The sequence below is a fragment of the Schistocerca americana genome, chromosome 6, assembly GCF_021461395.2.
Source record: "Schistocerca americana isolate TAMUIC-IGC-003095 chromosome 6, iqSchAmer2.1, whole genome shotgun sequence".
Lineage (NCBI taxonomy): Eukaryota > Metazoa > Arthropoda > Insecta > Orthoptera > Acrididae > Schistocerca > Schistocerca americana.
The window spans coordinates 25,728,901-26,017,258 of NC_060124.1; the positions used below are offsets into that span (position 1 = coordinate 25,728,901).

The 288,358-nt window shown below is 43.1% G+C and overlaps 1 non-coding gene across 1 annotated transcript; it reads right to left on the minus strand.

Annotated features, from left to right (window-relative positions):
* Window positions 1–269,086: 269,086 nt before the first annotated feature.
* On the minus strand, window positions 269,087–269,204 carry Trnal-caa. The gene is made up of 2 exons: window positions 269,167–269,204; window positions 269,087–269,132 (listed from the first exon to the last, which is right to left on the minus strand). It is a non-coding gene; the product is annotated as a tRNA-Leu (tRNA).
* Between the last annotated feature and the right edge of the window lie 19,154 nt (window positions 269,205–288,358).

Sequence of the window (288,358 nt, forward strand, 5' to 3'; positions counted from 1 at the left end):
GAGTAAATATCCTTGGAAATAACCCAGCCTGCGTGATTTCCGGGGTGACGCTTCCTTGTTCCTATCAACTGTGTTCTCGTTTATCCTTCCGGCCTAGCTACAATACTGGCCGGCAGCCGCTGTATTGTGTTTCCGTGCTCAGGTGTCCAGACTGTCCGTCTTGGCACTTCCTGTGTCAGGCAGGACCAACACACCTGTGCGGGCTTTTTCCACCCAGGGCTTGAGTTTTGCCTGCTGTTTCATCTCCACTGGCGTTCCAATCTCTACTAGTATAGGCTATCATTCATTACACCGTTTTCATAATAAAGACACTCTGTTACCTTTCATGCAAAAGCGTTAACAATTATTTACAAGGTATACATGACAATGTCAGTCTTCTTTAAATATTCATATACACGATGTACAGCTTATCAAGTGATGCCAAATTGTAGTTTTAGATCACGGCAAAGTATGTAGATGGGTGCTTGTAAGGCGCGAAATTATAGCCACCTTACAAGCTGTTCGCGTGCCACTGTGGTAAATGTATACTGTACGTGGCAAAATGGTGCTTTCGAAAACCGGCACCGAGGCAACCTTAGTGTACCACTGGCCATAGATGATATATATGGGTGAACAGAACTGCAATGCAGAATCAAAGTTTTACTCTGCAGCGGAGTCTGCACTGACACGAAACTTCGTGGAGATTAATACTGTGTGCCGGACCGAGATTCGAAATAGGGTCTCCATCCGGCACACAACTGCCAGGGAGTTTTAATCTGCCAGGGAGTTTCAGACGTTTACTGGCTGTTGAGCAACTGACGCCCACGTGAACCAAAGGGCTACCATGAGTGTCTCCCCAATGACTGTTGAGGACATAATGCTGCGAATGGGCCTCGGCAGCACGCGCCTAGTTCACGCATCCATGCTGACAACGAAGACTCAAAATTGCACACCAGTAACGGAATTCGCATCCACTGAGTAGCGATATGTGACCTTTTCTTGTGAATCGCTTTTTGTGCTCCACCGGACAGATGGCCGTTGGTGTGTACTTCTTGAAACCTCAGACAGCAAGGGTCCAGTCCGGATTCTTTTCGTGGTGTTCCCTGGGTGATCTTCATAATCTGGATGGCAATGTGGATCAACACACGAAGCCGTCTACCCTAGTGGACCGTGTCCACCCACACATGCAGTTGGGTTTTCTCAGCACGGTGGCATCCACAAGCAGGACAATGCAATGTGCCGAATAACATGCAGCAGACGTGCATGATTCGAAGAGCACCAGCATGAGTTTACCGTACTCCCCTGGCCACCAAACTCCACGGGTTTCAGCCCAACAGGGAGTCTGTGTGACCACCTCGATCGGGCTGTTCGCGCCGTCGATTCTGAAGCGAGACACCTAACAGTACAACCGGCCACCGCACTGGAGTCAGCATGGCTCCAGAATCTCATTGACTCTACTACTTCACATTTCGCAGCGGCCCATACTGCAACAGGCTTTTAACAGGTGATCACATTGATGTGACTGGACAATATATAAACCTTTAGAATAAATCTCCCATTCCGCAACGGAGTGTGCGTTGTTTTGGCATTTTCGGGCAGATTTCAACTGTATAATTGACCAGTACTCGAATCTGGAACAGCACCTTTCGCGAGCAAGGCTTTTACTGACAACGTTGTCCCGGCTTGTCTCACGGCCCATCCTCACAGATGGCGATCAGTTCCCCTACACAGTGGCTAAATCATCCCTGTTTCAATGAACGGTAGCAGCAAGCTAAGCAGTATAGGGAGAAGGGGGGTGGTAAAGGAAACAAACCTGTGAGGACGAATTGCCTGGAAATCTTGGTTGGGGAAGTCATTGCCCGCGAAAAAAACGAGGTTCCAACACTGATCAGAACAACAGTTTTAAGCTGTCTGGAAGTTTCAGTTATCGGCATCGTTCATCGTCTTTTACAATTACTTATGTTTTGTGTCGCGGCACAATTGCAGCGTCTCTAGCTCATAGCTAACACAAAACGAGATGTCTTCGTTAAAGGCAATTGCGACATCACGTGTTCTGCAGTCTACGCATTCTAGGCAGGCCTGACAGTGCCGCCACAGCAAGCAAGGGCCCCTGGGAATTTTTTGCTCACTGTGGCCCGGAATGACTTATCTCATTTCTTATCGTACCTCCTTGACTAAAACTTTATGCTGGACGAAGTCTCGAAGCATGACTGTTACTTATGATAGCAAAATCTCTTACCATGTAACAAAGAGACCACATCGGAATTGGATTTTTCTAATTTTTTGTATTTACGGTAAGTGAATTTCAGAACTGAAATAGCAGTCATCCAAAGCAGTAAAAATTCTCGATAAAATCGACTTTGAAGTTTTTCGAGCTTGTTTACTTCGTTAAAAAAAGCTCGATTTTTGGGCAGGTTCTATGGAAGAATTTTAGCCTGCCTTTCGGAGAGTCTGTGTTCCATTCTTGCCCGACGCAAAATTTTAAACAAAGATACATGTTCTAGAGAATTTCCGTGGAGCTCTCGAGACCCGTAATCACCGGATCGCTGGTTCGAGTTTCGTTTCGGTCTTTTACATATTTTTCTCATTCAGTTCAATAAACTGCGTCATTTAAATATAAAATTCATGAAGTAAATAAATAAATAAATATAACATTATTCGTTTATATATATATATATATATATATATATATATATATATATATATATGTGTGTGTGTGTGTGTGTGTGTGTGTGTGTATGTGTGTGTGTGTGTGTGTGTGTGTACATAATCGTCATATTTGTGAAAGATGCATTTCTTCCTATTTCTGGCCAGCTGTTCCTGGCCACGCGTTCCACTGGCTCAGTTTGATTACATGAAAAAGAAGGAAAAGGGGAAGCACACATTTCTAATATGCGTGGGAACTGGATATACATTCTAGTATCCATCTCCCTCCCGTCTCTGCCCATTTCCTCCTCCTCCTTTCTTTGACCAACTCCTCCTCCTGTCCTCTCTCTCTGTCCGTCACCTGCTGCCCCTCTCTACGTCCATCTTCACTTCCTCCTCTCTCTCCACCTGCCCCCCTCCCCCGTCCCCTCTTCCGCCAACTCCCTGTCCATCTTTCTCTATTTTCTCCTTCCCCACTCTCCATCTCCTCTTCCAACCTCTCTTTGATCTTGAGCGTTGTTTACTGTTATTACAGTTCATATATTACAAATTATATAGCCTAAGTGTGTCCAAAAGTTTATTACATTAACGTGCAAAAATATGAATTAAATCGGTCGAATAGATTTTGAGATTGTTGGTAACAACGTAGCCCCCTTGCATATTACATATTTATTCATGTATTACATGAATTAAAAATTATATATATTTATAAATATGCGAGTATTAGAATGCAAAGTTATGTAAAAATTTCGGAGCAGTCGCTGAAGAACTTTCGGAGATTTAGGATTTTGAACAAACGAATGTTTGCATTTTTATATAGATTTGGCCTATAAATGTTAGATGCTCCAGCAGGTATATAAAACACGTGGGTATTAGAATTAATAAAGATTGTTGAGATTCAAAAAGCACATTTCAAATTATACTTTTCTCTTCTTCACCTATTTTACGTTCGTGGAGCATACACCTTTGACTACAATTTTACCACAATTTTTTGAACGCCTGGTTGCAGATACAGTTCAGCAGACTAACAGTCTACTACGGAACCACAGGATCCGTCGAACAAACAGCCTTGCATATAAAAGACGCTCAGAAAACTTTGAAGTCGATTTCCTCAAGAATTTTTGAGAGCTGCAACGAACTGCTTTGGCTGACTGACATTTGAGTTCTGAAGTCCACGTAACACAAAAACGAGAAAATACGAAAGTCTGATTGTTTTGTTGGTCTCCTTGTAAGCTGAGAGCACCATTTTATCCACGTAAACAAGAAGCCGAAGAAGCCAGGCATTTCATTACACCTCTGTATTCAGTATGAGCATGACTAAAATAGCTTACGTGAGTCAGTGTATCCACCTCTAGCCAGGCTGCCAGACACTTACTCGGCTCTCATATGTTAGTAACGTTGACTGTCGCCAACTGCAGTGCTGTGTGCAACGCTAATGTGCATCTCATCCGTTGTCCGCTTTGTGCCAGAATGGAGTGTGAAATGCAGGTCACTCTGAGATCAAACAGCCGTTGAAGGCACGTGTCTCTATAAAAGACGCTAGAAATAGCAGAGACGTACAAACAGAATGAAACGCGCACACACGCAAACACACACACACACACGCACACAAACGCACGACGGACGCACACACGTGCTAAACGCCTTGCGCACGCAGACCCAAATACACACACGCACTTAACGGGTGAGACTCGCAAGTAATATCACGGATTTTTGTGAATGAAAAGCAGTTTACAGTCGAGCGCGCGTCTGATATTGAGCCACTAGTTGAAGCTGCTTATCTGAACTGGACGCAGGCCGCCTTGTTCTGTTGGACTAACGTAAACACGAAAACGTCTGAGAGCCAGATTGAATCCCTGCACCTGTTACGCTCTTTGAAATGTACCCTTCAGCTCGACTAAATTCGTAATTTTCGCTTCACGTTTGCTGCGCCGTATCGAGAGTACCACTGCAAATTCTTACCCCTGGCAAGACTGCACTTACGCCTGGGGAGCTGAAAGACCTAACTGTTTTTATTTCATTATTAGCTGACAAACCTGGAATTACCCGGGTATTCATTTCGCCAGTAGTAGAAACGAAAGCAAAAAATGAATTGCATTTGTAGTGAAGTATCGAAAAAAATTCATTTACATGAATTCGTGAAATACCTTTGAAGCCGGCCGCGGTGGTCTAGTGGTTCTAGGCGCGCAGTCCGGAACCGCGGGACTGCTACGATCGCCGCAGGTTCGAATCCTGCCTCGGGCATGGATGCGTGTGATGTCCTTAGGTTAGTTAGGTTCAAGTAGTTCTAAGTTCTAGGGGACTGATGACCATAAGAAGTTAAGTCCCATAGTGCTCAGAGCCATTTGAACCATTTTTTTTTACCTTTGAATTTATGAGACAGACGTACAAAGAAACTCCAATTGAGAGAGCGATTGCAGATTTCAAATTTAATGGATCTGTCCTCTCTAAGATTTGGAAGGGGAAACCGTTCCATGCGCAGCAAGGCGGTGGCAACAACAGAGAAGGGTGTGAAATCAGACAAGGATGAACATGTTTCACCTAGAGCGAGAAATTTCGTTGACCATTTTAAATTTAACGAATCTTGCTCGCCTCCGCTCCTGAGGAGAAGAATTATTTCAGTAGCAGTGGCGCTTCCAAATCACTTCTGATTGAAGCTGGTAAGGAATCAGATGTGTTCGTAGAGTACTTCCGTTTGCGTCTGTTAGAAAGTCTTAGACTATGTTAGTTTTTCTAAGTGTTTAGTGCTTCGTTCGCGTTCATTTAGGTCGATAACATTAGAGATGTATGTGGCGTTTTTATGACCTTTTACAGTGACCCGTGGACACATTAATGGCCTCGTAGGACCTCAGTTCCACGATAGGCAGCAATAATCCCCTACTCTGTCTCCAGGGTTGCAGTAGTGAGAAGTACTTACTAGCTAGACATATTATTGCGTGTATCTGAGAGAAATGTGTGAGAGATAATAATAGTATATCCGTTATTATTAACGTTCTCCTCTGCCCTCCTTAAGTGAAAGCATCTCTAACAGCTTTTTGCACAGTCTCACCCTTCGTTGTTTCTGTAATGCCCCAATCCTGATTATACGGTTCAATTGACCTAGTTGTCTCGAGTAATAAAAATAATAACTTTGTAAAATATGATCGCTTTCCACAACTAACGCAAGAGGATCCCGAAATTTTCCCCGACCACAGCCTGCGTAATAAAAATGAACAGCAGAGATCATATAATACTACGCTTCAGTGGTGAGTCAGTTTAAACTAAGCCTTGTGCAACGTATCAGAAGATTTTACGTGTGCCCTCCCCCCCCCCCCCCCCCTCACACACACACACACACACACACACACACACACACACAAGTCAAATCTCTGACACATGGTTGCTAACAAACTGTTATTCCTTTGCGCGACCTTAGATTATTGTTTATTGGCCATGATCCTAATCTCTAAAGCAACAGGTAATTAAGATGATGTGCAGGACGAACACACAAGTCGAGAAATATTTCCAAATTGATGACAGTGCATTTTCACTCATTCGCCCCTGACAAGCTAACATTCACTTAACAGCTAACATTTATTTAACGTCTCCCTGACAGGATAAATATTAGATATAAAAGCATACTTTCACTTAGCCTACGCTGACAGGATGTATTTTAAACATGTAGCGTATTACCTTTCACTTAGCGTGCGTTCCACGATGTATCCTTCACATATATACAGTCAAACCACAATGATGTGACCACAACCTGCGAAACTCACTGGCAGATTAAAACTGTGTGCCGGACAGAGACTCGAAATCGGGACCTTTGCCTTTCGCGGGCAAGCGCTCTACCATCTGAGCTACCCAAGCACGACTTCAATTCAGCCAGTACCTCGTCTCCTGCTTTTCAAACTTCACAGAAGCTCTTCTGCGAACCTTTCTTCCAGGAGTGCTAGTTCTTAAAGGTTCGCAGAAGAGCTTCTGTGAAGTTTGGAAATCAGGAGACGCGGTACTGGCAGAAATGAAGCTGTGGGGACGGGTCGTGAGTCGTGCTTGGGTAGCTCAGGGGTAAACTAAATGAATTTCGCGATGTGTTCTAACATTCTCCACGATATGGCCGAAAACGGAACTATTCATCAATTTTAAAATTCACACGTTGCGAGAGCTCCCCGTTCAGTATTAATACCAATGTACTCACTCACCCAGGGAACCAGGTCAAAGGAGATGCCGTGGGTGATTCTAAGAAGTCGCATCCCCAATCTCACATCCGTCATCCCATACCAGCATTGGTAGCTATATCATGGATCGTATCCCTCCATGCGACGATTTCATCTTTGGACAGCCGTCGAAACTCGCCAAATGGCAGAGTTTGTTGCATAGCATGCCTAAAGAGACTGTTTACATCCATGTAAGGGATGTAACTCAAATCATCAGGTGGCTTTTAGTCCTCCACACTAATTCATGGACATTCGCCTTCATGCACATGTGGACACACTGCCGAAGCCCCCTGCGAACACTGCATGTGGTAAAAAGCAACATGTCAACATCAGCCAACAGTTCGATGTTGATACAATACTACCTACGTTTCTAGCATTTGTAGACTTAGAGAAAGCTTTTGACAACGTTAACTGGAATACTCTCTTTCAAATTCTGAAGGTGGCAGGGGTAAAATACAGGGAGCGAAAGGCTATTTACAATTTGTACAGAAACCAGATGGCAGTTATAAGAGTCGAGGGGCATGAAAGGGAAGCAGTGGTTGAGAAAGGAGTGAGACAGGGTTGTAGCCTCTCCCCGATCTTATTCAATCTGTATATTGAGCAAGCAGTAAAGAAAAATTCATAGTAGGTATTAAAATTCATGGAGAAGAAATAAAAACTTTGAGGTTCGCCGATGACATTGTAATTCTGTCAGAGACAGCAAAGGACTTGGAAGAGCAGTTGAACGGAATGGAGGATATAAGATGAACGTCAACAAAAGCAAAACGAGGATAATGGAATGTAGTCAAATTAAATCGGGTGATGCTGAGGGGATTAGATTAGGAAATGAGACACTTAAAGTAGTAAAGGAGTTTTGCTATTTAGGGAGTAAAATAACTGATGATGGTCGAAGTAGAGAGGATATAAAATGTAGACTGGCAATGGCAAGGAAATCGTTTCTCAAGAAGAGAAATTTGTTAACATCGAGTATAGATTTAAGTGTCAGGAAGTCGTTTCTGAAAATATTTGTATGGAGTGTAGCCATGTATGGAAGTGAAACATGGACGATAACCAGTTTGGACAAGAAGAGAATAGAAGCTTTCGAAATGTGGTGCTACAGAAGAATGCTGAAGATAAGGTGGGTGGATCACGTAACTAATGAGGAGGTATTGAATAGGATTGGGGAGAAGAGAAGTTTGTGGCACAACTTGACTAGAAGAAGGGACCGGTTGGTAGGACATGTTTTGAGGCATCAAGGGATCACAAATTTAGCATTGGAGGGCAGCGTGGAGGGTAAAAACCGTAGAGGGAGACCAAGAGATCAATACACTAAGCAGATTCAGAAGGATGTAGGTTGCAGTAGGTACTGGGAGATGGAGAAGCTTGCACAGGATAGGTTAGCATGGAGAGCTGCATCAAACCAGTCTCAGGACTGAAGACCATAACAACAACAACAACAATACCTTTAAACACCGCATCCCACAAAATCTCCACTGCAGTGTAATAGAAGACAGGATCCAGTTACATGTGCCAAGGCATACACTCCAGAATTTCTCAAAAACGACCACGAAGAAACGAAGTCTGTCTCCACATACGATTTAGTATATCCTTTTAAATCAGATATGCTGAATTTCTCCTAAACATTCACAATGTGCCTGTACTCTGTATCCGTTATGGCAGCGGTTTTGAGTTTGCTAGTGAATGCGGTTGTATCAGGCAATGTGGTTTTGTGGAATCTCCCCATCGAATCCAGGTATTTGTTTGGGAAGATCCTCTTGTTTATTGTTAGCTGAAACTTAACATCGGGTAATCAAGCTCTAGTGATATGCATACTTTCCCAGCATGTCATCTCAGCAAGTTTCTGAAGTAGTTTCTCAAGAAGTATCTGCGTAAATCACAAGATAAGAAATCTTGGAAGTGGAGTGTTATTCTTTGCATGATTCACCTGGAAAATACAATGTATTTTTCTACATTGTCAGGTATGATGCTGACAAGGTCATTCTCAAACCTGAAATTCCACAATTGCTCAACAGGAAAGTAAGCATCATACCTCCTCAGATTAAGAAAGAAGACGAGTATGTGTCATGACAGTTGGATATTCAAGACGCATGCATTTGAGCTACGCTGCAGAACAGTGGCCTCTATGTGAAGTTTTCGATTTTCTGTCCAAAGGCATCCCACAATTATGATATTTCACTGCCTCCTTGTATAACGCATCGTTCTCCTGACAGTTGGTGATTGGAATGTTTTTACTATAAATCAATGAACATCCCATGTAAGTGTTTCGAGCTCGTCTTGTAGGATTTTACTGTCATATGACTCAAATTTTTTGCAAGTGGAATTATATGAGCATACAACTTGGTATTCTGCCACGTATGGCATGTGTCGTTCAATGAAAGTGGTATGAGAGGCTGTGGGATCACCTTCACAATGCACCACAGCAACTAGTAAGCACTCAAAGTCAGCCTATACTATAAAGGGACACCATTAATCGAGGTGGGTGTTTTTATACTTTGAGAACTTTTTATTCTTAGTGAGCTTTTCCATATGTGCCAGTTCCTGGCTCAAGCAATCAATCACACGTCTTTCTAAATACACTGAGTTAAGAGATGGGACACCCGCAGCAAAAGTATAGTTGATGTTCATTTTTACTCATTTGGGAAAATAGGTGTGACACGTTTTTAATCTAGACATACTGATGTTTCTCACCTTCAGAGCATAGCAATAACTTTACGTGATTAGGATGCTGGTCAGCTATTTTCGAAACGTACAGTGGGCCTCTGAGCACTATGCGACTTAACTTCTGAGGTCATCAGTCGCCTAGAACTTAGAACTAATTAAACCTAACTAAGGACATCACACACATACACGCCCGAGGCAGGATTCGAACCTGCGACCGTAGCGGTCGTTCGGCTCCAGACTGTAGCGCCTAGAACCGCACGGCCACTCCGGCCGGCTCACGTCTTCACTTGATTCCTTTATCAACGAGAAGCAGACTGTAAACGTGAACCAAATAATTAGGGAACTGTCTCTCGAATTTTAGGAGATCTGGGATTGTGGCGGCAAATGAGATACCTTCAAATTTATAATTACCACAGACATTAGTTGTTTCATATATATTTGTAAGATTTGCATGTTTTGAGCAATTTATATTGCAAGCCAGAAGACACAAAGCAAATAAATATTTATCCCCCATCCTGATATTCTGGACATTAATACATTCCTCTTAGGAGCAATATCTGGAGGAAGAAGAATGAAACTGGATAGTCTATTAAGGGGCTCCGGAAAGGCTCAAAATCATGAAAAGTTCAATTTTAACTTTTTTGCGTTTTCTGAATCTGCAGACTATTACCTTTTAATAGATATATAATTTATTCAATTCCGAAGACTACAACTATTTTTAGATTTTTTTTGAAATGTGTTCTACATGGGCGTGACCCACAGTGGCGCTATTAAACTGCTGTAAAATGGTGTTATTATTAACGTCCGTGTTCATCAGGTACATTTTAGTGATGTGAGATAAAGTATGTGTTGTGGCTAACCTGTGATGGTTCAATATATATCGCTGGTGTGATTGTCGATTGTTTCATGTTTATTTACTCTGTCGTTATCTCGAAAATATTCGTAATTAATTCTGTTTCTTGAGTCTCTGTTTTGTTGAAGTATAATAATGAGTAAAAGTAAAGTTATTAGAAATCCTCTGAAGGCTTTTAAGAAAAGGAGAAATGTTGGAAAGCCAAAGGTATGTGTTATTACTGTAAACAATAAAGACGATAACCAAGTGAGTGAACCTAACCTCTCAAGTACACCTGCCCATAGCAGTCAAAGTGGGAAAGAAAATACTTCACAGAAGAAGCTTGGTTCAATGAGTGAAAACTATGAATGTTTTATGGGCGAATCGGATGTGAATGAAATATTTGATATGTCGGTTCTCAAAGGCATTTTTTCAAACTGTGTAAGATGTATTCATTGTAGTGAAGTTGGTCTGGAACACTCCATAATAAAGCACGTAGGACTTGCTAGTGAAATACAACTGAAATGTGATAAGTGTTCATACATGACCACCTTTTGGAACAGTGTTGCAGTAACTGCAACTGAAGAAAATGGTAGCAAAATCTACGAACACAACAACGAGCGATGCTTGCTTTAGACAAGGAACGCCTTCGGGCTGCAGACAGGGCTGTAAAGAGTCTAGAAATACAAGCAAGAGTAAACAGGAGGAGGAACAAGAGGAAGCTGGAGGAGGAGTTTGCAGAGGATGAAGATAATCCATCCTATGGACGTGGAATGCACTAAAAAGTTAATCCAATCTTTGTCGCTCGATTCCCAAAACTTTTATTTCCTCATACTAATTACATGTTTTCTAAGGATCTTCCAAACATATTTGTTTCAAACTTTCAGTAAATGTTACACAGTACCTTCTGCATAATTTAACACAGCCTTTTTCCAAAAAACTGTATATTTTTGAATATATAAATAAAAAATTGCAAAAAAATGTTGTGAATTTTCATTACAATTGAAAAAAATCATCTTTAATAACTGAACTAAAATTTTGTAAAATTCCTGTGTTATGTTGTAGCCCATATTCCAATAAATAATCTGTAAAAAGTTCAACTTCCTACCTCAAATACTTTGTGAGGAAAGATGTAATTTATAAGCGTTATTTTAACATTGCAAGTATAGGGCGTTCCGGAGCCCCTTAACTGGATAAAAAACGTGTGAGTACACGTCAAGTTGGTTGTAGATGTGTGAGCATCTTACCAGGCCCTCTTCCCTTCATATCAGAAAAACCCTTCCCTATGACGCTCTGCAATTGACGTCTTCTATACTATCACGCCATCCTTTCCTCAACGTTTGATAACACTTTTCTCTGCAGCATCATTAATACCTTCGTTAGCAGCGTGCGTCAGCTCACAGTATAGAAATGCCTTGCAGCTGATGGCAGAATACCTTTGAGTGTTCAGAATGAGATTTCCACTCTGCAGTGGAGTGTGCGTTGATATGAAACTTCCTGGCAGATTAAAACTGTGTGCCAGACCGAGACTCGAACTGGGGACCTTTGCCTTTTGCGGGCAAGTGCTCTGCCACCACTAGAGCACTTGTCTGCGAAAGGCAAAGGTCCCGAGTTTGAGTCTCGGTCCAGCACACAGTTTTAATCTACCAGGAAGTTTCACCTTTGAGTGTTGATGATTTCAGCGAGCTCCCTTTAAAACACTGCTTGGCAAGCATGAAGCATGTTAGTTCGGTCTCAAAACCCTGCATTTATGTTATTAACGTGGTACTGGTAGATCCAGTTCCTGTAAGCACCAGCAACCACAATTTAGTCCTAATGTGGCTGTGTTATTTACCCGGTGTTGGTGAACAAGATCAGTTGTGGGGCTATAACTGCTAGAACGGGGACAAAGTGACGCAGATGTTGATGGATTCACCCTGCTACCGCTAGATGGGGGTCAGCAGCCACATGAGCCTGAATGAGGTGACATAGACAACACTGCCTGGCTGCTGCTAGATTGGGTCACGATAGACAGAGGGGCCCAAATGAGGTGATGCAGATGTCAAAGGCAACATCAACAACGTCTCTGATGGTGACATTATTGCTGTCCGCAGTGCAGCAACCATACCTCCGGACACATCTCACGAAGAAGGCGATACCAGGGCGTCAAATTATTCTGAAACATACATGTCACAATAGTCTGTAAGTGTCATGACAAATTTTACACACACACACACACACACATACACAAGTGTATTTAGACAAATATTTACTAAAAACGTCTGCCTCAAAAATGGTTCAAATGGTTCTGAGCACTATGGGACTCAACTTCTGAGGTCCTTAGTCCCCTAGAACTTAGAACTAGTTAAACCTAACTAACCTAAGGACATCACACTCATCCATGCCCGAGGCAGGATTCGAACCTGCGGCCGTAGCGGTCTCGCGGTTCCAGACTGCAGCGCCTAGAACCGCACGGCCACTTCGGCCGGCCGTCTGCCTCATCGAAACGATGTGATGCAGACATTGATGGCTGCATCAACGATAGGTCCAGCGGCTGTTTTGTTGTCGCTTCTGGTACAGTAAGGCTGCATCCATAAAGCGTCAGTATTCCTACAAACAAAAAGCAGGACTGATAAGTATCAGACGCACACACACACACACACACACACACACACACACACACACACGCACACACACAATAGACATATAAAATGGGCAGCCAGATGTGAACCGATGAGAAGATCAATTCCCCCTTCATAGAATGTGGTCAGCTGTTGATGGATCCACAGTCGTTCCCACTCTTGCACTTCCTCATGAGACTGAAGCCGGCAACGATGCACGTCAGTTTTCAAGTCGGCAAAGATGTGGATAACATGTCGTGAAAGATCTGTGTTGTACGGAACATTTCCCAAATATTGCAGTATTTCCCGATCAAATCTCTGAATTGTTGCTTTTGTCTGATTGGCTATGTGGGGGCAGGATGATACCATCTGACAGCATTCCTGGGCGTCTTGACTTCATGGTGCACTTTCTGCACAGCACTGTGGATTGATTATGGTTCCTCACTTGAGGAACTCAACGAGCAGAACGTCCGTGCAGTAGAACAAAAAGTTCATCATGACCTTACCGGAACTTGTGTGCATAGCTTGAATTTCTTTGGTGGGACAAGATGTGGGATGTTCCCACTGTTGGCTTTGCCATTTGCCTCAGACTGTCAGAATGCTGTCAAACACAATCACCCCATTGCACGATAGTGCCTGCTTCCACACTGCCAATCGAATGAAGGCTATGCTTCAGCAGTTTGGTTGGGAAATACTGAACCATCCTCCATACAGCTTGGATCTTTCATTGTATGATTTTGACATCTTTGGATGTCGGTTTCAGTCAGACGAGGAAGCGCAAGGGCAGGCGCAGTTGTGGTTCCGCCGGCGGCCGACCGCGTTCTTCCAGTGGGATACATGTCTTAACGCATTGGGTGATTACTTTTGAATGGAACCATTCCAAGGTTCCGTTGTGGCAGGAGTTCGGTTTTCATTTGACTGCCTCTCTCACATTTGTCACTAACAATAAATTCTGTTACTTATGTTGTGGTTCACCAAAGATAAGTGAGTTTATCCGCACTTCACCCTCGTCCTTTGGCGTATTGCGTGCATATTCTGATATTTGGTGCTCCAAATCAGTATTTACATCAATCGCTATGTCTCCATCAAGCACATCTGGAACAAACACACATCGTAAGTATTACATGCAAGCCTCAAAAAATAGTTCTTTACCGAAAGTGCCGGCCGAAGTGACCGTGCGGTTCTAGGCGCTGCAGTCTGGAACCGCGAGACCTCTACGGTCGCAGATTCGAATCCTGCCTCGGGGATGGATGTATGTTGTGTCCTTAGGTTAGTTAGGTTTAACTAGTTCTAAGTTCTAGGGGACTAAAGACCTCAGAAGTTGTCCCACCATAGTGCTCAGAGCCATTTGAACCTTTTTTTTTTTTTTTTTTTTACCGAAAGCGATAGCCTCATTTACCATATTATGTGTTTACCCTCCTGCAGTTGCTTCTCTGCATGTTGTGCGTTCTTTACTGCTTGAGTTATGGCAGCAGATCCTCCTGCTAAAGAAACAGGGCTGACAGCCAAGCAAATGCAAGGATTAGAAATGGAATTATTCCACCAGATGTCTTCGGCACTGGCAGAACCCTCGACATTTTAACGCATCTTTCTCTTCCTCCTTTCTGCCGAAAGGCACCTCTTTCCACTGCCACGACTGACTGGATGCTGCTTTTGCTTCTTAAATGTACAACTAAATGCATTCATAATTTGCTTGAAAGTTTTTCTAGCAGCCAGTTTAAGTTTGCCATGCAGTCTAATTGACCAAAATACTTTGTTCTATACTAAAGTTCTTTCTTCGATGTATCTGTCTAGCTGTATCAGCTAAAACTCAGTCTGTTCTTCATTTGTAGCATAAAAAATATCACGTCCCTTGCGTGCCTGGTCTAGTATACTAATTCCCTTATCACCAGAAGCTAAGCACTTTTTCAATTTCGTTCCAGGTCCACAAAAATTGCAGCTGGGGATATGAAGTTCGACCGGTAGGTTCTCAAGAATACCGTGTCCATCCCTGTTGATATCTCTCCTACCACTTATGTCACACTACTGCACGGTTTGAGCTTTCTGTGTCCTGTTATGCAGCAAATTGTGAGCCCTTTGATGGGAAGCCACTCCCTCGATGGTTAATGACTGCTCTACGAGGAACACGTCTGGTTCAGAGCTTTCTGTAATTTCTCTGTGTAAAAATTACTTCCCTTTTTTTCACCATCAGTGTCGTATAGGACGGAAATTCTCTGGTTTGTGCGCTGCACTTTGGAATCTGTAACTATCTCTGTTAACCAGATCGATAGATACGACTTCTCAAACGCCATTTTTTATTTCGAAATACATATGAAATCACTTACATTGATTTTCTTCTTCCATGGATCCACCATCTTAATAATGCGGTATACTGTATTTAGAATCCCGTTATCATGAATATCAATAGGTATCTTCTTAAATGTATGATGGTAGCGCGATTATACTCGTCAGTGAGTTATGGTAGAATGTTTATCCATCTGTACGAGTTTTGGAGATTAAATTGCTTCCACAAACTGTTTATTATCATCCCATTCAGCAGTAAATCAATGATCATTGCATGATATCGTTCAAAGAAGGGCAGCACGTTTTGTATTTTCGCGAAGTAGGTAGCAGTGTCACTAAAATGATACAGGATTTGGGATCGACATCACTAAAACAAAGGCGTTTTTCGTAGCGGAGGAATCTTCTCACGAAATTCAAATCACCAACTTTCGGCTCCGAATGCGAAAACGTTTTGTTGACGCCAGTCTACATAGGAAGACATGATCACCATGATAAAATAAGGTGAATCAGAGCTCTCTCGGAAAGACATATGTGTTCGTTCTTTCCGCGAGCTATACTAGATTGGAATAATAGTGAATTGTGAAGGTGATTTGATGAACCCTCTGCCAGGGTTAAATGTGATTTGCCGAGTATCCATGTAGATGTAGATATGGCCTGTACTCCTTGTAGCAGCTGTTGCTGTAAGTAGTCGTAATCAATCTGTGATTTCTTTCGAGCTTACATTCGTTCTTTGGAGGTGTTGGCCTTCCTACGCACATTAGCCATGCGTACTATTTCTGCATGCACTTTTACCTCTTTCAGGATATGCTTCTGACGTTCGAAGTTTTTAAGGATGTTCGCTCTAATAAGCTGGATGTTCTTTCAAATTCTTTGCCCCCAACTCGTATTGCATTCTCAGTTAAACATATTGGGTGCTTAGCTAACATATGTGGTTTCGTCCTGCTGATCCTCTATGTTCCGTCTAACCCATCTTCACGGTGGCAGTTAATGACATCAGTAATGGCGTATACTCATTCTTTCTCTACATCTGCCGCCCGAAGTGGCCGCGCGGTTCTGGCGCTGCAGTCTGGAACCGCGAGACCGCTACGGTCGCAGGTTCGAATCCTGCCTCGGGCATGGATGTGTGTGATGTCCTTAGGTTAGTTAGGTTTAACTAGTTCTAAGTTCTAGGGGACTAATGACCTCAGCACTTGAGTCCCATAGTGCTCAGAGCCATTTGAACCATTTGAATCTCTACATTTTCTTCTTCTTCTTTCCTGCCTCCATTCATTGTCTGACAGACTTTTCATACTGTCAGTTATGGGATTAATTGTTTCTGAGAGAGATTGATCTCATTGCAAACTGTCTAATTTTACCAGTTTAATTTCTGTCGAGTAACCTTCTGTGCTTCAGTAACTTTTCTCTTTGTTGCCGATATGCTACTGCATACTAAGCCTTTTTAAGATAGCGTACAACTTATATATGCACTAAGCTTCTGTTGATGATGAGATTTAATTGCTTTAGTGATCGTTTTCATATATTCATGCGCATTTGTTAGTTTTGTGTGTACTTCTTCAATTTCCTCATTGACATTAAGTTCACATTGCTGTATTCTACCATTAACCACCTCACTATTTCTAGCCTCCACGGCAGTAAGGCTATCCTATTTCATTAATTTAGCGTTGATCACCTCGATTTTTCTGTCAACCCAAAGACAAATGTGCTTTGCACGCTCTGAATGAGTGCGCAACACACGTGCAAATTTGTCCATTAAGTACAATACATTGGCAAGTTACGTCTTGGTCCAGTGTCTTTTAAGAGAATCTCAGCATAGTTCCATCTTTATCAGCTCTCATTCTATTTCCTAGTTTTATCTATAAGAAGAAAGTCATACTGCGTTTTATTCCAACTATGCCCAGATGTGGCAATGAATTCATTGAATGATATGGCGATTCCTGGAGATGCTTGGTAAGTATGCTTTAAATTCAAATTGTGCTGTATGAAACCTATAATAAGGTTTGCATTATCCCAGACCATCTGCTCCAGGATCCTTGAGTATGTCTGGCTCAAATAAAACGTATTGCCTTCCATATGGTGGGCAACCCAGATATATCTCTGGAACTCAACCTGATTTTCCACTACACCATTCTCATACATGAATATGCTGTTTGGCTTTACTTTTTTGGATGGTGGAATATCGCTGTTTTCGCTGTATATCTTTATGTTACTTCCTAAATGTTACGCAAAATGTCCTGGAATGGCTGAAATATTGACTGAAACAGGTTTTTTGAAAAAATATTCACATGCTCAAAGCAGATTCCCTCGGGATGTGTTAACACTATTAGAAGAAGATCAGTCATAACACAATAATCAAAGCATGTATATAACTGGCAAATAATAATCCATTGTTCTTCTTCTTCTTCCCGTTTCCAGCATCGTCACTGCAGGACTAGTCGCTGACTACAAGAACCTTGTGGTGAAGTTGCTTCACAGAAATGGTGGTAACTGTTTGTATACAATGGAATGCAGGAGGCTTTATACGGAAGTAGGTAACGTATGTGTGGCTCTTAAACTGTATACTCTCTTAAATGTAGTTGGGTATACAAAGAAACTTAAATAAGATTGTAATTCTATGCCACATCTGGCAAAGTTGAATCATACATCTCCAGCTCCGTCAATGCACACCAAGCATCATAGTGTTGCGCTATGGTCATTCTGATGGGATGGAGAGTTTGACGAGATAACTCCAGCAAATTAGTCCACAATGACTCACAGAATTGATGGACATATGACTGTAACCTTAGATGACACATCAGTTCATGCTGTAATGCATAGGTGGCATAGACTGAACTCTTGAAAGTCTTCTGTGTAGATGCATGCACTCTTTGTTGCTAATTTTTTAATTGTTCCAGGGAAGTCCCCTACAGAGACTTTATGATCGTCCAGTATTATCGATGGAGTGTGGATATTTCTGTGGAATGAGGCTAAAATCTGCATTGACACATTTCCTAGTTGACGTCATTCATCCACGGATAATATTACTTGAACGGCACTAAATCAAGATTTTCAAATACTACCACAAGATAAAACTCCCAATTCGATATCATATCGACGCTGACACACATCCACAGATGTTAAAACAGTAGGTTTGAGTGAACAGCATTATTTTTAATTTAGGTGGCACCCCGTGGAATCACTTCACCGCACCTGCAAGGAAAAGTAATTATTAGGTAATCATCTTGATGCTGAAGCTCTTTTGTGTGTGTTTGCTTTAACAATAACATATGTTTTTGTGTGGGGTCTGCCTTTAGCAAAAAACAATTTTGTTTTTTGTTCCAGACATGTTTCACTGCAGTTTTATCACCATCAGTGTTTTTTTTTAATTGTTATAGCTGTTAAACATAAGAAATTTCCTTTACTCTTAAAATACATAAAATATTAGTTTCTAAATTTAAAAAAATATTAGTAATTACATGTTTTTGACAAGCACATAAAATTGTGTATTCATCCATGTTACAACATGGTGTGCTTTTCCTACTGTATTACGTTTATAGTGTCAGTTTCTCATTATAGTTTTTGTTTACAGTTTGTCACCTGCCACTATATACAACTTAATGTGGGCAAAACATTTACGCAAAAAATTACGATTTCCAAACTGTTGTGGCTATGCCTGAGATTAATAACTTATGAGAAAGGTTTTGTGCACACGTGTGTGTGTGTGTGTGTGTGTGTGTGTGAGAGAGAGAGAGAGAGAGAGAGAGAGGGGGGGGGAGGGAGGGAGAGAGCAGGTTTGAGGGTTTATCATTATTATTATAATTATATATATATATATATATTTATTTATTTATTTTTACTTTTATGAGAGTGTATGGATGTATGTGTCTGTGTGGCCATGTGGGTGGGGGGAGGGAGTTCTATAGGTTGGTATTATCTCTTAATTCTTTGAGGGCACAGAACAGAGTTCCAATGCAAAGAGCTGTGTATTCATTTATTACTTTCTTTCCATCAACTATGGCTTTTTGTATTTGACAATTTTCTTCAATTATTAGTTTTTGTGGGGGGGGGGGTTGTTGCTGCATTTGAGGATTTTCAAATCAGTGTTGATGTCTGTTGGGATATGTTTATTGTCCATGAGGTGTTCAGCAAATGTGGAGTGGCAGCTGTTACTTTTTAATGCTCTCCTATGTTCTGTGTATCTGGTATTAAAGTTTCTGCTTGTCTGCCCTATGTACACTGATTTGCAGTCCTGAGACGTTAGTTGGTAAATGCCAGATATGTTGTGTTTGTCTGTGCTTTTGATGGTTGCCCTTAGTTTCCTCTGTGTTGAGTTGTCTGTCCTGTAGACTATTTTTAGCCCTTGTTCCTTTGAGTATGTTGCCTATTCTGTGGGCTGCTTTCTTGTTGCAGGCGAGAGTGAACCACTTGTTTGTTGTTGTGAGTGTTTCTTGTTCATGTGGTTCAAGTGGCTCTGAGGTCATCAGTCGCCTAGAAGTTAGAACTAATTAAACCTAACTAACCTAAGGACATCACATACATCCATGCCCGAGGCAGGATTCGAACCTGCGACCGTAGCGGTCGCTCGGCTCCAGACTGTAGTGCCTTGTTCATACGTGTGCGTTTGTGTGTTCTGTGTGATTGTAAGTTGGTGAGAATTCTTTTGTGTGTTGTGTGTCTCTTTTAATTTTGCTTTAATTTTGTGGTTCAGTTTATCTATAGTGTTTGTGTCATATCCATTCTCCACAGCTATTTGTCTGATTGTCTGTAATTCATTTTTATAGTTGCTTTCAGTGAGTGAAGTTTTGTTGAGTCTGTGTAGCATGTATTGGAAACCAGCTAGTTTGTGTGTAGTTGGATGATTGGAATGTTTGTGAATGGCTGTGCTGGTGGTGGTTACTTTTCTGAATATGGAGAATTGGTGTTGGTTGTTGTCTGTGTATATTGCGGGGTCAAGAAAATTTAACATTTTGTTGTTTTCTGTTTCTAAGGTGAATTTTATTTTTGGGTGGACTTTGTTCATATCACTATGGAGTTGTTGGATGCGACTTGGTATTTCATCTATAAGGCATATGACATCATCTACATAATGATACCAATATATTATCTAGTACTGTTTGGTAACGACTATTGTTTCAAATATTTTATTTTCAATGTGATTAAGAAAAATGTTGGCTAGTAGTCCACTGACTGGTGAACCCATAGGAAATCCATCTTCTTGTGAGTAGAACTGATTGTCAAATGAAATATAGTTTAGATCTGTGATTAGTTTTAGAATGCTAGCTATTTATGTTATGTGGAATTTGGGAATTCCTGGCTGTTCTATTTGTTGTTTGATGATGTTGATGGTTTCTGCAGTGGGGATATTGGTGTACCTGGATGTGATGTCAAATGATGTGAGTGCGACTGTTGTGGGATATTTATGTCTTTGATTTTTTGTATCAGCTCTTCAGTGTTGTGTATGCTTCAGTTATTCATGTGTAATGTTTCTGTAAGTATGTGTGTATTTCCCTGGCTAAGTGATATGTGGGTGCATTTCTGAAGTTTACAATGGGGTGTATCAGAATCCCTTCCTTGTGGAGCTTTAGTAGGCTGTTCAGTGTGGGTGCTTGGGGTTCTTCCACTCACTCAGAGCAACTATAGCAATGAATTACAGACAATCAGACAAATAACTGTAGAGAATGGATATGACACAAGCACTATAGATGAACTGAACCACAAAAAATCTTATAGACATTTGACCACTCACTATAAGGTACAATACATATGTAGAATTGTGGACAGTTGGGAATGTGAGTCTCACGGGAAGCTTGCAAGGGATAAGTCCCTGCAGCCGCGCTATTCATCTGTGTCCTCGGTGGCTCTGATGGATAGAGCGTCTGCCATGTAAGCAGGAGACCCCGGTTTCGAGTCCTGGTCGGAGCACACATCTTCAGCTGTCCACATCGAGCTATATCAACAACACCTGTCGGCAGCTGAGGTTGTCAGTTAGTCATCATTTATTCCAGGTAAAAGCTGCACGGTCATCAACAGCAACTGTTCTTTCGAGAACAAGTTACTGTCTTCGTATATAAAATTAAAAGAGACACACAACACACAAAAGCCTTCTCACCAACTTACAAACACACAGAACACACAAACGCACACGCATGAACAAGAAACACTCACAACAACAAACAAGTGGTTCACTCTCGCCTACAACAAGAAAGCAGCCCACAGAATAGGCAACATACTCAAAGGAACAAGGGCTAAATATACTCTACAGGACAGACAACACAGAGGAAACTAAAAACAACCAACACAAGTACAGACAAACACAAAGCATCTGGTATTTACCAACTAACGTCTCAGGAGTTGCAAATCAGTTTGTATAGGACAGACAAGCAGGAACTTTAATACCAGATACACAGAACACAGCAGAACATTAAAAAGTAACAGCTGTAACACCATATTTGCTGAATCCCTCATGGGCAATAAACATATCCCAACAGACATCAACAGTGATTTGAAAATCCACAAATGCAGCAACAGCCCCCCCCCCCCACAAAAACTAGTAATGGAAATAATAAATGAATACACAGCTCTCTGCAATGGAACTCTGTTCTCTGCCCTCAAAGAATTAGTAGATAATACCAACCCTACCCCCATCCCCCCACAACCACACAGACATATGCTTCCATACACACATAAAACAAAAATAAATAAATAGATATATACAAGTATAATAATAATGATAAATCCTCAAATGTACTCCCTCCAGCCCTCTCTCTCTCTCTCTCTCTCTCTCTCTCTCTCTCTCTCTCTCTCTCTCTCCCTCTCTCTCAGTCTCTCTCTCTCCCTCTTTCTTTGCACACACACACACATACACACACACACACAGCCTTTCTCATAAATTATTAATCTCAAGCATAGCCACAACAGTTTGGAAACCGTAATTTTTGCTTAAATGTTTTGCCAACATTAAGTTGTATATATTTGCAGGTGACGATCTGTAAAGGAAAACAGACACTATATAAACGTAATACAGCCGGAAAACCACACCATGTGGTAATAAGGGATAAATACACAATTTTATGTCCTCAACAAATACCTGTAATTACGATTTAGAACAGCTATAACAATTAAAAAACCAGTGATGATGATGCAACTGCAGTGAAACATGTCTGGGACGAAAAACAAAATCGTGTTTTGCTAAAGGCGGAATCCACACAAAAACATAAGTTATTGTTTAAGCAAACACAGATAAAGGAGCTTCAACATCAATACGATTATCTAAACACCCTGCCAGGCATTTCCACGCAAGCTCTACAACAAATTCTGAAACACCACAGCAAAGTTATATCAAACTATTTTACATATAATATTCAACAGATCTGTCTTTCACACAATGTAATACCTAACTATAAATATGTAAATGTAAACAGTACTGCGCCTGCAGCGCAACATGCCACACACAAAGCTGAAATTGAGTGGCTGAAGCAAGAAATTAGATACCTACATACAAAAAAGTAGGAACTCAATTTTGAACTCTTCTAAATTCATCTGGAACTAGGAAATAACATCAAAAACTCTGAGATATATAATGATATCATGAATACAGTAAAAAAAAAACAGAAACACAAATAAAATCCAAATAGACTAAACATCAACAAAAACTAAATGCCCACTTAAAACAAAATGAAATCATTACAAATAAAAATAGAAAACAAACAAATCACACATTCTAGAAACGTCTGCTCAACCTTACTGACATCCAAGTATCTAACCAAGAAATAGATTTTCTACAAAAATGCCCAAAATACAATGTCAACACACACATTACACACAAGACAGTGAAGAAGCTCATCACAGAAAATGAATACATCATAAAAGAACAAGAAAGAAAGAATAACCCAAACTTCAATGACAGTCTGACAAGAGAGTTAGTTGCAGAAGAAATAAGATATATAATAAAGCAAAACAAGAACAACATAATAACATAAACAAAAACTGAAGAAGAAAAAACATGCAGTAAAATAAAAAACACACAAACACCTGTAAAAAATATCCCACACATATTCACAAAACAAAAAGCGAAATGGCTGAAATCCCAAGCACCCACAGTGAACAGCTATTAAAGCTCTACAAGGAAGGCATTTCGATACACCCCATTGTAAACTTCAGAACTGCACCCACATACCACTTACCCAGAGAAATACACACATACTTACAGAAACATTACACATAAACAAATAGCTGAAGCATACACAACACCGAAGAGCTGATACAAAAAATCAGACATAAATATACCCACAACAGTCGCACTCACATCATTTGACATCACACCCATGTATTCCAATATCCCCACCACAGAAACCATCAACATCATCAAACAACAAATAGAACATCCAGGAATTCCCAAATTCCACATAACATAAATAGCTAGCATTCTAAAACTAATCACAGATCAAAACTATTTCTCACTTGACAATCAGTTCTACTCACAAGAAGACGGACTTACAATGGGTTCACCAGTCAGTGGACTTCTAGTCAACATTTTTCTTAATCACATTGAAAATAAAATATTTGAAACAATAGTCGTTACCAAACAGTACCAGATAATATATTGGTATCATTATGTAGATGATGTCATATGCCTTATAGATGAAATACCAAGTCGCATCCAACAACTCCATAGAGATATGAACAAAGTCCACCCAAAAATAAAATTCACCTTAGAAACAGAAAACAACAAAATGTTAAATTTCCTTGACCCCACAATATACACAGACAAAAACCAACACCAATTCCCCATATTCAGAAAAGTAACCACCACCAGCACAGCCATTCACAAACATTCCAATCATCCAACTACACACAAACTAGCTGGTTTCCAGTACATGCTACACAGACTCAACAAAACTTTACTCACTTAAAGTAACTATAACAATGATTTACAGACATATACGAAGACAGTAACTTGTTCTCGAAAGAACAGTTACTGTTGATGACCATGCAGCTTTTACCTGGAATAAATGATGACTAACTGACAACCTCAGCTGCCGACAGGTGTTGTTGGCTCAAATGGTTCAAATGGCTCTGAACACTATGGGACTCAACTGCTGAGGTGATTAGTCCCCTAGAACTTAGAACTAGTTAAACCTAACTAACCTAAGGACATCACAAACATCCATGCCCGAGGCAGGATTCGAACCTGCGACCGTAGCGGTCTTGCGGTTCCAGACTGCAGCGCCTTTAACCGCACGGCCACTTCGGCCGGCAGGTGTTGTTGATATAGCTCGATGTGGACAGCTGAAAATGTGTACAGACAATCAGACAAATAGCGGTAGAGGATGGATATGACACAAGCGCTATAGATGAACTGAACCACAAAATTAAAGCAAAAGTAAAAGAGACACACAACACACAAAAGCCTTCTCACCAACTTACAAACACACAGAACACACAAACACACACGCATGAACAAGAAACACTCACAACAACAAACAAGTGGTTCACTCTCGCCTGCAACAAGAAAGCAACCCACAGAATAGGCAACATACTCAAAGGAACAAGGGCTAAAAATAGTCTACAGGACAGACAACTCAACACAGAGGAAACTAAGGACAACTAACACAAGCACAGACAAACACAACATATCTGAGATTTACCAACTAACGTGTCAGGACTGCAAATCAGTGTATATAGGGTTGACAAGCAGAAGCTTTAATGCCAGATATACAGAACACAAGAGAGCATTAAAAAGTAACAGCTGGCATTCCACATTTGCTGAACACCTCATGGACAATAAACATATCCCAACAGACATCAAGACTGATTTGAATATCCTCAAATGCAGCAACAGCCTCCCACAAAAACTAATAATTGAAGAAAATTGTCGAATACAAAAAGCCATAGTTGAAGGAAAGAAAGTAATAAACGAATACACAGCTCTCTGCAATAGAATTCTGTTCTAGGCCCTCAAAGAATTAGTAGATAATGCCAACCTATAGAACGCCCTCCCCCCACCCACATGGCCACACAGACACATATATCCATACACACACATAAAAGTAATATATATATATATATATATATATATATATATATATATATAATGATAACGATAAACCTACTCTCTCCCTCCCTCCCTCCTTCTCTCTCTCCTTCTCGCTCTCTCTCTCTCTCTCTCTCTCTCTCACTCACTCACTCTCACTCTGTCTCTCTTCCTCTCCATCTTTCTCTACACACACACACACACACACACACACACACACACACACACACACACACAACACAAACACACACTCGCACACACACACACACTGAGAAATTCAAAACAACTGCTATTGACATCTTCAACTGTTCCAGTGTCTGCCATCTTGTTTCCACACCTTCTACTGTTCCACTGTCCACCATGTTGTTATCACAGCTGATAGACAATGACAGTGAAAGTGACAGTGACAAGTGACAACTCAAATCACTGAACCTGATAATGAAGAACATGATGAAAAAAGAAAATGTAAATGAAACTTATTGTAAATAGATACACACACACACAACCTTTCACATAAATTATTAATCTCAGGCATAGCTACAACAGTTTGGAAATCTTAATTTTTGAGTAAATATTTTGGCTACTTTAAGTTGAATATAGTTGCAGGTGACAAACTGTAAAGAAAAACTATAAAGAAAAACTGACACTGTATAAACGTAATATAGCAGGAAAACCACACCATGTGGTAAGAATGTACGAATACACAATTTTATATGCTCCTCAAAAACCTGTAATTACGATTTATAAACGAATATCTGTATGTATTTGAACAGTAAAGGAAATTTCTTATGTTTAACAGCTATAACAATAAAAAAAACCACTGATGATGCAGCAACTGCAGTGAAACATGTCTGGGACAAAAAACAAACTCGTGTTTTGCAAAAATCGGACCCCATTCAAAAACATATGTTGTAATTATTAGGTAATTATTTTTTTGTGTTCATCGCCATTGGCATTATTAGTATTATTATGTACACTCCCTCACAGCAGTGGGTCTTAATATATGTCTCAACACTGTTGCCCTTTGATGTTTTTCTCATAAGTGGGTGGACTACTTATCAGTCCAGTATATATATGCACAACCTCTACTGTTGGTTCAAGATTATTATTGTTTTTGTACAAAATATACAGTTACCTATGTCTATACATGAGTGGTTAAAACATTTAGGAAGTTATTCAACGCAAGATGCTGTAGTCGCAGCTGTGTCTGTTGTGATGTCTCACAGTGCATACTGAATACCACCCTGCATGGCTGATGAGCATAGTGCTCACTGCTGTACATTTAAAGATAAAAGTGCAAGTTGGTGGATTAAAAATGAAACATATTTTTGGTGGGATATATGTATTTACAATATTCAATCTGATCGCTCCTGCTGCTATTAGCACTGGTACTTTCTATCAGAAAAAGTAAATTATACATACTTATTTTGCAACAGTTACTGATTACGTAATAGCTGCTCCATGGCTGTCAAGCACTGGCTCAGCGCCACACACTTAAAGTTAAAGGTACAAGTATGTGATTGATTGTAAGAGATGTTTAAAATATTCCTCCTGATTGCTGCTGCTGCTGCTTCTGCTGCAGTGAACACCTCCACTAGCACTGTAACAGCAACAAAAAACCACAAGTCTAACATCATACGAACATAATAATAGTTATAAATATAGATTGGTAAATAGTTTCCTCAACTGTTTATGCTTCTGACAGTGTGAGTGGATATGCATTTTAAGAATATGTACAACACCAATAAATGTGGCATGGTCTGTAGGTGGATCCAATCATGTAATGCATCTTCCTGCAATTCTGTTGCATTATTATTTGTTGCACACATTTCCTCCTGTCTACAGTCATATGCTCCTCTGTTATCATGCCCTTCCATTCTTGTTTTAGAAAGCTTTGAGTACATTACTCTGATAGATATTTACAACAAACAGACTCGTCAAACCCTTCGCTGCTTATTGCAAGCATTTTGTCAGTTGAGTGCTGGGACCTAGATGTACATACAGATGTTGATAAAATAATACCATTATGCGTTTTGCATGAACAATTACGAATGTTCACTTGATGCAGGTGTGTGAGGTCATCAAATCATTCTAAAAAATTAATGTGATAACACAAATTCGTTATAAGCCTCTTGCCAATGTAGCCAGTCATCAAGCTTGAATGTAAAAATATGTGTGTCATCACCAGATCACAGTTCCACACTATTGCAAGCATATTGGCTGCCAAGTGGGGACACCTGAGGTGCATCAGATTCCAAGTACTCAGCAGTACATGTGATAGTGCATCAGGTTGCTTATATTTACAAACTACAGTCAGCTTATTTCTGTGAAAATATGAATCTTATTTCTGTGAAAACATGAATATAGCTGTATGTGCACGCAAACTACGATCAACTCTCACTCCTACAAAAGTATGAATGCAGCAACTTGCCTACGCATAAAAGTGAGGGTATTGGGATAGGCACAGGAGGAGGGTCAATTCATGCTGGACAGCATTTGACAACACACCTTCAAAATAAAAATTGCTCAGATGAAGTAGCACATCATTGGCTGCCGAGCAGGAACACGAAATGTGGGATGGGGGGAGAAGGGTGTGGAGGTGCAGCATATGAGGGCTTGGAGGGTACCGTGCAGATGTGATTCCCAGAATGGCATTGCAAATCAGGAAGTGCTGATGCTGATGTCAGTGAAATATAACATGTGCAGCTGTGTCAGTTGTATTATGACAGCACTGATAAGAAAGCACTAACGCTGATAATAGTGAAATATGACAAGTGCATCTGCCTGAATATCGGATGCAACAATTAAAAAGTGCTGTCGGGCGCAACATCAGCGTTTTCGACCAGAAACGACAGTGGCCCAATATTGTGACTGGCTTTATCTGACTCAAAAATAATTCAGTTTGTTCACAAAAAGTGGATGTGCATAAACCTGCTACGTTAGATCTACTAAAACGTATATATTCTCTTCTGTTCATACGCTGACCATGTTGTTCTGTCTGTAGTACACATAAATAATAATTGCAATATTCATGAGTGTGATAAAGGCAAAAAGGAAAGTTCTGTGTCCACCCAGTAAAGACATCAGCACTTAACACTTCTATTACAAATAGTGAAATAAAAATTTACAGGAGAGGCCATATAAGATAAAAATTATTTCGCCATTCCCATTTTTCAGTGAAACCCTAAGGTTATTCTTATAAAATCGCAGCTTCTATTGAGTCGAAGAATTTTTAGAACATTTGAAAGAGAAAAATGTAAAGGAGAAAGTAAATTATACCATACTGCAAGTACAGCAAACTGTCTTCTAGATAAAACCAAAACGTCATTCATTTACTTCAAAATTACTGTTAAATTTTCTGTACTTCATGTAAGTGTGTGTGTGTGTGTGTGTGTGTGTGTGTGTGTGAGCGCGCTCGTGTGTGTGAGCGCGCTCGTGTGTGTGTACATGCGTGTTTGTGCACACAATCATATACAATATCTATAAACGAATTATGTATCCCCTAATCTGGAAAGTATTTTGGGGGGATGAACGGATAAATAGCTTTTTGAGAGGATGAACGGATAAATAGTGAGTTGCGACTGAGTCAGGAGAGCAGTGTTGCAGTTCGGTGGCCTATCTAGCTACACGAAATCTAACAAACTCATTTCTGAGACGGAGCACAATGGGCGTAACACCTGAACTTGAGTAACAGTCGACCATGTCGTTATCTTAAGGTCCCCTGAAAGCTTTAACCACTGACATGTCATTAAAAAAATTTAAATGTAGCAAATAGTATCAAGAACGATGCGTTTAAATCTTCAGCGTATCATTGCCTTGAAACGGCCTACCTTCGTGATACTATAATAAGAAAGCAACCAAATAGGAAAATTCTTTAAGAACCAATAGCACGTCTTCTTCTTCTCTCTGCGAGTTTTCTACGCCGTGCGGCGTCTCTCGCATCTCCTTTCATCCCGCCACCCCTCTTCTTGCATGGCCCTGCCCTGCATCGCACACCTCGTTCCATCATTCCAGTATAGCCACGCCTTCTCTTTTTCTGTGTTGTGGAGGTCTCCAGTGGCATATTTTAGAACGCCTTCTTTCCTCCGGCATTCTTTTAAAATGACCCTGCCGCATTAGCCGTTTATTTTCAGTTGTGTCTACGAAATCTTTTGTAACTCCCATCTATTCTCATAGCACTCCATTTCTTATTTTGTCTCTTCTTGTTATTTCACAGCTTCGTCGCCAAAACTCCATTTCCTTTAATTTCTTCTCATGACCCTGGAGACTTCTCGCAGTTCAGCACCATACGGTACAATGGTCTCAACTATCGTTTCATATATCCTCCTTTTCCAAGTAATAGAGTGTAATTGCTTAGTTGCCACCTTTCCCATTCGGATTCTGTGTTCAATTCCTCGTTCTGCCCAGCTTTATCCTAAATAATTGTCCCTAAATATTTATGAGATCGACTCACTTATTACACAGGGTGAGTCACTATCCATAGCACCTAGAATTACTCTGAAAGTATGATAGGAGCTCAAAAGTTTGTGGGACAAATGCTGCATGGGACAACGGTGGCCATAATAGGAGGTTGGTTTTTTGTTGCTAGGTGGAGTCGCCTCAGAGATATGAAGGGCAATTTTTTTTTTTAATGGGATGCTATAGTTTGGTGCTTATTTTCTGACAGTGGCTATCGAGACGAATCCAATGATGTGTAACAGTAAAGTCTTTGAAGGTCAACGAAGGTCACAAACGTGGCATGAACGTCCATTTACAGAAGGTGTTCGAAGCGATGACTATTGGTATCAATGCAATGCTGCAATCTTCTTATCATGAACCGAAAAAAAATGGCTCTGAGCACTATGGGACTTAACAGCTGTGGTCCCCTAGAACTTAGAACTACTTAAACCTAACTAACCTAAGGACATCACACACATCCATGCCCGAGGCAGGATTCGAACCTGCGACCGTAGCAGTCTCATGGACTAAGTGGTATTCCTTATCGCATTGGCACTTATCGAAGCACATGCTCTGACAATTCTCTCTCGCATATCTTCAGGTGTAGTTGAAACGTCTTTATAAACAATGTCCTTTACGAATCCCCACAAGAAAAAATCTAGAGGTGTCAAGTCTGGCGAACGAGCTGGCCACGACATCTCCTTCCCGTCCAATCCAACGATTTGGGATCTGTCTCTGCAACTCATTTCTAGCCATCAGCGAAAAATGTACCTGACACCCATCGTGCTGATAGCACATTCTGTTCCTTGTTCCTAAAGGTATTTCTTCCAATAACAGGCGTAATGTTTTTTTAGGAATGTGGTGAACTTCCTGCCATTAAGATTTCCTTCGATGAAATGGGGACCTATAATTCTGTCCTCCATAATCCCACATCATACATTCACCGACCACGGTTTTTGGTTTGCAACTTGCCAGAGCCAACGTGGATTTTCAGTTGCCCAATAATGCATGTTATGCAAATTAACATTTCAATGGTTCGTGACTGTAGTCTCGTCAGTAAATAAAATAAAATTAATAAATGTGTCATCCCTCTGAATCTGAAGTTGAGCCATCGGCAGAATTTAATGCGACACATACAATCCGTACCAGTTAATTCTTTTCCAATTTTTTAATGCTATGTCCAAAAATATTTAAAAGAGGGCAGATGATAAGTAGCACACTTGTCTCAGTCCTTTACCAACCTGAAACGTATGCGATAGTAACTTCTCAATGTTAATACGGCAAGTATAATCTGAATGCGGCTTTCTAACGGCTTGTGCATAACATTTACGAATGTTTTGGATTATCATTGATTCCCACATTTTAGAAAGTAGTTCTGCAAGTTTACAAAAACCATGAGTGTGTCCAAGTTATGTGCCAGTCTCTTGTCATGCACCTGTCTAATGCTGCAGATATTATCGATACAAGACCTTCCTGCCCGAAAGCCACTCTGTTCTTCTACTTCCTCAGCTTTTATCTCAGTTTTAGTTTTAACTATCTCGCCATATAACCTCAGTATAGAACTGAGAACTGTGATGCCTCGTTAATTTGCACTGTAATCCAAGCTTCCCTTTTTAAGTATCTTTGTGATCAACCCTTCTTTAAATTCGACTGGGTAAATTCGACAGGGATATCCTCTCCACTAACACAGTGGTTAAATAACTTTGGGAGATGTTCAAACAACATTTCCTGGACCGGCCTCCAACAACTCCATACGAGCAGCTCCAGGTCCTCGTGGTTTGGCCGTTTTGAATTGCTTAACTGTGTCCAGTACTCCGCTGGTGTTATCTTCTTCATTTCCGTGTCATGTTCGTTGCCTGAAAAGGAGCATATAGCCTGAAACTCGGATCGAACTTCTTTAAACAGTTCTTCATAGTATATCTTCTAGTTATCTAGTAAGTTTACAATACTTCCGTCATTTGTTCTTAGCTGTTTTATCACATTCCATGTTTCTTTGGACTTTAAGTTCCCTGTGCAGTTATTAATTTCTTCACATTGAAAGTCCTAAATAGGATATTTTGTATTGATTACAGCTTTCTTTGCATCTCTCCTCGGTCTTACATACTTACTTCTATCATCAATCTTATTCCTGTCATAAGCCATCTATTATAGGCCTCCTTTTTCTTCTTCACCTTTGCGTCGATATCTTCATCCCACCGATCGATTTTAAATTTTTCAGATGTGTTCTAAACTACTTCGAGACTTTCAAAGGTAATTTCATGAATACCCTCACAATTGCCTTATACGCTACTTCCATTGTTGTATCGTCAGTCTGATGTACCTGTCCACTCAATTTGAGCTTGTATAAGAACTCAATTGAAGGATATAGTAAACTTAATTACACTCACATTCTTATTACAATTGTTTTGGCACCCACTAATTTTTTGAAAGGGAAATAAAAGTGTACAGCGCACCCACATTCTGGTTCTCCGTGGAATCTGCAATCCTTCACCTTTGTACGATTACTTTCTTTCCCTACTGCATAATCAATTACATATTGTAACTTCCTTGTAGTCTGTGGCCAGGTATATTTATGGATCTCTTCGCGTAGAAAACAGCCATTCCGTATCTTAAGTCTGTACTGTCCACACCTTTCTAGCAGCCTCTCTCCTTACCATTCACAATATCTTCCCCAAATTTGCTACAACCTTGCTAGCGTCCTGCTTACTCACAAGTCCATTAAAATCTCTTAGAAGATACAGCTGCTTCCTGTTGCTAATTCCATCTTGGAGATTCGTCAAATCATCAAAGAAATTATTCTTCTCAGCGTCAGTAGGATTATTTGTGGGTGCATATGCTGAAACCATCACTACGTCGTGTCCTTTTAGCTTCTTATCCACACGAATCAGACATTTGTTCACACAGTCCCATTTCTTAACGCTGCGTTTCCCCTTTTATGTACGGCAACGGATACCCCCTTCTTTGCCCATCACTACTTGTTCACTTCACTGTAAATATGAACTTAATTATCTATTTCCTCTACTCGCACACATTTGTTTGGGTTTCTGTTAGTTCTATTACGTCTATATTGTTCCGACGGACTTCTTTGAATACTTCTGTTTTCTTAGTTGCGATGCCCTGGACGTTCCATGTACCTAAAGTTATATACCGTTTTCACTTGCTGGGTCAATTCAGTTTAATTCCGATCTGATTCGAGGTTTTACTCTTGGATTTTTTGCAAACTGAAATTTTCTAAGTGATGGAGAGCAGGCCCAACGCCTCAACCCCGAACCTGGAGGACCATGTAATTTTTAGTCAAGTTTTCTTTCTTTATACAGGTTGTCGTTGTGGACTTAAGGGCTAGGTTCACCTGTGTTTCAATCAGAATTCCGCTGGCTCCACTGTAAAAGGTCCATTCTCTCCACTGTAGCCGCCATTGGAAGATTAGAGATTAGATTAGATTAGTACTTGTTCCATAGATCATGAATACGACACTTCGTAATGAGGTTAATAAACGGTGTCTATACAAGATACTACATTAGACAAAATATTACATGACACTCAATATTTTTAACTTTTTTTATTTTTGTTATTTTTCATTTTTTTGTGGGGGTTGGGAAATTACACACTTACTATCTCCAAAAATTCATCTATTGAGTAGAAGGAACTGCCACTAAGAAATTCTTTTAATTTCCTTTTAAATGCTATATGGCTATCTGTCAGACTTTTGATGCTATTAAGTAAGTGACCAAAGACTTTTGTGGCAGCATAATTTACCCCCTTCTGAGCCAAAGTTAGATTTAACCTTGAGTAGTGAAGATCATCCTTTCTCCTAGTGTTGTAGCCATGTGCACTGCTGTTACTTTTGAATTCGTTCGGATTGTTAATAACAAATTTCATAAGTGAATATACATATTGTGAGGCTACAGTGAAGATTTCTAGCTCTTTAAATAAGTGTCTGCAGGATGATTTTGGATGAGCTCCAGCAATTATTCTGATTACACGCTTTTGTGCAATGAACACTCTTTTACTCAATGATGAGTTACCCCAGAATATAATGCCATACGAAAGAAGAGAATGAAAATAGGAGTGGTAAGCTAATTTACTCAGATGTATATCGCCAAAATTTGCAATGACCCTAATAGCATAAGTAGCTGAACTCAAACGTTTCAGCAGATCCTCAGTGTGTTTTTTCCAGTTCAACCCCACATCAATGCATACGCCTAGAAATTTTGAATATTCTACCTTAGCTACCGATTTCTGATCGAACTCTATATTTATTAATGGTGTCATTCCATTTACTGTGTGGAATTGTACATATTGTGTTTTGTCAAAGTTTAATGAGAGCCCATTTGCAGAGAACCACTTAATGATTTTCTGAAAAACATCATTTACAATTTCACCAGTTAATTCTTGTCTGTCCGGTGTGATAGCTATACTTGTATCATCAGCAAAAAGTACCAGCTTTGCATCTTCGTGAATATAGAATGGCAAGTCATTAGTATATATTAAGAACAGCAGAGGACCCAAGGCCGAACCTTGAAGCACCCCATTCTTGATTGTTCCCTAGTTTGAGAAATCACCAGTTTTTTTGCATATTACGTGAACTGTTTATTTCAACTTTCTGCTCTCTTCCATTTGAGCACTGTCCCATTCATACCACAGTACTTGAGCTTATCTAGAAGTATTCCATGATTTACACAATCAAAAGCCTTTGATAGATCACAAAAAATCCCAACGGGTGACTTCTGGTTACTCAGAGCATTTAATATTTCATTAGTGAAAGTATATATAGCATTTTCCGTTGAAAAACCCTTCTGGAAAACAAACTGACATTTTGTTAAAACTTTATTTTTACAAAGGTGTGAAGCTACTCTACAATACATTAATTTTTCAAGAATTTTGGATAAGGCAGTCAGAAGAGAGATTGGGTGGTAGTTGTTGACATCAGTTGTATCCCCTTTTTTTATGCAGTGGTTTAACAATGGCATACTTCAGTCTATCTGGGAAAATGCTCTGCTTCAGAGAGCTATTACGTATGTGGCTAAGAATCCCACTTATTTCTTGGGAACAAGCTTTTATTATCCTGCTGGAAATACCATCAATTCCATGTGAGCTTTTATTCTTGACAGAGTTTACTATCTTCCTAATTTCAGAAGGAGAGGTGGGTGGAATTTCAATTGTATCAAATGGTGTGGGTAAGGCCTCTTTCATTAACTGCCTTGCTTCTTCTAACGAACATTTAGATCCTATTTTCTCTACAACATTTAAAAAATGATTATTCAAAATTTTTTCGATGTCCAGCTTGTTGTTTATCAAGTTTCCATTTGCTCTGATGGTGATGCCGTCATCCTGTACTCTTGGTTGTCCTGTCTCCCTTGTAATAATATTCCAAATTATTTTGATTTTGTTATCAGAGGTATTAACCTCAGACATGATGCACATGCTTCTGGACTTTTTAATAACCTTTCTTAATGTAGCACAGTAGTTTTTATAATATTTGGCTGTTTCTGGGTCATTACTCTTTCTTGTTGTTAGATACAGTTCCCTTTTGTGGTTACAAGATATTTTTATTCCTTTAGTAAGCCAAGGTTTTTGCATGGTTTCTTATAATTAGATTTAACTACTTTCTTGCGGAAACAGTTTTAAAATTCTCTTACAAGTGTATCATGAAATAAGTTATATTTTAAATTATCATCGGGTTCTTTGTACACCTCATCCCAGTCAAACTGCTGAAGATTTTATCTGAAATTTCTAATTGTTGAGTCATTAATTGAACGCACAACTTTGGAGGGTAGTTTTGAATTACTGAATGGAGCTATGTCATATACTGTAACTAGCTGAGCATCATAATCAGAAAGCCCATTATCAATAGGACAAGAATTTATATTTTTAAACCTATCTTGGTCTATAAATGTGTTATCTATCAATGTCCTTTACTGCCCGAGTAGGAAAATTAATGACAGATGTCAAATTGAAAGAACTGAGCAAGACTTCCAGGTCATTCTTCCTATTACACTCGTTCAGTGAATCAACACTAAAGTCCCCACAAATAATAATTTCCTTTCCCCTATCTGACAGATAGCACAACAAGGCACCCAAGTTTTCCAGGAATAAATGAATGTTTCCTGAAGGGGACATGTATACTGTTGCAATCATAAAAGAGCCCTCCTTCAGTTTAAGTTGATAGGCACATGCTTCTATATGTTGCTCTAGACAAAACTTTTTTGTATCTTAGCTTTACAAAGTGATAACTTTTGACATATGTGGCAACTCCTCCTCCTACCTTATTCTCTCTACTCATATGTGCTGCTAGTTTATAACCACTGATATTTACCTTTTCCATATCAGGCACAATGTGATGCTCAGACAGGCATAGTATATCTATTACATTATCAGATTCAATGTCATGTCAACAAACCAGGAGCTCATCTACGTTATTCCTCAATCACGGAATATTTTGGTGAAAAATGGTAACATTATTTTTTACTTTACTTTTGTGAGAATCTACTTTTTCATTTAATCCACTAATATTTAGGTTAAATATGGTAACATTATTATTTACTTTCCTCTTGTGAGAATTTTGTGAGTTTTGTACCTCTTCAGCACCTGCCTGCCTGAACTTCTCATTGGACACTGATATTAGTCTAAAAAGTGGTACATCCATGAGTACTTGTGTCCTCCCTTATGGATTTCGCTAACAACACTGCCAGTTTACCCTTCCCTTTCCTATTGATATGTAGGCCATGTGTTGTGAAATCCCCCCTACCAATAGCCTCGACAGGAACCAATCCAATGTCTGATATAGTGGCCGCCCTACGCAACTGATCCAACTCCATATTTACCCTCCGGACAGAGTGGTTCAACTGGGGCTGATCATGCCGCATGAAAGCAGGCACCAGCCCAACCAGTTCAAACTCAATGCTGTAGCCCTGATCCCTATCAATACTGTTTCCCACTCCACCCACTATCATAACATTATCCTGCTTTGTGAATCCCTTGAACAAGGAACCTATATCCTCGACCACCTGACTAAGACTTGCACTTGGCTTGAAAAAGTTTGTGACCTGGTACCTGTCACCTAATTTTTCCTGCAAAATCTGGCCCACACCTCTTCCATGGCTGCTACCTAGCAACAGAACTCTCCTCTTACTTTCTACTTTTTTTGAAACAGTTGGTTTCCTAGTGAGATTCTGTTGCATCTTAACTGCATCTACTTCTACTGGAGCCTCTTCCTTACTTAACTGTGGTAGCAAGGCAAATCTATTGGTTGTGCCAATTGGGAAACTGTCAGACACTGTCCTCTTTCTGTGGCCCCTGTTCCCAGCTACCACTTCCCACCGCTGTTTTCACTCCTCCCCCCTTAACCTTTTCAGTTCCTCCCTCGCTCTGTCCAAATCAACCTGAAGGTCTCTAATTTTCTCCTCCTGTTCAGCTATAATCCTATCTCTTGAGCAAACCCTGCAAGAGAATGGAAGAGTCTCGTTTGCTTCCCCAATTCCCACGCCGCTACAATTTCCCCAATGAAACCGCCTGTCACAACAGGTGCACAAAACCCCTGAACTAACTTTCCTACTGCAGCTAACACACTTAATATCCATGGTAGTTTGGAAATTAGTTAAGAGATTTGCTAAGTGATACGATAATATATTAAATACAGGTGCAAACGGACACTAAATATGTTTTGGAAACTAATATGTAAGTAAACTATTAGCAAATGTACTTAAATTTGTGGTATAACGCTAAATATGCACGATCAAAAATTAGGCCTAAACAGCCGAATGTAACCAAAACGAACTTTGAATAGGAAAATAAAAGACACCCTCGCGCCTCAAAACCTAATACTGCTGGGTCGAAAAAAGTAAGAGCTGGCCAAGAGAGGTCGAAAAAAAAAAGAGACAGCACAAGTCTGACGCAACTAAGTGAAAGTATTGTTAGACTCAGCTAATGGTCCATGTGGTTGCCAGCCACCTATTCCCAAGAAGGAAGCCCCCTAGGGGATTACACTTTCACTGGAATCGCACCAACTGACCAGTCTGGTGTTGGATGACTCTACTAGCTCTTGCTAGGATATCTCAGTGGAACACAGAAACACACGAAAGTTTACACCAAAATTAAGGTGGTAGTCCATGGAGACGTTTTCTGGCATTCTTTTTTACAACAAATCGTACCAATAACGAGGAGTTTTCAACGCCCTGTTGGTTTGATATAGTACGTAATCGTAGGAAGTAAGTGAGAAAATAGAACCCATCACATATGGGCTTCAACAGGAAAGAACGAAATCTAGCACGGCATTTTCCAAGTTCTGCTTGTGACGTAGAAAGCGATCTTGCATCTCACTGGTAACGCTGCTCTCCACGAAGCAAATGCTTGACTTGTCTTAAGGCACTCTCTGACGGGACGTGAAAGTGTTCGTGGGCGATAAGGTGGTCCAGACTCATCTACATACACATCTACATCTACTCCACAAGCCACCATATAGTGCATGGCGAAGGGTACCCTGTACCACTATTAGTCATTCCGTTTCTGGTTCTACCGGCAAATAGAATAAAGAAAAACAATCGTCTGTATGCCTCGGTATCAATCCTGATTTCTCCTATCTCATCTTCACGAGCCTTACGCGCAATGTATATTGGCAGCAGTAGAATCGTTCGGCAGTAAGGTTCAGATACTAGTTCTCTAAATTTTTTCAGTAGTGTTTCTCGAAAAGAACGTCTTCTTCCCTCCAGGGATTCCCATTTAAGTTCCCAAAGAACCTTTGTAAAACTTAACGTGTTGTTCGAACCTACTAGTAACAAATCTAGCAACCCGCCTCTGAATTGCTTACATGTCTTCCTTTAATCCAATCTTGTACGGATCCCAAACACTCGAGCAGTACTCAAGAACAGGTCGCACCAGCATCCTATATGCGGTCTTCTTTACACATGAACCACTCTTTCCTAAAATTCTCCCAATAAACGGAAGTTGACCATTAGGCTTCCATACCACAGTTCTCACATGCTCGTTCCACTTAATATCGCTTTGCAATTTTAAGCCCAGATATTTCAATGACTTGACTTTGTCAAGCAGACACTAGTAGTGCTGTATCCGATCATTACAGGTTTGTTCTTCCTACTCATCCTCATTAAGCTACATTTTTCCACTTTAAGAACTACCTGCAACTCATCACACCAACTATATGTTTTGTCTAAGTTCTCTTGTATATTCCTTCAGTCACGCGATTCGACGCCTTACCGTACACCACAGCATCATCAGCAAACAAACATAGACTGCTGCCCACCCTGACAGCCAAATCATTTATGTATACAGAGAACAACAGCGGTCCTAGCACACTTCCCTGGGGCACTCTTGACGAAACCCTTGTGTCTGATGAACACTCACCGTCGAAGACAACATACTGGGTTCTATTAATTAAGAAGTCTTCGAGCCACTCACATCTGTGAACTTATTCCATATACTCGCGCCTTCGTCAACAGCATGCAGTGGCGTACCGTGTCAAATACTTTCCGGAAATCTAGAAATAGGGAAGTTGCCTGTTGTCCTTCATCCATAATTCGTTGTATATCATGTGAGAAAAGGGAAAGCTGAGTTTCGCATGAGCGATGCTTTCTAAAACCATGACGATTCGGGGACATACGTTTCTGAGTCTCAAGAAAGTTTAATATACTCTAACTGAGAATATATTCAAGGATCCTGCAAAAAACCAAAGTTAGGGATATTGACGTCACAGCATGGAATTTCACGTTGCAGTATATTGTGACGCATGAAAGGAAGAATCTGTCATGTCGGACTTTTGCCTCGTGCGGAGGAATGTGGCCAACGAGATGCAACATTGGTTTTATGTCATGAGCAGAACTTCTGAGATGCCGTATTGGCTTAAGTCACGTGGAGATGAACTACATGTCGCTTTTGTATTATAACGCACGTGCTATGAATATAAGCTGTTTCAAAGCACCAGCACATTAAGTACTTCTCGAAAAGTCGTCGATTTTAGTACAATTTATTATAATTAAATGACTGGAGATCAGATATTGATAGTGAAAGGCTTCTGGTATTTGACGCTTTATGTATTGTAACTCGTACACTATGAAAGTACATATGTCAAACTGATGACTCATCAAAAGTGCTTCGTTTTTAGTACAGTTTGTTATAGTTAAATATCAAATAGTTACATCCATGGCTGCAGCGTTTAGTTAAATTTTTGTATAGTATGTAACTTAGACGCTGCTTCCCTCTCGTAGAATAATACTGCAGCTGATACCTCCCCAGTTACAGGACTCTGCAAAAATCAGCAATGTTCTCTAATTGAGTAGGTATCAAGAATGGTGTCCCACAGGTTTCGGTCTTGGGTCCCTTATTGTTCTTAATATATATTAACGACTTGTCGCTCTATATTCATGAAGATGCAAAGCTAGTTGCTTTTGCTAATGATACAACTATAGTAATCTCACCCAACAAACAAGAATCAGCTGAGGAAATTGTAAATAATGTATTTCAGAAGATTTTTAAGTGGTTCTCTGCAAATGGACTCTCACTAAATCTTGAGAAAACACAGTTTACATAATTCTGTACAGTAAATGTCGTAACACCATTGATAAATAGAGAATATGTAAAGAAGTCTGTTGCTAAGGCAGATTACTCAAAATTTCTGGGTGTGTGCATTGATGAGAAATTGAATTGGAAGATACACATAGATGATCTGCTGAAACGGTTAGGTTCAGTTACTTTTGCTATTAGCGTAATTGCAAATTTTGGCGATAAACGTATCAGTGAATTAGTCTATTATGCTTATTTTCATTCATATGGCGTCATATTTTGGGGCAACTCGTCATTAAGACAGAAAGTATTCATTGCACAAACGCGTGTAATCAGAATAACAACTGGAGTCCACCCAAGTTCACCTTGCAGACGTTTATTTAAGGAACTCGGGATATTCACAGCAGCTTCGCAATACATATATCTACTTATTACTTGTCATTCAGTTATTACTTGTCATTAATAACCCATCCCATTTCAAAAATAACAGCGAAGTACATAGCTTCAACAGTAGAAGAAAGTATGATCTTCATTGTTCCGGGTTAAATCTCACTTTTGCACAGAGAGGGGCGAATTATGCTGCCACAAAAATAGTTCGTCATTTGCCAAATAGCATTAAAAGTCTGATAGATATCCAATTAAAATAATTTCAGAATGACAACTCTTTCTACTCAATAGATGAATTCTTAGATATGAAGTAGTAACTGTAAAAAAAATTAAACAATAAAAAGAAAAAATTAATTAATTATTTTGCATAAAGAAAACTTACGGTAAAGTGACACGTTCCACATCATTACGAAATGTCGTATTCATGATCTATGGAACAAGGATTAATTAATTAACGTATGTATGCATGTATGTTGATGAACTCGTGAACTGTGAAAGGAGAGATAACAGGTACATGTCGGGGGACCTGCATTTTTTTCCATAAATTTTCTAATAGTTGCTGGGACTTTCTTATTAATGTAACAGAAGTGTGATTGGTAATAGTTGATGTTACTTATAATAAACAAACGCGATATCCATCTGGGGGAGAGTTTGTCCAATTTTGTGAATGTGCCAGGAAACATGGACTAATTAATTGCAAGACTGCGGTCTACGTCGTTGGTTGATTCCCTTCTTCTTCAACGATGGGTAACTGAGTTGACATAGCTATTTTACGAACGTCGATTTGTAGGGTTCCGTACCACAGTCGGTAAAAACGGAACTCTGATAGGGTAACTTTGTTGTCCGTCTGTCTATCTGTCTGTCGGCCTATCCGATTGTTACAAGTCCTTTTTCTTGAGAACCAGGACACAAATGAAGTTCAAATTTATGTTACATATTAATGTCTATGGTCTCTTACGTTGTAAAAGAATTAAGCTTGTAAAAAACTGAAGCTTCCAAGTCAGTACTTCCCGTTTACCTAGAATCATGAAATTTCATAAGAATCACTAAAAAAATCCGATAAATTGCTAGTTTGTAATTATACAACACGATTTTTTTTTGTCATTTTTTACCCTCATATCTGACTGACCTTCTGTTAAGACCCCTTTTTCTGGGGTCTCGGTCTCTTGGCGGTGCAAAAATATTACGCTTCTAAGTCACTGCCGTCGGAAGATACGGTCATTTATGGCACAAGAACCACAGACCATGTCGTTGGTGGGGAGGCTTGCCAGTCTCAGCGATACAGGTAGCCGTGTACCGTAGGTGCAACCACAACGGAGGGGTATCCCTTGAGAGGCCAGACAAACGTGTGGTTCCTGAAGACGGGCAGCAGCCTTTTCAGTAGTTGCAGGGGCAACAGTCTGGATGATTGACTGATCTGGTCTAGTAACATCAACCAAAACGGCCTTGCTGTGCTGGTACTGCGAACTGCTGAAAGCAAGAGGAAACTACAGCCATAATTTTTCCCAAGGGTATGCAGCTTTACTGTATGTTTAAATAACGGTGGCATCCTCTTGGGTAAAATATTCCGGAGGTAAAAGTAGTCCCCCATTCGGATCTCTGGACGTGGACTACTAAGGAGGACGTCGTTATCAGGAGAAACAAAACTGGCGTTCTACTAATCGGAGCGTGGAATGTCAGATCCCCTAATAGGGCAGTAGGTTAAAATATTTAAAAAGGGAAACGGATAGGTTAAAGTTAGATATAATCAAAGTTAATGAAGTTCGGTGACAAGAGGAACAAGACTTCTGGTCAGGTGAATACAGGTTTATAAATACAAAACAAAATATGGCTAATGCAAGAGTAGGTTTAACAATGAATAAAAAATAGGAACGTGGATAAGCTACTACGAATAGCATAGTGAAGGGCAAGACAGACACTAAGTCCACACCTACAATAGTAGTACAAGTTTATATGCCAACTAGTTTCGCAGATGTTGAAGAGGTTGAAGAAATGTAAGATGCGGCAAAAGAAATTGTTCAGATAGTTAAGGGAGACGAAAATTTAATAGCCATGGTGGCTGGAATTCGATAGTAGGAAAAGGAAGAGAAGGGGAAGTAGTAGGTGAACATGGATAGGGGGTAAGGCATGAAAGAGACAGCTGCCTGGTAGAATTTTGCAGAGCACAACTCATTCATAGCTAACACTTGGTTTAAGAATCTTGAAAGCAGGCTGTATGCGTGGAAGAGGCCTGGAGACACTGGAAGGTTTCAAATAGCTTATATAATGGTAAGACAGAGATTTAGGAACCAGATTTTAAACTGTAATACATTTCCAGCGGCAGTTGTGTACTCTGACCACAATTTACTAATTATGAACTGTAGTTTAAAACTGAACGAACTGCAAAAGGGTGGGAATTTAAGAAGATGGGACCTGGATAAACGGAAAGAACCAGAGATTGTAGAGAGTTTCAGAGAGAGCATTAGGAAACAATTGACAAAACAGGGGACTGAAACACAATAGAAGAGGAATGTGTAGCTCTGAGAGACGAAACAGTAAAGGCAGCAGACGATCAAGTAGATAAAAAGACGAGGGCTAGTAGAAATCCTTGGGTAACAGAAGAGATACTGAATTTAACTGATGAAAGGAGAAAATACAAAAATGCAATGCAAGAAGCAGGCGAGAAGGAGTACATACGTCTCAAAAATGAGATTGACAGGAACTGCAAAATGGCTAAGCAGGGATGGCTAGAGGATAAATGTAAGGATGTAGAAGCACGGATCACTAGGAGTAAGATAAGCAGAGCCTACAGGAAAATTAAAGAGAACTTTGGAGAAAAGAGAACCACCTGTATGAATACCAAGAGCTCAGATGCAAAACCAGTCCTAAGCAAAGAGGGGAAAGCAGAAAGGTGGAAGGAATATGTAGGGCGATGTAGATGAAGACGAAATGGGAGATACGATACTGCGTGAAGAATTTGACAGAGCACTAAAAGACCTAAGTCGAAACAAGGCTTCGGGAGTAGACAACATTCCATTAGACCTGCTGATACCCTTGGGTTAAGCAGCCGTGACAAAACTCTTCCATTTGGTGAGCTAGATGTATGAGACGGACCAAATATCCTCAGACTTTAAGAAGAATATATTAATTTCAATCTGAAAGAAAGCAGGTGCTGACGGGTTGTAGCGGCATGTGGGACAAAATATTAAATCGTGCGATGACAAGTCGGACACAAAACAAAGTAAAAGGAAGATTGTAAAACTTTAAATTATTGAAAGTATCACGCGCGACCTCTGAAAATACGCATGCAGTTAACTGTCAGAATGGTAATTTGCAATTAAACGAAATGATAAAGAAGCAAAAGACTCTATAAGATGACTGTTACAATCTATGAAGCAATGTAAATGTTATTTTACTCGCTGGTGCAAGAAACCATAAAGACCAGCTTTATTACACACTCTCTGTTCTCACCTTGAAGGAAACGCACTCTACGGCGCCCATCTCGCATTGTAAGTTGTGAATTTTAAATCATATACGGTAATTTATGTTAATTGTGCTTCTTTCTTTCAAGTGTGTAGTGTCCTTCATGCAGAAGTAAAATTATTGGTTTCAAGGTTTCCAGTATACTGGATAAACAACAAGAATGGCCGAACAACCGACCATTCTTGGCAGACATCTTGCGTAGGAATAATTTCATTATAATTTCATTGCGTTCCGTCATCAACGGACGCTTGAAAAGACTCACCTCGTAATTAGTAAAGAAAAGGAAGTGTATAAATTAATTTATTTCGTATTACAGTAAAAACTAAGAACATTCAGTTCAGTACAGACCGCTTCTCGGCAAAAAAAGATTATTCCGTTTAAAAAAGGAAATACTTTATTTAATTCAATAGCTTCTTTTAATTAAATTTCGCTACGGTAAAAATATCCTGCAGCAATATTCTAACGTGATAACACGATATATAATCCCTGAGATTACGCTTACGTTCTTGTCTCTATGAACGCTCCACGTAGACATCAGTTTTAACAGATTCTAAAAGCGCCTCACGCAATCCTGTATTACGAAGGCGGCGAGTAGCGTGCTGTTAAATAATCAGAGCTCAGAGAACTATTTTGCGAAAGTATAGATTCCGGTCCCCTATATTATCATCATTCTTTCTTGTGTCCGCTCCGCCAAATAAGTGCTCTATTCAACCTCTTTCCGGGCGTAAATATCAATAAACTTAGGTGTTAAGGGTTTCTTACACTAATTTCGCTACATTCGTTGAGGACCCCGTAAGTATACTTGAGACGGTGTCCGGACCTGGGCGGTAGCGCTACAAAGTGTGAAAATTACCGAACTATAAGTTTAATAAGTCACGGTTGCAAAATACACGAATTCTTTACAGACGAATGGAAATATTGGTAGAAGCCGACCTCTAGGAAGATCAGTTTGGATTCCCAATTTTGGAACACGCGAGAAGATACTGACCCTATGGCTTATCGTAGAAGATAACTTAAAGAAAGGCAAGCCTACGTTCCTATAATTTGTAGACGCTGAGAAAGCTTTTAACAACGTTGACTGGAATATTATCTTTCAAATTCTGAATGTGGCAGGCGTAAAACACAGGTGCGAAAGGCTATTTACAACTTGTACAGAAACCAAATGGCAGTTATAAGAGTCGAAGGGCACGAAAGGAAAGCAGTGATTGAGAAGGGAGTGAGACAGGGTTGTAGCCTATCTCCGATGTTATTCAATCTATATATTGAGCAAGCAGTAAAGGAAACAAAAGAAAAATCTGGAGTAGGAATTAAAATTCATGGAGAAGAATTAAAAACTCTGAGATTTGCCGACGGCACTGTAACTCTGTCAGAGACAGCAAAGGACCAGGAAGAACAGTTGAACGGAATGGACAGTGTCTTGAAAGGAGGATATAAGATGAACATCAACAAAAGCAAAACGAGGATAATGGAATGTAGTCGAATTAAATCAGGTGATGTGGCTATGTACTGAAGTGAAACACGGACGATAAATAGTTTAGACAAGAAGAAAACAGAAGCTTTCGAGACGTGGTGCTATTGAAGAGTACTGAAGATTAGATGGGTAGATCACTAACTAATGAGAAGGTACTAAATAGAATTGGAGAGAAGAGAAATCTTTTGGCACAAATTGACTACAAGAAAAGATCAATTGGTAGGACACCCCCTGAGGCATCAACAGATCACCAATTTAGTACCGGAGGGACGCGTGGAGGGTAAAAATTGTTGAGGGAGACGAAGAGATAATACACAAGGAAGATTCAGAAGGATGTAGGTTGCAGTAGTTACACGGAGATGAAGAAGACTGCACAGGACAGAGTAACATGGAGAGCTGCATCAAACCAGTCTCTGAACTGAAGACCACAACAACACAACATGGCATATATTTTGATACTCACTTAGTCACTCATCAAAACCTATTGGGTACTTCTCATTGGCCTGCAATCGTAAAATTTGGGGAGAAGCAAGGTTTCACAAAACAAGGGAGGGAAAAAATTCGAAAACTGTTACTTTGTAACTGCACCATACAAAAAAATTGTCATTTGTTATCCGACTATCTGTCTGTCAATCTATTAAGACCCTTTTACTCAGGAACGGATAGACGTGTGAAGTTTAAATCGATATCAAATACTAAGGACTGTGGTCCCTTGGTGGTGCAAAAAATTTGAGGTTCTACGTCAGTGCACTCAAAAGATACGGTCATTTACGTAACATGTTTTGATACTCGTAATCTCACCCATCAAATGAATATTACGTCGTATTATAAAGGCTGCGACTGTTGATAAATGCAAGTAAAACAATCGTTGTATTGTTACTTTTTTTATTTTGCCACTAAGCGTTTCGATGGTTCACACTATCATTTCCAAGAGGAGGGTTGTTCATTTACACAGCTGGTGTTGGCGAAGAGTACAGAGATCTATTCACAGTAGCAGACCAAACGTAGTGGACGTTATGCTGCGTCTTTTGCTAACGATAAATATTGTTTCTTTAGAAAAAGCGCTTTTCAATTCAAAAGACATGGATTTCTTACAGTGAATTGTTTTGTAATCTCAAAAGCGCCTTTTCTAAATGAAAGTTTTTTAGCATTTGATGTAGTTACATTTTCCTGGAGATATATGAGTCTCAACTTTATCTTCGATAAGAAGTTGAAGTAATAAATTTTTGTAATTAGCAAAAGACGCAACATGACCCACTCTGTCCTTGGTGTGTTACTGCGAAGAGAGCTCTGTAATGTTCAGCAACACCAGGTATGTAAATGAACAGTTCTCCATCTGAAGATGGTAGTGTGAATCATCGAAACGCGTAGTGGCAAAATAAACAATTGACTGATACAGAAACTGTTTTATTTGTATCACTCATCAAAACACATACGGTGCTTCCCGCTGACCAAGAATCATGAAACTCGGAATAAATCAGGTTTCACGGTACAAATTAAGAATAAAATAATAAAATTGTTAATTTGTAATTCATTGCACGAAAAAATATTCTTTGTCAAATGCAAAATTAATCATTTCCAAAAGTTTGGAAATTCCTGGGACCGATATCTGGCCAGTATCAATGTCCAGGAGAGGAAAAATCATCGAGATTCTCCATTCCCATGATGAATGAAATGTCTCTAATCATAATTAAGTTTGTGCAGCACCCTTACACATAGTCTACACGTAACATTTTGTAGTCAGTCTTGCATGATCATACCACATTTGTCAAATAAAATGTTACGTGTGAGCAGAAGTTTTACAGTCTGAACTGAATGTAGATTCACATAGGCGGAAAAGACTGATCAGCTCGAGCTTTGTGTACATGCTAGACCGCTGAAGAGTCTGTGCGTGTAGACTCCCGTCAGTCTTATCGCTCAAACTTAGCTCTGCTCTTGGTCTACACTCGGTGACGCTAAAGGTTCCAGCTGCCATGTTAGTGCGTATAGTGGCGAAAGAAAATGATAGACTTGCGACATTGGACTAATCAATTTTTCACGGAGTTCATAGATATGTATCATAGATTTCCTTGCCCGTGGCAGGCAAAATCTAAGAATTACATATACCGAGAGAAGAAACACCAGACGTACGCCGCTATGGTTAATATGTACAAGGAAGAGTATCGTGAAGCAAGAAAAGAGTTGGTCACCAAAATGTCAACTCATTTCGAACAATTTATGGCAAAGAGAATGAGAAAATAAAAGCGTCCATGAGAGCTGGAATCGGAACGCAAGAAATTTATAAATCTCCTTTATAGTACTTTTATTTTATTTCCTTCTTGAGTGAATTAGATCACGTTCTAAATAGGAGTCCAGTAATAAAAATCACTTTTAGTTTTCGTGGCCAACAACCATAATTTATTGCGTCGCTCATATAAAATCAGACAATCCTTGGAGCTCTTACTAGTCGCAAGCGTTAACAGTTTGTATTAGGTTTCTACACCGAAGAGCCAAAGAAGCTGGTACGCCTGCCTAATATCGTGTAGGGCCCTGTGATCACGCAGAAGTGCGGAACAAGACGTGGCATGGACTCGACTAACGTCTGAAGTAGAACCGGAGGGAACTGACACCATGAATCCTGCAGGGTGCAGAGCTGTCCATAAATCAGTAAGAGTACAAGGGTGGAGATCTCTTCTGAACAGCACGTTACAAGGCATCCCAGATATGCTCAATAATGTTCATCTGTGGGGAGTCCGCTGGCCAGCGGAAGTGTTCCTGGAGCCACTCTGTAGCAATTCTGGACGTGTGGGGTGTCACGTCGTCCTGTTGGAATTGCCCAAGTCTGTCGGAAGGCACACTGGACATGAATGGAGGCAGGTGATCAGACGGGGTGCTTATGTACGTGTCACCTGTCAGAGTCGCATCTAGACGTATCAGGGGTCACATATTACTCCAACTGCACACGCCTCCACCAGTTTGAACAGTCTCCTGCAGACATGCAGGGTCCATGGATTCGTGAGGTTGTCTCCATACCCATACACGTCCCTGAGCTCGTTACAATTAGAAACGAGACTCGTCCGACCAGGCAACATGTTTCCATTCATCAACAGTCCAATGTCGGTGTTGACAGGCCCAGGCGAGGCGTAACGCTTTGTTCCACGCAGTCACCAAGGGTACACGAGTGGGCCTTTGGCTCCAAAAGCCTGTATCGATGGTGTTTCGATGAATGGTACGCACGCTGACACTTGTTGATGGTTCAAAATGGTTCAAATGGCTCTGAGCACTATGGGACTTAACTTCTGAGGTCATCAGTCCCCCAGAACTTAGACTAACTAACCTAAGGACATCACATACATCCATGCCCGAGGCAGGATTCGAACCTGCGACCGTAGTGGTCGCGCGGTTCCAGACTGTAGCGCCTAGAACCGCTCGGCCACTCCGGCCGGCACTTGTTGATGGCCTAGCACTGAAATCTGCAGCAATTTGCAAAGGGTTGCACTTCGGCCACGTTGAACGGTTCTCTTCAGTCGTCGTTGGTCCCATTCTTACAGGATCTCTTTCCGGCCACAGCGATGTCGGAGATTTGATATTTTACCAGTTTCCTGGTATCCACGGTACAGTCGTAAATGGTCGTACGGGAAAATTCGCACTCCACCGCTACCTCGGAGATGCTGTGTCCCATCGCTCGTGCGCCGGCTATATCACTATGTTCAAACTCAGTTAAATCTTGATAACTTCTCATTGTAGCAGCAGTAACCGGTCGAACAACTGCTCCAGACAATTGTCGTCTTAAGCTGGCCGCAGTGACCGAGCGGTTCTAGGCGCTTCACTCTGGAACCGCACGACCGCTACGGTCGTAAGTTCGAATCCTGCCTCGGGCATGAATGTGTGTGATGTCCTTAGGTTAGTTAAGTTTGAGTAGTTCTAAGTTCTAGGGGACTGATGACCTCAGATGTTAAGTCCCATAGTACTCAGACCAATTTGAACCATTTTTTTCAGTTGTTGTCTTATATAGGCGTTGCCGACCGCAGCAGCGCATTCTGCTTGTTTATATACCTCTATATTTGAATACGCATGCCTGTACCAGTTTCTTAGGCGCTTCAGTGTGTATCGATGCAATAATAATTGCACCTATCTCGTGGTTGGAGGCAACCGGTTCCCGTGAGATCACCGAAGTTAAGCGCTGTCGGGTTTGGTCGGCACTTGGATGGGTGACCATCCAGGCCGCCATGCGCTGTTGCCATTTTTCGGGGTGCACTCAGTCTCGTGATGCCAATTGAGGAGCTACTCGGCCGAATAGTAGCGGCTTCGGTCAAGAATACCATCATAACGACCGGGAAAGCGGTGTGCTGACCCCACGCCCTTCCTATCCGCATCCTCCAGTGAGGATGACACGGCGGTCGGATGGTCCCGGTAGGCCACTCGTGGCCTGAAGACAGAGTGCTTTTTTTTGCACCTATCTTCTGGTTCATGCTATAGTTCTCGGGGGACGACGTTTACGCCTTATTTTCTTCTTCAATTTCAGATCACTATTTCGGAATGACCGAGCAAAAGACTGAGCGAAAGCAGTGCGATTTGTGTCAGTCTTTTCACTGTCTTGCATGATCGTACAAGACTGAAACGTTACCGGTATTGTTCGGGTCGCACCCGTATCTGGCCAGTTTTCGTAAATAACGAGTGCGACTTGCGCGGCACATGCGGCTGACAACTGCCGCTGGAGAGCGCTGCAGTCCTAAAGCAGGATGAGGAGCACGTCGAGTGGGATGCAGCCGGTCGTTTCAGAGCAGTACGGGCGCCACGTCTGGCGTGCTTCGCCGCGATGAGAAACACGTCCCGTCTGACGACGGCTTCCGTCTTTCGCGCCCGAGGACAGCTTCGCGCCGCGCGGCTCTTACCACCGGCGCGCACTGCAGCTGGTGACAGGTGCGCGCGTCCTTGGCGCGCCGCCCTCCGCGCCCGGGACGGAAACCTGCAGTGCACCCCGGGCAGTGTGCATGTGTGTCATTGCGGAGGGGGCCGAGTATTTCGGCGGTGCGGCGGCCGAGTCGTGAGTCATCGCGGCCTGCGGACGCCTGCCCAAGAGAGGCTGCCGCGGCGCCGGCTTCCCAGAAGCGTCCGGCGGCCAGCCTCCAAATTTGAGTCGCGCCCGCCGTGGCCAGTGGAAATAGCGCGGCTATTCGCGGCGCCCAACCCGAATTAACCCGGGGCCGAGACGAGGGCGGCGCACGCAGCTTGTTTTCGCCGGGAATTCCCGCGCCGCCGACCGTGTTTACGCCACCCGCTGGCCGCATCTGCCGCGTCCCCCAGCCTGTCGGATCTTGCGCGGCCGCTGCTCAGCGTCTCGAACGTCCCACGTCAGGAATAGATCTCCCACCAGCGCTGAGCCACCATCTGTGTCCCGCAGGTGACAAGGCAGCGGCGTTTCTCGAGACCCACATCTCTACCCAGCTCGTAAAGGTCCGATCGGTCGCGAAATGGAGACCACTGTGAAAATCCGATGCAGCTTTTCATAAATGTCATGGGCAATGTTTCTAATATGCCAGTCGATCGCGTTACGTCCCTCGTTTCAGTTCTGAGCTCACAATGAGCACATAAGGACGCCTAGAACGGCAGTGCCTTCTGCAAAGTATGGGTGCCCGCTGGTAATTTTCGCCTGACTTCATGCAAATCCACATAACGCAATTGTCATGCGTTTCCTTCTTCATGACAATTTTCGGCCGCGAGCAGCAGAGGCAATGAGACCGCTCCTGCAGGGTCTCCGTTGAGAAGTGTTTCAAAATGGTTCTTCAAAAATGGTTCAAATGGCTCTGAGCACTATGGGACTTAGCATCTGAGGTCATCAGTCCCATAGAACTTAGAACTACTTAAACCTAACTAACCTAAGGACATCACACACATCCATGCCCTAGGCAGGATTCGAACCTGCGACCGTAGCGGTCGCGCGGTCCCAGACTGAAGGGCCTAGAACCACTCGGCCACACCGGCCGGCTGAGAAGTGTTTGATCATCTCCCACACAGCCTGGCTTTGGCTTCCTCTGATTTTCATCTCTGCTCACATGAACCGTTGTCCATGAGTACAAAATCTTGACACTGTCAACAAGCTGCAGATCGGCGTACGGAATTGGCAGGAAGCACAGGCCTTCTATGGCGAGATTATTGGAAAGTTGGTACAACACTACGACAAATGGCGAATTTGTGGAGGTATGTCCCGTCCATGCAACTAATTGAAAAAAAAAAAATGGTTCAAAGGGGTCTAAACACTATGGGACTAACATCTGAGGTCATTAGTCCGCTTGACTTAGAACTACTTAAACCTAAATAACCTAAGGACACCACATACATCCATGCCCGAGGCAGGATTCGAACCTGCGACCGTAGGAGCAGCGCGGTTCCGGACTGAAGCGCCTAGAACGCCTCGGTCACAGCGGCCGGCTCAGCTAATTGAAGGCAATTTGTTTAATGCCATACGAATTTCGCTTCTTTTATTTGTGAACCATCTTCAGTGGCCTGTAGTACTGTACATGTTTCTTTTTATACATGTAATAAACTATTATGTGTAGTTACAGTATGTCACAATGCTACATTTTGTCATGTTTGTCTCTTCTTTTTTAAGTTAGAATTAACTCTTGTAGCACAAATTTCGTGATATGAAATTATCGTTCTGTGTTACGATTTCCAGCGCTGTTAGCCCACGTGTATGGTCCTGGAGATGTATTCATTGGTCTCCATGCCCCAGTTGGCTGATTTCCATAGTTCTTTCTACCACATCTGATTCAACACATCGCATAAATCACTTGCATTTTACATTTTGTGTTCAACATTTGCGTTTTTTTCGGTGTGTAGTGTTGCCAACTGTCGTTATGTGGTTATCCTTCGTCATTTGTTTGTGTTCTGTCTGTGGTTTCATATTTTCATTTTATATATATTAGAGAGAGAGAGGGAGGGTGCGAAGGGGTGGGGGGGGGGGGAGAGAGAGGAAGATTCATTAATATTTGTTCTGGTTTCTTTCGGATCTCAGTTTGTTATTGTTTTAGTGACTAACTTGATTTGTGAGTTATTGCTTCTTTGAATTTGGTCTCTGAGTATCTTCTTTTTCATTACAATGGCTCTTTGTTTGTGAAAGTTTTCTTGCAATGTCAGGAGCTTTTTGTTGTGATTATTCACTCTAGTCACTGTTACGTCATGTTCCATGATGGATGGCGCATGTCCATGTTTTATCAGATGTTTGACGAAGGTAGAGTGATTAGTTTCATATTTCCAGCTTTTTATGCGTTCTTTATACCTAGTTTTGAAGTTCCTACCTGTCATCCTCAGGTACACTGATTTACGTTCTTGGCACTAACTGGTATCTACCTGCTCCTCCGTATTTCAAAATGGTTCAAATGGCTCTGAGCACTATGGGACTTAACTTCTGAGGTCATCAGTCCCCTAGAACTTAGAACTAGTTAAAGTTAACTAACCTAAGGACATCACACACATCCATGCCCGAGGCAGGATTCGAACCTGCGACCGTAGCGGTCGCGTGGTTCCAGACTGTGGCGCCTAGAAGCTCCTCGGTATTTATCTAGTTTTTCTGATGTTTGTAAATGCGAGTGGAGTGTACTTATTGTTCTGTAAACAATGTGTAATCCCTGTTTCTTTAATATATTTGTATATCTTTTTTCAGTTAATCATCTCATGAGTTTTACTGTTTTGTGATTCCGCGTGTGCTGTAGTGGTTGTGGGGTTCCTTGTGTTTGTGTTAACTGCTTGTTTTCAGTTTTCTTTAGTTATGTTTTAATTTTTTGGTTACGTTTTTTGTACCATATGGGCGTTGTAACCATTGTTCGTGGCTATGAGTTGTATTGTTCGTAATCCTTTTTCATAGTTTTCTTTGCTGAGTGGTATATTATTTAGTCTGTGGCTTTCTGAAGATGTCAAATGTGTGTTTATTGTTGACTCTCTATTGTTATGTACAGAAAATGTAATTGCTTTTGTATTTCTTTTTCCATGGTGAAATGAATATTTCTATGTATAGTGTTTATGTCTGTATGAAGTTTAAAAATTTTCTCTGTTGGTTCATCTAACTTACAGATTATGTCATCCACATATCTGTACCAGTAAACAATTTTGTTTCCTTTCTTTGTGAAGATTGTATCAAAAATTCGGTTTTTTATGTGGTTGATGAATATGTTTGCCAATGTTCCTGATGCTGGAGATCCCATTGGAAGCCCGTCTTCTTGTAAGAAAAATTCCTTTTCAAATTCGAAGCAATTCTGGGATGTGACTTCTGTGAGGGTTTTAGTTATTTCATTAATATTGTCTGCAGGCAGTCTATTGTATGTGAGTAAGTTTTCTTCAATTAGTTTTACTGTGTCTGCAGTGGATATTGAGGTGTACATGTTCTCTATTTCGAAAGTGATGAGTGATGCTGTTTGTGGAGTGTGTAAGTCTTTTATTGGAGTTAAGAGTTCATTTGTGTTTTTCACTGTTCTGCTGTTCTTCATTTCAAAATGCTGCATTATGATTCTGTTCATGTCTTTTGCCACATGGTATGATTCTGCGATAATGAAATTAATAACAGGCCTCAACAGAGTAACGGATTTGTGGATCTTGGGTTGGCGTCTGAGTTTTGGTGCTTTTGGGTTGTCCTGTGAGATTTGTTGTTTTTGTTTATATGTGAGTATGTTTCTGCAGTCCTTGAGGGTGTTTTTATGAATGTCTGGGAAGATGCTGTTGGATCAGATTTCCCTTTTGTGATGAAACAGATATCTAAGTTGGAATAGCAACTACGTAGAGAGTGCAGGTAAGGTGCTCCTTAGCACCTTACATTGCACCTTAGAGTGAGAGTGTAGGTAAGGTGTAGGTGTAGGTAACTGTTGAAAACAAAATATTTTTAATTTTCACTGTGGTTTCCATTTTGCAACCGATTGGACCTTACGTTCTGAGTATCCCACATATAAAACTACGAAAAACGTATATAATTACAGGGTGTGTCAGGAGGAAAGGCCAATCATTCAGGGATATGACAGGAATGCTTATTTGAAGCAAAAAACTTCATTTGGACATTTGCCCTATTCTGAATGGTTTCTGAGAAAGAACACATTTAATGTACTTTATTATTTATGAAACTGATAGCTTAACGCAGAACTGGTTTGAATCACACTTAACCAAGAGAATGTTAAAAAAAAGTGTGCTGAATAATTCAGATAATGTTGGAAGGAAGTCCCATAGGGTTCAATTTTAGGTCCATTCCCATTCCTCTACCAGAGAGATATCCTGAGCAAAGCTGTTGACAACAATAAGGTAGGTTGGGGTTAAAATGTAACGCCAAAGATGTAAGTCACATAAGCGTGCATCTGTAGCCCAAAAACAAATGTACATTACACACTATCTTATATGAGGAACAACCACAGCCGTAAGTAGACCTTGAATAACGCCCGCTTGGCTGCTCTTGTAAATAATTTACTTAACGACCGGTTTCGTAGACTTGAAGCCACATCGACAGGTTCGTTTTCCCTAGCATCACACATTCCACACATAGCACAAGTACTCCCAGTACTGTTACTGACAGCTCGACGTATATTAGCAGCATTTCGAGTCAGTGTCAGTACAGGCATGCTCTTCAAAGTCAGTTATGAATTGCTGACCCTTCCCCTAGACAGAGGAGTTCTTGGCGTAGTTCACATCCACGACAGAATGGTGGCACTGTTTGTAGGCTCGCCCATCAAGCAGTGGCGCCTCTGCCCGACAGTTGGACGGGCGTGATGCTGGAATCCCCGGCTCCGCCCTCCTTTACGTCCAAGGCATACCCCTACCATTGTATTACTTCGGTCACTTTTACCTTGAACACAGTTATGTCCGTATCGCCCCGCCAACGACGACACAACTAAGATGGTGTGATGGAGAAAACACACCGTTACACTGGGCACCGACCTCTGATCAACAGGGTACATCACAGTCAACAGTAAACAGGTCACCCCAACGCGCTTCCACAAAATACACACGAGGGACTCGCCTTTCTGTGCGGAATGTGGAGCACCAGGCACGGACGAGAACCGTCTCAGATGTGGCACAGCAGAAGACGTATGGAGCTTGGTGCGGCAATGTTACCGTACCTGCTACGACTGACCCCGAACACATCCCACTGAGGTTTCCACTTTTTCTGGATGAACTGTGAAAGGTCTCTGTTGGATTCCTTTCATGTTAATTTCTTAAATCTGTTGTCATTTACGGCATAAATTCCTCTTCTAAATTTACTGTGGTGTTTCTGACTATCTGGGAGGAGACTGAGCAGCGGAACGTGTTACTTTTACACATAAACAAGAACGATTTGTCACACTACTACACTTTAAAAAACAGTTTATATGTAATTCATGTCACACAGTCTCATACTGAACCTACATCCGCTTTCTTTTATATGCTGTATATGATAAGATAACGTCATCCCCCTTCCCTTCTGTGTGAGAGGATGAATGAGCAAATGTATTTCTAGTTGCATGCTGGATGGTAGCAGACAAGCCTGTCTGCTAGAGAACAGTAGCACCAACGTCGGAACAGGTAGCTACGCTTTCTAAAAGCAAAGAGGTTTCTATCCTTAGTATGGTCCTGTCCGTCCCTTGTCATGTTGGTGTAGGAAGCTGCCTCTCTGGCCACTTCCGTTTGTATTTGTGAGCCACCCTCAGGAAGGGACCAGGGCAGTCTGTCCGTGGCGAGCGTCTGAAGTGGTAAGATCTCCGGCTAAGCGCGTGTCTGCTAAGTCGGTAGGACAAGGGATTTCTTAAGTTCAGTCTAACTGAAAATTTAATCACCTTTATTTCAGGTTCAGCTCTAAAATATCTAATGTTATCTTAAATTGCAACGCTGTGTAATTCGTGTGTGAAGTTCAGAATATCTTCCGGTAGTTGCTTTGTCACTACTTTGTGAGTCAAGTGGGACCACGTGTTGATCAGTAACTCTAACTAAGATCATCAATCTTAAATGCGAATGTGCATGAGATTATAACGTCTCGTCTTGACAATATTTTTCAATATAGCAACTTTTCTTTATGTTCGACCCACGTGGGGTGTACTTTGCGAGACCAGTACCAAGTGCTTATACAATTGTTTGACCCATCAGGTTAATAGTAAGACGATAGTAACCAGTTCGAGGTTTTTCTTTTGTAAATTGCTTTTCGATCTAATTTATTTTAATTATCAAAATTATTGTGGAGCTACACTCTTTGTGTAAACCAAGTTGACCACGTGAAGCATGTGGTGTATTCTTTTCGGGAAGATTTCACAGAGAGTTAGTATGAATTTAGTATACCAGTGTGTGGTAATTACATGATGGACAGGATTGTGCTACGAACGTAACTTCTTTGGGTGAAAATTGAATCGGTTGGTTGTGGTTAATTTCCTCTTGGATATGTTTCAACGTTCGTCGTGTGTTATTTTATGAATGCAGTGTTGTATGCAGTCTCCCAATCTTGGCTCCATATTTGATGTGTTCCGTAAGATTACAAACTCACATTTTCACAGTCCTAAATAAGGCACCAGCTTAGTTATGACAAGTTTAATATGCTGAAATTTCAATGATCAATGTTAAAATAAATTTCCAAATATAAACTGAATTATTTCTTTTTATTTAAATATATATATATATATATATATATATATATATATATATATATATATATATATATATATATACACATCACCGGTCGTTGTATGACTATTATAAGATTATAATTAATGTTAGTCTGGTTGGGAATTTGGTAGGCTAGACTGGCTACCTGGTGAAACAGTTGCTCAGTAATGCAGGGTTAACTTCCTCAGACAGCTCACAGTTTTTAACCAGCTTTTATTGTCTATCAACACCCTTTTCATAGCAAATTAAAGTGGCAACATTACAACATTACAACTGTTTTTCCAGCGCACAGTCTTATGGATCCGTCGGCATGTGGTGAACTATTTCCTTCACAGTAGACCTAAAGATGTACTGGTCTTTTGGAACTATCTACAAGAACATCATTGTACGATTGTAACGAACCCAAAGTAAGGGCTGATGTAACCGCGACAGCGACTGTCGTGGGGTTGCCGCTAACGAAAACGCGGCGGACCGACGTGAGCGGCCCGTGAACAAACAAGACGGACGAACGGGAATGGAAGGACAAGCACGATGACACACAACCGAGCAAGACACTAAGATCAACAACAAAGTGCGAAGCAACGGGGTCACGAAGTCAAAACAACGCCCACTCGTAAACGGGAAGTAAGTTCACGCAACGTAAACACGATGTCTGTAAGCGAGATGTCAACTGAATGAACGCGAATACCAGACCGCCTCGCTGAGTGACATGCAGCCGCCTAAATACACGGCAGGGTGTGTCGCTATTGGCCGCTGGGACCACGTGCTCCACAGTGGCGACCTCACGTTAGACTCGGGACCAGGAGCGCCCACAGCCGCGGCTTATTGCGCGACTGCTGCAGCGAACTCTGGTGGTCATGCCGTCTGGCGTGGATTCGAAACCTCCAGCGCTCGGTACCAGACAGGCAATATTTTTCTAATTACTTAGGGAGCACCCCGAACAAGCCTGCACACACCTATATCATCAACAGGTAGAACAGAATACCCATTGACTGAGCTGACGAGAACACGACTGATTAACGGTGGAATAATTTTTTTTTTTTCTCCATTAGTCTTCTGGCTGGTTTGATGCGGCCCGCCACGAATTCCTTTCCTGTGCTAACCTCTTCATCTCAGAGTAGGACTTGTAACCTATGTCCTCTATTATTTGCTTAATCTATTCCAATCTCTGTCTTCCTCTACAATTTCTGCCCTCTTCAGCTCCCTCTAGTACCATGAAAGTTATTCCGTCATGTCTTAACAGATGTCCCATAATCCTGTCCCTTCTCCTTGTCAGTGTTTTCCACATATTCCTGTCCTCTACCTCATCATTCCTTATCTTATCAGTCCCAACTAATTTTCAACATTCGCTTATAGTGCTACATCTCAAATGCTTCGATTCTCTTCTGTTCCGGTTTTCCCACAGTACATGTTTCACTACCATACAATGCTGTGCTCCAGATGTACATTCTCAGAAAATTTCTTCCTCAAATTAAGCCCTATGTTTGACACTAGTAGACTTGTCTTGGCCAGTGATGCCCTTTTTTTCAGTGCTAATCTGCTTTTGATGTCCTTCTTGCTCCAACCATTGTTGGTTTTTTTTCTGCCTAGATAGCAGGATTCCTTTGGTTCATCTACTTCCTGACCATCAGTTCTCATGTTAAGTTTCTCACTGTTCTCATTTCTCCTACTTCTCATTACTTGCGTCTTTTTTCGATTTACCCTCAATCAACATTCTGTACTCATTGCATTGTTCTTCCATTCTGCATATCATGTAATTCTTCTTCACTTTCACTCAGGACAGCAATGTCGGCGAATCGTATTGTTAATATCCTTTCAACTTGAATTTTAATTCCACTCCTGAACCTTTCTTTTATTTCCAACAAGGCTTCTTCGATGTACAGATTGAACAGTAAGAGAAAAACATTATATCCCTGTCTTACCCCTTTTTAATATTGGTCATCCACTCTTATTATTCCTATTGGCTCTTGTACATGTTGTACATTACCCGTCTCTCCCTACAGCTTATCCCTATTTTTATCGGAATTTCGAACATCTTGCTCTATTTTACATTGTCGATCGCTTCTTCCAGGTCGACAAATCCTATGAAGAGGTCTTCATTTTTCTTTAATCTTGCTTCCATTATCAAACGCAACGTCGAAAATGCCTCTCTGTTGCCTTTACCTTTGGTAAAGCCAAACTGATTGTCATCTGACACATCGTAAATATTCTTTTCCAGTCTCCTGTATGTAGTACTTCTAAGAAACTTGGATGCAAGGGCTGTAAAGCTGATTGTGCGATAATTCTCGCACTTGACAACTCTTGGAGTCTTCGTAATTGTGTGGATGATATTCTTCCGATAGTCAGATCTATATTCTATACATCAACGTGAATAGTCGTTATGTTGCCACTTCCCCCAATTATTTTAGAAATTCTGATGGAATTTTACCTAAACCTTCCGCCTTATCTGGCCTTAGTCCTCCAAAGCTCTCTTAAATTCTGATTTTAATGCTGGATTCCCTATCTCTTCTAAATCAACTCCTGTTTCTTCTTCTATCACATCAGACAAATCTTCACCCTCATAGAGGCTTTCAATGTATTCTTTCCACCTATCTGCTCTCTCCTCTGCATTTAACAGGGAGATTCCCGTCGCACTCTTAATGTTACCACCCTTGCTTTTAATGTCACCGAAGGTCGTTTTGATTTTCCTATATGCTGACAATCATTTCATTTTTGATTTCTTCAGAATTATCATGGAACAATTTCTTCTTAGCTTCCCTGCACTTCCTATTTATTTTGTCCTCAGTGACTTATATTTCTGTGTTCCTGGATTTTCCTGAACATTTTTGTATTTCCTTGTTTCATCGATCAACTGAAGTATTTCCTGTTACCTATGATTTCTTGCAGCTACCTTCTTTGTATCTATGTTTTTCTTTCCAACTTCTGTGATTGCCCTTTTTAGAGATGCCCATTCCTCTTCAACTGTACTGCCTACTGAGCTATTCCTTATTGCTGTACCTATAGTCTTAGAGAACTTCAAGCACGTCGCGTCATCCCTTAGTAATCCTGCATCCCACTTCTTTGCGTATTGATTCTTCCTGACTAATCTCTTGAACTTCAGCCTACTCTTCATCACTAAGACATTGTGATCTGTGTCTATATCTGCTACTGAGTACTCCTTACAATGCAGTATCCGACTTCTCAATCTCTGTCTGACCATGACGTAATCTAACTGAAATCTTCCGGTATCACCCGGTCTTTTCCAAGCATGCCTGCACCTATTGTGATTCTTGAATAGCGTATTCACTGTTACTAGCTGAAATTTATTACAGAACGCAATTAGTCTTTCACCTCTCTCATTCCTTGTTCCAAGCCCATATTCTCCCATAACCTTTTCTGCTTCTCCTTTCGCTACAACGGCATCCCAGTCCCCATGACTATTAGATTTTCATCTGCCTTTACGTACTGTATTACACTTTCAATATCCTCACATACTTTCTCCATCTCTTCATTTTCAGCTTGGGACGTCGGCGTGTATACCTGAACTATCGTTGACGGTGCTGATTTGCTGTCGGTTCTGACAACAACAACCCTATCACTGAATTGTTCACTGTAACACACAGTCTTTGCCCTACTTCTCCGTTCATAATGAATCCTACTCTCGTTATACCATTTTGTGCTGCTGTTGATATTACCCTCCACTCGTCTTAGCAGAAACCGTTGTCTTCTTTCCACTTCACTTCACTGACCTCTGCTGTATCTATATTGAGTCTTTGCATTTACCTTTTCAGATTTTCTAGATTCCCTACCATGTTCAAGCTTCTGACATTCCACGTCCCGACTCGGAGAACGTTATCCTTTTGTTGGTTATTCATGCTCTTTCCAATGGCTACTTTCCCGTTGGCATTCCCTCCCATAGATCCGAATGGGGGACTATTCCGGAATCTTTTTCCAATGGAGAGATCACCAGGACACATTTTCACTTACATGTGTCTTTAATGCAGTGGTTTCCATTGCCTTCTGCATCCTCATGCCGTTGATCATTGCTTATCCTTCCCTCTTGAGGGGCAGTTTTCCACCCCAAGGACAAGAGAGTGTCCCGAACCTCCGTTCGCTACTGCGTCCTCTTTGACAAGGCCGTTGGCAGAATGAGGCTGACTTCTTATGCCGGAAGTCTTCGGACGCCAATGCTGATTATTAATCAAAATTCAAGCTGTGGAGGGTTTCGAAACCGGAACCGAGGACGTTTTGATTACTAATCAAAGACGGTAATCCTATCCCAAGGGGCAGGAACGACCGAGGATTTGCGTGAAGACTTACGTGGGTCATTAAGCGAAAGGAGAGCAAATATGGTCCAATCGACAGTCCGATATCAGTTAGTAATAGCGAATACTCTGTTCAACCTAGGAGTGCTAGTTCTGCAAGGTTCGCAGGAGAGCTTCTGTAAAGTTTGGAAGGTAGGAGACGAGGTACTGGTAGAAGTATGGCTGTGAGTACCGGGCCTGAGTCGTGCTTCGGTAGCTCAGTTGGTAGAGCACTTGCCCGCGAAAGGCAAAGGTCCCGAGTTCGAGTCTCGGTCGGGCACACAGTTTTAATGTGCCAGGAAGTTTCATATAAGCGCACACTCCGCTGCAGAGTGAAAATCTCATTCTGGAAACATCCCCCAGGCTGTGGCTAAGCCATGTCTCCGCTATATCCTTTCTTTCAGGAGTGCTAGTTCTGCAAGGTTCGCAGGAGAGCTTCTGTAAAGTTTGGAAGGTAGGAGACGAGATACTGGCAGAAGTAAAGCTGTGAGTACCGGGCATGAGTCGTGCGTCGGTAGCTCAGATGGTAGAGCACTTGCCCGCGAAAGGCAAAGGTCCCGAGTTCGAGTCTCGGTCGGGCACACAGTTTTAATCTGCCAGGAAGTTTCGTATGAATATTGTTGTCTGACCAAGGGACGTGACCTATCGTGCTGCCTTCTTCAGTCATGATGCCAATAAATGGGTGAAACTTTTCATGTCAGTGTTTAGTAGGGTGATGGGCCAGTAATCACAGATCTGCAGTTGCTCATGCGGTTTAGGGGCCAGGACAATGACCCCCTGAAGGAGGGTGGTTGGGATCGTCGTTGTTGGACACCTGTTCACGACAGATGGACGCCCAAGCAGGTACCAACAGATAATTACGACGTAAGCTTTGAGCGGGAAGGCGTCAGGTTCTGGGAACTTATTGGCAGCTCCCATCTTGATAGCACCCAGGACTTCATCCGAGGTCACATGTCTCTGAAATTCGTGAGTAATGTCCTCTGGTATGGTCTATACCGCTATCTCCTCAATTAAGATTGGGTGATGTGGGACAGCAGCGTACAGCCAGGCAAAACTGGAAGGGGAAGTTTGACCAATGGTGCCTTGCGTAGTATATAGTTGTACTAGGCAAGGTCCTAGTGGAGGTGGTTTGCCATTGCCTTCCTCGACCATAATGGGGATGAATGATGATGATGAAGACGACACAGTCATCTAGAGGCAGGAAAAATCCCTGACCCCACCCGGAATCGAACTCAGGATCCCGCGTGCAGGAAGCGAGAACGCTACCGCAAGACCACAAGCTACTGCTTGGGATAGCCACCAGGATAGGGTGAATGTGTAGGTGCGGTGGCGGCGATGAAAGAGGATCCAAGCATCCTCAATGATCCGTCAGCAGTCAGGGGCAGTTAATTTCCACAGGCTGTAGCTGCGCCACACCCATTGGTGGGCAAGGGTGACATCACAGATACAGATCTCGTCGTTGGAGAAAGCCAGAGGCCAAACTTCAGCTTCTTGACTGTCACAGGCAAGGGAAAATGTGAGGTAGATATGGTTGAGACGACTACACGAGTGCACCATACAACATTTTAAACCCATATAGGTGTCTTGAACCTTGCCATGAACCTTCGTCCATGAGTCGATAAGCTGAAATCGACTGATAATGACCGAAATGACCACACACAGTGAATGTCACGGAAGCTGATGAGTGGGCCCTTGTGTGGAGTTGAAATCCCTACCGAGAACCAGGGGATCCCCAAAAAGCAGCATTACCCAGTTGGCAAAGAAGATGTGTCATTCGCGCCGTCGATGGGAACCGGATGGTGCATATACATTTAGGATGTTTATTTTTATTTATTTATTTATTTATTGTTCCGTGGGACCAAATTAAGGAGAAGTCTCCATGGTCATGGAACGAATCAATACATGAAATTATAACACGATATTAGAAACAGATAAAATGAAATATAAAAAAACATATGAGTGACAAGTCGTAAGTTTAAATGAAGAAAATCAACAATGTAACACTGGAATTTGCTTAATTTTTTAGCTCTTCCAGGAGCTCCTCGACAGAATAGAAGGAGTGAGCCATGAGGAAACTGTTCAGTTTAGACTTAAAAGAGTTTGGGCTACTGCTAAGATTTTTGAGCTCTTGTGGTAGCTTATTGAAAATGGATGCAGCAGAATACCGCACTCCTTTCTGCACAAGAGTCAAGGAAGTGCATTCTACATACAGATTTGATTTCCGCCTAGTATTAACTGAGTGAAAGCTGCTAACTCTTGGGAATAGGCTAATATTGCTAACAACAAACGACATCTAAGAAAATATATACTGTGAGGGCAATGTCAGAATTCCCAGATTTTTGAATAGGGGTTGACAAGAGGTTCTCGAACTTACACCACATATAGCTCGAACAGCCCGTTTTTGAGCCAAAAATACCCTTTTTGAGTCAGAAGAATTACCCCAAAAAATAATACCATACGACATAAGCGTATGAAAATATGCGAAGTAGACTACTTTTCGTGTTGAAGTGTCACTTATTTCAGATACTGTTCTAATGGTAAATAAAGCAGCATTTAGCTTCTGAACAAGATCCTGGACATGGGATTTCCACAACAGCTTATTATCTATCCGAACGCCTAGGAACTTGAACTGTTCCGTCTCGCTTATAATATGCCTATTCTGTCTGATCAAAATATCGGTTCTTGTTGAATTGTGAGTTAGAAACTGTAAAAACTGAGTCTTACTGTGATTTAGCATCAAATTATTTTCCACAAGCCACGAAGTTATTTCATGAACTACATTATTTGTTACTGTTTCAATATTACACACAAGATCCTTCACTATCAAGCTGGTGTCATCAGCAAACAGAAATATTTTTGAATCACCTGTAATACTAGAAGGCATATCATTTATATAAATAAGAAACAGCAGTGGCCCCAGCACCGACCCTTGTGGAACGCCCCACTCAACAGTGCCCCATTCGGACTGAACGTCACTACCACCAAACAGCGAGAGGATCATACGTTCAGCATTAGGAAGGTAGACTACATCTTCATTGGGGCTCCCTATGTGGATGAGGCTTGCCAATCCACTACCATTGTCAGTGGCGTGGGAGATGAGGACCATGTAGCCAGAGGATGCGAAAAATCAGCGACGATCACTTCTTGGAGGAGGCCAATGTATTTAGAGTGGCTCTGAACGCTGACAGTGTATTTAGAGTCGGAATGATGGCCACATTGGTCGTTGAGATGTGGTGGAGTTTCTCCCCCTATTGGCAATGAGGGGCATGTGGATACATCCATCTGGCGTGAAACATCTTGCACAGCCACTGTGGCGGCAATCACTGAGTGGAAGCTGGGTCGGACGCCACCATGGGGCTCTCCCAGATGGGTGAGTCACCATCCCGCTCTGTTCTGTCGTCGACATAGTCAGCCCAGAAGACTGAAACCTGTGGCAGACGACTGTCGCCCCTATCGGGGGCTAGGTATGGTGACGCTGCAACACCGAGATCCGGGGAATCTCCCTCCATAGGATCCTGCCGGGCGGGATCGCAGAAGATGGAAAGGACGCACCCCAGATGGGACATAGGGTGTTGCCAGTCCTGTCGTCGGGGCGTTCGAAGGGAGATCACCACCAGTGATGGCTTATCGATGACTGTGTCGTCAGAAGGCGTTCGACTTCGCTCCTGCCGTTTTCTGGGCGACCGATGTCTTCGGAGGTGCTGTCCTGTGTCGGAATGCGCAATTCGAAGTGTGACCCAGCTATTTTTGTTACTTATCGCTTATTTCATCGCATGTCATGGCACTGATATTTTTAATATGCAAGGTAACGAGTAGCACCGTGGTTCTCTACCGACATGAAACTGTATCTACCCCTAAAACTGGCTGGGTACACCACTTTGATGATTGAAGGAAGGCAAGGTCAAGCTTCCTCCGATCGAAAACTACGTAATAAAACCACAAGTGTGTTCAAACCAACTATAGTGTCAAGGACATCTTCACTTTATAGTTAGAAGGTAAAAGGAGGCGTTCACAGGGAGGTCTTTGACAACTGTAGAGCTTAGGTGTGTAATACATATATTTGAATTCATTTAGTGCAGGTACCGTTCTCGGTAGTACAGAAAGCTACATTCGTCACTACAGAAACGTACATTTTTCTGGTTGCATCTATTGGTCGCACGATGATGAGCACCAGGTAACAAGGACCTTACAATATATTCTGAGCTCAAACATAATGAGGTACCTCTAACAGAATGAGCCGGCCGAAGTGGCCGAGCGGTTAAAGGCGCTACAGTCTGGAACCGCACGACCGCTACGGTCGCAGGTTCGAATCCTGCCTCGGGCATGGATGTGCGTGATGTCCTTAGGTTAGTTAGGTTTAAGTAGTTCTAAGTTCTAGGGGACTTATGACCACAGCAGTTGAGTCCCATAGTGCTCAGAGCCATTTGAACCATTCTAACAGAATGGCCACCATTCCAGCTAGCAAGGTTTCCTGAAATATCGATCACTTAAAACCCAAGTCGCAGTTTTTTCACGTGACATACTGAAAATCATGTATCAAGGCTGGAAGGTAGATGCAGTATTTTTCGATTTCCAAAAAGCATTTGGCTGTCTACCACATCTACGCTTATTATCGAAAGTACAGTGATATGGGATACCAAGCGAAATTTGTTAGCAGACTGAGGACTTTTGGTGGGGAAGGTTCAGCAAAATACTTTACTTGGAGAGCTATAGACAGATGTAGAAGTAACTTCGGTAAGTGTATTAAGGCCCTCTGTTCATGTTGCATATTAATGATTTCGCAGACAATATTAATAGTGAACTCAAAATTTTCGCGGGTGCTGTAGTTATCTATAATGAAATACGGTCTGAAAGAAGCTGCACACTTATTTAGTCAGATCTTTATAAGATTTCAACACGATACAAAGACTGCAACTTGATTTAAATGTTCATAAATGTAAAACTATGCTCTTCACAAAACGAAAAAAACATATATCCTCTGACTATATCAGTGAGCCGCAGTTCAAATCGGTCAACCCATACAAATACCTGATCGTAACAGTTTTTAAGGATATGAATTGGAGCGATCACATAGGCTGAGTCGTAGATAAATCAGGTGGCAGACAGCGATTCGTCGGTAGAATAGTAGGGAAGTGTAATCAGTCAACAAGGGAGACTGTGTAAAAAAAAACTCGTTTGACCCGTCCTACAATACTGCTCAAATATATGGGACTCGTACCAAACAGGACTGTCAGAGAGCATTGACCAAGTACGAGGGGCGTAATGCACCATATTTCTTTTCTCAAAGCAGGTTGGTTTTAAAAGGACTCCAATACATCACGTTACTCTCCATTCTTTTGGCTACAAAACTTTATTTTTCATCGTAGTCTTCGTTCAACCTAACTTTCTCACGCCACCTTACTGGAAGGGGCGGGGGGGGGGGGGGGGGGAGAGGGGGGCACCACCCTACTGTTTGACGTAGGAGCCAAATTGTTTCTGTGTCAATAACCTCCCCATCATCCACATACTGCGTCCTGCAGAATGCTGCCATGCAAGTCGCAAGGTGCGAGATACTGGTTGTAGTGTGGATGAGGAAGAACCATGCAAGGAAGTTTCGTGAGCTCCTCTCGGGCGCACAGACTTCAGCGAGGCCTTGGATTTTCGTGGACGGGCGCTGATAACCTCGTTGTTGTGCGCCCTAAACCACTAATAATCATCATTTTCGTGGAGAAGGAGAAATTGGTTTGCATTTTGGTGACGTAAGCACTCCGTCGTCAGGCCACGAGTGGCCTACCGGGACCATCCGACCGCCGTGTCATCCTCAGAGGGGGATTTGGAAAGGAGGGGCGTGGGGTCAGCACACCGCTTTCCCGGTCGTGACGATGGTACTCTAGACCGAAGCCGCTATTATTCGGTCGAGTAGCTCCTCAACGCATCACGAGCCTGAGTGGCAACAGCGCATGGCGGCTGGATGGTCACCCATCCGAGTCCAGCCACGCCCAACAGCGCATAACTTCGGTGATCTCACGAGAACCGGTGTATCCACTGCGGCAAGGCCGTTTGTGGTGACCAGCACGCTGAAATCCTTTCTTCAATTTTCTGAGACTGGCACAGGACACTTCAGAGTTGATCGTTGCACCATAAGGGAGAACATCAAACGGAGTAACTCCTACAGCGTCTCAAGAGACCGTCGGCATGACTTTATCAGCTAAGGGTGCGACATTGAACTTTTTTTTTCGGAACAGAGGTGATGTGGCGCCACTCCATGGATTGCCATTTTGTTTATCGTTCGAAGTGATGAACCCATGTTTCATCGCCTGTGACGGTGTTCGACAAAAAATTGTCACGATCAACCTCGTAACGTCAAGAAATTCTGCACAGATGGTACTCTGTTGCTCTTTATGGTCTTCTGTTAGGGAGTAAGGAACCCAGCAGGCTCCTTCGAGTATCCCAACTGGGGGAAGAGTGTGTCATCCCTACCAACAGTGACGTCCAGTTCTTCAGCGAGTTGTTTGATTGTGGTCCGTCGATCAACTCGAGTGAGAGTGTCCGCACGTTCCAACATTGCAGGAGAGACAGCTGCGTGCGCCGGGCCGGCACGTGGGAGATCGCACAGGTTTACGCGACCTTGTTGTGATGATGCCAGCCGCTTTGCCCAGTGACTCAGACCTTGTTGTGATGATGCCAGCTGCTTTGCCCAGTGACTCACCGTGCTTTTCTTCACTGCCATGTCTCCGTAGACTTTCTGCAAGCAACTAGTGAATATTTATGAAGGTCTAGTTTTCCACCAAAAGTGCTTGGAACACAGCACCGTTCAAGACACAATTTTGTAGGCTGCATATCTGTGGGAGCCTCATTAAACTATAGGGTATGAAGCGGGAATATTCCACGACGTCACACGACAAATTCCGCTGGCCGAGAAAGAAAATAGTGTTGCAGTACATATTGACCACGCTTCGTACAAAGAACGGCAGCGCGAATGGTCCAATGTTGTTTGACACAAGGCAGAGTGTCACGAAGATGCCAGAAGAACTGAACAGGCAGATCCAAACTATCTCGTGAAAACGCACTTAGTTTCCAGTATACTTTTAAGTGATGAATCTACGAATACTTCACAAACCCCTACGCCCCCCCCCCTCCCCCCTGAGATGGTGAAGACAAGGTTTGACTAATTACAGAATGCACTGAGGCATTTAAGCAATCATTCTTCGCGCATTCCACATACGAATGGGGCGGGAAGAAACTTTATGTACAAAGGGGCGTACCTTCTGTCACGCACCTCACGGTGATCTGCTGATAATTGACGTAGATATCGAGGAGGAGGAGATTAGTGTTTGTCCCATCGACAACGAGGTCATTAGAGACGGAGCACAAGCTCGGGTGAGGGAAGGATGGGGAAGGAAATCGGCCGTGCCCTTTCAGAGGAACCATCCCGGCATTTGCCTGAAGCGATTTAGGGAAATCACGGAAAACCTAAATCAGGATGGCCGGAGACGGAAGACGTAGATATCGAAGTAGACACTAGTGTAGACAGCACGTAAAAAGGAAAGCCCAACACAGTTTGTAACGCAAACAAGCAGAGAAACAATTTAGCACTGAGAATTTTTAGAAATCAAGAAAACCTATTTGGTAAACTTTACTTTTCTGACGACGTACCAGTCACCACGATAAAATGTAGACATCTCCAAAACATATACAACAGCTGGCGAGCGACACGGCGAGCGTTTCAGAAATGTCTTTCATTTGCCTCCAGCGGGCTATTCCGGTCCCCCCTGCTCGGCGACAGTCTATTTTCTGCCCACGCCTGCTCCAGCTCTGTTTTTATCTCCACTCACACCGAAGACAAGCGGGAGGCGCGTCCGCCAGTCCCACACGGAGCGCCGGATGAATGCGGGACAGGAATAGAGGCGACTGGCGGGAAGGCGAGGCACGTGAGGTCCTCCCCCCACCCCACCCCCCCACCCACCTCAACCAGCCACTCCCCGACAGAACCGCAGCCCAGTGGCCAGCGGGAAGGTGCGAGAAGCACGCGCGCGCCGCTTGTTTACTCGGGGGAATCCCCGGCCGGCGCGTGATGCCGCGCGCAACTGTTTCCTTCCCCCTCCACTCTGCCAGATTCTGACGCCTTATTTGGCGACGCCCCACAGCGGCCACGCCATTGGACGGCCGCTGCCAGGGGTGCAGTCACATGCTACACCCTTCCTCAAAGAATTTTAGTCCTCCTTTCCACCACTTACAATATTAATTTATGAAACCATTTTAACTGTTTCAATAATTTTTGTTAGAAACACGCGTTTCGGCAATATCCTGCCATAATTGTACAATACATTAATATGAAGTGCTAGTCAATTTACGTATCGTAATTGACACTTTACAGAAAGATACATTTATTTTAGTGTTTATGCTGAGTGACCTGTGTACATACGTCATTTGTGAATTTACTTAAATTTTTGCCGGAAATTTATTTATCTGACACATACAGCACGGAACTTTAATACATTCCTCAACACTTCCACATTCAGATGTTTGCATAATCCTAGAGACACTTAACTGCTAACTTATTCGAATTGCTAAGATAGCAAAAACATTGCAGATCAATCCTTTATTATAAAAGCTTATTCATCTCATGGCATCTTCACTGTTTGTAATACCTTAGCAATTAAAATTCTTTCATCTTAGCAGTTAATACCCACATGAATGATGTAAATATCTCAATCTGAAAGTGTTGCAGAAAGGCATGTTGATTTCTGTACTCCATATGTCACACAATTTCCAGCAAAAATGTAACTAAATCTGCTAATGAAATGAGTTAAACATATAACTCTCTCAAGATATACACCAAAATAAATGTAGCGTTTCGTACATCGGTAAATTTCGATACGTAGCTTCCAAGGCACACCCAACAAATAATACCCATCATAATTCAGATTATTGTATTGTACATGTAGTTATAAGCATCTGATGACGTTAGCATGCTGCTGAAGTGCACTGTGCTAATAAATATTAGTAAAAATTGACTGAAACAGTGAAAATTATTTCATAAATTTAAAACTGAAAACCTCGAACAGTTCCACAAACATGGATAAAATTAAGTACATCCTAATGTGACTCAGTGTATAACAGCAGGTAGTCTCGTGCTTTTGTATCGCACTTCCATCTCCTTATATTGTACCTGTCATATTTAAATCAAGAAACATCTAAATGATTCTATACATACCAGCATTGTTTTTACTTAATAGAGATTTATTTACACATCAGCTACTAGACCAATTATTACTAAGTTTAAATTACTTATACTGTGTATGTCTAGCTCTAGGAGCTCATACCTTGGTTACAGGGAATCTGTTGCAAGATGTTGAAGCCCACTTGACAAATATTTTGACATCTGGAAGTCACTCTGTAACGTACTCTGTCATACAAGCAACGTTGAAAGATTAAATAGAATGAAGTTGGAAGTCAAAAATAATATCCATCACACGTGAAGCTCTCGACTAAAAACCCTGGGAACGACATGTTACAGCGCTGCACTGTGTGTGTGCCCAGTGTGGTACGAATCTATTCATGGAAACGTAGTGGACAAGCTGCTAGAGAACCGTTGGGCTTATTACAGTTTGAAACCTACGCCACTTGTAAAAGTACCAGCACAACGCCACCAAATACTCATCGCGAAGTTGCTGCTAATGCAGAGACAACAAATCAGACTCAACAGGAATCTTATCCAGTATCTGGTCACTTTCCAACAACCTCAAGGTTGAGGTCAGAAGTAGTTTCCTCGAGACCATTTCAGTCTTTCAAACGTCAACAGCTATAGCAGGGGAAAACTGTACAGTTTCTCGACTTGGGAATCACTCTCTCTGACCTCTCTCTTCGGAAACCTTCCCACCTGGGCATGAGCAGGACTGGATCGTCTGGAGATCATTCAACCGTCTTTGTTCTAGAGTTGGAAAATCTGAGAGTAGACTACAGAAATAGTAATTCTCCGTGGATGCCACCAACTGTCACTGCGGAGGACCGTAGACCATGGATCAGCTACTGGATTGTCAACTGAGCATTGCGTCTTGCATAGAACATCTTTTGCTTGCAAATCCGAGCGCAACTGAAGTGGCAAGATTTTGGCCAACTGTTGTGTAGATTATTCTTTCTTTCATTTGATTTCAACGGTAATAATCATATATCGTTCCTGACTCGAATGTGGTGATTACGATTTTTCTAACTCGAATAAGGAAATAAATTCTGCTTATATTAAAAGTTCGGGCTAACCATCCTAAAATATGATGTTCATGTGAAGCTACTATTTATTAGGAGCGACATACACCTATGCTCATAAATTAAGGATAATACTGATAGATGGTGAAACAACGCTCTGGTTTGCGGGTTGAAATCACCTCGGCGTATGACCATGCGGTGTATTTGACCTGCGGTCGTTGTAAGGGGTCCGTAGGCCCTTACTATAAGTTTGCACTCGGCACAGGTCGACAGGGCAAACAATCGATAGTGTCGTGTTGCGAGAGCGAGTGTAGAGTGGAGTCAGTTTCCAGGTTGCGGGCCGAGCCGTGTGGAGGCCTGTTGATGTCGGCTAGGCTTACCGACAAAGGGAGTGGCCATCGCCGCGGTTTAACCCCTTTGTGTTAGAATAATACGGGAAAGTGAAGAAGTACAATTACAAGAGTGATCAGTGATATTTTTGTGCCGATATTTTTGGTTTCGCGTCTACCGCGCCGGCATCTTTTGGATTGCAGTGTTGGATTGCAGTTTTGGATTGCAGTGTTGGATTACAGTGATTGAATTTGCGTGTGACGATAATGAATAGCGAGGAAGCCTGTGCTGTGATTAGCCGTTATTAAATATGTATGACGAAGGCAGTGGCTGTCTCCATTTTCTTGTGTTTTTGAGACGAATATAGGTCTTGATTAGTGAAGCTGTGTTGGCGTTGTTCCTGTCACCAGACATTTCATTATTACAGCATTTGAGAAGGACAAAATGGAATGTAACAACTCCGTAGCAGTCAAATCCGATTGCCAGCCCCATTAGGTACACGGTCACATTAATTAATTATTATTTGGGCTGCTATCAGATCCCGATCGAGCGGGATACATAAATCGGAGGTGTTACACCCTTGGCGGCCGTGACAGGACAAGTGCAATTTTCGGACGAATCGTAAAGAACAATAGGTAATTTTATCTTGCTTAACGCGAGAAAATATTTTTCAATGTTGAATCGGGACAGAGCATAAACCTTAAAATCGCGACAAGAATCAGTGCATTTTTGAACAATACGAAGTAATAATATCTTACAATTGTGACTAAACTGTTTCTTCTCGCCATATTTGATAAGAATAATAGTGTCGATAAACTGTGTTATAATGTGCAAATGCGTAAATCCGCGCGAAAAACTGTGAAAAGTGAACACCAAAGAAAGACACGTGTGAACATTAAAATAGCAAAACGAGCCAAGAATTCGTCACTAAAACTTTTACAGAAGTGTTTAATAGTAATATTGTGACTGGAATTGCTTTTTGAATAGTGAAAATCGGACAGATTCATGTGGACCCATAAACTGTTATGCGGACGACAATTCATTTGGTGACGCAATTGTTGAGTGACGTCACGCAGACCCATGTAGCAGTTGCGCCAAAGAGCTTCGATCTGCGAGGTGATTTCACACGTCATCCCAACTACCTGTGCAAGGAGTAGTTCAAGCACAGACGCACTACACCGAGCGCCGACCCGGCATCTAGCGGCCGAACTACAACTACGCCCGCCTGCAGCGCCACGGAGCGGCCGGCTGAGAACTACGACGTCCCGCCACAGCGAGCAGCGCGACTTCGAGACACCGAGCGCCGACCCGGCATCTAGCAGCCTAACTACAAACTACGCCCACCTACAGCGCCACGGAGCGGCCGACGGAGAACTACGACGACTCGCCACAGATCTTCAGCACGACTTCACGTGGCTCCGGCGGCAGTACAGCGCCACGCCCACTTCAAACGTCAAAACATCGCAACTCGTGGTAACGTCAGTTGGTGAGTGAAGACGACTGGTTGGCATAACATTAAATTGTAATGTGCAGTCTTCGCGATAAATAAACAATTGTAAACTGAATTGCACATTAGGAAAAAGTGCCCAATTACAGTAATTTCCGAAAAGTTTGCGAAACATACTCTGAAATATAGCATACTTATTTATGCATACTGCATTGTCTAAATGGTAATTATACAGATATGCTCATTGTTTTTGGGGATTTTACATTTATAGATTTTATGAGTGGTGTGATTTATCTTATTTAGAACATTTTGCATAAGCTGTGCATGTGAGAATTGATATTTGAAATTATTAGTTTTTGTGAGTTGTTATGTTCAATATTCATACGTAGTGTATCAATTTGGGATTAACTGAAAATACTGCAGTTACTGTTTGATTAGTTTCGCGATAATTAGGAGTGTTTTGGGTTACTAGAGGTTATTATGTATTACCTGCCTGTGCATTAAAACTAAACCAAACATGTCTACTGAAGATAAGCAGGTTTGTGAGGCAGTAGCTGAAAGGAAAAGGATAGGACAGGAAGACAGAGATGATTCAGGAATCAGTGGTTATAGATTGTCGTTAGATAGCCCATTAGCACATTCAACTAGTTATCCCGAGACACCGGGACAAACGACGAGAAATAAGTCAGTTTCAGAGGGTGCCGATATGTGGTCGGTGTTAGCAGACTTGCTAAAGCAGGTTAAGGAAACTAGAGAGGAGGGAAGAATATCCGGAGAATCATTAGAGAAAGGTCTCAGAGAATCATTAAAGGAAGATTTACAAGAAACTAACACATCATTAGAGAAAAGTTTACAAGAAAATAACGCATCATTAGAGAAAGGTTTCAGAGAATCATTAGAGAAGGGTTTACAAGAAGCTAGAGAAAGGGAAGAAATATTCCGTAAATCATTAAAGGAAGATTTACAAGAAACCAAAGAAAGCTTGGAGTCATTTAAGGAAACTATAGCACAAGAGATCAAAACATCGTACACGAAGATGGAATGTAATGTGAAGAAGGAAATGCAGGAGTTACCAGAACGACTGAAGATGAACGTCGACGAGAGAGAGAGTAAGCTACAGAAGAATATAGACCAAGTCCAGGGAGACGTGGAGAAGATGGAAGGAAAGTTAACAAAAAAGATAGAAGACGATATTGAAGAAACGAAAGCCGAATTGGGAGAAAGAATCAACGAAGTCGAAACAAATTGCAATCATCGAATTGCCGAGATGACGCAGATGCAGAAACAATGCAACGATGCGGTTAAGGGGATAGGAGATAGGCAAAACCAATTGCCTGTCAATCTGAGAAATGCTTTAGCAGTGCAACGAGAAGAGGATAACCAGAGGATGGCAATGGAGGGTGAGGCCTTCACTTGGGGAATCAAGAAGGAAGGAAGGGACTACTAGTTATGATCAGTTTGAAGGAGAATTCTTGAAGAAATACTGGTCCAAAAGTTCTCAGTGGGCAGCACTTGAGGACTTATTACACCGCAAGTCACTTACCACATGGAGAGGAACGTTGAAAGAGTTTACCGAACATTTGTGGGAATTGAACGAGACCTTGGAACATCCCCTGAGTGATGACATAATGATATCAGCGATAAAAAGAAGAATGAGCCGGAGAATGCAAGAAACTGTATCCGGGAGCCTAATTAAAGATAGGGAGGCCTTGATGGAGATACTGGAACAGTTGGAATCTGTTCGATCACAGGAACACAATCAAGCTAATGATCAAAACCGAGAGGGAAGTAATGACCCAAGGAATCATTTTAATCATTCGTCTGATTATAGAGGAAGAGGTGGAGGGACCGGAAAACTGAATGACACTCCAGGTGAGGTCCGGTCAAAAGTGAGAGCTACAAGGACCCGAACCAACCTACTAAGATATATTTAGGACATTTAGTTGTTGAACGGACATTTGAAAAAGGGGAATGTTTATTTACATTGTGTTTTCTGATGTATTATAATTAGAATTGCATATTTCATATCGACGATTACCTGAGAATGGGTATAAAACCTGTAGTAACTAATTTGTAATGTAACAATTCATATGTCATGTGTTCACGTAATAATTTTTGATTGTATGTTGTGTGTTTCATTCAATATGGACTATAGTGGATTATTGCTGCTTGATAAAAAATTGTGAGTTGGACAATGCCATGTTTATGAGATGTAATAATCTTTTGTAGAAATTATTGTGGAGGCAGCCCACTACCGGAGTCGAGGGATTATTTGGTGAATTGTACTTTCATTAATTATTTACAATATGTGTTTTGTTCAGATGTAGCAATGTCTAATTCCCTTGCCGATTCTTTTACGCCAGTGGCTCCAAAGAAGTTTTCGAGGGCGGGGATGTAAGGGGTCCGTAGGCCCTTACTATAAGTTTGCACTTGGCACAGGCCGACAGGGCAAACAATCGATAGTGTGTCGTGTTGCGAGAGCGAGTGTAGAGTGGAGTCAGTTCCCAGGTTGCGGGCCGAGCCGTGTGGAGGCCTGTTGATGTAATGCAAGGCTTACCGACAAAGGGAGTGGCCATCGCCGCGGTTTAACCCCTTTGTGTTAGAATAATACGGGAAAGTGAAGAAGTACAATTACGAGAGTGATCAGTGATATTTCTGTGCCGATATTTTTGGTTTCGCGACAACCGCGCCGGCATCATTTGGATTGCAGTGTTGGATGACAGTGATTAAATTTGCGTGTGACGATAATGAATAGCGAGGAAGCCTGTGCTGAGATTAGCCGTTATTAAATATGTATGACGAAGGCAGTGGCTGTCTCCTTTTTCTTGTGTTTTTGAGACGAATATAGGTCTTGATTAGTGAAGCTGTGTTGGCGTTGTTCTTGTCACCAGACATTTCATTATTACAGCATTTGAGAAGGACAAAATGGAATGTAACAACTCCATAGCAGTCAAATCCGATTGCCAGCCCCATTAGGTACACGGTCACATTAATTAATTATTATTTGGGCTGCTATCAGATCCCGATCAAGCGGGATACATAAATCGGAGGTGTTACATCGTCCCACGGTGGCTCTGGCAGCAGTCCACATACGCAGAGGTGTTGGTGCATGTCAGAGTACGGTGCAGCGGGTACGTGTGCAGACGTTTTCGGACTTGCTAATGGTGACTGTGTGTTGAAAATGGCTCAAAGAACACATATTGATGACGTTATGAGGGATAGAATACTAGGGCGACTGGAGGCTGGTCAAGCACAGCAGGTCGTAGCATAGGCCCTCCGTGTGCCACAAAGTGTGATCTCAAGATTATGGCAACGATTCCAGCAGACAGGAAACGTGTCTAGGCGCTACAGTACGGGATGTCCACAGTCTACAGATAGCCTTGCTCGGGACCTTACCGCAGTCACTGGAACAGTTGTCTCCAAACACACAGTGTACAGACAACTGAACAGACCTGGTTTATTCGCACGGAGACCTGCAAGGTGCAGTCCACCGTCCCCTGGACACAGGAGAGCCCGTAAAGCCTGGTGTCAAGAACACAGTACATGGTCACTGGAGCAGGGGTCCCATGTTATGTTCACGGACGAGTCAAGGTATAGTCTGAACAGTGATTCTCGCCGGGTTTTCATCTAGCGTGAACCAGCAACCAGATACCAACCCCCTTATGTCCTTGAAAGGGACCTGTATGGATGTCGTGGCTTGATGGTGTGGGGTGGGATTATGATTGGTGCACGTACACCCCTGCATGTCTTTTACAGAGGAACCATAACAAGTCAGGTGTATCGGGACGCCATTTTGCACGAGTATGTCCGCCTTTTTAGGGGTGCAGTGGGTCCCGCCTTCCTATTGATGAATGACAACACACGGCCCCACCGAGCTGCCATCGTGAAGGAATACCTTGAAACACAAGATATCAGACGAATGGAGTGGCCTGCCTGTTCTCGAGACCTAAACTCCAACGAGCACGTCTGGGATGCTCTCGGTCGACGTATCACTGCACGTCTTCAAACCTCTACGACACTTCTGGAGCTCCGACAGGCACTGGTGCAAGAAAATGGTTCAAATGGCTCTGAGCACTATGGGACTTAACATCTATGGTCATCAGTCCCCTAGAACTTAGAACTACTTAAACCTAACTAACCTGAGGACATCAGACAACATCCAGTCATCACGAGGCAGAGAAAGTCCCTGACGCCGCCGGGAATCGAACCCGGGAAGCACTGGTGCAAGAATTGGAGACTATACTCCAGCAGCTGCTCGACCACCTGATCCACAGTATGCCAACCCGTTGTGCAGCCTGTGTACGTGTGCATGGTGATCATATCCCATACTGATGTCGGGGTACATGCGCAGGAAACAGTGGCGTTTTGTAGCACATGTGTTTCGGGACGGTTTTCTCAACTTATCAGTAAATCCGTGGACTTACAGATCTGTGTCGTGTGTGTTCCCTATGTGCCTGTGCTATCAGCGCCAGTTTTGAGTAGTGCCACGTTGGGTGGCACCACATTCTGTAATTTATGAGCATGAGTATATGTCCTTGCTTGTACAAAGCACGTTGCTCAGTTTTATTGTATGTGTAGTCAGCTTTTATGTGAGCAATCTCTCTCTGTTTCCCTGTGTCTTAGTCAGCCAAGATTGAAACTACAGTAATTGAAATTTCAGAACTAGCAAACATGGATGTAATTAAAACTGTGACACGGGGGTACTGGATAGCTCAGTGGTAAGAGCATTGTCTACGAAGGGCAAAGTTCTGGGTTCGAGTACCGGTGCAGCAAGCACTTTTAAGGGCATATTCCGCTGCAGAGACATTCTGGATACCCATAGACCTCCCTAAAGTGTCTCCGAATGATCATGTCTGCCAAAGAATAGAAGCAAATGTAGAGAGGATAAACTCGCATAAATGCAGTTCAACATAAAACCTTCTGCGATACGTAGAATGTAGGACATGTCAAGAATATTGTGTAATCAAATTTAGAAGTAGGTGTGTACTGGAAATACTGCAAATGCAAAATTCCCTATGTTCAAATGGTTCAAATGGCTCTGAGCACTATGGGACTCAACTGCTGAGGTCATTAGTCCCCTAGAACTTAGAACTAGTTAAACCTAACTAACCTAAGGACATCACAAACATCCATGCCCGAGGCAGGATTCGAACCTGCGACCGTAGCGGTCTTGCGGTTCCAGACTGCAGCGCCTTTAACCGCACGGCCACTTCGGCCGGCAAAATTCCCTATGTTCTTTTAACTGAATTTGGAGTAGGCTTTTCCGGATGCATCTACATCACTAGCAGTGTTCAACAAAAAGAAGTGGGTGCTAGTAGCTATTATACACAGAGGTGACAAAAGTCACGTGATACCTCCTAATATCGTGTCGAACGTCATTTTGCCCGGCGTAGTGCAGTACCTCGACGTGGCATCGACTCAAAAAAATCGTTAGATGCCCCCTAAAGAAATATTGAGCCATACAGCCTCTATAGCCGTCCATACTTGTGAAAGTGTTGCCGGTACAGGATTTTGCGCACGAACCGACTTCTCGATTACGTCCGATAAATATTCAGTGTGATTAATGTCTGGCGATCTGGGAGGCCAAATCATTCGGTCCAACTGTCCAGAATATTCTTCAAACCAACCGTTAACGATTGTGGCCCGCTGACAGTTCCATAATTGTTTGGGAAAATGAAGTCCATGAATGGCTGCAGATCGTCTCCAGGTAGGCGAACGCCAATATTTACAGTCAGATATCGGTTCAGAGGGATCAAAGGACTCAGTCCATTCCATACAATTATGGAGCCACTATCAGCTTGCATAGTGCCTTGTTGACAACTTGAATACATGGCTTCGTGGGGTATGCGCCACACTCGAACCCTACCATCACCTCTCCAAGTGAAATCTGGACTCATCCGACCGGGTCACGATTTTCCAGTCGTCTACTGTCCAACCGATATGGTCAAGAGCCCAGGAGAGGCGCTGCGGGCCATGTCATGCTGTTAGTAAATGCACTCGCGTCGGCCGTCTGCTGCCGTAGCCCATTAACGCCTGATTTCGCCGCATTTTTCCTAACGGATACATTCGTCGTACGTTCGACATTGATTTATGCGGTTATTTCACACAGTGTTGCTTGTCTGTTAGTACTGACAACTCTACGCAAACGCCGCTGCTGTTGGTCGTTAAAGTGAAGGCCTTCGGCCACTGCGTTGCTCGTGGTGAGAGGTAGAGCCTTGAATGTGGTATCCTCGGAGGACTCTTAATGCTATGGATCTTGGAATTTTGGATTCCCTAATAATTTCCGAAATGGAATGTCCCATGTGTCCAGCCACAACTACCATTCCTCTTTCAAAATCTGTTAATTCCCGTCGTGAGGCCAAAATCACTTCGAAAAACTTTTCATGTGAATCATATGAGTGCAAATGAGACCTCCGCAAATGCACTGTCCTTTTATACCTTGTGTACGCCATATTACCGCGGACTGTAGAAGTGAATATCGTTAGCCCATGACTTTTGCGACAGTGTAAAGTCCGCACAGACCCTTAAATGACTGAATTCACAAAAAGGGCCATTCCGAGACAAACTTGTTAAGTTCTTATCACACTTATAGGAAGTCTTACAGTAGACACACCACTTGAAATTAGAGAACAGTTTTAATGCTGAAAATTGTAAACAAAAACAGACTGCGACATAATAACATACAGATAATGGTCAAACGTTTGCCTACAAATTGTCCACATGAACCTGCAGCCGGCCGGTGTGGCCGTGCAGTTGTAGGCGCTTCGGTTTGGAACCGCGCGACCACTACGGTCACTGGTTCGAATCCTGCCTCGGGCGTGGATGTGTGTGATGTCCTTAGGTTAGTTAGGTTTAAGTAGTTCTAGGTTCTAGGGGACTGATGACCTCAGATGTTAAGTCCCATAGTGCTCAGAGCCATTTGAACCATTTTTTTGAACCTGCAGTATTTGTGAAAATGAAGCATAAAAAATATTAAAACAATAAAATGGTGGTGTCACATAGCACAGTACATGAATTGGGAATACACCACACAAGACAGTGGTTGTAGACGAAGGACTAGTCCATGCAAAGACATTAGTTCTTGACAATGACGTGTGTCGCAGGGGTATTTTTATATATAGCCTATGCGTTTGATACCATAAAACTGTACTAAAGACACTTGCTTCTATAGGAATAGAAGTAGGCTGATTCAGATCTTACAAAGAAAACATGACACAAACGGTAAAGTTACAACAGACGTCAACAAAATACTAATTTCTGGTGAAATAGTTGTCACACCCAAAACGTAATAACATAGCAGTGTCTACGGGTAGTGTCGTATACATTGCACTAAATACTTTGCAGTCAGCATTAGACACGGTGAAAAAATTATATGTTTTGATGATGGCAGCTTTGTAACACCGGATAAAACATCAAAACTATTGGTAGAGAGAGCTAATGGAGCCATTAAGAACGAGCTATACACGGTTTCCTTACTAATAAACTGTGTGACAAAAAGAGTGAAGCACCGAGAAAGGGAGCAGGAAATGAAACTACACCGATAGAGAGAGGTTATGAATGTCGTTTACAAAATTGAGTCAAGTTAACAAAACAACTTGGCAGTTTGAGCCCACTTACCAGTATGACAATGCACCCGCTCTGACCAGGATGCGTGTACTTATTCGGTTGGGAGGTGAGTCATAAAGCCGTCGTATCGTCTCCTGAGGCAAACTGGCCCACATTCTTTGTAACTGGTCCTTGATATCCTGAATACTGGCACTGGGACACAGTTGAGATCCGAACTCGTCCGACGCGCGTTCTGTCGGGCACAGATCTGGATTCTGGACATTTTGCTGCTCGCCTAAGCCTCAGCATCGCACAGACAGTTCTTAGAGAGACGTACCACGAGCGGGGGGAGTTGTACTGTTGGAAAATAGCACCACGATACTATCGCATGAACAGTAACACATGAGTATGCAGGATGTTCTTGACATGCCATTGTACCGTCATAGTTCCCTCACTCACTACCACATGGCTCCCTACACTATGATGTCAAGGGCAACACCATTGTATCTCTCCAAGACATTGGACGAATGGTACGTGCCCTAGGTTGCCACCACAGTCAACTCTAGTCATCCAGGGTACTGCAGAACCTCCCGGGTTCGATTCCCGGCGGTGTCAGGGATTTTCTCTGCCTCGTGATGACTGGGTGTTGTGTGATGTCCTTAGGTTAGTTAGGTTTAAGTAGTTCTAAGTTCTAGGGGACTGATGAGCATAGATGTTAAGTCCCATAGTGCTCAGAGCCATTTGAACCATTTTACTGCAGAACTGCTGTTCATCCCTTAATGCAATCTGACGCTATTCATCAGCAGTTCATGCTTTCCCATCGTGGCACCACTCCAGCAGTCTACCAATTAGACAGTCTCGAGTCCGACTGCTTCTAGTCTCTGACCAATGGTGCGAGATGACAAAGAATGTTCCAGGGTCTTTATCATTGGTTCTAGGATAGTAGGCACAGATCTGAATGGGTTGCAATGTGTTTGGTGCCTAATGCGCTGATTCCCCTTGTAATGGACTGGCGTGGTCGACAGGGCAGTTCCCAATGAGTACGCCTGTCCTGACCTTCCCATGTAGTCCAACACAGGACCACGCCAGGACACCCGAATGTCCCACGAATCTGGATATTGCAGACTTGACCAGCCTGTCAAGTGCAAACTCAGAGGTCCGTACTCCAGTCCATACTGTATCTAATGACTGTATGCGTCTAGCGCCCTAAACGACAGACATATTCTTCGTTAGACCATGTGGGATCGAACAGCCACGTCACGTATCTAGCGTTGGGAAATCGACTTGTTCGCGTCAAAACAAGTATCCGCGCATCGTGGAACGACGTCTTAATCGTCACCGACTTTCAACACGACGATATTTGTTCTGACTTCTCTTGAAGCGGTAGCTGAGAAACCAGTGCCAACAGGGGTGCGCTCAGCAACAATATTTCACAAAGGAGTGACTCCACTTCGTATTGGAGGCAAAGTAGCGAACAGTTGAGTTTTTCAGAAAATGACGTCTTTTTTTGTGAATCGGGGATAAGCTATTTGTAATACTTTATTATTGAGATGAAAACTCATTTACAGTGTTTTTTGGTTCTCATTATCGGTGGAGAAGATTTTGGCCGTATTTTAAATTATGTTTGTAGTTTCCTTGTAATGGGAGAATTATGTAATTGTTGGGGTCTTCTTATGTTGTGCAGCCTTTTTGTCAATAACCAGAGCTTAATTTATCAAAAACTATTCCTTTAAAGTAAAACCCACCTTCATGATTTACAGTAAACTTTAGAACATTCTGTCGTTTGTATATTGGACCTTACGCCAAAAGAAGTTACATATTATTTCTGACAAGCAAAAAACTAAGAAGTTAGTAGTGAGCAGTTTATTTTCCGCTAGCCGCAGCATCTGCTGATTTGCATTTGCTTTCGAAAACGTCAGTACTCCAAACACAATAAAACAACGTGCTAGGCAAGAGGTAAGTCATTTTTATTTCGGGGCAGATATCACCGTGCATTCTTCAGCAAACAGTGTGTAATCAAAATTGTCAGGTGTCGCGCTAGCAATTACATTAATTTCCAGTGGACAGAGTTGGCAATTTCAAATGGTTATTTTCTTCCCATTAGAGCAGTAATTTATTTTTGTGCGTATTCTTAGTCAAATACTGCACTTCATATTACGCAACGTTCATAATGTGGTTCCGTACTGAATTTCAGCCATATAGTTTTTTTTGAGTATGCAGTTAGCTCCTTTTCGTATTTAATTACATTAATTTCCTTTATTTCAAATTGTGCGTTTCATTAAGTTTAAAGTTTTATTTCACATGCGCAACACAGGGCCAACCAACAGTCAGTTATGCTCAGCAATTGTATACGTTATCTAAAGTGCATGTTACATGAGAAGAAATCATTGTATTTAGTCTTCTAACATACAGACAATATACAGTGTACAGTATCATAATGGACGAATCCATGTCTGGAGGCTCTGAAGAGAACGAATGTTATCGGATTGCACATGTCATGGTCGTATGGGTCCAGTTGTGACATTTCCGGCTCTGTGAACCATTGCGTTCGCGCAGTCCGGAGCCGCACGACCGCCACGGTCGCAGGTTCGAATCCTGCCTCGGGCATGGATGTGTGTGATGTCCTTAGGTTAATTAGGTTTAAGTAGTTCTAAGTTCTAGGCGACTGATGACCTCAGATGTTAAGTCCCATAGTGCTCAGAGCCATTTGAACCATTGTGTTCGCTCCGAAGTCTCACTTAGTAATTAAGAAAGTAAATGTTAGTTCAGGCTGACTCAAAATGTTGAGTGAGAAGTATACGTGCTTTCATTTATTGCCATTTTTGTTATACAAGATGAATACATTGTTCAGTCATATTAATGTGAGCCCTTTCGGAAGCCTGAAAAACCACTTTTTGCAGCGCGGGCCAGTGTGAAATATGCAGGAGGAGAGTCAATGGGGTTTCGAAGGTACTGATAGAGATGTGGAGCCATGCCGACTCCAGTGCTGTGCTAGGTTTCTCGGTTGAGGATTCAAGACGTAAACAGCCTGATCCATGTGATTCCACAGTTGCTCGATTGGCTTTAAATCCGGGGAGTTTGTAGTCAGTAGAGTACGGTTAACTCATCATGGTGTTCTTCCAACCATACCAAATGCGCGTGGGGGTGGACATGGTCCGCAGGGACAGATGCAAACTTGTGTTGATCCACTGTGGTTTCCAGAATGACGTGATTATCCAGGGAATGCCACAGAAACATTCCCCAGACCATAACGCTTCATACACTGGCTGGTCCGTTCCAACGATTGTGGCAGGAGTCTTCTCTCTGGCTTGACGCGGCCCGCCAGGTATTCCTCTTCTGTACCAATCTCTTGATCTCAGAGTAACACTTGCAACCTGCTTTTTCAACTATTAGCTGGGTGTATTCCAATCTATGTCTTCCTTTACAGTTTTAACACTCTACAGCTCCGTCCAGTACCGTAGAAGTTATTCAGTGATGTCTTAACAGATGTCCTACCATCCTGCCCCTTCTTCTCGTCGATGTTTTCCATATGTACCTTTCCCTGCCAATTCTGCGGAGAACCTCCTCACCTTACCTTATCAGTCCACCTAATTTTCATCACTTGTCTGTAGCACTCGTCTCAAGTGCTTCGACGCTCTTCTGTTCCGGTTTTCTCACAGTCCATGTGTCACTACCATACAATTCTGTACTCCAAAAATACATTCTCAGAAATTTCTTCTTCAAATTAAGGCCTATGTTTGATACTAATAGAATACTCTGGGAAACGAATGCCCTTTTTGCCAGTGCCAATCTGCTTTTTACGTCTCTCTTGCTCTGTCCGTCGTCAGTTATTTTGCTGCTTAGGTTGCAGACTTCCTTAACTTCATCTACTTCATGACCATCAATCCTAATGTTAAGTTTCTCGCTGTTGTCATCTCTGCTACTCCTCATTACCTTCGTCTTTCTTCGATTTATTCTCAATCATCTGCACTCATTAGACTATTTATTCCATTCAACAAATCCTGTAATTCTCCTTGACTATCACTGAGGATAGAAATGTCATAAGCGAATTTTATAATAGATAGCCGTTCACCTTTAATTTTAATTCCACTCTTGAACCTTTCTTTCCATTATTCCTTCTTCGATGTAAAGACTGAACAGTAGGAGTGAAAGACTAAATTCCTGCCTTATTCCCTTTTTAATCCGTGTTCGTCGTTGTTGGTCAACAAATCCTATGAACATATCGTAGCCGGCCGCTGTGGCCGAGCGATTCTAGGCGCTACAGTCTGGAGCCGCGCGACCACTACGGTCGCAGGTTCGAATCCTGCATCGGGTATGGATGTGCGTGATGCCCTTAGGTTAGTTAGGTTTAAGTAGTTCTAAGTTCTAGGAGACTGATAACCACAGAAGGTAAGTCCCATAGTGCTCAGAGCCATTTGAACGATTTGAACATATCTCGATTTTGCTTTAGTAGTGCTTCCAATATCAGCAGCAACGTCAGAACTGCCTTCCTGGTGCCTTTACCTTTCCTCAGGCCAAACCGATCGACATTTAACACAACCTCAATTTTCTTTTACAGTCTTCTGTATATTATTTTTGTCATCAACCTAGATGCATGGGATGTGAAGCTGACTGTGCGATAATTCTCGTACTTGTCAGCTCTTGTTGCGTTATTGGGGTGTAAATTCCAGCCCTCGTCGCTGATGAACTGCAGTCGGCACTGGTGCATGAACCAGGCACCTACTGCGAAAGCCCATACGCAGCAATGTTCGCTGAACGGTCGTTGAGGAGACACTGTCGGTAGCCCCTTGGTTCTTCTGTGCCGCCAGCTGCCCAGTGTTTCCTCGTCTGTCCACCTGAACACATCTCCAGTCTGTGGCCCTTGGTGCACCACAGTTGCCTCGGCGCCTTTTTTGGATAGAGCCATTTTGTCATACCCAGTATACTTTAGCCACAGTGGTGAAAAAAAAAAAAAACAATACTCTCCTTTCAAGACACTGTCCATTCCGTTCAGCTGCTCTTCCAAGTTCTTTGATGTCTCTGACAGAATTATAATGTCATCGGCGAACCTCAAAGTTTTTATTTCTTCTCCATGTATTTTAATACCTACTCCGAACTTTTCTTTTGTTTTCTTTATTGCTTGCTCAATATACAGATTGAATAACATCGGGGAGAGGCTACAACCCTGTCTCACTTCCATCCCAACCACTGCTTCCCTTTCATACCCCTCGACTCTTATAACTGCCATCTGGTTTCTGTAAAAATTGAAAATAGCCTTTCGCTCCCTGTATTTTACCCCTGCCACCTTTAGAATTTGAAAGAGATTATTCCAATCAACATTGTCAAAAGCTTTTTCTAAATCTACAAATGCTAGAAACGTAGGTTTGCCTCTCCTTAATCTTTCTTCTAAGATAAGTCGTAGGGTCAGTATTGCCTCACGTGTTCCAACATTTCTATGGAATCCAAACTGATCTTCCCCGAGGTCGGCTTCTATCAGTTTTTCCATTTGTATGTAAAGAATTTGCGTTAGTATTTTGCAGCTGTGACTTATTAAACTGATAGTTCGGTAATTTTCACATCTGTCAACACCTGCTTTCTTTGGGATTGGAATTATTATATTCTTCTTGAAGTCTGAGGGTATTTCGCCTGTCTCATACATCTTGCTCACCAGATGGTAGAGTTTTGTCAGAACTGGCTCTCCCAAGACTGTCAGTAGTTCAAATGGAATGGTGTCTACTGCCGCGACCTTGTTTCGACTCGGGTCTTTCAGTGTGAAAGGTCTCTCTTGGATTCCTTTCATGTTAATTTCTTAAATCTGTTCTCATTTACGGCATAAATTCCTCTTCTAAGTTTACTGTGGTGTTTCTGACTATCTGGGAGGAGACTGAGCAGGGAAACGTGTTACTTTTACACATAAACAAGAACGATCTGTCACACTACTACACTTTAAAACACAGTTTATATGTAATTCATGTCACACAGTCTCATACGGAACCTACATCTGCTTTCTTTTATATACTGTATATGATAAGATACTGTCATCCCCCTTCCCTTCTGTGTGAAAAAATGAATGATCAAATGTATTTCTAGTTGCATGCTTGAGGGTAGAAGACAAGCCTGTCTGCTAGAGAACAGTAGGACCAATGTCGGAACAGGTAGCTATGCTTTCTAAAAGCAAAGAGGTTTCTGTCCTTAGTATGATCCTGTCCGTCCCTTGTCATGTTGGTATAGGAAGCTGCCTCTCTGGTCACTTCCGTTTTGTATACGGAAGCACCCTTGGTAGGAGCACAGGTCAGTCTGTCCGCGGCGAGCGTCTGAAGTGGTAAGATCTCCGGCTAAGCGCGTCTCTGCTAAGTCCGTAGGACAATGGATTTCTTAAGTTCAGCCTAACCGAAAATTTAATCACCTTTATTTCAGGTTTAGCTCTAAAATATCTAATGTTATCTTAAATTGCAACGCAGTGTAATTCGAGTGTGAAGTTCAGAATATATTCCGGTAGTTGCTTTGTCACTACTTTGTGAGTAAAGTGGAACCACCTGTTGATCAGTAACTCTAACAAGCTTCATCAATCTTAAATGCGAATGTGTGTGAGATTATAACGTCTTGTCTTGACAATATTTTTCAATATAGCAACTTTTCTTTATGTTCAACCCACGTGGGGTGTACTTTGTGAGACCAGTACCAAGTGCTTATACAATTGTTTGACCCATCAGGTTAATAGTAAGACGATAGTAAACAGTTCGAGGTTTTTCTTTTGTAAATTGCTTTTCGATCTAATTTATTTTAATTATCAAAATTATTGTGGAGTTACACTCTTTGTGTAAATCAAGTTGACCACGTGAAGCATGTGGTGTAATCATCAAAGTAACTCTCAGCTATTCTTTTCGGGAAGACTTCACAGAGAGTTAGTATGAATTTAGTATACCAGTGTGTGGTAATTACATGACGGACAGGATTGTGCTACGAACGTAACTTCTTTGGGTGAAAATTGAATCGGTTGGTTGTGGTTAATTTCCTGTTGCATATGTTCCAACGTTCTTCGTGTGTTATTTTATGAATGCAGTGTTGTACGCAGTCTCCCAATCTTGGCTCCATATTTGATGTGTTCCGTAAAATTACAAACTCACATTTTCACAATCCTAAATAAGGCACCAGTCTAATTATGAATCAAGTTTAATATGCAGAAATTTCAATGATCAATGTTAAAATAAATTTCCAAATATAAACTGATTTATTTCTTTTTATTTAAATTCTCTTTTATATATATATATATATGTATATATATATATATATATATATATATATATATATATATATATATATATATCACTGGTTGTCGTATGACTATTAAAAGACTATAATTAATGTTAGTCTGCTTGGGAATTTGGTAAGCTAGACTGGATACCTGGTGAAACAGTTGCGCAGTAATGCAAGGTTAACTTCCACAGACAGCTCACAGCTTTTAACCCGCTTTTATTGTCTATCAGCACCGCTTTCATAGCAAAATAAAACCAACAACATTACAAGTGCTCTGTCAAACTCTTCACGCAGTATCATATCTCCCATTTCATCTTTATCTATATCCTCTTCCATTTCCATAATATTGTCCTAAAAAACATCGCCCTTGTATAGGCCCTCTATATACTCCTTCCACCTTTCTGCTTTCCCTTCTTTGCTTAGAACTGGGTTTCCATCAAAGCTTGATAGTCATGCAAGTGGTTCTCTTTTCTCCAAAGGTCTCTTTAATTTTCCTGTAGGCAGTATCTATCTTACCCCTAGTGATGTACGCCTCTACACCCTTACATTTGTCCTCTAGCCATCCCTGCTTAGCTATTTTGCACTTAATGCCGATATCATTTTTGAGATGTTTGTATTCCTTTTTACCTGCTTCATTTACTGCATTTTTATATTTTCTCCTTTCATCAATTAAATTCAATATTTATTCTGTTACCCAAGGGTTTCTACTAGCCCTCGTCTTTGTACCTATTTGACCCTCTGCTGCCTTCACTACTTCATCCCTCAAAGCTACCCATTCTTCTTCTGCTGTATTTCTTTCCCCCATTCCTGTCAATTGTTCCTCCAAATAGCCGTACGTAAACATTTACAGTCAATGATCGGTTCAGTTGGATCAGCAGACCCAGTCCATTCCACGTAAACACAGTCCACATCATTATGTGCCTTGCACAGTACCTTGTAGACTACTTGGATTGGACCGAGCGAGGTGGCGCAGTGGTTCGACACTGCACTCTCATTCGGGAGGACGACGGTTCAATCCCGCGTCCGGCCATCCTGATTTAGGTTTTCCGTGATTTCCCTAAATCGCTCCAGGCAAATGCCGGGATGGTTCCTTTCAAAGGGCACGGCCGACTTCCTTCCCCGTCCTTCCCTAATCCGATGAGACCGATGACTTCGCTGTCTGGTCTCCTTCCCCAACCAACCAACCAAGTACTTGGATCCATGTCTTGGTGGGATCCTCGCCACATTCGAACCCTACCGTCAGCTCTCATATGACCAGGCCACGGTTTTCTAGCCGTCCAGGGTCGTGCTGTTAGCAAAGGCACTCGCGTCGGTCGTCTGCTACTATAACCCATTAACGCCAAATTTCGCCACACTGTCCGAACGGATGCGCTTGCAGTACGTCCCATATTTATTTCTGATGCTGTCTCAAGGCAGAGTTGCTTTTCCGTTACCTTTGAACACTCTACCCAAACGCTGCTGCACTAGGTCGTTAAGTGAAGGCTGTCGGCCTTCTCCGTGGTCAGAAGTGATGCTCTAAATTCGGTATTCTCGGCACACTCTTGACACTGTGGATCTCGGAATGTTGAATTCCCCAACGATCTAGCTGCAACTACCATTTCGCGTTCAGAGTCTCTTAATTTCCGTCGTGTGGTCGTAATCACACAGAACATCTTTTCACACGAATCTCTGAGTACAAATGACACCACCGCCAACGCACTGCCCTTTTATACCTTGTGTATGCGATACTACCGCCATCTGTATATCTGCATATCGCTATTCCAAGACTTTTCCCACCTCAGTGTATACTTGCCTTCGGAAGTTTACGTCTCACATTCTTGATAAGTGTCTTTAAACGGCTCTTTTGAAAACTCTTAAGCGATAATAATTGATTAGCAACGAATTGAAGATAATTTGGTTCCAATGCCATTAACATATCGAAAGGAATTCCCTATCACAGCTTTGTATCAGTTCAAAAAGTTATCGACGAACAAAAATCTTCGTAGTATAGACAAGCAGTCAATGTAAAAAATGGGTACAGGTATTTCCAACAGATTATTAGGAGCGTTATGACCACCTCACTACAGTGAGACTTAGCAAGAAGGGGTGACGGGGGGGGGGGGGGGGGGCACGTTTATGCATGAGGCTTGTTTACGCACAGCACTTTCCTTGGGAACCATTCTTGGTAGACTGCTACTGACTATGGAAGACTGGTACCGCAGTCTACCCGAGTGCTCTCACAAACTTCACGGCATCAGCTGAGTGAAGAACATATTTCTGTTTCTGTGCAAGGTGAGTAAATTTTGTTACTCAAATATCGAAGCTGTTAGGGAACTAATAAGGTAGGGAGCAGGGCAGAAGGCTACTGGATTGGAATGCTGAGCCACAATTTGAGGATTCAATAATAAAAAAGAAGAGCTATTTGTTTGACAAAATCGAGATGCAAACACTGGCAACAACACAGTTATAGGATAAAACTATCATAAGTAACCAGTGGTATACTCATAGTTACAGAATTAATGAAAACAACCCATTTAAGTAAACAATTCTTGAAGGTGTGGAAGATGAACAACCCTGCGGCCCAAAATTTCAATAAAAATGGTATTACTGTTACGTGGAATTAACATCACAATTAAAATAAAAAAGATTTACTTACTGATGTAAGTCGAATGAACGAATTTTGACCCAGGCAAATGATAGTCCCTTACGAATGTCAATATGGTAACACAATTTATAGAAAGCAAGGTTTCAAACTATTCAAATGTAAATTGTCTTCACAGCAGAAGTCTCTATCACAATTGAGCAACCTGATTAATAACCAAAGAATATGCAGCTAACAGAGAAAAGCTTAACAACAAATATCGGGTGATCATTACATAATGCAGTACCCTGGAAAGAGTAAACGAAAATTAGTGCACTACTGACGATTTGCGTTCAACATCGGCCGCGCGTCTAAATTTCGTGCGCGAGACCCGACCGGAAACAACAACCAGCACGGGCTGTACACTGACAACAGCTTCTGTAACACACACAAAACCAACATTAATATGCAATTCACTTAATGAAATCACCACAATAGTAAAATACAGAAATATCAAGTTGGAAATCCAACGGAGATAATATTCGGCTCAAAGTTTCTTAAATTCAGTATTGCGTAATAAACGGCAACTACAGTTGATGTTAATCCAGCTGTTAAGACAGCTTGAATCAGGTTAACATTCATAAAAGGTAATCTGCAGAGCCACTGAGGACTTCGACCTCGTTAAGAACGAAAACCTGCACGCAGTTTTGACTACTACGAATACCGCCCTTTGACGGCACATTTTCAACATGCTGCAACCGCCCACAGGTAGAAGGTGGCACAGCAAAATTCAGCTTAAGTTGAAAGTTAACCTTTAGCACTCAGGCGAGGAATTCATGGACAAATCGTGAAAGTAGCAATTCACTCAGATAAGATACAAATTTGCCGAATATCGGCCGCAACTGACAGCAATCGAGAACTGATAGCAAAATCAACCAGGCCACAAGTCTTTTAATTCCACCCGCGATTAACAGTGACGCAAACTCAACATTCAAGCGATTTAGTAAAACACTACTCGAACACGGAGGAATCACGATTTGAAAACGATCCACCAGACAAATAGCTCACCATTCGAAAATTAATTCAGGGCGCCGCCGTAGATGTACAGGCCAGGCCAGGCCAAACACCAGGGGGTCTCGGCACAGCGCAAACGTGGATCCACTTCTGCACAGAGATTACGTTTACTGGTCACTGAAGCCACACTTCAGTTCCTCTGGCCGACAGCCACAGGCGCCGCAACGACAATCAAAGTGCGGCACTTCAGTTCATCACGAGCACGCTGATCCCCTGCGGCTCTTCGTGCAGACTCGCTCCGTACTCCTCTCTCCTGCTAGTATATCGTGCGGGCGCTCGCCAATCAGCGTGCTCCAAATCATATCGTGTAGACAGAGAAAACTCCGCGAAAGCAAGAGCACCACAAGATACCTTTTAGAACTGAGAAGAGATAAATATACTTGTATGTTCGTTTACAGGAGATTATTCCACTTTTCAACGTACATTTGCATAATCTGAACGCCTGTAAATTACAACTATGAGTATACTCAAACATGGCGATGGGGCACGTTTATGCACTATTTTGCATTGTCATCCTAACTGGCACCCAACTCAAGGACACTTTAAGACCACAGCAGTTGAGAACGCAATCAGAAAGAATTTTCTACGGGAGCAAGGAACAGTAAGTCCAAGAAACTGCCAAAAGCAAGAACAAGGAAAAATGTTGTTAGGCGTACCCTTGCTGTCATCATTAATGTTTGCTCAAAGGCAGTCTTTCACATGGCCACTCTCCATGCTGTCCTGTCCTCTGCCATCCTCTTCAGGTTCGCGTAATTACCGCTTTTTCTTAATGCCGTCCGTCATCTTGTATTTACTCCTTCCTCTCAATCTCCTCTCGTAAACTGGCCCTTCCACAGCGTCTTTTAGCAAGTCCTCCTGTCTCAACGAATGTCTCATTCACTTCTTTTTCCTTTCTTTTATAGTCTCCAGCAGTCTAATGAAGAGGACGAAAATTGCCTTTGTGTTTACTGCTTGGAACTATAAAACCAGGCAAAAAACAAATGAAGAATCAATCTGGTGTCTTGGATATAAGTGGTGGGCTTGTGACGACTGTGCCACAGGAAACAATTTTTGTGTGAGGATAAATTGCAGCTCGGACAATGACGATCAATAGCCCTTTAATTAACATTAAAAACTTCTATGTAGGCTTTCTTGTGCTGTCAGATGAAAGTTAATCAAAAACACTTGTTTAGGCAGTAACATTTTTGCATTTTATCACGTTCAGTGAGACAAGGGAATCTGTAATTTTGTTGACTGCCAATGAAACATATTTTCAAAATTTTAATAATATGTTTGTTATACTCGTAACGGTGTCTTATGATATCCGTAAACAGCCTTACCTCGAATACGTTTATGCAATCTAGTCTATACAAAATTGTGTTGCGATCTTAAATGTAATGTTGAGATGGAAATATACTGCTAGGGAAAAAAAAAATTGTACGCCTCGAAAGACGACATTGATTTTGATCCGATGACACCATACGCCACCTGAGGGATAGTAGATGTGATGGTAATGGTTTCAACATCATCTGCCACAGATAGCGCAGTGGCTTAGCTACAAGAGTGCCATCTGTGTCTACCCCCTAATAGGGGATACTCATAGCCAGAAGACTTAATGTGTGGTGCAAACGTGTGAAGCAAGCGGGCAACCATTCCATGAAGACACACTCGTACTTCCAACGGTGTGCGGACTTTTGCCACGCCGGACATTTGCCACTCTGGACATTTGCCACGGTTCTACTTGCTCCGAAGGGTTGGGTCCCTTGTCTCCCCCTCTTCCTCCTCCCCATCGCTGTCGCGCAGTAAAGGTACTTACTGAGCCTTTCCGCTGGTTTACTTAACATAGGACCAGAATCTCTTTGAATTTTCTGCCACTTTCGTTGCGGAAACTTAAATGCATCTCGCATTGAAATCCACACCAAATTTCGAGCCTCAGTAAAACTTCGCCAATCTCGAAGATTTTGCGTTCGTCTAAATTATACGCGCCCTTTTCGGTGCTCCTGCAGCAGCTTTCTGTCGTTTTTTGTGTACCATGGGGGATCAGTTCCGTCTCTTATTAATTTATTTGGTATGAATCTCTCGAGTGCTGTTGATACTATTTCTTTGAATTTAAGCCACATATGGTCTTCACTTACATAGTTTGGAAGGATTGGAGACTGGCTCTTAGAAACAAGTCAACCGAATTTTTAGCTGCTTTTATAAATAGATATATTTCGCGTTTAGCTTTGGTGAATTTCTTTTTTACGGAATTGAGTATCGCTACGACTGTGTGTGCATTAATCCGTCGTGATGTTCAGCATTATTTGTGTCTAAGAGGTAAAGTGTGTTTTCGTAACCATTTACAATTTGAATGACCTCGTGAACTAATTGTTCAAAATAATTTTTTAAAAAGCATTTAGAACAATTACGGAAGTTGTTTTCTATCTACAATTGGGTCCGAAAATGTATTTTTCTCAACATACGGAAGGTAGACTGAAGTCACTGCCAACTATAATTGTGTGAGTAGCGTACCTATTTGTGATGAGACTCAAGTCTTCTTTGAACTGTTCAGCAACTGTTTCATCTGAGACCGGGGATCAGTAAAAGGAGCCAGATATTAATTTATTCCGGTGTTCTTCTTTTCAAACATTCAGATTTCCATTTCTTCTTTCCTTATTGTCTTTTGGGCATGCAGTTGTGGTAATTAAAGTAGGCACAAATGCAGTGATCAAAAAGAAATAATTAGCGTACATTCGCATTCTCTTCACATCGTTCCTTTCTTGTTGCTCACCTGCCGATGGACTGTTTCTATCGCAATCAGTAAGGGTGAAAGGAAACTACCGTACAGACAGAGGGATCTATATTTATACTTGGCAGAACTAATTACATACTGACATAATCGTCGGTATTGCTTTCGTTTCCCAAAAGTTATATATATTTCGATTTCGGAAAAGAAATCGAGTAAGATGTGGAGACGGCGGTTTGAAAGCGGACAGAAGAAGTACGAGGAAGGGCGTCCCTTACCTGAGGGGTCGCTACTTAAGCTACCTGGCGAAGGGGCAAGTGTGGCAAATGTCCGGCGTGGCAAATGTCCGGCATTCCTTCCAACAGCCAGTTGAAAGGGGTTACATTGTGGCCTTATGGTTCGCAACTGTTTTTGTTGTTACACCTGGGTTCACAATCCGTTTTATCTGTTCTGTTGTAGTTGTACGATCTGCCACTGCTGTCCTGCAATACGGCGATGGTAGCTGGCGTGTGTGTTGCATGGACGTCCAGAACCTCTTCTATGGATGCGAGAATGTTCACGTGACCACCCATACGAGCATCGTTGCACAACTGACCCAACACATCCCACTTGTGTGGCAATGAAGAATAAATATTTTCAAAGAGGTTATGAACAAAACAGTAGGGACTACAGGTTTAGATAGGACTTTTTGATTTTTTTTTGTTTTTTTGCGGGAACAGATGTTGAAATAAGAGGAAAGATCTATGGAATGAAGTTTTGGATTGGACTGCAGTACCAAATGTTATATTGAAAACAAACCCTGTCCTTTCCTTTTGTGTTATTGCGCTATGTGTTTGTGTACCCTTGTGTATTTGTGTTCTTCCTGTCTTTATGTGTTTATCTCAGGCCGGCCGGAGTGACTGTGCGGTTCTAGGCGCTACAGTCTGGAACCGAGCGACCGCTACGGTCGCAGGTTCGAATCCTGTCTCGGGCATGGATGTGAGTGATGTCCTTAGGTTAGTTAGGTTTAATTAGTTCTATGTTCTAGGCGACTGATGACATCAGAAATTAAGTCGCATAGTGCTCAGAGACATTTGAACCATTTTTTTGTTTATCTCATAAGAGTTATGCTGTAGTATTTTTCTAATACTAAGCTACATTCACTATGATGAGGAATAGTGTTATCCTCAAATATAATTTGCAATAATAATATGTTAGTTACTTTGTAAAGATGTTTAGACATTATTTATTCTGTTCTGTTTCAATGCTCATGTGCGAAGTTAATGTTTCGAAAACTATTCTCATTTTTTTAAAAGTTATTTACTTATGTCATAATTCCTGTTACACTGATGTATATGTTTATATCCATTCTTTTGTAAAGCCTGTATTACTACAAATGTTATCTGTATCATTATGTTCTTTAATGAGTATTCTGTATCTTTATAATTGTATTCTTATGCCGTAAATTTGTAATTGTATAGACACCAGCTCTTCAAATTACGTTTCATTTCACTGCACACGTCTCTGTTCGTCATAGTATACGCACAATATGTGAGAAGTTAAAAAAAAAGGGACTGTTAGTGCTCGCACGTGTGTTGATAATTCAGCAAGGGACTGGTTAACAGCACTGCTGGTTCTAAGGACATTCCAAAAAATTTCTGAGGTCACAAGTGGTGGTTTGTGGACTTGCTATATTGTCAGCAAGACTCTTCGGTGGTGATTGTGCACCCGCACAGTCGCAACAGTTGGCTGCTAGCCATCTCTACAAGGACTACCGTGGGTCGGCCCACCAGTACCATTATTTCCCAAGGACTGCAGTGGGTCTGCACCTCTGCTGGCTCTCCAATACCATAATCTCTACTAGGACTGCAGTGTGTCTGCTCTGTGATGACCTACCTACCAATATTCTTCAAAACTTCGACTGACTTTGTTGTGGGTTTGGTCTGTTGTGGTTCCTTACCTGCCTGCATGTCAAGAATCAGCTCTGTCTTTCCGTTGGAAGGACAACACAACTTCTTCAAGACTGCATGTAAATCCACTACTTCCGTGTGCATTTTCTTTTATTGCTCAGACTTTGAGAAAAAAAATGCAATTACTACTGTGATGAATGATCAGGACTGTGAGGACAATTTTTGCTTTTGACCAACAGTGTATCAATAAGTGTGTGCATTTGATATATTTGTTATTGTAATTATGAAATTTTTTTTTCAAATCAGTATTAGGCACTGCGCAAAACAATTCGTAATATTTTTTGTGGGGAGCATGGGGGCTATGTAAGTAGGCTGTTTAGGTTTTTATGTTGGTAACGCCACGTACCGCTCTGTATGAAAATCACTGACTGTGCTGTGTGCAGTCTGTGGATGGCTGGCATTGTTGGAATGTTCGCTATTGTAGTATTGCGCAGTTGGACTTGAACAGCACGTAGCGTTGCCCAGTTGGAGCTGAGGAGCAGCCAGCAGTGGTGGATGTGGAGAGAGACATACCAGAGTTTTAAGAACGGACGATCTGGACGTGTGTCCGCCAGAAAAAGGAAATTTGTAAAGATGGATGTCATGAATTGACAGATATATATATGATGACTTTTGAACACTATTAAGGTAAATACATTGTTTGCTCTCTATCAAAATCTTTCATTTGCTAACTATGCCTATCAGTAGTTAATGCCTTCAGTAGATAGAATCTTTTATTTAGCTGGCAGTATTGGCGTTCGTTGTATTGCAGTAGTTCAATTAACGAAGATTTCTGTGAGGTAAGTGATTCATGAAGGTATGGGTTATTGTTAGTCAGGGCCATTCCTTTGTAGGGATTATTGAAAGATTGCGTTGCGTAAAAAAAAATATATATATTGTGTGTCAGTTTAGTGATGATCAGAATAAGTAAAGAGAGAAATGTCTGAGTACGTTCAGTTTTTCTCAGCTGTTTGAAATAAAATGACGTAAGGGGTTTACCAGCACAGTAATTCATAAATTTTTCCAAGGGGAGGTTTCAGTCTTTCTGTTATTCCTTCCCTAGAGCACGCAACCAAGAGCATTAACTACTGCCCATCATTTCATCATAATGTATGAAGTCAAATCGCAGTAAAGGTCATATTCCCGAAGAACATGAAGCGGCATAACACTGAATCACAAGTGAGAGTGGTCTACAATCTCTCACACCTTGACTGTTTATGGCATAACCAAGATACTGCAACCCAGGTTTTAAAAAAATCACTCTTGTCCAGTCTAAACTTTAGCCCTATCTCAGTTAACAGACAAAACAAAACATGCAAATTTACAATATGTTCTTCAGGTGATACCAACCACTACAATGTCGTTCAACTAGTTTGAACAGTTTGGCATTTGTGCAATCAGCTGTTTCAAATACCTTTGGAAAGTGGTGGGTGAGGAAGCACTGACAAAAGGGAAATGCAAATATTTAAACAAGCCCAAATGAGTATTTACTACACATACTTTTTTAGATTCTTCATCGAGCGGTATTTGAAGATACGCGTCACGCAAATCAAGTTGTGAAAAGTAGCGCCCAGCACCTAATTTGTCCGTTATATCCTCTGGGCATGTGAATGGATAAGTTTCAACCACAGTTTGTGGGTTGACTGTTGACTTAAAGTCAACACAGAGGCGAATGCGACCTGAAGATTTGGGGAGCAAAACCAGTGGACTTGCCCACTGGCTAATTGTTATGGGTGCAATAACTCCGCTATCTTGCGATTCTTTAAGTTGAGCAGCGACTTTGTCTCGTAATGCAATGGGACAGTTCTGGCCCCGCAAAATTTCTGCTGAGCATTGTCTTTCAGCATAATATTTGCAACAAGATTGTTCAAAATGGTTCAAATGGCTCCGAGCACAATGGGACTTAACATCTCAGGTCATCAGTCCCCTAGAACTTAGAACTACTTAAACCTAACTAGCCTAAGGACATCACACACATCCATGCCCGAGGCAGGATTCAAACCTGCGACCGTAGCAGTCTCGCGGTTCCGGACTGAAGCGCCTAGAACCACACGGCCACCGCGGCCGGCTAACAATATTGTTAGCTTTGCCTAAACATTTAGAAAAGAGTTCCGGCAATTCTTTTAGCAAGATAGCTACATTGTCTTTTTCATGGAATGCAGACACTGACAATACATTGTCCTGAATGTTAAAGCCAAACAAATCAAAAAACTCAAGACCAAATACGCTCTTGTCACACTCACGTAATTGTTGCACTGTAAAAGTCACTGTTCGCGTATGCGAGCGATACATGGCACTCAACGTACATTTTCCAGGAACCGCAATGTCTTGTCCATTATAAGCCATCAGTTGCATGGTAGTTTTAGACAGGCTTGGGGAGCCTAACACTTCATATGTGTGACGATTTAGCAGTGTGGCAGAGGCACCCGTGTCCTACTGAAATTTCACACATTTCCCACAATAAAGTAATTAAACGAAAAGTTTATTCGATTGCTGTATGACTGAAGAAACTGCTCATGTGCCAGATTTGCGAATGCCTGTTGCATACTTTCATATACTGCAATTATGACATGGGCGTTGTTTTTGTGAGTGGGCCGAATTCTTATATTTGTTCCGTTGCAATTATACGGATTGTAAATGTGCTTTCCAACCACAAGCGTAACACTAAGCCTGTCAGGAGGGGCAGTCTTGGTGTTTGTGACGTGAATAACACCGAGGGAAAGACTTAAATCTGTTCGCCTGTGTAGCCACCTGTTTAGCGAACTGTTAACGCGGCGTGGGGCGTTGTTTGCTCGTCGTGACTAGCGCACTGAAGGGGCTGTTCGCAAACAAGGCACTCAAACCAACAAGCAGCTGGCTGCTCAAATTTATCAGCCGACAGGGCACCTGAATCTTACTGATCTAGTATTTGCACTACCTGCTGAAAAGAGGGATCGGACTGTTTCAAAATCTGTTCTCTGAGTTTCACATCAGTTACATTGTACACGCTCGCATCACGCAATATAAAATCTGAATATAAAGCACCACAAGCACATAGGAATTTGCGTTTCCTTGTCATACCCAGCGAATCTGTTACCCACTCACAGTAAGTTTGTTCTGGCCGTTATTTGCAATTAAAGAATTGACACCTAGCTGCTACCACATTCACTTGTTGGTCATAATAGTTAGTTCACATGCACGTTCACTCGGAGTGGCGCTAAGAGAATGTTTGTTGATAAGGCAAAACACTGCACTTCGTAAAGTGGATAATAAATAATTGCTTTTCATAGTAGCGGGTACGTTGTGAGCTAGGATGTTTGTTTTAGATTGGTGCAGCCACTTGAGCCGTTCCTCTACTTGTTCACGAAACTGTCGAAAAGGCGGTATAGCAGAAGGTGTTGCTGTGCGTGGTGTCGCGCGCAAGCGTTTGGTATTATCTGCTGCACCGTGGTGAGCAGGGCGGAATTTTGCTGCGCCTAGAACTGAAACATCTGCATTAGCTGTGTGGCATTTAACGCTAGCGCCCGAGCGGGGTGGGGGGGTGGGGGTGGGGGGCGGGATAGGTGGGGCTGGCATTGTAAGTGGGCTGCTTCTGTGTTGGCAGCGCTGTGTAGCGCTTTGCATTAGATCTCTGACTGCGCTTTCTTTGTAAGAGACTCTGTGGCTGGTTGGACTCGTTGTTGGAACTTCATCGCCAGTGGTGTTGGGCAGTTGGAAGTTAGTCGCCAGCAGTGATGGAAGTACTGTTGGGCAGTTGCAGGTGAACAGCCAGCAGTGATGGATGTTAAATGTGAGAAGTTAGGATTGATGGAGGGTAGAGGTCTGAAGTGTTAGCGTAGGGTAACGATCTGGAAGTATCCGACTTGGAGATTGAAAATTATTCATGATTATATACCTTTGTACTGGATGTCAATGACCATTTGTATTCGTGTCTGAAATGGATGTCACATTATTAAGGTAAAAAATACGTTATTTGGTTTGCAACAAAATCTTGCATTTGCTAACCACATGCCTATTAGTAGTTAGTGCCTTCCGTAGTTTGAATTTTTTATTTAGCTGGCAGTACTGACGCTCGCTGTATTGCAGTAGTTCGAGTAACGAAGATTTTTGTGAGGTAAGTGCTTAGTGAAATGTATAGGTTACTCTCAGGATTACTTCGTATTCAGGGCCATTCTTTCGTATTAATTATTTGAAGTCAGGTAGTAATTTTTTTGAGCAGTCAGAATATGTTGCGCTAGAATATTGTTGTCAGTGTTGACATGATAAGCCGGTCGTTGTGGCCGAGCCGTTTTGGGCGCTGCAGTCCGGAACCGCGCTGCTGCTACGGTCGCAGGTTCGAATCCTGCCTCGGGCATGGATGTGTCTGATGTCCTTAGGTTAGTTAGATTTAAGTAGTTCTATATCTAGGGGACTGACGACGTCAGATATTAAGTCTCATAGTGCTCAGAGCCATTTGAATCATTTGTTGACGTGATAAGAAAAAGTAAAGAGGAAGTAGTTTCAGTACTTTCGGTTTTACTCAGATGTTTCTGAATCAAGTAACGTAGAAGTTTCATCTTCTCAGTCGTTCAGCAGTTTGAGTGCAGATACACACAGCGTGTTGGAAGAGACAAATGCAACAAAAAGACAAGGCAAGCAAGCAAAATAAGGACAAAAGCAAAGAAAAGTTCTGCATCGCTTCTGCAAAGTAAAGACAAGAAAGAATTAACGTGCCTGCCAACACAGAACAAAATTCCATGGCCGTCAGACGCTCGGTGTCCTGCCGACTCGTGTCTTATAGGGTGCCTAAAAGATGCTGCTTTCTAGGACAGCTAAACAACAATTCAAGCAAATCACATTAATGGTTATTTATTGCAATAAAATAAACTGACAGTACTTAACTTTGGTATACAATCTCGTGTCGCAAGCTATTGGTGACATGCAGATGCCGGCCGCGGTGGCCGAGCGGTTCTAGGTGCTTCAGTCCGGAACCGCGTAACTGCTACGGTCGCAGGTTCGAATCCTGCGTCGGGCATGGATATGCGTGATGTCCTTAGGTTAGTTAGGTTTAAGCACTTCTAAGTTCTAGGGGACTGATGACCTCAGATGTTAAGGGGCTCCGGAACGCCCTATACTTGCAATGTTAAAATAACGCTTATAAATTACATCTTTCCTCACAAAGTATTTGAGGTAGGAAGTTGAACTTTTTACCGATTATTTATTGGAATATGGGCTACAACTTAACATAGGGATTTTACAAAATTTTAGTTCAGTTATTAAAGATGATTTTTTTTCAATTGTAATGAAAATTCACAACATTTTTTTGCAATTTTTTATTTATATATTCAAAAATATACAGTTTTTTGAAAAAAGGCTGTGTTCAATAATGCAGAAGGTACCGTGTAACATTTACTGAAAGTTTGAAACAAATGTGTTTGGAAGATCCTTAGAAAACATGTAATTAGTATGAGAAAATAAAAGTTTTGGGAATCGAGCGACAAAGATTGGATTAACTTTTTAGTGCATTCCAGGTCCATAGGATGGATTATCTTCATCCTCTGCAAACTCCCCCTCCAGCTTCCTCTTGTTCCTCCTCCTGTTTACTCTTGCTTGTATTTCTAGACTCTTTACAGCCCTGTCTGCAGCCCGAAGGCGTTCCTTGTCTAAAGCAAGCATCGCTCGTTGTTGTGTTCGTAGATTTTGCTACCATTTTCTTCAGTTGCAGTTACTGCAACACTGTTCCAAAAGGTGGTCATGTATGAACACTTATCACATTTCAGTTGTATTTCACTAGCAAGTCCTACGTGCTTTATTATGGAGAGTTCCAGACCAAGTTCACTACAATGAATACATCTTACACAGTTTGAAAAAATTCCTTTGAGAACCGACATATCAAATATTTCATTCACATCCGATTCGCCCATAAAACATTCATAGTTTTCACTCATTGAACCAAGCTTCTTCTGTGAAGTATTTTCTTTCCCACTTTGACTGCTATGGGCAGGTGTACTTGAGAGGTTAGGTTCACTCACTTGGTTATCGTCTTTATTGTTTACAGTAATAACACATACCTTTGGCTTTCCAACATTTCTCCTTTTCTTAAAAGCCTTCAGAGGATTTCTAATAACTTTACTTTTACTCATTATTATACTTCAACAAAACAGAGACTCAAGAAACAGAATTAATTACGAATATTTTCGAGATAACGACAGAGTAAATAAACATGAAACAATCGACAATCACACCAGCGATATATATTGAACCATCACAGGTTAGCCGCAACACATACTTTATCTCACATCACTAAAATGTACCTGATGAACACGGACGTTAATAATAACACCATTTGGTGCAGCAGTTTAACAGCGCCACAGTGGGTCACGCCCATGTAGAACACATTTTAAAAAAAATTAAAAATAGTTGTAGTCTTCGGAATTGAATAAATTATATATCTATTAAAAGGTAATAGTCTGCAGATTCAAAAAACGCAAAAAAGTAAAAATTGAACTTTTCATGATTTTGAGCCTTTCCGGAGCCCCTTAAGTCCCATGGTGCTCAGAGCCATTTGAACCATTTGACATGCAGATAATCAATGTCTTTCGCTATAGCCTATAGAATGTCCAGTCAGGCAATTGATATGGATCACAAGTAACAGATCTACTGGTGTCCGTCTTCTTCTGTCCGCCGAGGCTGGCAGAAGCGTCGCTTATATTCTCTTCGGCTAGAGGCCGCTCCTATCGTGGTGCGGTCCTAGTCAGCGAACTATTGGCTGACGTGGTCTCGCAGCATTCTCTGGTCTTGCGTTCTTCATCTTCGTGCCGGCGCTTTCGTTACGCTGGCACAGGAGACCACACTTTTGCATTCCGCCTGGAAGGCGGCGCGTGGTTCTGCTCCTGAAAACTTAAAGGTTGGCTGAATGAAGTAAGCGAGTAGGAGCAGGTGAGGTAAAACACGTCGGTACTGCAAGTACGTAAAAGGGGTTTACTGGTGCATGAATATCTATGGAGTCATACATAACGTTGTACAGATGAGCTCGTAGGTGCGAAGCCTTAGACCCGTCGTAAGTAGTGCAAAGTCTCTATAGGAAGCGAAGCTGAAGCGTAGCGTCCCGGCCGTCTGCTCTTGATGAACTCGGCGGGAGTGGAGCGACGCTCGTAGAACTGCACAGCGTCTGCTAGAGGGCACTGTGGTCGGCGAAGATCCTCCGCTCTCGTAGTGCCAGCCTAAGAACTGGCACCTACGCTGTGGCATCGCAGCTATCGATACCACACACACGATGTATGAGCACCTGAACTTGATGAATGGTACCTTCGTGCAGTGAAGTATACTCCATCAACTAGTACAAGGAGAAATGCGAGAAGAGAAGGCGTTAATCACGTGACTATCACAACATTCTATTTCTACATACAGACTCCGCAGGCTACCGTATGGAGCGTAGCGCAGGGTATCCTGCACCACAAGTAGTGACTCCCTTCTCATCTCGAAAATAGAACAAGAGAAATATGGCAATCTATATGCCTCCGTCGAGAGGGAAAACGACTGTCTGAATGCCTCAGTACAAGCTCCAATTTCTCTTATGAATGGTGATCATTGCGCGATTTGAAAGTTGGTGGTAATAATATATGCTCTACATCCTCTGCGAATATCGGATTTCGGAATATAGTGAGCAGCCCCTTCCGTTTAGCGCGTCGTCTGTCTGCAAGTGCGTCCCACTTCAAACTTCCTATGAGATTTGTAACGCTCTCGCGACGGCTAAATGTACCAGTCACGAATCTTGCCTGTCTTGTTTCGACCTTCTCAATCTTTTAAATCGGACCCAACTGGTAAGGGTCCCATGCAGACGAACAGTACTCTAAGACTCGACAAACTAACGCATTGTAAGCAATTTCCTTTCTTGAAGGACTGCATCGCTTCAGGATTCTACCAATGAACCGCCTTACCCTTTACTTGCGTAATCTGATCATTCCATTTGAGATCATTTCGAATAGTCACACCCAGATACTTGACGGATGTTACCGCTTCCGAAGACTGGGCATTTATTTTGTACTCGTATATTAACGAGGATTCTCGCCTTGTTATACGCAGTAAGTTACACGTACTAATATTGAAAGATAACTGCCAGTCATTACACCACGCATTTATTTTCTGTAAATCCTCATTGATTTGTTCACAAATTTCGTGTGACATTACTTCCCTGTAGACTACAGCATCATCGGCAAACAGGCCGCTGTCAATACCATCAACCAGATCATTTATGTAAATCGTTAAAAGCAGCGGACCTATTACGCTGCCCTGGGGCACACCTGAAGTTACTCTTGTTTCTGTTGAAGTCTCCCCATGACGACATACTGCTCCCTGTCTGTTAGAAAACTTTCTGTCCAACCGCATATGCCATCGGATTGGCCGTAAGCGCGCACTTTTCGGAGCAAGCGACAGTGCGGAACTGAGTCGAACGCCTTTCGAAAGTCAAGAAATATGGCATCAACCTGGGAGCCGGTATCTAGAGCCTCTTGTATATCATGCACAAACACGGCCAACTGTGTCTCGCATGACCGCTGTTTCCTTAAGCCGTGCTGGTTTCTGCAGAAGAGCTCAAAAAAATGGCTCTGAGCACTATGGGACTTAACATCTATGGTCATCAGTCCCCTAGAACTTAGAACTACTTAAACCTAACTAACCTAAGGCAGCACACAACACCCAGTCATCTGCAGAAGAGCTTCTCAGAGTCTAGAAAAGTCATTACGTCTAAACACAAAATATGTTCCATGATTCTATAAGAAATCGATGTCAGTGAAATTGACCGCAAATTACGTGCATCCGATTTACTACCTTTTTATAGATTGCTGTGACCTGGGCCTTCTTCCAGTCCAGTGGTTCTTCTGCGAAAAGTGTGCTGGCGGCAGTCGACTTCAGATGCCGGTTCTCCAAATTTTCTCAATAGTTTCCTCGAAAAGTACGTCGCTTTTCTCCAGGGATTCCCATTTGAGTTCCCGAAGAACCTCTGTAATACTTGCCTGTTGATCGAAGCCACTGGTAACAAATCTAGCAGTCCGCCTCTGAATTACTTTGATGTCTTCCATTAATTCTACCCGGTGGGGATTACAAACACCCCAGCAGTACTCAGAAACAGGTCGCACTAGCATTATGTACACTGCCTTCTTTACAGATGAACCATATTTTCCTAAAATTGTCCAAATAAACTAAAGCCTTCCCCATCACAATCCTCACACGCTTGTTCCATTTCACATCGGTTTTGCAACGTTACACCCAGATATTTAAATGCCATGACTGTGCCAAGTGGTAGATGAAGCCGTATCCGAACATTACGCGCTTGTTTTTCCTACTCATCCGCTTTGACTTACATTTCTCTACCCCTAGAGGTAGCTGTCACTCATCACACCAACCAGAAATCTCAACTTGTATCCTCCTACAGTCACTCAACTTTAACACCTTTTCGTGCACCACAGAGTCATCGAAAACAACCGCAGATTGCTGCTCACCCTGTCCGTCACACCGTTTATCTACCTTGTCACTGACTAACACTCACCTCGAGAATGTATTTCAAATCTCTGTCTTACTCAATTGTTTTTACCCTCTACAGCTCTCTCTAGTCCATGGAAGTTATCCCCTGGTGTCTTAACATACGTCCTATCATCCTGTTCCTTATTCTTGTCATTATCTTCCACATATCAACTGTCGATTTTGCTGAGGACCTCATTCCTTAATTTATAAGTCCAATAAGTCCACCTAACTTTCAACATTCTTCTGCGGCACCACACCTCAAATACTTCGATCTTCTTCTGTTGTGGTTTTTGCACAGTCCATATTTCACTACCATACGGCGCAGTGCGCTAAACGTACTCCGTCAGATACATACGGAAATTAGTGGCGGTAATGTCACACTTTCCAGGGTAATCTCCGTATGAGAATCTTCTGTACACGTGTCACATATGTCGGATGCGAGGATTAGCTGAGGCGACTTTCAGCGAAGAATAAGTTTCTGTGAACGCTTGTTAGGGAAGTGTGCTGTCATAACCAAATGCAAATAAGAAAGTAAGTAAGACTTCACACTCGAGGTAATTACACACAATCAGACGTCACCATAAGGAATTCCTTTCGTATCTGCGAAAGATTTTCGTACCCATGTTCATATGAAGTTTTTATAATTTTTTGATGTCAAGAATGAATCCCTAAACGCTTACCACATACGTTTTTACACACCCTGTATGGAAAAAAATGAAAAACAAGTTTTTTTTGGGCTTAACTTGAGTTAACTTCCTTGTATATGGGAGGTGTTGAACGTTGCCTATTCTGTTTCTCCTCAGTCCTCGTTAAGCCGTCGGCACATGACGTGCATCCGAACGTTGAACGGTGAGCGTGCCGAGTTTCTGACAGCGTTTAATAGCACGTTGGGGAGTTTTTCCGAACGTGCAGAGTAATACCTAGCGTGTCAGATATTCTTAACGTGAATTTGAACGTTGACCATTGAGATGGCAGGACGTCACCTATGCCACGAGCACGCCATCTCCCTTCAGTACAGAGTTATGAGGCACCATATTGCCTTTCAGTTGAATTCCATACGTATATATGCAGTTTCTGAGCACCAGCAAATTGAGAGGCTCATTAAAAACCTCCGTTAATTGTACGATTCGTTGTAATAAAATGGCGAGAAACGTCATGTTCGTGGTAAAACAATTATTCTAACTTGCGTATTACGAGAGTATGCCATTTGAAGGCAGCGGCATGCTGAAGATCCAAAAAAGCGCATTGTTCTTAGTACAATTTGTCCTAATTAAATTACAGTTAGTAATATAGCAACGAGCAAAGCTTTGAGAACATATACCAGGGTACATAAGCTTTAGTAACTCATGCCGGCATGGTAGCTCAGCGTGTTCGGTCAGCAGGTTGGCTGCCCTCTGTAATAAAAAAAAAACTGACTTAATCGATCAACAACGAATTTAAACGGATGTATTACGCCGTCCACCCCGAGCAGATGCAACGAACAAAAGCGAACAAAATGAGATTAAGAAAAGGAGCAAGAAAAAACACTATAGCGCAATAACTAGGCTCACAGATTAACGACGAGTTTTATTATGTGTTGCTGGTTCGCGTCCTACTACCTCGAAATATTTTTTCTAACCTTTGCGTTTTTAATAGGTTCTGATACTTTCTTGCTAGTTTAATATAAGTGTATACTATAATATTCGAAGTTACATAAATATTAGTTATTTTAAGTTTTGAAATTCGTGTGTTGTAGAGATTCTGTTACTGAGTAGGAATAGCGATCAAGTAAAAATGACCTTAAGGTTTTAAGAATGATGAAATAATTTTTTTCTTACGTGGAGAACTATTGCACATTTGTCTCGCAGTATTTGTAATGGAACTGTTACAAGCCGATGTGCTTATTGTCTGGACATGGCACTTATTGATGTGTGCTACAGGAAAAACGACCTAACGAGTACACTGAAGCGACAAAGAAACTGGTAAAGGAATGCGTATTCAAAGGCAGAAATATATAAACAGGCAGAATACGGCGCTGAGGTCGGCAACGCCTATATAGGACAACAAGTGTCTGGCGCAGTTGTTAGATCGGTTACTGCTGCTACAGTGGCAGGTTATCAAGATTTGAGTCTCAAGGTGGTGTTACAGTCGGCGAACGAACGATAGGAGACACCATCTCCGAGGTAGTGATGAAGTGGGGGTATTACCGTACGATCATTTCACGTGTGTACCATGAATATCAGGAATCCGGTAAAACATTAAATCTCCGACATTGCTGCTGGCGGAAAAAGATCCTGCAAGGACAGGACCAACGACGACAATGTGACAGAAGAGCAACTCTTCCGCAGATTGCTGCAGGTTTCAATATTGGGCCATCAACAAGGGTCAGCGTGCGAACCATTCAACAAAACGTCATCGATGGGATTTTGGAGCCAAAGGCCCACTCGTGTACCCTTTGTGACTCGACGACACGAAGCTTTACGCCTCGCCTGGGCCCATGAATACCGACATTGGAATTTTAATGACTGGATAACGTTGCCTGGTCAGATGAGTCACGTTTCAAATTGTACTGAACGGGTGGACGTGTACGGGTATGGAGACAACCTCATGAATGCATGGGCGCTTCATGTCAGCAGGGGACAGTTCAAACTGGTAGAGACTATGTAATGGCGTGGGTCGTGTGCAGTTGGAGTGATACAACTAGAGACGAATCTGACAGGTGACACCTGCATTCATTTATGTCCATTGTGCATTCCGACAGACTTGGGCAATTCCAGCAGGACAATGCGACACCCCAGACGTCTAGAATTGCTATAGAGTGGCTCCAAGAACAGTCTTCTGAGTTTAAACACTATCACTGCCCACGGAACTCCCTAGACATGAACATTAGTGAGCATATCTGAGATGCCTTGCAACGTGCTGTTAAGGAGAGATCTCCACCCTTTAGTACCCTTATGGATTTATAGACAGCCCTGCAGGATTCAGACAGTAGTGTTTATGGCAATTCGTGTTACTGCACTTCAGCTCGCTCGCAGGGGCCCTTCGCGGTATTAGACATATGTACCAGTTTCTTTGGCTCTTCCTTGGCAACAGAGGATAAGACCTAATATAGGAATTTTGCGCCTGTCCATTTCGTAAACAGTGTGATTTGTGGCCGGCCGTTGTGGCCGAGCGGTTCTAGGCGCTTCAGTCCGGAACCCCGCTGCTGCTACGGTCGCAGGTTTGAATCCTGCCTCGGGCATGGATGTGTGTGATGTCCTTAGCTTAGTTAGGTTTAAGTAGTTCTAAGTCTAGGGGACTGATGACCTCAGATGTTAAGTCCCATAGTGCTCAAACCCATTTGAACCATTTTTTGTGATTTGTGAGCCAGATGGTCCGCCTGCATAGCTGGGTGGTAACGTGCTCGCCTGCCATGCAAGCGGGCCCGGCTTCGATTCCCGGCCGGGTTGGAGATTTTCTCCGCTCGAAGAGTGGGTGTTGTGTTGTCCTCATTATCATTTCATCCTCATCACCGGCGCACTAGTCGCTAAATGTCGCGTCGACTGTAATAAGACTTTCATTTGGCGGCCGAGCTTCCCCGACTAGGGGCCAGATACTGCCGACAGCTGCCGGCGGAGCGCGCTGCGATCGCATATACCGTGTTGTGGCCTAAGTGACGCATCGTTTCTGAGCATTGAGCAGCAGAATGTTGAACTCGGCACGCTCAACGTTGACGTTCGGCAGCGCGGCCTATGGGGTGGCCGACAGCTTTACAGGAACAAAGCGAGCGTGTTTACGGAAGGCCCCCGCTGAACTCGACGGCTCTCCTCTGTCACTCGGCGGGCGGCAGCAGGCGGCACGCTAGTGAACTTCCCCATGATGGCCGGGAATATTGTTTGACAACGCGGGCCAGCCGAGTCAGCGGGAATTTTCTCAGGAAGTGGGCCGCAGGGTGTGACACCCTACGCACCTCTACGCACCCGGCGTAACGGACACGCACGTGCGCACGCACACGCAGGCCCGGACGTGTTTTCCCGGCTCGGTTTGGTGCCCGCCCTCCACTCCGGGCACGACGCCACCTGGAGGCAGCGTGCCCAAACCTGCCGGCGTGCGGGCAGTCGCTGCAATGGGACAGCGCCATCTAGACTGGACTAGGGTCAACACCTATTCAAAGGAAGGCCTCGGCGCTTGTTCGTGACGTCACGTCAGCTAGGCACGGCGAACGCCAGGTCTGTTGCAGATATACTCATAATGGTGGTGTCTGCCTCTCTGACACAGGAAAATATGAAACTATTGGCTGTAGTTGACCAACACACATTGTTCTGAGAGATTTCTGCAATCAATTAATTGTGCAATTCATTGCACTTCTTAACAAATAGTGTACTCCTGAACTTAAATTTCCACCTGTTTTAAGGATTGATATACAAAAACAACTTCATGGTGCAGCAGCAACAGAATTCGTGCTTCTTTACCTTATTTGTAAATCTGAGGAAGCTACGTTTGTACTGGGTTGCTTTTACGAGAAACTGTGAACATATTGGTGCTCTTCTTTAGGTATCTTGGTTGACTATGGGGTGAGGAGCACTGAATGTTAATGAAATATCTTGCGATTGTACACGTTTTAGGATGGGCTGGGGGACAGAAGAAGAGGCAAAAGAGAGACTTGTTTTATCAAATAAATTTTTTTTATCTTATAAAGTTCCTCCTTTCAGTTGCAAGAGGGGAATATTTATCTTTTCTAATGGGCATGTTTAAAAAAGTTTAAGCTCAGCAGTATTTTCGATGAAGCTATTTTGTTTCCTGTTTAGAATTCTTTTCGTTGAAAACCACTGTAATCTAATGACTGGCAACAGTTGGACATTTACACATGTAAATTAGTTCACATTTCCAGTGACGATGGCAAACGAAAATAAATAAATAAATAAAAGAAAAGTGTTCATTGTAAGGGGGTTGGGAAAAGTTTCGATAACAAAATGGATCAAGTAAATATAGTTATTGGAATGTAAAATTTCCGAAGCTTGTAATGGGGCAAAGCATCTTCTCATATTGATCTACGTTTGTTTCGACAGGGTTCAGTAATACAGAACTATGATCTTCATTTGTAGCTTTACGAGAGTAAGAAAATCTTTCATCTAAATAAAACTGCAGAATCCAAAACAATACCAAACATTTTGTCCAAAAATAAGAGATTTACAGTGATAAGCACGCCCACGCTTTTCTGCCTGCAACAGACCTGGCGTTCGCCGTGCCTAGCTGACGTGACGTCACCAACAAGCGCCGAGGGCTTCCTTTGAGTCGGTGTTGCTAGGGTCCAGTGCTGCAGCAGCAGAAACAGGCGGAAGCAGCGCGGTCTCGCGTCCACCACTTACACGGGCCACAGCTACATGGGTGAGGGCTATTCAGGAAGTAAGGAACGATAGGTCGCGTAATGGAAACCAAAGTGAAAATCAAAACTGCTTTATTTGCAGCAGTTAGTTACACCTTCCAGCTACTTCTCTCAAAGTTTAAATTTCACACTCAAGAAATCGTTGACACAGGAGAATCGTACAAACATACCGTCATTTGACCATCGGACAGACTCCCGTAGGGACGAGGTAGTAATAAGCATCCCTGGCGTAGAGAAACAACTGAAAGCTTTGAAAGCAAATACTGGGTGATCAAAAAGTCAGTACAAATTTGAAAACTGAATAAATCACGGAGTAATGTAGATAGAGAGGTAAAAATTGACACACATGCTTGGAACGATATGGGGTTTTATTAGAACAAAAAAAAACAAAGTTCACAAAATGTCCGACGAATGGCGCTGGACAGCAAAACGTCAGTGACTGCGCATGGCAGTCGTGTATAAAAGGAGCTGTAATGAGAGAGTCACAGAATCAGATGCGCCAGCAGTCGCAGCATGTTGACGTTACCTGACAAGGCGCTTTTAGTGAAGCTGTATTATCAGAATGGGGAATGTGCTAGTTCAGCGCTACGATCCTATCGGCATAGGAAGGGGATTCGAACGGGTAAAGGTCCGTTGACAAATGCAGCTGTGGCGAGAATGATTTCGAAGTTCGAAGCCACGGGTTGTTTAGACGATAGACCCCGTAGTGGCCGACCGAGCACAAGGCGTAATGCAGCTGAAACAGTTCAGGAAGAAATGGAGACTGTCGCGGGTTCGTCTATGCACGGGGAAGTCAGCGTTCGTGCAGTCGCACGTCGCACCGGCATTCCATACACTACTGTTTGGTTGGCACTTGGGCGTACCCTCCGATGCTATGCGCACAAAATCCATCGGCATCATGAACTGTTACCTGGTGATTTAGTGAAGCGGAGGGCTTTTGCGATGCGGGCGTTTCAAAAGATGGCGGAAGATGACGATTGGTTGAGTAACGTGTCGTGGACTGACGAAGCTCATTTCACGCTCCGAGGGTCTGTCAACGCTCACAACTGCAGAATTTGGGCTACTGAAAATCTTTGAACTGTCGTGGAAACTCGATTGCACGACGAGAAAGTCACGGTATGGGTTGGATTTCCCACATCTAGCGTTTTCGTGCCTTTTTTCTTCGACGAAATGCGTGATTGTGGTTTTGTAACTGCTACCTTGACGGGTGAGAGGTACGCCGATATGTTACAGAATCGCATCATCCCCAGCCTGGCTGATAAACACCTGCTGGAACGTACCATGTTTATGCAGGATGGCGCTCCACCCCATATTGCTAGACGCGTGAAAGATCTCTTGCGCGCGTCGTTTGGTGATGATCGTGTGCTCAGCCGCCACTTTCGTCACGCTTGGCCTCCCAGGTCCCCAGACCTCAGTCCGTGCGATTATTGGCTTTGGGGTCACTTGAAGTCGCAAGTGTATCGTGATCGACCGACATCTCTAGGGATGCTGAAACACAACATCCGACGCCAATGCCTCACCATAACTCCGGACATGCTTTACAGTGCTGTTCACAACACTATTCCTCGACTACAGCTATTGTTGAGGAATGATGGTGGACATATTGAGCATTTCCTGTAAAGAATATCATCTTTACTTTGTCTTACTTTGTTATGCTAATTATTGCTATTTTGATCAGATGAAGCGCCATCTGTCGTACATTTTTTGAAACTTTGTATTTTTTGGTTCTAATAAAACACCATGTCATTCCAAGCATGTCTGTCAATTTGTACCTTTCTATCTACATTATTCCGTGATTTATTCAGTTTTCAAATTTATACTAACTTTTTTATCACCCGGTAAATCACCAGGTCCGGATGGAATCCCAGTTCGATTTTACAAAGAGTACTCTACGGCATTGGACCCTTACGTTGCTTGCATTTTTCGTGAATCTCTCGCCCAGCACAAAGTCCCAAGCGATTGGAAAAAAGCGCAGATGACTCTAGTGTATATGAAGGGTAAAGGAGTGGATCCGTGAAATTACAGATCAATTTGCCTATCTTCTGTTCGCTGAAGAATCCTTGAACATATTCTCAGTTCGACTATAATAACCATTCTTGAAACAGAAGCTTATGTCCACGGGGCAGCATGGTATCTTAGAAAGCATCGTTTGTGCGAAACTCATCTGCCCTTTTCTCACATGATATACTGCAAACTATGGATGAAGGGCAACAGGCAGATTTTATATTTCTAGATTTCCAGAAAGCATTTGACATGGTACCCCATTGCAGGCTGTTGTTGAAGGTACAAACATATGGAATAAATCTGGAGATATGTAAGTGGCTTGAAGACTTCTTAAATAATAGAACCCAGTATGTTGTCCTTGACGGCGAGTGGTCATCAGAGACAAGGGTATCGTCAGGAGTGCCCCAGAGGGCCAGAAGAGTGTGATAGGACCACTGTTTTTCTCTATATGCATAAATGGTTTGGTGGTCATTGAGCCCAGCAATCTGTGGTTGTTTGCTGATGATGCTGTGGTGTACGTTAAGGTGTCGAAGTTGAGTGACTGTAGGAAGATACAAGACGACTTAGAAAACATTTCCAGTTCGTGTTATGAATAGCAACTAGAACTAAATGTGGAATAATGTAAGTTGATGCAAATGAGTAAGGAGATCAATACCTTAATGTTCGGATACAGTATTGCTAGTGTAAATATCTGGGTGTAACGTTGCAAACCGACATGCAGGGCAACGAGGACGTGAGAAATGTGGTAGGGAAGGTGAATGGTCGAGTTCGGTCTATTTGGAGAATTTTAGAAGAGAGTGGTTCACCTGTAAAGGAGACCTCATATAGGACGCTGGGGCGACCTATTCTTGAGTACTGTTCGATTGTTTGCTATCTGTGGTGTGCATACTGTAAGACCTTCGGTACACACACCATCAGATTATTTGACTCGTCGCTCTAACGAAGTAGGCGAGTGTCAGCAATATGTCTCGTGGTCTTATCGTGGCGTGTTTATCTTCTGCCGTTAGGTCAGACGATAGAAATGCCACTTGCACGCTTAGAGTAGCAGATTGACGGTGACCAACTTTAAACAGAACTTGATTAATTTTCACACACATTTATTAAAATAATAACAAGCATAAACCTTACTTAACTTGATTCTGGATGCTATTTACAATTGACAATCTGAAGTTCCTTTGGTCTTGGTACGTTAATCTTATTCTCACATATCTCTGATACCTGACAAAGTGTCTATACATTTATCTTCATAGCTATGTACAGGAATATGGTAATCTTATTAGGCGCAGACTGAAACTTGACTATAGACTGGTACAGACTAATGCAGACTAATGAAGACTGGTACAGACTGGTGCAGAGAAATGCAGACTGACTAATCGGAGGTCTGTACACTCGTTATAATACCTCGCGCATTCATGTATCACTGCGCGAGTGTGATCCGTGAGGAGAAAAGGTTCTACATTAGCAGCAATCTCATTGGCTGCGTTACCTATTAATACGCTGATCGGCGGAAGCAGAGTTTGGTCCGTCTCTAAGGCAGCGCCATCTCGTAGTGCGGAGATGGACGAGCGCTGCGCCTGCGCTGTTGTGGTTAGCGGGGCGCGCTCTGGTCGGAAAGTTGTGTACCCGCTGACTACGCAGAACTATGTACACAACACTATCCGTACCAGGTCGGATTGAAGGACGATATCAAAACATTTCAGAGGAGGGCTGCTAGATTTGTTAGCGATAGGTTCGAACAACACGTAAGTGTTACGGAGATGCTTCGGGAACTCAAATGGGAATCCCTGGAGGGAATGCGACGTTCTTTTCGAGAAATACTGTTGAGGAAATTTAGAGAACCTGCATTTCAAGCAGACTGTCGGCAACATACATGCTGTGTAAGGACCACGAAGGTAATATTCGAGAACTTAGGGCTCGTATGGATGCATATAGATAGTCGTTTTTCCCTCGCTCTATTTGCGAGTGGAACAGGAAAGGAATTGACAAGTAGTGGTACAGGGTACCCTCTGCCTCGCACCGTACGGTGCCTTATGGAGTATGTATGTACATGTACATAGTCGCCGCTCCTACGTAGATATCTGTCATAGCGTTTCAACTTTTCAATATCCTCTTAATAGAAGGCACCCTCTTGTGCTTTCCGACAATTTTCTACACTGGACTGCAGCTCGTTGTCTTTGCCAAAATGTTTTCATATCCAGCGGTTCATATGAGCAGAGATGAAGATCAGAGGGAGCCAACTCCGACATGTGTGGCGCTTGATTAGACAATTCCCATAGAAAACGCTGTAGGAGCGTCCTCACAGCCCCCGCAGTGTGCATCCGAGAATTGTTGTGAAGATGGAACCGCATGACAGTTACTTATGTGCAGTTGCCTGAAATCAGGCGAAATCTCTTGCCAGGCACCCATACTTGCAGGCAGACACTATTTTCTAGACATCTTCAGTTTCTCACTGTGTGCTCAGAACTGGGAAGAGCAATGTGCCGCCGGCCGAAGTGGCCGTGTGGTTAAAGGCGCTGCAGTCTGGAACCGCAAGACCGCTACGGTCCTAGGTTCGAATCCTGCCTCGGGCATAGACGTTTGTGATATCCTTAGGTTAGTTAGGTTTAACTAGTTCTAAGTCCTAGGGGACTAATGACCTCAGCAGTTGAGTCCCATAGTGCTCAGAGCCATTTGAGCAACGTGCCGCTGTAGACAGGCATACTAGAAACACTGCCCAATACAACTGTGCAAAGCTTCATCGGTTTTTTCACTGTGGTTTTCATTTCGCGACCTATCGTTCCTTACCATCTACATAGCCATTCTGTATCTGAAAGTAAACGAAACTAGTTCTGAATGTTGTCCCTCTGGTGGTAAAGTGACACTGGAACTTCACATGTAGATCAAGACAGTATCTCATAATGTAGAAGGAAATCAGCCGTGACCTTTCATGCTGAAATTGATGTGAATGAGGAAAATCAGAGATGACTGACACGTACCATGACCTTGGAGATTTGCTCCTCAGTTTGGTCCTACGGCACTAGACGCGTGAAATAAACACAAAATAAAAACCAAAAAAAGGTTCACCATATTAGGTCTGAAACTATTCTCCCCGAATACGAGTCCAATGTCTCAAATAGCTGATTCAGCTGCTTCTACCACCTACGTTTAGTGCAGCACGCAAGTTACGGGAGGCTACGCGCGAGATTTTCATACTCGCTCGCTACGCGCAACTATTAGTTCTAAAAGAAAATGAGCAGCACCTTTTTGTAGGAAATTGAATGTAGTTAAATTTCGTGCTGTGATGCGTTTCCGCTGGAAGCTACAGTTTTCGTCTGATGCAAGAAAAACGTACGAAAGTGACCTTTAAATGCACTTGACTCCACACTCATCCCGCACCAGTCAGGATTTCTAGTATGCTGTTCGTGGCACTCCCTCCTACCACTGCACAAAAACTTCCGATTACATGACATATTCCCAATATTCGGCCGTTTTTGGTCTCTACTGATTAGGCTATTACGCTACCAGCATAGTCGACTGCATCCTTAATATTATTAATTGAAACGTACCCATGAAACTGAGGAACGAAAAACGACATTTGTAAACGGTACGCGAAAACTAATTACGTTGATAATTCGATTCAAACTCAGCCCTTTCAAGCACAGTGGCTTCTAATCGTAAAATCAAGGTCACTTTTGGACATTTTTTTCTTGAATAGCTCGGAAACTACGGCCTCTGGAGAAAATGTATCCCAGTACAAAATTTAACCACATTAAATTTTTTACAAAAAGGTCATAGTCATAGCGGACGAGAGAATATGAAAATATCGCACATGGCTTATGAAGGCCAGATACAAGATCCCGGGTTGCATAAGGCGACAGCGGTAGGGGCAGCTGAATCACGAATCGCTTCCATCTGAACAGGCCTCGGGAAGACCAACGGTAGCGACCGACCACCGTGTCAACCGACAGGCGTCACTGTATGTGGATATAGTCAGCTCATAGTTCTCCCAGCCGTTGTCAGTTTTCGCGACCGGGACCACCATTTTGCAGTTAATTAGCTCCTCAATTGGTCTGTGGAGCTGTGGACGGTAAAAAAAGAAGTGTCAAGTGGAGAAATCGGGATATTCAGACACATTCTTCTGTTTGAGTTCAGTACAGGGGTGACAGCAACGGAGGCAGTCAGAAACGTTTCCACCGTGATTGAAGAGCACGGCAAGAAAATCGTTTTCTAGTTTTAAGGAGGATAGTTTTGACATTAGTGACTCACCACGTTTAGAAAGATCTTCGGCGTTTTATGCAGATCGTGTAAACACATTATTACAATGATTCACGTCAATGCACTCGAGAACTGCCAGATGTGATAACTGTGACCATTCCAAGGTCGCGCGACATTTGCATGCAATGGTGACGGTTCAAAAATCGGATGTATGAGTACCGCATGCTCCAAGCCAAAATCACAAAAATCAGCACGTGAGCAAATGTTTATCTCAACTCGCTCGTCATCAACTGGCTGGTGAACAACACCGACCATTCCTATCTTGTACCGTTATTGGTGACGGCAAATTGTGTCTTTATGCCAGCCGACCGCGGTGACCACGCGGTTCTAGGCGCTGCAGTCCGGAACCGCGCTGCTGCTACGGTCGCAGGTTCGAATCCTGCCTCGGGCATGGATCTGTGTGATGTCCTTGGGTTAGTTAGGTTTAAGTAGTTCTAAGTTCTAGGGGACTGATAACCACAGAACTTAAGTCCCATAGTGCTCAGAGCCATTTGAACCTTTATGCCAACATAAGGAAAAGAAAGGAATGATTGAGCCCAAACAAAGCAGCAGCTCCCAGTTATATCCGCAAAATAATGTTACGTATCTGGTGGAACAACGACAGTGTTGTGTATCACGAATTGCTTCCCCAAGCTATAACCATTACTGCTGACATTTATTGTCAACAACTGAGACATTTTGCAGACACTATCCAAAAACAACCATCAAAAAGAGAGCGTGAAGTAATGCTACCCCACGATAACACCCATCTGCATTCTGCTAGGTTGACATATGACAGTGCACTGGAATTTGGTTCGGGAGTGTTTCTGCACCCACGTTATTCACTTGATGTCGCGTCCTCAAATATTTCACCTTTTCCGCTCTCTGTCGTTTTCAAGGAACTTCTTTCCACATGAAAATGCGCTCCGAACATGGCAGGACGAGTACTTCACCTCAAAACCATGTGATTTCTACTCACAAAATCGAAAAGTTACTCCAGCGTTGGAAAATTGTTGTAAATGGTTAAGAAGGATATATTACTGATGACTAAAGTCCCTTTTCTATGTATCTATTGTGTTTATTAAACATATGGGGAAACGCTACGAACTTATGCACCAATCTCATATACACATAGGGTGGTCAGAAACAGTCTGATGAAACTGTATGGATGTTGTAGGGTAGGCTATTCTGAAAAATAATTGTTAAGATAAATATTCGGTACATTGCGCCGTTACCGAGTTAATTACACTGAAGTTAGCCAATCAGGCCGGCGAGAACGCAAATTCAAATGGATCGCCATGGACGTTGTCGCCAAAGTGTGTACTTTTTGTTTTGGTTCCTAAAATCTGACCAGATAGTCATATTAAAATTGGACATGGGTCAGTAGTAAGGATCGAAACCCAGCCAGAGACCGAGCAGTCTTGTGAGCTGTGATCTACGCCATGACAACAACTGACACTAACTGCATTTCTCAGCACAACCTATCCTGTAACGCCCTTAGAAGTTTTTCAGGCTGTTTCTGACCCATCACTACATACACTCTAAGACACAAAGAACGATGCACCACGAATGAAACGGAAATCGGCAGATGTGTTGTACATGTGCAGACAAACAAATGATAAAAGTTTCAGAAAAAATTGATGATTTGGCTCTCAGCACTATGGGACTTAACATCTATGGTCATCAGTCCCCTAGAACTTAGAACTTGTTAAACCTAACTAACCTAAGGACAGCACACAACACCCAGTCATCACGGGGCAGAGAAAATCCCTGACCCCACCGGGAATTGAACCCAGGAACCCGGGAGCGGGAAGCGAGAACGCTACTGCACGACCACGAGCTGCGGACAATTGATGATTTATTTAAGAGAAATGTCTTCACAAGTTGAACATGTCAATAACGTGTAGATCCACCTCTGGCCCTTATGCAAGCAGTTGTAAGGTGGCAGAATAAATGGTCAGATTCACACCTTACATGAGACCTTTACAAACCACAATGAGAAGGTGAAGATGACACCCAACGTAAATCGACAGTTATGAGAACATTCTCCTATGAATATGTAATGCAAAAAGGGATGACAGACAGTCAATGCTAATTAACACAGCATTCCTATGCAATGCATGTCCTTGAGCAGAAGGTAGAACAGGGAACGTGAGTCGAGTCGCTTTTGGTTTTGAAAAGCCAGCTCCACAACGGTGTAGCGAAGCCGCACTGCGGGAGTTACACTGGCAACCACTTAAAGGGGTGGCAGGAAGGGGGGCAGCGATCCCGGGCCAGGTGATTCAAGCTGGAGGGCTGCATCGGTACAAGAGCAGAGAAGAAGCTTTAGAAAACTGCGTTTCGAAAATCCAATGGTGTACAAACAAAATCAAGTGACGCATTTTCGTCCAGCGAGTGCAACACACAGAAAGGTCTATGTACTTTAGGCGTCTAGAACGAGCACAAAACGTCTGATTGGCAGAAACTCATTGGGAAGGAGAAAACTACTGAAGTTTAGACGCAGTTAGATAGAAGGAATATTTCAATTGGTAGAGGGTATTTCTACAAAATGAGAGGAACGCTCCTATTGGTCGAAATAAGCCATCACATGAAAAAGAAACCCAAGTGGAGGGAGGCAGTTCTGCCACGAGTAGAACAAGAGAGAAGTTTTCTGTAGAGAAGAAATTGGTGCGGACACTGTACTCACAGCGGCTGCAGTCCAGCTAAAATTAGCTGTAGCAAGCTTTAGCTCCAACTGTGGAGAAACGAACCAGCCAAATTAGTTAACTGTTCTTGAGAGAACTGAGAGGGCACTATAATATGCATGCTGCTACTACCATCCGCGTGTATATCGCCACATAATAAGACTAGGGCTGAGTACATGTTTTCTCACATAACGAGATACGGAAAGTTTCTGCTGGAAAGTTCAGCAAAGGCTAGATTAGTTTTGTAGGAATTTCATTGGGAGAGTGTAACCTCCCCCCTCACTTATCGACCTTAATAACAGTGAAAAATTAAACCGCGTGTACCTAATGGAAATTTGGGAAAAGCAATCGTCACCGAAGTTAATCTATCGGTAAAGAGGGAGGAAAGGGTTACATCTAAATGAAAGGAAAAATGCAAATGAAACTGGTGGAAATTAATTTTGAAAAGGGGTAAAGTTAATAAAGAAAGTAAATGTGCGGCCGTTACGTTAACAATTAACTAGCGATAATTAGATATTTGAGATTTGGGGGAAATCACGGTCGCCAGTCCTAAGGACAATTACTATAGTAACTGAAAAAGAAAGGTTATTACACATATAATTAACACTAGAAGCGTGGCAACTGAAGGTTGACACGTGTAGTGTGAAAACTGAAAGTTTGTCAGAAGTAATAAATTTCGCTACACTCTGACTTAATTTAGCAAAAGAATTAATAAAACCGGAAAATCGAAAGTTAATTTAGTGACTGAAGTTAATAGTGAGCTTTCTTTCTGAAGCACATCGAAATCCAGTAAAACACGGTTAGTCTTGGACTACCTCAACAATCATTTCAAAAGCAACTTGACTCTACGCAATTTAGAAACAAGAGATTTTACTTTGAACTTGAATTAAATGATTCTGAACTATTAACAATAGTAAAATTTAGTACGTACCAAGCTGAGCTGCAGTCACAGGTAAGCTAAAATATGCTAACAAAACTCGCACTCTAAATTTGTGCTCGTGTAACCTAAATATTGTAGCCAGCTACTGAACTTTGAAATTAAAGCAGTGAAATCTAATTATATTATTTTAATGCTGGCGTTTGAATTTCAACGACACTCGGGTTCATTTCGGAAAAGGAAGGGACCCTGCTTGGCAATGAAATTGGGACAATGAGCAACAAAGGTTCATGCTAAGTTGCTGTAATTTTGCGAGGCAAATGGAACAATTTGAAAAGCTGAGGTCTGCCATACAGTTCTGAAACTTTACGTGCTTTTAGTCTTCCTTGTTGGTTGATTGAAGGTTTGAAGCCGTCGATCGAGGAGGTGGCGACAGTCACTCATTGTCGGCCGTCGCTGTTGCAGAAGCTGGATGTTGGCGCGCCTTCTTCTCGACACGGTCACCAGGCGAAACGGGCTCTTGATGTGCGCCAGCTAATGCTTCCCGTCCGCGACACCATGTCAGAAACTATCATCGCGAGTCGAGCGCAATTACATGCTGCCAAACCCCGAAAGCGCGGCAACTCGCGGGAGCGTCACACAACACACCTGCTCCACTCGCTACTCCAGCCAGCCTCTCACTACCCGCGCTCCACGCGGCAGAGTTAACACTACCAAAGATCCTACACACTTTGATTCTTCACACGACCCATCGATGTAATCGTTCGATAGCAGTTTTCCCTAGGCAAGACCCAGCGTAAAAATACAAATAATATTTACGAAACAACCCAATTATACATCGACATGAGTGCATAAATATATATATACAAACAGTAAAACAATTACAATATATAAAGAGACAGAAATGTCATATCTTGAGGTAACAAAACAAGGAAAAAAAATAATAGTACAATAGATGAAAATAGGAGGATATGCATTTCCGGCGTTACACGTGCCCCACATTGTCTGAGGATGTTCGTGTAACGTAAACAGACTCAGAAAATGTCCCAAAAAAGAAACAGCGGAAATGCATATGCTCAAAACATCAACAAAATTTAGCATTCGTCTAATTAACCATAAATCAATTTTTAGACCATAATATTTGAGTGGAGACACTCCTAATCTTATTCCACTCTGTCACCTTGCACAAAATAAAACAGGTTGACAACATATTAAAATTCATAGAAAATATAGAAAATGGTTTAGCTATTCCAAAATCATTAAAATTCGTAACACTATGAGAAATAGAATACTATTTGCAAAATTAATCAGATTACATGGTCATAGAAAACAGGTATATCAAAATACGCAAATTAATAATTAATTACTTAGAATACGTATTTTATATAAACTTTTCATAATTAATATTCTCGTCATGAGTGTGCACTTAACGCTAAACAAGAAAATAATATTCAGCAGATCGAAAAAAACATAAATATTGACAGCAGAATTCTTTCACATCAGCTGTCCGGGAAGAAAAAAAACAACTCCACCTTCCGTACTCGCAAGTACAAAGAATGCCGACAGTGGCACAAGAGCCGACAGCGGCACAAGAGCCGACAGCGGCTCCGCCTCGCCAGTATTGTTGCGCCCGCCTGTGCGGCACGCTTGATCTCACTCGCCTGCGTAACGGCATTTCCAGAACGTCCGTTTCACTGAAATCTTTAGGAAAAACTCACTCCCGAGTAATCTCAAGGAGTCCCTTAATACTATCACAGTGAATAACTCGACACTGTCCATCATCACACGCATGTACTAGCCTGAAACTTAAAACAGCGTCTAAGTACATCGGCAATGACTAATAAAACACACATTCATGAAATCTGACAGCTAGTTACAAAAGCATATTTACATTGCTTAATCTACTGTGACTCAGCTGAAAACTTAAACTAGCAGCTTGGATTTTTCAGTTGATTAGATCATGATTAAATTGATTAAAATTAAATTGATTAATCAAAATTAATTACTTATTAATTACAACTTCTTTAATGACCTTGGTCAGCCAAAACCATGGCAATCTAGCAAATCGTTAAATCTTACACTCTATTTTACATACTTTATAAATTACCCATTGTGTGGTATTAATCGATCCTAGGTTGGTACAATTTCAAGTCTACTATATTCCGTATACCTAATCGTTTTCCAGAGCTTGGATACTCTAAGCAATAAGCATTTGTGTGAGGTATACCAATGACTTTATATGGTCCATTATAAACAAACTTAAATTTAGAGATTTCATTGTCTATCTCGCTCGATTTCTCATGAGCTTTTACAAGTACTAAGTCTCCGATTGCAAACTTAGCAAAACGCGCTTTAGCCTCATGACGACGTATGCGTGCATCGGCTCTTAGCTTCATTACTTCTCGCAAACGATATTTTTTCACACCAATACTAATGTCAATCCCAGGAGGGAATTTGATTATCTCTTCCAATTCACTTTCTACACTTTTGTCAATGCCGAGATTCCTCACGTTACGGCAGTTCAAATTCATTCCTACGTCAATGTCATCCGGCCAGTTAACAATGTGTATAGGCTGGTATTGCCTATGCACACCGTCTCCTGCCTCGTCAAAACTAACTACTATTGTTTTATCTTGGGACGTACATGTCAAAGTTTTGCTTTCGCAGTTAATCACTGCACGGTACTTTAATAGCCAATCTAACCCGATAATTACTTCCGTAGTTAAGTCTGGCACGACGACAAACTCTTGTTCAAATCGTGCCCCACATATCTCGAAGTTGACAAAAATCTGTTTTGTGACCGGTTTACTGGCCTTCCCAGCAGCACCGATAATTTTCACTCCTTTTACTGGCATAACTACGATGCCAGGTCTGTCTTTCAGTAACTCAAATATTTTCCCAGATACAGCACTCAATTCTGCACCGGTGTCAATCAACACGTTTAGTTGTAGGTCGTGCATATTAACAGACACTACTATCTGTCTACACTTGTCCTCGACTGTTTCTTTATTTTCCCACAGTAAATCCTCGTCTATATCCAGGTCATTCCAGAAAAAACCATCCGGCTTTGATCCTAAATCCGGTTTATCTGGCGGCTTTTTCAGCCTCTGTTCACATACAGTTTTAATTTCAACACGTTTGTCCTGAGGCTTAGTCTGTAGCTTCGCCTCCAATACCGAAACCTTTTCCTGTAACTTGTCAACTAGTGAGTGTTGCTTTGCTATCAATTCACTAATTGTCACCTTTGTTGATTCCTCTTTGGTCAGATTGATCTCATCTGCCAATCTACCTGGAGAAATGTGCCCAGTAGTATTTGCAATTACTTCCTCTAGATCTGCGCAACCCACACTTCTATCGTCTGACCGTATAATGTCAGCTCTAACCTCATACACGCTGTAATCTACGTGCTTTTCTACCAATCGTGTTCGGCTATCACTAAAATTTTCGTAATCTTTCTCCTTAATACTCTCGCAATGTTTAAACTGGATGTTCGCGTCGGATGGGTCGGCTACTTCTACCATTACAACTTTCGGTAAAGTCTGCCGGTTAGGGCCAGAACTTTCCGTTACTACTTCAACATTCAACTCCTGCGGGACGAAACACGACGCATCTTGCTCGTGCTCCCCATTAACATCAACTATTTCTAGTAAAGTCTGCCGGTTAGGGCCAGAACTTTCTATCACTTCACAATCACTATCTTCCTGCGGGACGAGACGCGGCAAATCCTGCCCGCGCTCCCCATAAACACTTCTCCCGTACAGGCCCCTATAATCTCTTAGTTCGTCGTATAAGCGACCGAACTGCCTTAACCTGACCTCATCCCTCTCTGCATCTCCTCGCTCGATGACGGACGTTTTATCCGACATCTGATCTTCTTTCAACACTTGCGAATCATTCTTAAACTCAATCTCCAGTTCCGCTGTGGGTATTACAGCTGCCACTTTATAATCGATTTCCGGAACACTGCTTAAATTGTTCTCACTGACAGTGAATGTACTTCCTACTGCCGTGTCTACAGCTGATCTACTACTTGTGGGCGCACTCCTTTCTCCTAACACTGGCACACTCTCCCGCCGTTGATTATCCCATACGGAATTTTCATAACGACGACACCTGGGTTTTCTCCTGTTATTGGGCCGCCAAAATTTCTCCACGCCCGGTCGGCCCCTCACCGGCGCGGCTAATGGTTTCCCTGTCTCGTCCCAGCAGAGACGCTCCCCGGATACTGCTGAGGCGGCTGGTCACACCCTCTGGCGTTATTACTATTCTGCGCAGCCCGTATCACGCTAGTATGATACTGGTTTCCGTCATTCCGGTTATTATTTGCATTGTACCGATTGTTATTACGGTCCGAACCATTATTGTTATTGCTGCCATGGTTGCGGTATGCATTATTCCCATGGTTATCGTTGTTATGGTTGCTGTGGTACCCGTTGTTGTTACCACGGCCTCTACCACTGTCGCGATTATTGCGCCAATTGTCCTCGTCCTCCACTCTTTCCAGGAAATCATTTATTGTTCTGTAATTGCTTCCTACGTAGCGTTTTGTATCATCTGGAAGCTTCATGTAGAGTTCCCAGACTATTTCGGATTCCGTGCGGCGATCACGCAAATATTCCATCTTGCGGATCCAGCCCTCACAAAACTCCTTCATCGAGCCGCGCGAATTCGCATCGAAAGGCCTCGATACGACAAATTCGCGCCAGACACTTTGCTGTTTTTGCTCTGACCAGTATTCAGCCAGAAACAAATTTTTAAACTCGTCAAAAGTCAGGTTCGTAATGTTGAGGTTTAGGCCCCAACGCTTGGCATCACCAGCCAACACATCAATAACCGCATTAATTTTTCTCTCATTAGTCCATGATCTGGGTAAAACTCTTTCACAATTTTTAATGAAATCCGTCGGGTGTATACCGCCTTTTTTCAAGGGGTCGAACCGCTCCTCTTTCGTCAACGACTCCGAACTATGCGCACAGATTGCCACATAGCTCTGTTTTTCGTCAAGTTTCCTTTCTAATTCCGACACCCTCGTAATCACTTGGCAAGTGGTTGTCGCAAGCGTTTCCACTTCCCTCTTTTTCTCTTCGCAGGTGTTAGCCTGCTTCGTCACTTTGGTATCTACTTCGGATACTAAAGCCTTTAAAGTTTCCACCTTCTGTTGATCCTCTTTTCTCACTAATTGAATTTGTTCCGTCACCTTATTCTCGATGATCGGAGCAACTGCGTCTCCTACACTTTTCTCGATTCTGCTAATTTCGGAATCAAAACGAGTATTTATGCTCGCAATTTCCGCCTGAACGCCTATCATTTCCTGTTTAAGGTTACCGATTTCGGTATTAATCACGACAATATCGTCTTTGATTTTATCAACTTTTGTGTTAACAACTTCAACATTGTTGTTAACAACATTAATAGCTTTGTTCTGATTGTCTAGCATTCGTTCAATTTTTTCAGACTAAGCTACTTGCTTGGCAGCCTGAGCTGCTTGCTCGGCAGCCTGAGCTTCTTGCTTGGCAGCCTGATCTTTAATTTCTGCCGATTGACTCTTGATTTCGTTAATCAAAACATTCAATAAATCAGTTAAATTCCCGGAAACCACCGGTTTTACTTCCGTAGCGGCTTCCTCTTTCATTGTCCCCCCGTATTCGTCATCAAGGGATTCAGATTTGATTTTCACTTCCGATTCCGAAACATTTTCTAAAGTCTGGAATTCCATTTCTGCTCTTTGTTGCGTTTCGGCGGTCGCATCTTTCATGCTAGCCGCCTGCCCCGGAACAATGGGTACCGCTGTGCGCGTTTCCCACTGTTCGACCGATTGTTCCGTATCTAAGTCTACCAAATTTTGGTAATTGTTGCCTTCACTCACTTTAATAATTTTCAATATAAATGCAAAATCTCAACTCTAATTAGGATTCCTCACACGAATATTCTCGCTGACGTATCGACCATTTCGTAACCAGTACTTTGTTACGAGATTTGCACAATGCAAAATTCGTGTCCAGAACAACCTCAAATTTGAAGATTGTCCTGTCACCAGGTCGCCACATGTAACCTCCCCCCTCACTTATCGACCTTAATGACAGTGAAAAATTAAACCGCGTGTACCTAATGGAAATTTGGGAAAAGCAATCGTCACCGAAGTTAATCTATCGGTAAAGAGGGAGGAAAGGGTTACATCTAAATGAAAGGAAAAATGCAAATGAAACTGGTGGAAATTAATTTTGAAAAGGGGTAAAGTTAATAAAGAAAGTAAATGTGCGGCCGTTACGTTAACAATTAACTAGCGATAATTAGATATTTGAGATTTGGGGGAAATCACGGTCGCCAGTCCTAAGGACAATTACTATAGTAACTGAAAAAGAAAGGTTATTACACATATAATTAACACTAGAAGCGTGGCAACTGAAGGTTGACACGTGTAGTGTGAAAACTGAAAGTTTGTCAGAAGTAATAAATTTCGCTACACTCTGACTTAATTTAGCAAAAGAATTAATAAAACCGGAAAATCGAAAGTTAATTTAGTGACTGAAGTTAATAGTGAGCTTTCTTTCTGAAGCACATCGAAATCCAGTAAAACACGGTTAGTCTTGGACTACCTCAACAATCATTTCAAAAGCAACTTGACTCTACGCAATTTAGAAACAAGAGATTTTACTTTGAACTTGAATTAAATGATTCTGAACTATTAACAATAGTAAAATTTAGTACGTACCAAGCTGAGCTGCAGTCACAGGTAAGCTAAAATATGCTAACAAAACTCGCACTCTAAATTTGTGCTCGTGTAACCTAAATATTGTAGCCAGCTACTGAACTTTGAAATTAAAGCAGTGAAATCTAATTATATTATTTTAATGCTGGCGTTTGAATTTCAACGACACTCGGGTTCATTTCGGAAAAGGAAGGGACCCTGCTTGGCAATGAAATTGGGACAATGAGCAACAAAGGTTCATGCTAAGTTGCTGTAATTTTGCGAGGCAAATGGAACAATTTGAAAAGCTGAGGTCTGCCATACAGTTCTGAAACTTTACGTGCTTTTAGTCTTCCTTGTTGGTTGATTGAAGGTTTGAAGCCGTCGATCGAGGAGGTGGCGACAGTCACTCATTGTCGGCCGTCGCTGTTGCAGAAGCTGGATGTTGGCGCGCCTTCTTCTCGACACGGTCACCAGGCGAAACGGGCTCTTGATATGCGCCAGCTAATGCTTCCCGTCCGCGACACCATGTCAGAAACTATCATCGCGAGTCGAGCGCAATTACATGCTGCCAAACCCCGAAAGCGCGGCAACTCGCGGGAGCGTCACACAACACACCTGCTCCACTCGCTACTCCAGCCAGCCTCTCACTACCCGCGCTCCACGCGGCAGAGTTAACACTACCAAAGATCCTACACACTTTGATTCTTCACACGACCCATCGATGTAATCGTTCGATAGCAGTTTTCCCTAGGCAAGACCCAGCGTAAAAATACAAATAATATTTACGAAACAACCCAATTATACATCGACATGAGTGCATAAATATATATATACAAACAGTAAAACAATTACAATATATAAAGAGACAGAAATGTCATATCTTAAGGTAACAAAACAAGGAAAAAAAATAATAGTACAATAGATGAAAATAGGAGGATATGCATTTCCGGCGTTACAAGAGAACGGCCTTGCAGACAGCTGCATGTCACAGCTTAAGGTAAATACCGCGTGCAGAGCCGTAAACTTTGTTGGTTCACCAGCTTGCGTCCACGGTAAACTCGAGCGGCCTTGGGTAATCGTGCGCTCACTTGTCCAACCATCCACAGTAGGCTTGATTGTCATCCTAAATAGTACTAAACTTTGAACCGGAATCGGGCGATTTTCGTAGTACTGACCAAAATCATAACGTATGTGTAGGAGCAATTTTGTAAAGAAACGTCCAATTATACTTTCATATTATTGTGCTTAGGATTAATGTAAAGAAACTTCCAATTAAACTTTCATAATGTTGTGCTTAAGATTAATGTTCTTTCAGAGAGTTAATATTTAACATTGTTGTGTATAAACTTATTTCACTTTTTGATGTTGGCAAGATGCGTTATCCATTGCGCTGTTTTTATGTTGGCGAGTTGAAAACTGTGTGAAAAGCTGTAATTTGGTGAGAAATATTGCGACATTAAACTTGTCATTTCACCTCACACACCGAGCGAGATGGCGCAGTGGTTAGCACACTGGACTCGCATTCGGGAGGACGACGGTTCAATCCCGTCTCCGGCCATCCTGATTTAGGTTTTCCGTGATTTCCCTAAATCGTTTCAGGCAAATGCCGGGATGGTTCCTTTAAATGGGCACGGCCGATTTCCTTCCCAATCCTTCCCTAACCCGAGCTTGCGCTCCGTCTCTAATGACCTCGTTGTCGACGGGACGTTAAACACTAACCACCACCACCACTTCACCTCACACAGTTGTTCTCAATTCACGAATAAGCAAGCAAAAACAAAAACCCCCTCAACCTTTACACAGTTACATGGCTTGGCATTGATGGATGGTGTTGGACGTCCTCCTGAGGGATATCGAGCCAAATTCTGTCCAACTAGCGCGTTAGATCGTCAAAATCCCGGTCTGGTTTGAGGTCCCAGCTCATTATGCACCAAACGTTCTCAATCGCGGACAGATGCGGCGATATCCTGGTGAAGGCAGGACGTGGCAAGCAAGAAGACAGGCAATAGGAACTCTCGCCGCCTGCTGAAATGTAGGCCCAGGGCGGCTTCCCATGATGGGCAACAAAATGGGGCGTAAATATCATCGACGTGCCGCTGTGCCGTTAGCATGACGCGGGTGATAACCAAAGGTGTTCTGCTATGGAAAGGAACGACACTCGAGACAGTCACTCCTGGTTGTCGGGCCGTATGCCGGGCGACAGTCAGGTTGGTTACGCACCGCTGTTCAGGTCGTCTTCAGACACGTCTTCGGCCTGGAATATCATTGCTTGGAGTTGTTTGTTGTTGTTGTTGTTGTGGTCTTCAGTCCTGAGACTGGTTTGATGCAGCTCTCCATGCTACTCTATCCTGTGCAAGCTTCTTCATCTCCCAGTACCTACTGCTACCTACATCCTTCTGAATCTGCTTAGTGTATTCATCTCTTGGTCTCCCTCTACGATTTTTACCCTCCACGCTGCCCTCCAATACTAAATTGGTGGTCCCTTGATGCCTCAGAACATGTCCTACCAACCGATCCCTTCTTCTGGTCAAGTTGTGCCCCAATCCTATTCAATCCTTCCTCATTAGTTATGTGATCTACCCATCTAATCTTCAGCATTCTTCTGTAGAACCACATTTCGAAAGCTTCTATTCTCCTCTTGTCCAAACTGTTTATCGTCCATGTTTCACTTCCATACATGGCTACACTCCATACAAATACTTTCAGAAATGACTTCCTGACACTTAAATCTATACTCGATGTTAACAAATTTCTCTTCTTGAGAAACGCTTTCCTTGCCATTGCCAGTCTACATTTTATATCCTCTCTACTTCGACCATCATCAGTTATTTTGCTCCCCAAATAGCAAAACTCCTTTACTACTTTAAATGTCTCATTTCGTAATCTAATTCCCTCAGCATCACCCGACTTAATTCGGCTACATTCCATTATTCTCGTCTTGCTTTTGTTGATGTTCATCTTATATCCTCCTTTCAAGACGCTATCCATTCCGTTCAACTGCTCTTCCAAGTCCTTTGCTGTCTCTGACAGAATTACAATGTCATCGGTGAACCTCAAAGTTTTTATTTCTTCTCCATCGATTTTAATACCTACTCCGAATTTTTCTTTTGTTTCCTTTACTGCTTGCCCAATATACAGATTGAATAACATCGGGGAGACGCTACAACCCTGTCTTACTCCCTTCCCAACAACTGCTTCCCTTTCATGTCTCTCGGCTCTTATAACTGCCATCTGGTTTCTACTTGGAGTAGAATTCTTTTATGATGGGCCCGTCTTCGAACTGAGCCCCAAGGACCAGCGATGACTGGACAGAATTTGGCACGGTATCCAACGGGAGGTTCACATGGTTCAAATGGCTCTGAGCACTATGGGACTTAACATCTGAGGTCATCAGTCCCCTAGATTTAGAACTACTTAGACCTAAGCACATCACACACATCCATGCCCGAGGCAGGATTCGAACCTGCGACCGTAGCAGCAGCGCGGTTCCGGACTGAAGCGCCTAGAACCGCTCTGCCACCACGGCCGGCCCAACGAGAGGACATCCATGAATGCCTAGCCGAATAACTTCTTGCTTAAGAGCCAGAGGTGGATCAACGCGTTATTGATTTGTTCAATTTCTGAAGCTCTTTTGCTTGAATAAATTATACAATTTTTTGAAGTTGGAATCGTTCGTTTGTCTGTACATGACCATTACATACATCTCCAGATTTCCGTCGCATTCGGATAATTCCTTCGTAGTCCGTATTGTTAGAACATAAACAGATTGTAATAACTGTATTCTTTGTGCAAACGTCCACTTTTTTAAATGGAACTATGTCAAAAAAACTAAAAATATGCCATATTAGAATGTCAGTGGTATTTCTTGCAGGATTCTACTGCGAGTAGTCTACGATGTATCATATTTTGAAAAGTCTCCACACCGACAATTGTCGGTGGCACACACTAAAGAACAACCCAACTGCATACACTATTTACGTGGATTCTGACCAGTAACGAGACAATTGACCGTCACGGGCTGTGGTCGAAATGACCGCCGGCGGCGACAGTACATGCTTCCTGTCTGGTATGGAACGACTGCTGCGCAGATGCTGGCATTTCAGCGGATATGTCCGAGTAGGCTGCAGTAATGCGTCGTTGCTTGCCAGGCCGGCCGCTGTGGCCGAGCGGTTCTAGGCGCTCCAGTCGGGAACCGCGCTGCTGCTACGGTCGCAGGTTCGAATCCTGCTTCGGATATGGATGTGTCTCATGTCCTTAGGTTAGTCAGGTTTAAGTAGTTCTAAGTCTAGGGGACTGATGACCTCAGATGTTAAGTCCCATAGTGCTTAGAGCCATTTGCACCATTTTGAACCTGCCGGCCAAGATACTGGTCCTCTGCGTCTACTCCAATGATTTGGAAACATTTCATCAGTACATACAACAGTATTTCGTGGACTGTGGGCTGGACAGCCATCATGTTAGTACCACAGGTTCCTCTTAGTCTGCAGAGGAACGCATCTAGTATCAGTGGAATTTGGTCTGTTAAGAGACTGCGATACTTGTGCACGTTTAGTGTTCTGTCTATGGAAAAGGTGCCTATGATCTGATGGTTCACTACCCCACACTACATGTTTACCCTCCATGGACTCTGACGTTCCACCTGATGAAGCCAACAGCGATTGTCAGCATACTAATAGTGTATGTTTCGGCGATTTACCTGGCCATGATTAGTAAATATGGTTTCACCACTAAACAAGATATATGATACATCTGGAGTATCCTGTATTTATGTCTGAGAACTGAAGTTAAAATGGTTCTTATAATCGTTTCCACTCAGCTCTTGATGGAGAGAGTTGTGACAGGGATGGAACATACACTATGTGATCAAAAGTATCCGGACACCTGGCTGAAAACGACTTACAATTTCGTGGCACCTACCATCGGTAATGCTAGAATTCATTATGGTGTTGGCCCACCCTTAGCCGTGATGACAGCTTCCACTCTCGCAGGATTACAATCAATCAGGTGCTGGAAGGTTTCTTGGGGAATGGCAGCCCATTCTTCACGGAGTGCTGCACTGAAGAGAGGTATCGATGTCGGTCGGTGAGGCTTAGCAAGAAATCGTCGTTCCAAAACATTCCAAAGGTGTTCTATAGCATTCAGGTCAGGACTCTGTCCACGGATGCTACTGTCGTGTAACCACTCCGCCACAGGCCGTGCATTATGAACAGGTGCTCGAACGTGTTGAAAGATGCAGTCGCCATCCCCGAATTGTTCTTCATCAGTGGGAAACAAGAAGGTGCTTAAAACATCAATGCAGGTCTGTACTGCGATAGTGATACGCAAAACAACAAGGGGTACAAGCTCTCTCCATGAAAAACACGACCACCTCCGAATTTTACTGTTGGCACTATACACGCTGGCAGATGACGTTCATCGGGCATTCGCCATTCCCACACCTTACCATTGGACCGCCATATTGTGTACCGTGATTCGTCACTCCACACAACGTTTCTCCACTGTTCAATCGTCCAATGTTTACGCTCCTTACACCAAGTGAGGTATCGTTTGGCATTTACCGGCCTGATGTGCGGCTTATGTGCAGCCGCTCGACCATGAAATCCAAATTTTCTCACCTCCCATCTATCTGTCGTAGTACTTGCAGTGGATCCTAATGCAGTTTGGAATACCTGTGTGATGGTCTGGATAGATATCTGCCTATTACACATTACGACCCTCTTACACTGTCAGCGGTCTCTGTCAGTCAACAGACCGAGATCGGCCTGTACGCTTTTGTGCTATACTTGTCCTTTCACGTTTCCACTTCAGTATCACATTGGAAACAATGGACCTGAGGATGTTTACGAGAGCGTAAATCTCGCAAAGAGACGTATGGCACAAGTGACACCCAATCACCTGACCACATTCGAAGTCTGGGAGTTCCGCGGAGCACTCCACTCTGCTCTTTCGCGATGTCTAATAACTGCTGAGGTCGCTGATATGGAGTACCTGGCAGTAGGTAGCAGCACAATGCTCCTAATATGAGAAACGTACGTTTTTAGGGGTGTCCAGATACTTTTGATCACATAGTGTATAGTGATGTTGGTGGAGGATGCGTAGGACATTTGCCTGACTCATGTCACTTCCCTGTGCGATTGCGTGGGAGTTAAAGTGCAGATCTCCCTCTCCTGTCGTCACTCTTTTCCTTCTGTTGCGTTGTCTACATGTTTTACTATCACTTCCACGTAGCTGGTTGAAGAGGTTGCTAAATAATTGACGAGATGGTTGATGCCTGTTGGGATATCTTGCTCCATACACCGTATGCCGTATGCCGTGTGCAGCTCGCGTCTGGAACCGCGCTGCTGGTACGGTCGCAGGTTCTAATCCTGCCTCGGGCATGGATGTGTGTGATGTCCTTAGGTTTAAGTAGTTCTAAGTTCTAGGGGACTGATGACCTCAGAAGTTAAGTCCCATAGTGCTCAGAGCCATTTGAACCATTTTTGTTGTTTGCATGTCGCTGCTCCCAGGGTCGGGGAGACCAACCGCAACAAGTGGAGTCTGTCGGTTGGCGGAAGCTATTAGCGGCCTTCTACTCCTTCATCTTAGTTTGGATTTAGAATTATTCTTATTAGTGAAGTGCAACCAGCGGTATTTTCTGCCTTGTGGCCGCTAACGCCCCAGTTACCTGAACTGGAGGTTAACATACTTTTCCGGCAGCGTACCTTTCCTCGTCGTGTTGATGCTGTCCGACACAGTGTGTAGTTCGACAGCCTCTTGAATTGTACTGTGCATATGTTTTTGGGAGATCTACTTTGTTCTAGTGTTTCCTTCAGCCTTGGGTGTGTTTCTGAAGACGTGGTGCTGTCTGTCTCTTCGCCCTTGCCTAAAAATATTCCATCGTTGTACCGGTGATCGGGCGTTAGGCGGATTGGTTAGTCTGTCGGTCGGTCGGCGCTTAAGCTACCCCCAGTGTGAGTTGCGATGCTGTTACGTGAGTACAACTCTTCGCTGCCTGTCTCACCGCTTACACAGCTGTAGTCACCTTCCTCAGTTTGACCCAGGGAGCACTGTCTGTGGATCACTGCGTCTTATTTAGACAACTTGCCATAATTGTTTCAAGTTTCCCCTAATGTTTTAACATGTTATTGCCTCCCCCACTTGTAATTCCGGCCTTCAGCCGTTGAGTATTCTAAAAAGTGCTTCTGGCCTTCAGCCCACGAATAATTTTCAGCCTTCTTAATCAGGCCTTCTGCCGTTGATTGTGTGTAACATTGTTTGTGGCATTCACCCGACCAATAATTTGCAATTTTTCTTAATAAGGTCTTCAGCCATTACTATAGCTTGTTACCGTTTTGATTGTTAAGAAGAAAATATCTTATTTTGTTAATGTGTAACTGCCTTCCTCACTTGTAATTCAGGCCTTCAGCCGCTTGTATTTTGAAACTGCTGCTGGCCTTCAGCCGTTAATTGTTTGTAACATTGCTTGTGGCTTTCAGCCGACAAATAGTTTCAGTTCTGTCTTGATAAGGCCTCCAGCCGTCACTATAACTTGTTACAGTTATTAAGATTGGTGAAAGGGTTTATGGTACTTTTAACGTGTAATTGTCCACCTTATTGCCAATTCAGGCCTTCAACCATTGTGAATTTTTGAAATTTCTTCTGTCCTTCAGCCGACGAATAATTTTGAACCTTCTTAATCAGGCCTTCATCCATTGATTGTGTGTAACATTGCTTGTGGCCTTCAGCCGACAATAACTTGCAATTCTAATAAGGTTTTCAGCCGCCAGTGTAGTAAAATCTTTTAAAAATGGTTGTTGAGAATTTTGTTTTTTAAAAATAAAGTGTATGTGTTTTCTGTGCAACCAACGGTAACTGATGAGGCTCCGGCCACACTTTTCCTGCTTTCCCTAAGTCCCACGTCTCGCCGTACATGAATGAACTGCATTCTTCCTAGACTCTCCATACTCCATGATCACGTCGGGTTTTTCTGCATTGGTAAATCTCGTCGTTCGCGCCCAACTTACTGCTTGTACTGCCACATACTAGCAAGTCGCAGTGCACTCAAGGAACACACAAGCACACTGTAAAGAAATAAAACATGAAATTTAATTACATTCAGTTTCATACAAAAAGGAGCTGCTCGTTTTAATAGTTTGTGCATAGCGAGCAAGACAGTATGAAAATCTCGCGCATGGCCAGCTATAACTTGCGGGCTGCATTAAACAAAGCCAACAGAGGCAGATGAATCAGCTTTATCAGCCGGTAGTTGAGACATCGTCCACATTTGCACTGTTGTGCACTATTTGCAGTGTAATACAGGTACAAAGGTAAGTTGTTGTTGTTGTTGTGGTCTTCAGTCCTGAGACTGGTTTGATGCCGCTCTCCATGCTACTCTATCCTGTGCAAGCTTCTTCATCTCCCAGTACGTACTGCAACCTACATCCTTCTGAATCTGCTTAGTGTATTCATCTCTTGGTCTCCCTCTACGATTTTTACCCTCCACGGTGTCCTCCAATGCTAAATTTGTGATCCCTTGATGCCTCAAAACATGTCCTACCGACCGATCCCTTCTTCTAGTCAAGTTGTGCCACAAACTTCTCTTCTCCCCAATCCTATTCAATACCTCCTCATTAGTTACGTGATCCACCCACCTTATCTTCAGCATTCTTCTGTAGCACCACATTTCGAAAGCTTCTATTCTCTTCTTGTCCAAACTAGTTATCGTCCATGTTTCACTTCCATACATGGCTACACTCCATACAAATACTTTCAGAAACGACTTCCTGACACTTAAATCTATACTCGATGTTAACAAATTTCTCTTCTTGAGAAACGATTTCCTTGCCATTGCCAGTCTACATTTTATATCCTCTCTACTTCGACCATCATCAGTTATTTTACTCCCCAAATAGCAAAACTCCTTTACTACTTTAAGTGTCTCGTTTCCTAATCTAATTCCCTCAGCATCACCCGACTTAATTAGACTACATTCCATTATCCTTGTTTTGCTTTTGTTGATGTTCATCTTATATCCTCCTTTCAAGACACTGTCCATTCCGTTCAACTGCTCTTCCAAGTCCTTTGCTGTCTCTGACAGAATTACAATGTCATCGGCGAACCTCAAAGTTTTTACTTCTTCTCCATGAATTTTAATACCTACTCCTAATTTTTCTTTTGTTTCCTTTACTGCTTGCTCAATATACATATTGAATAACACCGGGGAGAGGCTACAACCCTGTCTCACTCCTTTCCCAATCACTGCTTCCCTCTCATGCCCCTCGACTCTTATAACTGCCATCTGGTTTCTGTACAAATTGTAAATAGCCTTTCGCTCCCTGTATTTTACCCCTGCCACCTTCAGAATTTGAAAGAGAGTATTCCAGTTAACATTGTCAAAAGCTTTCTCTAAGTCTACAAATGCTAGAAACGTAGGTTTGCCTTTCCTTAATCTTTCTTCTAAGATAAGTCGTAAGGTTAGTATTGCCTCACGTGTTCCAACATTTCTACGGAATCCAAACTAATCTTCCCCAAGGTCCGCTTCTACCAGTTTTTCCACTCGTCTGTAAAGAATTCGCGTTAGTATTTTGCAGCTGTGACTTATTAAACTGATAGTTCGGTAATTTTGACATCTGTCAACACCTGCTTTCTTTAGGATTGGAATTATTATATTCTTCTTGAAGTCTGAGGGTATTTCGCCTGTCTCATACATCGTGCTCACCAGATGGTAGAGTTTTGTCGTGACTGGCTCACCCGAGGCCATCAGTAGTTCTAATGGAATGTTGTCTACTCCCGGGGCCTTGTTTCGACGCAGGTCTTTCAGTGCTCTGTCAAACTCTTCACGCAGTATCTTATCTCCCATTTCGTCTTCATCTACATCCTCTTCCATTTCCATAATATTTTCCTGAAGTACATCGCCCTTGTATAAACCCTCTATATACTCCTTCCACCTTTCTGCCTTCCCTTCTTTGCTTAGAACTGGGTTTCCATCTGAGCTCTTGATATTCATGCAAGTGGTTCTCTTCTCTCCAAAGGTCTCTTTAATTTTCCTGTAGGCAGTATCTATCTTACCCCTAGTCAGACAAGCCTCTACATCCTTACATTTGTCCTCTAGCCATCCCTGCTTAGCCATTTTGCACTTCCTGTCGATATCATTTTTGAGACGTTTGTATTCCTTTTTGCCTACTTCATTTACTGCATTTTTATATTTTCTCCTTTCATCAATTAAATTCAATATTTCTTCTGTTACCCAAGGATTTCTATTAGCCCTCGTCTTTTTACCTACTTGATCGTCTGCTGCCTTCACTACTTCATCCCTCAGAGCTACCCATTCTTCTTCTACTGTATTTCTTTCCCCCATTCCCGCCAATTGTTCCCTTATGCTCTCCCTGAAACTCTCTACAACCTCTGGTTCTTTCAGTTTATCCAGGTCCCATCTCCTTAAATTCCCACCTTTTTGCAGTTTCTTCAGTTTCAATCTGCAGTTCATAACCAATAGATTGTGGTCAGAATCCACATCTGCCCCAGGAAATGTCTTACAATTTAAAACCTGGTTCCTAAATCTCTGTGTTACCATTACATAATCTATCTGATACCTTTTAGTACCTCCAGGATTCTTCCAGGTATACAATCTTCTTTTATGATTCTTGAGCCAAGTGTTAGCTATGATTAAGTTATGCTCTGTGCAAAATTCTACAAGGCGGCTTCCTCTTTCATTCCTTCCCCCCAATCCATATTCACCTACTATGTTTCCTTATCTCCCTTTTCCTACTGACGAATTCCAGTTACCCACGACTATTAAATTTTCGTCTCCCTTCACTATCTGAATAATTTCTTTTATTTCGTCATACATTTCTTCAATTTCTTCGTCATCTGCAGAGCTAGTTGTCATATAAACTTTTACCACTGCAGTAGGCGTGGGCTTCGTGTCTATCTTGGCCACAATAATGCGTTCACTATGCTGTTTGTAGTAGCTTACCCGCACTCCTATTTTTTTATTCATTATTAAACCTACTCCTGCATTACCCCTATTTGATTTTGTATTTATAACCCTGTAATCACCTGACCAAAATTCTTGTTCCTCCTGCCACCGAACTTCACTAATTCCCACTATATCTGACTTTAACCTATCTATTTCCCTTTTTAAATTTTCTAATCTACCTGTCCGATTAAGGGATCTGACATTCCACGCTCCGATCCGTAGAACGCCAGTTTTCTTTCTCCTGATAACGACGTCCTCCTGAGTAGTCCCCGTCCGGAGATCCGAATGGGGGACTATTTTACCTCCGGAATATTTTACCCAAGAGGACGCCATCATCACAGAGGTAAATGGGCGTAAGAAATCAATCGAAAGGCAGTAACTCTACAACGAGCCGTTGGAGACAGTGGATCCCTTATACCATACTCAGAAGTAGGTCACAAACATCCCTGAATGAATAAATTGCAAAATCAGATAATGACGAGCCACTCTTTGGTGACACGATTTGTAGCCTAATTTCAAACTTTTAGATTACTTCGTTACAACTGTTAAAAAGCAATAAAAAGTTTCCATTTTCATTCTCATATTCATTTTATCGACATTATGTGAAAAAAATTTCAGGGCGAAAGTGGATAAGTCCCGTAAATTCTGATTTAAAAGTGAATTCCCACCGTAATTATTGTTTTCGAATTTTCGTATTATCATCCATATTTAAGATAGTCTTCATATTACAACAATAAAAACAAATTTATCGTCTAAATCACTTTAGGAATAAACTAGCGTTAACACACATTAACACTGATTATTTGAAAACTATAATTTATGGGTCTGACGCACTTTAACTCTGAACGCCTCATTTTCAAACTGACATATTGATCGAGGATGATTTGAAGGATGGGTGCCAAACAGTAATACCTTTAAAAATAACTATTAATAATAGTAAGCAAATAACATTTCCCACAGGAAATGTCAGAGCAAGTGTTATCTGTAATGGGCCTAATTGAGCCAATATTCCTATGCAGTAAGCTTCCAGTTTTGCTAAATAAATGACGTGGGAAAATCACTGAGAATAAACGAAGAAGTTCGATACAGCAGTACGTTTGGCAGATTTTGTAGCGTGCCAGGCCAGTCAATTGGGGCTTAGCCAACATCCAACCAAAATCTCCGTTTGTTATCAATAAGCTCACGTCGCTCGCTCAGTGAAAGATCTGATTAATGCAACTTTCCACGAAAGTGTTATCTGCAAAGTTTACCAGTTGCATTGGCTGTAAGATCACCCGATCTGGATCCAAGTGACTCTTTGCTCTGGGGATATCTGAAACAAAGCATTTACCAGGAATACATTCGGTCTCTATCTATCTGATACAGGACCACGTCACTCATATTCCACGGGAACTGCTGCAAGGAAATGTGGATCACGTTGTTTTACAGATACAACGTCTCGTCAACGTCTCCAGTGTTCACACTGAACAAACTGTGAGAGTGGAGGTTTATAATTAAATCCACATTTGCCCACGTCCCATTCCTAATCTATTACGCATCCAAGATGCTACTCCAGGAGGGTGTAAAATAAATGTGCGCAACGGAAAATACTGAACACGAAAATGAAGATTTGGCCCTGTCTGACTACCCTCTGAAGCAGATCTGAGGATCTCTTAATGGTGATATTATCTCCTCCTTCTTGCTCTTTAACATATAAATTACAACGTAAACATAAATGAATGATTAAGTGAACTAGTAACTACAAAATGGTAAATGCTGTTTCTGCTTATACATATATTGTAGATTAAAACCTCTTTATATATCACAAATGTTTATATATCAATGTCGAATGGACATAAAGAGACACAATTGATCAATTGCCCAAATCTGCTCTTTTTCAAGGCTACGCAATCGAATATAAATAACGCAAAATGACTGACATCATCTATGTACCAACACTAGAAGGCAATACCTTCAAAGATAGTCTAAAGTGGTGTGCAACCTCAGTGGAAATAAAATATACGTGATCACAGCTGTTTAGCTTTCTCGTACACGTCTGCGACGACGGAAGAACTCCAGCCACAAAATAAAATCTCATTCAAACACCAGGACTGCAGAAGGCGGCCCTCTGACTAGTATAATCTAATACTGTCTTCTCGTCTCTGTGTTCTACAGACAAGAAACACGAACTCCCAGCCACCAAGAACAGAATTCAGATAACGTCTCAACGTGACTACAGTCAGAAGAAGTGCTCTCAGTCACTGAACACTGCATACCCAATGACCACTCCCTACCCGGAGGCGAAGTCCAGATTCGTATAAGTTCGCAACAGGCACAGTGCCTAACCGTTCTAACAATAAAATCCCCTGATAGCAAATACAGTAAGTCCTTCTGTACCAACAAAGCTGATACTAAGCCACCATCAAGGGAGCTCAAAACAGAAGACCTCTTTCTCTCCACCACTGGCTTCCCAGCAAAGCTCGGCTCCCCTTCCTCGCAACAGCAGAAGGTGAATCATATTCTCAAACCCACAGAATATTATCCCTCTCTATAGATTCTTCTGAACGCCGACCAACCATATTTTAGTGTTTTGGCGTCCAGCGCGGAATGTTCGCCAGGAAACACCTATCCTTGTTAATTAGGAATACATACAATGTTACACTTCTCAGAGTAAACATACTTGTAAATAACCCGGCCTGCGTGATTTACGAGATAACGCTTCCTTGTTCCACTCTGCTGGCATCCTATATTTTCAAAGTTTCCGGTTATCCTTCCGGCCTGGCTACAGAACTGCCCGGCCGCCGCTGTGTTGTGCTTCAGCGCTCAGGTGCCCCGACCGTCCGTCTTGGGCTACTTCCTGTTTTTAGCACAACCAACACACCTGTACGGGATTTTTCACCCAGCGCCTGAGTTACGCCCGCCTTTTCATTTCCACTGGCGTTCCAACCTCTGCTAGTATAGGCAGTCATTCATTACGCCATTTTGATAGTAAAGACAATCCATCACCTTTCATGCAGTAAGCGTTAACAACTATCTACAAGATGTACGCGACAATGTCAGTCTTCTTTAAATATTCAAATATACGATGTACTACCTATCAAATGATACCTAAACCCGGTTGTAAATCACAGAAAAGTATGTAGATGAGCGCTTGTAAGGTGCGAAATTATAGCCTCGTTACACACGTAGAATCATTTGTATACGTCTATGTTGCATTCACAGCGCCAGATTACCACCTGCTGTGGGTAAGTGCACTTTAATTACACTGCGGTGACTCAAGTTACGGAATAACGATTTGAAAATTTACAGATGGCGGTAGTATCGCCTACACGAGTACATTGACGGAGCAATCATTTGTACTCACGTGATTCACGACAAATGCTTTCCGACGTGATTACGGCCGCAGGGCGTGAATTAACAGGTTTTGAAAGCGAATGGTTGTTGCAGCTAGGCGCATGGGACATTCCATTTCGAAAATCGCAAGGAAATTATGTATTGCGAGATCCACAGTCGAGAATACCAAATTTCTGGCATTAACTCTCACCATGGACAACGCGATGACCGAAGGCAGTCACTTAACGACTGAGAGCAGTTGCATTTGGGTAGACTTGTCAGTACGAACAGAGGAGCAATATTGCGTGAAATAACAGCAGAAATCAATGTGGGACGTACGACGAACGTATCCATTAGGACAGTGCGGCGAAATTTGGCGTTAATGGACTGTGGCAGCAGATGATCGACGCGAGTGCCTTTGCTAACAGCACGATATCGCCTGCAGCGCTCTCTTGATCTCGTGACCTTGTCGGTTGGACCCTAGACAACTGGGAAACCGTGGCCTTGTCTGATGAATCCCGAATTCAGTTGGTAAGAGCTGATGGTAGGGTTCGAATGTGACGCAGACTCGACGAAGCTATGAACCCAAGTGGTGGCTCCATAATGATGCGGGCTCTGTTTGCATGGAAAAGACTGGGTCTTCTAGTCCAACTGAACCGATCATTGACTGGAAATGATTATGTACAGCTGGCTAGAGGCCATTCGCAGCAAAACAATGGTGGAATTTTCATGGATGACAACGCGCGATGTCACCACGCTACAGTTACTGTTCACGATCGGTTTGAAGAACATTCTGCACAGTTCGAGCGAACTATTTGGCCACCAGGGTCGCCCGACGTAAATTCCATCGAACATTTATGAGGCACAACCTGGAGGTCAGTTTGTGCACGAAATCCTGCGCCAGCAACACTTTCGCAATTATGGACGGCTATAGAGGCAGTATGGCTCAATGCTTTAGCGACTTGTTCCGACACGATATTGGGAAGTATCCCAAGACGTTTATCACCGTAGCTCTGGAGTGTGTGGATTCATACACTCGCCCAGTGAAAGGTCTGCTTTTCCAGATGCACGGCCAGCAAGATCACCTGATCTGAGTCCAGGAGACTTTGTTCTGGAGATATCTTAAAGAGCAAGGGACACGTGCAGTCTCCACCTGATCTGAAGACAGTATACAGGAACACGTCACGAGAGATTCCAATGAAATCGCTGTAACAACTGTTGATCACGTCGATTTACGGATGCAAAATCTCTTCGACGTCTCTGATGCTCATACTGGACAAATTATGTGAGTGGCGGTTGATAATAAAATCAACACTGTGCCTTTCTCACTTGTTCGACCTCTTCTTCCCACGTCCAGTTCCTAATCCATTACATATGGGAAAATTTCTATATGTTTTCCTTGTATTCACAGCGCCAGATTTACTCCTGGTGGTCAAAATTGGAACTATATTTTTTTCCACTGTAATATCTCTTTATATTCTACTAATTATCCCTGCACAATTCTATGAGTGTTTACGTTTCCTACTTGACCATCTATACATTCGCAGAATCGATGCGATAAGTAGTACAGTACTATTACTATTCCATGAGCGTATAATTACTCTTTGTAATATTCTCGCCAGCCGGAGTGGCCGAGCGGTTCTAGGCGCTACAGTCTAGAACCGCGCGACCACTACGGTCGCAGGTTCTAATCCTGCCTCGGGCATGGATGTGTGTGATGTTCTTAGGTTAGTTAGGTTTAATTAGTTCTAAGTTCTAGGGGACTGATGACCACAGAAGTTGTCCCATAGTGCTCAGAGCCATTTGAACCATTTGTAATATTCTCTCTGGTGTGTGTTCGGAGGACTTCTAGGATTTTCTCCGTGCCGAATAGCCGCATTGAATAATTGTAATTTTGCTATCGAGATTACTGGAAGAAAGAGATTGGAAATGTATTGTATGCTAATCAAGAGAATATATACTGGGCATTTACCTCAAAGGTCTGTAACGAATTTTAATAATAAAATGTATTCTCTAACTGGAAATTTGCACGGAGGTGTCGTTTCGTTGGTAATCAGAAGGGAACTTCCGATGAATTGGAAACGAACCTGCTATTATTAGATCCAAGAGCTCCATTATTTCATCGGATAATTAAACTCTATCAAAGCAAACTTTCCGCTTGATCTGAGGTTTCCCGACTGACTACGCAACGCAAGAAAACCAATACATTTTATTTACACAGGATTGCAGATCGCTTCGAATCATCGAGACTGCGGACAAGGAAATCATCGTCCGATTCTGATTAAACAAGTGTGATGACCACAGCGACTGTGATGACTGTGATATGGCTCCAGAATGAGATTTTCACTCTGCAGCGGAGTGTGCGCTGATATGAAACTTCCTGGCAGATTAAAACTGTGTGCCCGACCGAGACTCGAACTCCTTTCGCGGGCAAGTGCTCTACCATCTGAGCTACCGAAGCACGACTCACGCCCGGTCTCACAGCATTGCTTCTGCCAGTATCTCGTCTCCTACCTTCCAAACTTTACAGAAGTTCTCCTGCGAACCATGCAGAACTAGTACTCCTGAAAGAAAGGATATTGCGGAGACATGGCTTAGCCACAGCCTGGGGGATGTTTCCAGAATGAGATTTTCACTCTGCAGCGGAGTGTGCGCTGATATGAAACTTCCTGGCAGATGGCTGCTTATGAATGAGATCATTAATAAAATACTAATAACTAACCTTCCTCCTCACCAGCAACCAGTATAAGCACAATATTAATTAAAATTATACCAGCATAAATCGGTTCCGCATCAATGTACTAGAATATCTACCGATATTATAGCTCGGACTTGAACTATGTGAGTAGTTGTACACTACTGGCCATTCAAATAGCTACACCAAGAAGAAATGCAAATGATAAACGGGTAGTCATTGGACAAATATATTATACTAGAACTGACATGTGATTACATTTTCACGCAATTTGAATGCATAGATCCTGAAAAATCAGTACCCAGAACAACCACCTCTGGCCGTAATAACGGCCTTGATACGCCTGGGCATTGAGTCAGAGCTTGGATGGCGTGTACAGGTACAGCTGCCCATGCAGCTTCAACACGATACCACAGTTCATCAAGAGTAGTGACTGGCGCATTGTGGCGAACCAGTTGCTCGGCCACCATTGACCAGACGTTTTCAATTGGTGAGAGATCTGGAGAATGTACTGGCCAGGGCAGCAGTCGAAAATTTTCTGTATCCATAAAGGCCCGTACAGGACCTGCAACATGCGGTCGTGCATTATCCTGCTGAAATGTAGGGTTTCGCAGGGATCGAATGAAGGATAGAGCCACGGGTCGTAACACATCTGAAATGTAACGTCCACTGTTCCAAGTGCCGTCAATGCGAACAAGAGGTGACCGAGACGTGTAACCAATGGCACTCCATACCATCACGCCGCCAGTATGTCGATGACGAATACACGCTTCCAATGTGCGTTCACCGCAATGTCGCCAAACACGGATGCGACCATCTTGATGCTGGAAACAGAACCTGGATTCATCCGAAAAAATGACGTTTTGCCATTTGTGCACCCAGGTTCGTCGTTGAGTACACCATCGTAGGCGCTCCTGTCTGTGATGCAGCGTCAAGGGTAACCGAAAGCTACGGTCGCCGAGCTGATAGTCCATGCTGCTGCAAACGTCGTCGAACTGTTCGTGCAGATGGTTGTTGTCTTGCAAACGTCCCCATCTGTTGACTCGGGGATCGGGACGTGGCTGCACGATCCGTTGCAGCCATGTGGATAAGATGCCTGTCATCTCGCCTGCTAGTGATACGAGGCCGTTGGGATCCGGCACGGCGTTCCGTATTACCCTCCTGAGTCCACCGATTCGATATTCTGCTAACAGTCATTGGATCTCGAGCAACGTGAGCAGCAATGACGCGATACAATAAACCGCAATGGCGATAAGCTACGATCCGACCTTTATCAAAGTCGGAAACGTGATGGTACGCATCTCTCTTCCTTACACGAGGCATCACAACAACGTTTCACCAGGCAACGCCGGTCAACTGCTGTTTGTGTGTGTGAGAAATCGGTTGGAAACTTTTCCCATGACAGCACGTTGTAGGTGTCGCCACCGGCGTCAACCTTGTGTGAATGCTCTCAAAAGCTAATCATTTTCATATCAGAGCATTTTCTTCCTGTCGGTTAAATTTCGCGTGTGCAGCGCGTCATCTTCGTGGTGTAGCAATTTTAATGTCCAGTAGTGTCTTTTAATTAGAATCACTCAGTAAATGTTCGCAACTTGTTTTTTATTCGATTTTGTATTGAAAATCTTATGACTACCGACAGTTATCGTGACAGTAGAGGTTAGAAACACCCTGTGTACGTGGGTGACTCACTGCCAGAGAGAAATGTGGTCGGCATGTGCCGGCTGGACCGGCGCAGCGGCCGCGTTTGTCGGTGACGCCAGCTGCGGCTGCGGTCGGTGCAGGAATGCGGCTGGTTTGGCGAAGAGAAGAGAAGAGGGCAGGCAGCAGGGGAGGCGAGAGCGGGCCGTGCTGTTGGTCTCGCCGCGCCGGCCTTGGGAGTTCCCGGATTACGTGAAGCGCCCGCAGCCGCTGAGCTCATCCGCGCTCGGCCGGCGCCGAGTCCGCCACCGCCGTGTCCAGCGAGCGGCCACAGGTTGGTCCACTCCTGCCAATTTCTGGGCACAATCGTCTACTTTATACACTGCACGAGACAACTGAAGGATCAAATGTTTTTATTCCAGTCTTTGATCACAATACGAATTCTTCGGACGATGACCGGTTTCAGTCCGTAATGACCATCCTCAGATCCTTTTTACACCATGTCCTAAAGTGATAAGACCATAATGGCATCGTCAAAACATACAAATGTAATCAGCATAGCATCGTCATATAGATCTAAAATAAGGTGTAGAATAGGCTGCATCGTCCACACAGTCATTATTGCCCAGCATTGAATCGTTATATACAGGGTGTTACAAAAAGGTGCGGCCAAACTTTCAGGAAACATTCCTCACACACAAAGAAAGAAAGTATGTTATGTGGACATGCGTCCGGAAACGCTTACTTTCCATGTTAGAGCTCATTTTATTACTTCTCTTCAAATCACATTAATCATGGAATGGAAACACACAGCAACAGAACGTACCAGCGTGACTTCAAACACTTTGTTACAGGAAATGTTCAAAATATCCTCCGTTAGAGAGGATACATGCATTCCGTCGCATGGAATCCCTGATGCGCTGATGCAGCCCTGGAGAATGGCGTATTGTATCACAGCCGTCCACAATACGAGCACGAAGAGTCTCTACATTTGGTACCGGGGTTGCGTAGACAAGAGCTTTCAAATGCCCCCATAAACGAAAGTCAAGAGGGTTGAGGTCAGGAGAGCGTGGAGGTCAAGGAATTGGTCCTCCTCTACCAATCCATCGGTCACCGAATCTGTTGTTGAGAAACGTACGAACACTTCGATTGAAATGTGCAGGAGCTGCATCGTGCATGAATCACATGTTGTGTCGCAGTTGTAGAGGCACATGTTCTAGCAGCACAGGTAGAGTATCCCGTATGAAATCATGATAACGTGCTCCATTGAGCGTAGGTGGAAGAACATGGGGCCCAATCAAGACATCACCAACAATGCGTGCCCAAACGTTCACAGAAAATCTGTGTTGATGACGTGATCGCGCAACTGCGTGCGGATTCTCGTCAGCCCACACATGTTGACTGCGAAAATTTACAATTTGATCACGTTGGAATGAAGTCTCATCGGTAAAGAGAACATTTGCACTGAAATGAGAATTGACACATTGTTGGATGAACCATTCGTAGAAGTGTACCCGTGGAGGCCAATCAGCTGCTGATAGTGCCTGCACACGCTGTACACGGTACGGAAACAACTGGTTCTCCCGTAGCACTCTCCATACAGTGACGTGGTCAACGTTACCTTGTACAGCAGCAACTTCTCTGACGCTGACATTAGGGTTATCGTCAACTGCACGAAGAATTGCCTCATCCATTGCAGGTGTCCTCGTCGTTCTAGGTCTTCCCCAGTCGCGAGTCATAGACTGGAATGTTCCGTGCTCCCTAAGACGCCGATCAATTGCTTCGAACGTCTTCCTGTCGGGACACCTTCGTTCTGGAAATCTGTCTCGATACAAACGTACCGCGCCACGGCTATTGCCCCGTGCTAATCCATACATCAAATGGGCATCTGCCAGCTCCGCATTTGTAAACATTGCACTGACTGCAAAACTACGTTCGTGATGAACACTAACCTGTTGATGCTACGTATTGATGTGCTTGATGCTAGTACTGTAGAGCAATGAGTCGCATGTCAACACAAGCATCGAAGTCAACATTACCTTCCTTCAATTGGGCCAACTGGCGGTGAATCGAGGAAGTACAGCACATACTGACGAAACTAAAATGAGCTCTAACATGGAAATTAAGCGTTTCCGGACACATGTCCACATAACATCTTTTCTTTATTTGTGTGTGAGGAATGTTTCCTGAAAGTTTGGCCGTACCTTTTTGTGACACCCTGTAGATCTAAAATAAGGTGTAGAATAGGCCACAACGTCCACACAGTCATTATTGCAACTCAATAATGACTGTGTGCATGTCAGGATGTGGCTGAGGTGGAAGTGGCGTCTAAAAAAGAACAAGTGTTAATTTTTCAACTCCGGTCGGCAAACTGCCTCCCGTTTATTGAAGAAAAAAAAAAAAAACATTTACTGATGACCTAGCCGGGCTACATTAATGTGAATTTAGCGGGCCTAAGGCGCAAACAGATTGAGCCGGGGCTGGAAAAGTGCACGGAGGCAACCGGCCAATGCGTCTGATCTCGTCGGGGGCCTGTCAGTAAAAGAGGGCGATCCACCCGCCTCGTCCGCGCAGCTCTGCGCTGTGGGCGCTCACACGTGGTCTCCTGGACCTTTCTGATTGGCTGCTGTAGGAGCTCTGCCTAGGCAAGCGGCGCTTCACTAAGGGTTGTTTGTTCGTCGAGCCGTGAACAAATCGTGGGATAGCGACACATACCGGAAAAATCTGATGTGTCGCCAACCCAGGACCCGTGCACGGCTTTGTGAAGATCCATTGCCATCCTTAGCTCACGCATTTAAAAAGAAAATCCCTTTTCTTTTATTGAAAATAAAAGACTCCCGTACTCAATGCGCCAGCACCTGTACAACTGTGTAGACGATGCGGCCTATTCTACACCTTATTTTAGATCTATATCACGATGCTATGCTGATTATATTTATATGTTTTGACGATGCCATTATGGTCTTACCACTTTAGGACATGGTGTAAAAAAGATCTGAGGATGGTCATTACGGACTGCAACCTGTCATCGTCTAAAGAATTCATATTGTGATCAAGGACTGTAATAAAAAACATTTGACAGTATTGCATCACTCTTTGTATACGCGATCACGTCATAGTTGGTGAAACTGAAGGATCAATTTATGGAACACCATAATTGTTTCCCATTCCGATGTACAAGTTTGAAATTTGCCTCAAAGGTACAAAAGCGTGGGTCCCTGCGGTGTCACCGCTGGGCTTGTCGGTGCTTCAGACACCAAGGTGCAGGCATATGCGGAAAAAAAGACTTAGAGTTGAGAAATTCATGGGAAGTTGGTTGGTTTGGGGAAGGAGAGCAGACAGCGAGGTCATCGGTCTCATCGGATTAGGGAAGGAAGTCGGCCATGCCCTTTGAAAGGAACCATCCCGGCATTTGCCTGGAGCGATTTAGGGAAATCACGGAAAACCTAAATCAGGATGGCCGGACGCGGGATTGAACCGTCGTCCTCCCGAATGCGAGTCCAGTGTCTAACCACTGCGCTCATGGGAAGTGTAAGGTGGGTTAACGAAGTCACAATGACGCCACAGTTCATCACAATAGTGCCCGGTGCCAAGCTGGACATGTCACTCGGTGGGAAGGTCGTCACTCCCCATCTCTTTTACTTCTTTTGACGCCTGTGCGATGGAGGTCAAAGCCGCGGTGCTAAGCGCTGAAATCACGCGGAATTTGAGGAATGTCGAAGGGGCTGCCTGCACTCAGGCGCTAGATCAGCAGCCGAACGTCTCTTAGCTCAGTGTCGAAATGGTGTGCGGACATTTGCCACGGTTCTACCAGCTCCGAAGGGTTGGGTCCCTTGTCTCCCCCTCCTCCTCCTCCTCACCGGCCGAAGCAGTAAAGGTACGGGACTTACTGAGCCTTTCCGCTGGTTTACTTTGTAAGTAGGCTGTTTATGTTTTCTTATTGGCAACGTTACGTAGCGCTCTGTATCAAAATCACTGGCTGTGCTGTGTGCAGTCTGTGGCTAGTTTGCAGTTCTTTTATGGCTGCTTCGTGATTCTGAAACGCATTTTCATGACGCGAAAAAATAGGTTGGAAATGCTCACAAATTTGTGTTTTTACGTCATTACAGTCTTTTTGACATTTCGATTCAATGTTATGTAACTCAGAAGTTAAATTTCACGTGTTTGTTCAAGTGTGGTGTCTAACTTTTGAAGCTTTTGCTGTGTTTGTCTCTGATTTTGTTCCATTGTGTCTAACTGTTGCTGTGTTTGTCTCTGATTTTCTTCCATTGTGTCTAACTTTTGAAGATTTTGTTCTATTGTGTCTAACTTTTGAAGTTTTTGCTGTGTTTGTCTCCGATTTTGTTCCATCGTGTCTAACTTTTGAAGACTTTGTTCCATTGTGTCTAACTTTTGAAGCTTTTGTCCCATTTGTTGCATTAATTGTAATAACAATGCACTGGTGTCTGAAACATGTTCCTCAGTGCTATTCAGCAATGCATTTGAACCGGCAATATTCGCATTTTGAAAAGCAGAAAATGTGTCTTGACTTATTTGAGAAAACGGTGAGGACGCAAAACCTGAATCTACAGTATTTGCAAGATTGTGTCCTGTCATTTCGGATTCCTGAGGCAAGCTGTTGCCGACCGATCGATCGATAATGCTTCCCTGTTCACTAATTGTTTCACTGTCTACACCATTGTTTGCAGCCCGCTCCATTTCCCTATGTACAATTACCAAATTACTACTTTGAAGGACGACGGTTCAATCCCGCGTCCGGCCATCCTGATTTGGGTTTTCCGTGATTTCCCTATATCGCTCCAGGCAAATGCCGGGATGGTTCCTTTGAAAGGGCACGGCCGACTTCCTTCCCCGTCCTTCCCTAATCCGATGAGACCGATGACCTCGCTGTCTGGTCTCCTTCCCCAAACCAACCAACCAACCAACTACTTTGAACATTAGTTAATTCATTACTCAGTGGCGCTAACACACTGCTTTCGTCTTCTCTGTCATTTCTCAGTTTACTTTGGAGCCTAGTATTATGTTTTTCACACACCATTATTGTCACAATATTTCACACGATAACACAGAAAAGCACAATTTGAAGAGCAAAAATAAGAGAACACATTAACGTAGCCGGCCGAAGTGGCCGCGCGGTTCTGGCGCTGCAGTCTGGAACCGCGAGACCGCTACGGTCGCAGGTTCGAATCCTGCCTCGGGCATGGATGTGTGTGATGTCCTTAGGTTAGTTAGGTTTAATTAGTTCTAAGTTCTAGGGGACTGATGCTCACAGATGTTAAGTCCCATAGTGCTCAGAGCCAACTACAAAGGAAATTCTCTCTACAATTACGCGCTAGCAATAAACAAAATCTACACTAATTACAAAAACTACAAGAAAAAATCAGAAGATTCCAGTGAGGTGTCCTCGGCTAAGGGTCGACATATGAAACGTCCCCTTAGAAAAATTATACATAACTGTGCTTAAACTGACACACAATATTTTTAGGGCAACGCAATCTGACTTTCTAAAATCCCTACAAAAGAATGGCCCTGACTAACATTAACCTATACCTTTCATGAATCACTTACCCCACAAAAATCTTCGTTACTCGAACTACTGCAATACAGCGAGCGCCACTACTGCCAGCTAAATAAAAGATTCAAAATACGGAAGGCACTAACTACTGATAGGGATAGTTAGCAAATGAAAGATTTTAATAGAGAACAAACAATGTATTTACCTTAATATCATCAAAAGTCATAATATATATATATAGCAGTTCATGACATCCAGTCTTACAAATTTCAAAACTCCGCCGTTTCCTTCCCCACATCCACCACTGCTGGCGGCTCACCTCCAACTGCGCAACGCTACGCGCTGTTCACAGCCAACTGCCCAACACTACAATGGCAGACAACAATGCAAACTAGCCACAGACTGCACACAGCACAGCCAGTGATTTTCATACAGAGCGTTACGTAACGTTGCCAATAAGAAAACATAAACAGCCTACTTACAACTTAACGTAGGACCAGAATCTCTTTAGATTTTGCGCCACATTTCTGGAGAGAGTTTCATTGTGAAAACTATTAACTGCATCTCGCCTTGAAATCCGCACCAAATTTCGAGCCTCAGTAAAACTTAGTCAATATTGGAGATTTTGCGTTCGTCTAAATTATACGTGCCTTATTCGCTGCTCCTGCAGCAGCTTCCTGTCGTGTTTTGTGTACCATGGGGGATCAGTTCCGTCTCTTATTAATTTATTTGGTATGAATCTCTCGGGTGCTGTTGATACTATTTCTTTCAACCTAAGCCACATATGGTCTTCACTTACATAGTTTGGAAACATTGGAGACTGTCTCTTAGAAAGACGTCAACCGATTTTTTAGCCGCTTTTGTAAATAGATGTATTTCCCGTTTAGTTTTGGTGAATTTCTTTGTCACGGAATTGAGCCTCGCTGCGACTGTGTGTTCACTAATCCCTGTATTCGTCGTGTTGCTCAGGATTATTTGTGGTTAAGAGGTCAAGTGTGTTTCCGTAACCATTTAGAATTTGAATTGCCTCGTGATCTAATTGTTCAAAATAATTTAAAAAAAGCATTTAGAACAATTACGGAAGTTGTTTTCTATCTACAATAGGGTCTGAAAATGTATTTTTGTCAACATACGGAAGGTAGATTGAAGTCACTGCCAACTATAATTGTATGAGTAGCGTACCTATTTGTGATGAGACTCACGTCTTCTTTGAACTGTTCAGCAACTGTTTCATCTGAGACCGGGGGTCGATAAAAGGAGCCAGTTATTAATTTATTCGGGTTGTCAAATATGACCTCTGCCCATACTAAGTCACAGGAACTATTTGCTTCAATGTCGCTTGTGAGCTGAAACACACATTACATTATTTTTCCTTAAGTTGTGCTTGTTGTTTCTGTTATAGTGCAGATCATTACAATTACGGCTTTTCCCTCCAAAACCTAGGATGCTTTCCCTGTGACCCTGTAAATACCAAGGCTAAACAATGTAGAAGAACAACGTACGTTACTTCATTTCCCTATTTGTAACATTTTAGATTTTTACGCTGACTTTATGTGACATGTCAATCATAGATGTCCTTATCTCTATTTAGTGAACGTATTTTCTGTCATGTTTTGAACATTGTCCCGCTACACTTTATTAACTAATGTTTTGCCGCAAGGAATATCGGATTTTAGAGAGTAAATTAATATGGAGTATGTCATTCTTCTTTTCAAACATTCACATTCCCATTTCTTCTTTCCTCATTGTCTTTTGGGTATGCAGTTGTAGTAATTAAAGTAGGCACAAATGCAGTGATCAAAAAGAAATGATTAGCGTACATTCGCATTCTCTTTACATCCTTCCTTTCTTGTTGCTCCCATGCCGATAGACTGTTTCCATCGCAATCGGTAAACGTGAAAAGAAGCTACCCTACAGACAGAGGGATCTATATTTATACTTGACAGAACTAATTACATTCTGACATAATCGTCGTAATTGCTTTCGTTTCCCAAAAGTCATATATATATATATATATTTCGATTTCGGAAAATAAATCGAGTAAGATGTGGAGACGGCAGTTTGAAAGCGGACAGAAGAAGCACGAGGAAGGGCGTCCCTTTCCTGAGCGATCGCTACTCAAGCTACCTGGCGAAGGGACAAGTGTGGCAAATGTCTGGCGTGGCAAATGTCCGGCATTCGTCGAAATCTCTGTACACGCTCAACCAAGATTTGGAGGTAGCAACGAGGGTGCTGGATAATTTGGAAAGTTTTAGAGGGATACTTTGCCATTTTATTCACGCGTGTGTAAATATGGGACCCACGACGCGGCGCGAAGCAAGAAAAAATGGTTCAAATGGCTGTGAGCACCATGCGACTTAACTTCTGAAGTCATCAGTCGCCTAGAACTTAGAACTACTTAAACCTAACTAACCTAAGGACGTCACACACATCCATGCCAGAGGCAGAATTCGAACCTGCGACCGTAGCGGTCGCTCGGTTCCAGACTGCAGCGCCTAGAACCGCACGGTTACTCCGGCCGGCGCGAAGCAAGACTGCCGAGAAAGTATAAACAGCCTTTTCGCTTCGGATCACGTTCAACTTTCGTCGAATGGTGTGGAATGGTCTGGTGGCTCCACCCTGTACACCAGAGCATTAATTGCTGTCGCGCTGCGCTCCAGAGGGGTATGATTAAGTTCAGTGGGATATCGAATGGTTGAAAAGTCCGAGGCCGTCAAGAACATCTTCGTGTTGCTCGTAGCACAGTGAACTGTCGTTTTCGACTGCGAAATTTGTGGGAATGAACGTCCCAAGGGAAGGAGTGGTTTCATTGACGCACTTTATGTCACCTCCTGAGGCCTTTTCGCTCTGATTCTGAGCGGCAGTGAGTCTGGAATGTTTTCGTAGCCCACGTAAAAGCAAAATGCTTGGTTGGAACGCTGGGCGTGGCGGTTCTTATCTCCGTCGCACAGACATCAAAAGAAGGTGTGAAATGTGGGTAAGTTGGGGTGTGTCCACCTTCCCATCGTGTGACACGTCCACTATGACGCTGGCAGCAATTGCGGCGGAATTTGATTCAAATGTCACATCATTAATGCACCGTACAGCACACATGAACTTCTGAGCTCTGGCCTTTCTTTCGCTCAGCTTGCTGTTTGAAGCGTTGCTGAGCCCAGGGGTGACGTTGCAGCTCGCCACGCCTTAGCATCGTTACAGTGGAATGTTGCAGGCAGCTTTGAGACAAATTTCAAACTTCTGCGTCGTAATAGCAGATAATTACGGGGCCCTTTAATTGCTATGCCCAGTGTAGTTAAGGGAGCTCACCAGGTACCACTGTGTAAAAGGCGGCTCACACTAGAAATCAACGGAAAGTCAGGCGGCTTCACCGTCAAATGGTGGAGGAATCGCACTAGACGGGAGAGGTAGATAATTAACACATATGTGCTAACTATGCGTTACAGTGCTCTGGGTGGCAGCAACAAACAGCAATGGCCACCAAATATTGTAGCGTCAAGCATGCCGAACATTACAGTTCGGCAGTTAACGCGGGTGCTGGAAAGTCATATTTTTTATGTACAAAACATAATTTAAAAAGTTATTTTTGTTGATTGTAAATTACACTCAGAGTATGTTCTGTGTTTATTTGTATCAAACGTATTAATGAAACAGTTGCTATGTTGTGCATCAGCTAAGTATCAGCATGTTCTCGCTCCTACAATATCTTACACGTGCCGAGCAACTCTAAGGGCTGTCAATTCGACTAAATACTTAGGAATTATAATTACGAGCACCTTAAATTGGAAAGATTACACAGATAATATTGTGTGGAAGGCGAAACAAACACTCCGCTTTGTTGGCAGAAGACTTAGAAGATGCGGCAAACCCACTAAAGAGACAGCCAACATTATACTTGTCCGTCCTCTGCTGAGGCAGCCAACATTACAGTTGTCCGTCCTCTGCTGGAATATTGCTGCGCGGTGTGGGATCCTTACCAGGTAGGATTGACGGAGGCCATCGAAAAAGTGCAATGAAGGGCAGCTCGTTTCGTGTTATCGCGCAATAGGGGTGATAGTGTCACTGATATGATACGCGAGTTGGGGTGGCAGTCACTGAAACAAAGGCGGTTTTCTTTGCGGCGAGATCTATTTACGAAATTTCAATCACCAACTTTCTCTTCCGAATGCGAAAATATTTTGTTGACACCCATCTACGTAGGGAGAAATGATCATCATAATAAAATAAAGATAAATCAGAGTTCGAACGGAAAGATTTAGGTGTTCGTTTCCCCACGAGGTCATTCGAGAGTGGAATGGTAGAGAAACCCTTTGCCAGGCACTTAAGTGTGAATTGCAAAGTAACCATGTAGATGTAGATGTACCTGTTTTATCTGCCAAATTCCTACAAGGTATTTTCTGGATCTTCATGTTGATCTGAATGTCGGTAGAGGACTTAACAGCTCTCTATTGCAATTAACGTGTCTCAGTGTATAGAAAATACGTATATTTCTCCAGAGTAAAATGTGTCAACGAGTAACTAAATAGAGTCAACAGTCAGGTCGAGGTGGATACGCGGGTTCTCGTCACACTGCCGAAGTTTCGCACGGCCTGTCGCGGCCTTTACTTGGATGGGTCACCCTCCATGCTGTTGAGAATTTCGCCATTGCCTTTACGACAGAGGGGACAGAAGAAATTGTGGCGTATAGTCCATGGTCACCTATCTTTGGACAAATGTACTGGATTCAGTACCAAACCTGTTAAGAACACAAACATTACGCTACACTACACACACACACACACACACACACACACACACACACATACAGACACACACACACACACACACACACACACACACACACACACACACACACACACCACAGTCATCTAGACTTAACAGATGCACGTCGATACGCAGCTCTCATAGTTCGCGAAGGAAAGGTGCTCGTGGGCTAGAAGGTTAGGAAAAACCTTTCCAATTAGGTACCTGAAACTGCCCTCCAGATTTCTCAGACATTCATTCCACACTACTTTACTTACTTTCCACAATAGTCATACGGGCTATTTACATGTACATGGCAGAGGGTTCATCGAACCACCTTCACAATAATTCTCTATTATTACAATCTCGAGCAGCACGCTGAAAAAACGAATACGTATTTCTTTCCTTTACTTTATTATGATAATCGTTTCTCCCTATGTAGGCCGGCATCAACAAAATATTTTCGCATTCGGAGGAAAAAGTTGGCGATTGAAAGTTCTTGAGAAGATTCCGCTGCAAGAAGAAACGCCTTTGTTTTAGTGATGTCAACCATAAATCCCGTATCATGTCCGTGACGCTCTCTCCCCTAATTCTCGATAATACAAAACGTGCTGTTCTGTTTTGAACTTTCTCTATGTACTCCGTTAGTCCTATTTGGTAAGGATCCCACACTGCACAGCAGTACTCTAAAAGAGGACGAACAAGCGTAGTGCAGTCAGTCCGTTTAGTACATCTGTTGCATCTTCTAAGCGCTCTGCCAAGAAATCGCAGACTTTGTTTCGCCTTCCCCACAACATTTTCTGTGTGTTCTATACAATGTAAGTTGTTCATAATTGTAATTGCTAGATATTTAGTTGAATTTACGGCTTTTAGATTTGAGTGATTTACCGTATAACCCGAAGCTTAACGGATTCCTTTTAGTGCTCATGTGGATGACCTCACTTTTCTTTATTTAGGGTCAACTGCCAATGTTTGCACCATATAGATATCTCTTCTAAATTGTTTTGAGATTTGTTTTGATCTACTGATGCCTTTACTAGACGATAAACGACATCATCTGCAAACAACCTAAGACGGCTGCTCAGATTGTCTCCTAAATTGTTTGTATAGATTAGGAACAGCAGATGGCATATAACACTGCCTTGGGGAACGCCAGAAATCACTTTTGTTTTACTGGGTGACTTTCCGTCACTCTGACAGGAAATCACAAATCCAATCGCATAACTAACACACAATCTTCCATAGGCACGCAATTAGATTACAAGCCGCTTGTGACTTACAGCGTCAAAAGCCTTCTGGAACTCTAGAAATTCGGGATCAATCTGAAATATCTTGCCAGTAGCACTCAATACTTCGTGTGAATAAAGAGCTAGTTGTCTTTCACAAGAACGATATTTTCTAAATCAGTGTCGCGACTGTATGTAAACTCTCACGGAGCTAGTTTTTATTTATTTTTCTTTTTGACAGAAGTCCTTTGAAAGACAAGGAGATAACACAGCTATAGATAATAAATATGAGGCGGGAACAAATAGCGGCCTACTCGGAATAGTCATAAATGCTCTTCTAGTCCTAGGGATTCTGGTACGTGCTCTTTTCCGAGAAACAAAAGCCTAACTCACTATGACATAAAACACGACACTGTATATTCCATACCTATCTGGAATTCTGCTCAAAAGTCACAATAGTTAAGCCTTCGAATCAGTATTAAAATGTTTATTTCCATCTGGTGTAGTTTACTCTCTCTATAAATACTAATGGTCTATGTAAATATATCTCTTTGATAAGTACGCAAGAGCGAACTTCCTAGTATAAAACATGCGAAACATGAATGATTCCTTGGTGTCAGTCGTGTAAGATACACCAGTAATTACACAATTGTGCGTATTTAATATATAGTGTTACAGTATAATGGAATACACTGCTTGTTTGCATAATCGCTTAGGGTTTTTTCCTACGTGGCAAATAACATCACAATCAACAGTGGTTTTCTACTTCAGTTGATCTGACTGTTTCACTTGATAAAAGATTATTTAATGAAAAATGTTTCGGAAACGCATGCTCCTTTTATGCTTAGTGTAGGCTGATGGTCGACTTTGGCTTATCGGGAGAATTCTAGGGAAGTGCGGTTCATTTGTAAGTATATCTCATATAGGACGCTGGTGCGACCTATTCTTGAGTACTTCTCGAGTGTGTGGCATCCGTGCCAGGTCCGTTTAAAGGACGACATCGAAGCAGTTCAGAGGCGGGCTACTAGATTTGTTACTGGTAAGTTTGAGCAACAAGCAAGTGTTATGGACATGCTTCAGCAACATAAATGGGAATCCCTGGAGGGAAGGCGACATTCTTTTCGAGAAACACTATTGAGAAAATTCAGAGAACCGGCATTTGTAGCTGACCGCAGAACAGCTCTACTGTCTGCAACATACATTGCGCGTAAGGGCCACGAAGAGAAGACACGAGAAATCAGGGTACATACGGAGGCGTATAGATAGTCGCTTTTATCTTGTTCTGTTTGCGAGTGTAACAGGAAAGAAAATGACTAGTAGTGGTCTGCCATGAGCCTTACGTTGAATTGCGGAGTGTCTTTGTAGCTCTAGATGTAGGAAGACACCTTAACATGTGTGACCATGCTCAGTTCCCGCTGCCATGCACTCCATAGCGGTTTTCAGAGTATACATGCAGATGGAGATGAAGATTGCGTTGCCAGCATGGGCACATGAGCAAGTGACCTCAGCTCGCTCCGTTAGAGAAGTCCTGTGGTAGCCCGAACACGGGAAACAACCTCCGGAAAGGAAAACATTTGGAGTCCCCTAGGGGATTCATCTGTAGCGGAGATCACCACAACAGTGTTGCAGCGCTTGCTTCCGCGTTGTCAGAGTTTCCTCGTGTACGATACCGAGCTATTCAAAAACTTCGTAAATCGTGCATGCAGAAAGAACCGGTCTTTGTCCTAACAGTAGAGCCACCGTCACACGGGACATGAAAGCGTTCGTGTCCGAGGACCCGGTCTAGTATTATGACGCCATAGTGTGGAATTTCACGTTCCACAGCATTCCGTAGTGCGAAAAACTAAGTGAGAGCCGGTCGGTGTGGCCGTGCGGTTCCAAGCGCTTCAGTTTGTAACCGCGTGACCGCTACGGTCGCAGGTTCGAATCCTGCCTCGGGCATGGATGTGTGTGATGTCCTTAGGTTAGTTAGGTTTAAGTAGTTGTAAGTTCTAGGGGACTGATGACCTCAGGAGTTTAGTCCCATAGTGCTCAGAGCCATTTGAACCATTTGAACAATTAATAACATTTGTGAAATACAACTTTGTTTGCGGAAAACATAATGATGTTCGAAGTCGCCAGTTTTTCTACGACAAACGACTTTCAACAACTTATTATATGCATAATTGTTGCAACTGATTGCCGGGAATTATATATATATATATATATATATATATATATATATATATATATATATATATATATGTGTGTGTGTGTGTGTGTGTGTGGCTCTGAGCACTATGGGACTCAACTGCTGAGGTCATTAGTCCCCTAGAACTTAGAACTAGTTAAACCGAACTAACCTAAGGACATCACAAACAGCCATGCCCGAGGCAGGATTCGAACCTGCGACCGTAGCGGTCTTGCGGTTCCAGACTGCAGCGCCTTTAACCGCACGGCCACTTCGGCCGGCTGTGTGTGTGTGTGTGTGTGTGTGTGTGTATACATTTGAATTTCAAAAAACAAATATTAAAAAAAATGTTGCATGGCGCGAGATTCGATCCGGCGACCTTCTCATTACGAACCCGAGCGCTTACCGCTGCGCCACGGCGCTGTAGAATATAATTAATCGTAGAAAGTATTTCACCGCAACGGTTTCTTTTAACTGTCGATTTTCTCGACAACGGCTGAGAAGTGCATCTTGGTGCTTTGCCACGTTACACCTCTGGCCATGAGCTTTTATTATGCGCAGTATGAATCGAATCTGAATTTCACAATTGGCGGCCTCCCCTTGTAAGTGAGACAAGTCAGACAAGTCAGAATTTTGCTTCGTCAGGAGGAACGTGGCCAGTGAGGTGCAAGATCGCCTTCTATGTCACAAGTAGAGCTTGGGAGCCGCCATAATGGGTTTCATGTAGTGATTCATTCCATGACAGTGGAGGTTTGTTTCTCAGTTTGGTCCCAGAAACTACAGCCTACCTATTTGTGTTGCCAATTGGTGGCGAACATGAACACTTGCAAACTTATGAGGGCTTAAGTCAGGGGAGTCCAGTAGGTGGTATAGCACTTAGCAGCCCCATCAGTGAAACAAATCAGTAACAGGTTGCACTGTTCGTGTTTGAGCATTGTGCTGCAAAGTGACGGTCAAGTCCTGCAGAAAGTGTCGTCACTTCTGTCGCTAAGCTGGTCGTAGGTTGTGTTCCAAAAATGAAGACCTCATAAGTTCAACTCGATTTATAAACTGAAGCAAACACTTCATGCCATTTGCTTCAGAACTGCTACAAATTCGTCGGCAATAGACCGCGCCGCTCGCACTGTCAACACAACTGGCACTGCTAACAGTATCCTACGACTTCCACGTCGCTGGCTACGGGTTATACACAATGCTGGTGACTACTTTGAAGGTCAGTAAAACGTTGAAACACTTATCTGTTCTGTACGAGCTGCAAATAAATAGTTGCCACTATTAAAGTTCCAACCTTCGTGGCTTTATATACAGGACAATCCCGTGATGATGCTACAAAGTTTTAGGGGTGATGGAGGAAAAGGACCCTGGTCTGGAAACGATCGACTGTAAAGTCACGTGTGAAAATCGTTGTGATACGTCTGACAGTGGGACACATGTACTGGTACTGTCGTTGCTAAGACTGTAGGGTGGGCAATCCCACAAGCACTTATGGTAATGGAATCCCACCGCACTCTGGACTGAGAGTTCATGAACACCTGGATCAGATATTTGTTAAAAAGTGGGTAGGCAGATGTGATCCTCGTTCTTGGCCATCACATTCACTTGATCTCGCCCAACGATATTTCGTCTTGTGAGGCCCTGTGAAAAGTCTTGTGTACGAGACGACTGTCGAGACAGAAGAGAATCTTCTGGCAAGAATTTTCGTTGCCTGCGACATCGTTCAAACAACACCAGGGACATAAGAATGGGTACGACAGAGCTTTGTAGCACGATTCTATCCCTGCTCTGACTCTGGGAGACGACATTCTGGACAGCTGTTGTAAATGTAGCAGCTTGTGAAGTTTGTACACGTAAACGGAATTCATTATTACTGTGCTATATACTTAGGATTTTTCGGCCTCTCTGACGTCAAGTTACATGCGCCCTTACCAGTCCATCAACATACGTGCTGTTGGAGAGTATTCAGCGGCAGTTCAGAAAGACGTGGTCAGGTTTCGGAACAGAATTTTTATGTAGCTAGACTCACTATGTGTGCTGCATGGATGATTTACACTGATGACTCAGGACATTGTGACCACTGACCACTGCGAGGTTGTACGCTACCTGGTGGCTCTGAGGTCACGTGATGCATTAAGAGAAGTATATGTGTGGGGCAGAGACGAATGGGGAATCATTCTAGCGACAATAAATGGCGCAAATGCGGAAATCCGCCGGCCTGAGCGACACTGACAAAAGCCAGATTGTTGTGGCCCAGTGCCTGGGAGCGAGCGTCTCGGAAACGGCGAAGCTGGTCGGCTGTTCGCATGGTACCGTTGCGAGGTGCCGGGGCTAGGAGTGTATTTAACACTAAATTCTAGAATCTACATATGTAAATGATGCTCTAAGCCCCCCCTATTCTAACTCCGACTTTTGCTGTTGCACAAGGATTAAAAAATATACGCGAACTGACTGTAATCAACCCTGCAAGTGGAGTAGAAAAGAGTTTGGCACCTGCAATAATTTAATTTGATAAATAAGTTAAATAAAGGAAGGTTTCATTAACGTAGTGAGAAATGATGGGTTGCTCTACCGATTAACAGAATGAAAGTTCTGTCCAAAATAACAATATGATTTATTAAGACTAAACACAAAATAATAAACAAAAACACATGAAACATTTATAATGCATCAAATTGCCTCAAATTGGATACTCAAACAATCGCTGTGAAGGTGAAGTTGTCCCTAAACTAGATTGTGAGGTTTATGACGAAGTGGTATGTGGAGCCAATTCCTTGCCACTCAAATCTTAAGAGAGACACACAGCTATCCCAACATTAATTGCTGCTACTCAAGACAGAACAAAGTTAGAAAAAGACGAACAGGCACGCTCTGCTGAGCTCTGATTATCACTTAGGAAAATCCCCATCTGCCGGTGCTGCGGACATACATTACCAAACTGTCTTCTTAACTGCCAGAACACGATCTGGCATACCGGAGGCGATGGCTGGTTGCTTCGACGTCCTCGACCGAAAGGCGAGAGCCGACTACTCTAGAGCACCCGTACATGCCGAACACCGAACATTCCCGCCTCCACGACAGTGGCCGTGGTTAAACTTTCCAATCAGCAACTCGAAAACCGGCGGAAAATTCCACTCCATTGCCATAGCACTACCATTCCACCAATGGAGATCCTTGGCGCCAATTTCTGCGCCGATTTTGCTACGTCACGGAGCTATGCCCTGAGCAAGCCAATCACAGTTACTATTTTGCAGAAAGCGCGGGAATTTTCCCACCACAACTGTCTGGGTACACAAGTCATTCCCACGCCTCGCTGGCAGCCCGCCAGAAAGTGTTTTCGTTAAGTTTCTGCGAAGTAACGGAACCTCTAGCCCAGCCGCTACTTCAGGCCCCTCCGGGCGTGTCTTTTGACGATGTCGGCGTCTGGAAAGCATTCACTCGACTCCCTCACACCCATCGGCTTAACCCTTTCAAGATCAGTAGAGCCCGCCTGTCACTGGACCACCTGGGTGACGGGAGACGCTGCGTGGGAAGTCCGCGTGTGAAGGAATAGCAACTTTCCACCGCATGCAATTAGAGAGGAGAATCGTAAGATAGAAATATGAGAGGGGGCTCATGCCACCTCTCACCGTCGTGAGCATCTTTGCAAACTGGCTGAAGAATGCTAGGGCCACGAGAGGGCGACAAGTAGATGGACGTCCATACCTCTTCACCGATCATAGGAATCGGAGACTTGTCCACTCTCTAAAGCAGGATAGGTAGCGATCTGTGACAGATCTGAAGACAGAGTACAGCGCTGGCGCGGGCACAAGAGTTTCGGAGCACATCGTTCAGCGCATAGTGTTGAACATGGTGTTCTACAGCAGAGGATCCGCCTATATGTTCCCATATTGACCCAACAACATCCTCGATTGTGATTACAGTTGGCACAGGATCATCGAGATTGGCCCGTGGATCAATGGAATCGTGTCGCCTGGTCGGATGAATCCCATTTATTGGTAGACCACGTCGATGGTCGTCTCAAGATAAGCCATCATCCTGGTGCAAAAAATGCAGCGCGCCATGGAGGCAGCCCGGTGCGAGCAGTATTCGCGTCCTCGGGCACCAGATCAACACGGCTGCCCTTGCAGATGACGTCTTGCTGTTCGCCTCAACGCCGAGAGGACTGCAGGTCCTCATCGACTTCGTGTCGCAACCCTGGGACATCTGGGGCTGTAGCTGAACGGCTCTAAATGTCTCTCCCTAGCACTCGTGGCGTCCAGCTGCGAAACGAAGGTTGAAGTAGACGACGGGAAAACTTTCAGAGACGACTACACCACCACGCACTTCACACGCGTGGGAGAGATATTTAGCTACCTCAGCCTGCAGTTCTCTTCAGCACGAAGCGCCACCTGCAGAAGCAGCCTCATGTCATCTCCACAGTGCTAATGAAGCCTCAGCAGTGGCTGTACGCGCTCTCCAGCACCGACAGCCAGAGCGTCTACCACGACCACGCCCTTAGTCGCAAACGCCTGGGTGCGCTGAAGGCCACCGATACCTGTGTGCGAGCTGTAGTGCGGATCTGGCTTAGTCTCCCAGCGGATACTGCCGTCGGTTATTTCCACGTTTCCATCTCACATGAGGGCCTCGACCTTCGTTCTGCCAGATACGTCGGCCCCATTCACCGACGATACCACATCTGAAGAATGCAGTGGACGAGGGGGCCAGGGAGAAGTGCAGCTGGAAAATCACGCACTGGAGAAACCCCTTCTGCTGACAACGAAGAAGATAGCAAACATGTGGGCGGCACGACTCTACCTGACGTTCGACGCCGCGGCGCTGGTGTCTTCGGCTGCAACACCTAGTAACCTCCCCACAAAAATAAAATAAATGTTATGGATAGTGATTCTACAGGGCTATTACAAATGATTGAAGCGATTTCATAAATTCACTGTAGCTCCATTCATTGACATATGGTCACGACACACTACAGATACGTAAAAAACTCATAAAATTTTGTTCGGCTGAAGCCGCACTTCAGGTTTCTGCCGCCAGAGCGCTCGAGTGCGCAGTGAGACAAAATGGCGACAGGAGCCGAGAAAGCGTATGTCGTGCTTGAAATGCACTCACATCAGTCAGTCATAACAGTGCAACGACACTTCAGGACGAAGTTCAACAAAGATCCACCAACTGCTAACTCCATTCGGCGATGGTATGCGCAGTTTAAAGCTTCTGGATGCCTCTGTAAGGGGAAATCAACGGGTCGGCCTGCAGTGAGCGAAGAAACGGTTGAACGCGTGCGGGCAAGTTTCGCGCGTAGCCCGCGGAAAATTGGCTCATGCCACAACTGAAGACCGACAGCGCCGACTTCATCTTTCAACAGGATGGTGCTCCACCGCACTTCCATCATGATGTTCGGTATTTCTTAAACAGGAGATTGGAAAACCGATGGATCGGCCGTGGTGGAGATCATGATCAGCAATTCATGTCATGGCCTCCACGCTCTCCCGACTTAACCCCATGCGATTTCTTTCTGTGGGGTTACGTGAAAGATTCAGTGTTTAAACCTCCTCTACCAAGAAACGTGCCAGAACTGCGAGCTCGCATCAACGATGCTTTCGAACTCATTGATGGGGACATGCTGCACCGAGTGTGGGAGGAACTTGATTATCGGCTTGATGTCTGACGAATCCCTAAAGGGGCACATATCGAACATTTGTGAATGCCTAAAAAAACTTTTTGAGTTTTTGTATGTGTGTGCAAAGCATTGTGAAATTATCTCAAATAATAAAGTTATTGTAGAACTGTGAAATCGCTTCAATCGCCTGTAATAACCCTGTATTTTAGTGTAACCTCAAAACAAAATTCTTTCACAGTGTAACCTCCCCACAAAATAAAATCAATAATAAGAGTATGATTCTAATTTAATGTAACCTCCCTACAAAATTAATTCTCAGTGTAACCTCCCCACAAAATTCATTTACATTTAATCTCCGCTCAAAATTCTTTCTGATTTAATCCAAGCTCAAAATTCATTCACATTTAGCGTAATCTCAAAATAGAAAAATTCCTAAACCTCTCAACAGTAAAAATTATAATAATGTCGTTCACATTCAGTGTAATGTCCCACTAAAAAAAATAAATTCAGGAACCTGGTAATAATACAATGTAACTAACCTCTCAATTAAATTGTCGCTCACTTATCACTTTTCAATAATTCACTGTGAATTTAACCTGGTAAATCTTGGACGACAGCAGTGCTGCGTCATGGCCCTGAAAGATCATTCTGAATAATAAAAGGAAAAAATTCTTACCTCAATGAAGTCGCCGGATATATCTGCTCTTACAATTAGTTTTTCAGGCACAGCTCTGTGCAATGCTGGCCGACCTATCTGTCATTTATGAAAGGAAGCAACTGATTTTTCTATTGCAATAATCGGGATGATCATGGATGGGAGAAATTAGTAAATTCTTTAAATTGAAATGAATGGTTGTTAAAAGTTACTTTTTATGAGGAAGATTATTATTACGAGAGTTTTAAATCATTTACATGGGACTTGAGATAACATTACTACATATGCGCGAGGCTGCTTTTTACCTTATACAATAATACTCAGGCTCCGGCATCGCTGCACCACGATCGGGCCAGCCAACACGATACACCAGACCAGACCAGAGCAGACTCCAGACTAGCAACAACTTACTGCTACAGCTACACAGTTCCTACTGCAGTCAACACTGCTCTCTGGTCAGAGATTCATTCTCTTATACCTTGCCTATTGCAGGCAGCGCATGAGCAATACATCGAAATTACATCTGCTCGGACCTCTTACAACCTGACCAGCATCAGTTGGTCGCGGATACAGCCGTATTCTCTCCAGCCGCGACTCCATCAACTGTGTACGGGCCCACATAAACACCCTTCCATCCAAGGTCCATTGTTTTCGTGGTCGGGAAGTCGAGAAGAGACGCAAGGAAGAGTGCAACGCCGTCGAGACCACCAAGCAAGTTGTCCAGAGGTGCAGTAGGAGGCATGGCTCGAGCGCAAAACAGCACTACGCCGTCGTGAAGTACATAGCTCGGGACCAGGCGCAGAAGGAGTTCAACACCTTTGTTGAGCCCAACCTCCGAACACTCAAAGCACTACAGAAGCCGGACATCGTAGTGGTGGAAGACGGCGTTGCCCACATCGTCAACGCCCAAGTTCTCAGCGACCACTTGTCTCTCGACTGGTGTCACCGGGAGAAGGCAACCAAATACTACAACGAGGACGCCCATCGTGCTGTCGGCGATCTGCACCGCGATACTGAAGAAGTGTGAACAACTTCGGCGATGCTGAATTGTAAAGGGACTTGGGTACCATAATCTGTAACAAGCTTCCTCAGCCTAGGACTGTCCAAAAAGGATGAGCTCTGTCTATGCCTGTGTCAATTGGTGTAAATACCTCGTTCCGCGTTTATCATACCACAACAATTGGAAGTACGAAGAACGGGGTTGGCAGTGGGAATACTGGATGTGTGCGGGGGGGTATGGTGGGGAGGGGGGAAGGTGCTGAGGCCTGGTGGGTCTACTTGGGCCTCAATACCATCTTTATGGGTGATACGTGGGCTTCCATGAGACCTGCGGTAGCAGTCGAAGGTACCATGACAGCTGTGGACTACGTGAACATTATAAGAACCACCTGTAACCCCCCCTTATGTTTGATATCTTTCTCAACAGCGGTGGCGTCTTCTCGTGGGATGACTGTCCAATCACAGAATCGAGCTGCAACGGTTTGAGGAGCATGATAGTGAGGTTGATGTCTTGGCCATCAAATAAGTTTTTCCTGAATCCGATGAAGCCCAACTGAGAGGCACTCGGACGCCAGCTCCGCGCCCACGAACCATCCGCGCGTAAATTACGGGAAGTGTGTGACCTGAGATTAGGCATCTGGTGCCACAAATCTCTGGAAACCTGTCAAGTACTTGTCGAATCCAAGGCAAGCAGAACTATTGCTGAATTGTATTCCAGAAGTGGACCAACATGCTTTTAAATAGGTGGTCATAATGAAACTTCCTGGCAGATTAAAACTGTGTGCCGGACCGAGACTCGAACTCGGCACCTTTGCCTTTCGCGGGCAAGTGCTCTACCAACTGAGCTGCCCAAGCTCGACTCACGCCCCGTCCTCACAGCTTTACTTTTGCCAGTACCTCGTCTCCTGTGAGGACGGGGCGTGAGTTGTGCTTCGGTAGCTCAGTTGGTAGAGCACTTGCCCGCGAAAGGCAAAGGTCCCGAGTTCGAGTCTCGGTCCGGCACACAGTTTTAATCTGCCAGGAAGTTTCACATCAGCGCACACTCCGCTGCAGAGTGAAAATCTCATTCAGGTGGTCAAAATGTTTTGTCTCGCCAGCCACACACAGCGATTGCGTCATAGCTGATAGTGAAAGCTAACAAAGGCGAAATTTTATGATAACAGAAACAAAAAAGTTCCAGTAAAAGTGGGTCCGCAAACAAGGCCTTTGCGATATAACTCCTAATCTTTGGTTACGAGGTGCCACTGGCATAGTATGAAATACTGTCCCAGTCGGAACAAATGTATTTGAAATGTAAACGTTTCTTAAAATACCCATCTAATTAGCCTGAAATTTCCCCCCCAGTCTACTTCAACAATAAATACAGTACTAATTCAGCATGTCACATTTTACAATTTGCCATTTAGTCGCACTTAAAGGAGGAGTTGTTCCACGTGGCGTCCTAGCATTAGGATACAATACTGCACTCGCCTCCTCAATGAGACAGGAATTCTTTCGCAGACCTCCGGATCATCTCCTACAGTGTGACAAGATTGTACAGCTCGTTCCTCCACTTCTTTAACCTCATCAACAGGAGAGTTGAACGCTTTACGTATGAGATGACCCCAAACAAAAAGATCATGAAGACTGTGATCAGGAGATCTTGGTCACGCTGCTCGTTCTTGGACCGCACTGGAGCATTAAAATTCATCTTAGTTTACTAGTAAAATGTGTTGATGATCCATAATGCGTGTACCGCTTTCCCCGACCATAGTCTTGGTTCATGCTAGTGTGTTCTCCAAAAGTTTTCTGAGATGTTAGGAAACTGATAATACGCAAAAATATTAACACTTTTATTAAAGTATCTTTTTGTAGAGGGTGAGGGACGTGATCATAAGTCTTATACCTCTCCCGTCCCCCCCCCCCCCCCCCCTCCCCCCCTAGTCTCTTCTCCCGTCGAAACGCGTGTGAGCTGTTGCCACAAGAAAGGCGATGTGGCAGCAGTTTTCCTCAGGAGAGCGCAGTACCACTCGCAGGCACGAGTAACTCTGATGCAAGTACATTACGAAGCGTCTCCGTCACGCTATAATAATCGTCTCCCGCAATACTTGGGCGCAATACAGAGCCATACGGACAGCCATTTTTCCGTTACGCAATACTGGAACGGCCAACAAACTCGATTGTATTGGTAGGAACTACCTTCCGCCGTGCACCAAACAGTGGCTTACGGAGTGTCTATTTTGCAGTATATGCAGATTTCGCAGAACAAGAATTGGCCGGCGAAAATTTCGATCAGTTAAAGTCCCGTGCAGCGCTGCCGAAAATGAAATGCAACGTGTCCGTCTCTCAGCCTGTATTGGAGACAACCTGAAACATTATGTGATATAAGGCCTGTCAGTATTCTCGACCTATATCAGAAAGCCGTATCAACTTTTCTGAGATTAAGGGGCGTTGTCATTGTCAGAAAATACCTATCAGAGTACCTGAGTAGGAAAACACATGAAATGTTTCCGCAGTTGCGAATATGGACAACAATCAGTTGTGTAATGGAGAGACGACAATGAAAGTGTGTGTCGGACCGGGACTCGAACCCGGGTTTCCCACTCACCGCGAGCGGTCGCCTTCCCTTTACGCTACCCAAGCTCGCTACATTGCCAGGCCCAATATGTCGTCAATCATGTGTCTGCAACCTGTACTCGTCTATCCGTTACATATATTCCCTTACAAGGGAGATATTTTTATTGAAAGTCTCGAACCCGCTGTCGGCTAATACAGGGCTATTACAAATGATTGAAGCGATTTCATAATTTCACTGTAGCTCCATTCATTGACATACGGTCACGACACACTACAGATACGTAGAAAAACTCATAAAGTTTTGTTCGGCTCAAGCCGCACTTCTGGTTTCTGCCGCCAGAGCGCTCGAGAGCGCAGTGAGACAAAATGGCGACAGGAGCCGAGAAAGCGTATGTCGTGCTTGAAATGCACTCACATCAGTCAGTCATAACAGTGCAACGACACTTCAGGACGAAGTTCAACAAAGATCCACCAACTGCTAACTCCATTCGGCGATGGTATGCGCAGTTTAAAGCTTCTGGATGCCTCTGTAAGGGGAAATCAACGGGTCGACCTGCAGTGAGCGAAGAAACGGTTGAACGCGTGCGGGCAAGTTTCACGCGTAGCCCGCGGAAGTCGACGAATAAAGCAAGCAGGGAGCTAAACGTACCACAGCCGACGGTTACCGTTTACAATTGCTACAAGCCCTGACACCCGATGACAAAGTCAAACGCTTTGAATTTTCGGCGCGGTTGCAACAGCTCATGGTAGAGGATGCGTTCAGTGCGAAACTTGTTTTCAGTGATGAAGCAACATTTTTTCTTAATGGTGAAGTGAACAGACACAATGTGTGAATCTGGGCGGTAGAGAATCCTCACACATTCGTGCAACAAATTCGCAATTCACCAAAAGTTAACGTGTTTTGTGCAATCTCACAGTTTAAAGTTTACGGCCCCTTTTTCTTCTGCGAAAAAAACGTTACAGGACACGTGTATCTGGAGATGCTGGAAAATTGGCTCATGCCACAACTGGAGACCGACAGCGCCGACTTCATCTTTCAACAGGATGGTGCTCCACCGCACTTCCATCATGATGTTCGGCATTTCTTAAACAGGAGATCGGAAAACCGATGGATCGGTCGTGGTGGAGATCATGATCAGCAACTCATGTCATGGCCTCCACGCTCTCCCGACTTAACCCCATGCGATTCCTTTCTGTGGGGTTATGTGAAAGATTCAGTGTTTAAACCTCCTCTACCAAGAAACGTGCCAGAACTGTGAGCTAGCATCAACGATGCTTTCAAACTCATTGATGGGGACATGCTGCGCCGAGTGTGGGAGGAACTTGATTATCGGCTTGATGTCTGCCGAATCACTAAATGGGCACATATCGAACATTTGTGAATGCCTAAAATAACTTTTTGGGTTTTTGTATGTGTGTGCAAAGCATTGTGAAAATATCTCAAATAATAAAGTTATTGTAGAGCTGTGAAATCGCTTCAATCATTTGTAATAACCCTGTACATATGATACCCCAGAGTCTGTGTTATTCAGAAGTACGATGCACGCATGTCCGAAGTGAACAACGCACGCATTGCAATATCGTAGCGTAAGTTTTCTGCGGCTGAATAAATAACGTCGAAAGTTTCGTTGGAGAAGATAGTAGCTTTCAGTCCAGGTTTAGTAGCTTTTATTTTTCTTCCCTTTTTCCTGTAAGAGACAGGTTTTTCTAAGTCGACAACTCTCCAGTTTCTTCAATAACACTACATGAACATATTTGTTGCATATGGTGATGTGTCAATTTCCCAATAGACCACTGTGTGTTATCAAAGAGGGTCACTTCCGAGGGTGAAACTGACAGCAACGTAGACATTCACTGGCAGCAAATTCTGTTTTAGCCGATCAACGTGGGATGGCTCTGGCATCTACACTGACGGAAAAGAAGTCGCAACACCAAGAAGGAGTTGTGCGACATAAACGAAAGTTGGTAGGAGTGTTTCTTCCTCTGTAAGACGATATCTATTGAAATTTCGCGCCAATGGAGTAAGTTGGGCGCTAGTAGCGCCGCTATAAGCATGTAAATAAGGTTTTCTTTAAATACACATTGTGATGGTTCAAATGGCTCTGAGCACTATGGGTCTTAACATCTGAGGTCATCAGTCTCCTAGAACTTATAACTACATAAAGCTAACTAACCTAAGGACATCACACACATCCATGCCCGAGGCATGCTCGCGTGGTTAGAGACTGTGGCACCTAGAACCACTCGGCTACCTCGGCCGGCTCACGCTATAACAGTCGTGAGTGTTAGGTACCTTTGAAATCGGGCGTGGCGAGTCAGTGTTGGTCAAGAATGCCTTTAAGGGGGGGTAGGGGGTAGGACGTCAAACGGGCCGACTTGTAGCAGGAGAGGCACCACAGGAGATTCTAATTTCCACTGTCTATACTTTTACAAATAAATTCATAAAACTTTGTCAACATGACCAGGAAGGATTCAGAATTCACACTCATAGCAGTGGATGTTCGAAAACATAACGAAGTAATTTTTTTTCATGTGAAATTTCATCATTTTTTTCACTTACTAATTAATGGCTGCATTTGTTTCTATAGGTACACTTTTCTTCATAAGTAAGGGAGACTCTTCGATGAATTTTGCGCAGCATACAAACCATACTTAAAGGTGTGTGAAACTCTAGAATTTTCAAAATCTATTAAAAACTGTGGTAAAAATTTAGTTAATTAACTGCAAAACTTATGTTTTTTCTAAACATGAAGTTTAAAATATAGCAGCTCATTCCTTTTTTCATAAATTAAATAAATTCTAGAGTTTCATACGCCTGTATGTATGGTATGTATGCTGTGCAAAATTCATCGAAGAATCTCTCTAACTTATGAAGAAAAGTGTACCTATAGCAACAAATGCAGCCATTAGTAAGTGAAAAAATGATGAAATTTCACACGTAAAAAAAATTACTTCGTTATGTTTTCGAACTTCCACTGCTGTGAGTGTGAATCTCCTTCCTGGTGATGCTGACAAAGTTTTATGAATTTGTTTGTAAAAGTATAGACACTGGAAATTAAAATATCCTGTGATGCCTCTCCCGCTCCAAGTCGGCACGTTTGACGTCTAAGTAGGCTGTTTAGGTTTTTTTATTGGTAACGCCACCTCCGTATGAAAATCACTGGCTGTGCTGTGTGCAGTCTGTGGCTGCTTTGCATTGTTGTAATATTCGCCATTGTAGTGTTAGGCAGCTGGCTGTGAACAGCGCGTAGCGTTGCGCAGTTGGAGGTGAGCCGCCAGCAGTGGTGGATGTGGGGAGAGAGATGGCGGAGTTTTGAAATTTGTCATGAACTGCTATATTTATATATGATGATATCAAGGTAAATACATTGTTTGTTCTCTATTAATATCTTTCATTTGCTAACTATCCCTATCAGTAGTTAGTGCCTTCAGTAGTTTGAATCTTTTATTTAGCTGGCAGTAGTGGCGCTCGCTGTATTGCAGTAGCTTGAGTAGCGAAGATTTTTGTGAGGTAAGTGATTTGTGAAAGGTATAGTTTACTGTTAGTCAGGGCCCATTCTTTCGTAGGGATTTTTTGAAAGTCAGATTGCGTTGCGCTAAAAATATTGTGTGTTAGGTTAAGCACAGTCATTTGTAATTGTTCAAAGGGGACGTTTCATACTACCCCCCTTAAGAGGACAAACACGCCATTATGAACACCTCACTGAGTTTGAACGAGGTCGTGTAATAGGAGCTGGATGTTTCTTCTACGATACTGCAGAATGACTTGGCAGGAATGTAGCCACTCCACATGGCTGCCAGCTGCGGTGGTCGCTAGAATGTACGGTCGCAATAAGACCGGACTCCGGACGGTCACGTGGCACTACCGAGAAGGAAGACCATCGTGTTCGGCGTATAGCTCTGGCGGATAGTACTGCACCATCAGCAACAATTTGAGCAGCAATCTGGGCCAAAGTGACACAACGAGCTGTTAAAGATCTGTTGGTTCAAGGACAGCTCCGAGCCAGATGCCCTGTAGCGTGGATTCCACTGACCCCAAACCACCGCCATTTGCTAATTCAGTGGTGTCAAGCGAGAACCCAGTGGAGAGCAGAGTGGATGTCAGTTGTGTTTCCTGATGAAAGTTGGTTCTGGCTCGGTGCCAGTGATGGCCATGTGTTGGTTAGAAGGATGCAAGTTGAGGGCCTGCAATCAACTTGTCTGCTTGCTAGACATGTTCTATTAAAGATGGTGTTGTGGAATGTGGTGCGATACCGTATGACAGCAGGAGCATCCCATCCACCCTGACTGCAAATTTATTCGTCAGTCTGGTGATTCGATCTGTAGTGCTGTCATTCATGAACAGCATTCCGGGGCGTGTTTTCCAGGAGGACAACGCCCGCCCATATACTGCTGTTGTAACCCAACATGCTCTACAGGCTGTCGACATGTTGCCTTGGCCTGCTCGATCATCAAAAATGGTTGAAATGGCTCTGAGCACTATGGGACTTAACATCTATGGTCATCAGTCCCCTAGAACTTAGAACTAATTAAACCTAACTAACCTAAGGACAGCACACAACACCCAGCCATCACGAGGCAGAGAAAATCCCTGACCCCGCCGGGAATCGAACCCGGGAACCCGGGCGTGGGAAGCGAGAACGCTACCGCACGACCACGAGATGCGGGCCTCGATCATCAGATCTGTCTCCAATCGAGTACATATGGGACGTCATAGGACGATAACTCCAACGTTATCCACAAGCAGCATTAACCGCCATTATATTAGGCGACCAAGTGAAACTGACATGGAAATCCATCCCAAAAACTGACATACGGCACCTGTACAACACCATGCATGCACGTTTGCATGCTTTCATTCAACATTCTGGTGGTTGCACCGGTTATTAATGTACCAGCATTTAACATCTGCAACGGCTTATCTCGTGCTTACATTATCCTGTGATTGTGCAGTGTTAATCACTTAAATATATTTCCTAGACAAATGTATTCCCGAAAGTTCATTACTATACATTAATTATAATTCGAGTTGCATTTGTTTTTTCGTCAGTGTATAAGAAATAGCCGGCCGCAGTGGCCGAGCAGTTCTAGGCGGTACAGTCTGGAACCGCGAGACCGCTATGGTCGCAGGTTCGAATCCTGCCTCGGGCATGGATGTGTGTGATGTCCTTAGGTTAGCTAGGTTTAAGTTGTTCTAAGTTCTAGGGCACTGATGACCTCAGAAGTTAAGTCTCATAGTGCTCAGAGCCATTGGAACCATATAAGAAATATTAATGATAACAAAATGCTAATAGTGAATAAACTTCGCTACTGTCTAGCAGAAGATTGAAGATTATCAAATACTAATATTTAGTACACACAACAACAGCTGTAAGTTACTGAATTTCAGTGTCCCGATTTACAATTCGGCTGAAGAAAAAAAAGAAGAAAAAAGTTTTATTTTTAAGCTCTTATTCTGCAGCGAAATTTGGACTGTTTGTATCAATATACGGGCACTGTACCTCATTGCTAGCGCGCAGATGCAGCTGTATTTTACCCTTTCAGTGCTGTAATGGTGGTTTTGGCAAGTAGCTAATAAGGTGAAAGACAAAGACAGCAGTAACGCACGGACGAGGAACGACCATCCAGGACTAACGAAATGAGGGCCACATCTTGGGTGTGAATTTTTCGGTCTATTTGACTGAATCGATACGAGGACACTAAGTGACTTTTACCGGTAAAATTGGCGTCATATCAGGAAATCAGTGGAGATAACAGAGTTGCCAGAGGTTGTCAATATCAGTTAGACCAACAGCAAAGAACACATTCTCACAGTCCATTTGTGTACGAAAGCTTCGTGCTGCGGAACACGGACCGCGCTGTCCATATTTCAGAGATGAGGGATCGACGGGTATCGATTTGAAACCTCACCAGACTGCCGCATTTATTCCCATTTTTGTAACTGGCTTAATGAATTAAACTGAAACTAGAAATTGTGTTCAGATGCACTGGTAGCAATTTCATCACGAATTAAAGGGAGGCAGTTCACTACGGTGACCCAGGCATGCTCTTTGCACACTGCGCCTTGTAGTCCACTCAGTTTCGTAGCAAGTACGCCTTTTAGGCTACCAGAAGATTTAAACAGAATCATAGAGGTGCAATGGCTAGAAACGACGGCTGTTTCAGGAGTGTTCCTTGTTGTTATTGTGGTCTTCAGTCCGAAGACTGCTTTGATGCAGCTCTCCATACTACTCTATCCCGCTCTATCCCCCCCCCCCCCCCCCCACAACTTCCCTCCAACACTAAATTGGTCCCTTCAGGTCCTTGACGTCTCAGAATGTGTCCAGTCCACCGATCCCTTCCTTTGGTCAAGTTGTGCAACAAATTTCTTTTCTCCCCAATTCTATTCAGTACGTTCTCATTAGTTATGTGATCGGCACATCCAATCCTCAACATCTATCCATAGCACCAGACATCGAGAGCTTTTATTCTCTTTTTGTCTAAGCTGGTTATCGTCCATGTTTCACTTCCATACGTGACTACACTCCGTACAAATACTTTCAGAAAAGACTTCCCAACACTTAAACCTATATTCAATGTTAACAAATTTCTCTTCTTCAGAAGTGCTTTTCTTGCCATTGCCAGTCTACATTTTAAGTCCCTCTACTCCGTCCATTATTAGTTATCTTCGTGACCAAAAAACAAAACTCACGCACTACTTTTAGTTTCTTGTTTCCTAAAGTAATTCCCTTAGCATCACCTGCTATAATTCGACTAAATTCCATTATCATTGCTTTGCTTTGGTCGATGCTCATTTTGTATCCTCCTTTCAATACACTAACCATTCTGGTCAACTGTTTTTCCAAGTTCTTTGCTGTCTCTGACAGAGTTACAATTCCTTCGGCAAACCATAAAGTTTTTATTTCTTCTCGGTGAACCTTAATTCCTATTCTAAATTTTTCTTTGGCTTCCTTTACTGCCTGTTCGATATATACATTGAATAACATATGGTATACGGCACACTCCTGTCTCACTTCCTTCTCAACCACTGCATCCATTTCTTGATGCTCGGCTCTTATAACTCCCATCTGGTTTCTGTACAAATTGTAAGTAGCCTTGCGCTCTCTATATATTACCCGTGATACTTTCAGAATTTCGAAGGGAATATTCCACTCAACATTGTCAAAAACCTTCTGTAAGCCTACAAATGCTACAAACGTAGGTTTGTCTTCCCTTAACCTATCTTCTAAGATAAGTCGTAGGTCAGTATTGCCTCTCGTGTTCCTACATTTCTCTGGAATCCAAACTGATCTTCCCCGAGGTCGGGTTCTATCAGTTTCCATTCTTCTGTAAAGAATACTTAATAGTATTTTGCAGCCATGACTTATTAAACTAATAGTTCGGATATCTTCACGCCTATCAGCAGCTACTTTCTTCTTTCTAATTGGAATTACTAGTCTTCTTGAAGTCTGACGGTATTTCGAATGTCGCGTACATTTTGTACGCGAGATGAAAGAGTATTGTCGTGGCTGGCTCTTCCAGTGCTATCAATAGTTCTGATGGAATATTATCCAGCCCCAGAGCCTTGTTTCGACTTATATCTTTCAGAGCTTTGTCAAATTCTTCTCGCAGTATCATGTCTCCCAGCTTCAACTACGTCCTCTTCCGTTTCTATGATACTGCCCCCAAGTACATCTCCCTTTTACACACCCTCTATGTACTCCTTCCACCTTTCAGCTTTTCGTTCTTTGCTTAGGACTGGTTTTCCATCTGAGCTCTTGATATTTATACAGCTGATTCTCTTTTTTCCAAAGGCATCTTTAATTTTCGTAGAAGTCTGTATATCTTTCTCCTAGTGATATATGCTTCTAAATTCATACACTTGTCCTCTAGCCATTCCCATCTTAGCCATTTTGCACTTCCTATCAATCTCATTTGTTAAACGTTTGTATTCCCTTTCGCCTGCATCTGCTGCGTTTTCAAATTTTCTCCTTTCATTAGTTAAAATCAGTACCTCTTGTGTTATCCTAGGATTTCTACTAGGCCTTGTCTTTTTATCAATTTGATACCCTACTTCCTTCACTATTTCATCTCTCAATGTTAGGCATTTTTCTTTTATTGTATTTCTTTCCCATATTCTAGTCAACTGTTGTCTAATGCTCCCACTCTCAACAACCTCTGTTTCTTTCAACTTATGCTGGTACCAACTCTTCAATTTCCTACCTTTTTGCATTTTCTTCAGTATTAGTCCACAGTTCATAGCTAATAAATTGTGGTCAGAGACCACATCTGTCCTGGAAATGTCTTACAATTTACAATCTGGTTCCTAAATATCTATCTAATCATTATACAATCAATTTGAAACCTTCGGTGTCTCTTCCACATAGATAACCATCTTTTATGATTCTTAAGCCAAGTGTTAGCGATGATTAAATTATGCTCTGTGCAAAATTCTACTAGGCAAGTTCTCTTTCATTCCTTTCCTCCAGTCCGTAGTCACCTACTGTTTTTCCTTCTCTTCCTTTTCCTACCATCGAATTCCAGTCCTCCATCAAAATTGAATTTTCGTTTCCTTTAACCTTTTGAATAATTTCAAATGTTCCATATGAGGCGATAAATAGCTACGTGGATAACGCCAACATAAATGTTGGTCCATATGCTGACGAAATCAATACGAATCATAAAAGCGTGATTGTATGAGGGTTGCCCAGAAAGTAATGCTCCGCACCTTTTTTTCTTCAGCAATTGTTTACTGAACATAATGCGAATTACACAAACGAAAGAATGGTGTTTTATCTACACACCCCGTTTTTCCACGTAGTCCCCATCCCGTTCTATGGTCTTCCTCCAGCGCGAAACATGGGCGTGTATGCCCCGTCAGTACCAATTCTTGTCCTGGTGGCGAAGTCAGTGCTTCACTGTGTCAATCACCTCCTCATCGTCCTCAAAATGACTTCCACGAATGACATCCTTTAATGGCCCGAACGAGTGGAAGTTCGCTGCAACATGTCAGGTGCGACAGCCGTGGATGGTGGAGCTCCGCCGAACCGTCTTCTGATGACCTCACCCTCCGTGCCCAGCGACTAACTGTACTTCCGTCGACAGCAGATGCTCCATAGACTTCGCGCAAGCATTTGTGAATATTCCGCACAGTTTCTTTCTCTGCAGCGAGAAAGTCAATGACTGCACGTTGCTTGTTAGCTCCGGCCCCTTTTTGAAACTGTCCTGCAGCTCTCATCTGTCTGAAGTTAGCGCGCTCACTCAGAAGGCATCAAATAATACATACGTAACGTTTCGCATTCGTAGCATTGTTCTCGGCTGAGAAAAAAAAATGCGGTGCATTACTTTCTAGGCAACCCTCGTACATTTAAAGTATTTCCAAAAAACAGACTGCAGGTGAAGTAGAGAGAGTAACAGAAGGAAATAAGATTCTTAAAAACTTCGTCTGTTTGAATAAGCTAATCTCCAAAACTACTAGACGAATTTGCGTGCGGTTTTCACAGGCTTGGGACATAGCTTGGGGCAACATAACCTCTTCACTCCGTGGATACACATGTGTGGACTTCAAGGTTCCACCTCGTAAAATTAATAAACAACTTTTACCAACGCGTGTGCTGTGATCTAGCAGCAGAAACTGAACCTATGGAACGCACGCGAACGTGTGCCACCAATCTTTAGGTGGTAAAAACTGTTTATCAGTTCTATGAAGTGAAACCTCGAAGTCCACGAATGTGTAACAATGGGACTGAAGAGGATAAAGGCTTCATTTGTTCAAAATCAGATCACAATAAAAAAAGATACCTCAATCTGACTCTTAGGAGCTCATTCAGCTTGGTAATTCTGATGTGTTAGTCTCTGGCGTGGAATTCCATTGATTGGAGTAGAACTGTCTTCAGGGACGAGTCCCGCTTCGAACAGAGCACCGATACCAGTGAAGACGCGTGTGGACACGCACCGGACAGCGGCGGGATACCAGCCTGACTGTCGCCCAACAACCAGGAGTGGTGGTCTGCGATGCCATTTCTTTTTCTAACAGGACCCTTTGGTAACCATCCGCCGTACCTTACAGCAAAGCGGTACGTCCCTTTTTGTTGGTCTTCATGGCAAGCCATCCTGGGGTTACATTTCAGCAAGATAATGCCCACCCATACATGGCGAGAGTTTCTACTGCTTGTCTTCATGCTTCCCAAACCGTGCCTTGGCCAGCAAGGTTACCGGATATCTCTCCAATTGGGATAGTTTGGAGCGTTATGAGAAACGCTCCCCAAACATCTCGGGATATTGACGATCTAACGCACCAATTGGACAGCGTTAGACGCGATGTCCATCACGAGGACATCCAACAACTCTGTTGATCAATGCCAAAACAAATAACTGCTTGCATAAGGGCCAGAGATGGACCAACAAGTTATTGGCTTCGTAAATTTGTGATGCTCTTTCTTTTGAAAAAATCATCCAGTATTTCTGATTTTGTTATCATTTGTTTGGCTTTTCAGGTACATTGCATCTGCCGTATTCCTTTCCATTCGGATAACTCCTTCGTGCCATTCTGTGTGCTATGAATGAACATACAATTTTTGGAAGAAAATTGCCGTGACAGATTTCACAACCGTATTAATACTGGGTTCACCATTAAGATGTGATACATAATTTTTTTTTTTATTAAACCGATATTTCCACCAAATCATCTGAATGACAATGTGCACAACAACTGCGAAGTATTATAAATGTTTGAAGTAGACAGATAACTGCACTGGCTAACGCAAAATCTCCATAATGTCTGAATGTCTCATTAACTCTCTTTTAAGCAAGCACCAAGTTTGGCAACACTTTTCGCATGCAGTAGTACGTTCGAAGTCCCAGACTCGCGACCTGGATTCAGTTTCACGAAAGGAAACTTTGGAGTCGCATTTTCGAATTTCTCCACAACCAGCATAAATACTGTCCGCATCCGCGAGGACCTGGGAGAGAGCCTGGGTTCGACTGCCGGTAATTCCAGGGATGTTTCTTCGCTGGGATGTCTGGAACAGGGCGCACTCTGCCTCGCCATTCCAACTGAGGAGCTGCTGGCGTGAGAAGTAGCGACTCCTGGGTGAACAAGCTAACAACAATCGCGAAAACGACGCGCTGAACCCACGACCCTCCATTTCCAGAGATTGGCATCGCGCTGGGTCAGCCCCGATTGGCCTTCTGCATCAGAATGCAGCATTTCTTCTGGTAAACCTTCCGGGATGTAAGGTCGTGGTCCATGAAACTCTTCAGCTCCTAACGTTTCGTCCAGAGCTGCGCTGGACATCTTCAGAGGGGTGTTTCTCCTCCGGTGAGTTTTGCCGACTGTCGCTGGTTGTGGAGAAATTCGAAAATGCGACTCCAAAGTTTCCTTTCGTGAAACTGAATCCAGGTCGCGAGTCTGGGACTTCGAACGTACTACTGCATGCTGTCGGCAAGACTCACCGGAGGAGAAACACCCCTCTGAAGATGTCCAGCGCAGCTCTGGACGAAACGTTAGGAGCTGAAGAGTTTCATGGACCACGACCTTACATCCCGGAAGGTTTACCAGAAGATATGTCATCCGGTCGTGAAAGCCTTCATACTATGATCAGAATGCAGCATTGCTTTGCAATATTAAGACTCTGGAGGCGATCGTGTATTTACGGCACAAAAACATAGCAAAGCAGGGTCTCTCCCTTAAATCGTCAGTTACGAAATGCTGACGATAGTACTAAAAGATCAGTGCCACTTCGTCTCCAGCTCCATGAAGTCTCACCACCGTGACTACCGGTTCAGCTTCTTTGGAGTTGCAACACGGAGGAGCGCGTTGACAGCGGTGTGTCCAGTGATATCGCCGTATTGCAGGCCTGGCCGAGATTTGCGCTGCCAGACTACACTCCATTCCGCGAGCAGAGTCCAGTCCACTCACAGCTCCAGCTTCCCCCACCCCTACGCTATTCTGCGCAGGAGAGTGAGTGAGACGACTATATGCCGAAGGCTGCACACGTGAGGAACTTAGGAAGAAATGTTTGCAACGCAGTGCAACTACTTCTAAGAGGTGAATATCGCAGCATACTTTTATATGCAAGTTTATCATTTGTGTTTACTTTGAACATTTTATTTTTATGTCAAAGCAACTTTTATTACTTTATTTATTTATTTATTTATTGTTCCGTGCGGCCACATTAAGGATCAGTCTCCATGGTCATGGAACGAGTCAATACATGAAATTATAACACGATTGTAGAAACAGATAAAATGAAATATAAGAAACATATTCAGGTGACACGTCGTTAGTTTAAATAAAGAAAATCAAGAATGTAACACTGGAATTTGCTTAATTTTTTAGCTCTTTCAGGAGCTCCTCGACAGAATAGAAGGAGTGAGCCATGAGGAAACTCTTCAGTTTAGACTTAAAAGCGTTTGGGCTACTGCTAAGATTTTTGAGTTCTTGTGGTAGCTTATTGAAAATGGATGCAGCAGAATACTGCACTCCTTTCTGCACAAGAGTCAAGGAAGTGCATTCCACATGCAGATTTGATTTCTGCCTAGTATTAACTGAGTGAAAGCTGCTAACTCTTGGGAATAGGCTAACAACAAACGACATTAAGGAAAATATATACTGTGAGGGCGATGTCAGAATTCCCAGACTATTGAATAGGGGTCGACAAGAGGTTCTCGAACTTACACCAGACGTAGCTCGAACAGCCCGTTTTTGAGCCAAAAATACCCTTTTTGAATCAGAAGAATTACCCCAAAAAATAATACCATATGACATAAGCGTATGAAAATATGCGAAGTAGATTATTTTTCGTGTTGAAATGTCACTTATTTCAGATACTGTCCTAATGGTAAATAAAGTGGCATTTAGTTTCTGAACAAGATCCTGAACATGGGCTTTCCACAACAGCTTACTATCTGTCCGTACGCCTAGGAACTTGAACTGTTCCGTCTCAGTACATTAAATAGGGCTAATACGGTGGGCAGAACTACAACAAGCTTTACATACAAGGTTTATAAATTTATAAACATTTCGATTTTATAATATGTAATATTTCTTCGAAATATGACCCGGCAGGGTAGCTGAGAGCGCTAATGCGCTGCTTCCTGGACTCGGGTGGGCGCGCCGGCCCCATATCGAATCCGCCCGGCGGATTATCGACGACGGTCGGTGTGCTGGCCAGCCTGCATGTGGTTTTTAGGCGGTTTTCCACATCCCGCTAGGTGAATACCAGGTCGGTCCCCACGTTCCACCTCAGTTACACACGTCGCAGACATTGGAAACACGTCTGCACTATTTCACGCTTTACTCTAGATGCAGACAGTTGGGCTACACTGATTCTGTCCTGGGGGGTACGGCGTGGCGGCAGGAAAGGCATCCGGCCATCCCTAAAAACTAACACTGCCAAATCCGTTGTAACCACGCCGACCCTGCGATCGCTGCGGGACTATGGCGTAAGCGATAGATAGAATATATCTAGAACTATGGTTGGTAATACAGTCAGGCAAATGGAGTTCTATAACGTTGGTGACATGTTGTCGCTGGCCGGTGTGGCTGAGCGGTTCTAGGCGCTTCAGTCTGGAACCGCGCGACCACTACGGTCGCAGGTTCGAATCCTGCCTCGGGCATGGATGTGTGTGATGTCCTTAGGTCAGTTAGTTTTAAGTAGTTCTAAGTTCTAGAAGACTGATGACCTCAGATGTTAAGTCCCATAGTGCTGAGAGCCATTTGAACCATTTTTTTCGACATTTTGTCAGTTTTATAACAAAAAACTAATTTAATAGACGTACATTGAACCAAACATTGAATTAGTTTCAGCGGCTTGTCTGCGTAAACTTGGATACTGTTCGAGTTATCATATTTCATAAAAGTGTTGTAAATTATTGATTTCTGGACTGGATTACATTGTCATTCACCAGCTTATGTTGGAAGTAGTGAGATACATCAGCAGCTGAAAGCGGTCTGGTAAATAAATCGAAACCCTTCGCCAGTTGTCGTCAGTCTTGGAATGTGAGAACTCATGATGATATGTTTCAATTATTGTAACGTAGTCAGTCATGTTTGGTCCACAAATGACTGCTTTGAGTTCTAGGAAACGTTCGGTGTCATGAACTTGAAACTGATCTTTCTATAGAATTAACGTTCATTTAACAGCATCGATCTTGTCCACCATAGTTGATACCAACTGATTCTCTCCATCCATTAAGAGACGTAATGAATTCAAGTAATTGGTGATGTCCACCATAAAAGAGTTTGTCACTATTCTTCTTACCCCTAACTCATTTTTTTCCCTAATGGCCGCCTCCATTTCAGCCAGCACTCCCTCTTGTCTATCAGAAGACAAGTGTAACGTATCGCAGCTGGTCCCGGCGGGGGTTCGAGTCCTCCCTCGGACACGGGTGTGTGTGTTTGTCCTTAGGATAATTTAGGTTAAGTAGTGTGTAAGCTTAGGGACTGATGACCTTAGCAATTAAGTCCCATAAGATTTCACTCACATTTTTTTTAGTATTTGATATAGGATGGGGCAAATAAAAATTGTCCACACGAGTGGCAGTATTAACGGAGGAGGAAAAGATCTACAGTTACTGCTGACAGGATGGAGGAACTGCCCATAGAGCCGGCTGAACCTTGCAGCTCATTTGCGCAATCTTCACACCTGACAGAGTTGTTAGAAGAGGTCTCTACTAGCTGGCTGTCAGTGGGAGATTACTTTGTGAGGGCGGCCTTCAAGTGTAAGGTGCATCGCAACAACCCTCAAAGTATTCAACAACTGGTGCAGAACATTTCGGACGAGACTGCAGCAATTCCAGCAGTCTACCTTCGATCTACCTTCAGCAACTTGCTGACCGAGGCCCAAAAGTGCCAAGAGATGAATGGTGGTCACTTTCAACATCTGCTATCGTCAGGTTAGCAAGGCATTTCCGTTCCTTTACTGTGTTTCTTTGTACCCTGGAACTCTTTATTTTCCCCACCCCGTATTCGTGCCTAATTTGTAATAAGGTTCCAATGAATGTTTTTGTATCTCATATTAGTGCAATGACATGTTAAGCATTTTATGTGGCTTTCAGACGATGTGAAAAGTAAAACAGTTCCCATTGGGCCTTCAATGATGTGGTTTGTCCACTTTTTCTTTTTTTGGACAAACGCGTAGACGCCATAGTATTGCTGCTGCAGAACGTAAATCTAGTTTTGCACGAGTAGCGCTGCTGGAAAATTGCTTGACGTGTGACTAAGAGACTGCTTTGTTCTAGCTGCGTCCGGCTGCAGCCTTTCGCTTCTCCTCCTCTCCCGTCAGCCCCAATCGTCAATCGCGCTCGGAACGGTAGGCAGGACCGCGGCCGGACCGCTCGCACTTGAGAGAGCTGCTTGGCCAGGCCTGCCCTATTGTATTCGTCAGCGTCATACAGGACCAACACCTTGCGTGGAAGTATAGTATCACCTCTGATGGCGTAGCCGGTAATTTTCACAGCAGATCTCTCACCCAGTGTATACAAGTGGCTAGGGATTGCTGAGAGACTGGATAGGCACCATTCGCTGACGTCTGACACTGAGTTCAGACAGCGTGGCATGATGTAGCCGTATCTACCATCTAAGCCCAGTTCCTCAATTCAGCTACAAATGTGATCACTTATTCGTCCTACCACACTGGTGTCCAAACTTAAAGCGACAATCGGAAATTTTGCAAGGTTGCTTTCATTTTGCGTAACAGGTGATGTTGTTGTTGTTGTGGTCTTCAGTCCTGAGACTGGTTTGATGCAGCTCTCCATGCTACTCTATCCTGTGCAAGCTTCTTCTTCTCCCAGTACCTACTGCAACCTACATCCTTCTGAATCTGCTTAGTGTATTGATCTCTGGGTCTCCCTCTACGATTTTTACCCTCCACGCAGCCCTCCAATGCTAAATTTGTGATCCCTTGATGCCTCAAAACATGTCCTACCAACCGATCCCTTCTTCTAGTCAAGTTGTGCCACAAACTTCTCTTCTCTCCAATCCTATTCAATACCTCCTCATTAGTTACGTGATCTACCCACCTTATTTTCAGCATTCTTCTGTAGCACCACATTTCGAAAACTTCTATTCTCTTCTTGTCCAAACTGGTTATCGTCCATGTTTCACTTCCATACATGGCTACACTCCATACAAATACTTTCAGGAACGACTTCCTGACACTTAAATCTATACTCGATGTTAACAAATTTCTCTTCTTCAGAAATGCTTTCCTTGCCATTGCCAGTCTACATTTTATATCCTCTCTACTTCGACCATCATCAGTTATTTTACTCCCTAAATAGCAAAACTCCTTTACTACTTTAAGTAGTAAATCCCCTCAGCATCACCCGATTTAATTTGACTACATTCCATTATCCTCGTTTTGCTTTTGTTGATGTTCATCTTATATCCTCCTTTCAAGACACTGTCCATTCCGTTCAACTGCTCTTCCAAGTCCTTTGCTGTCTCTGACAGAATTACAATGTCATCGGCAAACCTCAAAGTTTTTATTTCTTCTGCATGGATTTTAATACCTACTCCGAATTTTTCTTTTGTTTCCTTTACTGCTTGCTCAATATACAGATTGAATAACATCGGGGAGAGGCTACAACCCTGTCTCACTCCCTTCCCAACCACTGCTTCCCTTGCATGCCCCTCGACTCTTATAACTGCCATCTGGTTTCTGTACAAATTGTAAATAGCCTTTCGCTCCCTGTATTTTACCCCTGCCACCTTCAGAATTTGAAAGAGAGTATTCCAGTTAACAGGTGATAGTAAAGTATAAACAGTGCAAATAATTCAGAACGCAAACAACTACGTCATGCATGACGGCAGACAGAAATGTTCTTCGGTTTTTCCAACTTAACGGATCTGCACACACATTCCGAGAACTAGTTAATGTGCTCAGTATGGGGTGGCACCACTTTTGGTAGCCATACAGGACTGACAACGACGGGGCAAGCTGTGAATCATGTCATCTGTCTTATGTTGAGGTCCTAGCACCCTTTCTTCCTGCAGAGCAGCTCGCAGTCTCGGAGAGTGGGTGGTGGATGCTGATGTGATGCAAGCCGTCCCCCAAGTGCATCCCAGATATGCTCTATGGGATTCAAATCGGGAGTGCGAGCAGGCCACGCCACGCGTCCAATATTTTCCTTTTTCAAGAAAACGTCAACCACCCGTGCTCTATGAGGTCGAGCGTTATCGTCCATCAGTACGAAGTTTGGGCCCACACCACCTCGAAACACCCCCAAATGGTGTCCAGAGATCTTGTTACGACACATGACAGCAGTTAAACCTTGCCGATTCACACGTACAAACGGTTCAAATGGTTCTGAGCACTGTGGGACTTAACATCTGAGGTCATCAGTCCCCTAGAACTTAGAACTTAAACCTAACTAACCTTAGAACATCACACACATCCATGTCCGAGGCAAGATTCGAACCTGCGACCTTAGCGGTCGCGCGGTTCCTGAAGCGCCTAGAACCGCTCGGCCACAGCGGCTCACTCGTACGATTTCATGAAGAGGGATTCGAGTGGTAAATACAGGGTGATTCAAAAAGAATACCACAACTTTAAAAATGTGTATTTAATGAAAGAAACATAATATAACCTTCTGTTATACATCATTACAAAGAGTATTTAAAAAGGTTTTTTTTCATTCAAAAACAAGTTCAGAGATGTTCAATATGGCCCCCTCCATACACACGAGCAATATCAACCCGATACTCCAACTCGTTCCACACTCTCTGTAGCATATCAGGCGTAACAGTTTGGATAGCTGCTGTTATTTCTCGTTTCAAATCATCAATGGTGGCTGGGAGAGGTGGCCGAAACACCATATTCTTAACATACCCCCATAAGAAAAAATCGCAGGGGGTGAGATCAGGGCTTCTTGGAGGCCAGTGATGAAGTGCTCTGTCACGGGCTGCCTGGCGGCCGATCCATCGCCTCGGGTAGTTGACGTTCAGGTAGTTACGGACAGATAAGTGCCAATCTGGTGGCGCTCCATCCTGCTGAAATATGAGTTGTTGTGCTTCTTGTTCGAGCTGAGGGAACAGCCAATTCTCTAACATCTCCAGATACTGTAGTCCAGTTACAGTAGCACCTTCGAAGAAAAAGGGACCAAAAACTTTATTGGCTGAAATGGCACAGAAAACGTTCACCTTAGGCGAGTCACGTTCATACTGAGTTGTTTCCATACTTCGTTCGAAATGCACGCTGAACAATTGTCGTCGATTCACTTCTGCCATACTCAATAACACAAAAAGCTTTCTGTTGAGCGGTCGCCATTTGAGCATCAACTGACGCTGACGCCTAGTCAACAGCGCCTCAATCGAACAAATGTACAACTAAATGAAACTTTATAGCTCCCTTAATTCGCCGACAGATAGTGCTTAGCTCTGCCTTTTGTCGTTGCAGAGTTTTAAATTCCTAAAGTTGTGGTATTCTTTTTGAATCACCCTGTATAATCTCCGCCCACACCATTAGGGATCCTCCCCGATATAGGTCTCTTTCCACAATGTTTGAGTCCCGAAATTATGTTCCACATTTCCTCCAGATGCGAATCATTCTCCAGACTGACTCGGGACTCATCTGTAAAAATAACATTGGCCCACTCTTCGATCGTCCAGGTGGCATATTAAAAAAAATGACTTCACTCTAGAGGCTAGACGTTCCCTTCTGTGAATACGCGTCAGAAGTGGACGTACAGTAGGTCTCCGACAATAGAGGCCACTCTGCCAAAGCCAAAAAAATGGTTCAAATGGTTCTGAGCACTATGGGACTTAACATCTGAGGTCATCAGTCCCCTAGAACTTAGAACTACTTAAACCTAACTAACCTAAGGACATCACACAACACCCAGTCATCACGAGGCAGAGAAAATCCCTGACGCCGCCGGGAATCGAACCCGGGAACCCGAGCGCGGGAAGCGAGAACGCTACCCCACGACCACGAGCTGCGGACCGGCCACAGCCTTCTGCACTCCGTTTGCCTCGGTACAACACTTCCAGCGGATGCTGCGAGCTCACATGCCAATTGCCGTGCTGTACTAAGGCAGCACTGTCGTGCCCTTACAACCAAATAACGATCCTCTCTTTCTGATGTCACTCTCAGTCGGCCCTGCATCGTCTTCGGGATACGGTTTCGGTCTCTGTAAACTGTCGCCACATTGAGGTACAACAAAACGATTCGCATTAAGCCATCGGGCCAAATCAGTTTGGGATTCTCCTGCTTCTTTTCTTTCTATGGTCCTCCACTGCAGAGAGTCTGGTAGGCATCTTCTCTGCGTCGTACTGCACAGTCTGTGACTGTGGATGTGGGGCTACCCAGCAAGCACAACGTAGTTTCATAGGTGCCCTGAAATCATCGTTGGCATGGTTATCCGTTGACCGGAATGCCATCTTCGGTGCGCAAGACGATCATACGGACATCTGGTGACAGTATGATTATGTCGTGAATTAGACGCAGGACTGGAAAATAGCGGTTTGTTGCTTTAACTTTGGATACTAGTTTGTCTTATACATGGACAATAAGTAAATTGTCACCGTTTGCTATTAGGTTAGGTTAGTGTTTAACGTCCCGTCGACAACGGGGTCATTAGAGACGGAGCGCAAGCTCGGGTTAGGGAAGGATTGGGAAGGAAATCGGCCGTGCCCTTTCAAAGGAAACATCCCGGCGTTTGCCTGAAACGATGTAAGGAAATCAAGGAAAACCTAAATCAGGATGGCTGGAGACGAGATTGAACCGTCGTCCTCCCGAATGCGAGTCCAGTGTGCTACCACTGCACCACCTCGCTCGGTCCGTTTGCTATCCTTCTATGTGTTGTTATGTTGATAGGCAACAAGTGGTTGCATAATTATCTTTTTCTTTCGAGTTTATTTTATCTCTGATACAGGTTATGTAATATGTGATCCGTACATAAAAATCTGCAAATCAGTTATCAGGCAAAGTTCAGTGTAAATTCATTATTCAGTTTATCCTTCTCACTGCAATGATTCCGTTGGTACCATTACTGTGGTCATGAATCACATTAATTAAAAGTTATAGTAAACTGAAGATAAAATCACAGTTAAATTACTGGAAAACCACTTACGAGATGATTGGCGTAATCTAATATGATGACGTACGCCAATCGAATGATAAGCTTTCCACCTTTGCAGTAATGTATTTTAAATTACCTGAAACTAATTATCTTTCGAAATAATTAAACTTGAAATTCTGACCTACCACCACTTCTTATTGCAGATTTTGTCGTAACCACTGATAGATTCTTACATTCGGCTACATACTTAAATATTCCTGTACAATTTGACTTGAAGCACTAATTAATGAAACTCACTAATTAATAATTTCATGTGATTTACTGTGACTTTCAATATGGCGCTTATACTTGTAAACAAGGGGATTCACAACGTGGAATCATAATAGCATCCATACGTTTTTCTAAATTTCTGACCAGTAATTTTTATAGGCCAAATTTTAGTAAAATCTTTTAGTAGATACTACCAAATTCAACCTACTCGTTCTTTCAGAGTAAGAGTATTATGCAGCTTATGAGCTAACAGTTTCTTTCTACTCTAGTCTTTCTAAGACAATTTGAGACCAAGAGTTTGCCGTCTGCGGCCAGATATCATAGAAGCAACTTGACCACCAGTGTTTGTGCCAAATGTTCTGGACTCACTTCTAAACCTCTCCGGAGTGACTCATAAAATGAGGGCATGCGACGCTGTTGATGGTGATCCGCCCGTGACATGGAGACGTAAGCTTGGTGGGCCCCTTGGTGCTTGTAATATTATTGGATTTCAGATACTCTGCATATGAGATATTGGTCATAAAAGAAAACGCTGGCAACGAGCTGTAATTCGTAAAAGCGCTAAGCATCACAGCGCGAGAATAAAGAGACGAAACATTTTTATAATGTACGCCTATACCAAGACGTGCGTCCAGCGTTTAAGTACTTTAAATAAACACTATGACCCGCTGGGCGCAGATATTTAAAATCATTGCCGCAGCTCTTGATAGCAAGAAGCTGCGAAACAGAAGAAAGAACAATCTATCTTTTGTTAAGAAATGTTCTAGAGACATTATCCCCTGTAGTATTGGCCACCGACATGTTAAGACGTACTACATAGCTTTGTTACAAGTTGTATTTTTATTTTGTGTAAAAAAATTATGTGAAACAACGAACAAATGTTTCGGTAACTCGGGTGAAGATATAATGTACTTACGCGCACGCAAGGACATTTAATTTTGAAAAGGAACGGACTGACAAAGCAGCGATTGTTGGACTGCGCAATGTACAAAAGAAATATCAGATGTAAGTCATTTATTTATTGTGTATTTGTCAATGTCTAGAAGTTTAAAGCAAATTTGTACAAAATATATTAATATTTTACGATGCAGTAATTTTCTTCTTATTTTTTTCTTTCACCAACCAAAAATGATGTTCAAATTGGATATGAGCTTTGTTACACGTTCGCTCTTAATAGCGGCGTCTCGATTATATTTGGGAGACCGCTAATGTGTTCAACTTCCGATCTGTTAATCTTTCTGTTCCGAAATTCCACTAATTTGCTTTCATTTTCATTTTTATATTCAAATAGGTCCCTTAGGTATTTTCATCGAAGATTCTGATTACGTGAAGGCAATTCAGGTCAAAAGGTCAATTAAGAAAATCCCTTCGCGTAATCAATCCATACGTGTCCTGAACAGAATCGAGAACCGACGCATCGGTGGTCCATTAATAGTCTCTCTCTCTTTTTAAGCCATACTAAAAAAACGGCCACACAGGATAGCCGTAAGTACGCAATCTAGCGTTAGGTTGCATTTTGTCAGTAAATATTACCAACCAACAGTGACAGCATCACTATTCTTATTTACCACCATTTCTTATACAGAATAATCTAGTTCCTAAACGCCAGACGCTCAGAGAGGAGTTAGCTGTGTGCCGGCACGGGGTTTCGTGCTCTCCCTTCTCTCTATCACCTCCAACACGAACACTGAGCTACGCTACACACGCACCCTTTCCAGTCACCTCCAGTTGACAGTTACACTGACGAATACAGCTCTCACACTTCGCGATGGAAAGGTGCCTGCGGGAGCGAAGGGTAAGGGAAACATTCCCAATTAGGCGGCAGAACCTGTCCTTTGGGACCTCACAGTCGTTCATGCCATACGACTTTACGTACAGAAGCAACAACTGTGTCGGCCGGAACAGGAAAGTTCGCACCAGTCGCTCCGGTAGAGGCAACAGCTCATACAATGTATCGCGCTATGGTCGGATTGATGTTACTAACTCAATGACAATACCCTGTCATAACTTCGCGGTGTGGATTTTCGTTCGACTTTGAAGACTATGACTTACTTTGACGATGGTCTACTGCTACGATACAATTCAATGCTGCGATACACCAACATACTTCCACTGTGCATTCTCATTTGTGACGTTTTTTGCTCAACCTGAAAAACGAAGTGTCATCCTAGTGAAATTATTCCACCACCTGACATAGTGACTAATCTTATGGCTTTCATGTTACACTACTGGCCATTAAAATTTCTACTCCACGAAGATGACGTGCTACAGACGCGAAATTTAACCGACAGGAATAAGATGCTGTGATATCCAAATGATTAGCTTTTCAGAGAATTCACACAAGGTTGGCGCCGGTGGCGACACCTACAACGTGCTGACACGAGGAAAGTTTCCACCCGATTTCTCATACACTGACTGCAGTTGACCGGCGTTGCCTGGTGAAACATTGTTGTGATGCCTCGTGTAAGGAGGAGAAATGCGTACCATCACGTTTCCGACTTTGATAAAGGTCGGATTGTAGCCTATCGCGATTGCGGTTTATCGTATCGCGACATTGCTGCTCGCGTTGGTCGAGATCCAATGACTGTTAGCAGAATATGGAATCGGTGGGTTCAGGAGGGTAATACGGAACGCCGTGCTGGATCCTAACGGCCTCGTATCACTAGCAGTCGAGATGACGGGCACCTTATCCACATGGCTGTAATGGACCGTGCAGCCACGTCTCGATCCCTGAGTCAACAGATGGGGACGTTTGCAAGACAACAAACATCTGATCGAACAGTTCGACACGTTTGCTGCAGCATGGACTATCAGCTCGGAGACCACGGCTGCGGTTACCCTTGACGCTGCATCACAGACAGGAGCGCCTGCGATGGTGTGCTCAACAACGAACCTGGGTGCACGAAAGGCAAAACGTCATTTTTTTCGGATGAATCCAGGTTCTGTAGCATACGTGTTTGGCGACATTCCTGTGAACGCACATTGGAAGCGTGTATTCGTCATCGCCATACTGCCGTATCATCCGGCGTGATGGTATGGGGTGCCATTGGTTACACGTCTCGGTCACCTCTTGTTCGCATTGACGGCACTTGGAACAGTGGACGTTACATTTCAGATGTGTTGCAACCCTTGACTCTACCCTTCATTCGATCCCTGCGAAACCCTACATTTCAGCAGGATAATGCACGATCGCATGTTGCAGGTCCTGTACGGGCCTTTATGGATACAGAAAATGTTCGACTGCTGCCCTGGGCAACACATTCTCCAGTGCTCTAACCAATTTAAAACGTCTGGTCAATGCTGGCCGACCAACTGGCTCGTCACAATACGCCAGTCACTACTCTTAATGAACTGTGGTATCGTGTTAAAGCTGCATGGGCGGCTGTACCTGTACACGCCATCCAATCTCTGTTCGACTCAATGCCCAGGCGTAACAAGGCCATTATTACGGCCAGAGGTGGTTGTTCTGGGTACTGATTTCTCAGGATCTATGCACCCAAACTGCGTGAAAATGTAATCACATGTCAGTTCTAGTATAATGTATTTGTCCAATGAATACCCAATAAGGAATCTTAAAAAAACCATTCTCTATCCACCATGTCCGCCGTTCACGCTGCTCTCTCACCGAATACAGACAACAGACAGCTACTCGCGACAGAACTACGGTGACGTCATCTGCGCCTAACTCAACCCCTGGTAACCAAAGAGTTATACATCACCAATGTCTTGAGGTATACAAAAGTACTCTCTGCGGCAAATTTTTGAAACAAAACCGCCATCTCTCGTAATTTACAGCGTGAATCGCCTAAAACTTACACAGCAGATATTGCTGAAATGGAAAGTGCTATTGATGTAGAGTTTTCAGAGGATGGATTGGTAGTAGAAGACGTTCCTCTGCAGACTTGGAGGAACCTGTGGTAACAACATGTTGACTGTCCAGTTCACAGTTTCTAAACTTTTGGATTGGACGAAGAGAACCCGTACCTTGGCGAGCGTTTCCTGAATTTTTTTTTTCTGCGGAAAAAACTGGAAGACGCTGTCTACGAGGACATACCAACTACTCCCGATGATATACATAGGCGTATTACTGCAACCTTCTGCGACATCTCCGCTGAAACGCTAACATGTGTGCAGCAGTCGTTCCATGCCGGAATGGAAGCGTGAATTGTCGCTGCCAGTGATCATCTTTAACACAACCTGTGACGGTTAGTTGTCTCGTTATTGGTCAGAATCCACGTAACTAGTGTATGCACTTGTGTGCGCTACCACAGATATTGTACAGGTGTCGGAGTGGGAGCTTTTCAAAATGCGATTCTCGTAAACACCTCGCATTACAATTCCGCAGCAAAGCGCCACTTCTAATTTACCCTAGTTACAGTTAGTTAATGACCTTAGGCACTGTTCCATTAAAAAAAATGGTAATTTGAAACAAATACACTTCTAATTATTATTAAAACCTGTTGCTCTGCTAACAATACGAGCCCCTGACTAAAATGGTTCAAATGGCTCTGAGCACTATGGGACTTAACATCTGAGGTCATCAGTCCCCTAGAACTTAGAACTACTTAAACCTAACTAACCTAAGGACATCACACACATCCATGTCCGAGGCAGGATTCGACCCTGCGACCGTAGCGGTCGCGCGGTTATAGACTGAAGCGCCTAGAACCGCTCGGCCACTACGGCCGGCGAGCCTCTGACTATCAAAATACTCGTATATTATGTGAAAACCGCACATGAATAGCACTTTCGATTTCCTCAATATCTGTGGCACAAGTTTTAAGTGATTCCCTCTGTATAAGCCTTACAACCTCCTCCACATTTCTGCTCTGTAGCTCTCGGCAAGCGTTCACGCAGCATAACATTCACGAAGGCAGTCCCGCTCCACACTTACAGTTAGTACGATCGAACCCGGAACAGAGCTGCGCAGTGTCTGGCCTGCTGGAGGCGGCGGCTACGAGAGCCGAGGGCGTCCCTGGAGGCTAGAGCCTGGAGCCGGCAGCCAGCAAGTAGCCGCTGACGTCAGCACCCATCCTCCTCGCCAAGGCTGCGAGCGGACCAGCGGGAACTCCGGGCCGGAAGTCCAGGCGGCGCTCCCGGATACTCCAGGTTCCGGCTCCTCTGGACACCGCGCCGCTCCCTGTTACGGATCGGGCGACTGCCCGCTACCAAAGTACGACAAGGCTAAGTTCAGGCGTCTCCGTAGATCGACAGACATTCAGTATATACACTGAAATTGGTACAGTCATGCGTACTCAAAAACACATATACGTAAACAGGCAGAATACTGCACTGCAGTCGACAACGTCTATATAAAACAAGTGTCTGGAGCAATTGTTAGATCTGTTACTGCAGCTATAATAGCAGGTTATCAAGATTTACGAGGTGTGGCTAGAAAAAAACCGGACTAGTACTGGTGAAACAATAAAACGAATGCAATAAGGCTGAAAGTCGCGTGGCCTGTCACGTGACTCTCGCTCCGCCTACTGCTCGAGTTTCATCTGCCTCCTGCACTCAGTCTGCCCGTGGCGTCTGTTTTAAGTAGTTGACGTTTTGTCTGTGCGTCGGAAAATGTTGAGTGTACAGAAAGAGCAGCGTGTTAACATCAAATTTTGTTTCAAACTAGGAAAATCTGCAAGTGAAACGTTTGTAATGTTACAACAAGTGTACGGCGATGATTGTTTATCGCGAACACAAGTGTTTGAGTGGTTTAAACGATTTAAAGATGGCCGCGAAGACACCAGTGATGACACTCGCACTGGCAGACCATTGTCAGCAAAAACTGATGCAAATATTGAAAAAATCGGTAAACTTGTTCGACAAGATCGCCGTTTAACAATCAGAGCAGTGTCTGAGTTAACAGGAGTTGACAAGGAAAGTGTTAGGCAGATTCTTCATGAAAGTTTCAACATGAACAAAGTGTGTTCAAAAATGGTTCCAAAGTGTCTCACAATTGAACAGAAGGAACGCCGAAGAATGATTTGTTCTGACATCCTGGAAAACATTGAAAGTGATCCCACCTTCTTACAAAATCGATGCATTGGAAAACTCCTGGTTCTCCACGACAAAAAAAAGCACGAATGTCAAAATCGAAATTCAAGGCAATGATGATTGTTTTTTTTTTTTTTGTTTTTTTTGACGTCAAAGGGATTGTGCACATTGATTGGGTACCAGAGGGACAAACAGTGAATCGGCATTACTACATTAGCGTCCTGGCTACCCTACGTGAGCGAGTACGGAGAAAACGGAATGATTTGTGGAAAAAAAGTCATGGATCCTTCACCAAGACAATGCCCCAGCTCACAGTGCGTTGTCAGTGAAGACGTTTTTGGCAAAACACAACATTCCCATCTTAGATCATCCACCCTACTCACCTGATTTGGCCCCCTGTGACTTTTTTCTTTTCCCTAAAGTCAAGTCAGCTTTGAAAGGAACTAGATTTGAGACTGTTGAAGCACTAAAAGAAAAAGCGACGGAAGTAATGTATGGACTTACCGAAAATGATCTGCAGCATTGCTATGAACAGTGGAAAATTCGTATGGAGCGGTGTAGAGACCGAGGAGGAGAGTACATTGAAGGAGATAACATGAAATTGTGAATAATTGTAAAAAAATGTTTTTTCTAGCCGCACTTCGTATGTCGATTTGAAAGTGGTGTTCTAGTCGGCGCACGAGCGATGGGACACAGCATCCCCGAGGTAGCGACGAAGTGGGGATTTTCCTATACGACCATTTTACGACTGTACCGTGAATATCAGGAATCTGGTAAAACAACAAATCCCCGGCATCGCTACAGCCGGAAAAAGATCCTGCAAGAACGGGACATCAGCAACGTGCGATCCATTCAACGATACATCGATATGGGTTCAAATAAATGGTTCAAATGGCTCTGAGCACTATGGGACTTAACATCTATGGTCATCAGTCCCCTAGAACTTAGAACTACTTAAACCTAACTAACCTAAGGACATCACACAACACCCCATCGATATGGGCTTTCGGAGCCGAAGGCCCACATGTGTACCCTTGATGACTGCGCGACACAAAGCTTTACGCATCACCTGGGCCGGTCAGCACCGACATCGAACTGTTGACTGGAAACATCACGTTTCAAATTGTATCGTGTGGATAGACGTGTACCAGTATGGCGATAACCTTATGAATCCATGGACCCTGCATGTCAGCAGAGAACTGTTCAAGGCTCTATAATGGTGTGGGACGTGTGCAGCTGGAGCGATAGGGAACCTCTGACACGTCTAGATTCGACTCTGACAGATGACACGTACAGAAGCAACCTACGTAAAGGTTTATTTTTTAGTTGCAGCTACCAGTCACAAACTTTGTCAACTATTGTATTACTTATCTACACTCCGGGAAATAGAAATAAGAACACCGTGAATTCATTGTCCCAGGAAGGGGAAACTTTATTGACACATTCCTGGGGTCAGATACATCACATGGTCACACTGACAGAACCACAGGCACATAGACACAGGCAACAGAGCATGCACAATGTCGGCACTAGTACAGTGTATATCCACCTTTCGCAGCAATGCAGGCTGCTATTCTCCCATGGAGACGATCGTAGAGATGCTGGATGTAGTCCTGTGGAACGGCTTGCCATGCCATTTCCACCTGGCGCCTCAGTTGGACCAGCGTTCGTGCTGGACGTGCAGACCGCGTGAGACGACGCTTCATCCAGTCCCAAACATGCTCAATGGGGGACAGATCCGGAGATCTTGCTGGCCAGGGTAGTTGACTTACACCTTCTAGAGCACGTTGGGTGGCACGGGATACATGCGGACGTGCATTGTCCTGTTGGAACAGCAAGTTCCCTTGCCGGTCTAGGAATGGTAGAACGATGGGTTCGATGACGGTTTGGATGTACCGTGCACTATTCAGTGTCCCCTCGACGATCACCAGTGGTGTACGGCCAGTGTAGGAGACCGCTCCCCACACCATGATGCCGGGTGTTGGCCCTGTGTGCCTCGGTCGTATGCAGTCCTGATTGTGGCGCTCACCTGCACGGCGCCAAACACGAATACGACCATCATTGGCACCAAGGCAGAAGCGACTCTCATTGCTGAAGACGACACGTCTCCATTCGTCCCTCCATTCACGCCTGTCGCGACACCACTGGAGGCGGGCTGCACGATGTTGGGGCGTGAGCGGAAGACGGCCTAACGGTGTGCGGGACCGTAGCCCAGCTCCATGGAGACGGTTGCGAATGGTCCTCGCTGATACCCCAGGAGCAACAGTGTCCCTAATTTGCTGGGAAGTGGCGGTGCGGTCCCCTACGGCACTGCGTAGGATCCTACGGTCTTGGCGTGCATCCGTGCGTCGCTGCGGTCCGGTCCCAGGTCGACGGGCACGTGCACCTTCCGCCGACCACTGGCGACAACATCGATGTACTGTGGAGACCTCACGCCCCACGTGTTGAGCAATTCGGCGGTACGTCCACCCGGCCTCCCGCATGCCCACTATACGCCCTCGCTCAAAGTCCGTCAACTGCACATACGGTTCACGTCCACGCTGTCGCGGCATGCTACCAGTGTTAAAGACTGCGATGGAGCTCCGTATGCCACGGCAAACTGGCTGACACTGACGGCGGCGGTGCACAAATGCTGCGCAGCTAGCGCCATTCGACGGCCAACACCGCGGTTCCTGGTTTGTCCGCTGTGCCGTGCGTGTGATCATTGCTTGTACAGCCCTCTCGCAGTGTCCGGAGCAAGTATGGTGGGTCTGACACACCGGTGTCAATGTGTTCTTTTTTCCATTTCCAGGAGTGTATTTCGACATGTTTCGAGGGGAATACCTCATCGTCAGGCTAATGGCATTACAAAAACAACTTTACAGTAAGGTCATACTGATGTTACATAGTATTTTTATAGATGCAGTGGTCATCCTGTGGAAGAAAAGAAAACTTAGTTTGAGGCGATGTCACTTTGGAAGCTGGACTGATGTTTGCACTAAAATGTTTTGTTACGGTCACTCTCTTTGTTATTCTGGCGTGGCTGTCACGTTGTGATGCGCAGAGATGTTTCCATTTACGTAGCTCTCTTGGCTTTCTTGGTCACTGTTCACAAATTTTCAATAACATAACAGTAACTTGGAAACACGATCACAAACAAATCTGTAGTGCAGTGGACAAGATGGCGAACGAAATACAGGTGGTTTCGATTTGACTATCGATTTGTCGATCTATGTGGTGTCAGATGTTTACATGTCTTCTGCACGTCTTGTTATCGTATTACAGGTGTAGGTTGACGAAATACATTACAAATTGAGCACCTGTTACAATATTATTGAACACATCATGATATAAACTATTTATCTTACATATGTCTAAGCTACTGCTGGGGCTATAGCCAAACGACTCAAGGTTAAATCTAACTTTGGCTCAGAAGGGGGTAAATTATGCTGCCACAAAAGTCTTTGGTCACTTACCTAATAGCATCAAAAGTCTGACAGATAGCCATATAGCATTTAAAAGGAAATTAAAAGAATTTCTTAATGGCAACTCCTTCTACTCATTAGATGAATTTTTGGATATAGTAAGTGGGTAATTCCCCAACCTCCACAAAAAAATTATCGAGTGTCATGTAATATTTTGTCTAATGTAATATCTTGTATAGACACCTTTTATTAACTGACACGTTCCACATCATTACGAAGTGTCGTATTCATGATCTATGGAACAAGTACTAATCTAATCTAATCTAATCTAAATGTTATGTATCTTTTATTCTAGGAGTACTGTAGTGAAATTCGAAAAGAAATGTGAATTTTTGAAGTCCATCATTTCATTCAGGACCTCGTTATTCCCCATGTGGCCATGGTTGAATATTTCCATTTCTTCCAAGATGCCGATTTTCCTAAATTATGTAGTACTTTGAGATCGTTGTCTGTTGTAACACTGTATCCTGTTTCATTTATATGTTTCGCTATAGTAGGTTTATTCCGTTTTCCAAGTCTGAAACAGTCAATGTGTAAGCCTGAAACAGTCAATGTGTTCTTTAAAGCGGGTTACAAAAATTTATTCACGTTTGGCCAATGTAATATTTGTTGCCATGACTGCATGTAATTTTATAAATTCCTGCTTTGTTAAGTTTATCTGTGGGATGAAGTTGTTGTTGGTGGCAAAGGTGATCCTGATGTCTGTTTTTTTTTTTTCTTTAAACTTTGGCTATTTTGTTTGATATGACACCTAATAAGGTAGCGTTATATACTTGGGTTTTTGGATGTTGTGGGAGGAAGCTGTGTCACATTGTTTGTTATTATTTCTAGTTGTGCGTTGTGATAGTGTGTCTATATCATGTTCGTGATAGTCATTATTATGTGCAATGTATTTGATAGTGTTCATTTCTGTCTCATAGTCGGCAGCATTAAGTGAGAATTTCTGTGCTCTGTTTAAGAAGGATCCGAATGCAGCTTGTTTATGTGAGTTGGGATGTGTGGAAGATTTATTAATTACTGTGTCTGTGTATGTAGGTTTTCTGTATACATTGATATTTAGGGTTTGGTCTGTGTTACTTATTGTCATTAGAAAGTTAATTTTGTTATCTTTCTCATGTTCTATAGTACACTGGATAGTTATGTGTAAATTATTGAATCTTTTTAATAGAGTTTCTATTTCTTCATCAGTTCCATTGTATACAATGAATGTGTCATCAACTTATCCTCAGTAGTGTACTATTTTCTGGGTTATTATATCTTTGTTCTTGAGAAGTTTATTTTCAAGATGGTTAATGAAAATTTCTGCAATGATTACACTTAGAGGACTTCCCATTGCTAGGCCAAAATCTTGTTTGTACATTTTTCCATCAAATGTGAAATAATTGTGTGAAAGAACAAGCTCTAGCAATTCAATTAATTCAACTACTTCAGCTGTGAACATGGTATGACCTTTTAATAAATTATTTTTGATTATATGTATGGATTCTTTGATGGGTATGCTGCTATATAAATTTACTATGTCAAGAGAGATGAGCTTTGCATTGGATGGGATATGAAGATCTTTAATACCTTGAATTGCTTGTTAGCTATTTTTCACTGAAAACGCGGTTTTAAATTTATATTGTTTTTTTCTAAAATTGAATGCGGACTACGCATAACTTTGTAGCCTGAATGATTTATAGCATTGACAACTGGTCTGATACGGATATTATGTTTAGGGATCTTAGGCTGGGCTCTTAACTTTGGGGCTGTTGGGTTCATAACTGTTAATCTCTGTGTTTCTTCCCTTGTTACTGAGAAGCATGTTTTATTCAACTATTTCTCTCGTTTACTGTTGAGTTTCTGTGTGGGGTCATGAGATATTTCTTGTATATGGTTACTCTGAAAGAATTGAACTGTTTAATTTATATATTCGTGTATTCGTTTATATCGTGAATTCGGCGAAGGGTTGGAAAACAGCGGTTTGTTGCTTTAATTTTGGACACCTGTTTATATTGCCGACATCGCACAAGTAACTGGGGAATCTGGGCACGTTGGGCACCTGTAAGATTGCTGCTGCATCAATCAACAGGTGTATAAAAACTACATTAACTGTACTATATATACTATGTTAACTGTATTATATACAGAGCGAGTCACGTAAGACGTGGTACCCCTATTATTTCGTGAACAGTTCCAGAAATCGAAATGAGGTTTAAGGCAAATGATAGTACGCTAAGTGGCGTGTACTTCAGTATGTGATAAAGAGTCTTAACTCTTGTATCGATCGTCGTATTGAAGTAAGTATGGTTTCTTAAAACATAATGATATACTTTTCCCAACGTATTTGAAAGCTCATAAGGAATCCGAGAAACACACTAAAACTGAAAGGTAAGGCGGGCAAAATCGGCTATCGTTTGTAAATACGCTCATACCATGCTACATCGTTGTATTAAACCTTTCGACTGTTTACTTGTCTGCACTGCGGAACTAGAAGAAACTGGGGTCATTTCTGCTCCAACATTTCTTGAATGCAGACATTCTACTTTTATACGGTAGATGGTGGCACGAGACATATTGCCAAAGAAGTTGAAATCAGCCAGAGAAGTGACATTCGCACACTTTCTTACGACCATTCTGTCTGTTCTTCTAGAAGAAGTACCACTGGATAAGCGACAGTGTATGTGGTCCCAACAAGGCAAGTGCCCAGCTCACTGTTTCCATGTTGCAACGCAAATAATGTAAAGTTTCCTGACCGTTGAATGGAACGGAATGCTGCAATACAACGGCTGGCCAGATCTCTTGATTTAACTCCTCTGTCTTTGTTTCTATGGGGACCATCGAAAGATGCAGTTCGTCAAGAAGCTCTGACTACACCAGACGATTTGCGCTGTCGAATTGTCACAAAATGGAAAGGGCATTTCATCCAATGTACTTTGATCTGTTCATCTATCTCTCGAACGGCGATAGGAAATGTGCCTTGCAGTCGGATGGTATAAAATTTCAGCACATACTTAAATGTAAAACTACGTTTCGTTAGCAAAATTATTTATTTTGTGGGTAACATGTAGTCAGTCGTTACTGATAAACTGTTTGCTTCATTTAAAGTGTATTCCGTCTAATTACAGTTTCGAGTTGTGTTTACAGACACATTTGTCCGACAGCGGCTAGTTTACTTTAAGAAGCATTCAGACGTCCCCACGTAAAGGTACGTCAGGTATTAGTTACTTTGAAAAGTCCCCTTGGACTGTTTATCATCATGCGGTATGAATATCCTACGATTTTGTTTCGGCTTTGACAAGTAAGCAGCAACGGCGAGGGTTTAATTGCAAATTTGCCTGACGAAACTGTAATTGTTTCCACAAAAAACTGGAAACATACACACATTTGAAATGGTTTTCCTAGCTAGCATATACAGCGGTTTCTTCCACAAAAATCATAGCCGATACTGTATCTATGTCGCATAGGAAGTGAGATTTTATCTTAGTAGTGTAGGCCTGTCTTGCTGGCAATAACGACGGAGCCAGGCATGAGAGCTCTGCTTGGCGATGTTTACACCACGCTAGCTGACTCTGACCAAATTGCTCTCCAATTTTAGTAAATTTCTCGGATCCTTCTTCGAGTTTCAGCCTCAACATGAACAAGCATTACATCACTGTACTCGTCTTTTCAAGCGCTTTCGAATGACGTCAATAAAAGTATGTCATCCTACTTAAAAAACCATACTTGCTTATCTCGATCGATTCAAGATTTAAGAGATTTTATAGTATGTCAAAGTACTTAGCGTACTTTCATTTGCCAGAAACTTCGTTTCGGTACCTCGAACTGTTTACGAAATGAGAGAGGCGTTACTTCTGTTGTGACTATGTGACTCTGTGTGTGTGTGTGTGTGTGTGTGTGTGTGTGTGTGTGTGTGTACACACGTCAAAAAAAGTTTTGCATCAACCCGGTTCCCAAAACTCCTGAAAATAGAGGTTGACTGTGGATATTGTATTACATACAGAGTCCCTTTGACTGTTCAGAGATGCCACTGAACCTGCCCAAAGATATAAACAACCATGCATGAGCAGTCCTTATTAGACTGAGGGGTCCGACAGGCGATCAGTACGAGTCATTTCACCAGGAAGGAGGTATACAGCTCTTACTGTCTGTATTCAACCATGCCTAGACGGTCAATACCGCTGTTTGATCGCGTCCACCTTGTTACTTTGTGCCAGGAAGGGCTCTCAACAAGGGAAGTGTCCAGGCGTCTCGGAGTGAAAAAAAGCGACTTTGTTCGGACATGGAGGAGATACAGAGAGAGGACCTGTTGATGACACGCCTCACTTAGGCCGCCCAAGGGCTACTACTGCCGTGGATGACAGCTACCTACTGATTACGGCTCGGAGGAGCCCTGACAGCAACGCCACCATGTTGAATAATGCTTTTCGTGCAGCCATAGGATGTCATGTTACGACTCAAACTGTGCGCAATAGGCTGCATGATGCGCAACTTCACTCCCGACGTCCACGGCGAGGTCCATCTTTGCAACCACGACACCATGCAGGACGGTACAGATGGGCCCAACAACATGCCGAATAGACAGCTCAGGATTGGCATCACGTTCTCTTCAACATTGAGTGTCGTATATGCCTTCAACCAGACAATCATCGGAGACATGTTTGGAGGCAACCTCGTCAGGCTGAACGCCTTAAGCCCGGTCCACACGCAACGATCTGTCTGCGCAGACATCGGCGCAGATGTCTGTACATGCAAAAGATCGCTGCAGATATGGTGTTCACACGACACAAACCCCAATCTACTACTCGCCCGCCATCTGTCGGTGTAGAAAAGAAATATCAGTGGCAAGCGACTACGCTCCCCGTAAACGTCAAAGATTTAATTCAGTTATTTTGAAATATAGAAATGGAGGAAGTTCTGTTGTGGTCTGTGTTCGCAACTTCTGTAGCAAAAAACATTCAGACCAACCGTAGGAAACAGAGAAAGCGGTCAAAATGGTGTAGACAGTGGCTGCTAAAGCGAAAGTGGTTTTCTCACGTAAATTTACTGCGAGAGTTGCAGGGCGAACCTAACGACTGGCGAAATTATTTGCGGATGGATGTCGAAACTTATAATTATCTCTTAAAGCTTGTAACCCCTCATATTACGAGAAAAAATACTTGTATGAGAAGGGCAATTTCTCCTCATGAACGGATGGCGGTAACATTAAGATTCCTAGCAACAGGAAGGAGCTACAAGGATTTGGAATTTTCAACTGTAATATCGAAACAAGCGTTGTGTGAAATAATACCCAACACATGTGAAGCTATTTACGGTGTCCTGAAGGATGAGTTCATGAAGGCAAGTCAAGTAAATTAAGTCTGTCAAGTTACAGATAATATTTTTGGTGTTGTAGACGTGTTTGAAACACAGTAGGCCTATATTATTAGGAATTATATACCTAAACGGCCAATGAGCTTTGGTTTTCTTTGTTTCTGAGTAGGAATTTTCAGTTCGCTACTGTGTACAAGCAACCTGTTTCAAACTTTTGTTCCAGGATACAAAACTCCATTCTGAATCCTAGACAGAGATTCGTTAACTGCCTGAAAAGTTTTGCTTGTAGTACTGTGGTTGTGAATACTATAGTTAATATAGTTATACTATTGTTTTACATTACCTCGTATTCCATTACCTCGCACATTGACACTCCAATTTCATCTTCAATTGTGCTCCTGCTTGGTATTGCCGTTTATTGATCACTGAGAAAGCCAAGTAGATCAAAATACCATAACGTTGGCTGGTATACTTGATCTACTCCCACACCAGATCTTCTGGATTTCTGAACTTTGGATAACTCTTTTCGGTGAACAGTTTGCAACGAATTTTTTAAATTTTTTAATTACTGTTTCTGTGTTTGCCGAGGCGTCAACTGCCCGCAATTTTTCAATTAGATCATTGTATGCTGCTGTCTTTTTGCTCGGTCACTATATTCCATACTTTTAGTTTTCCACAAACATGGGTGGCTTCTATATATTTCAATGAATTCACTTACAAACTCTCGAGAACACTGACGAGTATCAGCCATTTTAATGCCCTGTGCGCACAAACACAAACACTGGACTGAGCAAACAGCTGTTTCGCGCCAGATTTGCGGCGATCTCCTGTCCACACGCTCCAACTAGTCTGCGCAGATGTGGTTTGAACCCACAGATTTGAGAGGTTTCGCTCAAACCTCCAACTCCAATTTCCAGGTTTGCGCACACCTCAGGTTGGTGCAAATCTTCTGTGCACACACGATCTGTCTGCGCAGATGGGATGTGCGCAGACATTTGCGCAGACAGATCGTTGCGTGTGGACGGGCCTGTAGACACACTGCCCAGCGAGTGCAGCAAGGTGGAGGTTCCCCGCATTATGCGGGGCCCACATACGCCGCTGGTGGTCATGGAAGGCGCCGTAACGGCTGTACGGTACGTGAATGCTATCCTCCAACCGATAGTGCAACCATATCGGCAGCATATTGGCGGGGCATCCGTCTTCATGGACGACAATTCGCGTCTGTATCGTGCAAATCTTTTGAATGACTTCCTCCAGTATAACGACATCGCTCGACTAGAGTGGCCATCATGTTCTCCAGACATGAACGCTACCGAAAATGCTTGGGATGGATTGAAAAGGGGTCTTTATGGACGACGTGACCCACCAACCACTCTGAGGTATCTACACCGAATCGTCGTTGAGGAGTGGGACAATCTGGACCCATAGTGCCTTGATGAACATGTGGATAGTATGCCGCGACGAATACGGGCATCCACCAATGCAAGAGGACCTGCTACTGGGTATTAGAGCTACCGGTGTGTACAGCAATATAGACCACCAACTATGAAGGTACAGCATGCAATGTGTGGTTTTCATGAGCAATATAAAGGGCGGAAATTATGTTCATGTTGATCTCTGTTCCAATTTTCTGTGCAGGCTCCATAACTCTCGGAACCGAGGCGATGCAAAACTTTTTTTGATATATATGGTGTAAATTTTAAATTGACAAACCAGAATAACTCGAAAAATAAGCTTCACACGAAAAAATGTGTAGAATCCAAGGCTGATTATTTTCGAGGGGGCCTTCTGCTGGTGCTAAAATTAGCCCCCCACCCCGGACCCTGGGGGTGGGGCGGGAGGCGACTTATGGGAAACTCCATTTCTTATTGCAGAATCAGTTTCTTCATAAAAAAAACTACGTACATTTTGTCTTAAACATTGGTTTTGATTCTTGGAAGTTGGCGCTGTAATTCAAGAAAATCCATGTTCTCATTTTTGCGTGGAAAATGGTTACGGATAAATAAAAAATACTTATTTACTTCGTAAATTTTGATTCGTTAAAACGAAAACTCGCCCCCTCTCCCCATAGCGTGGGGTTTGTGAGAGAGGAATTATAGTTTTACAAATGCTGACTCAAATATTAATTTTTTCCCGTAGATTCGGATAAATTTTGTTTGTTTCGTACTCATGAGGCCACAGACCTTTTAATTATCAAACAAATCATCTGACTAGCTAACTAAACAACCAAACGAAGTAAATAAGTATTTTTTATTTATCTGTAACCATTTTCCACGCAAAAATTGGAATATGGATTTTCTTGTATTACAGCGCCTACTAACAAGAATAAAAACAAACGTTTAAGACTAAATGTACGTAGTTTTTTTATGTAGAATCTGATTCTGCAATAAAAATTGAGGTTCCTATTTGAAATTTAGAAGTTACCTCCCGCTCCACCCCCAGGGGGATGCGGTGGCGGGCTAATTTTAACACTAGCAGATGTCCCCCTCGAAAATAATGAACTTTGGATTCTACACATTTTTCATGTGAAGCTTAGTTTTCGAGTTACTCTGGTTTGTGAACTTAAAATTTACACCCTGTATATGCCTTCACGTTTTTCTGTTTGTATACGAAGGCTAATCTCAAGAACTACCATAGGAACTTCGATGTCTCTAATACAGGGCTTCCCAACCTTTTCAGCTGGTGGACCCCTTCAAATCCATGGGGGACCCCTAGTCTGTTCCCAGTGACCCCCCCCCCCACCCTCCTCCCCTCCCTCCCCCCCCCCCCCCCCCCCACTGCCCGAAGTATCAATAGTCTTTGGTTTAGAGATGAATGAAAACAACTTGAAGGTCAAAAATCGACTTATGAAATAGGTAGTGCACTGACAAAGCAAGTTTAACATTTAATGATGCCTGGGGCCGCATACGTGCCAGCGAATGCTGTGATTGGTCGACAAAGCTTGCTCCGTGCATGCGTAAAAGGTTTCAGCGTATCTACCGCCGTGAGCCGGCGCACAAACGACCCCCGTATTGTTGCGAAACAGTCGATCAGAGAAGCCGCATTCTCCGGCACTAAACTGTGTATGCGTTCTCACTTAGGAACCGTAAAGGCTGCTTGGGGATACGACCTGAAGTAAAAGTACACATTTTTTTTCACACACAAAAAAAACAATGATGAATTTGATTTTCACATTATTATTCAATAATTTTACTCCTTACTTTACACGATTTGGTGAAGGGTGGCCGCGGACACCCTAGAGAGAGCCGGCGGACCCCTAAGGGGTCCACGGACCACACGTTGGGAAGCCCTGCTCTAATACATAGACTGATTTACGAGGAAGGTTCGTGCGTATAATTTATTACCACTACACCAGACAAGTCGGTCGGCCGTACATAGATGGTGCTACCCGTGCGAAGCCCGGGCGGTTCGCTAATAGAAGACTCGCTGAAAGGCTTCACGCGGCACTCTTGCGCCCACTGTGTCCAAGTAACTCTTGTTGACGGGAACCAATGCGATAGCGAAATTACGCGTCAGCATTGCCTGTCACACGAGACTCTTGGCGTTCTTCAGTTTGCTCGCGTCACGATCAGGAGATACAGCTCAGCACCGTGACGCTGCGCTGTTTGCTTCTGTGACGGTGCAAGTACTCCGTCCAGCGTGTCGTCGAGTGTCACAGAGTCCTCAAATACGTTTTAGCTGTGGGACTGCAGTAATTCAAAAAAGCGAACCACTTCTTGTACATCTACGTATGTACTCGGGAAGCTAGTGGACAGTGTATGGTGGAGGATACATCGTATCAATATTACCTATTTTCTATATTATGTACTGACCGAAGGAAAAATGCCAATATGCAGCGTACGTGCTCTAATCTCTCTTCTTCTATTCTCATTAGCCTTATGCGAGATATGATGCTAGCAGTATATTCTTCTTCGCATACAGGTTCTTTAAATGTACTTAGCACGGCTTGTGGAGAACTAGGTCGCCTTTCTTCCGATTATTCCTGGGTTTAAGTTACCCAAACATTTCTGTTTGTTTTGCATGTGCAAAACCAACTTATTAATGGTACTGGAAGCACGGCTCTCGAGTCTTTCGATATTTCCTGTCATCTCTACTTGAAAAGGTCTCCAAACACTGGAACAACTCTCTGGAATTGGCCGCACTGGCGTCTTGTGTGTGATTTCCTTGACAGAGACATCGCATTTTCCGGGAATCTATCCAACAAATGTATCTGCTATTCGCCTTTCCTAATAGTGATTATACGTGATGGTCTCACATCACTTACTAGTATTGCCACTAAGTACTTACATGATATGATGTGCTCCACGTGTTCAGAACTAATCTTGTAATCAGACGCTACCGCTTCTTTCTCTTTGTTAGAGGCATTACTTTCTACGCTTACGTCTATACTCTGCAGACCACTGTGAGGAATGCCTTAGAGCGCGATCCCCACTGTATAGTTGTTAGGGCTTCTTCTCGAACCTTTCACATTCGGAGCGAGGGTAGAATAATTGCTTAAATGTCTCTGTTCGCGATGCGATGAGTGGATCCTGTCTCCACGATACTCTTTCTTTTTCTTTTTCTTTTCTTTTATCAGTCTTCGTACTGGGTACATGCGGCTCGCCACAAATTCGTCTCCTGCGCCAACTCCTTCGATCTCTGAGTAGCACTTGTAACCTACGTCCTCAATTATTTGCTGGATGTATTCCACTCTACAGATCCCTCTAGTACCATGGAAGGTATTCCCTGATGTCTTAACACATCCCTACCATCCCGTCCCTTCTTCTTGTCAATGTTTTTCACATACTTCTTTCTTCGCCGAGTCTGCGAAGAACCTCCTCATTCCTTAACTTATCAGTTCACCTCATTTTCAACCTTCTTTTGTATCATCACAACGCTTCGATTCTCTTCCGGTTTTTCCACAGTCCGTAATTCATCACTATCCAAGGCTGCGCTCGAAACTACATTCTCAGAAATTTCTACTTCTAGGGCTATGTTTGATACCAGTAAACTTCTCTTGGCCAAGAGTGCCCTTTTGCCAGTGCTAGCCTGCTTTTGATGTTCTCCTTGCTCTGCCTGTCATGTGTTATTTTGCTGCCAGACATCAGACTTCCTTAACGTCATTTACTCCGCGATCACCTATTCTGATGTTAAGTTTCTCGTTGTTCTCATCTCTGCAACTTCTCATTCCTTTCGTCTTTCTTCGATTCACTTTCAATCCACATTCTGTACTCATTACACTGTTCATTACATACAGCAGAACGTGTAATTCTTCTTCACTGTTACTCAAGAAGCAATACCATCAGCGAATCTTATCACTGATACCCTTTCACATTGCAGTTTAATTCCACTTTTGAACCTTCCTCTAATATCCTTAATTCCTTCTTCGCTTTATAGACTGAACAGAAGAGATGAAAGACTACTTCCCTATTTTAACTAAAAAGAAAACTTAACTCCCACAGAAGTCACGAAGGCCCAAAGGGAACCGACCGATCGCCGTGTCATCCTCAGCCCACAGGCTTCACTGGATGCGGATATGGAGGGGCATGTGGTCAGCACACCGCTCTCCCGGCCGTATGTCAGTTTCCGAAACCGGAGCCGCTACTTCTCAGTCAAGTAGCTCCTCAGTTCGCCTCACAGGGGCTGAGTGCACCCCGCTTGCCAACAGCGCTCGCCAGACCGGATGGTCATCCATCCAAGTGCTAGCCCAGCCGACAGCGCTTAACTTCGGTGATCTGACGGGAACCGGTGTTACCACTGCGGCAAGGCCGTTGGCTACATCCCTGTTTTACTCCCTTTTAAATCCGAGCACTTCATTCTCGATGTTGCACTCGTACTGTTCCTTCTTGGTTCTTGTGCGTATTCTATATTGTACAATATATAATTAGGGCAGCGATGTGAACTGGGTCGTTGTACACTGAGCTGACAAGTCACGTGATACCTCCTAGAGTCGTGTCGGACCTCCTTTTGTCCGGCGTAGTGCAGCAGCTGTACGTGGCATGTACTCAGTAAGTCCTCAAAAGTCCCCTGCAGGTGTATTGAACCATGCTGCCTCTCTAGCTGTCCATAATTGCGAAAGTGTTGCCGGTGCAGTATTTGGTGCACCAACTGACCACTCGTTTATTTCCAATAAATGTTCTGTGGAATTTATGTCGAGCGGCATGGCTGGCCAAACCATTCGCTCGTATTTCCCAGAATGTTCTTCAGACAAATAGCGAACAGTTGTGGCCCAGTGACATAGCACAACGTTATTTGAAAACATGAAGCGTATGAATCGCTGTAAATTATCTCCAAGTAGCCGAACATAGCCATTTCTAGCCAATGATCGGTTCAGTTGGACCACAGGTCCCAGCCCACTCCATGCAAGCACGGCCCACACAATTATGGAGCCACAGCCTGCCTGCACAATGCCTTTTTGAGAACTTGGGTCCATGTCTAAATGGGGTCTGCAGCCACACTCGAACCCTACTATGTGCTCTTACCAACTGAAATCAGGACCCATTTGTCCAGGCACGGTTTTCCAGGAGTCTAGGGTCTAACCGACATGGTCACGGGCTAAGGAGATCGTCTGCTGCCATACCCCATAAACGCCAAATTTCGCCGCACTGAGCCAACGGACACGTTCTCAATACGTCCCAGATTGAAATTCCACGCAATGTTGCTGGTCTGTTAGCACTGACAACTCTACGCTAACACCGCCACTCTCGGTCGTTAGTGAATGGCGTCAGCGACTCCGCTGTCTGTGATGCGAGGTAACGCCTGAAATTTGGTATTCTCGGCACACTCTTGACACTGTGGATCTCAGAATATTGAATTACCTAACGATTTCCGAAAATGAATGTCCCATGCTGTGACGAAGCAAGCTGGGATATTTTTTAATTCCCCTCTTGTTTTGCCATCTGCCTCCTTAAATTCATTTCCTTATGTTTAGCAGACTCGCTATGGCAAAAAAGGCATTTCTGGCCAAGAGAAGTCTACTAATATCAAATACCGGCCTTAATTTGAGGAAGAAATTTCTAAGGATGTACGTCTGGAGTACAGCATTGTATGGTAGTGAAACATGGACTGTGGGAAAACCGGAACAGAAAAGAATCGAAGCATTTGAGATGTGGTGCTATAGACGAATGTTGAAAATTAGGTGGACTGATAAGGTAAGGAATGAGGAGGTTCTACGCAGAATCGGAGAGGAAAGGAATATGTGGAAAACGCTGATAAGGAGAAGGGACAGGATGATAGGACATCTGCTAAGACATGAGGGAATGACTTCCATGGTACTAACGGGAGCTGTAGAGGGCAAAAACTGTAGAGGAAGACAGAGATTGGAATACGTCAAGCAAATAATTGAGGACTTAGGTTGCAAGTGCTACTCTGAGATGAAGACGTTAGCACAGGAAAGGAATTCGTGGCGGGTCGCATCAAACCAGTCAGTAGACTGATGACCAAAAAAAAAAGTTTAGCTATGTACCATTAGCATACGTGAATATAATCTCCAGTTTCATAAAAGAGAAATATTGGCCCTTATTTTTAAAGAATATAACACCAGGTATAATTTTGTGCTTAGTTTTAGGTATGTAATTTATTTTCTAATTTATTTCGACTATTAGCAGCTAGTATTTTTCATTATAGGGTGAAATCAGTAATTGTTTCGTAATTAATATTATATTGTTGACATATAAATAAATATCAATTCTGTACTAATTGTAAAGATTTGGAAGATGAAATGCTAGTATACAGTCTGGAACCGCGCGGCCGCTACGGTCTCAGGTTCGAATCCTGCCTCGGGCATGGATGTGTGTGATGTCCTTAGGTTAGTTAGGTTTAAGTAGATCTAAGTTCTAGGGGACTGATGACCGCAGAAGTTAAGCCCCATAGTGCTCAGAGCCATCTGAACCATTTTGAAATGCTAGTAATCTTAAAGTATGTATGTGGATCTATTCGAAAACATGTTAGCAAAGCCAGCCCAGCATTAATTCCAAAATGGCTCTGAGCACTATGGGACTTAACATCTATGGTCATCAGTCCCCTAGAACTTAGAACGACTTAAACCTAACTAACCTAAGGACAGCACACAACACCCAGCCATCACGAGGCAGAGAAAATCCCTGACCCCGCCGGGAATCGAACCCGGGAACCCGGGCGTGGGAAGCGAGAACGCTACCGCACGACCACGAGTTGCGGGCTTAATTCCAAAATAATTAACAGTTTTATCCAAAGTATTGTTTGTGTGCTCATGTTTGTTAATTTCATGATTTAAACAAATAATTCGGCCTAACTCTTACAGTAGAAGAAACTGTTCAAAAGAGGCAATGTTTCGATGTATGCAGTTAATTTAATGAGTGAAGTTTTAATTGTAATTTCTGTAAACTTAACTTCGGACAATGTGTAGTTTCAGCACGATGATATGTAAGTGCCTGATTTTTGGTCACAACACAGTCAGTCCACGACCGAGTTTCAGACGAGTAACCTGTGCTGGTTAGGACAACAATCTTTCAGCTTAACTGTGGAACAAATAATTCGACCGTGTGTAAAAACACTGACAGTGTCTCCTCCATACTTACCTGATTACTGTTCAAGAAATGTGAACTTTGTGTTTAGGTTTTACTGCTCGTAGATGTTCAACAGTAAACTACTGTAGCAGTATGAGGCTTATGGAAAGTTTAAACAATAGTGCACTGGCCATACACATATAAACGTGTATACGGGGTGTTGTGAAAAAGTGAAATTAAAGTACCGTGCATCTGTCAGCTACATTATTTACAGCAGCCAGTGTCGTAATCCACAACCCCATTTTTCAGCCAGTGTAGCTACGCGGTACGTCGACACCGAGGACAACAAACGAAGAGATAAAAACAGGCGGAACCGCTACAATTCGTCTGGCTCCAACTACCACTCCGCAAAGTAAATTAATTTCCGTCTTCCAGGTCCGGCCCATCGCCATCGCATGACGTTTGTCACCTCATTGTATGTATAATCCTTTTTCTTTTTATTTTTTAGTCATCAGTCTTCCTGTTCTGTGCCAAACTTTTCATCTCAGAGTAGCACTTGCAACCTAAGTCCTCAATTATTTGCTAGATGTATCCCAATCTCTGTCTTATGCTCTGCAGCTCCCCGCTCAGTCTAATGCCATGGAAGCTATTCCCTGATGTCATTGTATGTCATCCCGTCCCTTCTTCTTGTCAGTGTTTTCCACGTATTTATTTTCTCGCGGATTCTGTGCAGAACCTCCTCATTTTATGGCTTATCAGTCTACCCAATTTTAACCATTCTTCCATAGCACCATATCTCAATTGCTCCTGTTCTCTTCTGTTCCAGTTTTCCCATAGTCCATGTCCCATTGCCATACAGTGCTGCGCACCAATTCCTGACGTCTGAACTGAAGCTGGTTCCTTAAACATTGCGAACAGGCTTTTAAGGAACAGCTGGCGTCTATTTTCCTAGTGTCTACCAACACAGTTTTTCAGCATCTGCGTGACTCCTCCCCTAGGGTCAAAGAAATCTTTGACCATACATCCTACCCTTCTTTGTATACGTTGAATTTCCCCAATTAGTCCTATATGGTACGGATCCCACACAGGTGAACAATATTCTAATATGGACTGCACGAGTGTTTTGTAAGCAATCACCTACATTTATTTACATTTAAAGAAAGCTGCTATTCTTTACACCAAGTACAAAATTTTGCCTACTTCTTACAACAATTACTTATGATCGAGCAATATTTTCCTGTATACAATAGCATCGTCAGCGAACTGGCTTACAACGCAGCTGATCCTATTCGATACGTCGATTATGTATATTGATAAATGGAAATAGGAACGTTTGACAGAGAGTCAGTTACTGTGAACGTTTCGGTGATAGGAGTATCCTCATCAGAATCGACAATAAACCATCGCCAACAACAACAGTTCTACAGATGCAGTCGCCACAAGGAGACGATGAAGAGGTAGAGAAAGTATAGGAGAATAGTAAACGTGGAATTCAGTATGTAAGGGGGATGATAATCTTACAATCAAGACCGATTATTTAATCCTACAATAAATTTCAGCTGCTAATACCGAATACACTTTTAGGAAATCATAAGAGGAGAAGGTATACTTGGAAGAGATCTGGGGACACGGAACATTAAAGCTAGATCACATCTTAGTCAGACAAAGACTCAGAAATCAGATGTTGGATTAAAAGGTGAACCCAGAAGCAGATATATGCTCAGATCATAATTTAACAATAATGAAGAGTAAAATGAAGTGTAAGATAATCGGCCAAAAGAAATTAATGTGGAAACAAATGGAAAACTAAAGTACTAAAGAATGACGATGTGCTTTTGAAGTCCCCAAAGCCTCATATACTACGATAATAAATAACACAATCGGCCATTCAATATAGAAGGCATGGAAATCTCCGGAAAGAGAATCGCAAAAGTTGAGCAGTGAAATGTAACGTTGTAGTCTTTTGTCCCTACAGTTCAACCTGTGTATCGAAGAAAGAATGACTGAAATAAAAGAAAGATTAGGAGTGGAATTAAAATTAAGAATGAAAGGATACCAGTAGTAAGACTCGATCATGACATAGCTGTCTCCACTGAATGTGAGGAAGAATTAGTGGACCTGTTGAGTGGAAAGAACTATTTAATCATTTACTGTAGCTTCAGAGTAAACAGAAGAAGGAAGATGGTAATTAGGAGCAGCAGAAATTTAATTTGCCACACAAAATCACACTAGGTGACCATGAAGTAAATGAAGTAAATAAAGTGAGTGAATTTTGCTACTTTGGAAACAAAATAATACATTACTGACGAAGCAAGGAACAGAAAGAAAAGTAAACTCGTACAGACGAAAAGTGCATTGCTGACCTAAAGAGCAACTCAAGTAGGATAGCCAATCGCTCACATACAGCCATTGATAATATCTTTATAGAAAAAGTCCAATGAATAAAATTATATTACAAAACCAATAGTCAATGGCCTCTCAGAACATGACGTGCAGTTCCTTCTGTTAAATGTTAATACTGAACAGGATATAACATCAGTTATATCTGAACTCAAGAGGGTAATCAATGAGCCAAAAATTGATTATTTTAGGACACTCCTCAGAGACATTCGCTGGAGTCATGTTTACAGTGGTCATGGCATGAATTAAAAATATAACACCTTTGCTAACAAAGTGCTTACCTTATCTGAAGACTGTTTTCCCCCAAAACTAACCAGGGATAGAGCACAGTCTGCAAAGAAGCCATGGATTACTCAAGGAACAGAGGTATCTTGTAAAACAAAAAGAAAGCTGTATCTGTCAATCCGAAACAGTTTTGATGTTGATGCTAAGGCAAATTACAAGATATACTGCAAAATATTAAAGGCTGTAATACAGGCACCAAAGCAAATACGTTACAAGGAAAAGATAGTCATATCAGATAACAAAGTAAAGACAATATGGGATATAGTGAAGGAGGAGACCGGTAGAACCAGACGTGAAGAGGGGCAAATAGCATTAAGAGTAAATGATACATTCGTGACATGTGTATAGTGTTGCAGAACTTTTTAACAAACATTTTATAACTGTTACTGAAATGATGGGGTAGTCAGGTTCTGTAGATGATGTCATGGGATACCTCAGACCGGACAAAATGGTTCAAATGGCTCTAACCACTATGGGATCTGAGGTCATCAGTCCCCTAGACTTAGAACTACTTAAACCCAACTAACCTATAAACATCATACACATCCATTCGCGAGGCAGGATTCGAACTTGTGACCGTAGCAGCCGCGTGGTTCTGGACTGAAGCGCCTAGAACCGCTCTGTCACAGCGGCCGGCCAGACCAGACATTTCAAGTAACTTCCATAATATGCATTTGACCCTCACTACCCCAGCAGAAGTAATGTCCATCATAAAATCTTTAAAATCAAAAACGTCTAGTGGGTTTGATGAAACATCAAAGTCAATTAAAGAATGTGATTCTGAGTTAAGTAACATATTAAGCTATCTGTGTAACCAGTCGTTTATCAGTGGAACATTTCCTGAATGGTTGAAATATGCTGAAGCCACTGTTTAAGAAGGAGATATAGAAATAGCGTCATATTTCCGTCCAATTTCACTTTTGCCAGCATTCTCAAAAATTTTAGAATAGGTAATGTACAATCGGCTTTATAACCATCACAAATAACATACTGTCAAAGTCGCCGTTCGGATTTCTAAAGGGATCTGATATTGAGAAGGATATCTATACTTACAGTAAAAATGTACCTAATTCATTAATCAAAAAACTGCAGGCAACTGGTATATTTTGTGATCTGCTGAAGGCATTTGACAGTGTAAATCACAATATCTTTTTAAGTAAATTAGAATATTATGGTGTAACAGAAAATGCTGCAGCATCGTTCAAATCTTATACCTCTGGCAGGAAACAAAGGGTGTTATTAGGAAAGAGACATGTTTTAAGCTATCAGGCATCATCCAACCGGGAAAGAATGACATGTGGGGTCCCACAAGGTTCCATCTTAGGCGCCCTTACTTTTTGTTGTGTTTACCAATGACCCTTCATCACTAACATTACCAATGCCAAGTTTGTTTTGTTTGCCAATGATATAAACATTGCAATAAATAGCAAATCAAGTGTAGTTTTAGAAAGATCGGCTAATAAAATATTTGTGGACATTAATCACTGGTTCTTAGCTAATTCTTTCTCACTAAGCTTCAAGAAAACACACTACATGCAGTTCAGAACTTGTAAGAGGTGTCCCACGAATATATGCTTAACATATGATGACAAGCAAATAGAAGAAGTGGTCATTGTTAAATTCTTGGGTTTACAAACGGTCCAAAAGGCTCTGAGCACTATGGGACTTAACATCGGAGGTCATCAGTCCCCTAGAACGTAGAACTACTTAAACCTAATTAACCTAAGGACATTACACACAGCCATGCCTGAGGCAAGATTCGAACCAGCGACCGTAGCAGTCGCACGCTTCCGGATTGAAGCACCTAGAACCTCTCGGCCACCGCGGCCGGCTTAGGTTTACAGCTTGATAATAAATTCAACCGGGAGGAGCACACCACAGAACTGCTGAAGCGTCTAAACAAATCTCAATTTGCAGTGCGAATTCTGTCAGACATAGGGGATATAAAAATGAAAACGCTGGCATACTATGCTTACTCTCACTCCATGATGTCGTATGGGACTGTTTTTGGGGGTAATTCATCAAGCCAAGCCAAAATCTGCGGACTCAAAAACGTGCAATAGGAGTTATATGTGGTGTGAACTCTAGAACATCCTGCACAGGCCTGTTTAGGGTACCAGGGATACTAACTACTGCTTCCCAATACATTTATTCCTTAATGAAATTTATCATTAAAAATATATCACTTTTTCAAACCAACAGCTCAGTTCATAGAATCAATACTAGAAATAAGAATAATCTTCACAAGGATTTAAATCCACTTACTCTTGTAAAAAAAGTATGTATTATTCAGGAACACACATTTTCAAAAACTTGCCAGCAGCCATAAAAAGGTTAACAACCAATGAAATTCAGTTTAAGAGAAGCCTAAAGGATTTATTGGTGGCCAACCCCTACTCCACTGATGAATTTCTCAGTAGAACCAACTGATTTGTGTGTGTGTATGTGTGTATGGGTGTGTGGTTATGTGTCTGTGTGTGTGTGTGTGTGTGTGTGTGTGTGTTTGTGTTTGTTTGTGTTTATAAAAGTACAATATAACTTCTGCACAATTTCAGTGCAGTAATGTGTTCATTGTAAATAAGTATTGTAGCAGTTCTATTATATGTTTATTACCTCATAAATAAATAAAAACATTTTTTTTAAATTTTGTGTATTAATGCGATCTTAGTGAGTGTTGTAAAATGATCCTTTCATAGAGCGTTCATTAAAAAAATGACGATCATTCCACTTGGGACCTGTGGAAGGTACATCAGCTTATTTGTTTAGTTGTACATAAAAAGTGTACAACTTTGCTTCCGCCGATTTTTCCCCAACATTTGAGGCTTTAATGAAACAAATTGGATACACATGTATTATTAAAAGTATTTTACATCGCTGGCCACTATTTTCTCCCACATTTCTGGCAGTGTACGAAACCAGCGTCGTAGCATTGTTCATCTTTTGAAGCACTCCTCGGATCGACCCAATTTGTGCCTTCTTCACGAGATCGGAAGTATTGGTCAGCCAGACCATGGGCCATTGACCTAAACAGGTGATAGAGGGAACAATGTCTTTATAATACGGTGGATGGGGTAGGACTCCCCAATACAACGTTTCCAAGTACGTTTTGACCTTTTTTGCAATGTGGGGTCGAGCGTTGTCGTGCTGCAAAAATCACTTTCTCGTGCCTCTCGCTGTATTGCGGTCGTTTGTCTTTTAATGCTCTGCTCAAACGCATTAATTGCGTTCGATGACGAGCACCTGAGATTGTTTCACTTGGTTTTAACAAGACGCCGAGCTCGTCCCACCAGATGCAGAGCATCATCTTGGAGCCTTGAATATTCGGTTTGGCCGTCAACGTGGAAGCATGGCCGGGATATCCCCATGATTTTCTGCGTTTACGGTTATGGTAATGAACCCATTTTTCGTCCCTGGTCACAATGCGATGCAGAAATCCCTTCCGTTTTTGCCTCTGAAGCAACTGTTCACGAACACGCAAACGCCGATCTTGGTGTCAGCTCACGGCCGGCCGGTGTGGACGAGCGGTTCTAGGCGCTTCAGTCTGGAACCGCGCGACCGCTACGGTCGCTGGTTCGAATCCTGCCTCGTTCATGGATGTGTGTGATGTCCTTAGGTTAGTTAGGTTTAAGTAGTTCTAAGTTGTAGGGGACTGATGGCCTCAGATGTTAAGTCCCATAGTGCTCAGAGCCATTATTTTGTCAGCTCACACGGGACCCAAGTTCCTTCTTTCTGAGTCATGCCAGTAGCCTTTAGATGTTTTGAAATGGCTTGCTGTGTCACTCCCACTAATCGTGCCAATTCTTCTTGAGTTTGACGCGAGTCTTCACTCAGCAATGTCTCCAATTCTGCATCTTCGAAAACATTCCCTCTTCCATCATTATGCCGGTCTACGACGTTAAAATCACCAAGCGTTGAAACCACTCGATGAGACTCACCAGCTGCTTTCTTCGTATTGAAACAAAACAGTGACACCTCCCGCAAATGACGAGAATTAGGTTCGTAAACTGATATTTTCAATGAAGAACAACTTTGTGATGCAGACAAAAATCGACTAACATTTGAATCAGGTTATATTGATTGAGGTCCAAGCTAACTGCCTCACGTCTGCGACCTGTCTCTTTCGACCGCTACTTACCGCTGTCACCACCTGTCGACAAATGGCGGAAGCAAAGTTGTACACCTTGTATTTGTCATGTATTATTGTTTTTATGACATGTCTACATCCTGGAGGACCTCCTCACTACAGATCAATTGGAATGAAAGTAAATCTAATCTAATCTAAACAAACATCGGCCTTCTTTTGGGGAAGAAACTTTTTAGAATGTGTAATTGAGGCACAGCCAAGGGCGCCCATATTCACACGGTAAGGTGGGGCCGTGTGCTTTCCCTCCTCCCTCCAGCTTTTACGGAATGGAAAAAATACAGTGTAGTCACATGTTTTCATTTCAAGAAAATGATTTAAAAGTCAGTGTTACGCAGGTTTTTAACAGGTTCGAACTCGAACTTTTTATGGCCATTCGTCTTCTAAATTATCAAAAATACAAACAGGGACGTGAAAGGGAAGCAGTGGTTGGGAAGGGAGTGAGACAGGGTTGTAGTCTCTCCCCGATGTTATTCAATCTGTATATTGAGCAAGCAGTGAAGGAAACAAAAGAAAAATTCCGAGTAGGTATTAAAATCCATGGAGAAGAAATAAAAACTTTGAGGTTCGCCGATGACATCGTAATTCTGTCAGAGACAGCAAAGGACTTGGAAGAGCAGTTGAACGGAATGGATAGTGTCTTGAAAGGAGGATATAAGATGAACATCAACAAAAGCAAAACGAGGATAATGGAATGTACTCGAATTAAATCGAGTGATGCTGAGGGAATTAGATTAAGAAATGAGACACTTAAAGTAGTAAAGGAGTTTTGCTATTTGGGGAGTAAAATAACTAATGATGGTCGAAGTAGAGGGGATATAAAATGTAGACTGGCAATGGCAAGAAAAGTATTTCTGAAGAAGAGAAATTTGTTAACATCGAGTATAGATTTAAGTGTCAGGAAGTCGTTTCTGAAAGTATTTGTATGGAGTGTAGCCATGTATGGAATTGAAACATGGACGATAAACAGTTTGGACAAGAAGAGAATAGAAGCTTCCGAAATGTGGTGCTACAGAAGAATACTGAAGATTAGATGGGCAGATCACATAACTAATGAGGAAGTATTGAATAGGATTGGGGAGAAGAGAAGTTTGTGGCGCAACTTGACCAGAAGAAGGGATCGGTTGGTAGGACATGTTCTGAGGCATCAAGGTATCACCAATTTAGTATTGGAGGGCAGCGTGGAGGGTAAAAATCGTAGAGGGAGAACAAGAGATGAATACACTAAGCAGATTCAGAAGGATGTAGGTTGCAGTAGGTACTGGGAGATGAAGAAGCTTGCACAGGATAGAGTAGCATGGAGAGCTGCATCAAACCAGTCTCAGGACTGAAGACCACAACAACAACAACAACAACAAAGTATAGAACAGGCACAGCATCGTATGGAAGTCAACCGAGGACTATGAGAAAACTGAGAGAAGGCTGGAATGTGGTGCCACAAAAGGCTGTTGACAACTGAGTTAAGTGCTAAGATAAAGAATGAGGAGATTCTCTGTAGAATCAACAAGTGAAGGGACTCGTACAAAACAGCGACAAGAAGAAGGGACAGGATGAAATGACACGTACTAAGGCATCAAAGAATGAATTCCTAGGTACTCGAAGGCGCTGTAGAGAGTAAAAACTGTAAGTGAAGCCAGAGATAGGAGTAAATGAGGATGTTGGTTAAAGTTGAAATATTACTCTGAGACGAAAAGGTTTGAAAGATGAAAAGGGGAAGCCGCGTTGGATCGCATCAAACCAGACAGAAGGCTGAAGACACCCACCCCCCTCCCCCCACCCCGAAAACAAGGGTGACAAATTCTTTCCGACACGCTTACTTTCCTGGAATTTCGTTCCTGCACTGGAGCTAGTTAGCATCACTGGAAATATGGATCGCGGATGGGCGTATGATGCACGCATGAGCTACACACACGACTGATCTCTTGCAATACTTTCGTTTTGCGACATGCGCAAACAGCGGTTTATTACACTACCGCTTTGCAACCGTGAGGAATAAGTAGACTAACTCATTGGCCTTGCGAAAATAAAGCGAACCGATAGGGCAACGACCATGACACATAATTACACCCAAGTTGTATCTTTTACCTGGTCAGGTCTCTCACGGCGTTAGTCGAAGTACTACAGTAATCGAAGAAGGTAACGTTTTTCCGCAATTGTTACGTAAAACAACAGAGCAGTTTTTCTAGTTATCGCGGTTTTGAGACACTCGCGGTGAGCGCGTGGAGCAGGCGCTATCTTACAAGTTTCGCACGTGAAACGGCAGCCGCGCTTGTTTTCGTGATGTGTGGCAGTAATAGCTTGGCGCGAGATAAGCGCACCTTAGCAAACAAGTCGTACGCGGAATTCCCCGGTGTCCGCTGTACGCTAACGATACGCCGATAATGCGGCAGCACCACACGTTTTCTCTGGCGCCCCACTCCTGGTCGCTGGCACAGAAGCGACCTGAGAGGACTGCAGTCCCACGTCTAGGATCGAACACAAAACAGCGGAAATAACTAGTACACTGTTGCTGTAGTCTTCAGTTCGATCACTGGTTTAATGTAGCTCGTCAAGCTAGTCTGTCCTCTTCATCTCTCTGTAACTACTGCAACCTACATCCATTACTATAACCAAGTCTTGATCTACTGTTTTTACTCCTCACGCTTCCACCTAATAACAAACTGACGATTCCTTCATGCCTCAAAGAATATCCGAAATAAAATATATTTGGCGATTCATCTGTTTATCCCCAACTCTATTCAGTACGTCCTCACCACTTACCCGATCTTCCCCTCTGATCTAGACCGATCTTCTGTAGCTCCACATCTCTAAAGCTTCACTTCTTGTCTGATTGTTGTCCGCATTCCACTTCCAGACACGGCTACACGCCAGACCAATGCGTTTAAAAAAAAACTTCCTAACATTTAAATTTCTATTCTATTACAAATTCTCTGTTTGCTTCTGTCTCGTGGTCTGCGGCCGTCATTTATTTCACGATTTTTGGCCGGCCGGAGTGGCCGAGAGGTTAAAGGCGCTACAGTCTGGAACCGCACGACCGCTACAGTTGAAGGTTCCAATCCTGCCTCGGGCATGGATGTGTGTGATGTCCTTAGGTTAGTTAGGTTTAAGTAGTTCTAAGTTCTAGGGGACTAATGACCACAGCAGTTGAGTCCCATAGTGCTCAGAGCCATTTTCACGATTTTTCTCACGTTTCCCCAGCATTGTCAAACCTTCACCCTGCACTGCTGGTGGTTGACTGCATTCAAGCTCGCGGCCGCAGATTATATACACATCAAAAACGTTTTGCATCACCCCGGTTCCCAGAACTCCTGAAGATAGACGTTGACTGTGGGTATTGCATCACAGACACAGTCCGTTTGACTGTTCAGAGATGTCACTAAACCTGCCCAAAGATGTAAACAACCATGCATGAGCAGCGCCTATTAGACGGAGGGGGTCCGACAGCCATTCATTCCACCAGGAAGGCCGGCCGAAGTGGCCGTGCGGTTCTAGGCGCTGCAGTCTGGAACCGCGAGACCGCTACGGTCGCAGGTTCGAATCCTGCCTCGGGCATGGATGTGTGTGATGTCCTTAGATTAGTTAGGTTTAACTAGTTCTAAGTTCTAGGGGAGTAATGACCTCAGAAGATCAGCCCCATAGTGCTCAGAGCCATTTGAACCATTCCACCAGGAAGGAGGTACACGTCTCGTCCTGTCTGTAGTTCAACCATGCCTAGACGGCCAATGGCTCTAAGCAGTATGGGACTTAACATCTAAGGTCATCAGTCCCCTAGACTTACAACTGTGTAAACCTAACTAACCTAAGGACATCACACACATCCATGCTCCAGGCAGGATTCGAACCTGCGACCGTAGCAGCCGCGTGGTTCCGGACTGAAGCGCCTAGAAGCGCTCGGCCACCGCGGCCGGCCCGAGGTACGATCGCATGTGCATAGTTACTTTGTGCCAGGAACAACGGAAGTGTCCAGGTGTCCGTGAGTGAATCAAAGCGATGTTGTTCGGACATGCAGGAGATACAGAGAGACAGGAACAGTCGATGACATGTCACGCTCAGGCCGCCCAAGCGCTACTACTCCCGTGGATGACTGCTACCTACGGATTATGGCTCGGAGGAAGCCTGACAGCAACGCCACCTTGTTGAATAACCCTTTTCGTGCAGCCACAGGACATCGTGTGCGCAACTTCACTCCCATGATGAGATCGATCTTTGCAACCACGACTCCATGCAACGCTGTACAGTTGGACCCAACAACACGCCGAATGGACCGCTCAGGATTGGCATCACGTTCTCTTCACCGATGAGTGTCGCGTATGCCTTCAACCAGACAATCGTCGGAGAAGTGTTTAGAGGCAATCCGGTCACGCTGAACGCCTTAGACACACTTTCCAGCGAGTGCAGCGAGGTGGAGGTTCCCTGCTGTTTTGGGGTGGCATTATGTGGGGCCGACGTACGCCGCTGATGGTCATGGAAGGCTCCGTAACGGCTGTACGATACGTGAAGGCCATCCTCCCACTGATAGTGCAACCACATCGGAAGCATATTGGCGAGGCATTCGTCTTCATGGACGACAACTCGCGCCCCCATCGTGCACACCTTGTGAATGAATTCCTTCAGGATAACGACATCGCTCGACTAGAGTGGGCAGCACGTTTTCCAGACATGAACCCTATCGAACATGTCTGGGATAGTTTGAAATGAGCTGCTTATGTACGGCGTGACCCACCAACCAATCACTTGTAACGTGCGCGTGGGGCACACAATACTCATTAAAGCCTGTACTATGGTAAGTGAGTGGGGTTTGCCTTACGAGACAGGATTTTTGTATAGATATTGACCGCGTGTACCTGAATGGAGGCAAATCAGACTTACACCCACTCTGTAATAACAATGATACGTCAAGTAAGTCCGAAATGCAGGACGGACAAAAAGCAACACAGCAGATGCTACCAATTTGTTAATAATACGGTCGCCAGCCTAATTAGGCATTAACTGAGTTTCTTCCCTGTACAAGTTGATGTACATTCATGCAAAACAACACGTAGTAACACTGCATAATATAGTAAATTTTAGAACCAGAAAATCTATTGAACTGATAGTTTCACGTTCTGTACTGATATGGCAAAACCACAAATACATAACACTACACTATAATGTATACTACAAAACTTCGTACTGTCTATTGATCTGATTAAAATCGGGCATAGGTTACCCTAGAAATAGCACTTTCGAGCCACACACAAAATGTCAATTTTGATAAAAATAAAACACTGATAAATTTTGGCTTTTACATTGACTTTAACTTTTGCTGGTCAAATCAATTTAGAGCACTTCAGAATTCAAATGAATAAAAAAGGGGGGGGGGCCTTGAAACTGTTATGATCACTGTATTAAAAAAAGTAATTACTGACACCATTATGCGCTCAAGGTTTCCAATATATGAGTTACTACTCTCTTTATCTTATTTCCTACTCATTTAAATACCTTTATAACCGTCTCGAAATAATTAAACTTCATTACTAAATCAATATTAAAGTTATCTTCCAACTTTATCAGACCTTCGTTATTCATTTACTGGTTCATTAACAAAACAGTTCTTTAAACACCATTCTAACATAGTCAGGTCTGCAAGTAATTATTATTAACACAAACTTTAATTTTTCATCTCGAGACACTCGGATTGCACAGCATTTGGGAAGGACCCTATCTAGGTTAGTTGTGAGGATAATTAAATGATAGGAAAGTTCTGGTAAAATTTAAGTTGTTATTGAACAGTATGGAACAAAAGTAACACTGGTCCATACGAATACAGTACTAAAGGTTTCAACCTGCTTGTATCGATGCGGCGGTTGGCGGGCGGCGAGATGACGAGGCGCAGAGTACACATACAACCACAGCTATGGCTCTTGACGTATCGGCACTTTATTTCTTCATAGCGTCGCAATACTGTTCCACTTAGTGCCTATGGAATTTTGCCATGCTGTATGGGCGTTGGAACGGCATACCCGAGGCTCAATGAAACTACGTCTTCCAGGAGAGCCTCCTCGCTCCAGAAGGTGGTGCTCAGACCAATGCCAAACTCCAACTACTACTACTGCTGAGCCCGTTGTGCCGTGCAGTGCCCGCGTGCATTTTCCCGCGCTCGCCTGTCATCCACCTTTTACCGCTCCCTTACAGACAGGGTATTCACCCGAGGTTTTGCATTCTACATATCCTAATACATTGCCTACGTATGGACCAGACGCACAGTTACAATTTTAAACATGTTACAACAGCTTCAACATTTGTTACATTTCAATTCTATTACAATATTGCTTGACATTTGACATAAACATTAATTTTCACATTGAAACTCGTTTACAGTTTTCTTAACACAATGGCATGAAACAAAAAAGAAATGAAATCAGAACATCGACTACACTAATTTATCGAAAAATCAGATGGAAAAAAAATTTACTTATATGTACAATAGTACAGCGTTGTTGTTGTTACACACTCTGATGGAGTTACGCCGAATCGCCATTGAGGAGTGGGTCAATCTGGACCAACAGTGTCTTGATGAATTTGTGTATAGTATGCCTCGACGAACAGAGGGATGCATCATTGCAAGGGAAGGTGCTACTGGTTATTAGAGGTACCGGTGTGTACAGCAATCTGGACCGTCAGCTCTGAAGGTCTCGCTGTATGGTGGTACAACACGCAATGTGTGGTTTTCATGAGCAATACAAAGAGTAGAAATGATATTTATGTTTATCGCTATTCCAATTTTCTGCACAGGTTCCCGAACTCTCGTAACCGAGGTGACGTAAAACTTTTTTCGATGTGTGTATGTACCGTGCGCGCCAACATCCGAGGGCTTTTCCGTCGTCATTACTACTGCGGTTCTCGCCTTGCTACCTGCTGCAGCACGGGAATCCAAGATACGTTCATCTTGGCGCTTTATGTTTGTTGAAGCTGCTGGCATGTATGTGTATTTCTATAGCTTCCCTGAACAAGCAGCTGTGACAAATCTTCTCTATTTCAAGAACTTCCGTGTCGGCGAGTTTTAGTAAGTGCTCGGTTTCACGCAGCGTCTCCTCTGCTATGACCGATCTCTCAACCTGCTCCAAACTGTAATGTCGCTTATGTTTGGTGATCCAGGCGTTATTGATGGTTTAGTCATTTCAGTTTTCCATGTGTACATGGTATGCGGTATATTCCCGACTCTGCAGGTGAGTCCCTTTTCTCCTTTGCCCATCTAAAACACTCTTTGATCTTCTTTGTCGGTTTGTAAAGTCTTTAGGCTGCGTTTGTACAATGTACGATCTATTGTGTCGGTCACTCTGAGAATGTGCGGGAGAAAGACTGTTCCCGACATTTCTTTTTCCGATATGTCACTTCGCCGAGTGTTTGATTATGTGGCACTTGTTATGTATCTGGTATGTGGACCGATACCAGCACAAACTGTCAGTTCACCAACCGAGCCAGAAACGATCCATGACTAATATGCTCATAAAGCGAGCAACAGGAATATGTGAGCGGCAACACCTCGGACGCGAGCTACCACTCGAAATGTTTCTTACATAACAAGAGTCACAGAATCAAACACTGGGAGAAGTGACCCATCGGAAAAAGAGATATTGGGTACGGCCATTCTGTCAAAAATTCTCAGACTGAAAGACACAATAGGTCGTATATAAAAAACAAACACGGAGTAAAGACTATTTATAAATCGACAAAAAAGATCAAAGTGTGTCTCAGATCGACAAAGGAGAAAAGGGGCCAATTTGCAATGTCGGAAATGTACCGCATACCTTGTACACGTGGAATAGTCTACGCTGGAATGACTGGACTATCAATCAACACCAGGATCACAGAACATCAGTGGTATTGCAGGTTAGGGCAGGTGGAGAAATCGGCCGTGGCGGAGCACGCGCCACCTGAGACCGACCATTTACACTGCTGGCCATTAAAATTGCTACACCACGAAGATGACGTGCTACAGACGCGAAATTTAACCGACAGGAAGAACATGCTGTGATACGCAAATGATGAGCGTTTCAGAGCATTCACACAAGGTTGGCGCCGGTGGCGACACCTACAACGTGCTTACATGAGGAAAGTTTCCAACCGATTTCTCATACACAAACGGCAGTTGACCAGCGTTGCCTGGACAAACGTTGTTGTGATGCCTCGTGTAAGGAGGAGAAACGCGTACCATCACGTTTCCGACTTTGATAAAGGTCGGGTTGTAGCCTACCGCGATTGCGGTTTATTGTATCGCGACATTGCTGCTCGTGTTGGCCGAGATCCAATGACTGTTAGCAGAATATGGAATCGGTGGGTTCAGGAGGGTAATACGGAATGCCGTGCTGGATCCCAACGGCCTCGTATCACTAGCAGTCGAGATGACAGGAATCTTATCCGCATGGCTGTAACGGATCGTGCAGCCACGTCTCGATCCCTGAGTCAACAGTTGGGGACGTTTGCAAGACAACAACCATCTGCACGAACAGTTCGACGACGTTTGCAGCAGCATGGACTATCAGCTCGGAGACCGTGGCTGCGGTTACCCTTGACGCTGCATCACAGACAGGAGCGCCTGCGATAGCGTATTCATCGACGAATTTGGGTGCACGAATGGCAAAACGTCATTTTTTCGGATGAATCCAGGTTCTGTTTACAGCATCATGATGGTCGCATCCGTGTTTGGTGACATCGCGGTGAACGCCCATTGAAAGCGTATCACCCGGCGTGATGGTATGGGGTGCCATTGGTTACACGTCTCGGTCACCTCTTGTTCGCATTGCCGGCACTTTGAACAGTGGACGTTACATTTCAGATGTGTTACGACCCGTGGCTCTACCCTTCATTCTATCCCTGCGAAACGCTACATTTCAGCACGATAATGCACGACCGTATGTTGCAGGTCCTGTTCGGGCCTTTCTGGATACAGACAATGTTCAACTGCTGCCCTGTCCAGCACATTCTCCAGATCTCTCACCAATTGAAAACGTCTGGTCAATGGTGGCCGAGCAACTGGCTCGTCACAATACGCCAGTCACTACTCTTGATGAACTGTGGTATCGTGTTGAAGCTGCATGGGCAGCTGTACCTGTACACGCCATCCAAGCTCTGTTTGACTCAATGCCCAGGCGTATTACGGCCAGAGGTGGTTGTACTGGGTACTGATTTCAGGATCTATGCACCCAAATTGCGTGAAAATGTAATCACATGTCAATTCTAGTAAAATGTATTTGTCCAATGAATACCCGTTTATCATTTGCATTTCTTCTTGGTGTAGCAATTTTAATGGCCAGCAGTGTAATAAAATTCCCCGACAGGGAAATCCTTGCTACAGGGAATAGGTGTCACACCCACTTGTTCATGGAAGCTATAGAAGTACACGAACATGACAACTGCTTTAGCAAGAAAGAATGAAGCCTCAAGGTGAACGGATCCTGGACAAAGCTAGTTACCGTACATGGGATTAGATTGTTGCCAGATTACCAACTTTTAACGTCCATTTACTGCCGGAAATATGCGCAGGACGAAATTTTGTACTGCTAGTATGTGAGGAATCACGCTGTGAAATCCAAGTGCCCGAATTTTTATTCACCCTGTATTTTGCACTTCCGTGTTTCAAGTTTCGTATTTCACATGTTGTAAAGATTCTAAAAAAGAACGGTGAAAACGACGTTAGGATTCTACTACAATGTAAGAATGAAGAAGTGATTTTAATCTTATTTGGAGAACTATTGTAAATTTGCATCGCACTGTTTGTAACGGAACTTTTTTAAGCCAATGCCCTTATTGAATGGACATTGTGCTTTCCTTTTTACCTTATACCATGTTCCTGGATATTATTTATGTACACTACAGAGAGAAAAACATGACTGGCATATGGATAAGAGAGAAAATGTGCGTTAATTAACGTAGTAATTTTATGACCGTCCATTTCATAAACAGTGTGATTTGCGAGCCCGATACCGCCGACAACTGCCGCTGGAGCATACACCACGTTGAGGCCCACGTCCCGTGTGCATCGTTTCTGAGCGTTCAGCAGCGCGGTTCACTCGGCACGCTCAACGCTTCACGTTCGAAAGCACGGTCAGTGCGCCGAAGACTTTACGTGACTAGTAGAGGACCGCTGTGTTAACATCCTCTTCGTTACAAGATCTCTTTCGGTCCAGACGCTCCTTCAACTTGACGAAAAGATGATGGAAATCGTATCGTGCAAGATCTGGACCTACCTATCAGCACGGCACGCGTCTGTGCGGCCTTCCTCACATTGCTGTCGCCATTTCACTAAGGCTGGAGGCGGCGTTGCGTTTGGTCATTATATCGCCGGAGTTTCACGGTGAATCTGTGTACAATTGAGACGTTTTGCCTACAAATGGTACTGTCATGAGTATACCAACTTTCGAATACATTTGGAGTTCTCGTATCATTTCAGTCGTGCACTGTGTTACACCTGTTATCCGTATGGCAGCAAAACTCTCTAGGCAGGAAACGCTTAACATGTACTTCGTTCTGACAATGTGCTACTCATGTTGTGCAATGGCCCTAGCGTGGAACTACTTTCTGTACTCATTACGTAGCTCATACAGAATTAACACGCGTACACCTGCTCGCTACATTGTCCAGGTGACTACGTAATACGTGCTACAAGACACTGCTCACCGCCTCAGCTATGCAGTGAAGTCTAATCTTCACTTCTTCCACCATTTATAATCCACCTACGACATTCCGTTATCACTTAAAAGTTAAGTGAGATATCCGATAGGTCTTGGAGTTATCGATGACCATATATCTAGTGTCATCCGTGTGGAAGAGTGAGAACGTTGTCGAAATGTTTTCGAAACGTTTGACAGAGGCGGAACGTGGGTGCCAGCCCGATATTCACCTAGTCGGGGATGTAAACCGCCCAAAAACCACATCCAGACTATTAGGCCCTTGTCATTAATCTGGAGGACAGATTCGATCCTATGCCGCTTCACCCCCCCCCCCTCCCCAACCATCCCCGAATCCCAAAAGTGGGCTATTCCAACTTCCATCACTTTGCCTCATCGATAGCTCGTATTCTTTTTTTTTTTTTTTTTTTTTTTTAAGTGAAAGAAAGACACAAAGGGTATCAGTAATAGCTCTACTTGAAAAAAACGCTGTTAATGTCCTCACTTTGGCGAGTTCAAAAATGGTTCAAATGGCTCTGAGCACTATGGGACTCAACTGCTGAGGTCATTAGTTCCCTAGAACTTAGAACTAATTAAACCTAACTAACCTAAGGACATCACACACGTCCATGCCCGAGGCAGGATTCGAACCTGCGACCGTAGCGGTCTTGTGGTTCCAGACTGCAGCGCCTTTAACCGCACGGCCACTTCGGCCGGCCTTTGGCGAGTTACTGAAATATGTTACCCATTACTTACGATTCCCCAGTGACTTGGCACACTAGGTTAGCACATCGGACTCGCATTCGGAAAGCCGACGGTTCACAACCCGCGTCTGGCCATCCTGATTTAGGTTTTCTGTGATATCCGTAAATAGCTTCAGGCAAATGCAGGGAAGGTTCCTTTGAAAGGGTACGCCCGACATTCTTCGCCATCCTTCCCTAATGCGATGGGATCGATGACCTCGCTGTTTGGTCTCATCCTCCAAATCAACCAACCAGCCCAGAGACTTGCAGTCTCTGACATTCTGTACAAAGGAGGGAAGATGGTAACAGGTGGTGTGACAACAAATTAAAGTAGTGCAGATTGATCAGACGCACGAGATGTTTTCGCTTTCATCGTTCAACACGTATTTAAGGAGAAAAGTGGCCACGGAAATTTTTTTGTGGTGGGAAAAAGACAAACGAATTAAATTTACTGGGGATGAGATGATTTTAGATTAAGTCGACTTACGAAAGATTCATCGTGATAGAAGCTCTACTAAGTCTGCTTCTGATTCTTTCCCTCCAACGCCCCTTCAGCTACCGTTTTCAGCGATGATTCCTGTCGTAATACGTAGTTAGACATCCTACCTCTTCGATCCTTCGGGTTGATAATCAGGCATTTTCCTCGCTGCAGGTTGTCTTTAAGATTATCGAACGAAAATTAATGAGAAGAAAATCAAGAGCGCAGTCATCGTGACAAGAGAAAGGAAGAGAAATGTAAGCATAGGATAAGGTGAAACAAAGCACATAAAACAACTCGAAACCTGAGTAAAGTAGTCAGGGAGAAATGAAAAGCAGACTATTAGTAGCCATAGAACTGCTTGTTGGAAGAAAAACCTATCGTGTTGGAAACTGAAGCAGCAACAGAGAACAAAACTGGTCGTCTGTTTTTAGTTGAATATTATTTTTTACTTGGTGAGAGATGTGAACAATAAATAAGGAAGGGAAAAAATTTGAGGAATCAGTAAACATGTTTGGGGAAATTTGACTTATATTACAGGGAATAATAAGGGCTAAGAAGAACTGGCTACGATGCTGGTTAACAAGTCAATGGTTATTATCATTAGTAGTTGTAATGGAAGAAACTGTTGAACAAAATAAAACAAGAAAGGAAACAAAAATAATGATAAACAAAGTGACACTACAAAATAGTTATGTAATTAGAAATAGAGTGGTAGTATACAGAGATGTGTGCTGAGACAGTATTACGTATAACCTTACCTATAGGGCAGTACATTAAATGACGTTAAATGTTAACTTTTTCTTTGGACGAACTGAGATTATCAATGTATTTAACACTTTGAAAGTACTTATGAAAATGTCAGGTGCCTGAGCCTGTGTAATTACTGCAAAATCATTGTGCTGTTAAATACCAACAACCGTCTCTGACTGAAGTAGGTCTAAGATATGTTACTTAGTTAGACTTGATGTGTGAACAGCATTAGTGCAGCAATGTAGTGAAGAACACGCATCGTTGTAATTACGAGCTGAGTTGGGCAGTGTCCCAGCGGATAGTCTTTCATGTTCCTTGGCAACGATAAGTCGATAGCCGCCAAACAGCTGCGATAAGATAACCATAGGCAAGACGAGACGTCTCCGTGGCTCTCCGCTCACGGACAGCCCAGAGGGCCGGCACTGCTGTTGACTGACGGGAGTGTTGTGAAGATAAGATGCCGACTCAGTCTGAGTCACCGGTGTTGATGATGTCTGGAGGAAAAATTGCCAAAATAAGCCGTTAATATTTCCTGTAGTTGCTGTTGAAACACTAAACGAACAATATATTTCCAGAAACAACTGATGAACAGGAATGTAAACTAGATTTTTTTGCATATATGACAATTCACACTCATCAGCTAAGAACTGCGTTTCAAATATTTTGACCAAGATCCAATAACTAACTACCGACAGTGCCTTTTCTCTACTATTCGTCTTCACTATTGCTCTACCGTTTCGTTAGAATACACTCAGAGACGAAGAATGGGACGGAAATACGTACAAAAAAATGATTACAATGTCAGAAAAATTGGATGATGTATTCAAGAGAAAGAGCTTTACAAATTGAGCGTCAGTAACGCCATGGTCTACCTCTGGTCCTTATGCAAGCAGTTATTAGGCTTGGCACTGATTGATACAGTTGTTGGGTGTTCCCCTGAGAGATATCGTGCCAAATTCTTTCCAGCTGGCGCGTTAGATCGTCAAAATTCCGAGCTGTTTGGAGGGCGCTGCTGACAACGCCCCAAGGTTTTTCAACTGAGGGGGAGATCCGGCGACCTTCCTGGCCCAGACTATCACTCACGGTTGCCGGGCAGTTTGGCGCTCGTCGTTCAGGTTGGTATCCCACAGCTATCCAGGGTGTCACCAGTCACGTCTTCGCTGGTAACTAATCGGAACTCACTTCGAAGCCAAACTCATCACGGTAGACAAGTCTACTCCAGTTGGTGAGATTCCAGGCCGAATGTCCCGGCACCGCTACAAATGGGGTTGTTGATGTCCATAGGTGAATGGCAGTCGGCGCAAAAGGCACCGTGAGCTCAGCCCCTTTCTGTGAGCCGCTTACTAATGATCCTTGTGGTCACGGAACCATCAGTTGCACGTCCGCTCGATGACAATGATGAATCAGGAGCTCTGAGAGCCTCTCTGACGATTGCTCGGTCTTCACATTCTGTGTGCTCCCTAGGTCGACCGATACCGTCATGATGCTGTGTTCGGCCATGGTTTACCCATTCGTGCCAACATCGTGGAATACTCGTATCGCTGCTATCAAATGTCGAGCGATTTGCCGATTACTTCAGTCAGCTTCTTTGAGGGCAACTACACATCCTATCTCAGATGCTCACGTATGCGTGTATTGTTGAAGCATCTGTCTCTTAGTCATAGTTAGCCTCCAGCCGAGTACACGGAACGAAATTCTTGAAGACTTTATGGCCAGTTATCGATATATCCCCTGATTACTATCCTTGCCAGCCGTTGCGATGAAATTGCGCTGCAGCGTCACACATTCCTCCATCGGCCGCTAAAGTTTACAATTTTCCATAACTCTTTCGTGGTGCATCTATTTTTCTGTCTTACAATGTATACGAAAAAATAAGTAAGGTGGAAAGTTCATAACTACATAAAGCAAGTTGTTGTTGTGGTATTCAGTCCTGAGACTGGTTTGATGCAGCTCTCCATGCTATCCTATCCTGTGCAAGCTTCTTCATCTCCCAGTACCTACTGCAACCTACATCCTTCTCAATCTGCTTGGTGTATTCGTCTCTTGGTCTCCCTCTACGATTTTTACCCTCCACGCTGCCCTCCAATACTAAATTGGTGATCCCTTGATGCCTCAGAACATATCCTACCAACCGATTCCTTCTTCTAGTCAAGTTGTGCCACAAACTTCTCTTCTCCCCAATCCTCATCAACACCTCCTCATTAGTTATGTGATCTACCCATCTAATATTCAGCATTCTTCTGTAGCACCACATTTCGAAAGCTTCTATTCTCTTCTTCTCCAAATTATACATCGTCCATGTTTCACTTCCATACATGGCTACACTCCATACAAATACTTTCAGAAACGACTTCCTGACACTTAAATCTACACTCGATGTTAACAAATTTCTCTTCTTCAGAAACGCTTTCCTTGCCATTGCCAGTCTACATTTTATATCCCCTCTACTTCGACCATCATCAGTTATTTTGCTCCCCAAATAGCAAAACTCCTTTACTACTTTAAGTGTCTCATTTCCTAATCTAATTCCCTCAGCACCACCCGACTTAATTCGACCACATTCCATTATCCTCGTTTTGCTTTTGTTGATGTTCATCTTATATCCTCCTTTCAAGACACTGTCTATTCCGCTCAACTGCTCTTCCAAGTCCTTCGCTGTCTCTGACAGAATTACAATGTCATCGGCGAACCTCAAGGTTTTTATTTCTTCTCCATGGATTTTAATACCTACTCAGAATTTTTCTTTTGTTTCCTTCACTGCTTGCTCAATATACAGATTGAATAGCATCGGGGAGAGGCTACAACCCTGTCTCACTCCCTACCCAGCCACTGCTTCCCTTTCATGCCCCTCAAATCTTATAACTGTCATTTGGTTTCTATACAAATTGTAAATAGCCTTTCGCTCCCTGTATTTGACCCCTGCCACCTTCAGAATTTGAAAGAGAGTATTCCAGTCAACATTGTCAAAAAGCCTTCTCTAAGTCTAGAAACGTAGGTTTGCCTTTCCTTAATCTAGCTTCTAAGATAAGTCGTAAGGTCAGTATTGCCTCACGTGTTCCAATATTTCTACGGAATCCAAACTGATCTTCTCCTAAGTCGGCCTCTACCAGTTTTTCCATTCGTCTGTAAAGAATTCGCGTTAGTATTTTGCAGCCGTGACTAATTAAACTGATAGTGCGGTAATTTTCACATCTGTCAACACCTGCTTTCTTTGGGATTGGAATTATTACATTCTTCATGAAGTCTGAGGGTATTTCGCCTGTCTCATACATCTTGCTCACCAGATGGTAGAGTTTTGTCAGGACTGGCTCTCCCAAGTCCGTCAGTAGTTCTAATGGAATGTTGTCTACTCCCGGGGCCTTGTTTCGACTCAGGTCTTTCAGTGCTCTGTCAAACGCTTCACGCAGTATCATATCTCCCATTTCATCTTCATCTACATCCTCTTCCATTTTCATGATATTTTCCTCAAGTACATCGCCCTTGTATAGACCTTCTATATACTCCTTCCACCTTTCTGGTTTCCCTTCTTTGCTTAGAACTGGGTTTCCATCTGAGCTCTTAATATTCATACAAGTGGTTCTCTTTTCTCCAAAGTTCTCTTTAATTTTCCTGTAGGCAGTATCTATCTTACCCCTACTGAGATAAGCCTCTACATCCTTACATTTATCCTCTAGCCATCCCTGCTTAGCCATTTTGCACTTCCTGTCGATCTTATTTCTGAGACGTTTGTATTCCTTTTTGCCTGCTTCATTTATTGCATTTTTATATTTTCTCCTTTCATCAATTAAATTCAATATTTCTTCTGTACCCAAGGATTTCTACTAGCCCTCGTCTTTTTACCTACTTGATCCTCTGCTGCCTTCACTACTTCATCCCTCAAAGCTACCCATTCTTCTTCTACTGTATTTATTTCCCCATTTCTGCCATTTGTTCCCTTACGCACTCCCTGAAACTTTGTACAACCTCTGGTTTAGTCAGTTTATCCACATCCCATCTCCTTAAATTCCCACCTCTTTGCATTTTCTTCAGTTTTAATCTACAGTTCATAACCAATAGATTGTGGTCAGAGTCCACATCTGCCCCTGAAAATGTCTTACAATTTAAAACCTGGTTCCTAAATCTCTGTCTTACCATTATATAATCTATCTGAAATCTGTCAGTATCTCCAGGCTTCTTCCATGTATACAACCTTCTTTCATGATTCTTGAACCAACTGTTAGCTATAATTTAGTTGTGCTCTGTGCAAAATTCTACAAGGCGGCTTCCTCTTTCATTCCTTACCCCCAATCCATATTCACCTACTACGTTTCCTCCTCTCCCTTTTCCTACTACCGAGTTCCAGTCACCCATGACTATTAAATTTTCGTCTCCCTTCACTATCTGAATAATTTCTTTTATTTCGTCATACATTTCTTCAATTTCTTCGTCATCTGCAGAGCTAGTTGGCATATAAACTTTTACTACTGCAGTAGGCGTGGGCTTCGTGTCTCTCTTGGCCACAATAATGCGTTCACTATGCTGTTTGTAGTAGCTTACCCGCATTCCTATTTTTTTATTCATTATTAAACCTACTCCTGCATTACCCCTATTTGACTTTGTATTTATAACCCTGTATTCGCCTGACCAAAAGTCTTGTTCCTCCTGCCACCGAACTTCACTAATTCCCATTATATCTAACTTCAACCTATCCATTTCCCTTTTTAAATTTTCTAACCTACCTGCCCGATTAAGGGATCTGACATTCCAAGCTCCGATCTGTAGAACGCCAGTTTTCTTTCTCCTGATAACGGCGTCCTCTTGAGTAGTCACTGCCGGGAGATCCGAATGGGGGACTATTTTATCTGAGGAATATTTTACCCAAGAGGGTGCCATCATCATTAACCATACAGTAAAGCTGCATGCCCTCGGGAAAAATTACGGCTGTAGTTTCCCCTTGCTTTCAACCGTTCGCAGTGCCAGCACAGCAAGGCCGTTTTGGTTAGTGTTAAAAGGCCAGATCAGTCAATCATCCAGACTGTTGCCCCTGCGACTACTGAAAAGGCTGCTTGCCGCTCTTCAGGAACCACACGTTTGTCTGGCCTATCAACAGATACCCCTCCGTTGTGGTTGCACCTACGGTACGGCTATCTGTATCGCTGAGGCACGCAAGCCTCCCCACCAACGGCAAGGTCCATGGTTCATTGGGGGGGGGGGGGGGGGGGGGGGGGGGCATAAGGCAGGTACGTTGACAAATACCAGTACAAAGTTTCACATTTTCAGAATATGTTATTTGGGACATGGGAAATATCCTCGTTCATGTAGTTTAATTCTAAGGGCACACACCCTATTGAAAGCCTTTGCAACGTGACCGAAAAGTCGAATATATTAATTTTTTTTAATTTCGAAGTATGATGCAACAGTACACCTAGAAGAACCTTGATGACATACGTTGTATGTTTGTAGAGCAAGGCGCATTGGGCGGTCCAAGATTAGTGATTAGCGTTCCTACCTTGCGGCTGCCCGGCGTAGGACAGTTTCCGCCCACATACGTTGACTTGAGCTCATGCTGTGACTGACCCGACGGTGTTACGAGATACAATGATTTCATACGCCTGAAGATAAGATTTTAATATCCCAAAACGGGTCGTCGTTTGAATAAATAGTTACTACAACTGAATCACTGGGGGAAGTGGCAACAAAACGACTATTCACGTTGGTGTGTAGAATATATGAGTCCGGCGATATACCATCCGACTTTCGGAAAAGCATCATCCACACAATTCCGAAGACGGCAAGAGCTGACAAGTGCGAGAATTATCGCACAATCAGCTTAGCAGCTCATGCATCGAAGCTGCTTACAAGAATAATATACAGAAGAATGGAAAAGAAAATTGAGAATGCGCTAGGTGAAGATCAGTTTGGCTTTAGGAAAAGTAAAGGGACGAGAGAGGCAATCCTGACGTTACGGCTAATAATGGAAACAAGGCTAAAGAAAAATCAAGACACTTTCATAGGATTTGTCGACCTGGAAAAGGCGTTCGACAATATAAAATGGTGCAAGCTGTTCGAGATTCTGAAGAAAGTAGGGGTAAGCTATAGGGAGAGACGGGTCATATACAATATGTACAACAACCAAGAGGGAATAATAAGAGTGGACGATCAAGAACGAAGTGCTCGTATTAAGAAGGGTGTAAGACAAGGCTGTAGCCTTTCGCCCCTACTCTTCAATCTGTACATCGAGGAAGCAATGATGGAAATAAAAGAAAGGTTCAGGAGTGGAATTAAAATACAAGGTGAAAGGATATCAATGATACGATTCGCTGATGACATTGCTATCCTGAGTGAAAGTGAAGAAGAATTAAATGATCTGCTGAACGGAATGAACAGTCTAATGAGTACACAGTATGGTTTGAGAGTAAATCGGAGAAAGACGAGGGTAATGAGAAGTAGTAGAAATGAGAACAGCGAGAAACTTAACATCAGGATTGATTCTGCTATCTAGGCAGTAAAATAACCAATGACGGACGGAGCAAGGAGGACATCAAAGCAGACTCGCTATGGCAAAAAAGGCATTTCTGGCCAAGCGAAGTCTACTAATATCAAATACCGGCCTTAATTTGAGGAAGAAATTTCTAAGGATGTACGTCTGGAGTACAGCATTGTATGGTAGTGAAACATGGACTGTGGGAAAACCGGAACAGAAGAGAATCGAAGCATTTGAGATGTCGTGCTACAGACGAATGTTGAAAATTAGGTGGACTGATAAGGTAAGGAATGATGAGGTTCTACGCAGAATCGGAGAGGAAAGGAATATGTGGAAAACACTGATAAGGAGAAGGGACAGGATGATAGGACATCTGCTAAGACATGAGGGAATGACTTCCATGGTACTAGAGGGAGCTGTAGAGGGCAAGAACTGTAGAGGAAGACAGAGATTGTAATACGTCAAGCAAATAATTCAGGACGTAGGTTGCAAGTGCTACTCTGAGATGAAGAGGTTAGCACAGGAAAGGAATTCGTGGCGGGCCGCATCAAACCAGTCAGTAGACTGATGACCAAAAAAAAAACACAACTGAAGCGGGTGTCCCTAAATTAAATACCGTTTTCTATGGACTATAAGACGCATTTTTTTCCTCCGAAAAATTTCCTCCAAAATTCAGGTGCGTCTTATAGTCGAAATTAATATAAAAATGTCCAGCGCTTGATTTAAAGTTACCGTCAGTCTTAAAAAAGACTCTATACTCGATGCCGCGGGAAATCTGTTCTATCTGGCAACATTGGATTCAAACGGCAGCAGCAGTGCACCGTTGCGACGAATACCAGTTGCGAGGATTGAAAATCTTGCCGACACTGTCTCCCCGCCGCCCCGCCATCACAGACCCAGAACACTGTCGAGCCTACGACGCGTCATTGTAGTCTACGGTTCCAGTCAAGTGGAACTGAAAGTAATTTGTGTTACCAGTAACAGTACAATATTTTTATTACCAGCTAATTTCGTAATGGAAGGTACTCATATAATACGGGCTAAAAATTGAAAGTAATAGCGTATGTAGAATAACATTGAAACAGAGCACCTGAGCGACATTTCGGCCCTACACCAACAGAAAAAACCATTCGCGATTGGCGGGGGGCTTGTAAAGAAGAAATGAAAAAAATTAGGAAATGTGCAAACAGAAGACTGAATGCAAACTGGCCAAAACTAGAAGATGACGTATTGAAATGGATTCAAGGACACCGTCAAAATGGTATTGGAATTAATAAAAAATTATGCAAATACACGCTCGTCCGCTAGCGCTTCTGTGTGACTTCAAAGACTTTAAGGGTGGAGTTGGTTGGTGCTACAGGTTTGTGAACCGCAATGGACTTACCAAAACCAAAATATCTCAGAAAACGATATCTCAGAAAATGCCATAAGATTATCAAGAGATAATATTATGTTTCCATCGCTTTATTATTGAACATCGAAAGGACAGTAGTGTCCCTTTAAGTCAAATAGCGAATACGGACGAAACTCCACTGACATTTGACGTGCCGAGTAACAGAACTGTTGCCAAATGAGCTGCTAAGACGGCTATGAAAACAAGTGGACATGCAGGCTTTCAAACAGTACAATGATTGAGGTGGTATGGTGGCCCGCAACAACGTACCCTCCGACTGGACGTCGCAATATTAAAAGTTTTCGCTGGTTTCGTTGTCTAGGGGCTGAGATACGTAGTTGCTGCATTACAAGCCAGATATTGCTCAGTCTACAGTATGCGATAGGAATACAGAGATGAATCGAATGGTCGAAGGTTTCTATCAGTCAGAAATTGCGAATTAGGAAAGTAACATGTAAATTTATAAGTGAAAGATTGCAATTAAATAAAATCTGCGGGTACTATCTTAACGACTTTAAATGATCAGTACGATAGTAGAAGTACTTTTGACAATGCTGTATATTTCTGCAAAACACTTATTGGTGTCGATGGTCCAGTAATTAAATAAAATATAAGTGGAATATCAGGGAAACAATAGATTCCCACAGCATATAATTAGTTAAGAACAACAACACAGCTCGCGATATATTCACTTCTAAACGCACATTACGTCTTCACTGTAGAAGCCACGGAAATGTCACAAGTGCACAAGTCGGCACTCCAAATGATCATTTTCGAGCGTAAAGCAACGCGAAAACCTTCTGAAATACCGCCAGGTATTGCTGTTCACGTACATGACAAGGGTTGGATGAACGAGTCTCGTAAGAAATTACGTATTAACAGAGTGTGGGAGAGAAGAAAGGTGCTTCGTTGAAGGAGAGTTGTGCTGGATCGGTCTGTTAGTCATTTGGAAAATTCTGTGAAAGAGAAACTGAGACAGGAAAACGAAGAGCTTGCTGTTATTCTGGAAAGACTTACTTCACAATTGCAATCTCTTGGTGTAACGATAAATACAGAATTTAAAGTGTATATGAGAGAGAGGAATGGAACAAATGGATGGTGGATGAAACCCAACATGAATTCACGACAAAGGGAGCCTTACAACGACCTACAATCAAACGAGCGAGTCATCTAGAGTGAGAGTGACGTTATTGTTAAATATTTCAGGATGTGTGGCATAAGTAAGTAGTGAAGATCATCTTATATATGAAGAGGACAACGATGGCGACGAAGAGGATGAAGAAGAAGAAAAAAAAGAAGAAAGTTCAGATTAAGATTTGCGGGGGTTTTAAAGGTCAGTGTATACACACTGGCTTTGCAGTTTAATAATAAAAATGGTAAAAATGTTATTTTTAAAAAATTGCTTAAAAAGTAAGATTTGTCTTACAGTACATAGTGTCTTATAGTCCGTAAAATACGGTAACCTTGTGTGGTGTCCTCCCTAGAACGAAGTCTCATGCAAAAGTTGGTACCTCACGACGGCACCATAAATGAAGATAGTCGCTGCCAGACGGATCAACGTATCGGAGACGTTGGGGTAGACACGCCTTCATTTGTTTCCCTACGTCGGCGCACCCGGTAAGTTATTTATGTCCGAGCGAAGAGACAGACGGCCAAGTCCCTATGTAAACAGTGACTACTTGTAGCTTACAACGACAGCATCGTCTTCGCACTGACAGTGCTGCATACTGACGGAAAAGTTATTCACAACTTTATACCACGTTATAGCGTATTGCACACTGGTTTGAAACCATCAAAAAAAAAAATGGTTCAAATGGCTCTGAGCACTATGGACTCAACTGCTGTGGTCATAAGTCCCCTAGAACTTAGAACTACTTAAACCTAACTAACCAAAGGACAGCACACAACACCCAGTCATCACGAGGCAGAGAAAATCCCTGACCCCGCCGGGAATCGAACCCGGGAACCCGGGCGTGGGAAGCGAGAACGCTACCGCACGACCACGAGATGCGGGCTTGAAACCATCATTATGCAATGAGTAATGTGCTGAAAAGTAACCTCCCTACTATGTTTGTACCTGTCTTAAATTGGGTCCAACTTTACCTCTCACTCTATAAAAGTCTACGTATTACCAAACTATGTCTGTGCTGTCACCGCCAGACACCACACTTGCTAGGTGGTAGCCTTTAAATCGGCCGCGGTTCATTAGTATATGTCGGACCCGCGTGTCGCCACTGTCAGTGATCGCAGACCGAGCGCCACCACACGGCAGGTCTAGAAAGACGTACTAGCACTCGCCCCAGTTGTACAGCCGACTTTGCTAGCGACGCCACACTGACAAATACGCTCTCATTTGCCGAGACGATAGTTAGCATAGCCTTCAGCTAAGTCAATTGCTACGACCTAGCAAGACGCCATCACCAAGTTATATTGAGATGATAATACTGTATCAACAAGACCAATGTTCACCAATTGTGGATTAAAGTTAAGTATTCCAGCAGCTACGTACTTTTCTTTATAGCATTCATTACGTATCCTGTTTCAGACTTCACGCCAGCCTGCGTGAGTTTAAGCGCGTGCCTTTCGGCTTCCTCTCATTGTGTCTAGGCTGTCTTGCCTAGACACAACAATGTCTCTACAAAGTGTTATCGAACTTAAACTCGTGTGATAACCTGTGAGTAAACAGGACCAGATTTGAACTGAACTGTAACTGATCAGAATGCAACTTGTCTTTGTAGCTGTATTAAATGCGCAACGGAAGTGAAGCAATTATCTGGCCCTAAACAAAATTTCCACTTACCTCGCGCACAACATTGTTGCAGATTTCACGAAAGCACAACAGCGAACTCCAGGCAGGAGCGGCTAAGCTGTATTTCTGTTTCTAAATAGAAATTCAAATTCTTGCTTGTGGTAATGCTTAATGATAATCGGTGGGGTAGGGAGAGAGTATGAAATGTTCATTTTAGAATGAAGTATGCATTCAAAAAAGACAGAGTAAAACTTCGAGTGATCCTCACACATAAAATTGGTCTGAACAATACTATGCTTAACTAAGTGTACAGTAGCCCGCTCGGCTAGCCGCGCAGGCTGACGCGCTGCTTCCCGAGTGGGAAATGCACCGCGGCACGAATCCGCCCGGCGGATGGTTTTTAAGACGTTTTCCATCTGCCTCGGCAAATGCAGGCTGGTTCCCCTTACGCGGCCTCAGTCACACTATGTCGGCGATTGCTGCGCAAACAGTCTCTCCACGTATGCGTACACCATAATTATCCTACCACGCAAACATTTGGGATTACTCTCATGTTCACGGGGGGGGGGGGGGGGGGGGGGGGGTCCACTGGAGGCCGAACTGCACAATAACCCTGGTCTCGGTGTGGGGCGGCGTTGGGGTGAGTGGACTGCCGCAGTCTGCTTGTGGGGTTGTGAAACACTGAGGGCTACGATGGGGACGAAGTCTCTCCGTCGTTCCTAGGTCCCCAGTTCAATACAGTACAAGTGTACATTGATTTAAAAACGGTACAACGGTAACACAAAATTTCTATAAAAATAAAACAGGTTAACCAGTTAATACGATAATACATAACAGGGAAGTGGGGTGGTCTTTCTCTCAGCTCTGAGCAAGTTAACTAGCTGACAATCACTCTTAGCTGCTCAGTGCTGCAGTCTTAACCTCAAACTTCTTTTCAAAAATAATAACATTATTCAAAATATATATTCTCTTCGCTTTCTAATGTATTCATTTTATTTATCCTTGCTGTCATTTACAATCTTCTTCATCTAACAGATACCATCACGAGTCAACACAGCAGTACTGAATACTCCCATTACCTACCACACTTCAGCAAGAATGTATCAGACTGTGCAGAGGCAAACACTGTGCCACGACAAGACCAAACATTGTTTAACAGCAACGCAACTTGCTCTCTCTCTCTCTCTCTCTCTCTCTCTCATGTGCACATCGATGACATACAAAAATCAAAATGACATGACCACTTTACAGATGTTATAAAGCACAGCGACAGTATCAAATGCATGTCATCCGTAAGGACAAATGATTTTTCCAAAAGTATTTGCCATGCTCGACCTCTTCCTGAAATAACCTACATTTGCTACAATATACCACACATCCTTTCACTACCCACATTGTACTGCGATACAGGAATGAACGCAGAATCGATTCACTGCCCCAAAGGGCCTACGTACAGGAAGTTTACTGATAAAAGTGTTCCGTCTTAGTGTGCCTAAAGCTCACCTTTCAGAGTACAGCAAAACGAAAATCAGTTCACAGATACTTGTGGAGAGAACATGTTGCGTAATTATTGCTACAACGGATAAGTAGCAAGAAAAGTAGAAGAGAATGGTCCGGATTCACAAAAATGTGCCTTATTGAGAAATCTGTAAGCTGTTAAGGTGATCTGAATGAATCTACGTTCGTCTGAAACACAGATGACGGGGTCCATGTGTGAAGTAAGGATAATGACAAATTCCCCACTGATTCAGAGGGCGTTAAAGAGCTCGGCCTCCTCTCCGCCGTAGCAGCTGTTGGCTCAGGTTTCAGCTGGGAATCGACGCAGTGCGCTCATCCGGGGAGGGCCGCGTGGCTTCCGCAGATTCTATGAAGCAGACGTTTAGACTAACGGTTTCAGAGTAACCTCCTACGCGAATCTATCGGGCAGACGTCAGCAACGAATTCTAGGGATTACTAACCGAGCATCCTGCCGTTGTGGGAACAACAAACGACCGCAAGCGTCCACTCTTCCGCACCAAACATTCTCTTTATATCAGACCAAATGCTTTAATACACTACTGAGAGAATTTTTAATCATAGTAGAAATATTTAGGGCTGATTCGATATAAAACACAAGTACCGAGCTGCTGGCTTAGGTTCCAGCTGGGAATCAACGCAGTGCGTTCATTAGGAGAGAGTAAATTGGCTTCCGCATCAACGTGAAACGGTACAACAGTCTTCTCACGGAGAATTAGCTCATGTCGGAATGCAACCTCACTATGTCATTGTGCCAACACTGAGGCCAATGTATGAAGCTGGTAACATTTTCTGTTGCGTATGAGGAAACTTGTTGGGTTACGCTTGATATAAAAGCATAAAGAAACAAAGCCTCCCAACAAAAAATTTTCAATGCTACACTACCGGCCATTAAAATTGCTACACCACGAAGATGACCTGCTACAGATGTGAAATTTAACCGACAGGAAGAAGATGCTGTGATATGCAAATGATTACCTTTTCAGAGCATTCACACAAGGTTGGCGCCGGTGGCGACACCTACAACGTGCTTACACGAGGAAAGTTTCCAACCGATTTCTCATACACAAACAGCAGTTGACCGGCGTTGCCTGGTGAAACGTTGTTGTGATGCCTCGTGTAAAGAGAAGAAAAGCGTACCATCACGTTTCAGACTTTGATAAAGGTCGGATTGTAGCCTATCGCGATTGCGGTTTATCGTATCGCGACATTGCTGCTCGCGTTGGTCGAGATCCAATGACTGTTAGCATAATATGGAATCGGTGGGTTCAGGGGGGTAATACGGAACGCCGTGCTGGATCCCAACGGCCTCGTATCACTAGCAGTCATGATCCGCATGGCTGTAACAGATCGTGCAGCCACGTCTCGATCCCTGAGTCACCAGATGGGGACGTTTGCAAGACAACAACCATCTGCACGAACAGTTCGACGAAGTTTGCAGCAGCCTGGACTGCCAGCTCGGAGACAATGGCTGCATCACAGACAGGAGCGCCTGCGATGGTGTACTCAACGACGAACCTGGGCGCACGAATGGCAAAACGTCGTTTTTTCGGATGAATCCAGGTTCTGTTTACAGCGTCATGATGGTCGCATCCGTGTTTGGCGAAATCGCGGTGAACGCATATTGGAAGCGTGTATTCGTCATCGCTATACTGGCGTATCACCCGACGTGATGGTATGGGGTGGCATTGGTTACACGTCTCGGTCAACTCTTGTTCGCATTGAGAGCACTTTGAACAGTGTACGTTACATTTCAGATGTGTTATGACCAGTGGCTCTACCCTTCATTCGATCCCTGCGAAACCCCACATTTCAGCAGGATAATGCACGACCGCATGTTGCAGTTCTTATACGGGCCTTTCTGGATACATAAAATTTCGACTGCAGCCCTGGCCAGCACATTCTCCAGATCTCTCACCAATTGAAAACGTCTGGTCAATGGTGGCCGAGTAACTGGCTCGTCACAATATGCCATTCACTACTCGTGATGAACTGTGGTATCGTGTTGAAGCTGCATTGGCAGCTGTACCTGTGCGCTCCATCCAAGCTCTGTTTGAGACAATGCCCAGGCGTATCAAGGCCGTTATTACGGCCAGAGGTGGTTGTCCTGGGTACTGATTCCTTAGGATCTATGCACCCAAATTGCGTGAAAATGTAATCACATGTCAGTTCTAGTATAATATATTTAGCCAATGAATACCCGTTTATCATCTGCATTTCTTCTTGGTGTAGCAATTTTAATGGCCAGTAGCGTATTGCGAGAGGCGTTCAGTAGGTAATGCAACACATTTCTTTTTCTCGGCCAGTTTCGGTTGAAAAGATCCAGAATCTGTTGTGGGACATTTCGGAATATTCTCGCTTCGATTCAACCCCTACAGTTTTATGAAGTTCCGAAAGGTGGAGCCGCAATACGTAGACTTCAAATGGCGTCCCTAACGAAGGTTGAAACTTCTTTATTTAAATGTGTGTGTCTGTACTTAAATTTCTGAATGACTGAGAAGATGAAACTTCTACGTTATTTGATTCTGAAACAACTGACTAAAGCTGAACGTAATGTGCCTACTTTCTCTTTGCTTTTTTTTATCATGTCAACACTGACCTACAATATTCTAGGGTAACGCAATCAGACTACTCAAAAACATTACAACTTGACTTCAAATAATTAATTCCAAAGAATGGCGCTGACTAAAAAAAAATCTTAACAATAACCTACACATTTCATTAAGCACTTACAAAAATCATTACGCGAACTAGTGCAATACAGCGAGCGTCAGTACTGGCAGCTAAATAAAATATCCTAACTACTAAAGCCACTAATTACTAATAGGCATGTGGTTATCAAAGGCAATATTTTGTTGCAAACCAAATAACGTATTTTTACCTTAATAATGTGACATCCAGTTCAGACACGAATATAAATCGTCATTGACATCCAGTACAAAGATATGTTGTTGTTGTGGTCTTCAGTCCTGAGACTGGTTTGATGCAGCTCGCCATTCTACTCTGTCCTCTGCAAGCTTCTTCATCTCCCAGTACCTACTGCAACCTACATCCTTCTGAATCTGCTTAGCGTATTCATCTCTTGCTCTCCCTCTACGATTTTTACCCTCCACGCTGCCCTCCAATACTAAATTGGTGATCCCTTAATGCTTCAGAACATGTCCTACCAACCGATCCCTTCTTCTAGTCAAGTTGTGCCACAAAGTGCTCTTCTCCCCAATTCTTTTCAGTACCTCTTCATTAGTTATGTGATCTACCCATTTAATCTTCAGCATTCTTCTGTAGCACCACATTTCGAAAGCTCCTATTCTCTTCTCGTCTAAACCAATTACAGTCCACGTTTCACTTCCATACATGGCTACACTCCATACAAATACTTTCAGAAACGAGTTCCTGACGCTTAAATCTATACTCGATGTTAATAAATTTCTCTTCTTCAGAAACAGTTTCCTTGCCATTGCCAGTCTACATTTTATATACTCTCTACTTCAACCATCATCAGTTATTTTGCTCCCTAAATAGCACTTAAAGTAGTAAAGACTACTTTTAAGTGTCTCATTTCGTAATCTAATTCCCTCAGTATCACCCGATTTAACTCGACTACATTCCATTATCCTCGTTTTGCTTTTGTTGATATATAATCATGAATAATTTTCAATTTTCAAGTCGGATACTTCCAGGTCGTTAGCCTACGCTAACACTTCAGACCTCTACCCTCCATCAATGCTAACTTCTCACATTTAACATCCATCACTGCTGGCTGTTCACCTCCAAATGCTCAACAGTACTTCCATCACTGCTGGCGACTAACTTCCAACTGCCCAACACCACTGGCGATTAACTTCCAACAACGAGTCCAACCAGCCACAGAGTCTCTTACAAAGAAAGCGCAGTCAGAGGTCCTATGCAAGGCGCTACACAGCGCTGCCAACACAGAAGCAGCCCACTTACAAGGTACGTTCCAAACGGAGAGCTGTCACTGAATTTCTTTTGGCGGAAAATCTAAGCATCGCAGGTATTTATTGGTTCCTGCAGAATGTCAACGCACGTGTGAGTCGTTGGGCGATGCGCTTGTCATCAGCGCAACGAGGTCGTGCAAATTTTGTCACATTCTCCACACGCCGGCCGGCCCCACACAGCTGTAACTCATTCGAGGTGATCGATCCAAAGAAGAGCGGCGCGTTTCGTCGCAGGGTTATTTGGTAAGCGTGATAGCGTTACGGAGATGTTTAGCAAACTCAAGCGGCAGACTCTGCAAGAGAGGCGCTCTGCATCGCGGTGTAGCTTGCTCGCCAGGTTTCGAGAGGGTGCGTTTCTGGATGAGGTATCGAATATATTGCTTCCCCCTACTTATACCTCCCGAGGAGATCACGAATGTAAAATTAGAGAGATTAGAGCGCGCACGGAGGCTTCCCGGCAGTCGTTCTTCCCGCCAGCCATACGCGACTGGAACAGGAAATGGAGGTAATGACAGTAGCACGTAAAGTGCCCTCCGCCACACACCGTTGGGTGGCTTGCGGAGTATAAATGTAGATGTAGACGTAGACGGATCACAATCAAATCCCTCTGGAATCTGTGTTGGTAGTGCTGACACACTAGTCTACCAGTTGGGTACTCAAATGGGTGCACTGGCAGGGTTCCTCGACGCCTAACAGAAGAGCATAAAGAGCAACGAAGGACCATTTGCGTGGAATTGCTTGCACGACGCGAGGCTGATTGTGACAATGATGTTGAGGTTATTGACACAAAAAGCCGTTGGCTCCGACGTCCAGTAGAGTGGTATCATGCGGGCATAGAGGCCTTCCATTGAGATGTCACAGAGCGAGGTGGCGCAGTAGTTAGACACTGGACTCGCATGCGGGAGGACGACGGTTCAATCCCGCGTCCGGCCATCATGATTTAGATTTTCCGTGATTTCACTAAATCGCTCCAGGCAAATGCCGGGATGGTTCCTTTCAAAGGGCACGGCCGACTTCCTTCCCCGTCCTTCCCTAATCCGATGAGACCGATGACCTCGCTGTCTGGTCTCCTTCCCCAAAACAACCAACCAACAATCCAGTGAGATGTCGTAAGGCCGTCGCACTGAACGGAGACTCTGTTGAAAAAAGGGGTCTGTACCCAAAAGAGTGGGGAATAATATTGTTGTATTGGACTCCTAAATAAACCAACCTTCTTTGAAAACAGAATGTGTTGCATTATGTAATATTTCTGGCTTAGCCAGCCATCATATTATTCTCCAAGAAGCTGTTCCCAGAGCAGTGGAGATGCAAGGAGTATATAGATGACGAAATGTGGTGTGAGGTACCTGTGACAGATGTTAGATTCGGTACCATTCCCGCGAGAAAGACCGCCTGCATAATACTACCGCTCTGTGACTGGCTGCTGTGTTCGGAGCAAGGGCGCCAAAACGTTAAAGTTTAGTTATTATTATTAGTTAAACTACTCATGGGAATTACTTCACTTTTTATTATAAATATCTCTCAACAGCTGACTGTCTGTCAGTCATTTTAGAATTGTTAAAAACAATTTAAATCAATAACAAAAGACTGACGAAATTGCAGACGAAGCTCTCCGGAAGCGTTCGGGTCACGCCTTTTCTGGTATGGCGCGCCAAGTGTTTCGGGCTGTTCGTCGCTTTGGATGAGCCAGTCGTGAAGAACAGACATGTTGTCTGTCGTAGGATGTGTTTCCAATTTTTATTTAAGTTTCTGTTCGTCACTCTGGATTAGGCAGTCGAGATGTACAGTCATGTTGTCTGTGGCAGGATGTGTTTGCCAGTATTCAGTATTAAAAGATTCACTCCGGTAGTCATGAGACACAGACACGTGCCACAAATAGTGTAAAGATACATTTTCGTAAACATTGTGTTTGATCATGTACTTTGCTGTATCAGAAGGTGTTGTATTAAGATCATGTAGTCTTCTCGTGTGGCTATATTAAAATACCCGAGTGGCATCCCAAAGCAGTGATACATTATTTCAGAACAGAACCTCGCTAAAAGTCAGATTCAGCCTCAAGCCTCTTTACTGCGCTGGGGACATCAACTTGAAGACAGCAGGTTGGTGAACTATAACAGAACCTTCGTATTCCACACAGTGCAGTGGATACAGCTAGGCGCCTAAAGTGTACTGCATGCACAGAACAAATGTGCTCAGTGACACGTCATCTGCAGTTATGCAGAGGAGGTAAAGGAGTATGATCGTTATTAACACCAACAATCAATTCATTCTTACAATCTTGCCGTAATTATTTATTGAAGGCCCGTCCTACAACAGATTGGTATAGGACTATATAACGGGCGTCCATCCGACGCCCTTTCTTAAAAACTAGGATGTCCTGAGCTTTTTCAGTCGCCAAGTACCCTTCGTTGCTCCAGGGACCCTGCTCAAAGTGGAGCAACTTTTGTCGCATAATTCCTGCAGAACCCCATGGGTATCTCATTCCGTCCAGTTGCCTTTCCACTGTTAAGCAATTTTAATTGATTTTCTATACCGCTACCGCTATTCTCAATAACTTCCATTTCGGCATTCTTGCGATGACTGAAAGGAAGAACCATAGTATGATATTCCTTTGCGAAAAAATTTTGGAAGACTGAGTTCAGTATTTCGGCTTTCTCTCTGTCATATTCTCTTGCCACCTGGCTGCTGAATAGCTGCCTTGGAATCACTCGACTTTACATAAGATCTACACTTCTTAAGAGTTTTTGTCAGGTGGCAAAATTTTACTTTGAAATTCATTGACCGTCTCTCGCATCGCTCTCATTACGCTCATTTTGGCTCCATTCGCCTTATGTTTGTCTACCATGCCTTGACATTGCTTAAATCAGAGTTTAGCCGGTCTTTGTTTTCGCAGAAACTCTGTAACGCAGTTATTGAAACACTGTGGACCTTTCCTATCCCTCACAAACTTTCTCGGAACTTTCTAGTCTAAGGTGTGTTATGTTAACCGGGGACCTAGAAACGACGGAGAAGCTCCGTCCCCGCCGCAGCCGCAGTGGTCCACAACCTCACGACGACTACTGCAGTCCACTTCACCCCTCCGGCGCCCCACACCGAACCCAGGGTTATTGTGCGGTTAGGTCCCCGGTGGACGCCCCCAGGGAACGTCTCAAAAATGGTTCAAATGGCTCTGAGCACTATGGGACTTAACATCTATGGTCATCAGTCCCCTAGAACTTAGAACTACTTAAACCTAACTAACCTAAGGACATCACACAACACCCAGCCATCACGAGGCAGAGAAAATCCCTGACCCCGCCGGGAATCGAACCCGGGAACCCGGGCGTGGGCAGCGAGAACGCTACCGCACGACCACGAGATGCGGGCAGGAACGTCTCACACCAGACGAGTGTAACCCCTATGTTTGCGTGGTAGACTAATGGTGGTGTACGCGTACGTGGAGAACTTGTATGCGCAGCAATCGCCGACATAGTGTAGCTGAGGCGGAATAAGGGGAACCAGCCCGCATTTGCCGAGGCAGATGGAAAACCGCCTAATAACCATCCACAGAGTGGCCGGCTCACCGGACCTCGATCCAAATCCGCCGGGCGGATTCGTGCCGGGGACCAGGCGCTCCTTCCCACCCGGAAAGCCGTGCGTTAGACCGTACGGCCAACCGGGCGGACAGTCTAAGTTATACTGTCAATGCTTTTGAGTTTTACCTATTTATTCTCCGTATCTTCGTCCTCAGAACTGAATATTTAATGATGACTCCTTGGGTATGCTACAGTTTGACTCCTGTCGCTCTTCCTAAACAAAAATATTCCCGTATCTTTTTTAATATTCCTTATAATACCTATAGTCATTGATATTATTACAACCTTACCCATCACTGAGTCTCTCCACGACGTTAATTAATTACAAAAGTTCGTATCTGTTAGTAGGAGGTCAAAGACATTGCCGTCACGTGTTGGCCCTCTATCTGCTCGATGCCGGGGGATATGCGAACACGAAGACTCACAGATACGGTAGGTTTTGCGGACAACTAAGTTTACGTAACAATATGAAGAGCGGTACCGGCTGCAGGTAGTATCGTTCCAGCTACACACACACACCAGCGACTTGGGAGCACTCTCCCATAGGTGTTCGCTGGTCAAGTATCAACACGGTTGCACGTTTTATAATTAAAATGCTACAGGTCTGGAAGGAACCTTGTCACCAAATTTGAGATACACCCCAACCACAATCATCACTGTCTTCGTACTGCTCATTTAAAATAAAACAAGGACTTAGTTCCTCAGATTGAATTAATGGGTTGGTGAGTAAGTTCGTAGCGTTTCATCAAAGTTTAACAATCACATAAATACAACAAATACACATAACAGAAGACTTTACTCATCAATAACACATTCTCCTGTACCATTTATAACAGTCTGCCAAGATGGGTAACTATTCGATTCTGCGATTACAGAAATCGCGTGGTTTTGAGGCGAAGACCTCATCGAGCCATCCAACACATCCAATTCAGCCAGATCGGATTTTCTCGCCAAGAAGAACGAGGAAATTGCTCTCCAGATACAATTCGAGTCAGGGGAAGGGTTGCTATACGGTCCTGGAATTGCAAAGTAAACGTAAGTAACGAAAATACCTTTTTTGGTCAAATTTTCGTCAAAATTGGTTCCAAAATAATTTTTGATCCAACAAATTGGATTAGACATGTTGAATTTTGAAAATCTAACTTCAGATTTGTGTTTAGCGACATGAAAAATATATAATAAAATGTAGTTTTATGCAAATTGAACTAATAATACTTATAAATGGTTTCCCTAAACTTTAAACAGATTTTTGCTCGAAAAACGATTTTTCAAAACTGCGCGCAGCATAAAATAAAAACGGTTCAACGTGATGACTTCTACCTTTGTCCCCCAAAGAGTAAATAGTTTTCTTGGGAACTTACATCTGTAATGTATGAAATTCGGTAATATTAACTATCATTTGTAAAGCCATAAAGAGTGAAAAAAAAACAAAATCGATCTCAGAGTTCTAGTTAGCACCATATTGTTAAATTTTAGGTTATTTTATGGTGGTTAGGTATAAACCCCTATAAATGTAATGTAGTATCGATTGATGTTATCCATTTTTGACTTTAGGTAACTCCTGAGTCCCTACACTGTTTGTAATCTGCATACTTCAAACTCTCTGACCCTTGATGAAATAATTACAGGCGCCATTTTTGTCACTGAAAATCTACGATTAATCATAGACCCCAAACAGAGCCTTTGTATGTCTTCATTGTCTCAAAAAAATTTCCAAACTTTGTCTATTTTTTGCTCGTTTGAATGAGAACCTGACCTTAAACGATATTTACTAAGTTCTTTATCTGGATCTGTTTCTGTCAGTGACAGTGTTGTGAAGTCTGTTACAACTTTAATTTCATATGGACCATCATAAAGACAAAAGAATATTTAATGCGTTTGCTACCCTTTTTACTTTTCCAGTGACTCTGAACTGACAGTTGATCACCTACCTGGAAGTTTGAGATCGTAATTCCTTTGTTTAATCGATACGATCTCTTTTTGCACTGTTGTTCGAACTATTGGTCACAGTTTCCTATAGCTTTTTGTCCCAGTTCAGGTCCTGGGGAGAATAGTCTATCGTGGTGAATAATGGCATTTTTAAAATATGTACGTTTTGAGAAACTTCTATTACCTTTGTTCTTCATTACTGTTCATTGTGGTCGTACCGTGATAGCGGGCTACTCGCAAATACAGAGTACTAGAATCTGCGTAGCTATCTGTCTGTAACTGAAATATTCCTGCTGAGCTGTGAGAACATCGTCTAAATGTTTGCTAGCGTGTAAGTGAGGTGGGACGTGGATACAAGGCCGGTATTTATCCAGCTGGATGTGGGAAACCGCCTAAAAACTTCACCAAGGCCGCCTGGCTCAGCAACCTTCGTTGTTAATCCACGAGACAGACTCGATCCAGGACAGGCTCACCTCCACGAATCCCGGAAGCGGCGCCTTAACGTGTTCTGCTATCCAGGAGGGCGTCTAATGGTGAGTGTGTGAAGAGAGTGTTGAGATACGATGTACGTGGTTGGTCGGTCAGTCAGGAGTTGGTTTGTATTGCTTAGAGCTGATGACTAACGGCAGATATATGAAGAAAGGAAGGAAACAAGATTAAGGTTTAACTTCCTCTCAACGGCGAGGTCATTATAGACGGAGCACGCGCTCGGACTGGTGAAAAATGGGATCGCCCGTGTCCTTTCAAAGGATCCATCCCCATATTAGTCTTAAGCGATTTAGGTATTTAAATCTGGATGGACACATAGGATTTGAACCGCGTCCTTTCGAATGAGAATGCGGTCTCTTACACGTTACAGTAGAGGATCATTTAGGAGGGCACTATGACCATAAAATATCATGATGATATTCTTTCTTTACACGGACCACTTCATAACATACAGGACGTCCATAATTAAAGTTCAAGTTACAAAACATTGTAAAAAGAGAACCACTGCTCAGTATGACCTCAAATTTTAACAGCATATTACGAAATGTGGTGCTACAGAAGAATGCTGAAGATAAGATGGGTAGATCACGTAACTAATGAGGAGGTATTGAATAGGATTGGGGAGAAGGGAAGTTTGTGGCACAACCTGACTAGAAGAAGGGATCGGTTGGTAGGACATGTTTTGAGGCATCAAGGGATCACAAATTTAGCATTGGAGGGCAGCGTGGAGGGTAAAAATCGTAGAGGGAGACCAAGAGATCAATACACTAAGCAGATTCAGAAGGATGTAGGTTGCAGTAGGTACTGGGAGATGAAGAAGCTTGCACAGGATGGAGTAGCATGGAGAGCTGCATCAAACCAGTCTCAGGACTGAAGACCACAACAACAACATTACTAATGCAGGGGGAAACGTCATGAAACATAAAAATATTATCGAAAATTTTACGAACAGATGAAACTGTAAACGTCTTAATGTAAATGAGGTCAGTTTCAGACGAGAGATAAATCTCAATACGACGGCTATTTTGAGTTGCACATTACACCATCCGTACTGTTCAACATGCATGACTCCACAAGTTGTGGCACAGTTAGTTATTTTACGTAAGACCATCCACCACGATGAGGTCGTACCACACAGGATGGGAAAAGGGGCATCGGTTTTTGATTGTCCTCGTACCAAAAACCGTGTAAAAAAGCAACAATGAAATCGGTTTTTAACTGTTGTGAGACTGGAGCAAGACATGTTCAGTACGCTGTCCACCATATTCTGAAACCATGTTGCACAACAGATCGGAACGTCTCGTGGGTCACGTCCAGAATGCGTTGCGCAATCCATGCCTTCAATTCAGATAATTGGAGCACTGAAATCGTCTTTCAGATAAGCACACAGCCAGACGTCACAGGGATTGAGTTCAGGTGATCTGGAGGAGCAGGCTTTAGGGAAATGACGGCTGATAATTCTAGCATTTTCGAGGTGCCTCTGCTACAGCCGCTTCACTGGCTGTGCAAAGTGCGGAGTACCGCCATCTTGTATACAAAATTATCCTACCAACGCGTCCATGCTGCTGAAAGGCTGTGGAATTACGTTGGTGCGCAGAAGACTGTCATAGCGTTCACCAGTGACGGTACAGGTAAAAGGGCTTGCAGGGCACTCATGTTCTCGAAAAATACGGACCTACGATAATCGATGCCGTCAACCCGGGCCACACAGTCACCTTTACAGAATGGTTGACGTGCGTGCGGAGTTTTCGTTATCCATATCCTGCAGTTCTGCGTAACGACATGAACTTGGAGGTGGAAATGGGAGTTTTATTTCCACAGAATGTTCCGTGGACATTCATTATCCTCTTCCGTGCGAGCAAGAAATTCCAGAGCGAAAGTTTTGCTTACTGACCGGTCAACAGAAAGCAATTCCTGAACATGGGTCATTTCGTATGGATAGCAATGCAGGATGTTTCGCAGGATTTTATGCACCTTGCTCGCAGTCATGACCAACATTCGGGCAATTCCCCTGCGTGTTTGCAAACCACCGCTCGATCCCTCCCACAATGCTGTGGCCACATCTTCGACAGACGTCTGTTCAACTACTTTGCACCCTCTGCCATAGTGCACTTCAAACGAACCTTTCTTTCGAGTTGTGTAATAATTTTCTCCAGACCCCTTAGCAGACATTGCACCAACGCTTTTCTTCATACCTTTGAGAGTCCGGAGCTTATGCAGGGTTACTGGCTCACAGTTACCTTTCATGTAAAAGAGCTTTACCAGCAGCACGCGATCCTTGGTCAAATTTTCATTACATTTCTTTTTATCCCACGAACTTTCCCCCTTCGCCAATAATGTTGTTGTTGTTGTGGTCTTCAGTCCTGAGACTGGTTTTTTGCAGCTCTCCATGCTACTCTATCCTGTGCAAGCTTCTTCATCTCCCAGTACCTACTGCAACCTACATCCTTCTGAATCTGCTTAGTGTATTCATCTCTTGGTCTCCCTCTAAGATTTTTACCCTCCACGCTGCCCTCCAATACTAAATTGGTGATCCCTTGATGCCTCGGAACATGTCCTACCAAACGATCCCTTCTTCTGGTCAAGTTGTGCCACAAACTTCTCTTCTCCCCAATCCTCATCAACACCTCCTCATTAGTTATGTGATCTACCCATCTAATCTTCAGCATTCTTCTGTAGCACCACATTTCGAAAGCTTCTATTCTCTTCTTGTCCAAACTATTTATCGTCCATGTTTCACTTCCATACATGCCTATACTCCATCCAAATACTATCAGAAACGACTTCCTGACACTTAAATCTATACTCGATGTTAACAAATTTCTCTTCTTCAGAAACGCTTTCTTTGCCATTGCCAGTCTACATTTTATATCCTCTCTACTTCGACCGTCATTAGTTATTTTGCTCCCCAAATAGCAAAACTCCTTTACTACTTTGTCTCATTTCCTAATCTAATTGCCTCAGCATCACTCGACTTAATTCGAGTACATTCCATTATCCTCGTTTTGCTTTTGTTGATCTTCATCTTATATCCTCCTTTCAAGACGCTATCCATTCCATTCAACTGCTCTTCCAACTCCTTTGCTGTCTCAGACAGAATTACAATGTCATCGGCGAACCTCAAAGTTTTTATTTCTTCTCCATGGATTTTAATACCTACTCGGAATTTTTCTTTTGTTTCCTTTACTGCTTGCTCAATATACAGATTGAATAACATCGGGGAGAGGCTACAACCCTGTCTCACACCCTTCCCAACAACTGCTTCCCTTTCATGTCCCTCGACTCTTATAACTGCCATCTGGTTTGCCAATAATATGGTGTTGAAATTTGACGTCATTCTGAGCAGTGGTTCTCTTACTATGGCGTTTTGCAACCCGAACTCTAACTGTAGGCAGCCTTAATTAGTTGTGGATAGTAAACTGCATGAACTACGGCAGACAAACTGAAGAGTCTTCTGACGCTGCAGCGTGTTGCGTGTCGAAAACAACTCAGCTGTGGCTCAGTGCATTCACACTAACTACCTGTGAATGTACTGGAGAGTGGCGATGTATTGCAGAAGGGACGAATATTCCAGGTACCAGAACTGACGCGTGTGACTCCTGGCTCTGACGTAGTGTGGGCACGAGTTACACAAGTAGCCGTGAAGTCGCTTTAGTGCGACACGTGGCGCGAATGGGACGGCAAGCGGCCGCTTCCCGCTACGTCGTTCAAAATGGTTTGGCGTCAGTGTCACCTGAGCTCCAGTCAGGCGTGTGCCGAGCGGTAATTGTGAAATTTGTGAACTCTCTGCTCTTGTTTGCAGCCTGCTCGGTGACTTCTACACCGGCATGCTTTGCGTCAGTAGGTTTCCAGCTTTGCTCCTCTTATCTGTGCACTGTGGTGAGATTCCTCTTCCTTTCCATATTTGCAGCGTAGAAGACGACCTTTTTTTTTTCTACTTCACAGATCAGTAAGTCGCATTGATGTGTCGACAGAAGTGCCGACACAGTGTGGTTTGAGGAGACCGAAATGCACGCTATAAGCTCACGCAGGATGGCGTGAGGTCTGAAACAGGATACGTAATGAATGCTATAAAGAAAAGTACGTAGCTTCTGGAATACTTAACTTTAATCCATCATTTGTATACATCGTTCTTGATGAGACATGCTTCATACGATAACTATCAATTGCTATGGCGCCTTGCTAGGTCGTAGCCATTGACTTAGCTGAAGGCTATTCTAACTATCTTCTCTGCAAATAAACGAGGCTTCGTCAGTGTTGCATCGCTAGCTAAGTCGTCCGTACAACTGGGGCGAGTGCTAGTAAGTCTCTCGAGACCTGCCGTGTGGTGGCTCTCGGTCTGCGATCACTGACAGTGGCGACGCGCGGGTCCGACATGTACTAATGGACCGCGGCCGATTTAAAGCTACCACCTAGCAAGTGTGGTGTCTGGCGGTGACACCACACGCATGACATCGCATCAGCAGTAAAAGCGATCATTCGTAGAGAAGCTGCTGACTGTCGTAAAAGGAACATTGATGACGCTTGCGACAAGTACCAGAGAATTATTACACACAAGATGGCTTTGCTTATGAGGGTGTGTAGAAAGCATGAATAAGACGAGAACGTGCTGAAAAGTAAATCATCCGAATTTGAAATGTGGAAACTCTTAAAGCTTTTTTAAATGAAACAAGCGTTATTGACATTCTACACCCTTATCCTTAAAGTCTATACATTTATTTCTCAGCATAGTCGCCCTGGCACGAAAACTTTTCTCACAGCGATAGACCAGTTTGTTGCTACCGTCACTGTAGAATGTTTGACTTTGTTGACGCAGCCACAATTTCACGTCTGCCTGCATCGCTTCGTCACTATCAAAATGAAGTTCTCGAATAGGTTGTTTAAGTTCCGGAAACAGATGACAATCGGATGGAGCCAAGTCGGTACTGTACGGAAGATGATCGGTGACACTGAACCCAAGGCGTCGGATTACTGTAGATGTTGCAGTGCTCCTGCGTGGTATGTTATTCTCAGGCTGATGGAGGGGGTACTCCGTGTGTGGACGATGTTTTCGAATTCGAAACTCGGCTACAGCACGTTGTTTCTCACGCATCGATGTATTTACTCTGCCCACCGCCATGTTCCGCGCTACAATTCGGAGCCCTCTATCGACAGAGGGCTGCAAATATGTAGACAATAAGAACAAATGTGTAGAATGTTAATAATGTTTTTCGTATTTACAAGGCTTTAAGACTTTGCAGATTAAAGTTCGGAGGTTCTATTTTTCAGCACGCCATCGTAGTCTTCGAAAAATACTGGGCCAGATGAATAGATGGAGCTATAAATTCACAAAAACACTATTAGAAACCAGTACTGTAAAGCTGGAAGTGAATGTTATAATGGCCTGACTTAGATACAGAACAGCGCTATCACAATTGTTGTTGTAGACTGCCGGCCGGAGTGGCCGTGTGGTTCTAGGCGCTACAGTCTGGAACCGAACGACCGCTACAGTCGCAGGTTCGAATCCTGCCTCGAGCATGGATGTGTGTGATGTCCTTAGGTTAGTTAGGTTTGATTAGTTCTAAGTTCTAGGCGACTGATCACCTAAGATGTTGAGTCCCATAGTGCTCAGAGCCATTTTTTTGTTGTAGACTGAGGTGACAAATGTAATGGAAAACTTCATACTATCGTATCGGAACTCCTTTTGCCCGTCTTGATGCAGCAACTCGACGTATGAGGGTCACTCCAAAAGAAATGCACACTATTTCTGTAAAAAGACAGTTTTCATTCTGCATGTGTGAAAGTTTTACAGTGTGTAGGTACACCCTTGCCACTAGTTTTCAAACTTAGTTCAACCTGTCCCCGTGAGTGGCGCCGTCACAGCATGTCTTCAAGATGGCTGCTACACTTGACGTTCGTCAGAAGCAACGTGCTGTCATAGAATTCCTGTGCTCTGAAAACGAGACAGTGGGAAACATCCACAAGAGGTTGAAAAAGGTGTATGGAGATGCTGCTGTCGATCGCAGTACAGTTAGTCGGTGGGCAAGCAGGTTACGTGATGAAAGCTGGCATGGCAATATTGAGGATTGTCCTCGCAGCGGCAGGCCTCGTACTGCACACACTCGAGACAATATGCAGAGGGTTAACGGATTGGTGACTGCTGACAGACGCATCACAGTGAACGAATTGTCACGCTACGTTGGGATAGGGGAAGGAAGTGTTTGCAGAATACTGAAAGTGTTGGCGTTAAAAAAGGTTTGCGCCAGGTGGGTTCCCAGAATGTTGACAGTGGCTCACAAAGAAACAAGAAAAACGGTATGCAGCGAACTTTTGGAACAGTACGTGAATGGTGGAGATGAATTTCTTTGAAGAATTGTGACAGGTGACGAAACGTGGCTCCATCATTTTTCACCAGAGACGAAGAGGCAATCAATGGAGTGGCATCATGCAAATTCACCCAAGAAAAAAATTCAAAACCACGCCATCTGCTGGAAAATGGCTACGGTGTTTTTCGATTCCGAAGGACTCTTGCTTGTGGGCATCATGCCAAGTGGAACCTTCATAAATTCTGATGCATATGTGACGACACTGAAGAAAGCTCGACTGAGTTGTGTTCGACCACATCGGCAAAAGCAGGATGTTTTGCTGTTGCACGACAATGCATGGCCACATATCAGTCAAAAACCCATGGAATCGATCACAAAACTCGGATGGACAACACTGAAACACCCGCCTTACACTCCTGACCTGGCTCCATGTGACTATCATCTCTTTGGGAAACTGAAAGACTCTCTTCGTGGAACAAGGTTTGGAGATGATGACCCCTTGTGCACACTGCCAACAGTGGCTCCAACAGGTTGGTCCAGAATTTTACCGTGCGGGTATACAGGCGCTGGTTCCAAGATGGCGTAAGGCAGTTGAGAGGGATGGAAATTATGTGGAGAAATGAAAATATTGTTTCTAAAGGATGTATCTACACACTGTAAAACTTTCAAACATGTAGTATAAAAGATGGATTTTAAAAAAAATAGTGTGCATTTCTTTTGGAGTGACCCTCGTAGCATGGACTCAACAAGTTGTTGGAAGTACCTGCAGAAATAGTGAACCACGCTGAGCTCTATAGTCGTCCACAATTGCGGACGTGTTGCCGGTGCAGGATTCTGAGCAAGAATGGGCCTTTAGATTATGTCCCATATATATTCGATGGGCTTCACGTCGGATGATCATGGTGGTTAAAACATTCGCTCGAATTGTCCACATGTTCCTCAGCAAGGTGATATGGTGCATTATCAGACATAAAAATTTCATCGTTGTTTGTGAACATGAAGTCCATGAATGACTGAAACTTGTCTCAAAGTAGCCGAAAATAACCATTTCCAGTCAGTAACAGATTCAGTTGGATCAGAGGACTCGGTCCATTCCGTGTGGACACAGCTGAACAATTACGCAGTCACCAGCTGCTTGCACTGTGCCTTGTTGACAGCTTGGGTCCATGGCTTCGTCGGGTCTGTGCCACACTCCAACCCCCAGCATCAGCTGAAATCAGAACTCATCTGACCAGCCACGGTTATCCAGTCGTTATAGAGTCTATCCGATGTAGTCACGAACCCAGGACCGGCGCTGTGGGCGATGTCGTGCAGTTAGAAAAGGCACTTGCGTGGGTTGCCTGCTGCCATAGCCCATTAACGCCAACTGATATGTTCGACGTACGTCCCACATTGATTTCTGCGTTTATTTCACGCAGTGCTGCTTGTCCGTTGTTATTGTTGTTGTGGTCTTCAGTCCTGAGACTGGTTTGATGCAGCTCTCCATGCTACTCTATCCTGTGCAAGCTTCTTCATCTCCCAGTACCTACTGCAACCTACATCCTTCTGAATCTGCTTAGTGTATTCATCTCTTGGTCTCCCTCTACGATTTTTACCCTCCATGCTGCCCTCCAATGCTAAATTGGAGATCCCTTGATGCCTCAGAACATGTCCTACCAACCGATCCCTTCTTCTGGTCAATTTGTGCCACAAACTTCTCTTCTCCCCAATCCTATTCAATACCTCCTCGTTAGTTATGTGATATACCCATCTAATCTTCAGCATTCTTCTGTAGCACCACATTTCGAAAGCTTCTATTCTCTTCTTGTCTAAACCATTTATCGTCCATGTTTCACTTCCATACATGGCTACACTCCATACAAATACTTTCAGAAACGACTTCCTGACACTTAAATCTATACTCGATGTTAACAAATTTCTCTTCTTCAGAAACGATTTCCTTGCCATTGCCAGTCTACATTTTATATCCTCTCTACTTCGACCATCATCAGTTATTTTACTCCCTAAATAGCAAAACTCCTTTACTACTTTAAGTGTCTCATTTCCTAATCTAATTCCCTCAGCATCACCCGATTTAATTCGACTACATTCCATTATCCTCGTTTTGCTTTTGTTGATGTTCATCTTATATCCTCCTTTCAAGACACAGTCCATTCCGTTCAACTGCTCTTCCAAGTCCTTTGCTGTCTCTGACAGAATTACAATGTCATCGGCGAACCTCAAAGTTTTTACTTCTTCTCCATGAATTTTAATACCTACTCCGAATTTTTCTTTTGTTTCCTTTACTGCTTGCTCAATATACAGATTGAATAACATCGGGGAGAGGCTACAACCCTGTCTCACTCCTTTCCCAATCACTGCTTCCCTTTCATGCCCCTCGACTCTTATAACTGCCATCTGATTTCCGTACAAATTGTAAATAGCCTTTCGCTCCCTGTATTTTATACCTGCCACCTTCAGAATTTGAAAGAGAGTATTCCAGTTAACATTGTCAAAAGCTTTCTCTAAGTCTACAAATGCTAGAAACGTAGGTTTGCCTTTTCTTAATCTTTCTTCTAAGATAAGTCGTAAGGTTGTCCGTTAGCTACGACAATTCTACGTAAGCGCCGCTGCTCTCGGTCGTTAGTGTAGGGGCCGACCACTGCGTTGCCCGTGGAGAGATGTAACGCCTGCAGTTTCGTATTCTTGCTTGACACTGTGGCTCTCGCCGTTGTTGTGACCTTTAGTCTGAAGTACAGTTTGATGAAACTATCCACGCCAGTCCATCCTACGCACGTCTCATCCGCTCTGCCAACTAGCGGAACCTACATTCACTTTAATTCAGAGGACAAACAGGTTAAGAAAACAAATACTGTTGAGTACATAGGGTGGCGCGCTAAGTCCCACACGAATTTTATTTTTGAAGCTGTACTACAGGGACTTTTTTTGTTCATGTTTTTATGCGGCCTGCCACGACTTGCTTTGATGTGCCACTTCTTCAGAACAGAGTAGCCCGTACACCGAATGTCGTCAAAAATTTGTTGGTTATTTTGTCTCTGCCTTCCTCTACTGTTTTTACCATCTACAGCTCCCTCTATTACCGCGGAAGTTATTCCTTGATGTCTTGATGTCCTATCGTCCTGTCACTTCTTCTTGCCAGTGTTTTGCGCATGTTCCTTTCCTCGCCCAGGCAAACATCCGAGGGGGACGGCGGGATGAAGGCATGGGGATCACGACGACGCCCTCCCAAATTTTTTTTTTTACAGAAGTTCTTTATTTTTACACACGAGATGTGTTAAAAAAATAACGAGACACTTTTTAAAGAATTTTATTCATTTGTCTACATCATTATAACCTCTTTGAAAAAGTAACCATTAGATACTACACACTCACGCCAGTGCTTTTCACAGTCCCCGAAACACTTCTGAAACTCGATAATTAGGACAGCTTTTAGCTATCTCAGAGACGCGTTTTTAATTCCACCTCTAGTTGTTAAAGGAAGGTTTTGTTTATTTTTGGGAACAGAAAAGCTTCACATATGACGATATGTGGCTAATATGGAGGTAGGGTCTTCATTACAGTATTGTTTTTAGCCGAAAATTTACGGAACGCAACGAAGTGTGAGCAGGTGCATTATTGTCTGCGCAAGCCCGTGATTTTGTTTAATAAAGGCAGTCTTGTGTGGCATTATTACATTATGTAAAAATGTAGCGGAAGAAACGTCATTCGTCGATTATCACAACAGAGCATGAGAATAAAAACCATCTGGATGGGACATCACTCATCAAAAGTCTTACCAGAACCGAAATGAATCTTACATGTGGTAAGACCGGAACGAAGTGGTGTACACAGCGTAGAAACAGGTGTAAAACATGTATGCTGCAAGGCATGGAGCGTTTCCATGAAACAGTCAGATTGTACCTTACTCTTTAATTGATTTTCTGGACAACTTCCTACGAAAGCAACTTTCAAATGTTGACTCAGATTTACTATGGAATAAATTGAACTTGACATTAGCATCTCTTCCTATATGTACCTCATTCCATACCACTTCTCTTAACTTACTCTTAAAACAGTGTACCTATTCTCACTAACAAGCCGCACTGCTCCGTACGAAACTATGCCAGCGCTGCAAGGCGCCATTACGTTTATTTCCATTAACTGTACGTCTTAATTAGACATTTAACAACTGAGAACACATTAACTGTTTCAGCCTGACTGCTGCCTATTCAACTGTATCAATCAGGGTCCTACTATGCTCCTGCACAAGTGGTTGAAAATTTACTACAGTTAGAATGAAACACCCATATAATGATTTCAGTTCATGTTTGCTGTCCGTATCTTTTAAGAAACCAACAGTGAGATTTCCAAAATTACTAAGTGTTTCTTCTTGTTTGACAGGTAGCTTAATTAATGCATCTAAATTTCACACAAATAACTGAAACTTTCCCAAAGTACTATTACACTTTCAAGAGAAGTATTCTGCTGTTACAACTCAAAGCACGTACTTCTAGTTTCTGATCTATACAAAAACTACTTGTTTCAATATTTTTGACTGTGTGACCAGCTTTTACGTATGTTGCAACTTCTCCTTTTTCCATGTTTCCTCCGGTCGAAAATGATGCTAGTCTGTAATGCCTGATATTTACTTCTCCATCCCGTTGGTTATGCGATGTTCAGAGAGGCATAGAACAACTATATCCTCAGAATGTCCCACAACTTCTAGGCATAAGGAACCTCAAGTATCTTGTAACGCCATAGTGTATGAATGAAACAGATTAATTATACAAACAATCCTTCTGGAGGAACATCCGCTACTCAGCATTATAGTAGAGGCTGAAGGTACCGCTTCACTCGTAAGGTTCTTTTTATTTTTCGATACTTAAAGCACAATCTGTTTCGGGCGCTTACATGGCATTATCAGGTGTAATAAGTTCGTGCTGTGACCCCGAGCGCCATGCACACGGAGTGCTCTGCCCTCGCTGGTGGTACACAGCGTCCTACACTCGGGCCCACAGCACGAAGTTCCACACCTGATGATGGGCATGTAAGAACCCGAAACCAGACGTGCTTTAAATATTGGAAAATAAAAGGAACCTTACTAGTTCCTTTCCTACATGTCTGTCTAAGTTCGCTGAATATTCAAATACTGCTGGAAATTCGCACGACAGTTCCATAAGAACATCCAGTGTTGTTGTTGATGGTGGTGTTGTTATCTTCAGTCAGATGACTGATCCGAGGTTGCTGCGGACTTCAGCCTGTCCCTAGCAAGTATCTGCGTCTCTACATAGTCGCTGGAACCAACGTTTACATGAACCTCCCTACTGCAATCAAGCCCTGCTCTCACATCTTCCCCCTTCGCCCTCCCTCCCTTCCCCCTCCCCAACCCTCCCTCCCTCTTCCTCCCTTCACCTCCCTCCCCCTCCCTTTCCCTCCCCCCACTATCTCTCCTCTCTCTCTCTCTCTCTCTCTCTCTCTCTCTCTACAAGTTTTTACCGCCATACTTTGTTATTGCTTGATGCCTTTGGCTGCGTTCTATCAAACAATCCCTTCCTTCAGTCAAATTGCTTTTTTTTCGATTCAGTACTGTACATCTTCATTAGTTATTCGATGTACACGTCTATTTTCAGCATTCTTCTGAAGCAGCAAATTTTAATATCTTTCATTCTGTTGCCTGTACTGTTTATCGTCAGTGGTTCACTTCCATACAAGGCTAAACTACAGAGAAGTATCCCAATCCGCCCCCCCCCCTTTCAGCAGCCGGCCGGATTGGCCGAGCGGTTCTAGGCGCTTCAGTCTGGAACTGCGTGACCGCTACGGTCGCAGGTTCGAATCCTGCCTCGGGCGTGGATGTGTGTGATGTCCTTAGGTTAGTTAGGTTTAAGTAGTTCTAAGTTCTAGGGGACTGATATCCTCAGATGTTAAGCCCCATAGTGCTCAGAGCCATTTTGAATCCCCCTTCAAGAACAACAACATTGGAAGTTCTTATGGAATTTATGTCTCCTTTTCGTCAGTCATCATCAGATAATGTACTCTCCAAATAGCAAAACTCGTCTACCACTCACGTTGTTTCGTTTCATGATCTAAATCCCTAAGCATCAGCTGAATTAATTGGACTACAGGTTTTTGTTTTGCAGATATATGCAAGTAGAACTTCTTTCTATTGTGCCTGTGTCCCGCATCGGCGTAGGGTCGGCATGTTTATGAACCTATTTAATATGGTTGGGTTGCCCCGATGCCCCCCACCCCTCCTCCTCCACCTTGGGATGGAAACTGTGTACTGCAACTGTCTACGAGTAGAACTATTCATGAGAAACTGAGCGAGCTCTTCGTTGCAACTCCTGCAACCCTATTTTCACCTGTTGGGATACGAGAAACTTCCTACAAACTAAATCCAGTTTGGCCGGTACTGACCCTCGTTTTTAATACGCCTGGTGGATTCTATCCTGTGCTGGCATACCTCCACATTCTGCATGCACCACTTTAACATCCACGGCTGTCTCGGAGGGCAATGAGTAGAGTTTTAAAACTCCTGTAGACAACTGTAGTTTTCCTAGGTCAGTTAAGGTCGTACCTGTGCTACATGTACATTGGGTGTGTTGCATACCTGTCTGGTGTTACCTCATAACAATCACTTTCTTTACATATGTGATCAGTGTCTTACTAGATTCGGATGCAGTGAACTGTTTAGAAACTGAATAGGGATATATGAAGGGGTAGGTAACCTGTGGAACATTTTTATTCTACATAGTTATCCTGTCTGTTACTTAAAAATAAACAGTACTTATGGTAAAATTGAAATTGCGAATGTTTACTTCAGGTGTCATCAGAAAATCGTAGATTTGTAATGTGAAACAAAGGGATGCTGTGAAAATAAAAAAATAACTAATACAGATTTATGATATAGCGCTATAAAATGCAATTTCCTCAAAAAAAAAAAAGGAAATAGAAAGTAAAACAAAAGCATACCAAACTTCACCTCAACACTAGGATGAGCTAATATAAAACACTTTTCTCTCATTGCTAAACAAGCTTCACACTTATCAATAATAACAGGACACTCTTTGAACGTGATGAAGAGCGTTCTATTGAGCACAAAATAAGAGCAATAATTACAGATTTTTTATGTTTGTACATGTAAACAGTTCTTGCATCAAATGTAATTGCTTTAGCTACATAAAAGCACAGAAGTTACGTGGTCCACTAATTTTTACTGCTTATAAAATTCAATTTATATTTTGTAAGTATATTAAATACACACTGGACTAATACTGAATGATGTGTGGTACTAATTATGTGCAAAACAAACAGCCATTCAAACAAAAAACAAAGAGAAGTTGTCGGCTGCCGTTTTCTCTCTTACATACTCATTTACTTCTCTTTTCTTACCAGATCAACCAATACCGCCGGTACATTTACTGCATCATTTAGTGCGAGTAATGTACCAAAACTACCGAACCATAGTCTTTTGGTAGAGTGCAACTAGAGCGCAAATCTAGTAATGATCCAACTAGAACACCTGGTGTAAATGCAAATGGTAACATTCCTAAATAACAACTGACAATACATATATGTACATACACCTAGTATTCTTGTCACAAAATTGTCATGACTATTGCAATTATTTAAAATAAACAGAACCATACAGTTCTGAATTAGAATAACTAAAGAGAAGGTACTGAATTGAATGGTGAAAAAAAAAAAAAACGGATGTACGGCACAGCCGAAGGCAAGAAGGGCTCAGTTGATACTTCAAGAGCTATCGCTTTGGTAATGGAGGAAAGAGTGAGTGATAAAAGTTGCAACGGGAGATCCAGGCATGTATATAGTAAGCAGATTCAAATGGGTGTGGGATGAAGTAGTTATGCATAGATGAAGAGGGTTGCAAAGCACAGACCATGTCGAGAGTTCCATCACATCAATCTTCAGACTGAATACCAGAACAAATAACTGTTCAGAACAGAACAAAATCACTTTCAGTTTGTAATAATACTGTTATGCGCGAAAGTGTCCCAGTTGTTATCTGTTGGTGGAGTGTGACAAAAAAAAAAATTTTGTCAGAAGTGGGATTCGAACCCACGCCCTCATACGAAGACCAGAATGCTCAGACCTGTATACACAGGCAAGGTTTCAGCCTTGAGTCTGGCGCCTTAGACCGCTCGGCCATCCTGACAACTGACATATTGAGTCAGCAGTAGGGGTTCAAAGATAACGGGTCGCCTCTGGGCCGTTCCACAATGACGCGGCGTCAGCGGGAGACACTACTTAAACTCGCAACAACATGCTTGGCAGCCGACTGGCAAGTCTAATCTATTCTTGTGTTATCTGAGGAGCAGACGTGGACCGCCCAGGCAACAAGCAGAAGGCAAAGATCACGAAGCAAGAATCCCCAGAAAATTATCTGCATACATGCATTGTGATTGTTTTCGCTGGGGCTGATCGGGTCTTCCAAGAGCACAGTGAAGGGAGTCACACTAAAAGTGACCGCCAGGAAGTCAGTAATTATCTGGACACTGACCCTGCTGAGCTATTGCACAATCTCGATCGTGGAAATCGTCGAGGGGAGCTTCAGAAAGTAGAAAGTCACTCGCAGTGTGTCTACCTGGGGGCAGTGTGTCAGCTTGGGGCTAATTACCTCCTGAGGGGTAAAATGTAATTTTCTAAGGGGTAAAAACCCCACTGGCACACACAGCTAGTGTACACAACCTATCAGCTGATGTGTAAGTAACTGTATAATGCACCTGATGATGGCAGCATGCTGCCGAAATGCGTTGTGCTAGTAAAATATTAGTAAAAAGTGACTGCAGCAGTATAAAATTGTTCCGCATAAAAACAATGGGTTCACTTGCATATTTTCCACAAAATTAATTTATTTTTAAATGATAATTAATGTTATCACTACTTCGTAAGATTGTAATACTGGTAACACAAGTTACCCATAGTTATATTTTTTTCAAATACGAGCCTTAACGTGTGGCACAGTGTTGCAGGGATTATAACTTGAGAAATGAATGTATGAACATCTTTCTCACATATTCCACCCACTACACACGTACACTGTACTTTTTACTATGGCAGTAAAATTGAGATACACACATCACTCATGCTTTAAAATCTCCTGTAAATGCTTTCTCCGAATAGTAGGTAGTTCCTACGACAGACCAGAAATTGCTTCGTCGTCGTCATCATTATTATCATTATTATTATTAATGGCGGTGATCAGACACAAGGCCTTGGCAGCCTGAAGTCTTCCAATTTCTTCCATTTCAGAAGTAAGGAGTCTAGCAAGTAAGCTATTTACAAACTAAGTATGGTGCACACATTTTCACTTGGTAGATTTTAAATGTGGATGCAGGGTGTGGATGATCCAAGCTTCACTAGCGGGAGGAAAGATGTAGAGGAAGCACGTTCAGTAACAACTGTCTACCTTCAACGTGGGTAGTTAGGTTTTGTTTCTAGGTGTTTTAGGTAACATTCGCAATGCACTGAGAAGTGCTTCATCATTCCATAAAAAAGGTTATTGACTCATTAGTTCATGGTTTAATAAACCACGTACAAAAATTAATATATCATTTATCTTTCGTCGCTTTAAAAAAAGGAAGTAGTCAAAGAAAATTGTTTTTATTCTGCTGTCCAGTTAGGTGCTAATGTTGATGAAAGTGGGGAGGGAAGGTAGGGAAGGGGTACTAACTAATATCTGATTACAATCAGGGATAATAGTCACAGAAATATTGAGAACCACTGGTCTAGTATATGAGGCTACTCTGTAGGTAATGTGGTATAGTAATTTGACTATATGCAGTCCCTATAACGTGAGCATTGCAACATAACTCTCGCAAATATTCTTGGAAAACGTCGTCCTAGAAGATGTCACTTTATCTCGTGAAAAGCAATATAATCACCAAGACCAAAGTTCAAGAGACACTTTCCCTACGAAAAAATATTTTTTTACTAGCGTAATTACTTGTCGCTATTGTCGACTTTGACTTTTATTAATACTCAAATATCATTATGACTCAGAAAGGTTGTACTGGGTTTACGAGAAAGCGTTTGATTTTGTTGCAATAGAATCAACTAAGGAACAGAATCTACACACATCAATTTGTTAAAGTTACGTAAAACGCGGCTACATCTTCCATTTCATTACATAAGAGAGTGACGAAATCAGATTTGAGAAAGGAGTTAGGATGAGTGAGTACATTTTTACCGAAACTACCTTCTGCACCCTTGGAAGAGATCTTTAAAGCTTTTAATTGGAATGAGGAAGGAATATTCGCAAAAACAGCTTAACAGAACCACCGTCGATTGGGTATGACAGTATTCGGTTTGCTTCGGATTCGCGAGAACAAGAACTTCGTCAAAGGATGGAGAAACCGAACAAAACGAGAGTAGGCGTGAAGATTAATTACAGTAAGTTAGTCATATAAGACTTCAATTTCTTAAATGAGTCCTTTTTCATATATAAGCTGTTTAGTTGGTTAATATATTTTCAATATCAGGTAGGAAACACTTTGACAATGTTCTGTACGATATTATTTATTTCGTTTGACCCCGCTTTCAGCTTCTTAGGCCATAGTCAGGAAACAACGAATGTCGCAAACACAGATAATGACATGCCATTTACACAAAATTAGTATTACAAAAGACACAAAAATGATGAGATATGGAATGCTCACGATGAAAAGTATTACATTTTTATCTTACACACAAATAGTTACAGATAACTAAAAATAATTTTTTTATTTGGATATCCTTACATTTTAAAACAGACGTAAAACGAAGTTCAGTTTACAATTGTAATATAATAGTTTTATATCCAAAACTAATTTCAATAACAGGGTCAAAGGAATTTGAGTTTGGTCATTTAAAATTAAGCTTGCATTTTGTGTGGTATGTTTATTGATTTCGAGTGTTTCCAGTAGGGTCATCTCTCTGCTTCTCTTAATAGCAAGTAAAACATCACGATATACGTAATATGGGTGGTTTTCTGCTAAAAGATGTTTTTCAAGGGTTGAATTTGTCTTTTTCAGTAACCACCATCTCTCACGTTCTAGTAATTTAATTGTAACATCTCAACCCAACATACAGTTTTCCATTGTGCATGTGGTTTTATATACGCCATTCTGTGTGAAAGGCTGCACTTTGTCTTCATTATTGAATAAAAATTTAGATCTGCTGTCTTTATTGTAGATTTTCGGTTAACGCCGAAATAAACAATAGTTTGGAGAACATTTAGAAAGTGTTTCGTATTTAAGCATGCTATGTTTTGACAAGAGTTGATGGAAAATTCAGTTCCGTACCTTATGACGTTTCTGCTGCTGCTGTCATCACGTCAAAACAGAAGAGGGGGTCAAGGCCCTATTTAGTCATAATGCTTATTGCAACTGACACTGAACTTCGGTTTACGAGTTTTAAGTACTGATCAGATGAAGGCAGTAACCTGAATGTTGAAACAAATGAATTATTCCCTTTGTCAGAAAAGTTCCAGGATAGGTTTTCTTTTAAAAATAGAAAACTGCACTTACCAAGTAATGATCCGAGTTGCTGTCGAAGTAGTACCCTTGGCTATCTATATATAGTTGTGAACGTTTCTGGAGGTCTTGGAAGCAAGGAGGAAAATTTTCGACTGACATGGTTATAAGCTCATTTGTCACAGGCCGTTGGATTGCTGCGATGTCTTGATGAAGCTTTCCTTTCAGTCGCCTCTTCGCTCACGGAAACAAGAAAAAATCCCAAGGCGAGAGGTCAAGCGAATATGGCGGTTGTGGGATGGCAATAAAAGAATGTCGGCATCCGTTGTGTCACCATAACTAATGCGCCAAGAACCCAAATAGTGTTTTGCTAAGTACACTAAGTGCATTTGTGCCGAAACACGCCCGGAGTCATGTCTAGGGCGCGCTCATACCAGGTAACATAAAAACAACATTTGTTCCTTTTTAGTATTGCAAACTCAGAACTAAACAAAACCTGTCATGGAACTTTTCTGACAAACGGAGTATGTTAATTACAAGGGCAGTCAGTGCGGTGATAGGAAGGCAGTTAAGATTCATGATGAAAATATGGAAATAATTGGTAACTCTGTATACTGAAGATTACTTAAAAGAAATAAATGCGTGGATACTGAAATAAATGAATAAGAGGGTAGAAGTGACACGGAGCTCATTTAGGAAACTGAATACTGCAATCGGAAGGATATTTCCAATGTGAGTCAGACGAAAATGTTATAATTACTGCTAGTTAGTAAAATACGACGTGAATGTTAAATGTACAAATATTTTAAAAATTTCCTGTGCTGAATGAGTGACTTGAGATATGCATGTTTAACGTAACAAGAAGAGACAGACGATCAAACAAATGGTTAAGAGAATTGATAGTGACAGTGGCAGTAACTGTTACGAAATAAAAATTAAAATGGGCTGGGAATATAGCGAGACGAAATTATGAAAGATGGACGAATGAGCATCTTTGCTGGACTCCTTATGATAAGAAGAGACTTAGAGCACAACTTAATCTATTGGAATATGGATTGTCGACATAAAGAAACAAACGGGACAAACTTTGAGGTAAAATGCTCAAGATCGCATATATGGAGCGGTCTGGAAGAGCCCTACTCCCTGCAATAGATGATAACTGGCTGATGATTTCAAAATTTATTTTCTGTTGCATACGTCAAACACTTATTTTTACAGTCAGATAACAATCTTTTGTTCTGTCTCTACATGCTATAGATAGCCATCGCACATGTCTTGAATTCAAGTACATACATTCCCAGTTTCCATCGTAGGAACTGTTGACAATGATGACTGCAAGATTCGAGCTTTATACCATGTATCAATAATTAATGAAGTTTCCTAAGTCGTCATATGAATTAGTGATTACTTATAGTAGATATATGTACAACTCGAGGCAGAGAAAGTACACGGTGAACGGACTCTGTGATTTCCGGATATGTAAGTGCAACCAAGATTCACAGGCGATCCTCTAGTCAGATTAAACAAGACACACAATTGAGTTGGGCTTGTTTTCATCAGTCCACAAGTTCATTCTTACAGTCGGAAAATAACAGTGGGTTTAGGTGTGCCCTGCAACAGCTGTACTCCAAAGGGAACCAATAAACATTCACGTTAGACAACTGGTAAGTATATTCCATAATTTACAAGGCCGTCCTACGGCACTAGAGACACCCAACACGAGAACCAACGAAATATTTTGGTTATACAGATATAAATAACATCCTAATATTGTTCTGTGGTGCTGTGAAAGTGGGTTTACACGGAACGGTAAGTCATAGTGCTTGTGATGGAGCCCGTATTTGCCTGCCATGGGTTTTGATGACAATGAAATTATGGGGTGGTGCTGTGATAGTCTGGGTCTGCTTTTTTTTCTTATTCGTCTTCGGAAAAATTTTCTTGGCCGATGGCAAAATCAATCAGGTGTTTATAAAACCAGGTGATCTATATTCACAATTTCCTTTTTCTAATATTATCTAAACTACATAGGCGAAAATTCAACTAGCATGACTGTCACATTTAAAAAAGCTTAGAAGTGACTTGTCTTATTTAAAGAAGTTGAATTTCTATTCATGTCATTCTACACTCCTGGAAATGGAAAAAAGAACACATTGACACCGGTGTGTCAGACCCACCATACTTGCTCCGGACACTGCGAGAGGGCTGTACAAGCAATGATCACACGCACGGCACAGCGGACACACCAGGAACCGCGGTGTTGGCCGTCGAATGGCGCTAGCTGCGCAGCATTTGTGCACCGCCGCCGTCAGTGTCAGCCAGTTTGCCGTGGCATACGGAGCTCCATCGCAGTCTTTAACACTGGTAGCATGCCGCGACAGCGTGGACGTGAACCGTATGTGCAGTTGACGGACTTTGAGCGAGGGCGTATAGTGGGCATGTGGGAGGCCGGGTGGACGTACCGCCGAATTGCTCAACACGTGGGGCGTGAGGTCTCCACAGTACATCGATGTTGTCGCCAGTGGTCGGCGGAAGGTGCACGTGCCCGTCGACCTGGGACCGGACCGCAGCGACGAACGGATGCACGCCAAGACCGTAGGATACTACGCAGTGCCGTAGGGGACCGCACCGCCACTTCCCAGCAAATTAGGGACACTGTTGCTCCTGGGGTATCGGCGAGGACCATTCGCAACCGTCTCCATGAAGCTGGGCTACGGTCCCGCACACCGTTAGGCCGTCTTCCGCTCACGCCCCAACATCGTGCAGCCCACCTCCAGTGGTGTCGCGACAGGCGCGAATGGAGGGACGAATGGAGACGTGTCGTCTTCAGCGATGAGAGTCGCTTCTGCCTTGGTGCCAATGATGGTCGTATGCGTGTTTGGCGCCGTGCAGGTGAGCGCCACAATCAGGACTGCATACGACCGAGGCACACAGGGCCAACACCCGGCATCATGGTGTGGGGAGCGATCTCCTACACTGGCCGTACACCACTGGTGATCGTCGAGGGGACACTGAATAGTGCACGGTACATCCAAACCGTCATCGAACCCATCGTTCTACCATTCCTAGACCGGCAAGGGAACTTGCTGTTCCAACAGGACAATGCACGTCCGCATGTATCCCGTGCCACCCAACGTGCTCTAGAAGGTGTAAGTCAACTACCCTGGCCAGCAAGATCTCCGGATCTGTCCCCCATTGAGCATGTTTGGGACTGGATGAAGCGTCGTCTGACGCGGTCTGCACGTCCAGCACGAACGCTGGTCCAACTGAGGCGCCAGGTGGAAATGGCATGGCAAGCCGTTCCACACGACTACATCCAGCATCTCTACGATCGTCTCCATGGGAGAATAGCAGCCTGCATTGCTGCGAAAGGTGGATATACACTGTACTAGTGCCGACATTGTGCATGCTCTGTTGCCTGTGTCTATGTGCCTGTGGTTCTGTCAGTGTGATCATGTGATGTATCTGACCCCAGGAATGTGTCAATAAAGTTTCCCCTTCCTGGGACAATGAATTCACGGTGTTCTTATTTCAATTTCCAGGAGTGTATATTTCTTTCCATTACCTTCTGTATTATATTGTAGTAGTTCTTTCTACGTATGGTCCAAGTTTCATAGAGATATGCTACTTGGCAGTGACAGACCGTGCGAAAGTTAAATTCGTCCTCAAGTTTTGCACACCAACGTATTATTCCCCCGTGCCTTTCTAATTTCTCCAACCTAAAAAAAAAATTTCCCTCTTACTCTAGTAATAACAGCGATTTTGCGTTGTGCGTTTGTGGCTTCCCTTACACTTTCTGCAAGATTCTCCACTAATCTGTCCCCCCACCGTCCTGGGGCAGGCCATGATTTGTGTATCCTCATCTCCCAATTGCAGCAACAGGCACAGCACGGTACGAGCTCTTTGTTTACTCGCCTGAAGCCATTTTAACTCAGGGCTCGTCAAGACATTTTAAAACCTAGCCCGGCTGTTTCCTGCTCCTACTGCTATAACCCGATCCTCGTCATGAAAATCTCTGCACAAAGCCGCTATTACCTGGCACTAGGTTTCACGATGTTTGTGACCTGTTATTCTACACCTAACTTTTCCTGTAGCACTTGGCCACACCCCTCCCGTGACTGATACCCAGCAGCGAGACTCTTTTTTCCTCCCACATGACTTTTACGACATTGCAGTGCCTGTGTTGTTTCGAATTACGATGCAGCGTACCTTTGGAAATGCGTGTATGTCAATTACCGGGGGAGCGATTTTGAAATGTCTCACCTATAATGGAATATACATTATGGGTGTACGAGAACAGGTTGTGGACGACATACGTAAGTTTGGGTCTGGCCGTGATTCGTGCACCGATGGCCAGATGGTAAGGCGACTGCTCGCGTGTGTTCGCGTTCCGGTCCGGCACAGATCATCATCGTCGTCATTCCACTTTACAGCTGATGGTTGCCCATATTCGCAATTGCGAATATATGTAAGGCACAAGAAATTAAAGTCTGGACTACAGACGCACACAAACAGAGCTAAATAAGTAAGTCTGTTCTATTTATAAATTCGTAAGCTAAGCGTAAGCAAAGCGTCTACACGCCTCGTATCCACCTGACTGGCGACTTTACACGAGCCAGCTGCCTGTTCAGAACAAGTGACAGTTGTGCTACAGACTGTTACTAAAACGCGATACTATGCGAAGTAAGAAATTTAAACTATGTCGCGTTTACTTATATATATATATATATATATATATATATATATATATATATATATATATAAATGAGCAGCGATAGAAATACACCGTTTGTTGCAATATGCTTGGGACAACAGTACATTTTCAGGCAGACAAACTTTCGAAATTACAGTAGTTACAATTTTCAACAACAGATGGCGCTGCGGTCTGGGAAACTCTATAGTACGATATTTTCCACATATCCACCATGCGTAGCAATAATATGGCGTAGTCTCTGAATGAAATTACCCGAAACCTTTGACAACGTGTCTGGCGGAATGGCTTCACATGCAGATGAGATGTACTGCTTCAGCTGTTCAATTGTTTCTGGATTCTGGCGGTACACCTGGTCTTTCAAGTGTCCCCACAGAAAGAAGTCACAGGGGTTCATGTCTGGCGAATAGGGAGGCCAATCCACGCCGCCTCCTATATGTTTCGGATAGCCCAAAGCAATCACACGATCATCGAAATATTCATTAAGGAAATTAAAGACGTCGGCCGTGCGATGTGGCCGGGCACCATCTTGCATAAACCACGAGGTGTTCGCAGTGTCGTCTAAGGCAGTTTGTACCGCCACAAATTCACGAAGAATGTCCACATAGCGTGATGCAGTAATCGTTTCGGATCTGAAAAATGGGCCAATGATTCCTTTGGAAGAAATGGCGGCCTAGACCAGTACTTTTTAAGGATGCAGGGACGATGGGACTGCAACATGGGGCTTTTCGGTTCCCCATATGCGCCAGTTCTGTTTATTGACGAAGCCGTCCAGGTAAAAATAAGCTTCGTCAGTAAACCAAATGCTGCCCACACGCATATCGCCGTCATCAATCCTGTGCACTATATCGTTAGCGAATGTCTCTCGTGCAGCAATGGTAGCGGCGCTGAGGGGTTGCCGCGTTTGAATTTTGTACGGATAGAGGTGTAAACTCTGGCGCATGAGACGATACGTGGACGTTGGCGTCATTTGGACCGCAGCTGCAACACGGCGAACGGAAACCCGAGGCCGCTGTTGGATCACCTGCTGCACTAGCTGCGCGTTGCCCTCTGTGGTTGCCGTACGCGGTCGCCCTACCTTTCCAGCATGTTCATCCGTCACGTTCCCAGTCCGTTGAAATTTTTCAAACAGATCCTTTATTGTATCGCTTTTCGGTCCTTTGGTTACATTAAACCTCTGTTGAAAACTTCGTCTTGTTCCAACAACACTGTGTTCTAGGCGGTGGAATTCCAACACCAGAAAAATCCTCTGTTCTAAGGAATAAACCATGTTGTCTACAGCAGACTTGCACGTTGTGAACAGCACACGCTTACAGCAGAAAGACGACGTACAGAATGGCGCACCCACAGACTGCGTTGTCTTCTACATCTTTCACATCACTTGCAGCGCCATCTGTTGTTGAAAATTGTAACTACTGTAATTTCGAAAGTTTGTCCGTCTGAAAATGTACTGTTGCCCAAGCATATTGCAACAAACGGTGTATTTCTATCGCTGCTCGTTTAGTTTTTATTGCCGTTTCAAATATACCGGTCATTTTTGAAACACCCTGTATATATATATATATATATATATATATATATATATATATATATATATATATATATGTGTGTGTGTGTGTGTGTGTGTGTGTGTGTGTGTGTGTGTGTGTAAGGTGATCCCTACTAACGTTCAATAACCTCCGAAGCGACGGTGGTGACACTGAGATAAGTAATTTAATATGACACACATGGGGTCGCAAATGTCAGGAGCCGGCGCGGTGGCCGAGCGGTTCTAGGCGCTTCAGTCTGGAACCGCGCGACTGCTACGGTCGCAGGTTCAAATCCTGCCTCTGGCATGAATATGTGTGATGTCCTTAGGTTAGTTAGGTTTAAGTAGTTCTAAGTTCTAGGGGACTGATGACTTTCGCTGTTAAGTCCCATAGTGCCCGGAGCCATTTGAACCATTTGAAATGTCAGGAAATACCCAAAAGTTGGCGACGTCACCAGGGGAGGTGCAGTGGTTGGGCCTGTCGGTCTGTCGCACCTGGTCGTCCCAACCCATGTATTGATGTCGGTGTTGTTCCTGGCCTACCGTACGCGGTTGCAGCCCGTAGGGCTCAGAATCCGTGTCTCACGTCTAGGAGGCAGTGTTTTCTTTCTTCTTTTTTCTTGCATTAAGAAATTATTTGTTTACACTGAGGTAAATTTATTATAAGCTTCTGAAGTGCGTCCTTACCAGTTAATGACATACGTTTTCTTTTTTTTCTTTTTTTTTTGTCATCAGTCTACTGACTGGTTTGATGCGGCCCGCCACGAATTCCTTTCCTGTGCTAACCTCTTCATCTCAGAGTAGCACTTGCAACCTACGTCCTCAATTATTTGCTTGACGTATTCCAATGTCTGTCTTCCTCCACAGTTTTTGCCCTCTACAGCTCCCTCTAGTACCATGGAAGTCATTCCCTCATGTCTTAGCAGATGTCCTATCATCCTGCCCCTTCTCATTATCAGTGTTTTCCACATATTCCTTTCCTCTCCGATTCTGCGTAGTACCTCCTCATTCCTTACCTTATCAGTCCACCTAATTTTCAACATTCGTCTATAGCACCACATCTCAAATGCTTCGATTCTCTCCTGTTCCGGTTTCCCCACAGTCCATGTTTCACTACCATACAATACTGTACTTCAGACGTACATCCTCAGAAATTTCTTCCTCATATTAAGGCCGGTATTTGATATTAGTAGACTTCGCTTGGCCAGAAATGCCTTTTTTGCCATAGCGAGTCTGCTTTTGATGTCCTCCTTGCTCCGTCCGTCATTGGTTATTTTACTGCCTAGATAGCAGAATTCCTTAACTTCATTGACTTCGTGACCGTCAATCCTGATGTTAGGTTTCTCGCTGTTCTCATTTCTACTACTTCTCATTACCTTCGTCTTTCTCCGATTTACTCTCAAACCATACTGTGTACTCATTAGACTGTTCATTCCGTTCAGCAGATCATTTCATTCTTCTTCACTTTCACTCAGGATAGCAATGTCATCAGCGAATCGTATCATTGATATCCTTTCACCTTGTATTTTAATTCCACTCCTGAACCTTTCTTTTATTTCCATCATTGCTTCCTCGATGTACAGATTGAAGAGTAGGGGCGAAAGGCTACAGCCTTGTCTTACACCCTTCTTAATACGAGCACTTCGTTCTTCATCGTCCACTCTTATTATTCCCTCTTGGTTGTTGTACATATTGTATATGACCCGTCTCTCCCTATAGCTTACCCCTACTTTTTTCAGAATCTCGAACAGCTTGCACCATTTTATATTGTCGAACGCTTTTTCCAGGTCGACAAATCCTATGAAAATGTCTTGATTTTTCTTTAGCCTTGCTTCCATTATTAGCCGTAATGTCAGAATTGCCTCTCTCGTCCCTTTACTTTCCCTAAAGCCAAACAATTTCAATTTTCTTTTCCATTCTTCTGTATATTATTCTCGTAAGCAGCTTCGATGCATGAGCTGCTAAGATGATTGTGCGATAATTCTCGCACTTGTCAGCTCTTGCCGTCTTCGGAACTGTGTGGATGATGCTTTTCCGAAAGTCAGATGGTATATCGCCAGACTCATATATTCTACACACCAACGTGAATAGTCGTTTTGTTGCCACTTCCCCCAATGATTTTAGAAATTCTGATGGAATGTTATCTATCCCTTCTGCCTTATTTGACCGTAAGTCCTCCAAAGCTCTTTTAAATTCCGATTCTAATACTGGATCCCCTATCTCTTCTAAATCGACTCCTGTTTCTTCTTCTATCACATCATACATATCTTCACCCTCATAGAGGCTTTCAATGTATTCTTTCCACCTATCTGCTCTCTCCTCTGCATTTAACAGTGGAATTCCCGTTGCACTCTTAATGTTACCACCGTTGCTTTTAATGTCACCAAACGTTGTTTTGACTTTCCTGTATGCTGAGTTTGTCCTTCCGACAATCATATCTTTTTCGATGTCTTCACATTTTTCCTGCAGCCATTTCGTCTTAGCTTCCCTGCACCTCCTATTTATTTCATTCCTCAGCGACTTGTATTTCTGTATTCCTGATTTTCCCGGAACATGTTTGTACTTCCTCCTTTCATCAATCAACTGAAGTATTTCTTCTGTTACCCGTGGTTTCTTCGCAGCTACCTTCTTTGTACCTATGTTTTCCTTCCCAACTTCTGTGATGGCCCTTTTTAGAGATGTCCATTCCTCTTCAACTGTACTGCCTACTGCGCTATTCCTTATTGCTGTATCTATAGCGTTAGAGAACTTCAAACGTATCTCGTCGTTCCTTAGTAATATTCCACAATAACATTTACGTTTTCTTTAAAAAAGTTCAAATGTGTGTGAAATCTTATGGGACTTAACTGCTAAGGTCATCAGTCCCTAAGCTTACACACTACTTAACCTATGTTATCCTACGGACAAACTCACACACACACACACACACACACACACACACACATGCCCGAGGGAGGACTCGAACCTCCGCCGGGACCCGTTTTCTCTACTAAATAATGTCTGTAAGTAAGAAAAAGAAGGAACAAAAGAAAAGAAACAAACCAACAACAGCATTTGCTTCGTTACAGCGAGGACAATGGTTTCGTGACTTCTGCGTTTACAACGGATCACATTTACAAAAGATTTTCGAAATTTGTACCATTTGCTCGAAAGCAAGTATTCAATCGCTTCGCGCCCAAGCCAAACCGTTGGATGTGCGGCGGTCTACGTCACCTACTACGACACACGTTCAACATTTCTCATCCATTTTTGGGCTATTTCCTGACATTTTTGACCCCATGGATCTTATAGTAAACTACTTTCCCCAGCGCCATGTACGTCACTTCAGGCGTTTTTACACGTTAATAAGAATCAGCCTGTATATATGCGAGCGTTAGGTGGTCCACAGTCAGTTGTGTGCTTATAGTTTCGTCTGCTAAATGTGCGAGTAGCAGATTCTCTTCCATCTCACGCGTGCGTCTTGTCCGAGGGCTTCCATTGTTTACTTTTTCGGGTGGTGTAGACCTTTGGGAAAATCGACTGGGCAGTTCCGTGACGTGGATATCTTACAACATACGTTATCTGCAGCGACCGTCGAGCACTGCGGGAGGTGGTTGCAAAAATTCGCATGAAATCGGCGGAAGGAATCAATAGTGAGTTACAGAGCGTTACGAGCAGGCCAAATAGCACAATGACCGTGCGTAGAGAGTTAAGAAGAGTGAGGTACGGTGGTGAAGGAGCTACTCACAAGCCCTACATTTCTGTAGTCACTCCTAAGCGATGCGTAAGGGGGAGTGAATGGTGAGGCCACTGAGCAATGGATGATTGGAAACGAGACATTTGGAGGGATGAATTACGCTATAGTCTGTGATAATCCGATTTGGGTTTGGCGAATGCCTGTAGTGTTACCTGGCATCGTGTGCTGTGCCAGGGAGGTGGTGACACGGTATGGAGGTCTTTTGTGTCAAGGTGTGATCCCCTTACTGCACTTACGAAAGAACGTGAACACACCGCTTACAATGGAGGAATAGTCGATGACTGTGTGGACACGACAATGCAGCCTGTCCTAAAGCAACATCTGTGAAGCAATGCTTTGTGGATAATAACATTCCCGAAGCGGACTGGCCTGCCGAGAGTCCCTATCTAAACCAACTTGTAACCTCCCCCTCACTTATCGACCTTAATGACAGTGAAAAATTAAACCGCGTGTACCTAATGGAAATGTGGGAAAAAGCAATCGTCACCGAAGTTAATCTGTTGGTAAAGAGGGAGGAAAGGGTTACATCTAAATGAAAGGAAAAATGCAAATGAAACTGGTGGAAATTAATTTTGAAAAGGGGTAAAGTTAATGAAGAAAGTAAATGTGCGGCCGTTACGTTAACAATTAACTAGCGGTAATTAGATATTTGAGATTAGGGGGAAATTACGGTCGCCAGTCCTAAGGACAATTACTATAGTAACTGAAAAAGAAAGGTAATTACACATATAATTAGCACTAGAAGCGTGGGAACTGAAGGTTGTCACGTGTAGTGTGAAAAATGAAAGTTTGGCAGAAGTAATAAATTTCGCTACACTCTAACTTAATTTAGCAAAAGAATGAATAAAACCGGAAAATCGAAAGTTAATTTAGTGACTGAAGTTAATAGTGAGCTTTCTTTCTGAAGCATATCGAAATTCAGTAAAATACGGTTAGTCTTGGACTACCTCAACAATCATTTCAAAAGCTACTTGAATCTACGCAATTTAGAAATAAGAAATTTAACTTTGAACTTGAATTAAATGATTCTGAACAATTAACAGTAGTAAAATTTAGTACGTACTAAGCTGAGCTGCAGTCACAGGTAACTAAAATACGGTAACAAAACTCGCACTCTTAATTTGTGCTTGTGTAATCTAAGTATTGTAGCCAGCTATGAATACTTTAACTGAACTTTGAAATTAAAGCACTGAAATGGAATTATGCTGGCGTTTGAATTTCAACGACACTCGGGTTCATTTCGGAAAAGGAAGGGACCCTGCTTGGTAATGCAATTGGGACAATGAGCAACAAAGGTTCATGCTAAGTAGCTGTAATTTTGTGATGCAACAATTTTAAAAGTTTGAAAAGCTGAGGTCTGCCATACAGTTCTAAAACTTTACGTGCTTCCAGTCTTCCTTGTTGGTTGATTGAAGGTTTGAAGCCGTCGATCGAGGATGTGGCGACAGCCACTCATTGTCGGCCGTCGCTGTTGCAGAAGCTGGATGTTGGCGCGCCTTCTTCTCGACACGGTCACCAGACGAAACGGGCTCTTGATGTGCGCCAGCTAATGCTTCCCGTCCGCGACACCATGTCAGAAACTATCATCGCAAGTCGAGCGCAATTACATGCTGCCAAACCCCGAAAGCGCGGCAACTCGCGGGGGCTTCACACCACACACCTGCTCCACTCGCTACTCCAGCCAGACTCCCTCTGCCCGCGCTCCACGCGGCAGAGTTAACACTACCAAAGATCCTACACACTTTGATTCTTCACACGACCCATCGATGTAATCGTTCGATAGCAGTTTTCCCTAGGCAAGACCCAGCGTAAAAACACAAATAATATTTACGAAACAAACCAATTATACATAGACATAAGTGCATAAATATATACACTCCTGGAAATTGAAATAAGAACACCGTGAATTCATTGTCCCAGGAAGGGGAAACTTTATTGACACATTCCTGGGGTCAGATACATCACATGATCACACTGACAGAACCACAGGCACATAGACACAGGCAACAGAGCATGCACAATGTCGGCACTAGTACAGTGTATATCCACCTTTCGCAGCAATGCAGGCTGCTATTCACCCATGGAGACGATCGTAGAGATGCTGGATGTAGTCCTGTGGAACGGCTTGCCATGCCATTTCCACCTGGCGCCTCAGTTGGACCAGCGTTCGTGCTGGACGTGCAGACCGCGTGAGACGACGCTTCATCCAGTCCCAAACATGCTCAATGGGGGACAGATCCGGAGATCTTGCTGGCCAGGGTAGTTGACTTACACCTTCTAGAGCACGTTGGCTGGCACGGGATACATGTGGAAATGCATTGTCCTGTTGGAACAGCAAGTTCCCTTGCCGGTCTAGGAATGGTAGAACGATGGGTTCGATGACGGTTTGGATGTACCGTGCACTATTCAGTGTCCCCTCGACGATCACCAGTGGTGTACGGCCAGTGTAGAGATCGCTCCCCACACCATGATGCCGGGTGTTGGCCCTGTGTGCCTCGGTCGTATGCAGTCCTGATTGTGGCGCTCACCTGCACGGCGCCAAACACGCATACGACCACCATTGGCACCAAGGCAGAAGCGACTCTCATCGCTGAAGACGACACGTCTCCATTCGTCCCTCCATTCACGCCTGTCGCGACACCACTGGAGGCGGGCTGCACGATGTTGGGGCGTGAGCGGAAGACGGCCTAACTGTGTGCGGGACCGTAGGCCAGCTTCATGGAGACGGTTGCGAATGGTCCTCGCCGATACCCCAGGAGCAACAGTGTCCCTAATTTGCTGGGAAGTGGCGGTGCGGTCCCCTACGGCACTGCGTAGGATCCTACGGTCTTGGCGTGCATCCGTGCGTCGCTGCGGTCCGGTCCCAGGTCGACGGGCACGTGCACCTTCCGCCGACCACTGGCGACAACATCGATGTACTGTGGAGACCTCACGCCCCACGTGTTGAGCAATTCGGCGGTACGTCCACCCGGCCTCCCGCATGCCCACTATACGCCCTCGCTCAAAGTCCTTCAACTGCACATACGGTTCACGTCCACGCTGTCGCGGCATGCTACCAGTGTTAAAGACTGCGATGGAGATCCGTATGCCACGGCAAACTGGCTGACACTGACGGCGGCGGTGCACAAATGCTGCGCAGCTAGCGCCATTCGACGGCCAACACCGCGGTTCCTGGTGTGTCTGGTGTGCCGTGCGTGTGATCATTGCTTGTACAGCCCTCTCGCAGTGTCCGGACCAAGTATGGTGGGTCTGACACACCGGTGTCAATGTGTTCTTTTTTCCATTTCCAGGAGTGTATATACAAACAGTAAAACAATTACAATATATAAAGAGACAGAAATGTCATACCTTGAGGTAACAAAACAAGGAAAAAAAATAATAGTACAATAGATGGAAATAGGAGGATATGCATTTCCGGCGTTACAAACTGGAACACATTCGGGATGAGTTATAACGTCGATTTCGCTTCAGACTCCAGCGTCCAACATCACTATCTTCTCTGGTTTCGGCTCTTGAGGATGAATGGGCTTCCATTCTTCCAGTCACTCAGACGCGTTATTTAAAGTGTTCCCAGTAGAGTTGAAGCCGTCCTAAGGCTGGGCACACCCAACATTAATGCCCACTAACAGGCGTCCGCGTGCTTCTGATCAGGAAGTGTGGAGGCCACGCGCTCGCAGGCTACTTTCATTTCATGATGGCAGAACACACGTCTCTTGTTGAGTAGTAGACTTCCAGTGCTAACAAGAGATGGGCAAATTGTACTAAATCATTAATATGCAAAAACAGCACAACAGCAAACACGGAAGTCTAGTAATTTGTTCAAGTAGTATAATACAGTTACACATACCTTGAGCTGCGAGTGGTTAATCATACAATAATACTACCTTAATATGCCTAAAACTGCAATAAAACACATCTCGAACCACACAACTGACTCCAGACCACCTAATGCTCAGATTAATATGTAAGTAGAGTACTATCACACAGAGAGAGACATCGAAGCTCTCTGTTGAACGTTTAATAGCCTTGTTTTCATTCTTTCCATAAATGGTACCCTCTTTTAAAATACTCGGCACTTTTTCAGCACTCTTTGCGTCGGTACCCGGTCGTGAATAATAATTAATTCGAAACATATGGAAAGATTATATGTTCCTACTACAATATTTGATAATGAGTCGTAGACTGCGAAGAAGAAAGACGAGAAGTGGCGTCAGTTGCATGCATGGCAAGTGTTAGCTGACAGCTGGCGGATTAGTTCACAAAAAATCGAAGTGGGGTCTGTAAGTCGTGGACTGTAAGACCTGAACTCAGATGGGACTCGGTTGTCGATGAGAATATTTAAAGAGGAATGAAATAAAATGGCAAAAGGAACTAAAATCACTGGGGCACAGTAAGGAGAGAAGTTGAGAAACTGACACAAAGGAGAAGTTTTCGTTCATCCTACTGTAAAAAAAAAAAAAAAAAAAAATCCTCGAATATCCAAGACTAAAGCACCGGGTGAAGTACATTTGCTTTTACTAGAAGTCAGTTTGATTGCAGCTCTATTTTCGTTAGCAACTTATGCTATTGTCTTCGTTCGCCCTATTGTAGTTTTGAGAAAAAGATTCACACTTTTCTTTAAAATATTATCACAATCGGTAAGGGTAGTAGATACTATAGTATCCGAACTGTTTGTGTATCTGATCATTTAGAATAACTTACAATTCCAGCGATAATATTTTGTGGAACAATTAATGACGTTGTTAATTCAGATATATCTGATTTGAGGCAACATTATATACCAAGCTCCACTCCATCATATTCTTTGTAATTAGACCATTTTAAATAGTTATGATTACGACTTTACACTGTTTTTTTTTCTCATCGAGAGCTCGTACATAGTACAATCATGTCAGCTTCGTTTGCTCATGTTGGTGCCATATTATAGTTTTCAGTCTACCGTTATTCGTAATTGTAATAATAACTGAATTTTTATAAATTTGCATTGCTTATTTGTGTTGTTTAAAAATGGTTCGCAGTTCAAAAATGGTTCAAATGGCTCTGAGCACTATGGGACTTAACATCTGAGGTCATCAGTCCCCTAGAACTTAGAACTACTTAAACCTAACTAACCTAAGGACATCACACACATCCATGCCCGAGGCAGGATTCGAACCTGTGACCGTAGCGGTCGTGCGGTTCCAGACTGTAGCGCCTAGAACCGCTCGGTCACACCGGCTGGCGATTTGCAGTTCATGAGAGGTGCTAATAACGACTCGTTTGTTAATTTATCTGATGATGAAGCGATCGAGCAATAGTCTCTCTATCGCAAACCAGTTCAGTATTAAAATGAGCCAGCCGGCCGGTGTGACCGAGCGGTTCTAGACGCTTCAGTGTGAAACCGCGCTGCTGCTACGGTCGCAGGTTCGAATCCTGCCTCCGGCATGCATGTGTATGATGTCCTTAGGTTAGTTAGGTGTAAGTAGTTCTAAGTCTAGGGGACTGACGACCTCAGATGTTAAGTCCCATAGTGCTGAGAGCCATTAGAACCATTTTAAAATGGGCCTGCATCTTTTGGTAACGTTATCGTCCTTTTATATTAACGCAAACTGTACATTTGGCTTGGACAGTTAATTTTCATATTTCTTACTTGTCATCAGAAAGGTCTTCTAAAAGAGATCGCGATCAGGAATTATAATTTAATTTTCTGTGTTGCAATGGCAGTAACTTTAGAAACGTTACATGTGATTGTAACGAAGAATTTCAGTGCTAACCCCAGACTGCAGTAAGTTTAGCAGTTTCTGTTTAAATAGCTATGTCTCTTGATTAATTTCTCTGCTAGTCGCATTACAAAGGAATATTAAAAAAATAAATCATAACTTTCACGAGAGTATGGTACATTATG